Here is a 233,102-nt window from a genome sequence, read left to right as displayed (position 1 = left end):
GCCTTGTCAACTGCTGAAACTGAGTATGTTGCCTTAGCCAGTGCGGCACAAGAAGCAGTTTGGCTAAGACAGTTAATGTCTGAATTGGGGAATGCACCCATTATACCAACCACTATGTTTGAAGATAATCAATCTGCCATCACAATGACAAAAAATTCTCAGTCACATGGTAGAGCCAAGCACATAGACATCAAATACCATTTTATTCATGAACAAGTAAACAAGGGAACTGTAACTCTAAAACATTGTGCTACAGAAGAGATGACTGCTGATATTTTTACAAAGCACTTAGTCATGAACGGTTCTGCAAATTACGTGAAATGATGGGAGTTAAACATATACCAGAACATTATTCTTAAAAGTGAGGAGAAGTGTTAAAGAATGCACTTTTAAGTATATGTGTTTATAAATATATGCATGAAGTGTGACATTTTATAGGAACACATATTTAGTGTTTGTAGAAATCTTTATTTCATTGGTTGTAACTATATGCACTTGTGGTTGTTTTTGTAGGTTTTCATGCATTAGGTAATTTATATTGTAAGTCTTCTGGTGTAAAGTATTAATTTAACTGTTCTTTTTGTATTGTTCTATTGTTACTGTACCCAGTACATTAGTTGTGTATTCTATTGATTAAAACTGTTGTTGCTAGTGTTGTTGTCAGTGTATAAACTCTAACAAAGAGGCCCCCATGAAGGGCCCCTTGAATACCTGTTTAAAGATCGATATACTCTAATAGAGCAGTCAGACCTAAATACTGTAATAGAGCAGTCACAGTATTCTTCAGAGGAGCGCGTAGCAAGCTTATAAATAAGGAGATATGGTTGGTGAGGGGTAGCTATTGTCATTTTCAGCATGTAATGACCTTTTTTTTTTTTTTTTTTTTTTTGGTCTTCAACTTACAGCTTGGATGCTCTGGGGCCCCACTTTAACTCCTTTCCCTGGGCCTATTAATTTCTCTGGGCGGCCCTGAATATGACGAACAAGACTTACAACCTGTATATTACTCTTTTTTTTTTATAGCAATACAGCTAATCAGTCTTGTATTGCATGCTTGAATACTGTGACGAGCTAACACATGTTACCAACATGCGGTTTCATGGGCACATAGCTATGGTACCACACACATTGATGGAAAGCGAGTTTACAGCGCACATTAGCATTTTCATGTAACGTTAGCTATATTAACATTCAAACCGTTGAATACAAAACTCAAACTACTGTTGCATAGCTACCACCTCGAGTTTAGCTACCACCTCGACTGGCTCGAGTTTATACAGAGTTAGCTACTCGAGCTACCGGCAATTAACAAACGATGGTTAGTAATTAACTTGAATACAGAGTATCCGGGCTGATCCGGTCCGGAAACACCATAGACTACTGTAGCTACTGTTTTATCCGGTCAGGAAACAAGTCATGATTCCACGTTTTTGTGCCCACAAAAACGCGCCCCCGCTGAAATAGCCGTACTGAGGACTGATGTAGTCACGTTCTAAGCAGTTCGTTATAACTAATTCTTACTATTAGCATAGATTATATATTCCTTACATAATCTATGCTATTAGGCGGTCCGTCAACTTCTAGTAGTGACACGACATGATGATTTCACGACAGGTTGGGTCATTATTCATCTTGATCTCATTTGGCTTCTTTACAGGTGAGCAGGCACATATACGCACGTCAGTATAGCCAATACATGTGAGTTGAGCCCTCCAGTGACCTACCGCATCCACTATACAGAGGTGAAGCTTATTGACCGTTATCTACATGTGTTGTGTGGGCGATAGGGTAAGGGGGGGAGGGGTGGTGGAATTTCTGGTGCCCATGATGAAAGAATTAAGGGGGCGGTCGATGTCCCCTTATGCAATACAAATGTATACTGTACCAAGCTAGAGTTTGGTGCATGAGTATACCTAGCTATGTAGCTATACCCCATAGATAATTTCAACAGTATTTTTATGGGATAATAACTACTACTGGAATGCTAGTAATGTCAGTTTGGTAGTGTTAACCATTGTTTGGCAGGAGGAAATTGATGAATTTGCCTCTGAAAGGATTTTTGGCAAGAAGTTTGACTAATTTGTTAGTGGCTAATACAGATTAGTGATTTGGCGGCTCAAGTTATAGTTTGGCGAAATGCTATTCACTTGCTAACTGATCTCCTGCCAAACTTTCCTGCAGCAGTACTATGACAGTATGAATACTCCCAAAATTAGCAAAATAACTATCCTGATCAGTAATTGCTTCTCATCCATGTCTGCACCACTATTCATAAATCAGCAGACAAAAAAGCTGGTGTGCCACACCACACTATAATTTTTTTTTTTAATTTAACAAGTGGTGGAGGCTGGTGCAAGTCACCAATTTCAGGTAGCACAAGTGCTAACTTCTTTCTTCATTTAATTTTTAATTTTTTGTTATACAAGACTCAAATATGAGTGTAATGCATATCAAGTTAACGTACACCATAATATATATACTGAGGAGAGTATCCTACTCTCATATACCCCTGTAGAAGGGCGTATCGTGAAGTTATGACGTAGCACTTCTGAGTTCGCCCGTTTTTCTTTGTATAATTAATGATGTCATTAGTTGAAAACGGTATCGGTTGAACGCGTGCCTAACAACATCGTTAGCAACCAAATTTTCTCCAGCTCTAAGCGTTTCTCACCGAACTACAATCGTTCCTTCATGGATTAAGACCGCTTTGTAGGCGTTTCTTGCTAAGCCATTCACGAATACTGCTATCCTGAGTGTCGCGAGTTTGAAATGGTGCTAACAGTTCTTGCACTTTTATGACTTCCCATACATCACAAACCACAACATCTTGTTGTTACATCATAACTTCACGATACGCCCTTCTACAGGGGTATATGAGAGTAGGATACTCTCCTCAGTATATATATTATGAACACTTAATAAGCTAATAATTGAACATAAGTTTGGAGAATTAACTGTTTCCTGTGACAGAGAGTTCCATAGTCGAATAGCTGTGCATGGGTAAGAAGGAGTGATAGTAGATGTTTCTTTTAGCTGGAATAGCCATAAATCTCATTTGATGACCTCTTGTCCTGGTAAAGTTTCTATGAAGATGGTTGGAAAAGTCAGCTGAAACAATATTGTTGATGATTTTGTAGAACATGATAATGGTGGACTTTGTTCTTCTGTGTTCAAGGGATTCCCATTTTAAGCGGTTGAGCATGTTATTTATGCTAGAATATCGTTAAAAACAAATCTAGCAGCCTTAGGTTGTACCATTTCAATCTTGTCTATATTAGATTGTGTGAATGGTGACCAAACAACACCAAGATATCGCTCTAACATATGTAAAATAAGCTAAAGATTTGACACAAAGTGAACACTGGCTAAGGTTTCTTTGTAAAAAAGCTTGAATATAGAATTTGCTTTACAAATGATAATGTTAGACCATGAAAGATTTTGGTAACTCCTATGTATTTTGCTGAGGTAACTTCGTGAATGGGGTAATCCTGATCTTGTACGTAGTTGATAAAGGTTGCTTTTTGTTAGTTATGACTAGGTGTTTGCATTTGTTAAGGTTGAGAGACATAAGCCAGGTTGCAGCCCAGTTGACTAGTTTATTTAAGTCTCTTTGCAACATTGAAGCATCTTCACTTGAAAGATAGCTCTGTAAATTATTACATCATCAGCATACAAACGTATCTTGGAGGATATAGGGTCATTAATGTACATTATGAACAGGAGAGGACCCAGAACAGAGCCTTGGGGAACACCGGATAGCACACTACAAGACAAGCTGTGCACATTTCCAAATGACTTACTGTTTCCTATCAAGCAGAAAATCTTTAATCCTAATTAAATATTTGACCATTGATACCGTAGTGGGATAATTTGGATAGTAAACATTATGAGATACTGTATCAAATGCTTTTGAGAAATCTAGTAAGAGGAGATCTGTTTGAATATTAGCATTAAGATTAGATGTAAGATCATTTACAGCCTCTAAAAGTTGAGTTCACAGGAACGGTGTTTTCGAAATCCATGCTTTTCTATCTATTGCAAGTGTTTAGATGATTAGTTATCGATGAAGACAATAATTTATATTTTATATGTTCAAATATTTTGCAACAAATTCTTGTCAATGAAATGGGACAGTAGTTAGAGGGGTCCACACAAGAGCCCTTCTTAAAAAACGATTGGCACATATTTTTCGTTGATAACCCCATGTAATAGCTTCCCTGTACAAAACATATGCACTCACGTGTGCGTGTTGTACCTCCTCTGTAGGCTTACCATCACAGACCAAACCTTTTGTAGTTTAAAAGAAACTGCAGTGACATCTATATACAGAGTTACAAGGAAAAAACCTAAATTGTGGGAGTCAAAATGCTCTAGTAGAACAGTCACCCAGTAGCAAAAAAGGTATGGAAAAAATTGTCTACATTATACAGGGACCTCATATCTAACTCCCCAACCCTTTTACCACTGAACTGTTATTCATTTAATTTCTTACCATATAAATGAAAATTTTAGTTTAAATTTACTTGGTAGTAGTTCATAATTTCATAAATAACAGAACATAATATGTGTATCCTAATAGAAGTCCTCAAAAATGTGCACTCTTACAAAAGTAAGCGACAGATGGTCAAATAAAGTCTGCAATAAAATACTAAGTCTTCACTGTAACAGTATTATAAGAAGAAACTAGGCAAAACAAACCCCAAAACCAGTTTATATGGCTGTATTTTACAGGAACCAAGAAAACGCAATCGTACCTCTGTAACAGCTAAGCTGAAATAGCCCACAATTCTGTGAAACATTCCTTGGGGTGGGACAACTTCGATACGAAATTTGAACCAAATAGTCCTGCCGTCTTTGAGATAAAAGTTTGTCTTAATTTCTTTGTAGTTTTTCTTCATATTTTTCTTCATCTTCCATTAATTTTTCTTTTTACACCACTTACAAAAATTGCCACAATACACACAAACCTTATTGGATTCTTTTCAAATTCGGAGGATATAATTAGTGTATAATTAGTGTATTATCTTTCAACTTGTGCACAGATTGGTAAAAGTGGTTCAATGTTACTGCAATTTGTCAAAATTACACGTTTGTGATTTGAAAGTATTTAGAGTATTAGCTAAGGAACAAAAGCCAAAAGTGAAACAAGCATGATCAAGATACTCTAATAGAACAGCTTTACCACTTTGCCACTGCTGTCAGTTGCTAATTTCTGCCTTATAAATGGAAATTGTAATTTGCTACACCAGAACATAATTTCATAGATCTATCCATGGAAACTCTAGTTTGTTCTAGGACATTCTATGTGCATTGTATTAGACGTGCTCAGAAAAAATATGCGTTCTATTAGAGTACAAGACATTTAAAAAAAAAATACTCAAGCTATACCAAACATACATAAGTCGTACAATCAAGATACTTTAATAGAGCAGTCGGCCTCGCTGCATTTTGTTGTCGTGCTTACTGGCTAAACCACTTATGCAAACTAGTTGATATTTCTTGCATGTGTCAAGTAACACTATCAAGATACAAACCTCCAGTAATGTAAAGGAAATCTGTATTAATATCAATGAGTCAATGAGTTATAATATTAAAACCAACTACACATGCATGTACCAAGTGTGTTTTGAGATCCCTTTATAGAGCATCACATGCATACAATGTTTAGCAACTAATATGAAGTAAAATAATTCAAAACTTAATTGATTTCTGAAGTATAGTCTAGTTCTTGTAAGAAAAAAGATAGCATAGCTATACAAATACAAAAAGAAATGATATCTAATCCAAAAACAGCCAATTTAAGAAGGGTGCGGCTTTCTGATAATAAGCTAGTGTAAATATCATTGCAGCCATTTCTTAGCCACCACCTTTATATCACATCTTTTTCATATTAGCTTTTTGAAAAGCCCCTTTACAGCTTGGCTGTTTATTTATTTATTTTTTTTGATTAGACGAACAATACATATTTGTAGTCCTATAAGAGGATATCCAAAAGGATATCTTGGAAATGCCTAACACTCACAATGATGGAAACCATGATCCAAGTCCTTGTAAACAGTGAAACAAACCTGTCATAGCAGCCACCTGGCCACCACTCTAAAACAAACAATCTTAATTTCCCTTCCCCTGAGTGAGAAATTTATATGCCTTAAGCAGCTACTTTAATACAGCTACTTGTAACCTATTAAGACCCAAAGGTGACCATGCAGCTTGGACAGATTCTTCTGTATTACCTACACAGTGGTGGATCCAAGGGAGACGCAGGGGACATGCCCCCCCCAGGGGTGGAGGAAGTAGTCGATATGAAGGGGGACTGGGAGACTTATGGAAATGATCTACATTGTCTCTGGTTTGGTAAGGTGAGACCAAAAAAAAAAAAAGGGTCACAACCAGCTGACAATAGCTGCCCACTTCACCAGCTACGAATTATACTGATAAACTACATAAAATCCCTACATAGCTCGCTACACACTGCTCTAATACTATGATTACTTTATTAGATTGACTGCTCTATTAGAGTATCTTGATCTTGATCACAGTTTTCAGCCCCACTCCAAGAAGGATAATTTCGTGTGATATCTTTCTGAGGGGGGCTAAGCCCCCCCTCAGCAGATCAAGGGAGACTTCAGCCCCTAGCCCCCCCTTTCCGCCGCCTATGCCCCCCCCCCCCCAAAAAAAAAACATTATACAAGATCTAGAGGCTCTAATAGAGCAGTCAGTCATAAAATACTCTAATAGAACAGTCACCACATATAACACTATTGAGTATAGTTGTTGAGTATGAAAAATAGCATCTACAGCACTATCCCACCCATGGGCATTGCTAAGGATATTTTGTAAATGAAATGAAGATGGTCTTGTGTATGCCACTCCATGACAAAGCTACAGCTACAGCTACAGTAGCTGAACTACTCATTTCTGTCGCTTATCCCTATAATTATGACTCTTGATCAATGTAGTCCACTTAGAAAGTAATATGATTTACACTCTACATCAAAAGTTTTAGTCCTGAAGCATATAAAATAGCTTTAGCTTCTGGGGGGCTGTGCCTCCCAGACTTCCTGCTCCATATACTTAAATACCCTATCTGGTGTCACCCCCCTTGGATCCGCCCTTGCTACACTTGCCATATCAGAGTCATTAATAGATGGCACATGCAGTTGATAATTACTGTTATCTAAGTTTGCATACAACCGCTCCTTTTTAACTCAGTTGCTCGAAAGATTTTTTCTGAGCTGAAGATCAATAAAATCACCATGTTGAATTGTACACCTTTCTTCCTGCCCATAGTTCATTTATCATACAGTACCATGTACTGTATATTAGCGATAATGGAGTACTGGAGGTTTGAAATATTGACCAGAAACCAGCCTCACAATATGCCTTCATCGCACCTTAGTGGTATTCCAAAAGTGTCTTTACCAAAATGCTTCTGATAAGTTGCTACAGATTGAAGGACAAATATTTTCTGACTGATTGACTAACTGCCAGCCAACCTGCCTGATACCTTCAGACAAGCATAACTTGATAATGGTTACGGCTATATTTTCACTGTTAGATTTTGCTTCAGCCCGACAGGTTCCTTTTGGCATACTGCAGTACTTACTAACACTGTTGTGCTTCTTTCTTCTTACTGATGGTACAAGGTGTCAATTCATGGTAGAGCCTATATATTTGTGATGGAAATCATCCATATTTTTCTTAATGACTGGATTGATTGCAGAGGCATTTATTGTATTGTCCTTTTGTAACACCGTGTAATGGACTGGACATAGCTGAAATAGTAGCATAGAGTCTAATGGCTGCAAAATTGCTTTGCAATTGATGACTTAAAATGTCTCTGTAGTAATTAAATTGACCGTGCAGCTGATTTTAATCCAAGGTGGTTTGCTGGTTCCCTGTAAATCTTCTCTTCACAATACAGCCACATCTTATCATTATATCTTTTTCACCCTTTTCCCTATGAGTTTTAAAGTTTCTTGTTCTCCTTCCTTTCTTGCAAGGCCAAGTCAGGGGATAAATAAACCTTTTGAAAAGTAGGATCATTTTCTAAGTCTGGGAGCACAATTTAAACAAATTCATTTTGTCCTTTCATCATCTATATAGATCTTGGAATATTTCCTTAAATTTGCCAAGCCTTAATACTTTACAAATATTAACATCAGAAGCTGATGACTTGTCTTTTATTAATCCCTCATCTGTTTAGTATCAGCAAATTCCCTTTCCTGAACAGAAGACTAAAAGGAAGTTTACGAAGGTGATGAATCAAAAGGTTACATCTTCTCCTGTCTCGATCACTGATTTAATTAACATTTCATACAACTTGATCATTTACAACAGATGAATAGTACCCAAGTTTGGATGCAATGCCGCTGTCTTCGTTATCCCCATTGCAAACTTGAATCATAGCACCAAGAGGTGCTGGGACCATTGCCTTATCCTCTAGAGCCTTACAAAGGTTAGAAAGAAAACTTCGAATGTCATTTAATGTCTTATCAACTGTCTTGTTTACTCTTTGTCATTGGGTAGCCTTTTTCCAATGAAAAAGAGAAAGAAAGCAGTCTGGCCCAGGCCATGCGAGACTACATAATCACTTTTTCAGTAATTGCTCGTGTTCAGACATAAACATCAACCAGTCTTTCTTTTGATGTGGTATGCGCTGGTTCACCAGTCATAATTATAATACAAAAAGTAAAGAAGGAAAATTAGAAGTTTGATTGGGGCTCATGCAGCAGTAGGGAAACAAGCCGGGGAGGTCGTTTACACCTGTAGATATACTAGTGGACATTTAATCCCTAATTCAGTCATGGGTATAAACTGAAGTAGGAATTAAGTGTCCGCTAGTATATCTGCAGTGTAGGCAATCTCCCTTGCTTCACTACTTCTAATGCCTATGATCCCTAATCAAACTTTAAATTCCTAGTACTTTTTATGTTATTGCACAGCATGCTAATACAACTACATCTTTTTTTTTAGCTTTAGCAGCCAACTTCCAGTGTTCATTTCGAAGTTGTCCTACAAGGGATGTACAGCTGACTGAAGGTGATCCACCAGTGACTTTGCCATGTGATTCCAACACATCTATCAACTCCTCATCAACAACAACTGGCAATTATACATACTGTTATAATTCCACAATATTGGTGCCTCATTCTAATAGTTCCTATACCATTGAGAATAATATTGACTACACTCTAGATAATTCAAAAATTTGTTGTTTTGATAATGAAGCGCAAAGTTGTGCAGTGTGCTACAACTTCAGTGTGTACTGTAAGTACTCCACACCACCAATATGTTGTATTAGAGTAGTTGTTTGTTTACAGATAAACCAAGGAATGTAAACCGACATCTCCAAGGCACCACAGCAGTTTTCGGAGAACAGCATACTCTTAATTGTGAAGTGGACGTGATAGGCAATCCATCGCCAGTTTGTGAGTGGACAAGGAGCATATTTGATAGGTCAAGTTTTATGGCTGTGAACTTGTCCATCCCCCCTGATGTAGTCTTCACAAATAGTAATTGTACACTTACATTCAATAGGTACAACTCTACTAAATTTAATAGTATTGTAAATGTATTCTGTCCAGGTTACAAGAAATTCACAATGGAGGTTATAGTTGCTATGCCACTAATCCTCTGGGAACAACTCGTGTTACTTTCCCAACTATAAACCTTGTTGGTAAGTCTTTATGCACTTTTACAAATGCAATTATAGTTCAGCAGCTGTTGCTGTGGTATATGGCATAATTTTGATGTAGCTTGCAGCTTTCAATCAGCTAGAATTGATTACACTGGACCTTCAGTTGTGATAGCAGCAGTTGGTGACCCAGTGACTGTTACATGTAGTGTGGGGTCTACTAACAGTGAAACAACCATCAGGTTCTACTTCAACAATACTTCCTATGATCATTGCAGCAATGAGGGGGTGAATTTTGGCATTGTTGTCAACTCCACTTTCAACCAGGATGATTGTTCAGTACAGAGTAATCTGACAATTCAAAGATTTGATAAGCAGTTCGTAGGACAGTATAGCTGTTCAGCATTTACAGTTAGGCCTACCCAAGTAGGAGACAATGTGACATTTTCATTAGAAGTTGCAGAACTTGAAACAGGTAACATATAACAGATAGCATTGCTATAGGAAAATTTAGTGAGTGAGAGATATAAGATTTCTACAGTACTACTTATTTTGAGAGTCTAGGAACATTTCCCTACAGGAAAATTTTTAGTTTGCTTAGTTGAATTCTGAGGGCAACTTCCCCATGCATGGACTTTCATTTCAGACCAATTGGCTGATTTCTCGATATCAATCTCTTTACAACAAAGATCATAAAATTTTATAACAGCTCTTGGCATCCATTGTGATTAATAACATGATATGAGTTGTCTTTTGACAGCTATTTTGTCAACTGCTTCTACAGTTGAACTCCACTTGTTTTTGGTTACATAGAGCTCATAGGTTGTATATAGGTTAGAGTAATTAGTAATGTAAAATAAATTTTTAAATATGCAAATAGCTATTCTTCTTTTGTTCTCTATAGAGGAGAGCAGTGAAATTGACAGTGACAGTGACAATGTTGGCGTACTGGTTGGAGTTCCATTGGGTGTACTTTTTCTTTTGCTGTTGCTAATCACCATGATTATACTGTTAGTGTTGATGAGAAGTCGTTTAATGACAAGTATATTGAGGTTACCGCCACCACCATGTGAGTAATATATCTGTGATGTGTGTGTATAACCAGGAAACACTTTGATGAATTGATTACATTTACTAGAATTGTCACTCAGCTACAAGGAGTACATTTTATGAATGAATCACCGTACCTTAGTTTATTATAGAGTAGATTAGTATATTCTCATATTTTAAATGCAAGGGCTGAAGGAATCATGATAGTTCATATGTCTCAGTACATACAGTATTAAGTTGTCATTTGGTCACATATGTATTTTTAATATGGCGGCTGCACATACAACTGTGCATCAACTTTTTTGGCCACACTACTGGTGTCTTGATCAATACCTATAATAATTTTTTTATTCACACTAACATATACTCCCACTATATTATAGCACTGTATTATCTCAGTTGTGATGTTGGCAGATTCTCCAGACCTGTATCAATATGATGTGTTCATATCACATGCACAAGACAATGAAAATTATGTCAACACAGTTTTAAAGAAGGGCTTGGTGGAGAAGGGCTACCGTGTACAAACACCAGTTGATTTTGTTGCTGGCCATGTTTCTGACAAAAACATTATTAATGCATTCAAATACAGTCGATATGTGATGATCCTGTTCTCAGCAGCATATGATCATAACTGCTCAGAGTTGCAATATGCCTACAATAAGGTTGATGAGACACGCTACAATTGTTTGATCCCAGTGAAGTGTGGAGGTGTGATACCTGCAAAATTGGAGCGTATTACATATGCTGATTATGATAATGATGATGTTGTGTCTCGTGTGGAACAAACCATTGGTATAATTATATCCAGTAGATGTGTTGTATGTGATTATCTAATCTCATAGGTAAACCATTGTATGGAGTTTGAGCAAGACTGGATCAGCTGACACTATTAGTATTGTATGCAATCTCATGTAGCAATTAATTTTGTGGAATTCGTTCAACATACGTACAAAATAAAACTTGTTTTAAAAAATAAACTCTTATTTCTACAGTTAATCACTATCTTTAAGTGGTTCAAATCTCTTGTTAAACTTTTCTTCACCTTTCTTCCAGTTTTCATATTTTGTAGGTTTATGGCTGGTAGCTGGAGAGCTTGTTCCATTAGGAGACGTGTCTACAAAACAATATCATGAAATAATTTTTTTTTGTAGTCTTAGGGTCAAAGAGAACTATGGAGTGTAGGAATCAATATAGTACAGTACTGAATGCTTATTGTGTATTACATAAAATTGGGTATTATCAAACTACCGTATGGAGGGAAACTTTGGCGCCGTTAAAAATTGGCAAATGACCATGAATTCGTCAAATTTTCCCCATCCAAATATTTTGCAGGTGAAGAAAATAGCAAACCAAGCCTCGAACTAATCAATTTTCTACTCGACCAAGGGCATCATGCTAGAGCCAAGCCTCCCTCACTAGGTAGCTAGCTACTCAGCTACTGTAAACGTGGTATAATCCTCAAACCCAAGCTCAAACCTCATGCACCTCGAAACAGGCGTGACAAGTAGCGAGTCCTACCATAGTAATAAGTACAATATTCACTATTCCAGAGGGTGTAGATCTACTGTTAGTTGATAACTGACTCCAGGCACCAAACAGGCGTGGCACTCCCAGTTCTCACTTCAGACACAGCAATTAGTAATTTAATTAATTAAACAGGGCGTGCGCTTTGCTAACAATTCGCCAAATTTTATTTTGCCAACAGTAATATTTTGCTTGATACGCCAAATTTTTCCTCCTCCAAAGTTTCCCTCCGTACGGTACTGTTTAAAATGTTGCCAGACATATAGCTAGCAGGTTAAGTTCAAAATATACAATTTCACACAAGAGACAAGAGAAGAAGAATGAAACTACATTGGACTTAGCCAGAAAATATTAGAAAACATGGCAAACCTGACTGCTTGCTAAAAGTAGGTGACTGCTCTATTAGAATATCTTGATCTTTTTAAGTAGTTAACTCAGTTTCCTAATTTTTACAAAAGCAGCTATCTTGGTTTTTATATATGTGACCGGATCTGCGAAAACCCGACATAATGGCGCAAGCCTAAATTTTCAGTATAAGCCATTGATTTGCAATGGGTAAAATATTTGCGTAATCAAAAAAAAATCGTAAATGTTTTAAACACTTTGTTCTTTGTGAAGGAAGGGTCCTATGATAAAAACCTGGATATCATCGTATTCGCCTACTCAAGAGGAGTTCAAAAATCTTTGTTTCGTTGCAGTAGACTAAAGGATACGTACGTTATGGGCGTTTGTTTACATCACGTCGAAACGATCTTACGTGATCGATTTTTCTTCACTGATTTCGACTCTATATGCAGTGAAGAATGGTAATAGAAGAAAAAACTTACCCAGTAATGGACTCCCCTATTGATGGCAAACACAATGGTGCAAGTTGCAACTCTGTACTGCATTGTATTTGTAAGTTACAGCCATTTTTGTAAGCACATGTAATTTATTTTCCCAATACTTGCTGTACAAATCGATCTTTCTGTTGTTACTACTTTGTAGGGCTGTAACTCCAAAAGTTGTTGCCATATAGGACTGAAACTTGGCCAGAGACTACACTTGGCTAAGTAGATTATAAATGTGACTGGATTTACGAAAAGGTACCTTTTTCACACACAAAATTTGACCCATTTTTGAACTATAGAGCTTCATAGCTTTTTGATCATGGCACATAATTGCTTGAAATTTTCAATGAATGTAGCTACAGTATCTGGCTATATTTTGATAGTAAGAGCAAGTTAATCAGTATAAGGAGTCAAGTGTTACATCATTTTGTTTGCTGGTATGTCAAATGTGTGGAAAAGGTACCTTTTCGCAAAACCTGTCACAAATATTCAATAATAAAGAATTTGAAAAATGCGCCATTATGTCGGGTTTTCGCAGATCCGGTCACATATATGTATTATTTTGGCTGCCTCAATGGTATGCCACCAACCAATAACTGAAAAATCTTAATAAACAAATTTAGTTTGTTGTATATATGTATACAATTTAAAAGATAAAAGCAATTTTTGTTGTATGAATGTTTAATAACTTCATCATAAATCATCTTAATAAGGAAGTTATGACAGGAAGCACATATAGGGGTGCACGGCAGTAGCTTTACGCTGGCCAATAGTTACTGTATGAAATTATGACAGAAGAAAAATTGACAGTTTTGACGAATCAGTCAAAGTCATTTACTTTTATTTCGTCATACGTTATGTACCGCTCAAATGCAATGTCACCTCGTGAGAGTGCAAGCGATTAAGAAACACAAAAAGGGCGTGTCACCCATTTCACTTGCTAGCATCATCCTGTTTCATTTGTGCAAAATGGCTGTCACACCCTTTAATTAGCAACTTTTTAAATCGCACCCTCACGAGACGACGTTGCATTTGAACAGTACTGTAAGTGCCTTTAAAAGTGTCTGCTTAGATTTCTTAATTTCAGCAACAGTTTATTCATCAAAACTAGCTGGTGAAGTGAATTTTCTGTTATATGGTATTTCTATTCAATTAGCAGCAAGGCCGCTACAAATTTTTAACACTGCTAAACTCAATGAACACCTACATGTCAGTTATAGGACAGCATGAAAGGAATTTAGTTTTTTTTAATGGTTTCAGAATTTCCTTTGCAATTTCTGCCTGAAATATGGTATACCACTAACAGATAGCAAAAAGTGCTACACATGATATAAATCTAATTAATGCACACCTTGTTGAGTCGTAGCAGTAGTAGTACTCGACTGTTTTTTCATTGATTTCTTTTTGAAGTTACTTCCTACAGGTTAGAAAAACAAAATGACTTACATAGACAGCAGAGAACAATAATAATAAACACGTACAGTGTATTATACGAAGAAGATAGCTACAGCTAGTGTTTAAGTCGCCAATTATCAACACTTGCAAACAGACTATGGAGCATATAGGCTACTTAGCTAAACTGTAACTCTCTAAAACATTTTCTTGCAATAGAGCAGACAATTTCAAAAGACACTTATATAACAGTTATTTTTCATAACTAACGTTGTACTATGCAGTAGTCTTCACTTCCAGACACAGAGATCGACTTCAAGTAGCGCTTATCTATTTATAAGCGCACATGCGGAGGATAGGCTAGCATGCTACAGAGTACCATACACCATAATTATACTATTGTACACACGCTATAGAAATATAATGCCTATTCACAGAGATTCAGCAGGCATGCTCCAACTTAGCTTCACAAGCGAGGACCTTAGTAGATATAAGCTCCTGCGCCTTATACTAAAAGCTGAGAGCTCCTGTATCTGGCCTACAACAGTAAATTAGGGTGGATCTCTACAATTACATAACTGCATGAGCACTTGTACAGCAGTACATCATCTATAATACTTGTAGTGTGCTAACCAATCCTCCACACATGCACTTATAAATGGATAAGCGCTACGCGAAGACCATGTCTGGGCCTAGAAGTGAAGACTACTGTACAGAACAACATTAGGTATGAAAATTAACTGTTGTATATATGTAAGTGTATTTTTAAAATGTCCGTGTCCACCCATATCTGCCTTTTCCAACTACCCCCTCATGTTAATAATTGGTTTTGTGGTTTCACTCATAGCACAACTGAAATTTGTTGTGCTAAGAGATGAAACACCACTTTATTTCAAAGCAGTTCATATGTCAGTAATATAGAAATTTACAGTGTTCCAAACCTTGGAACTTAGGAACCAACTGATTTTACTTAAGCTTTACTATTCTAAGAAGCTTAAGCTTGTCCTGTTCAAAGTTAGTCAGAACCTGTCTTTTATAGCATGTTTACATGTTTGTCAATAAAAAGTTCTAGTCACAGGAAGCATGTTTGTCTGACCAGTAAGCTTTTCTGTGAGGCAGTTTCTTCACGTCAGTTTAAAAGTTTCACGTCATTATTGAAAAAGAAGTGATTTTTTGTTTAACAAGTTTCCTGCCTTCACAAGCTTTGTGTTCACAATCTAACATGGGTACACACACACACACACACACACACACACACACACACACACACACACACACACACACACACACACACACACACACACACACACACACACACACACACACACACACACACACACACACAAGATCACCCTTACTACTTAGTAGGAACAAGAGACACTGGAGTGAGATTCAAAAAATAACAAACTATAAGAGGTCAATGCCTAATGTAAACACACAGTGATGTAACTCATCACAACAACATGAACTGCATGTGTACAAAAGTTTGTCCACCACATACCATCAATCTCATCATATGCATGCTTCTTAAGTCGATCAGCTTTCAACTTTTCAATGTTGTAAGTAGTGCCTTCCTCCTCTTCCTTACCATCCTGAGGAAGATTGATATAGGTAGGACGAGGAGTTCCATCAGCATTCACAGTTGGTGCAAGCACTGGAGAAAATTAAGAAACCTTCTAATAATTTGTTGACAGTGCAAGTCTACATTCTCTGGACTAGTGTTTAATGAAGCCATTTAGACTAATATGGCTGGACTAGCTGGTTAACTAACTAGAAGCAACAAATATCGCATGATGAATAACAGTCATGGAAACATACAATACACACACAGGTATCACATTTCATTCAAATACTACAAGAACTTGTGAACTTACCAGAATTCTCACGCGGTGACTCCGATAAAGTTGTTAATTTTCCTTCTGGTGAGACTGACCCTAAAAAGATCAAGTCATAGTTACAAGGATGCTAGTCTTAGCAGCATACAACATGTGGCAGGATATATGATAGGATCAACAGTATCACAGAAAATGGTGTTGTGCATGATACACCAATATGGCTTTGAAGTCATGCAACTTTAATACCATCTGGTATTCATTCTAAATAATACACAGCATTAATTTAATAGATACCTGATCTTTTCTCTTGCTGTCTTTGAGCTCCAACACCTTTTAATAAAATACTTCTCTTAGACTTAGTTGACGGTTTGGCAACAACTATGGGATGTTCACCTGTGGTTGTGGGACTAGAGGTACCACTGGTAGTGCTTGGTGTGGAAACTTCACTATTGCTGGAAAATTTTCTATGTGGCTCTTGTGGTGAGCTCCATTGTGAATTAGCTGGCCATACAAGATCAGAGTTTCTTTTATTTCCACTGCTCGTTGGACTTAATTCTTTCTTAAGCCCCAGCTCAAAACTGCTGTTAGATTTCTTCACAGAAACTGTATCCTTGGCAGTGTTCATCCTTATGTACCCCAGTGGCATAGTTGCTGATGCTTCAATAGCTGATGCATTTAATGATGTACGGTTCATAGCAATATACATGTCATTTGATTCAACATCATTCACAAGATCATCCACAGCTGGTCCTACTACTTCTGATGACTTGTGGTTATGCTGAGGCTTTGGAGCAGGTATTGGAGGTTTTGGAACAGTTTTCGGAGGCTTTGATGCAACTGTTGGAGGATTTTTATCAGAAGTGGTGGCTTTGTTGAGTACCACGTAAGCTTCATTGTCATCACATTCAATCACTGGTATGTCTCCAAGACTTCCAGAGAGCCTGCGATATGTCTTGTGGTTATGCCATGAAGATGGTGGCAAGGTGCCTCGATTGAAAACAGGACTTTCAACTAAAACAAGCCCTTTATGATTAGGATTTGCTTGTGAGTGTTGCTTCTTTTCTTGGCCAACATCATTAAGAAATTCACAACTACGTGACCACTTTTTGGTGTCACGTAGTGGGGTCAGGTTTGCAGGTAGTGTACCCAAAGACTGCAACAGATCTTGTCGTAGCCTTTGTGCCACAACTTCACCTAGAATCTCTCCATTGGGGCCAATATTTTCATAGCCCAGCTTTGTGCCTGCCTGAGGAATTGCCAATGGCGGTGGCTGAGGGCTAACACTAATAGACCTCCTACTAGGAACAATATCGTACATCTCATGTCCCCCAATCGGTTGATTGGACTGGGGAACATCATACAGATCACTTGGACTAGTACCAGGTGAATGACTCAACTGCCTCACTGGAAAGACCTGTGCATGCTTTGATGGTATGTCATATGTGAGATCCAGTGGTGATGGGGAATGATAGGTCTGTGGTGCATTATTGACAACTTTTCTGGATGGCGGTACATCATACAGGTCAGGTGAAACACTTTTAGTAGAGTGTGGAACATTGTATAGATCACTTGAAGGTGATAGCTTTTTTTCATCTGCATAGACACCAGGTATGTCTTCAAATTTCTTTTCACTTGCACGAGGAACGTCATATGTGTCCCCCCTTGCTTGTAGCGATGAAGATACATTGTAAGTGTCTAGTGGTTTAGTTTTCACCTCGGAATAAGTTCCATCTGGATCTGAAAATTTTCCCATCTCACGATTTCTTCTAATCACATCATAATCAACATCTGAATAACCTGAGCTCCCGATTGGGGGAGAGAACAATTTGGGGATACTATTTGGACCATTAGGAGAACACACCATATCACCATACTCTATAGGATCTTGATCAAGATCGCTCTGAACCCCAACTGGATTAATTGTCAGGCCAGGATTTGATCTAGCAGGGGTCTTTGTTTTCTTCACAGCTGCATATTTTGGTGGTAAGGTGGGAGAAGGATGGGCATCGTTACCATCAACTACATTACTAGGTGCCTGTGGAGTATTACTAGAATCAGGGGTACCTTCAGTGGTTGGTGTGTTGTTGGAAGATGGTTTAGTTTTACGTGGTAGTGGTCTGGGTGACCCCCTGATAGCATTAACATAATAGGCCTCCATCTTTGCAGCAGGAGAAGTTGATAACAAACTAGTGTTGTTCTGTGGAGATATTGTATTAACAGGATCCTTACTAGGAAGAGGCGGAGCTGCAGTTCGACCTATTCCAGTGTTCTGGTAAGTCTCAGCCTTTGGTGGATTAGTTTGTGGATACAAGTTAGAACTGACTGAAGGCAAAGGTGTAGTTTCACTTTCAGAGCGACTCCTTGAGCTATCATCACTAGAGGGTTTTGATGTACGACTGACAATCATGCTGGAGGTTAACGTTGAATTGTTGTTAGCATGATTATGTGCAAACACTGCACCAGTGTGTCCAGAGATCTTCTTTTGAATTTCTGAAACTTTCTTTTGTGGTAGTTCAAAACTGTAATCACCCACACCAAATGGTCCCCGTCGTCCAGACGTAAATGAGAATACATTATCAACAGAATTGAACTGACGTATTGTATTGTACAACCATGTGGCGAGCTCTTCTCCTTGTGGTTGGTGGACAATGATGGCAGTACCAGTGATGTGGAGTCTACAAGGACCCATATAACCACATATCGGCTGTGTAGCTACAGCTGAATAGTCTGTAACAACAAAATATACAATAAGGTTAACATTACTAAGTAAGCAATGGGAACAAACCAGTCACAATTAAAAAACTGGTGATTAAAAATTCATCACCAAGGCTCCTTCCTACAGCACCAATACATAATATAAAATGATACAAAACATTTTTTTGTCTAGCAAACTAAATAAACATGAAACAGTTCCTGGTTCCCTGCCTGGTCATTTTTTTGCTGAATGATTTGTGCAATCACCATACAATGATAGTCTAAAGTGTATAATATTTATACTATTAAAATGTTTTGTTTTGTAAAATAATTCTTTGTAGACATTCGTATAGACGCACCAACTTTATACATCAACTATTTTTTATACATGTACTGCCATGTCAAACACCACATCAAAAGATGAAGAAAGAAAAAAAAAACAAGCTTGGTCACTGTTCAATTTGGGAAGTCAGTAGGACCAGAAATATATAACTAACTCCTCATTATTAAAAATAAAAGAAAAGCCATGTTCAAAACGAGGGTTGAACCAATTACTCAGCTTACTGAACCACCTTTTGCTAGATGCTTCTTTTTGTAAATGTAAACCCAACCTATACAACTTACTAGCAAAATCTCTAAATCTATCCTGACCAATATGAAGTTGTGTCTATATTCTAACTAAACAATTTAACTACATATGTAGGTGGAAATTGAGTGAATTCACTCACGTTGCTGGCAGTGACACAGCTAATTGTATGTAGAATTCTTTAATATGGCCACTCAAGATATTAGTACAAGCCTCAAAAGTAGGTAACATGAAATATCAGAATGCATTATTCCACTGAAGAGGCGAATGTTACTTATTAACATAAATACTGTTTGTCAGATAATATGTACTATGTACCACCATAGACTTGACCTAGTCAGCAATTAGATAATTTCCTATACACCAGGTGATGATGTGGGTCAACAAAGGATGAGATAACCTACACTATAGATCAGGTTAATGAGCGATGATGGCTTTATCCAGACACCAATACAATGACAATGAAATGACCACAGGCATACTATTAAACCATTTAAGTTACTTGTTAATTAAGAAACCCACTAAAAGGAGGAATGGAATTTATCAATTACCAAATAAGGTTAACTGCTTTTAGAACTAGCACAACAAAGGTTACCGTGACAATACCAGGGTGTGGCATCTGTTGTCATGATGTTGAGATCATGCTCTCTTATCATATACTGTTGCTAGATAGCCACTTGCTCTTTGAAAGTAATTATGCATCTGTCCAACAACCATTTGGTCTACCACAACCTAAACATTTATCATGAAAACCACCACATCTACCACTCTAAAAGACCCACACCCCTCTATTCGTAAAGTCTAGCAAAAATATACTTGTATAGAGAACTGAAATGCACCAGTAACACAGGTCAAACCATCTGTAAAGAGAGACAGACAGACAGACACACATGAAGTTACTAGCCACATAATACCCTTGATCAGCTCATGTAAAGATTCTGGATTTCTGCCATTGCTAGACTTTATATATTGACATCAGCAGGCACACTAGCATCCAAATTATGTCTTGTCCATAAGCCACCACATGTACAGCTTGTTTACAAATGTATATATACCTGTCTTCTAATCTAGCGTATAGCCAGAAAGTTGGCAAGTGAGCAGTGTTTCATAAAATCCACCAAATCATTTGTCCAATATTAGCTACTAACACCAAACCTTTCTCCCCAAAATCCTATTGTAGCAAATTTGCCAAAGCTTCCTCCCGTCAAACTTTCCAGTTATACGGCAACCTAACACAGCACATTTCCTAAGATTTTTAACAGTCTTTCAACAATCACTCCAATCATTTACACACATACTCAGGAGTGCACAAGTGTAGTAAGATGTCTATCACTTCTGTGATCACAGTATTACTGACCAAAAAAACAATACTATTGGAACAATACTGTATCACTAGAACAATACTATTGGAGACCATTTCACAAAAAAATTGTCACAAATATATAAAAGCGGTATACTGCATATGTGCACACAGTTTTGAACACTGGACCAAGCAATGGATCAAGCTACATGGTTTATAAATGCTGTGACTATTTGTATAGCAGTCACACAAATAAAAATAAAACTTGGACAAAAAAGGTACTGAGCAAAATAAATAAATAAATAAAAACTACAGCCAAGGACCCCCAAATACAGAACATGCTGTGCGATGAAGGTTAAGTTTTAGTGTAAGCTAGGTGCTAAGCCATTGCCTTGAATTCACCAAATACTTACCTTCAATACAACCAGACTGAATCAATATGCTTACTTAAGATGATTGCTGGATGAATAGTAAAAAACATTCGTCTAGCTGATGTAAGAATAGCCATTTGTGTCATAAAATATTTGGCTATCTATATGATATTCTGCCTAAGTTCAGCACTTCAGAAATCATATACATTTCTGTCAACAGAAATACACTAGTTATGGAAACACACATGTACACTTAATCTACAGCTATGGTTTCTGCATCATGAAGAGTTGTTTCCTAGCCATAAATAATATAAAGCACTCAAAACTGGCTCCAAAAACTACTAGCACAGTTATTACCAAAATTGCTATTAGCATTTTCATGGCACAATCCCACAACTAAAAATACCGATTTCAGAAAATTTATATATAAAGTTTTTATTACTACAATACAGCAGTAAATGGCACATATCACCAAGGTTCATCGCTCTAATAGCCACTGTACTATGATCTGCAACTGTCGGTCAAAGCAAAATGTCAATAACAAGGCTGACTTTTACACAACGGACAACAGTGGTCAAAGTAGCTGAATAAGCTGTACGCGAAAAAGATATACAGAACCAGCTACAGGTCAATGGTCAAGACAAATTTTCAGCAAAAGTCAATTGTCAAAATTGAAAATCCATCTTGAACTGCTTTGAATCATGGTCACAGATCATGGTATAACACCTACCAATTGTGTCGCACTGACACACAGCATGCATGTTCATTGATGATTAAACCTACGCCATAACCTACACTATAACCTACACCATACATTTCCTCACTAATTTAAGATATGACCCTCACATAGAAAGGTAAACAGTGAGACAATCACAGACAGCACATATCCTAGCTAGCATGACCGGTTATTGTGTGACCATAGATCCTTTATGGTGTGACTGTACAGCTGATACAAGATACCATAATATCACATCCTGTCCACCTTCAATGTTCTTTTTTTTCCCGGGCCACGTATAATTAATAAAAGAAACTTTTTGTAGGCGTTCTCGCCAGAATCATGCCACTCTAACCTCAAAAATAAGTGTTTTATAAAATATACGCTTTACACTACAACACTTTTTTTTGCCTACAACACTGCTCAGCTTCGGGCATGCATGCACTAGTACAGAAGAACAGCAAGCTAGTGAGGTGTTAACATTTAAACGCCAGCTTGATACACAAACATAACATATTGTGCTGTTGAACTGCAGTACAATAATACGTGTTATCATGGTAGGGTGGCGCATGCATATGCGAATGATGACCTTAAGTAGTACGAAACTACATACACAGTTGTACACATGCGATCTAACTTACGAGTCATTCTCTTCCCTCTAAAAATATCCTCCACCACCTCTCAATCGATCGTTAATTCAAAGAATCAACACGCGAAAGTGAAACAAACAACCAAACGCGAAATTAATATGCAGAAATTTGTTTATGTCTGGTGTTATATACTGTAGCGCATGTCTTGGATCACGTGAATCTTACACGTTTGCACTGATGCGTGTGTTACATAAAATCTTCCTACGGGATATTCATTTACAACATATAACAACAGAGTGTCAGGCCAACTTCATGGTAGTACCCTTTAAAGATTGGGTTAGTTTCCATGAAAACCAACGGACATAGCTGGTTCCGTACATGGGAGTAGCAGAGAACTTCCCATTAAGGTTAGACTCATGGCATCTGTTGTACCACCAGGCCCCATGGCTTACAACTGCACAATTTATCACACTCCACTGATCATTGTCTACATCTGGAGTGGAGAATTTCATCATATTGTGATGCTTGAGAATAGAGTCACCAGCGGTACCAGGATAGCTATCATTACTCACGTACAGTTCATAGCTGCTTTCCTCCGGCCCAACTGAAAATGCAGAATAGTCAGCAAATGCTTTAGAGCCATCATAATTTTCCAGCTCAACTCTGAGCCTGGTCTTGTTTGGTTCCATTTCGTTTGTAAGCCGATGAATCTTATCAAGTCCTAACCAAAATTCACCATGGATGTCACCGAATCCTTGTTGATAGTCCGTCCAGTTACGATAGAAGTCTACAGATCCATCAAATCTCCTCTGGAATACTACCCAACCAGTTCCATTAGCTGGGTCCATATCACAATAGACTAGAAACGGTGGTCCTTCATCAGGTTGAATCATGTACTGAGTAGAGAACACATTTCCACCTTCCAAAGCTTCTTGACAGCTCTTGTAAAATGCTGCAAAAATTGTTAAGCTATATATTAATAATAGTTAACATATATAGCTAGTGAAGTTGTACATGTAAGAAAAATTAGCACAGTCTTCACATGTATATATAAACTGCATCATATTTAACTAGTACTAGCGTATTACGCAGCACTTGACTAGAACACCACCCATACAGGTGTTGGTACAAATGGTGAACTTGGGACCAAGGATCTGGGACCTGGAGAACTATGGGACCCAACCATTTAGGAATTTTATATGTTCCACATCCACAGTGTTTATAGCTACACTTTAAATATGTCTACAAATCATGGTATTTAGTCTAACATGGCCAGACCACTTATAAGTCAATCTCTTTGTCATAGTGCCTCATAGGATAAGCACGTCAGTTGCCAGTATACAGACCCATTTCCAGAGGCACAGCTTACAGATAATATAGGCATCGTATGATCGCCTGAGGCATGTGTGAGGCACCATGAGGGAGAAAAAGTGGTCTGGCCATGTAGCTAAGATGTGACTTGCAGAGATATCTAGTATGAGTATAGAATGTTGTGAAATTACTGAGTTTGTTCCCAGTAACACTGTTTATATCAACTGTACATGCAAAACAAACAGTTAACCATAATGCAGCCACTACAACAGCATGTTGGCTTATATGTAGTGTCAATATTACATATGATGTGGCAAATTGTTGACTACGTACATATTGCTATCACAATAACCACACTTATTAAAAACATGCTGAACTTCTTTTCCATAAGTAAGTGATGGTATATACTTAAATTGCAGCAAGCCCAATTTTTTACAGGTAGCTAACATATGATTACTCCATGCACACAATAAAGACTTAATGTGTGAAGTGTGTGAATCACAAAGTTTGTGTTTCTTGAAAGAGGTGGTGTTAGTTGTGCTTTTGTTGAAAAGATGGCTTCATGTCATTGTTACTTGTTAACAAGGCCTTTGTGGCCCCAATAGTAATAATCACATATACAATCACCATCTAGTGAGGATGCATGGACCAAAAGTACAAGTGATTCAATTAATGGCCGATCTGACTTAAACGAACTGAAACATTGCCTATGTATACTATACTAAAAAATCACATGCACTTGGGCAAGCTCATGCACAGAATTCATTTCTGTGAATGCTATCCCACTAGGGAACTGTGAGAAGGCTAAAGCCTGTGAATACAGGGAGTCTGAAACATGTAACTGAAATGTTGAAGAATGCAGAAAAAAAATCCCAGACCCATTGGGGTAACATGCAGTCTCAGCATGCATCAAAGGAGCTACGGCAGCTATTTCAAATACGGCACTTGAAATGTCTTTACTGCAATACCTGCTACCAATTTTTACTTTTCTAATAATCAATTTGAATCAGCTTAATCAATTAGCAGTATCTTTTGTGTGGTTCATATTTCTGCACCCAAAAAATCAACTAGTAGTATGGAAATATCATATGCAGCTTGGGATATTGTTTACATATACGTAGATGCTCTTTCCCTGCAGTATTGATTGTAGGGGAGCTTACTATAAAATGTAGGAAGAAGAGATAAGGGTTCTGTACCCAACAAGCATCTAGCCAAGTCTGCTATGTTAACTCTCAAAAGAGTTTTCTCAATACTCATGGCCTCCACACAGCGAAACAGCTATAGGTGCAGTACATATGTGTGCATGCATGTGTGCATGTGTGAGAGAGACAAAGACAGATAGAAAGAGACAGAGATAGAGGTTGTGAGCCCTTATATTTCCTCATATATTTATTTATTTATTTTACTTCCAAACAAAATTAAACGCACCTGATGCACAAGATTTTATGGGGCAGGTATCACTTCCCATCAGTTTTTCCTCCAGAGCCATGATTTGTTTTTCAATTTCTCTATTAACTTGTCTTTTTTCTCTGGCTGTTAAACTGCTACAGTCATGAAGCACCATCAGCAGCAAACCAAATAGGACCGGAACCTTCATGTCTATATCAATAGTAAAATACATTATAAATCACACAATCAACTCATGACAATTATTTAAAGAGTGAAAATAGACTGGAGAAACTATAACCACAAATTTTCCTCATTTTTTCTTTTATTTTTGGTTACAGTAAAGATATCTTACACATGCAAGAATCGAATCTTTAATTTCCAATGAAGGTATAACTAGCTATGTATCACTTTATGGATTTTTATTGTACCCACACCAATTATGACATCAAATTATCCAATAGTCACATTGACAACACAGAAAACCTGGGACTGGACATAGCTAAGTGAGATGGGATAAGTGGACCTTGTACATTTATCTGCACTTCTCAAATTGATGACTCCCATACGTAAAGCAAACAAAGATCAGTACTGCATGGTATAAGGACGATAGATATAAATTAATTCAACATCAACACCTCAGTTTGATAACAAGTATTCTAGTGTGCAAAGAACTATGTCAGCCACTCCAGCACAACATGCACACTCACACATTACTTTTCTCTCATCATGCTTAATTGTAATCATACATCATAGTGATGATTGTGCATGACCAATCTCCTATGACATTACACCATAGGATATGACATATATGACATAGGTTACTGGTGGCCAAACTCGGCTATATTACCTCATAATCAGTGTACACTATGGGTAGATAATTTCAACAATACAGTTTGCTTTCACATAATTTTGTTTTGTGGTTTGGAAGCATATGCCAACAGTTCAAGTCAGTAGCCAGATTCAGAATGGCATTATAGCTACTTTCACTAGCTATATTGGAAAAGATGTGAGCTACTGACAAGGGATTTTCCCTTTGGAACCCTTGTGTGCTGTCCAGTACAAGCATGGGTTACATGACTAGGTAGAGAAATATCCTTTTGGTAGCTAAGTGTGCATGCATGCATATATTTATACAAAATATTAATTCTGGAAGTCAGCTATTTCAGAACTAATTCGGATTTTGCCGCGTTTCTCCTTTGAACCTTTATATGTTAACTATATAAACCTAGCTGCAGCAGATATGGTATAGCAATAATTGCACGCCTATTAAAGCAGCTGTGGTATAAACACAATGGTGATCAGTGTTGGGAGTAACGCAAATAAGTAACGCTTTACATAATATTATTATTTTTTTGGTAACTAAGTAATATAACTCAAGTTACTTTACTTACTAATGTAACGCGTTACTTACTAATGTAACGCGTTACTTACTAATGTAACGCGTTACTTACTAATGTAACGCGTTACCTAAGTAATATAGTTACTGTAACGAGTCTAACATTACATAATATTATTACTACAGTTACTAATCTCGTTAGTAATCCACTGTGTAACACCTAGCCACAACGAAATAATGAAGCCTACTGAATGAAGCTTATTCACCAGCTTCTTACTTATAACCAAAATTTGAACGTTGCTGCCCAACAATGTAATCATGTCACATGATAAGGTGGTAGTTGCACATGTGACAGCTTAAGGCTGTGGACACAAAGTGTAACATTATTATATTTACTTTATTTTTTGGGTAATATGTAACTGTAACTAAATAGTTCTGTTGCAAGCAATATGTAATATGTAACTAGTTACTTATAAAAAGTAACTGTCCCAACACTGATGGTGATGTGGTATCATTACAGGTGCACACATAGTCAGCTATCACATTCCAACACATCAAACAGATCACTTTACAGACTTCCTATTAGGATCATCAACAGTTTCATCAACGCCTTACAATATCTACAAGGTGTGAACTCAAGCATATACTAGGCCAATTTGTGTGGAAGTGAACTGCATAATAGACTAATCAAACACCCTCAATATATGAACTGGTGATAACTATATATCACACATTTTGTAAGCAAGCTATGCATTCCTACAGTTGTTTATTTAATTGTGAGATTGTATGGCATCTCAGGAGCTTTATGTGGTGTTTTCTGGGTAATAAAGCTCCCAGCAGAACACAAAAATATCATTGTCATCTCTCACATCCCCATCAGCAAGACTGCAATCACTATGTTTTTGAATTTATTAGTATCACGTGACTGATCTACAAAGTCATGCGTTGATGCGTTGATTAGCTACATGTTACCCTCACACAGTAACTTACTTTACCCTCGCTTTTCTGATTCGTTTCTTCACGGCGAAACACTGTAGATTCTTGCTGCCTACACGATTCGATTTCGTATGGCTTCACCAACCGCAAACGATTGACAACGACCCACACGAACAGATGGTGCGTCTGTCCTTGATTGTAGTGAAATCTACACAATAGGTCTGAAGTATGTACATGGTATGGCGGTAATGACAGCCATTTGCCCTAGGGGGATGGATGAAGTCATAGATATTATGCTATATAAATATCTATGGTGAAGTGCTTTGGCTCTTCCCAAACTTTGCTAGTCAGGTGCAATAGGAGGATGGGAAAAAGCAGAGAGAAGGATTAGGCTATTGTAAGAATCATGAGAGCTATAGGTGGTCAGAATTTCGTACTTCAGAAGCACTGAACAAGTATAGCTATAGCTTTTAAAAGACATTTTAAAGTGACTGTTCTATTAGAGTGGTTGTCCAATAAAAGTAGGGGGCCTTTATCTTTGTTGCAATCCTGCACTTGCAGAACTATAGCTTTTTATTGTGCTGAGTTATTACTATAGTGCAAAATAGCCAATACTTTTAGCTAAAACTAACTAGTTGTAATTTGTATTGTAATTGCAAATTTTCGATAGAAGAGCAAGCCTGTATATCCAGGGTTGATGTTAAGTTCCATACTGCCTATGGCCTATATAAATTAATTTTGAGGTATCACTGATGAAAGCTAAAATGGCTACATCTACTGGAGGCAGCTGTGTATCTCCACAAACACTCTACACAGCTATCGACATTATTAACTGACATGTGACATTTACCATGGTAACATTGTAGTAATTTCAATGTTGATTCTGTGTTGAAATTAATGCCCATTATTACAACCCAACTCTGCACCAAATCTGAAACATGTATTTACTGTAAATAAAGAGATTCAAGTTTGGGAAAAATCTATGCTTTATCTGATCATTTTCACTGGAAATAATTTAGTGGATAGCTAACTAGATACACCTGTTAACTAGATACCACACACATACATTGGCCTACTTATTCACGATGCATGGTAAAGCTGACAGTGAAAATGGAATACTTATATAAACGACACTGAAAAGATGGTAAAACACAGATAATTACCCTATTATAATTTGTAATCACCAATGATAATTATAGGTAATCATCAACTTAATAAATTCTGGATCCTTATGTCAAGCACATCTCAACTCCTTTTCCTTATAAATATTTCCGGAATGAAAATTTAAAAGCAGTTTTACACTGATATGCTGGCAATTCCTTTTAGTCATTAGCTTACATTTTTACCAGTAGCTATCTAGTTAATGGTATATCTTTTAGTAAGAGTTTAATTATGTACCAACAAGCTGTGTACTTCAAGTAATGCAAATACCACAAGAACTCGTGTGTATAGAAATCATGTAAAGGCATGGATAAATATTTTCTTATATTATATTCAACTTCAGTAGCTAATTCATTCAAATACGCAACTGCATAGTGGTATGGAAAGTGTCATAAAAGGAAATATGTGAGTTGAAGCATAAAAATAATTTATTTAAGTGAAGCTTTAATGACACTGCCATTAACATATACATTCACTTGTGCATGGTTTTATAGCTCATACAACAACTTATTGAACTTAATGTATTATACATCAGTCAACACAATCAAGTGAATGGTAAAATGAGCATATAGTAACAATCTAAGTTATGGGAAATTAAGTGAGTATACCTACTGTGTTGTAACACTGCAGTATTGTACCCTGTATGAGACCATCATGATAGTCAAACTGAATAATATACACAGCATAATTCATACACAAATACTGACTGTATTTATTCCGTCTATGTTTTGGTGTTGGAACCAATAGTCCAAAAATTCTACCTTGGCTCAAACAAAAATAGACCACAGCCCCCAATAGTGAATAACATTAGAGTCATTTATAGATTTGAGGTTCGTTTTGTCTCGTTATAGGGAGTTTTTAAAATAGTTGTTCCAATACTGAATAAAGACGGGGTTAGAATATGTAGTATTGGAACACTATTTTTGCTGTGATAGCTGTGACAGAGATACTATATGGCATGTACATATCTGATCCCAGTTTAAAATTGACTGCTATAATTCTCTAGAGTTGTTAATCGTCGCTGCAGTTGTACCTATCTAAAATGATCACAAATCTACACATATATTTCAGCAAAGTTTATGTGATCCCAAATGAGCACTGATGATCATGAAGTAAAATCCACACAAAACAGTCAAATTGTGAAAAAATGGTGCGGCCTGGGTGAAAAAAGTTGTGAAATCAAAGGAGGTAGCCAAGAAATGGCTGCAATGATGTTAATACTGATAAATTTTAAAAAGGCACATAGCCTTTATTAAAATTTATTAACGTTAACATCATTGCAGCCATTTCTTGGCTGCCACCTTTGATTTCACAACTTTTTTCACCCAGGCTTTTTAAGGCTGCACCATTTTTTCGCAGCTTGACTGTTTTTGTGTAGTATATATATTATAAAACTCTTTTCTCCTAGATCTAGTACTAAAGTTGACAGCAATCCAACTACTGCATGGATCATTGATGTAGGGATCAAAAACTTTTATAATTCAACAATTCTGAGGATCAGTGAATTCTTGAAAATCACATGCATGCCAATGATACTTATCCAGCAGTTTCTCTTCACTACTAGCATGCTCATCTTATGCACGCAGCAGCCAAGTACATGCTACTGGCATGGTCTAATCAATTTAGCTATTTAGTCAACATACAGTGTAGTTTCATTTGTAGAGTTCAGTAAAGAACATGTATGTGTGTGGATATATAGGTGTGTGTGCCGTATGTGTGTGTAGTGATATGTAGTTCAATGGCTGAATGCTCATTGCTCAGTAATGTTCAGTTGCTGATGTTGTAGTTTCCTTGAGCAAGGAACCTTACCCACATTGCACCAGTCTGCCCAGATGTATAATGGGGACTTGGGGTTAACTGGATAGCAGCTGCTCATGTCTCACATAACAGGTGGGGCATTGTGTGCCCATGTACACTTTACCCATCTGGTCAGCAGGCTAAGCACTGCTGATGAAGCAACAGTATTATATGAGCTCATTGCCTCCCTACTTTCCATTAAGTGGGGACACACATTATGGTGCTGTAATGGTACGGATGAGGTGCTGTTTATCTTGCTTAGGACAATCTCTAACATCAGTACCAATTGATTAATTCAGGCTAAGACCAGACTGTTATCATTTATGTAAATTACTTAATGCTTAGTTATATTTTTTTGTATAGATGTCTAAGTATTTCTCTATACTCCATTTGTTTCAATTTTTTGCTTTTTTAAAGCCATGCACTGCTCAGTGTAGTGATGGTCATGATTGTAACCACCATAGATACATTAATTTATTTACTTTAATTTCACATATATGGACGAATGTAACTTACTGTGCTCTACATGATACTGTATGCATGCTGTAGTACATAGATAAACTGTTTAACTTGCATGGGTATATAGTTAGACTAACATTTCAGAGTTTTTTCAAATTCGCCTATGTAGATATACTAACAGTCTTGCCAAATAAAGCGTGTGCCACAGCTGTAGAGTGTGGAAGTGCTGCATGTGAGTCACTGCATGCTGCATTGAGTGCATGCAATTAAGTATATAGGTTTATAGATTCCTAAAGTTGTAATAAAATACCTCTCAGCTGCATCCGACTGTTCTATTAGAATATAATAGACCTTGAAATTAAAACACTCTAATAGAACAATCTCCACGCAAGGCCAAGAAGAAGGATCTTTATATAGTTAGTGTACACTCAAGTTTAAATATGAGATATTTGAATGTCACAGTTCCACCTAAGTGGTCTAAACGAAGTGTATATACATCTACACTGATGTTATATCAAAACACAAATGACTGTACTATCAGAGGTATTCACTAATCATTCATTATTTTGAATATATACTTCAATTACTTATAAATTGTTTTTGTAGTTACTTACATGGTTAAGCCAGAGGAAGATCATGGAAGATGCTCCCATGTTCCTTCTAAATACGTTAATGGATTAATTTTAGCAAAACAAGATAATAATACAGCTTCTCTGTACGTAACTTGAAAGGAAGAGGAAAGGAATGTGTTACAAATTCCCTGTGCTGAATCACCATTGAGTCTTATGCCTTTTCATATGCTGATCCACAAAACATTACATATCTCTATAGCTATTCAAGAATAATTTCTTTGGTTAATGTTTAGACACAAACTTGATGTTGTGGTTTGTAATGCTTCCATGATACTAATTCTTAGCACATTACAGTTAACAAGGCTGCAGCATCATTAGGGCTACATTCTCAGATCCCTACTGCTTCCAGAGATATACAATCAAGTTCCATGTAGTTTTCTTTTTTTTAATTACCATAAAAAGGAATTGTGGGACAAAATGCGACCACTACTACATGTGCTGGATTTCTACAGTAAAAATTGCTACACTTTCAGTGTTGATGACTTAGCTAGTCTATGTACTCATAGATATATAACTTTGCCAGCTATGATAGAGTCCAGGATTTCAATGCATTCCCTGGTAGAACATTGTTGACTGCTCTATTAGAATATTTTAAGGCAGGTGACTGCTCTTTAGGTATTTTGATCCTAAAGTGAAAGGGTTCAAGGTTGCATTGTACTGTACTGCTCTTTAGGTATTTTGATCCTAAAGTTAAAGGGTTCAAAGTTGCATTGTACTGTACCTGTACAATGACATGATTACTTTTTTCTCTGTTGTTCCTGCTTTCTGTTTCCATCCTGTTCCCACCCATTTTCCTAGAATTCTACTTACCTTTTGACTCATGTTTCTGACTCCATGTATTCACAGGCTTTATAGCCTTCTCACAGGTCCCTAGTGGGATAGCATTTAATAAACTTCAGTTGACTTGTTTGTTTTTGAGATAGCCACTTCCCTATGGGTATACACCATCATGTTGACAAGTGTGCATTATGTGAAGCATATTTGCTCACCACAAAGCATACAAAGATCGCTGAAATCCAATAAACTCTGAAATTACTAGCTTATATACAAACTTGCAGCTGCAATTTCAGGTTACTAGATGGTTTTCAAATTCAATCGTGCCATTTTTTCTTTAAAAGTATGGGGAGCCCCAGAGAAAAAATGCGCAATTTTAAAGCACTAGGCACTGTGCATGCCTTGCCAATTCCAACCCAACAGACTATTTATTTCTGAGCATAATCCATTTTCCAAAATTGGAACTGGAATGCCTACTACAGTAAAATCAGTATAATAAGGACACCATTTAATGCAAATACTCAAGCATGATGTGGATAAAGTAGTGTCATTTGGTAAATCAACAGAAAGCAGGCACTACTTTGTGCAGTTGTTAAACATGACATTTTCAACTTGATTAGCTGTTTCATGGGAAAAAATCTCTAGAGTACAGGGTCGGTAGATCAACATAATTATGTATATATAAATAAACTACGTATTAACAGAAAAACCAGCACAAAAGGAGCACAAAAACAACAAAATACAAGTAAGAGATATGGTATTGGTAACTTATTTGCAGCCATAGTGTATTTCTGAGCTATATAATTTGTAGGTAAACTGACCTGGAAAATCAGGCGGACACTTTTGATCAGTCCCATGGTCATTATTCTTTATAAGTGAGCAAAAATTTTTCCTGTGTGTCCACACTGAAAGCTTTCTGTGAAGCTTTGCTCTCAGTGTAATACTTAAGGCTGTGGCAACTGTCAAACAAAAATTTTTGTTATGTAATTAAAGCTGACTTGGTGCTGTTGTGCTGTGTATCAGCTGGTAACTTGTTAGTGCTGACTATGGACAGTAACAAAGTACTAGAAAACACAGGTAACAGAACAGGATAACATAATAATAGAACCAATGCACTTAGCAACTGGTGCATCTGTAAGCACATGACTAGTTTCCCTCATATTTTCCTGAACCAAAAATCAGCACTGTCAAACAAGTTGCTAACATTTTACAACCAAACTACTTTACTTTCGTGGGAACTGCTGAGGGAACAACTCATGTTTCCATGGCAAAAAATGAATTCCATGTCAGTGAAATCATGCAAAATGTTATGTAATGTACATGTTGGTTTCATTGGCCTCACAAGGTGGTGACTTTAAATCCTTTTGGATTGAAATATTCTAATAGAGCAATCACATTTCAATTAATAAATATACAGGTACTACATGAATGATGCATGCACGCGGCTGCCAAATCATTAATTCATCAGTCAGTCAGTTATGTTGTGTATGTAAGAGAGTATCATAACACATGAAGTGGATGGTTGAAGATCAAATGTTGGGCAAGCAATACTTGTCAATATGCTGAAGATACATCCTATACTGCAGGGAGTTATCTTACTATATAGGCTGATAGCTATTTAAAGTATCTGCCTCTGAACTATGTAGTTAAACTGACCTGGAAAATTATAGTTCATTACATTTATAGTTCATTTTATTTATTTATTTTCCAAAAATGTGCAGCCTCAGTTTGAGGATTAACGCACATATGAAACATACATACAATATGTATTACAATATGAGATTACTGATTGGTAGAGGAAAGTAATAATAGCTTCAGTTGGTGCTTAAAAATTTGTAATGATTGTTGTTGGATTAGGTCAGATGGGAGTGAATTCCACAGTCTGATTGATCTAGGGTTACTGTACTGATTGGTCCTTGCATAGATATGATGAAATCTTTGGTCATGTCCTCTGGTATTAGAAGTGACAGGGATTAAATCAACAGGAGATATATCAATGAGATTATGAACGATTTTGTAGAGGAGGGTGATACTGGATACTTGTCTGCGGTGTTCTAAAGTGGAAATGTTAAGGTGAATGAGCATATTGGTTATGCTGCTGAAACATGAGAAGTCAGCCATAATGAATCTGGGCAGTGACAGATTGCCTCTGTACTTGTTCAAGCTTATCAATGTCTCTTCTGATGTGAGGGAACCAGACAGGGTTGGCGTATTCTAAAATTGGTCTTATCATGGCATTATTATAGTTTATTATTGCCATTGCTGATATCCACTGTATCGGCTATTGATATCAACTATCAGACTATGGCACAATTTAGTCATATCTGGTTAAGCTATATATCAGTAGTGTTTGAATTGACAAATGTAATAGTTAGTACATGATGTATTATTGTGATTTAAAAAAATATGCAAGTGTTTTGTGATGAGATTATTGCACACACTAAGAAACAAATGTTATAAATGTCTTTGTTACAAAATATTACAGGATATTATGACACTCAAAAGTCTGTTGCATTAACACAAGTACCATTGCCACCACTAAAGCTGGACTCACGAATTGCATCAGCAGTAAAGTACACTACAGGCAATCCAGCAAACATCACTATTAGAGTGGACACTGCTCCAAACATTAGGTAACCTAAAAACGACAAACGATAATCATTTTCGTTGGAGACATTCTTAAGTTTGGCACAGTTTATGGACTTCTCTGCTACAATCAGATTACAAATGCTACCAAACAGAGTTAAGTTTCCAGCAAAGGTGCTCACCCAGGCCAAAATGCTCCCTCCAAGAAGGTGATAATTCTCAAAGTTATCCCCACACAAAGTGTCTAATTGATCTACTATTAGAATCACAAGAGGAACATTGCTGAACACGTTAGAGCCTACTGATACGAGGATAGTGAATAATAATACACCCCCAACTTCAGTAATCTGTAGTTCATCTCTAAGAGCTTCCACTATCTCACATGGAAAACCAGTACGTTCAAATCCATTCAGCCACACAAATAAACCCATAAACAAGGCAATCAATGACCAGTCAATGTCACTAATAGCCAAGCTAGCATTATGGCCATTGAGTGCAGTACAACCATCATGGTCAATATTCCAGCAGCCACAGGAACCAATCCCAGATTAAACATCAAATTTTTGTTACCAGGACAATCAGGAATAGCTAGTAACACTACTACCAGCAAGGTGATGAATATCAGCCATGATATGAATAGAATCTTCTTTATTTTAGCCCACCTAGAGACATTTTCTGCAAGTTGAGTAGTAGAAGGATTGATATTCTGACCAACTGCAGTTGGTGAAGCTCTTCGTGTTTCACGTAACTCATGATATCTTTGATCATTATCTTGTTCATCAGTAGCTTGTGTTAAGTTGGGATAACTTGCAGATATTGGTGGAAGGTAGAGTCTTCGGTGAGCTTGTTGTAATGTAGTAAAGCTTTTGAGTTCAACTTCATCCACATGACCACTGTTTGTAACCCCCACAACTGGTGATGCTACAGTGTCATTACTATGGTTATGATAACAACGTTCACGGTACTTATGCCAGTACAAGTTCAGTACATAAAACGCATATAACATTACAATGTTCAGTGCTAAACCAACTGCAGCTGATGGTAACAAAGTGACCAAAGCATCCAACAAGCTCACTCCAGCACTGGATGCTATAAAGGCATTTTGTGGATTACCAAATATGGTAGCTGCACTACCAATGTTGCAAGATGTGGCAATAGCTAGCAGCAGTGGCAAGATTTCCTCCTTCCCTCTACCATGTTTAATATGTGCATTGACAAATATAGGAGTTAGTACAACTGCAGAGCATCACATATCAAAAATAGTCTATTGGATTCGGAATCTAAGAAATTTACAGATTTTATCGGAATTCCGCATTTCAGCTGACACAGTAAGCTCAAATCCCGCTAATCTGAGCACTGGGAAACACAGTTTTTGCAGTATACAATGAAGAACACAACCATTACAAATAAAATCACTCACGCGGATGCTTTCTTGAAGTGACGCTCTGTATATTTTGTATTTACACTAAAAAGACGGATACTAACCTGGTGACTCTTGGTTCCAGTGTTGCCATGCTGTGAATAAAGTTCATAGATTTATGAACTTTTTGTCTTGTTTGTGAACCTGAAATAATCTATGAACTTTTGGCTGGTTTGTGAACCTGAAATAATCTATGAACTTTTTTATGAACCTGGAGTAATCTGTGAACTTTTTATGAACTTTTGGCAATTTTAGGTGGTAACCTTTTTTTTTTTTTTTTTTTTTTGCTCTTCAGTGCCCTACTAACCCAGAGATCCACCTATTTATAATGTGTAGGCTAGTTTTCGGAAAGTGACTCTGGATTTATGAACTTTTTATGAACAAATTTATTTTTTCACACAAACATTTGGAGCAAATCATCTGGCAAATCATCTGGCAACACTGCTTGGTTCAATTCGTCCGGAAATATCAAAGAATAATTCATATATACGATATTCCAGACCGTATATTATAATTAAACTGATTAGATTAGTGCATAGATAATAGAGTAAAAATAATAGATTATATTAGTATATTATACTCTATTATCTATGATTAGTGTGAATTCCAATAGTCTTGGTAACCGCTGAATCCCACAATACATTATTACGCTTTGGGAGAAAAGATGAACCAGTTTCAGAAATCGTGAAATGACGGTTATATGCTCTACAGCTAGAGCCATGAAAACAAGGTGGAGTATTTCTTAGAGGTATGTGAGTTATTAAAAGACCGTATTTTGTGGGTACCATCACGTAATGTTGCTAGCGTTTCGAAAGTACACGAAAATCACTATCATTTTACACCATTTTATGAGTTTTACGCGATTTAGGGGGTGTGTACTTTCAATGGTAATGTATTGTTAATGTCCCAAAACTTTTTGATATGATTTGTAATGAACGCTGACAGAACACCAAATAACACACAAACTTGCCACAATATTGAATAGAACGATCGTTTCCTGTCTGCTTTCCCAAAGATTTTTGATGCCAGATAAGGTAACATACCTTCACGATCATAATAATAGCTCAACAACATCATGCCAATTAGAAGAAAGAGAGTCTGGAGGTTATCCAATGTACCCAAAATGTTATTGTAGACGTCATCTTGTGACACAATGCCAAACACTACCATACCCATGGCTCCCACCAGGGCAGCACCTGGCCTGCCCACTGGGTAATACTTGATGTCAAACATGACGAATGGCCACACCAATACAAATATGATGGTGCCTGCAACCTTGACGTAAGTGCCTTCATCAGGACAGCTATCCTCAGCCATCTATAATGTAAACTAGGCCTACATTTACACACGTAAGCATGGACGTACCTCGCCTTGGCCAAAGTAGCAACCAGGACCTCGCACAGGACTATTTATTTATTATCAGTCACAGGACTTAAATAAATAAATAGTCCTGTGACTGTGAGGAATGACCTCAATTGGCTCGGCAAGTGAAGATCCCCAACTGAACAGGAAGTCCCAGTAAGGGCCCCCCATAGATTATTAAATAAGTCACGAGGTCAGAAAGTAAACTCCCTTATTTTAATAAGTCACGGGCTTATCTTGTCGACGTTTTCCAGGAGCAAATTTGATAAGTCATGAGCTCATGTCTTCCTGGTCAGAAGCAATTCAGTGATTCAGTGGAAGTGAAACTTGTCACGATCGTGAGCCTGAAGTGAGTGCGAGGATGAGTGATTATATTATTGATAGATTCGAGGGCAAGCTTTTAATGTATGATACCATCATTAAAGTTCAAAGGAAAAAAGTGCGCATTTTCCACTAGAAGGGTGCTTTGTATACTCATATAATATATAAAATGGACATGCATCTGGATTCTTGACGCATGATGGTATGCTACATGTAGGCGTGCACTCTGTGAATTTGCGCAGTTTATAAATTGCGCTGCATACCATAATTTTCCGGTTCGTTGTCAAAGATAAACTCCGTGCATGCTCATCAACAATGTTTCATGTCATGTAAATATGTTCTAAACATCATAGCAGACGCTTATAATCAAAGAGTGAATGGTTCACTAGAGTAAGCCACCGATGTTTGACCACCATCGGTCCGGACATGATTTTTCTTTAAACCTGCAAAGAATATTTCTGCTCTTGCTATGCCTTTGGAGAGGTCTAGGCCATAAACTCTTGCGTGCAAAATTTCAGACTGCAGCTTTCTTTGTCTGGCTGCAGGAGCTGCAAAAGTGACCTGTTCGAATGTTCTCAATTCTCGGACAAAAATATGTATTATCGGTCAAGTGACACTGCTCGTAATGCTTGAAGCTGATCAAGTCTTTCTGTGCTTGACATGAAAGAGCATCTCTTATACTCTCCAAATATATGCAGATATTTGGCTTAGTCCTTATATGCTGTGAATTACAAAGCTCCAAAGTCACCTCTGTCATGCAATCTTAAATTCGGCCACATGTGAAGCTCGTGCAAATCAAATAGTTACCTATATTAAATTCAAAGCTATTTTTATGAACATTGAGAGCATCAGCTACCGTTCAATAGTAAATAGGTACATGCATAATGACTGCACCTTGATTTTTGCCCAAATAGCTACATTGCATTTAGGCTTCTCTGACAGTAGCAGCCTAGCTACTGCACCCAGCACACATATACACAATCCAAATCCACTTAAATGGAGTTTTGACTTACTCCTGTCTTAAAAACGTCAAAAATTTCTTTCCAAAATGTCCAGGACATTGGCCAGATAAAAAACACTCTAATAGAACAGTCACCTATTATACAATTGGAGTAGTCGGAAAATCGGAGGGCCACACCCAGGCATATTCACTTCAATAACCTTAACACCTGCGCAATTTATAAATTGTTACGCATTTATGAATTCACAAAATGCGCAACGCTATTTATAAACTGCGCAAATTCACAGATTGCGCCTAACATATGTCTATGTTATTACGCACCTACGGTGTATTAAAATTTTGCCCCACCTACTACTCCCATGCGAGGGGATTTGACTCAACTCCAAATGTGTCTGGATTTTGGAAAAACGATCCAAATCGCACATTAGAAGTTTCGAGATAAACGGTTCTAAAGAATTCAAGCCAGCATAACTCTCCAAGGATAGCCAGTACGCGTATGAAATTTACACAAAATATGCATCAATCTATTACCTTTCAGGCCACTTCCAGTACTTGTAGCTGCTTGTAGAGTTTCCCGCCAAATAAGATAGAAAATCTGAGCAGTTGGACGAGCAAAGTAGTATCATGAGTGCTCACAAAGGGGTGGGGGGGTGGCAGGGTGGGCAAGGGTTAGACCTCAAAATGGAGACAGACCACGATTGGAGTCCAGAGACGAGATTACAGGGCTGTATTGGCTCCTTAGTGGCTGATATGTAGCAAAATCCACAGAAAAACGTCTGGCCAACATTATCAGGCTGTCCACCAGCAAACCACTGGTTCTTGGCAAGCCAGGTCCTTCACAAGGCCTAAAACTGCCACTCAAGTTCTACATACCACCCAGAAAAGACGTCTGTTGAAACTAGCCTCGAGTAGTTTGAGTGGTACTGAGTGTCAAAACTACTAGTGCAATAGTGTGGCTATCCACTGGAGGTGTTAATTTGATTTTGCCTGATGTGGGATTTGGATCGGTTTTGTAAAATCAGGTCACAAATATAATTCCCCTACACTGGGGCGAAATTGTGGGTCTATAATCTTAAGCTTATTCATCAGTTACTATAATGGGCATCCACCAGGCTTCTTGGCACATGATGGTGTACCCAATGGGTGAAAGTTTCGCGGTAGAGAGCAAACAAACTTATAGCCAGCCTGCTGAACTGCGTTTTGGTCACTGATGTATTCTTACTTCCACAGGTGTTCAACAGGGTGATCCTCATGGCCCTCTGTTGTTCTCTTTAGTTTTGCTTCAGTTTCTTGATTCATCTTCTCCTAGTGAAAGGTGCCTCCTGAGTTTGTGGTATTTGGATGATCGTACATTTATTGGGTCTAGGTTTGCTCTTCTTTCCTTACTATCGTGCTTTGCTCATTCTGGGCCAAGTTTTGGCCTGCACATTAATTTATCTAAATGTGAACTTTACTGGCCTTCTGGAGATTGTTCTTTTCCTGGCTTTCCTCATACAATCAAACGCATTGATCCTGTGAGCAGTGGCTTGGAGCTGTTGGGGTCTCCTGTTTGGGGACCTCCTCAATTTTTTGATTCCTTTTTGTCTACTAAACTTGACAAAACTTCCTCTATTCAGGAAAAGCTTGCTGAACTTGGGGATCCTCTAGTAGAATTGTATTTACTTAGGAGCTGTTTCAGTGTTTGTAAAATCTCACATTTTACGTTGTGTGTCTTCTCCTTAGGTTGTTTTCCATCTTTGTTTGACTCTAACCTATGCAATTGCCTTAGTAGGATTATGTGCTGTAGCATTTCTGATAGTGCTTGGTTTCAAGCTACTTTACCTTTTTGTATGGGAGGTTTGGGGTTACATGGCTTACAGCGTTCTTCTCACCCATATTTTCTGGGTTCATTGAATTCAGCCCGAGTTTTGGTGTCCTGCTTAAAAGAAACTTTTGATGCTACTTTGTCCATGCCAGGAGAAGATAGTGCTCTCTTTTATTTTGAAAATATATCAATTTCTACATCCAGCGTATCCTCCCAATGTGAACTACAGGCTTCTCTTGATAATCAACTATTTTCACAGATTTTTAATACCTCAAACATTCGTGATCAAGCACGCCTACGTGCTGTCTCTCATTCTTCTGGGACTAGTAGTGGCTGGCTGAAGGCAATCCCACAGCCTTCTTTGGGTTTGGCTTTGTCTTCGCATGATTTTGTTATCGCTCTTCGCTTATGGTTGGGTGTTCCGCTTTTTCCCTTGACACCACTTTGTACATGATTGTCTGTGATTGATCAATTTGGTGACCACCTCCTAGGTTGCTCACATGGCCTGTTGCATATCCAATGCCATGATGCTTTGGTTACTGTAGTACATCATGCTCTACTCCAAGACCACCATCCTGGTGTTCTCCAGGAGCAAGGTATTGCCTCTTCTGACCAATCTCATCCTGGGGACATTTATCACCCTGATTTCTCATTGGGTCGTCCAGTGTACTTTCACCTCTCTGTCAGGTGCACAACTCAGCCTGCTTTTATATCCTCTGCTGCTTCTCAGGCTGGGGTGGCTGCTACTGCAGGTGAGAAAGCTAAGGACAATCGTTATTTAGAATTTGTTACCAATGATGGAGGTGACTTTATTCCCCTAGTATGTGAATCATTCGGTGTTTGGTCTCCTTTTGCTTTGTCCACTCTTTTTACAATTGCTGACTGTACTACAGTTAAAAATGGGTTGTCTCGGAAGTTGGCTCGGCAATTGTTACAACAGTTATCAGTGACTTTATGGAAATACAATGCCAAAATGGTCCTCAGACACTATACTCTTTGCTTGGAGGACACTATAGATTTGTTTAGGTTTTATAATGTAGCTAAGTAGGTATAGCTTGTAAGTAGTTTAGTTTCTTGTAATTAGTTTGGTAGTTTGTAATTAGCTAGTCTTTGCATTCTTTTATGTTATTATTTTTTTCTTATTTGTACTTGTCATCATTTTACTAACTTATTTGTGGTTAAACTTTTGCAGTGGATGAAAGTATGGTGGCATCCACTCAAAACGCTTAGCTGTGCGTGTAAACAACGCACATTAATTTGTTGGTAAGTGGGCATGGCTCACAATGATTATGATGCGAACATACACTGGCACCTGATGATCGATTAAAGTGGGTGTGGCTCTACATTGGGCGTACACACAGCAACGCATGTGGCTTCGTACATGCCTTCAGATTGCTGCAACACACCTTGATAAATGGATGTGGTTCCACGTATGATTAGTAACAGACAGTGATGCACAATCTAAATAAGTGGGCGTGGCTCACAAAAGAAGCTGGGCTGGTGCAGGATTTTCCACATATGTGACACGTCAATCAATCCAGACATCACAGCATTCACGGGGAAACTTTCGCGGTTTTTGACAAAACTGCGAAATCCGTGAAAGTTTAGCCCATCGAAGCTTTCCCCCTATACAGTACTAAGTCTAATATTGTGCTATCAAAGTTTTGCCCCACCTACCCCCTGGCCCATGCGATAGGATTTGACCCAACTCTAAATGTAATTCCCCTACACTGGGGTGAAATTGTAGGTTTCTCCATTTGATCCTTAGTTACAACCATTCCCCACACCCACTGCATAAACTTTTAATCTAATCCCCTCTTTTGCCTGCATGGGGATAGGTAGGACAAAACTTTGATAGGTGCATTAGCTTAATGACTATTGCATTCCAGCTGCACAACTCTGTATGCTAGAGTCACCAGACCTTTTTACCAAGGGTTAGTCTTGTGTGGGATAGGCCATTATTTCAGCGCAGGGGCTTATTGATTAGAGATTGTATGCTCTAATCAATAAGCCCCTAGCGGTCTGTGCTAACTGAGGGTCTGATTAATAACGGTGGTGCTTATCGATTAGATATTATAAGCGTCCCCCTTGGGTCTGCCCATACTATTTTTGTTCTAAAAAATCCAACTATTGTTATATGTTGTAATGGTTGTGAACTGACTTCTAAGAGGTACGAAGAAGCCATGAGGTGCTGAACTAATGCAGTTTTCTTCAACTTTGTAGTTGCAGAAGCTTTCTGACTGCTTAGAAGTTGGTTAACAACATTTATTACATGACAAACGTTGAGTTTTTAGAAAAATTGGTATAGGCAGATGACCAGACCCTTTCTGAGGGGGCCGTTTATAATCTTTAATCAATAAGTACCACCCCAAGGAAATAGGGACCGGGCTGGGCACAAGACTAGCTTTGTATGGCAATAAAGCGGAGGACTGGAAATGGAAAACAGAAATGGTCAAATCGTCGTATAAATTTATCCTAGAGCAAAACCCTCGCTTTGTGGCCACCTCTTAAAGACCACCTTTTTACAAAGGTCCTTTACTGGTCCTTTATCATTGACTCGTGCAATCTTGCTGCATTCCTAATTAATTTCCTGTAACTCCAATTGACTAGTAATTTGGCCACCTTTTTTTCTCCTCTGCAATGACTATTGAAAAAGGTTGCAAATTACTAGCCAATTAGAATTAAAGGCAATTCAGCAAGACTACATGAGTTACTGATAAAGGACCAATGTTATTGATATAGTTGGCGGTATTAACATTAATTTCTTGGCCTCACCAGATATTAGCCCCTTCAGTCACTAATTATTTTTAGTTTCTGAGTCATGAATATGTCTTTTGTACAGCCAAGCTGTTTTTGCATGGATCATCACTCTGGTTCTTCTAGGCATAACATGTGACGCACAATTAATAAGACCATCCTATGGGGATACACTAGTACTTTATAATGAGGTGGTCATTGTTAGTAGGTGGTCTTTATAAAGCGGTGATCACTAGGTGAATTTATCTAATTACCGTTCCATTCCACCATTCCATTCTACCCACACCATTCCGTTTCACTGAATCCGGACACCTCAAATAGTTTGCCTAAATATTGTTCTTAGCAGCTCCTCTGTGACAGCAGTAACAAATAGGCCAAGCAAGCTTGATTAATTGTTTCTCTTCCCTCCCTGTATCACTTTTCACTGTAACTGCCTCAAATTTCATTTATAGATTGCTGCTAATGACCACATTTTATGTGGGGAAGATTGACAACTGTTATGGCTGCACACAAAGAAAACAAATCTTACTTTTCATTGTCACAGATAGCCAGTTGTTGTAGTTGTTTTCTTCAATACTGAATTATAAAAGGGACATTTTCTTCAATAATGAATAATGGTTATTGAATAGTGACCTCCTGAATTTTGTAGATGAGAAACACCTGGCCTTACTGTTGCATAATCTATAAATGCAATAGGACTTGCATGACTAACTATTTTATTGTCTATAACCTTGTAATTGAGTATTGTTGTGTGTGAGAATATATGAACAGTCATTTATTTATAGACTTGGTTAATGAACCATTTGATGAAACAGACATGTGCTACTAAATTTTGATCACATTTGTCTATATCTACAGGCCACATCAATGACTTATTTACCGCTTTATGTGTTATCTTGAGATTACAAGATTTCTGGTTAGCATTGTATCTTGTTATTGGTGTGATCTTTTCCTTAGCAAGCTTTGGGGGGATGTTTTGCCACTTTGGTGTTATCAGTCATTGTCTGCTGTGTGTAATGATGAGGAGAGTGGGGGCTGATTTGTGTCATGCACTGTATTATCTTTGGGTGGTCCTTAAGTGAGTATTAATTGTGTATGGTCTCTGTTCTCTTGTTAACATACTGAGGAGGTCACTTGTTCATGCCAGCTCTGAGTTGTTCTATGTCATGGATATTTTGCTAATAATGTTAGTCTTGATATTACAATTATAGTGTTGGTTCTGTTCCGTGGGGTCCAAAGCTAGCCATAACTGAACCAGCAAACCACAAACTGTTAAACACCCATGCAGACACACAGGATCCCATTGATAAGGTTCCTGTAACTCAGTTCATACGTGTGTTTATCTCTAGTTTATATAAAGGTGTTGTGAAGTGTGTTATCACTAGCTAATATCAGCTACATTTCATAACTATACCTCTTCACTCCCTATCCTGCTAATGGCTGCTACGCTCCTCTCTACCTACTGCATGTGCTTGATGCATGTATATATCGTGTGAGAAATCATGGTCACATGAAGGTCTTTCATTTATGTTTAATGTACTTCACACTATAAGAATTTTAATAGCAAAGTGAAACATCATACCTTGAAGGAACTGGGATGTCTGCTCTAACAGGTGTTCCCAAACTAAGTGTAGATCACGTGAATACCACACTGCATTCACGGTTGGTCACTTTCGTTTTCAGTATCCTTGTATTTAGACTATTTGATAAATTAATTTCACCAAAGTCTTCATCATGTACTTTCTGGTGTAGTCAGCAACTTGCACACTACAGTGAGACTGCCCTCTTAGATCTGTCACCACCCTCAATTCAACAGATATCACATGCAAAGACTAAACAGAAATAGAATTAAAGGTGCTTTTGGGTTTGATACAGTGAATGGCTTGACAGTTGTGGTGGACTGGTGATGCAACAAGAGACAGTGCTGTTGCATGGTGGTTGTATGCCCTCTTGTGTGAAGGTATGTATTTCTGTATATATATATAGGCTGGTTGTTTCAACCTAGCCCCAAAGTGGGGGAGAGGGGGCAAAGCATGCTTTAAAAATGGTGTGGGCCATGGCCCCCTCCCCATTCTGACACCCTTGCAGCTTCAGCCAAGCATACGTAACTTGACTACAGGTAACATTATGGGCTTGATTTCTTCACTGCTTGGTGTTGGTGTTGCTTTGGCCCAAGATGTGCCTTTTCACCAACTACAGCTGTTGTAGTGCATGCATCAAGGACTTACCTTTGTCCTCTTTTGTCTCTCTTTTCTTTCTCTGTTATATTGCATGAGAATTGTCTGTAATTTCTATGGTCAGTGGATTGATTGCAGAAGTGCTTCTCATACAAGTCCTCAATGGAACATACCTGAAAATGAAGCCACTTCACTTTTCAGTGGGGTGCATGTTTTAGTCACTATTTCTGTAGTGTCTGCATTGATTGCAGAGACACAGTTCTTTGGTTGTATTACTGTGTAATGGGTGGGACATAGCTGAAAATAAAGGGGAATGGCACCAATAGTGTCCTGATTATCAAGGTGTCCTAATTTTCCAGATCAGTTTACATGCTAAGGGATACTTTGGGACCATTACCAAGTGTCCAGATTATCAGGTGTCTTCATTAATTTTAAGCTCTACAGAAAGTTTGGCATGACTACAGTTTGACGAATTTGGCAAATTGAAAGAAATTTTCCAAACCTTATATACCAATTAGCTATTGTATTATGCAATCTATTGACAGTGTGGTAAATTCACCAATTTTATCAGTTAATTTTTTTACCAAAAAAACTACTTGGCAAGTGATTTACCAAATTTTCTCTCCACCACAACTTTCAGTTGCTTGATTTATACTAAACCTTTTATGTGGCTTGTCCTGACCCTTTCAACTATTACAAGCATAAGGAAAAATTTAAACTTTTACATTTGAGTAGGAATTATAATGAAACAAGGGAAGGTAATCTACATCTACAGCTACGTATACTAGTCACTAGTGCCGCATATTTAAATTCCCACTTCAGTCATATACAGCCTGTCAATAGTGTAGCCATGACTGACTCCTATTCAAATGTAAAATCTCTAATTTATTTCCTTACACTTGTTTGTTTACTTATTTTGTAACATCGTTGTGAACCAATGCAAGATTGGTGTTAGCCTAAATATCAAATGAGCAGCTGTATGCAGGGGCACATGAAATGTGTGGTGTCCTTAATACACAAGTTTCACTATATGCCTTTTAAGTATGCTAAGAGATGAAGAACAGTCATTGTTCAATGTGCTTGTCAATAGAAGGCCACCACGCATGTGGATCGGAGTCCATTTTTTGACCACCTACCCCCACTCTGAATAGGCTGGCTCTCGTTTTGTGTATAAAAATACCATAGTAACCATAGTATAACTGATTTCAGTCAAATCAACTTGTTTTGTATATGCCTTCCACACAGTTTATACTAGCATGTTGTCTGGGTCATAGTTTTTTTTTGGCAGCAAATTTTGTATCCACATAATAGCACTTAAAATTATGTCAAAAACCTATTTCTGAAGCCATAAAATATTTCTTTAAAAGAAAAAATGGTTCCAAACTTTCAAGTGTTATAATCATACAGAGGTAGAGTGGACCTTATTCAAAATTTTTTAAACTGCTTATTTGATTTCAGATATTTTGTGAGAGATGGAAAGCAGTAACGGTTCTATGCACAACAATTCTAACTCCACTCAGTCTGATTGTTTTGATGTTGATCTGTACAAGAGGATCACAGGGACAATTCTGTTTGCGATAATCTGGCCTCTCATTGTGTTTGAAAGCCGAAAGTTTCCACTTGGAAGAGGAGGAAGTGCCCTGCTTGGAGCCACTTTGATGGTAGTGTTTACAGTGTTAAGCCAAGATGATGTATACAGTATACTTGGAGATAGAAATAATCTTGAGACACTCTTCTTATTGATTGGAATGATATTAATAAACTATTACTTTGATCGAGAGGGATTTCTGCCAGTGATTGCTAAGCGAATATTTGGTAGAGCCAAACCATTTTACAAAGTGTTGTGGCAAGTGTGTTTTCTGTCTGGCCTGTTATCATCATTGGTAACAAACGATGCAACATGTGTTGTCCTTACACCAGTCCTGGTAGAGCAACACATTAGACAAGGAAGGTCACCTAAAGAGATATTACCCTTACTACTTGCAATAGCTACTTCTGCTAACATTGGCAGTGCTGCCACCATATTTGGAAATCCTCAGAATGCTTTTATTGCTGCATCTTTAAACCTGGATCTCTATAAAGTACTTGCCACTCTACTACCAGCTGCTCTCATAGGATTAGCGCTTAACACTATAATGTTATATGTGTTCTGTAAGGTGTTCAGGGTTAATATGAAGCAATCATTCAGTGTATTAGATGAACCACATCAAGATGATGATATTCAAGTTGTTGGATCAACTGTAGACCAACGGACAGGACTTTATGAAAGCTTACAGTCTGGACCTAATTTGACCAGCACAACAGATCAAGAGCGTGATGAACTAATACATAGACAGTTAGAGACTCCCAGTCCTGTTCAAAGGCCTCACCAAAGAAACCCATCACTTTATGCTGAAGTGTTAACAGAGTCACTGATGAGGTACAGTCGCCACCACAGAAACACATCCACGCGACGTGTCTATCACTCTAATCCCATACATCGACGACGACGTTATGGCACATTGGAACCAGTCAGGTCATCAAAACATACTTTTATTGAGGAGACTCCAAGATTAGAAACAGCTCAAAATGACAGTGCAGTTCAAATGGAAGATGTAACCACTGCAGGGCTTGAAGCTGATAATCAGACTGAAAAAGAAGCTGCATGGAGACCTCGAGTGTTTCACATCTGGTTGGTTTTCTCTTTAATTTTGATTGTAGTGTTGTTATCCCTACCACGAATAAAGTCTGGAAAAAACCACCATGTTGAGTTTAACCTTGGACTGGTCCCCATCGGCGTAGCAGTTTTCACGATGGTAGTAGATGCACTGGTGAGGAGGAAAACTTCTTATTTTGCCATCACAAAGATTGACTGGAACCTTATTGTTATGTTTATGGGACTGTTTGTATGGTTGGGAGGCTTTAAAAAGACACAATTTCCTTGTGAGGCATTTACTAAGGCAAAAAGTGAACTGCAGCTGTGTGAAATACAAGGTGTGCTTCTGTTTACAGTATTTGTGACAGTTGGATCTAATGTGTTCAGTAATGTGCCATTAGTCATTTTGATAATCAAAGAACTACAACAATTATGTAATACCTGTAACAATGGTGTTTACTGTGATGTACTAGGTGGTGTGCTGCTGGCTTGGGTTAGTACTATATCAGGAAATTTTACCTTATTTGGTAGTATTGCCAACCTGATTGTTGCAGAGAAGTCTAAGCAGAAAGCTGAGGAGTTATATAAGTTGAAAATTGAAGAAATGAAGAAGAGAAACTATGGTGGTAATAATGATGATGAGATTGATAACATTGTAGAGAGAGAGTTTAATATTGATGATTACCATTTCAAGTTTTTCGATTACTTGAAGTTTGGTCTTATTTCAACAATTGTAGTCATGCTTGCTGGTCTACCAATAGCATACTTTATTGCTTATAATTTGCCTTAAATTAGCTATATCTTTTAAATTTTTTAGAACACTCTTAATATTTGTTTAGTTTGTTTTTACAATTATCATATACAATTTTTGTTCTAATTATTTTTAATGACTTGATCACATAGGCCAGTATCTGAACTAGCAATATAATCATTGATGACATCAGTATTACTATGACGATGATCAGTATTACATTGGCAATGTTGATAACATCAACTTGTGGAGTACAACTAGGATCAGTTGGTGATGCAAGGTAGACAGGGCAAGTCTTGTCAATACCCATATTATATACATTTGCTCTGTCTTCATCAACAGAAATAGTTTGACTGTTTGAAGATGATACCCACTTGTTGATGTAATCGATAATTGCTCCTGGGCTGAATGATTTAGTTCCAATAATCCTTCCCTGATATACCACCTTATCTGACTGATCACATCTCATATCTTCCTCCACCATGTTAACTATTGGGAAGTGACACTTGTCTGTATCACCCGTCGTGTCTTCTTCCCAACACGTAGTGTATATCCCGATTACAATTGCTAGTCGGATTGAGAATATTCTGTACTGCTTGTGTTCCAACTATGGAACAAAGCACCAATATATAATATTACTAAGAAACACAATGAATATAGTTTACTAGTTCTCCTAGACACCATGTAGAGGAAGTCCTAATTGACCATAGTGTTTCCACAGAGACAGGGTAGGTATTAGTTAATGACTATTCAGACACGTCTCACACACCCTACTTACCATGTTCAACCATGTTGAACACTCCATTGGTGTAAACAATCTCAGCTGCATATAGGTAATAGCATCTAAAGTGATCATGGTAAGACTATATGTGATGTTTCAACAATGCTGGTCTTACCATCCATTCCTGATCCATTGAAGTGTGATGAGTTCAAGATTTTGACATTAGAAAGTATTCTCTCACTGCTATTGGTGATGGCAGTGACTTGTATTGAGTATGTAGTATTCTTAGTGTACAGTGGCAGCTCAAGATGGGTAGGGTTGTGTAGTCTCACTACTTGATCTCTGAACTCTCTCACTCCATGTTTGGTGTTATATATAACAGTGACGTTGTAGTTGACCTGTAAGAAGCCACATGACTTTGATCATGAATAATAACTAGGAGGCCACACATGTCACGATTCAATACAAATGGTAATGAAAACCTCAGCAGACCAGCTACATATATTGCTTACCTGGTATATGCTCACACTCTCAAACACAGTTGGCTCAGTCCAGTATATCACAAATGATGTGTTTGAAAATGCAATGAGTTCTATATCAAACCCTATAAAGACATGTGTGCACGTATCATATCATCAGTACTGTATGTTAAAAAATGGAATCATTGACACACACAATACCAAATTCATCAACTTACCTGATACAGCAAGCCATTGTGATTGGCTATTAGTGGTAATACAACTAATGTAAATAAATGTCAGCCTCAGTATTGTTAACTGTGAATTCATGACTAGCCACTACACTACCTAGCTAGCTAATACAGTTGCCAACAGTTATTATGAGCATCATCTCTGACACATAAAAATACAAATAATATGATCTGTGTGATATCTTCTGTATTTAAATAAAATGTTTTGTATGGCTTCTATGGTGGTGTTTCCATAGATACTGATCAAGGTATATTTGTGATGATGCATCATTTATATTGGGTAGATCATTTCTGTGGTGGTTGTAGTAACAGAATAAATATGGGTCAGTGGGTCACCATGTGTCTATACTATTATGTTTCACTACATGCAGTTTTGAATTTTGACACATGTCAGGCAAGTGCCGACAGCTGGTTAGCTGGTTCATGTGGCTATATCATGTAACCCAAGCTACCAGTTATCATATGGCTATATACGTAATTAAAATGTGACTCTGTTGAATTGGTACATCCATTAGCTAAAACAGTCGGAGTTGGGTTAGTCAGATCACTGAGTTAAATTTAAGTGGTTTCCTTGCAAGGGACTCCACAACTGTATTGCTATCATTATACTCATTGATTAAGTTTAATTATAATGTACACTACGGCAGGGAACAGCAAGAACAAATATGAAGAGTGCATGGATAAAGTGTAAAACAAAAATAAAAAAATACATTTAATTCCTACTTCAGCCATAACAGCCTGGCAGTATAGTGTAGCCATAGGGACTAATGTCAACCAATATAGCTGCAGGTGCAGACAGAGTTGCTGTTACTAAAGTAACACATATACATAATAGTTATTACTTTTTGGGCTTCTAAGTAATAATATATAATGTGTTAATATTCATAGTGTGTTAATACCCACCTTCGGCGCTTATAAGCTCCTATTAATACTCATAGTGTGGTAATATTATGAAGACCATTATTAGCAACAAGAAAAGAAATATATAGTATTTGTAAAACGAAGCAATAAATATTACCTAACACACAGTACTATCATTACATAATGCTCAATAAGTTAAACAGGTTACAGTTAACCATAGCTGGGTGTAAGTCCATGCAGTCTTATCATTTATAAACATGATCATGACTGAACCGTAAAATTGAGAAGAAAGCAGCCCAGTTGGAGGTATGAAGCGTACACTTCCTGTAGCTGGCTATACATAGTTGCAGTTAGCTACAACAAAATTAAAGTAACTTAATTTATGTAATATATTAAGTTACTTTTCATTTGTATAGTCTGTAGTAATATTATTATTGTATCAGTTGACCAAGTAACTTGCCCAACACTGGGTGTGGATTGATGACCTCCCTTGCTCTATTTCTTTTCTATGATCCATGATCAAATGTAAAATTCCTAATTTCCTTTCAGTTTTTTTTGTTGTAATAAACTGATAAACCATTGTATACTGCATCAAAGGAAAAAAATGGCACACCCAAACTCAGACATGCATGATGACTGAAATGTGCTATTCTCAGGCTTTATCAGTTATGTTCCACCTGGCATACAATAAAGAATAATGCCTCTGCAATCAATCCAACCACTTTGGACATTTTGACTGAACATGCACCCTGCTATCAATTACTGAAAGGCTGGTGAAGTGGACATTTCACTTCAGTTTCAGCCACCCCATGGTTTCAACTATGTTCCATTCATTATACCTAGCGTTACAAGAGAAGTGCCTATGCTAAAGCATGGCTAAGACAATTAATACAATAAACTTCACCTATACACATTCATTTATGGACTTTGGTTATGCCTATAGCAAACACTGCTAAACTGTTATTAAGGAAAAGTGAGGCTGTATGGTCTTTGAAAACCCAAACCTTAATTATGATCCCTATTATAAAGTACTACCGTACTGCATGATATTGTAGCAAATATGGCAAAAGTGATTCATAGAGGTAAACTGACTTTTGTAGCTAGACAATTATCATAATCATTTGCACAATGGCTGGAATAGGTGGAAAATTTTTATAGCTGAAGTATGATCTACGGAATCTATGAAAATTTCAAGCGCAGATCGGATTGGCTCAGTGCAGGATCAAGGCTGCCCAGGTCCAGTCATGGATTCTGATTTAGTACATCTTCAACCAGGATCATGTATGTGTAGCTAGGTAGGCACTGATTCCAGTATCCGAGATTTTAATTAAAAATCTGATTCTATTTTTCAATAGAACTCTGGCACAAAATAAGAAAGCAAGTTTAACTTAGATTGCTTCATCATCCGAGCTCCCATGAGGATGAGAATTGATATGGGTTTGTCCATAGCTACGTATATGCTAAGATCTTAGTTTTGTCGTGTGCATCACATCTAAGTGAGAAGCACTGAACTACAGTTTCAAGACAGTCCAGGTTACTAGATGGCTTCCTAATTCATTTGTGCCATTTTTTTCCTTTAAAATGTATGGCTGATTGGGAGCCCCAGAGGAAAAATTGCAGCTTTAAAGTACTGTGCATGCCGAAGTATAGCAAAAAAAGAAAAAGTGCGTTCTGGAGAAAAAAGTGATATCGTATTGTACCCTGGAGAAAAAGTGCGTATCACGGAAGCCACTGTTGCCGCTCCAAATGTTCCTGTGAAAAAATAAATTTGTTCATAGCTAACTGCATGTCGAAAAGCCAGTTCATAAATCCAATGGTCACCCTCTGAAAACAGCATGTACGAAGCCCACACATTATAAATAGGTGGATCTCTGGGTTAGTAGGGCACTGAAAAGCAAAAAAGGATCACAATCTGAGGTTGCCAAAAGTTCATAGATTATTTCAGGTTCACAAACAAGACAAAAAGTTCATCATAGTAAATCTTAGTGTGACTATTCACAACATGGCAACACTGACGTGAGCACTGCATGTTGCCAGATATTCCCGCTCGTACACAAAAGAAAGAAGGAGACTGACAGTGTCACGGCTGAAACAAAAAACAAGCAAAACACTCAGCTGATACCGGTATAGTATGGTTGTTAAAGGGTTGGACCTGGAAAAAAATGGTATAGAAGAAATTTTGATATCAAAAGAAGCGTAATTTTTCAGACAACAACATATCCAAAATCCACTGAAATCTACCTTGGGGAATTTTTTTTATTCCTTATTAAAATTTCCTTTGGAAATAACACATACGACTAGCCATAAAGTAACAATATTTACACCACCACTAAAATCTTTTTATAGTAAATTGTTACAGTGACCTTTTCTTTTTATAACATTGTACTTTCATCTTCTAAGTCAAAGTTTTCTTCCTCCAATTCAAGAATGATGTCATCAGTATTTTTACAGTTTACCCCTCGGCAGTCCCCACAAGCGGTTACACATTTAAGACCATTTTTACGGCAAGAGCATGCATTTGTTCCGCATGGATTTCTAGAAGAAGGTTTACACTTGCATCTAACAAACTTCAATAATGTTTCTGGTGCAGCAGGCAGATCTGTCATGACTGGATTTAGTCTAGTTCCATCAAGCCGCCAACCCCATTCCTCTGGGTTATATTGACACTCTTCATGGGTGAGCATCTTCCAAAGCATCACCTGTAAAGGAACTCTCAAACTGTGAAAGTATGCTGCCCTTTCTGTTGGAGGTAGCTTCTGTGGGTCAACCACTTTACTTGCTGAGACCATCTCTAAGAACTTCACATGGCGCAATGAGTTTAGAGAATCACCATCCTTTCCACCAAACAGGATAACAAATAAACGAACACCTGCTTTGCCAACTTCATCAGGTGTTGCAGAAGAAGCACTCATCAAGAGTGCAATCTGTTGCACTTCTTTACATACTTGGATTTTCTTTACCAGGTTTGTTTTTCCTTGTCCAAAAGTTGCAGAGGTAGTATCACAGCCAGTCCAAGCATGAATGAACAATAGTTGAGATGTCACTATATTCCCAGCCTTAGAAATCAGATCGCGTATTCTCCACACTTGTAAAGTTTTTTTCTGTGATTTCTTGGTCTCAGACAGAAAATACACATCAGCCATAGCGTCCGTCCAGTGGTGCATTAAAAGGATGAGCACATCCGTGTCATCTGCTACCACATTGACCTCCTTTCCCTCCATAGCCATTTGAAGGGCACAAGCAGCTATCATTGTATCAGCATCTCCAGGAGAATTATGAACAGCCTGGGCATCAGATTTTAAGTAGCAACTTAGTAGTGAAATAAACTGGGCTTTGTTACCTTCATTTGAAAGAAATGTCTCCTGATTTACATTGGCTTCCATAGATTCAATTAGTTGTATATCTGCACATGCTTTCTTTACTCTCCTCTCATGTTCATGATCTTTTATTGATGGACCTTGTTTGTAGCCATCAAAAACAATGCAGCAGTTTCCATACTTGGCACGTACGTAACTCACATATTGTTTCACTATGTCTTGGTATGTTCCTTTCTTTATCCATTTAAGTTTATGGATAAGAGCACCACCATCAAGAACATACTTTGCTTGTATATTCAGTGCAGATGGTTCAACAGAATTCTTTAAGCCCCTTGATAGCTGTGACTTGTCAGTTTTTCGTAAATAATTATCCTTGAATAAGGAAGTTGGGATTGTTGTAAGCTCATAGTTAAAAAATTGAGCCATGTCTTCTTCTCTCTGTACAACAGCAATAAGTCTCGAGAACAGCAGCATTGGATTGATAGTAACTTTCTTTTTGTCAACTTGAATTCCAGGTTGCAGATGGTCAAGAGATCGAACTTGGTCACTTCTTTTAATTGATGCATCAATGATGCTCATGTTGTCCAGTTTCTTGTGTATTTTTGCACCAACCTGTTCTGTCTGATCACAGTTCACACCATCATCATCTGAAGCAGTCAAACCTGATGACAAAGAACACAGTTTGGGTTGATTCGGGTCAAATGGCTCATATTGATTAAACCAACTTTGAATCTTTCTCAGGTCTTCATAATCCCGCTTGCTTCGTGAAGTTCCAAATTCAATGTGCTGTTCTGATGTTCTGTGCTTTAAATTTGTGGCTGTAGTCATTGCATCGTGGATCCCAGCACATTTATGCATGCTGTAAATCCACTGAAGGTGGACAGATTCTGTTACTCCTCTTCCTCTTGTTAACCCCCCACGGCTTTTGATTGATCTCATCATAACTTGTTCAATTATGAGGTCTGTCCACAATCCAGCCCAGTATCTGTCACTTCTACGAACAGTGTGAAAGCCTTGTTCAATGAAGCAGCAATAAAGCCATGGATGATCAGTAGGCAGCTCCCGCATTAGTTGCAAATATAGCCTAGAACTCTTTGCATAGTTGATGTGACCAGTTGCAGCAAACAAGTTCAACATCTGTTCAGTTGCTATGAGATGCAGGTTCCAATTCCCTGTTCTTTCAGCCAGAACGAACAGCTTCAAAGTCTCCACATACTCAATATACTGCAACCACAATTTGGCTGTTCGTGATTTTTCAGCAAGAAATAATTTGTACTTAAGTAGGCACCCCTCCAACTTTAGTAGTTCCTTTGATTCAGCGATATCAGCAATTGCTATAGATTGGAGTTGGATTCCTTCATACAGATCATAGATGTTTTTTACATCATCAACACTAAGCTTGTCCTCTATAACATCCATTTTGTCTGATATGGGATCATCATCATATGCTTCACAATCGTTTGTGTCTTCACCTTCATTGTGTTCCACCAGCTCTTCTTGATATGGTAGCACGACTAACATTAACTTATTTACCAAAGCCGCCTCCACCAAGAAATGCCCACGCAATGCCCTAGACACAGATTTACCTGAAATCATGTGGGAAACAGCATTTGGTCCATAGACAGTTTCCAGTGCTTCCTCTAGTCCAGACCCTTTCATCATTGCACCGATGCTGCCCATAAAGCTCATCATAGTGTGAAAGCCACCAAGCCTGCATACCATATTCAGTGATTTTGCCTGTATCATTTCAACTGCCTTGAGCCACAATGGTTGATCAAATGTTACACATGGCGTTGGGATATTCAATCGTTCAGCTTGATCTTCAATGTAGATTAAGGTAGAATACATACAGTTATCATCAGATGGGCTCAAATCAATAATAGGCAAAAGAAGCACTTCAGATTTGCAAGAAGAAACATGGCAGTCAGAAAAGGCATTCTGCATAAAACCCGACCAATTTGCTCTCAGTCTGGTAGTGTTGCTGAATGTCCATCCAGAGTGCCAGAGAAGATTGGAGTATAGCTCTGATGGTAACGTGTATGGAACTTGTAATTCAATGATTGATTTATACAAAACTGATGCAAGACCCTGTTTGTGTGGGATTACATATTGTAAGATAGGTATTCCTTTATCCCTGACTAGCTCATTTACCTTGACACGTTGCTGTCTGCTGATTACCCGTGACTTGGTGATGAGTGGTACATTATCTTTGGGAGTTGAAACAGCAATAATTCCCATACCATACAAACTGCCATTACCATCTAGTGATGCCACGTTGCGGTCAACATTATCTGCAACCCACTGAGTAAAAGCACCGGGAAGGTACTCTGCAAGCAAGTTATCGAGGCTTTCACTCTGAATAACGGATTGTTTGTATCTATTTACCTCATCATAAGTGATGGAGAAACCTAACCGTGACAGTTCATTCACAAGCCACCTTGACCCAAACACATGATCCATCTCCACACCAATGCCGAATAATGTAGGCGTTATAACAGATCTAGGCCTAGCAGACTGTACAATAGAATGGCCAATACTATTCTGCTTCAGTTCAGACTGTATTACAATCTTCAGGAATGTCTGTAAATGGAGTGGTATCCATTCCCTACCTTTATTAACATCAGCAACATCTTCATTGGTGGGATATGATGTTGTGTCATAATTTATTTCCCTGATTTCAGCCCTGATAATTTTAGCTGCAGCACTCACTATGCGCTCTGCTTCCTCTTCTGTGTTTTCTTTCTTTTCAGAATACCATTTGTCATTGATAATATAACTTGCCATGTTTCTAAAGCATAAAACAGTACCACGCCCCTCGACATCTGCAAAGAATATGAAGTCTTCGTAATGTTCATGCAATTTCTGTTTAAGCCATTTAAGAGTATATACATCAGATCCATCAGAAAATTCCGACATCTTGGCATGCAATTCTGTTAACGTATAGAGCTCAGCATCGGCATCTGATTCAAGCCAATGGCACAACAATTGGAACCAATACAGCATTTCTCTATCTTTGGTCCTACCTAGAACACTTGATGTGGATAAAGTATTCCCCTTATTAAGCAAAAAACGTGAATAACAATTTGAATGGTAAATTGCCTCTGCTGCAACCAAGTCAAAACAACCATGCAAACGTTTTTGAACCTCAGATGCCCATTCATCACCCCTTTTGTCACAACACTCTAGTAGATTATCATGCATGGTAAGTGTTGTAACATTGTGTATTTTGCTCCTCTCTGGGTGGCGAGCATCAAATTTAATATTTTTCCCACATAGCATGCAGTTTTCTTTCCAATTGAATGACGACATGCTAGATCTTAACCTCTTTGCTTGTGGAAGCTGGTCCTCTTCAATATTCCTGGAACAAGTGGCCCTTCTTTGGTTGGTATAATCTCGACGACAGTGTTTATGTACTAAGACCTTTCCAATAGGTGTACTGCTGATACATTCAGTTAAGTGAGCATAAAGCATTGAATGTCCACGTTTTTTACTGAAGCTGATAAGACTCATCATACCCTTTTCTGTCACTGTGATAGCTTTATCTTTTTCAAAATTCTGCCTACATATAACACAACTGTCTACTGCAAATCTGCTATTTGCTCCAGAAGGTTCTTCTTCAACCATGATAACTTGTTCTGCAATCCAATATATATATATACTAGTTACAAAACTTCAAACTACTGAAACAACTACTTATCGAAATAAATGTGAAATAATAAAGCTAACACATTTAACATAGTGTATTTAACAAATAGGTGGCTAACAGTGAACAGCTTACCTTCAAATTAGAACCTTTTAGTCACACACATGGTATCTTCCAAATAATGCACAATTAATTTTAGAGGTGCTAATTGTCATTGTCCTACCTGATAACATTGTTGCACAAGTGCTAAAACAAATTGTACCTTCATATTAGAGAAACTAAGTCAATTGAAAGTACATAATAATGTTATGTGGCTAAAATGTTTGTCAATTATAAATGGTCATAAATTAAATTCCCCGAATGCCATTAAGGTGGATTTTGGATATGAAAAATTCTGCATCTTTTGATACCAAAATTGTTTCTATACCATTTTTTTCTACGTTTGACCCTTTTGTGATGTTCAACAGCTATACTAGTAGTCTCGCGTGGCCAGACCGCTTTTTCTCGCACGGCGCTTATCGATTGGAAATATAGCTCACGCGAGCTTACACGTCCACTAAATCCTGCTCTATGTGATGGAAGAGGGTTGGAGTATTTTTGGGTGGAGCATTTCTACGTGGGCCGCCATATCAGTGGCTGGATTAGTATTGTACTTCTTATATGCGTAAGTATATCAACAGTGATCAGCATCTATGATATCAGCATGTATGTAAAATGAGCTCCAAGTCAACAATCTCGCATTGCGATTGTGAGCTCTGGTGTGTCGTCCTTGTCTACTATATTAAAGGGAGTTAGGTTAGGTAATCCTAAGGCTGCAGCACATGTTGCTGTAGACCTTCAGTGCTGGTCACTGTAAAGTGTTAATAATAAATACTTTAGGTTTAAGGAAGAAAATCCATCCCTCCTGGAGGAAGACTGAGTGTGGCCCCGACTAGACATTGGGTGACCTGCAGTTCGAATCCTGGGGTTGGAGGGATTTTTTTCCTTACTTTGGCCCCTTTTCTGTTACACCTTTCCAGCTATAGGTCATTAAGTCTAAGTCCTTGAAGTTAGGTTAGGTAATCCTAAGGCTGCAGCACATGTTGCTGTAGACCTTCAGTGCTGGTCACTGTAAAGTGTTAATAATAATAAAAAAAAAATAAAATTCACTCAGTATCATTAAAACTGATTTTCAGTGGGGCCCTGCTCCTCAGTGTCTGCCTGTTGATCTATGCAAGGGGTTGTCACGTGGTATAAGCCAGGGTTCGAAACTCTAAACAATCCTGTGCAATCTTGGAAATTCAGCAAAGATTGTAAATGAAATTTCAATAACCATGGCCAAAAGTTTGTAGCATAATGGACGATAGCTCAGTGATTACCTCCCATATTATCAAGGGGGTGGCACTCCAATATACCCTGTACTCTGATCTTCGTCCTTGGTCAAAGTGGTCAAACTCAAAAAAATAAGCCTTGTCTTACGCTAAATCCATGCTTGACTCTTGACTAAATTTTGTAAAATTACAGTTATATTCTAATTCTAAAAGTATCAATTGTGGTATACACTTTACAAACGAACTTGACTTTTGACGTAGTACAAATTTCTTGCTTGACTTTTGACTTCCGTTTTCACCGAGGACGAAGATCAGAGTACAGGATATATTGGAGTGCCACTCCCTTGACTCTTGCTACAATGAGTTGATTTTAGTAGCTTCTTTAAGGTAGAATTGCTAGTTTCTCATCAGCGATTTCCAAAATTTGATGCTGGCAGTGGTAATTATGAAGGAAGCCACTCAAAATCACAGCAGCAGCAGGTTATCTGTCACTACAAGGATTATGTGCTTTACCACCTTTCAAGAAATAGTTCCTTAGCTGAAAATACTAGTTTTGGATATGCTAGTACATGTGATTAATTGTAACAATAATGAATTTAGAGGAGGCAGGGTGGAAGGTGATGCAGGCGGGTGATGAGAAAGCCCAACCTAGTCTCACATGGCCATACCCTATATTGTCTCGGGATGGCACTTTCCAATTAAAAGGTTATAAACCCCAGACTAGTCTTGACTTCCAGTATTGTGTCCCATCATATATGTCAATAATTAAATATGTCAGCTGTGCCCAACTTACAATTTCTTGACCTTCATGAGTAAATCTCTTTTGAAATGAACGAATGAATAGGTTGAAACCCAAGCAATGCCCAGACCATTGTGTTATACATGTTACAGATCAACATCTTAGCGTAAAGCATGGTGTTGACACTGTTTAGTGTACAGGGTATTACGGATGATGTACAAAATTTTACAGATGCTATACAGAAATTTAGAGCTTGGTATTGTTTCAAAAATTGTAAAGTTGTACAGATTGCAAAGTAGATTGTCGGCAAGTTTCAGGGCTTTTGGTATCTGCGACGATAGTTGAAGTCCTTGCCAAAAGAAATTAACCTTAACCTGCAACTGTGACAAATATTTTCATCCTTATATGTTGACTTAGTAATTTCCATCAATCCTTTACCATCTGAATTGTAGATTCACTACAGTACTTTGTAACCTCAACTGACTGAACATTATGTACCCTACTTACAAATCCTATAAATTATTAAGTTGTTATGTTTATCTGTATAGCCCTACTTAGTTTTGTTTGTGATCTCCTGTAGCTAAGAATTTAAAGGTTTTTTTTTTTTTGCAATGTCCCATTATTATTATTATTATTTTGTTTTTGAAGTATTTTTGTATATAGTACCAAAATTGATACCTGCTGTACACTCAAGTGTATAATAGAGGCTTGCATATGGGTATTAAATTCAAGTTATTAACACTGTAAGCCACATTTTTGTTCTAGAACCCCCATAGTAGACCATACTAATAATAATTATTGGTTTTTCTAATGCTTTCATGGAGTCACTTGCTATCCGTGTATGATGAATGAATGGGCTTTATTTACAGATTCACTTATCTGAATACTTTGGTTATTTAACTGGCTCATAGGTGTCCGGATAATGGAGGTCCCACTATACCAGACCAAGGATAGTGTTTCAACCATACGATAGCCATGTAACTTCCCCTTTGGTGTGGCAGGAAATACCCATGTCATATTTTAGTCATTGATGCGTGAGACATAGTGCAGAAAAGGTATGAAAAATTAAATTGGTGACAAACTCAGTAGTGTTGTGTTGTCATTAGTGTAGATGTACATGTGTATATTGGGAGACACAAGTTGGAGTGTGCACTGTCGTATTGTATGTATCTATCCTGGAAAATCCTGTTGCAATGTCACGATAATGTATGAATCATACAGTTTGTACTGTATCATCACACTCCCAATTTAATTTGTCTAATTGTTGCTACTATCCACCCACAGGTTCTGGTATGCTCCTTTCCAAATTCTAAAAAGAGCAGGAATTCAGGGGCCAACTCCAACCATGTTTTTTGGCAACATTCAAGAAATGTTTGGCAAGGTTAGCATTGTTCTGACTGTCAATATTAATCCTATTGTTACATTGATACCTGCTACCATTATAACTGAAGTTTGTATATACCATTTCTAACTCAGTCACGAGACTCCATGTTAGTTCCTCAAAGCTAATGAGCATGTCAGTTATAGACTGGATAGTATACATGTAGGTAGAGCCTGTTTACCATACGTAACTTACAGCAAAGAAAGCAAAATATCACGATCTTCCCTTGTAGGCTGTAGAAATAGGGGTCAGCCTCCTTCTCCCCGGATGACACATACTCTAAATGTACTTGAAACAACACATGGAAAATAGATCTCTAAAACATCAAAATTTCCAAGCCATGGATTTGTATGTAACACTATTAATAGCTACAGCTGTAGAAAACACTAATAGACCCTCTCACTAATCATATGTATGTTTTAATACATTGTAGGGTGTGGTGAAGTTTGGTGAAGAGATGGTTGCCAAGTACGGACCTGTTGTTGGGTGAGCTGTATTGCTGTCATGGCAAATAAACAATAATTTTTTCAGGTTTTATGTTGGTTGCCACCCTTATATATTAGTGACTGACCTGGATATTTTGAAACAAGTGTTGATTAAAGATTTTGACCACTTTACTGACAGAGTGGTACGTGTAGTGTGTCTGTGTGTGTTGGTGCGTGCGTGCGTGCGTGTATGTATCACATGTGCTTGCGTTGCTAGAGTGTATGTAGTGTACACATAGTGACATTAAATTTGTTCTTCCCTACAGCAGTTGTTAGGTCTACAGACTATCAGTTACATTGTTCACAAAGGTTTATTGACCACAAAGGGAGACCACTGGCGACGTTCACGAAAAATCCTTTCACCAACCTTTAGTACACTAAAATTAAAGATTGTAAGATTTCACTTCTAGGTGCTCATCATTAATTTTGTTGTGTCTTGTTCCAGATGGCACCCATCATGCAGGACTGCTCAGATCACATGATGCAAAGGTTCACAGAGTCATGTGATAGTGGTATTGCAGTAGATGTCTTTAGGTGAGCACATATTGTTGTATGGACAAAGTAATACTATAGGGACTATGTCCACTAAACACACAAGACCCTTTATACACATATATGCCAATTATAAATACATTTCTTCAATTCACTCATTATTGAACAGTACAGCAAGACCGATATTCCCTATTAAAGCAGTCGCAGCCACACATGTTTAACATAGTTATGCTATACAAAAAAAGTTAACAAACTGAAATGAAGTAGGGTTCCAGTGATAAAAAGTAGTGAACAAGATGGCATTAAACAGACGGTGGATGTAAGGATTTCCTTATAGCTATGTTGTAATAGCTACCATCATCTCTTGTTTCACTACTGGAACCCTAATTCATTTTTAACATTAATAATTTTTAATCTAAATTTATTGTTCACACAGTTGGTATGGTAACTACACTATGGATGTGTTGTTGTCAACATCACTGGGAGCATCTTCAGAAGACATGGGGGAGCATGGAGCATTAGTGGCTGCTGTTGCCAATGCCATGGCAGCCCAGCAAACAGGAAGTGCTCTTAATGCTCTGACTACACGTGTGCTTTTCTGTGAGTTAACAAGTTCTCTGGTGTTGCTATATTATTGCATCTTTCTTTTAGCAAACTTTCCATGGCTGTTACCATTCATCCGATATTTTAATCAAAAATCACCTTATGGACTTAGCTGGCAATACATGGAGGTTACAGCTAAGAAGCTTGTACAAGAACGACGCTCCCATGGCAATAAGGGCAAGGTACACCTAACAGTGTCAAGTGTCACTGTTGTGCAGGCTTCTGCCTTTAGTGGTGACCTAACAGCTGAAATGAAAGTCATTTTAGTATTTTAACCACTGCAATTTATACGAATAGCACAGGTCAGATAATGAGTACTGATCATTTCCCAATAGTGATGGCCTCTATTGGCCACTATCAACCAGTGTGGGCAGAAGCTTCTGCAGTGTGATGTATTTGTTGTGTTGAGTGCTACTGAGATTTTGTAAATGAAAAGCTAAGAATTTCTGTCCATCACCATTGAGTTTGGTGAATTGGATAAGCAGCCTCCTTCACTATGGCTAAAACAATACTGATTACAACAGTCAATTTACTACGTCACTAAGTGTTTTTAAGTGGAGTTTGATAACGATATAGTTTTTCTGAACTCTTTCTGCGTGCGTGTAACTCATTATCTGAGTAGGGATCCCCCAAAAAATGACGCACCACGCCTAAAATTCCACCTTTAAAATCATCCTAGAGACATCTTACAAGATGAAAAACACCTTTACAGAATAATATTAACATCAAATACAGCTTAAAAACAAGAAACACGTACAGGTGGCTGGATATAATTTTTTTTAATCATCAAAACTCGAAATTTTGTCTGTCAGCCTGCCCAATCACAGTCGCAGGGCTGGAGGCCAAACAAAGCTGCACACGGCCATCATTTTATGCCACAATACCAAACTCGATCACCAGTGGCATGTACCTTTTGGGATTCCGACAAGTGTGTGCCCTGTCTTTTCTTATCAGGTTGGTAATTGTCTTCTTTATGCAATGAAACCATATTGAGACATTAATTTTTATATCAACACTTTCCTTGTACAGCATATTTAGATGCCACAAAATTTATTTAAAGTACTTATGCTTGGTACTTACCTGTAACTTCACAATTGGATCGAGACCACACATAGTAATGGATTAATAAGGATCGAGCATGGATACCACTCCTCTTAACAATCTATTTATGTGATCACGATGACCACACACCCTTATTATTGGTCTAGTGGTATTTATAATGCTAGCAAAGTGAAAATATGAAATAGTGACATGCCCCTAGTAGGTGAAAGGCTCAAGATACTCTAATACAGCAGTCGCCCTAATAGAACAGTCATGCATTTATAGCTGTATGCTATCATATTGCTATGACGAAAAAAACTAAACTAGTATATTTAAAACTTATTAATTTAAGAATGATCCAAGTGATAAAATGTAGTGAAACAAGAGATGAATGATGGTATTACAGCATAGCTCGGTGGGAAAATCCCTACTTTGGCATTGAACAAAATATTTGCTATAAAGGGATTTTCTCACAAAGCTATGCTATAGTACCATCATTCATTTTTCACTACTTTTTATTGCTTGGATCCCTACTCCATTTTAGATTTTAAATATACTAGTTTCTATGGTCTCAAGGTGACAAGTACACTTGCTAATATTGTCTATATCAATATCCCCTACAGAGGAAGGACATATTAGAACTGATACTTGCTGCAAGAGAAGATGAAGAAGGGTTTGCTAAGACTCCTAACAAGAACACCACCAAGGGCTTGCATGATAGTGAGATTGTAGCCCACATCACTCATTTCTTCATAGCAGGTAGGGTACAACCGAAAAATAGATTGATATCATACAGTACGGTAGTTATGAACAAACAAGTGTGAGGATGTTTAATCTTATAATTTCAAAATCAATTGTAGTTCTGATGGTCCTACAGTACATTTGGCTAAATAAGTGGATGTTATATCTGAATACTTCAAATTATTACCTCTGGTGAACCTTGAGACATCATAAAAGCTAAAATGGCTACAGTGTCTTGAGGTTGCATAAAGTTGGAACTTGATCAATATTTATACACACCAAATGATGCTTTAGGTATCATGATAATTGAAACACCGCAAAATATCAATAGTGATTGAAGGATACTGTTGGTATCATACAGTACGATAGTACTGTATAGTAGGGACCACAAAGGAGTAGGCGTGGCCCACGAAACAATATCACCCAAAAAACAGCCTCAATTTCCCCTGACGATGATGAGGCAGTATTGGTTAGGTAAAACTAACCCCAAACAAGCTTTCAGATCGACCCGAAACGCTTCCAACAAGTTGCTACGGAATTTTAAAAATAATGTATTTTCTACTGACTGACTGAGTAAGTAAGTGACTGAGTGATGCCTTCAGACAAGCTTAACTCGATAACGGCTAAGGCTACGGGCTTGATTTTTTTCATTGTTCGACGTCACTTCGTCCCGACAGGTGCCTTTTGGCATACCGCAGTACGTACAATGCATTCTTCATGGACTTACCAGTGTCCTCCTTTGTGTCCCATTCATCTTTGCTGACAGCGAAAAGTGTCGATTTGGCGATAGCACATGATGGCTTCCCTTCGCGTAACGGAAATCGTCCGTATTTTTCATAATGGCTATTTTGATAGCAGAGGTGCTTGTCAAACAGTTTTTGATTCGTACTGTTACAGGGATTTTTCTAGTGGGGAATTTTGCCCCCCCCCCTGAAAATGATTTTGCCCCTCTGTCTCAACCAGCCTAATTTAAGTTAAACCTAATGATGGGGGGGGGGATTGAGCCTAATTTAAATTCTGCCCCCCCTTCCCCCCTCAATTTCTGAAAAACTCAGATTGCCCCCCTGAATTTATTTTCTAGAAAAATCCCTGCAGTGTTGTGTAATGGGTTGAACATAGCCGACAACGAAGCGTAATGGATACTTCACTTTTCAGACGATAATTGATATGACTAGGGCGCGGCACCATTTCTTTTGGAATGCGTCTCGGACTTGTTTGTTAACTTTTTTTTGTAAATAATTATTATGACTGGTGAACCCACGCATACTGCATCTGAAATGGCGCCGCGTGCCCCAATTATCATCTGAAAAGTGAAGTATCAATTACACTTCGTTGTCAGTTATGTTCAACCCGTTACGCATCATTTTCAAATCAAGAACTGTTCGAAAAGCACCTCTGCACAACATAGAAAAATTTGGAATTTTCAACTAGAGTAGGGACCATAGCACATTGATAAAAAAAGTATTGAAACAAGCTGGAGTAGTACATGATATTAAATCACAGTAAAACAATAAGAAGTGTTATATCCCTACTGTGCTCAAGATACCATATATATAATGGAAATGCACAGTAGGGATATAACACTTCTTATTGTTTTACTGTGATTTAACATCGTGCACTACTCCAGCTTGTTTCAGTACTTTTTATCGATGTGCTATGGTCCCTACTCTAGTTAAAAATTCCAAATTTTTCTGTGTACTTGTATACATTACAAGTGAGCTATTCCAAAGCATTTTATTCTTGTAAATACTGTGATTTATTAAATATTCTGGTTACCTCGTTTATTGCTATTATTTTAGTGTCCATTAGATGCATAATGCCAAGGGCAAAAGATATTTAAAAGCCTTATATATTTATTTATACCGTATTGAATCTCAGAATTCTCAATACCCGCTGCCCATTACTACAGTTGAGGGTTGCACCCTCCTATACTCTCAGCAGCCACTCCTGAGATCAGCAATTTCCTCTAGATGCCACTGGTTCCATGTATGAAGGGATTCTAGGAGGGAATAAACGAGTGCCAGTATTTTATTACTGTTATCCCGTTAGCTCTTATTAGTTGATAATGTGTTACATTGTGTAGGATATGAGACTACCAGCACTTGTCTGGCATACACATCATATCTGCTGGCACTTAATCAAGACAAACAGGATGAGTTGTATCGAGAAATTGAGCAGTTTTACAATGAGAATCCTGTAAGTATTATCAGCCATATTGCATGTTGTGTGTGGGTAGTATACCATTGTATACTTGACTATATAATGTGAGCCTGGTATGTTGAACCACATAATATGATGATCAGTATGTCAGGCATGAGAGTAAAGAGTTTTTCTGGTTGAAAATTGGCCAATATTCTTCAAATTTTCATTGGATTTGCATGACACATAGTACAGTGATTTGCATGTTTGATCTCCTTTGCATGTCAAATGAAAGTGTGCATTTTTTTTGTAGAGTTTGGGGGGAAGGCATCTTAGGAATGCCTGATGCTATTTATTTATTAGAAACACTTCCATGCATTGGAGCACAAATCATGAAACTACACACATGCATGAAAGTTAGTGATGAAACAAATGACAAACTTTACTATCTGGATACCAAATATTTGATAACTCCTTAACCACCAAGAGTTCATGATATATAATTGGGGAGAGTATCTAACTGCCAGTATAGCATGTACAGTATAGCATGTACAGTCTTACTGCTACAAGTTCACTGTTGATAATTTGTACACCTCTACCCTGCTTCTACTGATGATAGAGAACTGTTAATTGGCATTGATAAGGTCAAGCTTTTATTAATTCTAAGAGAAGCATGAGGTGTTACTTGCACAGCGATTGTTAGATGCTCTATGATTGGTCATTTTGTTCTTTTTCTCGGCACAGCGCTTATCGATTTCGTTATAAGCGCCTGCTCGAAAAAGGCAATCGATAAACGCCGTACCGAGAAAAAGTGGTCTGGCTACACGAGACTAGACCCCTGCCCCTCTACCTAGCACACTGCATAATTAAGCAAAATTCTTGTTGTACTCATGTATTAATATATGAACTGAATTTTACAACCTAAACTAGAATTGTCAGCGACACTGTGTATAGTTTATGAACTTTATCACCATTTCTGACCTGTAGACTGCTACAACTTATGAAGCTTGTCAAGGTGTGCAGTATTTAGATATGGTGTTGTGCGAGTCATTAAGGTTCTATCCACCTGTGTCTAGGTAAGTGTTTGTTTCTTGTTATAAGTTGTTGTGTGCTGATAAATACAGTGTGCATTATAGATCTAGATGGACTTGTAGCTAAAACCCTTGTTCAAAACAGTAAGGTCGTACTGTTTAGTAGGGTTCACACCTAAATGATGGGTGCTGCCCAAAGTGCTGCCATTAAAAACCACAATAGAAACATCATATGTGACGAAAATCTTTTACAGAATAGTCTTAGTGCATCTAACTTCAAATCCAGCATTTAAAAAAAACATGCGTGTATGGCTGGATATTGAATATTTTAAAAGCACCAAAAACTAAAGTTTTTGTCTGCCTGCCTGCCTGCCTGCCTGCCTGCCTGCCTGCCTGCCTGCCTGCCTGCCTGCCTGCCTGCCTGCCTGCCTGCCTGCCTGCCTGCCTGCCTGCCTGCCTGCCTGCCTGCCTGCCTGCCTGCCTGCCTGCCTGCCTGCCTGCCTGCCTGCCTGCCTGCCTGCCTGCCTGCCTGCCTGCCTGCCTGCCTGCCTGCCTGCCTGCCTGCCTGCCTGCCTGCCTGCCTGCCTGCCTGCCTGCCTGCCTGCCTGCCTGCCTGCCTGCCTGCCTGCCTGCCTGCCTGCCTGCCTGCCTGCCTGCCTGCCTGCCTGCCTGCCTGCCTGCCTGCCTGCCTGCCTGCCTGCCTGCCTGCCTGCCTGCCTGCCTGCCTGCCTGTGTGACCACGGTACTAGTCACAAGACTAGAGACCAATAAGCACCACTGCATGCCACAATAACAAACTCACTGGTAGCATGTACCTTTTCTGGTTCTGGCAAATGTCTGCCTTCTGCGCTTTGACTTTCCTTCAGTTACATGGTCATCTTCATGGAAGAAAGCATTAATTTTCCAATTTTCCTTCTCAAAGAGGAACATATTTGGGAGTCTCAAAACTATTTAAAGTGCTGGAGTAGATACATGTAGCTGCACTTATAAAACAATTATGTGCTCTGACCATGTCCCTAAATGATCAGAACTTTCCGCCACATCATCCTTAACGATCAGAGCATGCCATGACCACACCCCTTAATGATCTAGCTGTAATCAGCTGTCGTTTTTCTGTAGAGAACTAGGCATGGCAAACCATGCTATTGTGTAGCTTACTTGGGATAAGCAAGGCAATTGAGATACTTTAGTACAGCAGTCACAGCCACACCTGTATAACATGCATAGCTATGCTATAACAAAAAAAGTTTACTAATTAGTACAATTAAAATTTTAAAATGAAGTAGGGATCCATAGTAGTGAAACAAAAGATATGAAACTATTGCCATGTCGGAAAATTCCATTGAACAGATGGTGTTAACATGTCGATGTAGGGATTTTTTCCTACATAGCTATGTTGTAATAGCCATCATCATTCATATATCTTATTTCACTACTTTTATTGCTGGAACCCTACTTCGTGTGTACTTTTAATATATCCACATGCTTGTATGAATTAATGTAGAAATGGTACAAAGACAAGGTGCTCGTTGGGTAACATTCAACTATGATTGCAATAGTAGTGTTATATCTATGCTTGAAGACGTCCAGTGGCCCACTTTATCACTTCGATGCACAATTTCAAGACTAGCATTTTCTATAATTCTATTATAAATGATCTCTCAGTCTTGAAGATTCCTCCATACTTCTCCACCACCTCCTATCCTACACATCGTCACCATCCATTTCACTCCTTCAGTAAGAACTAATTCATACAGATACAGTTTTTTTCCCAGAATTATAAATGACTGGAATAACCTACCAGTACTGTAACTATTGCTTGAAAGTGATTTTGTAACTATTTTGGGCTGGTCCCCTGGACATGTCAGTAACCCTGTTGTCCAGTAATAATAAAATAATAATTGAAACCCCACTTAATGGCCACCTCTTTAATAAGTCTGCTTGACCATGCCAAGTAGGTCCCAATCCCAGCTAAGATGTACTATACAATATCATTAATTAATAAGAACTACCTCATTACTTTTAGAGCCCTGGAATTTTTGCCTAAGACTGTACTGTTATGAATAAGTAGCTATATGTAATAATCATCACTATAGATGTCACAGTTGATAGCAACAACACAATGAAGCAGAGGAAAACGTTAACTATTATTAACAGAATTCTGCTATGGTGGTACACAAGATAGTTCGTACGGTGATTATTTTCTAGGTTAAAAAGGTGTGGCACTTAAATTCACAATTTGCTAGAGCTAAATTGTATGGTAGAGTTTGTAGTTCAGGTAAATATTTAACTATCATATAGCTTGTACCATTAATTGAGAGTTACCACTGGTATGTCATGTGCCACGTGGATGGCATGTTGTGTATTTGTTATGTATTTGTTGTGTATTTGTTGTGATTTACTGTGCAGGTCTGCAAGAGTAGCTGGTGAAACAGTCATCATTAATGGTGTAACAATTCCTAAGGGAGCTGTAGTTGAAGTCCCCATTGAGCTCACTCACCGTAATCCAGAGCTGTGGCCAGACCCGGATAAATTTATTCCTGAGAGGTAATCAAGTGTGTCTAACATGTGTGTTAGGGCTGGAACGAAGGTCAAATTTTACCCTCCAAAGCTTCTTACAAGAAAGCCACCGAAACTTTATAGATTATGTCATGGTATGATCATAACTGATGGGTGTATACCCATATGGTCTCACACTTTGTTGCAGTTGTAGTACAGGTTCTAGTGCAACTGCTTAGTACCATAATTTTGTCAATGATATTTGCATGCTTTGAAAAAGCACATGGCTTTTTTTTTACTGATTAGATATGTCATTGGTAGTATCCATGGTTATGAAGCTTTGGAGGGGTAAAACTGCCTTTAAAGGTTACAAAGCCTCTGAAGGTTTTGAAGTTTCCGAGCCTTTATTCCAGTCCTAGTGTGTACGTACATGTGTGCATGTGTGTTTGTAGTGTGTGTTACCGTGTAGCGTATGTGTTAAGTTGGTTCACATGCCACTGTAGGAACATTTATCTTGCAATATCTAGGGGTGGTCCTAGTAGAAGTCTGTCCCACTATACCAATGGAACTTGTAGCAAGATCGAGATACTCTAATAGAGAGGCCATTATAGGATCTGTGTATATAAAATATCTACAGCTTCTGAAGTTGTAACCAGTGGCGTATCTACACCCAGGCATTAGCTCACCTTGCTCGGGCATCAGAAAATCTTCTGGCATGGCAGCCATGCATGAAAATACACTGTTCACAATTTATTAATTACGATTCTATCCACTAGGGCACCATTGACTGTAGCGAACGCTTGCAGCAAATTCTTGAATGGAAAATAAGCACTGCACATTTAATTAAGAGCCTGACTTCTAATAATAGCTCCGTAGATTACCAGTTAGTATATTTAAATCTGAAAAACGGAGATGTGCCTGCCCAAATGATTAGTATGAATTTGTAACCTCATCAAAGTGATGATAGTTTGGAGTTTGCTTGTACGCAAACCATGCTACAAACCTGACCACGCAAAGTGGAAAATACTCAAGACGACTAGCTGTTTGGTTATTTGATTTCAGCAGGTAGAGGTCTATAATGCTGAATAGTCAGTGCCCGGATTTATTGTGACACAACTACGATGAAGGAATGTCAAGGGAATACCGTGAGAGAACTGCTGACAATACTTTGTAGGACCACTCAGCAGAGTGTGGTAGAGTTGGCGGGTGGTTACAGGAAATGAATGCCCCTACACTGAGTAGATGAACGAGTGTCATGACAGTTTTGTGATCCGCACAAGTACGAGTCGTGCAGTGCAAGATATCTATCGGTTCAGTAGTATTGAGTTGGAAGTATCCTTTTGTGTGGCACGTGATGCTGCAGTCCCACAATCGATGTATGCATCGTAGCTAGAGACTAGTATGGAGCAATTGTAGACTGATGAGCCATTCTATATGCATACAGATAAGAGTTAATAACTGTAGCTAGCCATGCCATGCACTTGAAAGCAACAATTTGATGAATGCATGTATGAACCCACACAGGTTGTTCACTGGACTATGTGTACAGGTAAATGGGTTTGCCCGGGCATCATGCTTGGGCTAGATACACCCCTGGTTGTAACTGACTCCTGTTTCTTGTGATGAAACTGGTTTATTCATTGTGATTCACCACTATAATGATGCAATAAGTAGAGAGAGAGATCATATATGTAGCTATGGCCTATGGGTGATGAGTTAATGATGTTAACCACATGTGTACACTGATGCAGATACACATGTGGTACCTGCTGATGTTTATGAATGAAAAAATAATTTTTAATGATCTTTCTGTGCATCTTTGTTAACTACACATGTACACTAAAAGCAGTGTGACAGTTTTATGTGTTTTATCAATGATAGGATAAGTGCAAAATAAGAATTAGTTACATTGAAATAGGTTTGAATTTCCTTATGTAATTGTAAATTCATGAGAGACCCTGGGCTGCCTTTGGTACCAGACAGTAGCCCTGTGCCTTGCCAGCCATACAGGCAGTCTAGATGTGCCACCAGAGGAGGTTGGTCGTGTGTCTTCTACGTGCAACCGTGCATCCAAACATGGTATTTGAATTACTATGAAATCTTTTTGTCACATTTACAAGAAGTACAGGTGTATGCATAATGTAGCATTTGTGTTTTAGCTAGGAAAGCCACGCAAAGTGTGTTGGGTTACTGAAACAAGACTCTGGGAACCGAAAATTTACCATATCAATTCACGCATTAGAATATTTTTTATTGATACTGAGGTGTTGGGGTTGAACTTTTCTTTAATATCATTTAAGATCACAAAATGTTTGGTGGATACGTGACCAACCTCCAACGATACGCCACTGAAGCATACTTAGCTATTTTATAAGATATTGTAATTATAAGTTTGCAATTCAAACAAGAATGTGTTACCAACCATATATCATTAATGTGGTAGGTTCTTACCAGGAGAAAAAGAGAAGAGGCATCCTTGTGCCTTCATACCATTTGGAGGTGGTCCTCGCAATTGTATTGGTCTACGATTTGCGATGCTTGAGGCAAAGATGTTACTGGTCCCAATAATCAGACAGATGAAGTTTGTTGCATGTGCTGACACAGAGGTTTGTTACACATCATACTAGTGTGTTGGTGATAATACTTGTCATGTCACAGATACCATTGAAACGGAAGTTGGGCCTCACTGTTGCTCCTGCCAATGGTGTATACCTGTTGTTACAGTCTCGGTAGTGTCATCACAGCTATTAGTCATCACTTATTTTTATTAATCATGATGCATTTTTTTATATCTTGTATGTGAAGCTCGATCCATATGCCAGGGCAACCCACAGGGGGGGGCAACTGGGGTATTTTTCCCTGGGCCCCAGCCTGAAAGGGGCCTTGAATACCTGTTTAAAAGACTTAGATACTCTAATAGAGCAGTCACAGTATTCTTCAGAGTAGTATAATTAGCAAGCTTATAAATAAGGAGATATGGTTGGTGAGGGCAGCTATTGTCATTGTCAGCATGTAATGACTTTTTGGTCTTCAACTTACAGCTTGGGTGAAGTTGTGATTCAGAATGGAACCTCTTTGCCCCAGGGGGCTCCACTTTGATTTTTTTGGCCTGGGCCCCTTAATTTCTCTGGGCGGCCCTACCAGATACAGGTATGTGGTAAATTACCCCCATAAATTATACTGCATGTGCATAATGTGGAAAACTTCGATAACAAGTGAGACTTATTGAAGAGATTGCAAACTTTCTTGCTACCGCCCAGAGATCACTGACTAGATCGATTACACTTAACCAGTAGTTGGCAAAAGCCGCTCTCTCCCTACCGGAGTACACTAGACTAGATGCTGAAAGAAAGACGAAAGAATCATAAGGAAAGCGGTATCTAACCACGCTCTCCAGATGCATGTGAAACTACCGCAGCTACCGGTACTTCTACGTTCTACCGTATCACACGATCGTTGTTATTTTTTGCAAAAAAAAAAAAAATTTTAAGCGCCCAGGTATTTTAAAGGTCGCGTGAGTAAAGATGGAAGTAGGCAGTATTTCCACGTGGAGCACGGCTACATGGGCCGCCATATCAGTGGCTGGATTAGTATTGTACTTCTTATATGCGTGAGTAGACCATTATGTTCTAAAGAATTTCAAATATGTGAGTGCTCAACATCATATGTCTCCGACGCCCAACACACAGTCTTCAAAAATTCAAAGTGATATCTAAGAGCATAGTCCTACTGTTTGCCTCAGTGCCATATTTTAATTTGCTGAGCTTTAACACGCCCCTACTTGGTGGTAGTGAGCCATAGATCTAGAATAGAATTGTAATTACCACCTAAAGGGGTTGATTGAATTATGCACTTTTGTCACGGTACTGACATGTGTTGTGATATTACCGTATAGCCCAACTATTTCAAAGTTGAGCAATGTTGCTAAAAAAATTTGCACAGATTTGCAAACACTCCCAAAATGTATTAGAGGTCTAAGAAAATTTTCCCCCTCAGGCTATACGGTATCACCCCAACATAACTTTTAATTTAGCATGCACAGAATACGCACAACTTTCAACATTACTTGGAAATTTTGATCATAATTTAAGATTTGCAACATGATTTATGACTGGTTGACTGGTGAACTGCATCAAAGAAAATAATGGTGCCCCAACTATCAATTATTGAAAAGTTATGTGGCTTTTCCGTGCTTCGTTCAACTATGTTTCACCCATTATACAGCATTGCAAATGAAGAACAGCACAAGAGGCACTTCTATGATCAATCCAGTAGCGGAAAAAGAAATGGGACACAGAAGGTGTAGCCCATGATTCGTGCACTAGTAGCTGCTGCGTTTGGTGAAGAGGCATGACTCAGACCTAAGCTGCATTGAACAGTGAAGAAATGGAGCCCGTAGCCTTAACCATAGTCAAATAATGCTTGACTATGGTTAACGACTATGGTACTAGTACTGTATTATATTGATTAATTTTTGGGACATTGGACACAGCTGTGCATGTTCTTCCATGGTAACTACATGCATGTGACACTGGTAATGATATGAAGTAATTCTTAGATCATAGTATTGCTATATGATCACCTTGGTCACTAGTCATAACAGGAAGATATATTGACTTGGAGGAGAATCACATCACACTTGACCCATGAACAGTCACGACGTGTAGTGCAAGCCTAGGCGATTTCTTTTAATGTGTTTAGAGAATTTCTCTGAGTTAACCACACAGTGTGTGCTAGCAGAATTATGTAGAAGTTGCTGGCTTCTCTCGGGTAAGTAGCAACAACTCACAATGACATCACAGTAATGATCCATTCCTTTTGCCCACAGTGCTGCTGTAAATGAAACATTGTACTTTGCGATGTATTGCCACATGATAGTGTAGTATGTGTGGTTACCATGCAGTACACTATAATGATGTGCTATTGGATCATGTGCATGACATTCAAAATCACTAAGCTGTTTGTTTTATGACTAGAAAGTACTCTTGCTGATTAATATAATTATGGTGGCTGAAAAAACTGATGGTAGTTTGATTCCTTAAAAAGATCACCTTGTAACAATTACTGCATTGTGTACACAGTTGTTTTGGTAAATAGATTAGGTGATGGTGGCTATTACAGTGCTCAGCTTTGTGTCATGCTGTATTGGTCTCTCAAGTCTTGTAAAAATAAATAATTTTGCATGGGAAGACCAAAGTAAATACAAATATTCACCATTAGAAATGCATTGACTCCAAGGATTGAATTGTGTGTCTGTTGAAGTAGACCTTGATTCCTGAAATTTTAATTTACATTGATTAGATTATCACCACTATAATCTGACAATCCTGTTCTCAAAAAAAATGTGTTTAGGGCTGGTTAGTAAGGTTGTTGGATTATCAAGATGGTGAATTACATAGTGAGTGTTATTGGTACAGCAAACAGCATCAGATGATAGAAGTGTCCTGAATTATTATGGTGTTCGGTTTGTATAGGTTATCACTGTACTTGTATGTATATAAATGCTGTGGCAGTATATAAAGCTGTCCAATTACAATTTGTATTACTTTGCTAAAATAATTACTGTGAGTACGTTCACCTATAGGTTCTGGTATGCTCCTTTTCAAGTTTTGAGAAGAGCAGGAATTCGAGGGCCAAGGCCAACCGTGATTGTTGGTAACATGCCAGAAATTAAAACAAAGGTTAGCTTTACCAATAGTGTCACTGTAGTGCATCAGGGAGTTAGTTGTGTGTGATAGTTGTGTTATCGCTAGCCGACAACCCTATAACTATACTCCATAGCTATCTCTTTACTCTGTACTCTGCTGTACATCTCTACACCTACTCCATATGCTTGATGTATGTATTATATCATGTGTCGATCATGGTCATGTGAAGTTCTTCTTTATCTATATCATGGACACTACAAACCCTTAAACCCACAAAGAACTTTTGTAGAATGCATGTTTACACGATATGGGCACGCATGGCAACATCAGGTGGGGTAAATTAATTCTTATCAAAATTCTTGTCACATCTTTGATTTCGATTGTGGGTTTACTCATGTTAGTCATGTATGGCCTGATAGAAAAATTTATGGCAAAATGAATGGAACTGTTGCAAGTTGATACCATTGAGTTATGGATCATGGATCATTTTATATTGTACTTTGCATGGGAGGGCCAAAGCGATGCCACGTATCGTATTGTCCATACAGTACTGATCAACTGCATAACTGTACTGTATGAGTCATACAGTACAGTTATGCAGCTAATTGGGTAAATACAGTACAGTTATGCAAAGAATTTATTTAAGGAATGTTACGTAAACAACACTGTAAATTGCTAAAACCAGCCAAACTAATCCTATGAGTTCGTTCTACGGCTAGAAATAGATTGTATAAACACTTACTGATCGTCTGATCATGAAGCTTTTTAAACACGACTCCACTAAGATAGCATGATTGATACGTGCATGACATTGTAAATCGCAAAACCTAGCCAAACTAATCTTATTAGTTCGTTCTACGACTAGAAATAGATTAGTTAAACACTTACTGATATCCTGATCACCGAAAATTGCAGCGGTTTGAGTACTAGAGAAAATCACTCCGAGCCAGACAACCAGGAAGTACAATATAATACTTAAAGCACTGCCTTGCTTGTGTGTATGAAAAATACAGTACTCGGGGGTGTCTCAAGGCAAATACAGCACTCGGCTTCACCTCGTGCTGTTTTAGCCTCTCAACACACCCCCTCGTACTGTATTTTCCGTACACACGCGTGGCGGTGCTTTAACTCTAACGTAAAGGTATATAAAGGGTTTGTGTGTTTCCTTCTTGCCAAAAAGTTATTTACATGGCTAGTTTTGGCCTCACTGTTTAACGTTAGGTAAAAACCCTTGGTATCATTTAACTCCTTGTTACAACATAAGTAGAATGACGTAAATTGTGTAGCCATAGGATAGATGCTTCAAAAGTTACAGTGCTCTGTGCAAGGCGCACGCATTTGGGCCAGTTTCTGGCCTGTGTGGGTTTAAGAGTTAAAGATGGCTGCCACCTTTGATTTCACATCTTTTTTACCTAGAGAGATCAGCTACAATCAAGTCACCATGTAGAGAATTCAGCCACAAATAAGTCACCCTGTAAAGAATCAAGTCACACTGTAGAGAGTTGAAAAACTATATGTATGTATATACATACAAAAAAACTGATTAAAATCAAAACAACCAAGCTGTGAAAAAGGGTGCAGCCCCAAAAAAGCCAGCAGGGTTGACTTGTTCGTAGCTGAACTCCCTACATGGTGACTTGATTGTAGCTGATCTCTCTATGAAATGATTTGTAACAAAGCTGAACTCTACATGGTCAATTTTGTAGCTGAACTCTCTACAGGGTGACTTGTTTTGTACTTTTTATAGAGCAGGAGCATACTGAGGGGGGTTTCCAGGGGTTTCAGGAAACCCCTTTGGATTTTACACAGTGCTTGAAACATTAAGAAATTGACACTTCAGGTTTCCAAAATCTGGAATCTGTCATGGAACAGGACACATTTTAAACTTTTATCTTATAAATAATAGTTTCTAACATGATAGCAACGCTTATAGCATTGTTCTGAATTATGATTTTGGTGAAAAGATCGAGATACTCTAATAGAGCAGTCAGGCAATATAAACTACTCTAATATAACAGTCACTTAGCTGTAGTGGAAACCCTCTTTCAAAATTCCTGCGTACGCCCCTGTAGAGTGACTTGTTTGTAGCTAAACTCTCTTTATGGTAACTTGATTGTAGCTGATCTCTTTACAGGGTAACTTGTTTGTGGCTGAGCTCTCCACATTGTAGCTAATCTCTCTACAGGATGCTTGTTTGTAGCTAAACTCTCTACATGGTCACTTGAATTCTCTACAGGATAACTTTTTACTTACTGAATGTTCTAATAGGGTGGCTGTACTATTAGATTATCTCAATCTAGCATTTATTACACGTAGTTGGTTTTCGCAGTATAACTCAGCGAATTCTTCTAAACCACTGAAGGGTTATTCCACCTATACACCGATTTTCAGCTAAGTGGTTTGCCTAGTATGCATGGCAACTAAATGTTTTTTTTATTAGCAAAACTCGATTGCGTGATGGTTACACACTATTAATTATTGTGTTGTATCTTCATGGTCTTAATCTTGATTTCTTCTGTCAAACCACCTAAAGCCACTCCTACAATGGTTACTTTAACTACAGACCAATTTTCAACAGATTCCTTGTAGCAGTTTACCCTGTAGGCGTGACAGAAGTTTGATCTTATGTTACGAGAATAATTGGTCATAACTTTGTGAATCTTGATCGGATTTTCACCAAACTTGATACTGATATTTGCTGTAACTCCCTTTATGTGTGTCAAATTTCAGCTTCATTGGAGTATATACTCATTTGTGTTTTATGGCGGATTTTGCAAGGTGTGCAAAAAATGGAAAAAATACCTGAAACATTGGCTGCATGTATCTCGGAAATGGCTGGTGCAATTTCCTTCAAGTTTGGTATACCTGGCAGGCTATGTCTACAGCAAATTTGGTTCCAATAAGTTAAGGATCATGGAACTACATATGTATGTAAATCCTGTTTTCTTCTTCCTGTCAATATACCCACGGTTACACCTGCTTCTTGGGCTGCACGACATACTGTGTGTCTTGATTTGGCAGCAGTAATGTACAACAAGCATCTGGACACAATTGTTCATTGTTCTGATGTTAAACCGTATTACACAGGAGCTCAGCTGTACGAGAACACAGTAAATAGTTAGAGTTAATGTGTTGTGTGTTTAACTAATAGTATATGGTACTGTTGATACACTGTAGGGTGTATTAAAGTTTGGCGAAGAGCTAATTGCCAAATATGGACCAGTAGTTGGGTAAGTTATAGTGTTGTCATGTCAATATCATCAATAAAGCTATACAGGTTCTATGTTGGCTGCCAACCATATATATTAGTTTCTGATCTGGATATTTTAAAGCAAGTGCTGGTTAGAGATTTTGACCGCTTTACAGATAGAGCAGTACGTTTATGCATGCTCGTATGTATGTGTGTGTTATGAATTTATTTCTCCTACAGCAACTCCTTGGTCTACAGACAGTCAGTTACATTGCTCATAGAGGTTTACTGTCTGTAAAGGGAGACTTATGGCGGCGTTCACGAAGGATCCTTACTCCAACTTTTAGTACACTAAAATTAAAAATTGTAAGAAGGTTTCACTTCTAGTTGCATTAATATTGTTGTGTCTTGTTCCAGATGGCACCCATCATGCAGGACTCCTCAGATCACATGATGCGAAGGTTCACAGCATCATGTGATAGTGGTATTGCAGTAAACGTATTCAGGTGGGCTCTTATTAGAGTGTTGTGTTGCTGCAATGTTGTGTGAAGTGATTAACATTTGAAAGCTTGGTGAATTTAGTCAGTTTAATCAGACAGTATCTACTTCAAATAATTCACCAAATTTGTCAAACTTTGGTCCTGCCTAACTTTCATATTTTACGGTACATACAAGTTAGCACACACTTTGGTTACTGGAATAAGGAAAAGTGAGACATGCAAACAAAGTGTAAACAAGACTGTATGTGTAGCTGTCTATTATCTATTGTTATATCAGGGAAGGATGTCTGCACTAGATGTTGTTTTATCCCAGTTTTCTTTGTACAATTTCAACTCATTACATTTTTCACATGACGTTTTTGGAGTTGAGCTTCATACATGCCTGAATACACCTCTACCACCCACGTGACACTAAGATTAAACTATCTTTGCCAGCTTTAACTAAAGTTGAGTAAATATAAATGTGTTGTCAATTGCGGTAGTAATGGATCTTAAGGCAACGGGCTGTAGGTTGCCTATTATTAACCAGGCGTGCACCCACAGCTGGCCTTCGCTCAGGCTCAGGCCGGCTGTGTCTGGTTTACTGATCATAAAAGTGTGTGTGTGTGTGTGTGTGTGTGTGTACCTATCTACCTATCTATGTTTGTCCGTACGCACCCACATGAGCAAATTGTTAAATGGTGAAAGCAGCTTTTACGTAAGAAATAAAAGCTGTACTAAACTTCCGTACAGGTAAACTTTGCTCTGAGGTGGTTTCTTTTCGGCGGTGTAAAATATAGGTGTGGTGACTCTCCTCAGACTTTGTGAATTACCTTCCCTTCGGGTTTTACAGGCGTTTAACAATTGAGAAACAACAGTGCTAGCCTCGTAGACTACTAGGAATAGCCTATCCCTTCGAGTTGGGAAGGGGGCATATCCCCTACGTACGCAAATGCAACTGAAGAGCAGCTCTGAGGCTTTGTCGAGAGAATTTGTGGGAAAAAACACAATAGTCAAACTATAAACAGTTTAGAAAATACTTCTGTGCGTAATATGTTGTTAAAAGCAGTTTGTTTAGCAAGCGCTTTCTTAGCAGTGCATAGCTACGTAATTGAAGAATTACGAAAATTTCACGGATTACAAAATCCAAGAATTACAATAAAAATTATGTGTTATTGCACAACCAAAAACCTATTGGTTTATTCTAGATGAGTTAGCTACATGACGCCTGGTTTTTAGAAGTAGCACAACATCAACTTGTTTTTGCTCCAGGTAAATACCAGATCTAGCTATATAGTCAAGATTTATGTATAGATTTCATAGACTGCTCTATTAGAGTAACTCCTCACGATACATTGTTTGATTCTTGGATGACACTCATGATAATTATTCATTCATATTTCCATTGAACTATGCAAGAAAATTTAATTGGTTTCCATTAGGTGATTGTCCAGTACGTATAACAATGAATTGTGTTTTGTAGTTTATATGAAAATTGTGCGTTTATTGCCAGCTTTTTATCCAATCAATAAACTAGGTCTAAGTCCTTGTAGGTTAGGTAATTCTAAGGCTGCAACACATGTTGCTGTCAGACCTTCAGTGCTGGTCACTGTAAAGCGCTAATAATAAATACTTTAGGTTTAAGGAAGAAAATCCATCCCTCCTGGAGGAAGACTGAGTGTGGCCCCGACTAGACATTGGGTGACCTGCAGTTCGAATCCTGGGGTTGGAGGGATTTTTTTCCTTACTTTGGCCCCTTTTCTGTTACACCTTATTCAGTCAGTAAGTTAAGTCACTAGGTCTGAGTCCTTGTAGGTTAGGTAATTCTAAGGCTGCAGCACATGTTGCTGTCAGACCTTCAGTGCTGGTCACTGTAAAGCGCTAATAATAATAATAATAATAATAATTAGGACATAATTGTTTCACATGTTTGTATACCTCTCCCAATTTGAAGAATATACACTGTAAATGGTATAAATCATGTGTTGGTTCACATATTGTGAAAAAATAGAGTATTTTTAGAAAAATATGAAGAAAAAATTTGCATGACTGTTGGAAATGGCTAAGCTCAAAAATTGTCATGAGTACACACAACACAGCTACCAAGGTTAAAGTATAGTCCTATTAAAAATATCTCTTACTATTAGTGGACTATATGCCATCAGGCTTTGTTCTATAAAATGAAATCTCATGCATTATAATTGTATTGACCACACAGTTGGTATGGTGACTACACTATGGAGGTTCTGTTGTCAACATCACTGGGAGCATCTTCAGAAGACATGGGGGAACATGGAGCTCTAGTGGCAGCTGTTGCCAATGCCTTTGCTGGACAACAAACAGGAGGGCCCCTCAATGCAATGGCTGTCCGTGTACTGCACTGTAAGTATATTGCAATTAAGCTCTGTTAACAAACTCACATTTCTCTAAATAGCAAACTTCCCATGGCTGTTGCCAATCTTCCGATTCTTTAACCAACAATCATCTTATGGACTCAGTTGGCGGTACATGGAATCTACAGCTAAGAAACTTGTGTCAGAACGACGTTCTCGTGGCAACAAGGGCAGGGTAAATCCCTCCTGATGTGTTATGTTGTAATAGAGTACAGTATCTCGTTGTGAAGTGTTGTGCGGCCAGGATAGCCAGTGGTTTTACACAACAGCCAGCACACGGAACCCACAAGTCCTGTTTGCTATAGAAATTTCTGCAGGGTGGGACACCTCTGAAACTTTTGAAAGCATTTGACAGTCCAATTTTTGCACAGATCAGAATTACTTGAAAATGATGTTCTATTCTCAAAAAAAAATCACAAGTGTAATTTGTTGTCATGCCTACCACCTAGCCACTTGTGCAAACTAACTGAATTTACTTAAGACACGGACCTTGAAAGCCAAACATATGTACAAGCTTGCAGTCTAGATAGTTTAACAGAGCAGTCGTGTGCGTTCTTATACAGCATTCAGCATTATAATATATCAGCTTGGCATCTTGTTAAGCTGATTGGCCGTAACTCCATGAATGTGTGTTAATTGAATTTTGTATGGAAACTGGAAGTGAAATTCACTTTTAGACGTTCTTTACATGTGCCAAATCTCAGCACAATTGGATATTGTGTTTGCTTTAAAGTGTACAAAAGAAGAATGAAGAAATAAGATATTTTGGTCACTTGTATCTAAGACAATTTTGCTCAATTTGGCATGTGGACTGCCCTACCTGGCAAATAATTCCACTGTAAAAGAAATTGTTTCATTAGACATAAAAACATACAGAGCTACATATGTATGTGTGAAAATCACGTTATGTGTTCTTCCTGTTTATACCACATGCCGGTTTCCTTGGCAACATATTGTATGTCTTGATCCTGTCACATCGCTATTCACTCAACTCATGTGATCCCCTACAGAGAAAGGACATGTTAGAACTGATACTTTCTGCAAGAGAAGATGAAGAAGAGTTTGATAAGATTCCTCACCATTATAACAGGAACATCACCAAAGGCTTGTACGATCGCGACATTGTGGCCCACATCACTCATTTCTTCCTTGCAGGTACACTATAACAGTATACCTAGTCTGTTATATTAAGTGTGATAACTATAGTCTGTTCTGAGCCTGTTACACAGGCCGCTTGCAAAAAAGTTTGGTAAATATCCAAACCATTTTATATTTAAAAAATGTACTCAGATATAATCTACCCATAACATGTGAGTTATGAGGCTGTAAAGGTAGCCTTAGTTTTGGATGAAAATTGTAATATGTTTTAATGTAAAACATCCCAGCACAAAAACCATTGGAGATAGAATATTTGTTCACCTCTTTAGTTTAGTAATAACCTCAAAGCAGTTATCAATTGTACACTGAATTAGCGTGGCCATTCCTGTCACTATCTGTTATGTATTGTGTAGGATATGAAACTACCAGTAATTGTCTGGCCTTCACATCATACTTACTGGCACTGAATCAAGACAAGCAGGATCAGTTGTATCGAGAGATTGAGCAATTTTATAGTGAGAATCCTGTAAGTGTTATACTGCCTACCAGCAAGAATGTTACCACATTATGTAGAATGTAGTGTATAACTTGGTGTGTGGTGTGTACTCCATGTGGTAGGGCTGGACTGAGTGTATCCAAACAAGATTTTACCAAGACACAGCCAGCATTTCAACCTGTTTTGTGACTAATCCGACAAGTGAATGTGTTGCAATATAATACTCTCAATGGCACCTTAACGTATTATTTTGAAATACATCAAGCAATTAGCCAATAGAATTAGTATTACAGTTGTTTGTCAAGGTCCCTTGACAAAATTCTGTAACACTAATCTGATTGGCTAAAATAGTGTGGTGTGTTTCTATTGAAAGTACATGTCTGATTTGACAACTAGTGTTACCATAGTGATAGATACCCCATAGCATAGCAACATTACAGTTGCATAACAATGGTTGCTAGGTAACCATTGCCAAGGTAAACATCAGTTTGGGACCATAGCAATGCAGGGGGATAGGACATGATGTCATAATGCATACGATTTTTGCGTAATGTAATTAAATTCCAATGATAATTGCATGATGAAAACCTAATGTACTAGCTACTTGCATCATTGTAGACGCCGAAATCGATTGCATTTACTACTAGTGACTAAGAATACAGCGAACAATAACACAGGTACCTGAAAATAAGATCAGATTTTATTCTAAATAATGCTCTATTGCAAAGTTCATCGTAAAATCACTGGAGCTCAATGAAGCTCATCACATGAAACGATTTCTACAGTAGTGAATTACTATTTCTGACAATAAATCCAGCGCTAAACTTCACAGTTTACTAGAACTATACCCTATGCTAAAAATGTACAGTATGCAAACGTCACGCAATTATTGTGACGTCATATCCTACCTCCTCTGATAGCAATGATTGCTAAGTGTGATTGGTCTTTTGGTCTTATTTTTTCAATTTCTGTTGCTTAGTAACAGTTGTGTAAGATCCACGACAATAAGCACGATGAGTCTCTTAACTGTGTCCACAGAAAACACGAGGCAACCTTACAATTCACGTGATCAGGGGAGGAGGCGGTGTTTAGAATACAATAACTAAAATACATGGGTGAAACTACTACATACCTCCCCCCTTAAAACAAACACTATTACAATAAGCAATGTTGTGCAAATGCATGAAAATGTGTGTGGTGTCAGTGTCCGTAATAGTCAACAGGTCTTACAACTCTTCCACTCCTAGTAGTGATGGGTGGTCTAGGCTGAGGAGCGGCTGGTGACTCATCACGAATGGCAGGGGCTGGGTGGTCATCACAATAGTATTGAAATAATGGGGGGCTCCATTGTCCTACTGGTTCACAGCATTCGGTTCTTGAGTCAGGTCTCAGAAGTGGTCTCACTCTGTTCACATGAACCACCCTCTCTTTGTTGTCCATTTTTATCTTCACATTCAGAGGCCCCTTCCACTCTCTCACTATCCAGGGTCCAGTCCAACGTGGGTCTAGTTTGCCTCTGGTGGCGTTGTCCAGTAGCACTTCCTGTCCAGTTTGTAATTTAACAGGTTCCTTACTTCGGTAACTTTGAAACTGTTTGTTGGCCATCTCTATGGTATTAGCTTCCACCAACTCTCTGAGTTCCAATAGCTTCCCCTGAAGAAGAGAACTGTAGTCTGGTGGATCCAGATGTGATATCATGCCGGATGTTGGAATGTTCAGAGGTGGAGGATTTGATCCAAACAGGATTTCATATGGAGACAAGCCTGTGGTGGCATGCTTGGTTGTTCTGTACAGGTATAGGAGCAACTGAAGGTACCCTTCCCAGTCTTCTACCTTATGAACCAGACCACGGAGCAGGTTAAGTATCGATCTGTTCATTCGCTCCACTAGTCCATCGCACATGGGATGATAGGGTGTTGTGCGGGATTTGGCCACTCCAAATGCTTTGTAAAGCTCACTGAGGATCTGGCTCTCAAAGTTTTTGCCTTGGTCGGAATGCAGCCTCTGGGGAGGACCAACCAGTGTGAAAACCTGATCCTTCAAGGCACGCACAATCTTGCCTGCAGTCTGATCTGACAAGGGTATGGCAAATGGCCACTTGGAGAAGTAATCCTGCACAACTAGCATGTACTGGTTCCCTTGGCGGGACATTGGCACCTTAAGAATATTAACCGCTACTAGTTCCCATGGTCGGCTGCCACTACTGGGTGTAATGAAGCTGTTTGGGTACTGACCGCTTTGGTGCGTTGACATGTGACACAATGTTTGCAGTAGTTGTGTACATCCTTACCTATTCCAACCCAGTTAGCACCTTCAGACAGTCATGCCATTGTTCTCTCAGCGCCCTGGTGGCCAGCCTTGTCATGGGCGTTCTTCAATAGCTGTCTTCGTAATGAAGTTGGGACGACCAGGAGTAGTTTCTCAGATGGTATGGTGGGAGTCTTCACTTTACGGTATAATACAGACTGATGGAGAGTCAGCTGGGACCAGATCTGGTAATATTGCTTGAGAGGGAACTTTCTCCAGTTACCAGAGAGTGTTGGAGCTATTTTGGATGTCATCTGCTGAAGGACTGTCTTAAGTACTGGGTCTGATTGTTGAGCTGATGCGATCACTGTGGTATCCAGTTGATTACTAATGGCTACAATGGTGACAGGTTCGCGGGAGAGAGCATCGGCGTGTTGATTGTTGGGTCCCCGACGATAGACAATGGAGAAGTCAAATCCTCTCAATTGCAGAGCCCACCTCTCCAGCTTCTGGGAGCGTGCATGGCTGGGTCGCTTTGACTGCAACCACTCTAAGGGCTTGTGGTCAGTCTCAATGATAAAGGGTGCTCCAACCAGGTAGTGTCGTAGCTTGTGAGTAGCCCAGACAATGGCCAAACACTCCTTCTCGGTCGTTGAGTAGCTACGCTCTGGTTTGGCTAAAGTACGACTAGCATACTCAATCACTGTGCACCGGGTAGTAGACAGGACTGCACCGAGGCCGGTGTCTGATGCATCAGTGGAGAGCACGAACGTGTCATGACGCCTGGGGTAGTCAAGTATGGGTGGGCTAACTAATGCATGTTTAAGTGTATCAAAGGCTTGTTGGTGTGTGTCTTAAACTGGGCATGTTTACTTGTGAGTGCAGTAAGGGGACTAGCAATGTGTGCAAAATTTGCAACAAAGCAGTGGTAAAAATTAGCTAGACCAAGGAATGCTCGAAGTTCCTTAGTGGTCTTTGGTGCGGGCAAGTTGAGATGGTCTCAGATTTATCTGAGGAGGGAGCTACGCCCTTAGCTGAGTACTCAAACCCTAGGTGGGTGGTGGTGGTTTTCCCAAAGAAGCACTTGGACCCACGGAGCGTGAAGCCAGCTTTTGATAACTGGGCGAGGACTTTCTTAAGGTCGGCTACATGTGTGCTCATATCATCAGAAAAAACAATGCAGTCATCTACATAGTTGTCAACACAGTCCTTGCAGTCCTGCAGGATGTTGTCTAGTCCTCTCAGGCAGGTTTGTGTTGCACCAGTTAGACCATAGGGCATTCTGGTAAATCCCCACAGTCCGTAACCTGGTCCTGGTCCTGGGCAGAATGCGGTCTTCTCAATTGATTGTGGCTCCATGGGGAACTGCCAGTAGGCACTGCGGAGGTCAAGTTTTGAAAAGACCTTCTTGCCAGCCAGCTTCTGTTGGGGCCCTTCGGCGCGAGGAACAGGATAGGAGTCCTTCTTGGTGACACTGTTCAACTGCACATAGTCAACACAAATCCTGACTTCTCCTGAGGGCTTGGGGACATAGACTGCAGGAGCACACCAAGGACTGGTGCTGGGTCTGATGATACCTTCTTGAGCCATTTCCTGGAGTTGTTGGTGGACTCGTTCAGCATAATGAAATGGAATCAGGCGGGATGGGACTTTGACAGGTGGTGCAGTACCTGTGTCAATAGTGTGCTGTGTAGTGTTTGTGCATCCAAGTTCTTGTGAAAAAAGGGACTTATATTCATGTAGTACGTGTTTAAGCGCAGGGTGAATGTCAGTGGGCATGTCTAGTGTGAGTAAGCTGCCATCTGTGCATGGTGTAGGGATTGCCTGGGGGCATTCGTCATCCATGGTTATGGTGTGGAGCGGCTAAGGAGTTGTCTTTGTGGGCAGTAACTGCAAGACCCCCTCTGGGTTTTGGGCTCGCTTAAACGTACATTCCTTAAAGTCCAACACATAACCATGGTTCATCAGGAAGTCACACCCTAGAATTACCGGCGTGGATAAATGGTCAACAACTACAAATGTGTGTGTGGTGGAGAATTTTCCCAGGCTAATTGTCAGTGTGGCTGTTCCACAGGGTGTGATGTCTCTCCCATCAGAATTGACTAATCTAGTTGTGTGATGTGTGCATGGGCAGCATGCAGCCTTGAGACTACTGAGCAGGATGCCCCCGAGTCAAGCAATATTAGGATCTCACAATTGTTAAGCATGCCATGTGTGTGTGCCACCCTGTTGGTGTTGTGTGTGAGTGTGGGAACAGTATGTACATGTGTGTTTGTGCATGGTGTATGCGTGACTGTGTGAGCACTCACCGGCCTTAGGGGATGCCCCCTGCTCGTGGGATCTGGGCACCCCCTTGTCCGTTTCCCTGGCTCCAACACTCCCTGGCCACATGTCCTGTCTTCCCACAATTGAAGCATTCGACCGTTCTCCGTGAACGGCAGTTCCTTGCCATGTGACCAGTAGTGTTGTTTTAGTTCTAAGGAACTAGAACTAAATCTAGTTTTAGTACAGCAATTTAATTCTAGTTCTAGTACACTAGAACTAAACTAAAATTGTGGTCTATTTTAGTTCTAAAACTAAAACTAAACTAAAATTCTTTCAAGTTTTGGTTCAAAAACTAGAACTAAACCAAAACCTTTAAAACTTTTAGTTCAAGAACTAGAATTAACTAAAAGGTTTCTCAAGCAATCGTACATAAAAGGGTGTTGTACACTATAACTACTTAACACTTTTCTTTGAAGATGGTGATGCCTGCAATGCTACCATAAACATTGTCAGAGGAGGTTGGACATGCACACATGAGTGCATACATTTTGTATTGAAAGTTTAACCAAGTGTTCACGAAAGTTTTCACAAATACCATTCGAGAGTGCACTTCAAGTTTAGTCTATTCAGCCGGTCAACCCCATCCAAACCCACTACTCCAGGCACGTAAATTGATCTTGAAATCTACAGGATCACGGTGTGTAAGCATTCGCTGGGTGGAGTCCATGTGTAATACTATAGGAACGCCATATGTACGTGTATTTAAACACAATGATTGTCGAAGAAAGCAATGTGCATGCTAACAAAGCCTCTCAGAGTATTGAAAAAGAAGAGCGGATGCCGCTAGTTTGGCCTTACAGAGAATCAAAAAGAGAATTAGAAACTCACACACCCGCCTTGCAATAAGAATTTGCTGTTCATCTTAAGAAGCACAAGGTAACATGGTGTGGATATTGCTAAACATTTCTTCTATCACTTACTCCTTGTCATATATAAGAATTACACAATTAACAGAAATAAATTTCAGAAGTGCTTGTATCGTGTCCAACCTCCTCTGAAACATTGCTATTCAGCATTAATTCTGCCTATTTAGGTTATTTAAGCTCAGTTCTATTAGAGCTTTTGTACATTTGTGCACAATGGTAAGTGGAAATAGTGCTGAACATCAAAACACCAAATCTAAAGTTTCTGTAAGTCTAGGGGGTGCTACCAAGGTTAGTATATGTGAAGATATCTAACACTAAAACTAACACTAACTAAAATTAAACTAATACTAACTAAATTACAGAAATATGGGGTACCAGAACTAATACTAACTAAAACTTTGGTGAAATTGAGGTACTAGAACTAAAACTAACTAAAACTATGACAGAATTGGAGTACTAGAACTAAAACTAACTAAAACTATGACAGAATTGGAGTACTAGAACTAGAACTAAACCAAAATGAATTTGCTGTACTAAAACAACACTAGTGACCAGGTCGACCACAATTAAAACAGCGTATAGCTGGTTGAGGTACTGTTAGATGGCTGGTGAGGGCGGCCAGTTGCTCAGTCACTTGTAAAAAAGACTTCTCCACTATGTCCAGGCGATCACTTTCACTTCTGATGGAGCTCACAGGGTGGGGGACATTGTTTTGACTGTAGATCAGTTGGAGTTCTCGTGCCTTGGCAATAGTAGCTGAATAGTTGCTTCTAGGTTGGAGCTTCAGCTGAAAGGACACTTCATCCGGTAGGGCGTTAATAAGGTGGAAACGCAGTTCTGCTTCGCGGGTAACTGCTGGAAGCCCTGGTGAGGCTTGATCGAGGAGCTTTTCTAGGTCCCTGGCTAGTTCGTCGATGCTCTCTACCCCCTCACGGAGTCACCATTGAGAGAGTTGCTCCCGGGCGGCAAGGCGGTGCTCGTCTGAGTCAGGGTTCAACCTGTCCAGAATGGCCTTCTTCAGCTTATCGTAAGACTCCTTGTCGTCATCGCCGAGGGATTCATAGATAGCCCACGATCGGCCGCGGAGCGGTGTCGGGAGGCGCAATAGTTGTTTGGCGGCATTCCACTCGTTAGCAGCAGCGCACAGTTCAAAGCGCTTAAACCAGGATCTCGCGTCGTCGTGTTGCAAAGGTTCTGGCACACAAATACTACCGTTACATGCCATCTCGTCTGTCCCAAGTTTCGGCACCAATGTAAGATCCACGACAATAAGCACGATGAGTCTCTTAACTGTGTCCACAGAAAACATGAGGCAACCTTACAATTCACGTGATCAGGGGAGGAGGCGGTATTTAGAATACAATAACTAAAATGCATGGGTGAAACTACTACAGTTGTTATGGTTGTTGGATTAAGGACAGCATGCTGTGGTATTTGGGATTAATGGTTCTCGCATTGTAAACAGGAAGGAAATAGTGCTCGGCTTTACCTTGCACTATTTTACTCTTTCCTATCGCACTATTAATCCCAAATACCACTGCCATCCATCCTATTACATATACAGTGGAACCTCAGTTATCCAGATCCTACTTATCTGGATTCTCGGTTAACTGAACTACGGAAATGACTGCTCTATTAGAGTAGTGACTGTTCTATTAGGGTAGTTGATAATACTGAAAATTTAAAAATGTTCTTTGAGATTATTTATACACAGTTTCAGTGATTGGACTTTTCAGACTTATGGACCACTATCAAATATTCCAAGTGACTACCTGAGACATGTTCCTTAATGCTGCTAAAATATATATCTAAGTTGTAATAAACTTTCTATGCTAAAAGGAATCCTCTTTACTTATTAATGCCATCCAAATGCATGTTCTATTTCACTGTATGTAGTAGTTGAGCTGTTAATATTGAATTTACAAGATCACATCTGATCTGTAGACTGCTACAACGTATGAAGCTTGTCAAGGTGTGCAGTATTTAGATATGGTGTTGTGTGAGTCATTGAGATTCTATCCTCCTGTACCTAGGTAAGTTATAGTTGTTGTAGTTTTGTGTGGTGCATTGGTTGATAAAATATATTTGTGAGTGTTGTGGTTTATTATACAGGACAACTAGGGTAGCTCTTGAAACAGTCGTCTTTAACGATGTGACGATTCCTAAAGGAAGTATTGTTGAGGTTCCCATTGAGTACATTCACCGTAATCCGGAACTGTGGCCAGAACCTGATAAATTTATTCCTGAGAGGTATTATGTGCATGTGTGTGTGTGCGTGTGTGTGTGTGTGTGTGTGCGTGTGTGTGTGTGTGCATATGCAACCATATATGCTATACCATCAATACGGTAGGTTCTTACCAGGAGAGAAGCAAAAAAGGCATCCTTGTGCCTTTTTACCATTTGGTGCTGGCCCTCGAAATTGTATTGGTCTACGATTTGCGATGCTTGAGGCAAAGATGCTACTGCTCCCTATAATCAGACAGATGAAGTTTGTTGCATGTGCTGACACAGAGGTTTGTTACACATCATACTAGTGTGTTGGTGACAATACTTGTCATGTCACAGATACCATTGAAACGGAAGTTGGGCCTCACCATTGCTCCTGAAAATGGCATATACCTGTTGTTACAGTCTCGGTAGTGTCATCACAACTTTAGTCATGACTTTCTGCTTATTATTGTGTTGTTTATTTTTTAAGGCTACTGTTTATAGCATTTTGTGTATGTGACTTCTTAAAAGTATGGGAACAACTTACCTTCTACTGTTCAGTAATAATTCCTTTCCACCTCCTACACTTTTTTGTTGCTTTTCATGAACTACTAAATAATATTTTAAGCCAATTGCATATTGTGTAAATGCTAAAGTAAAATTATTAACACATGCAGAGACTATGTATGCTAAACTGCCTTTAAGGTATCCTGTTCAGTCTTTCTTGTATATGCTTATAAGGACCAAAGGTGGCTTTGGCACTTATGAGCTGGTATAAGTCATACCAAAATAAAATGCTCTGTAATTTCTCCCTTTACAGGTGAGCACATTAAATTATCAATCTGTCACTAACTTGATGTATTTTGCAGTAAAAATAATTATTAGGCGTAGACTATGTTATCCTATTTAGTTGTTTTCGTGGCTCTGACCAACCCACTTCTTTCCTAGATTGAAAAATAATAAATTTTCATGAGTACCAAAATCAAGTTAAACCAGCACAATAAACTCTTGCGCATTAAAAGCAAGTACTACAGTAGCAGTGCATGCAAAGGCCTGTAAATTGATGGATGTTGTGGTTGAAATATTATTAGCAGAAAAATGCAAAAAGAAATACACATATAATGTGTTCACCTAAACTAGTAAATGTCAGAGTACTGATGATCAACAGTAGATTTAATTGCAGTGGTATTTGGAGTACACAAACTGACTATCAAATAATTCCTTGACAAGATAGTCATCAGCATTGCCATCCAAAAATTTCATCCCATATTCATCAGTGGACCAACACTTCTGATAATTACCTGACAAACCATTGAGACGTTCAAATGGCTTCACTGGAAGTTTTCTACCACCAACTGACATGTGTACACCATCACATTGTGTAGGCTGCCTCAGGAACTGACCTAACATCAAGACAAATAATATAGTGTGAGAAAACGGTCAATTACGTACACACAACTATATTATTAAACTACTGAGATTACAGTTGTATTGTACTGTGCCAGTCTACAGGAGTAAGCATAAGAGAATTGTATCTCCTGGTATTCTGCCTGACAGTATTTTAATCAGCACAGTACTAACTACATAATAGTTTGAGGCCTACTACAAGGATCTTTGTGATTTAAAAAGCCGAGGTTTTTGTCTGGATGCTTGCTTACAGTTATCGTTATACAATAGTGGTGCTTGGAGATCTGCTTTTACCACGGTCACCATGGTGCAGGGCTCCTGGGATGCTTGGCAGTACCATGTATCTTCATCACTATCAATGAACCACCTAATTGAGTTCTAAAATTCAAAGGCTTATTAGCAGGAAATATGGGCATAGCCTCTTTTAAAGCTACGAAGATCTGAGTGAGTGGTCTCTAACTGACTTAGAAAATGGTGTGGGTGTATTTATACTAGTAGATGGATGGATTGATCGTGGGTTGAGTATAACATCATATCTTGCACAAAATGTAAACCCACAATCACTTTTCACATTTTATTTATAAAAGGAAGCTCACTGATCTGCTGTGAGATCTGCAATGCTACTCAACACAGGGAACCTCTCCAGAGGTCTCTTAGTGATTTTAAAGACCTCATTATCTCCCAAAGATCAAAGGATTTCATGCATACCATTTTCTAATGGTTTTAACAGCCATTTCCATTTAAAAATATGCATATACTCACCGTTATGATATATACAAACATAATATTATATAGTCCATACCAATCATTCCATGAGTCTTGCTGGATAGTCCAACTTTGACAGGTACATAGAAGCCAAGATAATGCTTCCTAGGACAGACGGAATATTTGGTACAGTTGAGTTGTGATCTCAGTACAGCAAACTGGACAGTGTCTCCCACAACATTAGTGATCTGTACTAGTGTCTGGTTCATGGTGATCACAAATGTCCCATCTTGTGTGGTAAAGCTGCCCTCGTTATTCCATGACACACTACCCTCACCTGTGGGGGACCACATAACATTCACTAAGAATTGTAGTACTTGAGGTTGGTTACCAACCACCAAAAACTACCAAGCAGAAACCAATCTCAACATATCCTTGGTAGTTTTGGTTGCGTATAATTAAGCGCTTAAATCCAAAAATATAATAGACTTGGCTTGGCTTAGTTACTCTCTATGGCCTGTCTGGTGATATAGATAACTTCACCAATGATGAATTTAAAATAGAATCTAGAAACAGCAATATAGCTAACAAGAGTTTTACACATAAAGCCACATTTAATCTCTACTTCATTATTGTTTCAAAATTTCTATGTAGTTCTCATTCATTCAGTTTAACGTTAAACAGACCTATAACAGCCACTCCATTATCTGCAGTGATCAGGAATTTGGTCACCACTCCAGTTTCACAACTCTGGTGACTGATTGAGATGGAACCAAAGTAGGTTTGGTCAGATCCTTTGAACACTGTACCAATCAACAGTCCATTAATAGAATACTCTACATCAGATAACAAATTATACACTTCTCCCTCCATTCCTTTTAAGGTATAGCACAGCCAGTCACCAGATAGTGTCTCCACTAGGAAGTGAGGATCACTGGTCACTCCTGACAATGAAAATAGTACAGTCTAACAGCAGTACAAGCGTCACTATCGTGTACAGAATATTAGCCACCTGACTAGGTAACTACACACCAAGTCTTGTGATCAAGTCTGAGAAAAATGGTTTTGGTAAGGTTTGTTTTTCACAACAAACATATCAACATGCTCAACTAACAGAGTCGGGTGGTCTGGTAAGCTCTGGAACTTGTGATATAGAGGCCTGGAGTTTAAAAGCCTTATTTTAGCTGGTTTTGAGCCCTTACTAGTCTGTAACTTCACCTCAAAATTCAATTGTTGGCTACATGCCCTGGAAGGTGAACTATAGCATTGTAAAATGTGCCCATACTGATGAGCTCAATCATTGTTATTTGGTCACCTACAGCCGTTTGAACAACCATCATTTCCAATGCTTAGGAAAAGGCATTAAGTCTAGTTTTCTCAGACCTGGTCATGCACATTATAATTAATAATATTATATAGCAAAGTCTGTTATAGGTTGTGAAGGCAGTCATTCAGAATTACATACCTCCAGGTGGTCTAGACGGAACCACTCGACCATTCTATATAGACAATACACAAATGGTAAGTAATTAACTTGGTGTCTGATTTGGGTATATAAAACATGCTACAAAAGTATGAGTGTCTAAACTAAAAGAGCTGATGTATTAGGAGCAACCAAATTAATTGTTTTACTGTATACGACAGAAGCTTGGCAGTACTACTTATAAATTTCAACGAATTTGGCAAATTTGTCAAACTTCATGGTGTATTATTGCATGGCTTATGGTAAATTCACCCAATACTTTAGTTGGCCAAACTACTTTACATGCTGATTTGCCACACTTACTTTGTGCCAAACTTTTGTCATTGTACAACTTTGAGCAGTGAAAATTGACAATTTTGGTCCCATCTTAAAATGATCTACCTTTGGCTTGATGACAACTTCTCTAAGAGTCATCGCTAGTCACTTGATCACTATTTTGTCAGGTGCACTTATAAAATTAGCTGCCAGTGCAAAAAAGTGGCCAAGTAATTAGCCAACAGCAGTTCAATGAAAAGGTTAGGGAGGAAACTGGATTTAGGGAAATACCATATATAGCAAATGTGTAAAAGATCATGAAGAAGCAAAAATCCCCCCCCCCCCTCAAATTTTTGGATGATATACAATCTATAAAAGTTTCCTCTCCACTACTGTACATATATAAATTTTTGAGATACGTAATTTTTATGGATCAACTAATTTCAGGATTTTCGCAGTTTTATTTTCAAGGATCACTCTTTCTTCACTGAGGTTACCTATTAAGCAGTATAGAGCTAACCCTGATAATCATTAATTTTTGAGGATGAAAATTTTGTGGAAACTGTGAAATCTGCAAAAAAAAATTACATATTTCAAAATTTTGTATGTATACGGCAGTATAAGAATCAAAGTAATAATTTCTTCACTTTTTATTTGGTTTTGTAGGTGTAGCTAATTACCAGCTACTTCTTTTTTGTGAACATGCTATTTTTGGCCAAGTTGTTTTCACATGAGTTAAAAAATATTTCTAAGAAGAAACTTAGTGGATAAAAGACAAAACACCGTTACAAGAATTGAACACTTTGGTGCGCTATCCAGCAGTCTATCAGCAAGGGTAAAGCCTAACCTATAGGAACCTTGAAGGTGAATACTGTACTGTTCACTTAATCATTACAACTAACCCCATCTGTATGTCCTCTATCATCCACTGACTCCAGATTACCTAGAGTACGGTTCTCACATGGCTTCACCACCACCAGGGATGTCAAACGTGTTACAAACTTGTACTGTAAGGATAACTGTAAAATTTTATTCTCTAATGCTTTCTTTTCTTCTCCAGATAGCTTCTTTACTTCTTCCAATGATTGTTTTATCTGTAAATAAGCCCAGGTGCGTTCCACCAAGCTAGTCCCATCAGCACTATCCAGATTTATAATACGATTAGATCTCATTTTGTGCTGCGTTGTTGAGCTGTTTATAGTATTAATTTAGAACAGAACTGAATATCAAGTTGGTGTGGTAATATGTTTCACAAATGTGCAGGCTTGTGCTAGATGAGTATAGCTACATCTTACCTAACTTGTGTGATGTAGGATAGTTATGCCAACTAATCCCTCACAAGTCTATTGATCTCAATATCCCAATATAAAATAATTGCATTGTATGTGAGTCCTCAGGTGGGTTTGAGCAAGTCAAAGGGCAAATGACATCATATTATTACTTTCATGATCTTATGCTGACAGTTTAGTTATACAATTATTATATCAGTATGTTGTGGGCTTATTTTTGCAGTTACAGCTATGCTCAGTCACTTCCTGGATGAAAACTCACATCCTGTGCCTAAGGGTATGATACTGAGGGGAGTGACATTCTCCACAACCGACTCCACATAGCTACACATGCATTCTATACAATGCACCTCCAAGTATGCTGTAGCTACTGCATGTGGACAAACGGTCTGTGTAATGTGGGACATGCTTCTGATATCACGTGCCTAGGACACCCCTATGTATACGTGATAATCGTTTTTATAGCAGCCATATAACTCAATGCCGAACACCGGATGTTACTATACTTTGTCCTTGGTGATTTTATTTTTCTCACCTATGGCTTCGAATACGTACCGGTTAACGCTACCTATAAAAGGTGTGGCAGCCAGGCCTTTGCAACAAACCAGTAAACCTGAATTAAAGATAGTTAGTAATGAATTTCAGCTCGCGACTGCTACAACAGTTTCTACTACTGTTGCTCACAGCAACGATCTTCACTTCAGCTATGGCATGCAAGAAGCTGATTTTAAACAATGGTCCAACAGGGAACGTTGAAGCCTCTAAGGATATCATGGAAACGGGACGTTATACGGTCAGAACCAGGCAAAGAACGAATTCACAACCTGTTCAAGCTCTGCTGCACAAATTAGATGGTGCAAGAGACATCAACTACCACTCAATGTGGTTTACTGCTGTCTTAGAGCCAAGAGACCTCAAAAAGGTACAGTAAACTGTTCAGTACAGATACTGCATGGATTATTAGCTAATACACTATAGCAAGAGTAAACAATAAAGTTTATTATTTACTCTTGACTGTAGTTTATTATTTACTCTCAACTATAGCTATGTCTTCTTCTCTTTTAGCTGTGCCGCAGCCAACTTGTTATATCAATTAAAGTAATGGAGGAAATGGACAATGGTTACAAATGCAACAAGCTAGTAAAAGGAAATCCAAAATTTGTTATTTCTTCCAGTTACATTGTGATAATCAAGAAACAATCCAGCTTATCAGGAATGGTGAGTGTAGCCACTATTATGACTGTGACTATAGCTATCTGCGCATGTATAATATGGTCCCTGGTGGCAATGAGATCAGGACTATGACTATTGTTTTACATTACAGATGCCAGTTATTGTTACTGCTTCAAATGACATGAACAATTCTGTGATGATCACCGGAATAAGAGAATTTCAAAATCGGAACCGTCGTGGAGCCACAATGAGAATGAACCATGATGGAGTCAGGATGGTACGTGTACTGTAGCAAGTACAAATAATACACGAGTGTTAAATGTGTAATTTGTCACATTATAGATGTGTGACCAAGCAGCGGTAGACTACATTGAAGAAGATCAAGAGGTTAACATGTCATCTATAACACCATTATGGCATCTGGACAGAATTGATCAAACTGACTTACCTCTGGATGGCCTGTTCTCCACTCCTAATAATGGCTCAGGAATTGATATTTATATATTCGACACTGGTTAGTGGTGAAATAAACTAAATACCATATTGATCATCTGGCTAAATGTTTGCTACAGGAATTAGATATGATCATGATGAATTTGAGGGGAGAGTCAAAAATGATTTTTATGACCCAGTTGATATTTTAACTGGGAGTAACCAACAAGGAAGTGACTGTCAAGGGCATGGAACTCATGTTGCTGCTTTAGCTGCTGGAAAGACATTCGGAGTTGCTAAAGGAGCCACACTGTATAGCACTCGGGTTCTCAGTTGTTCTGGGTCAGGATCTTACTCAAATGTTCTTCTTGGGATAAACCATGTGATCGGGGAGCAGATAGTTAATAAAGATCGGAGGATCATCATTAGTATGTCACTACGAGGTCCTATAAGTAGAGCTGTCCATGATGCTATCAGAGATGCAACAGAGGAGGGAATCTTAGTTGTTGTTGCTGCAGGAAATGATTTCAGTGATGCCTGCAGGTAACAATAGAAATTGTTAAGTCTTTGTTTTGTATTAAGTTACTACAAGAATGTGGGCGAGCACAACTAGCTATAAACTGTGTTTATGATGTCATATTCGTCACAGGTTTTCTCCTGGTGCATCACCTCTTGCTCTCACAGTTGGCGGAACACAGCGAAATGATGACATTTACCTTCGATTATTTGATGGCTCCAACTATGGCAGTTGTGTTGACATATTTGCACCAGCACAAGATATCCGTAGTGCCTCATTCTCTACTCAAAATGGTGCAACAACCTTTACCGGTACCTCTCAGGCCACACCCCTAGTGAGTGGAGCTGCTGCCATCTACTGGAGTATGAACAGGATGGCCACTGGACTAGAAGTAAAAGAAGCCATTCTTTCTTCTTGTACTCGAGACAAACTCAGCATTAACAATTTTGTGCCTTCTGAGTTTCATGATCAGTCACCAAATTGTCTACTACACATTGACCCCCTTCAAGTTCCAGCTGAACCATACCAAGTGTTCTCATCAGTGCCATCAGCAGAACTGCATACTTACATTGAAGATATGGAGGACAAATCTTATGAGCTGATCTACATTCACAGTCACAGTATCAATTCCTCACACTATTACAGCTTAATATTCAAGTATATGGCTAGTGTGGAATTCAAAACACTAATGCATGGCAAAGTGAAACAGATTAAGAGTATGGTAGCTGACCATGAGGCTAATGGTTATCAAGCCACACTCTTGTATGACATGAATGGCATTGACTACATTGCTGTAGTAGAGAGAACAAGTTTGACTCACTTTCAGACATACAGGACTTCTAGAAGAGACCACAATAAAGCGTACAAGTCAAAATCACTCAATAATACACTGCTGAGCACCACAATATCTCTGACCAACAAAGGATCACCTAGATACAGCTCGGTGTATGCTCAGGGTAACACACTAACTCAGCATCTGCCAAGTATAAACATAGACAAGCTAAGGAGTGCCATTAACAGACGATTTAAAGGAGGATACTACTTGAATCATTTTAGCACAGTTCCTACCAGTACTGTCCAGTATTCACTTGTATTCCATGAGATGACCAAAACACCTGATAATTACATTTTAGTGATGGACACCACACCAGACCAGGTGGAGGATGTTATACAAAGTCAACTCATGAATGGATTCACTCCATTAGTTGTGGCAGGAGTGAACACTGGGGACGGCTTGAAATATTTCATGTCTTTTGAACTGTAAATACTTAGCTACAACATCAATGATCATTTCTTTCTATAATAAATTTGTTTATCACTATATATAACCATATTTGTATTGAGGAATTATATTATTTCATTAATTTTTAAACCAATAGTTCTTGTACTGTTGTACGTGTATTTTCATTTTAATTATCAATTAAGTATTTAAACTTTGCATGTGCAACATGCCAACTGTATAGCTTGTTTTCATGAACTAGCATAACTACAATTATTAACTTGAGAGTTTTGAAATTTGAGTAAATGAGGGAAAACATATTTTCACAATAATTATGGTCATATAACTATGTCCTTCCAAAATTTTCAATCTTAACACTTGTAAATCACATTTCAATAATCATGACTGCTAGAGCAGCAACACAGCTATATAGGCAAATACCTTCGGTACAGCAAAAATACTTGTATTGCATGGCCCTTGCATGCATTATACAGTAAAATATTAGAGCCTGAAACACATGGTATATATGACTATATCCATTTGTACTAAATGCAGTTCTAGACATATAGTAAAGCAAGAGTTCCTGATCACTTAATCATTTAACGGAGAAATTTTATTGTAAATGAAACAAAATTTTGTGGACCTGCATGTGTAGCTAATTTGATGATTTAGGAATTAATCCCACCACTATTAGGCATAATTGTGATATTCCTAATTCTCTAGTCACCATAGCTCCATTGAGAAAGTCTAACACTGTGCATGCATAAATATAATCAGGGCTGTAGCCAGACTTTTGTCTGGGTAGGTTCTTTTTAGAAGAAAATTGGACCTTTTTATATGACATGATTCAGATTATGTTAGGGTGTGCACCCAGCATGCAAAGCATGCTGAAACTAGGGGGTCTGGGGGTATGCCCCCCCCAGGAAATTTTTTGAAAATAGATACTAAAAGGTTGAATTTAGTGGCATTTTAATCAATAAAAATAACAATTTTTTAGGTAAGCTGAAGACCAGCTGTATGGATGATATCTGGAAAATATTTCTACTGCTACTGTAATTATACCATCTGCACATGCATGTGTCTAAATATAATATATTGGAATGTCACAGTGAATAAGAGTGGGAAAGATTGAGCACTCTGCCATGATCAACAGGGGTAGTGGAGCAGAACAAAGAGTGTCTTAAACAATGAAATTTATACATTGTATGGAGTTGAAGCATGGATGCTATTCGTGGGCTCTGCATGGAGGGGCTTGTCCACCAAAATGTTATATTTTAATCAAAGCTCGGTTTAGACAATCTACATGTAAATTGAGTAGTTTTTAAAAGAAAATGTAATTGTGACTGTTCTATTAGAGTGATTGTTCTATTAGAGTATATCGACCTTGCATTGCAAGCACTGAATGAGTTACTCGGGGCACTTAATTTAGCTTCGGTATCTAGTAAACTGTAGCTAATGGACTTTTGCTCCTGAAAATTTGGACTTGTATACTAAAATCATAGGTAAGGAATATATAATCTATGCTAAAATTGTGGACCTTTTGCTAAAATCGTGGACCTTTTTACTGAAATTGTGGACCTTTTTTCCAAGAGGGCAGTTCTTCAGAACCCCCCTGGCTACGGGACTGATAATTGATGTCACTGAATTCCTTCAATCACTGAATTCTTTCAATGATTGAAGGAATTTTGTCCAGTGACAAAATTCTGTAACACTAATCTGATTGGCTAAAATAGTGTGGTGTGTTTCTATTGGAAGTACATGTCTGATTTGACAACTAGTGTTACCATACTGATAGATACCCATAGCATAGCAACAATATGGTTGCTAGGTAACCATTGTTATGGTAAACATCAGTTTGGGACCATAACAATGGTTGTTAAGTGTGATTAATCTTTTGCTGTGGTTATTTTTTCGATTCTGTTGCTTGGTAACAGTTGTTATGGTTGTTGGATTATGGACAGCATGCTGTGGTATTCGGGATTAATGGTTCTCGCATTGTAAACATAGTGCTCAGCTTTGCCTTGCACTATTTTACTTTCCTATTTACAATGCTCGCACTAATAATCCTGAATACCACAGCCATCCATCCTATTACATACAACACAGAAAAATTTGGAATTTTCAACTAGCCATAACACATCGATAAAAAGTACTGAAACAAGCTGGAGTAGTGCACGATATTAAATCACAGTAAAACAATAAGAAGTGTTATATCCCTACTGTGCATTTCCATTATGGTATCTTGAGCACAGTAGGGGTATAACACTTTTTATTGTTTTACTGTGAATTATTACCGTGCACTACTCCAACTTGTTTCAGTACTTTTTATCGATGTGCTATGGTCCCTACTCTAGTTGAAAATTCCAAATTTTTCTGTGTACTTGTTTGTTAACTTTTTTGTAAACAATAATTATGACTGGTAAGCCCACGCATACCGCATCTGAAATGGAGCCGCGCGCCCCAATTATCGTCTGAAAAATGAAGTATCCATTACGCTTCGTTGTCAGCTATGTTCAACCCGTTACGCAGCATTTCGAATCAAGAACTGTTCGAAAAGCATCTCTGCAATCCATGCATACTGAACGAAAGAAAGAAATGGTGCCGCGTGCCCCAGTTTAGTATATCTATGGTTATAGCAATAATTATCATCTGAAAAGTGAAGTATCCATTACGCTTCGTTGTCGGCTAAATTCAACCCGTTACACAGCAGTATGAATCAAGAACTGTTTGAAAAGCACCTCTGATATCAAAATAGCCACTATGACAAATATGGACGATTTCCGTTATGAAGGGAAGCCATCACGTGCTATCGCCAAATCGACACTTCGCTGTCAGCAAAGATGAATGGGACACAAAGAAGGACACTGGTAAGTCCATGAAGAATGCATTGTGCGTACTGTGGTATGCCAAAAGGCACCTGTCGAGCCGAAGCGACGTCAAACAGTGAAAAAATCAAGCCCGTAGCCTTAGCCGTTATCGAGTTACGCTTGTCTGAAGGCAGTTAGTCAGTTACTTACTTACTCAGTCAGTAGAAAATTCCGTTAAATAAATAATTTTTTAAATTCCGTAGCAACTTGTTGAAAGCGTTTTGGGTCGATCTGAAAGCTTGTTTGGGCTTTAAATTAGTTCGAGAATTAGTTTCACCTAACCAATAGCTACTGCCTGATCGTCGTTAGGGGAAATTGAGGCTGTATTTTGGGTGATATTATTTCGTGGGCCATGCCTACTCTTTGTGGTCCCTACTGTACACTACTATCATAGTGTATGATACAGTGGAACCTCAGTTATCCAGACCCCACTTATCTGGATTCTCGGTTAACTGAACTACGGAAATGACTGCTCTGTTAGAGTAGTGACTATTCTATTAGGGTAGTTGATAATTTAAAAATGTTCTTTAAGTTATTTATGCACAGTTTCAGAGATTGGACTTTTCAGACTTATGGACCACCCCTGCATGGTCCCAAGGGGTTTGGATAACTGGGGTTCCACTGCAGGCCTTAAATTAACATGCAGTCAACAGACAAAACTGCACAAATAGCACAATGTCTGCACATACATAGTTTTGGGTGGACACACATGTCCTTGCAAAACCAATAGTGGTACCATAAAAGCTGATGTGTACATGTTTGTTTGTAGTGCTAACAATAACTGTCACTTGGTTGCTAGGAGATACTACATTTTCCCAACCCAAGGATTTACCGATGCCACCTCCCCTTTGTGTACTGCTATCACCAGCAGCTGTTATGACCACAGCCTGGTGATATGTTGCAGCTATGTGGTTCGAAACTTTCAATGAAAACTCCCTATTCCAATTCCAGCAGTGTATATAAAGTGCTCCTCTAGCTCATGTCTGTACAATATGACTCTATGTCTGTACATTTGTGAATATGTAAGGACATTTGTCCTCAGCACCTTAAAAATTAAATTAAGGCCTGCACTGTACAAGTTGCTAACTTTTATATCACATATTCTAACAAGTGACTACCTGAGACATGTTCCTTAATGCTGCTAAAATATATCTATCTAAACTTTCTATGCTAAAGAGAATTCTCCTTACTTATTAATACCATCCAAATGAATGTTCAATTTCACTGTACGTAGTAGAGCTGTTAATATTGAATTTACAAGATCACATCTGATCTGTAGACTGCTGCAACTTATGAAGCTTGTCAAGGTGTGCAGTATTTAGATATGGTGTTGTGTGAGTCATTGAGATTCTATCCTCCTGTACCTAGGTAAGTTATAGTTGTTGTAGTTTTGTATTGTGCATTGGATGATAAAATATATTTGTGAGTGTTGTGGTTTATTATATAGGACAACTAGGATAGCTCTTGAAACAGTCGTCATTAACAATGTGATGATTCCTAAAGGAAGCCTCATTGAGGTTCCCATTGAGTACATTCACCGTAATCCAGAACTGTGGCCAGAACCTGATAAATTTATCCCTGAAAGGTATTGTGTGTGTGTGTGCAACCATATATGCTATACCATCAATACGGTAGGTTCTTACCAGGAGAGAAGCAAAAAAGGCATCCTTGTGCCTTTTTACTGTTTGGTGCTGGCCCTCAAAATTGTATTGGTCTACGATTTGCGATGCTTGAGGCAAAGATGCTACTGCTCCCTATAATCAGACAGATGAAGTTTGTTGCATGTGCTGACACAGAGGTTTGTTACACATCATACTAGTGGGTTGTAGACAATACTTGTCATGTCACAGATACCATTGAAACGGAAGTTGGGCCTCACCATTGTTCCTGAAAATGGCATATACCTGTTGTTACAGTCTTGGTAGTGTCATCACAACTTTAGTCATGACCAGGGCCACCCACAGGGGGGGGGGGGGGGGCAACTGGGGCATTTTGCCCCGGGCCCCACCCTGAAAGGGGCCCCAGGAGGCCCCATGAAGGGCCCCCTGAATACCTGTTTAAAAGATCGATATACTCTAATAGAGCAGTCAGATCTAAATACTCTAATAGAGCAGTCACAGTATTCTTCAGAGGAGCAGTGTAGCAAGCTTATAGATAAGGAGATATGGTTGGTGATGGGTAGTTATTGTCACTGCCAGCAGGTTGTGACCTTTTTTTTGGTCTTCACCTTACAACTTGGGTGAAGGCCCCACTTTAACTCTTTGCCCTGGGCCCCTTAATTTCTCTGGGCGGCCCTGTTTACAGCACAAGTGCTGAAGGTTTGTAGGACACTTATAGATAAGGAGATATGGTTGTTGAGTGGTAGTTATTGTCATTGTCAAGAGGTTGTGACCTTTTTTTTTTTGGTCTTCAACTTATAGCTTGGGTGAAGTTGTGATTCAGAATGGAAACCTCCTTGCCTCTGGGACCCCACTTTAACTCTTTGCCCTGGGCCCCTTAATTACTCTGGGCGGCCCTGGTCATGACTTTCTGCTTACTATTGTGTTGTTTATTTTTTAAGGCTACTGTTTATAGCATTTTGTGTATGTGACTTCTTTAAAAGTATGGGAACAACTTACCTTCTACTGTTCAGTAATAATTCCTTTCCACCTCCTACACTTTTTTGTTGCTTTTCATGAACTACTAAATAATATTTTAAGCCAATTGCATATTGTGTAAATGTTAAAGTAAAATTACTTCACACATGCAGAGACTATGTATGCTAAACTGCCTTGAAGTTATCCTGTTCAGTCTTTCTTGTATATGCTTATAAGGACCAAAGGTGGCTTTGGCACTTATAAGCTGGTATAAGTCATACCAAGCTGCTCTGTAATTTCTCCCTTTACAGGTGAGCACATTAAATTATCAATCTGTCACTAAGTCGATGGATTTTGCAGTAAAAGTAATCATTAGGTGTAGACTATGTCATCCTATTTAGTTGTTTTCATGGCTCTGACCAACCCACTTCTTTTCTAGATTGAAAAATAATAAATTTTCATGAGTACCAAAATCAAGTTAAACCACCACAATAAACTGTTGCGCATTAAAGGAAAGTACTACAGTAGCAGTGCATGCAAAGGTCTGTAAATTGATGGATGTTGTGGTTGAAATATTATTAGCAGAAAAATGCAAAAAGAAATACACATATAATGTGTTCACCTAAACTAGTAAATGTCAGAGTACTGATGATAAACAGTAGATTTAATTGCAGTGGTATTTGGAGTACACAAACTGACTATCAAATAATTCCTTGACAAGATAGTCATCAGCAGTGCCATCCAAAAATTTCATCCCATATTCATCAGTGGACCAACACTTCTGATAATTACCTGACAAGCCATTAAGACGTTCAAATGGCTTCACTGGAAGTTTTCTACCACCAACTGACATGTGTACACCATCACTTTGTGTAGGCTGCCTCAGAAACTGACCTAACATCAAGACAAACAATAGTGTGAGAAAAAATGGTCAATTACGTACACAAAACTATATCATTAAACTACTGAGATTACAGTTGTATTGTACTGTGCCAGTCTACAGGAGTAAGCATAAGAGAATTGTATCTCCTGGTATTCTGCCTGACAGTATTTTAATCAGCACAGTACTAACTACATAATAGTTTGAGGCCTACTACAAGGATCTTTGTGATTTAAAAAGCCGAGGTTTTTGTCTGGATGCTTGCTTACAGTTATCGTTATACAATAGTGGTGCTTGGAGATCTGCTTTTACCACGGTCACCATGGTGCAGGGCTCCTGGGATGCTTGGCAGTACCATGTATCTTCATCACTATCAATGAACCACCTAATTGAGTTCTAAAATTCAAAGGCTTATTAGCAGGAAATATGGGCATAGCCTCTTTTAAAGCTACGAAGATCTGAGTGAGTGGTCTCTAACTGACTTAGAAAATGGTGTGGGTGTATTTATACTAGTAGATGGATGGATTGATCGTGGGTTGAGTATAACATCATATCTTGCACAAAATGTAAACCCACAATCACTTTTCACATTTTATTTATAAAAGGAAGCTCACTGATCTGCTGTGAGATCTGCAACGCTACTCAACACATCAGGGAACCTCTCCAGAGGTCTCTTAGTGATTTTAAAGGCCTCATTATCTCCCAAAGATCAAAGGATTTCATGCATACCATTTTCTAATGGTTTAAACAGCCATTTCCATTTAAAAATATGCATATACTCATCGTTATGATATATACAAACATAATATTATATAGTCCATACCAATCATTCCATGAGTCTTGCTGGATAGTCCAACTGTGACAGGTACATAGAAGCCAAGATAATGCTTCCTAGGACAGACGGAATATTTGGTACAGTTGAGTTGTGATCTCAGTACAGCAAACTGGACAGTGTCTCCCACAACATTAGTGATCTGTACTAGTGTCTGGTTCATGGTGACCACAAATGTTCCATCTTGTGTGGTAAAGCTGCCCTCATTATTCCATGACACACTACCCTCACCTGTGGGGGACCACATAACATTCACTAAGAATTGTAGTACTTGAGGTTGGTTACCAACCACCAAAAACTACCAACCAGAAACCAATCTCAACATATCCTTGGTAGTTTTGGTTGCGTATAATTAAGCGCTTAAATCCAAAAATATAATAAACTTGGCTTGGCTTAGTTACTCTCTATGGCCTGTCTGGTGATATACATAACTTCACCAATGATGAATTTAAAATAGAATCTAGAAACAGCAATATAGCTAACAAGAGTTTTACACATAAAGCCACATTTAATCCCTACTTCATTATTGTTTCAAAATTTCTATGTAGTTCTCATTTGTTCAGTTTAACGTTAAACAGACCTATAACAGCCACTCCATTATCTGCAGTGATCAGGAATTTGGTCACCACTCCAGTTTCACAACTCTGGTGACTGATCGAGATGGAACCAAAGTAGGTTTGGTCAGATCCTTTGAACACTGTACCAATCAACAGTCCATTAATAGAATACTCTACATCAGTTAACAAATTATACACTTCTCCCTCCATTCCTTTTAAGGTATAGCACAGCCAGTCACCAGATAGTGTCTCCACTAGGAAGTGAGGATCACTGGTCACTCCTGACAATGAAAACAGTACAGTCTAACAGCAGTACAAGTGTCACTATCGTGTACAGAATATTAGCCACCTGACTAGGTAACTACACACCAAGTCTTGTGATCAAGTCTGAGAAAAATGGTTTTGGTAAGGTTTGTTTTTCACAACAAACATATCAACATGCTCAACTAACAGAGTCCGGTGGTCTGGTAAGCTCTAGAACTTGTGATATAGAGGCCTGGAGTTTAAAAGCCTTATTTTAGCTGGTTTTGAGCCCTTACTAGTCTGTAACTTCACCTCAAAATTCAATTGTTGGCTACATGCCCTGGAAGGTGAACTATAGCATTGTAAAATGTGCCCATACTGATGAGCTCAATCATTGTTATTTGGTCACCTACAACCGTTTAAACAACCATCATTTCAGGAAAAGGCATTAAGACTAGTTTTCTCAGACCTGGTCATGCACATTATAATTAATAATATTATATAGCAAAGTCTGTTATAGGTTGTGAAGGCAGTCATTCAGAATTACATACCTCCAGGTGGTCTAGACGGAACCACTCGACCATTCTATATAGAAAATACACAAATGGTAAGTAATTAACTTAGTGTCTGATTTGGGTATATAAAACATGCTACAAAAGTATGAGTGTCTAAACTAAAAGAGCTGATGTATTAGGAGCAACCAAATTAATTGTTTTACTGTTTACGACAGAAGCTTGGCAGTACTACTTATAAATTTTAACGAATTTGGCAAATTTGTCAAACTTCATGGTGTATTATTGCATGGCTTATGGTAAATTCACCCAATACTTTAGTTGGCCAAACTACTTTACATGCTGATTTGCCACACTTACTTTGTGCCAAACTTTTGTCATTATACAACTTTGAGCAGTGAAAATTGACAATTTTGGTCCCATCTTAAAATGATCTACCTTTGGCTTGATGACAACTTCTCTAAGAGTCATCGCTAGTCACTTGATCACTATTTTGTCAGGTGCACTTATAAAATTAGCTGCCAGTGCAAAAAAGTGGCCAAGTAATTAGCCAACAGCAGTTCAATGAAAAGGTTAGGGAGGAAACTGGATTTAGGGAAATACCATATATAGCAAATGTGTAAAAGATCATGAAGAAGCAAAAAACCCCCCTCAAATTTTTGGATGATATAAAATCTATAAAAGTTTCCTCTCCACTACTGTACACATACAAATTTTTGAGATACGTAATTTTTATGGATCAACTAATTTCAGGATTTTCGCAGTTTTATTTTCAAGGATCACTCTTTCTTCACTGAGGTTACCTATTAAGCAGTATAGAGCTAACCCTGATAATCATTAATTTTTGAGGATGAAAATTTTGTGGAAACTGTGAAATCTGCAAAAAAAATTACATATTTCAAAATTTTGTATGTATACGGCAGTATAAGAATCAAAGTAATAATTTCTTCACTTTTTATTTGGTTTTGTAGGTGTAGCTAATTACCAGCTACTTCTTTTTTGTGAACATGCTATTTTTGGTCAGGTTGTTTTCACATGAGTTAAAAAATATTTCTAAGAAGAAACTTAGTGGATAAAAGACAAAACACCGTTACAAGAATTGAACACTTTGGTGCGCTATCCAGCAGTCTATCAGCAAGGGTAAAGCCTAACCTATAGGAACCTTGAAGGTGAATACTGTACTGTTCACTTAATCATTACAACTAACCCCATCTGTATGTCCTCTATCATCCACTGACTCCAGATTACCTAGAGTACGGTTCTCACATGGCTTCACCACCACCAGGGATGTCAAACGTGTTACAAACTTGTACTGTAAGGATAACTGTAAAATTTTATTCTCTAATGCTTTCTTTTCTTCTCCAGATAGCTTCTTTACTTCTTCCAATGATTGTTTTATCTGTAAATAAGCCCAGGTGCGTTCCACCAAGCTAGTCCCATCAGCGCTATCCAGATTTATAATACGATTAGACCTCAGTTCCTTGTTACCACTAGTTGATGAGCCACGTAGTGTTACATGTGATCCTCGTCTCAGAGCACGGTTGATACGTCCTGCTACTAACAGTTGAGACCCGTCAAAGAAACATCCAGTAAAATCAGTTTGTGTCACATTCTTCACTAAACCTGGTTTTTGAAATTTTAACTGCATGGAGCAAAGCACTGGACAAGCTATTTCTTTGAAAAAGTCTATCAATTGCTTCTCAACATCATTGCCTTTGTAAATACGACGAGCAAATCCTTGATTGTCAACAGCTAGTTTCTGCAACAAGTCAAAATCCAATTCATTATTAGAACCAAACCCTAGAAAGTATGGGTAAAATGTCTTTTTTGTTACTTTAGAAAAATGTTGAACTCTATTTTTAAACCTTATAGCAATCTGGCTAGGATTTGTAGTATGCCCACTGGTAGGTGTACCATCGGTAAGTGCCACCATAAGGTGGACACAATCAGTGTCAGATTTATTCACAAACTTCTCCATCACATCCATACCATCTTGTAATGCACCATCAAAGTTAGTTAATCCTCTAGCTCTAATGTTATTTACTATTTCATTGAGTTTATCCCTTTTACGACCTACTTTGACAAGGCCATTTGTCTCTTTTTGTACTTCAGTAGAGAATAAAATAATTCCAATACGATCTTTATCTGATAGTTTCTCAATGATATGAAGAAGTGATTTCTTGGCCTGATTGATCTTATCTCCACTCATAGATCCCGATACATCCACTACAAATAATATACACAGCTTGAATGGCTCCTTGGGAGGAGTAGATAACCTCCTATTATTATTATTTGGTTCATCAACTGTTCCTACAGGACAAGTACTGTTATCTTCTTGAATTGCACGACAATCAGAGTTGGGTAGAGTGTAAGACACAAACATATATCCTTTTCTGTCAACCAGTGTGGTACCCGGCCTCTTACTATCAGTGTCAACTTTGTAAGTGATGACAAATTCTCTGATTTGTTTCAATGACAATTCTGTCTCCAGCTCAGCTTCATTACTATTTATCATATCAAATGCCACATCATCATAGTCACTACCAGGCTCTGGCTTAACACAAGATATCAGTTTATTGTCATTAATGTATACCTTAAGTCTCCTGGTTAGTGCTGGAATACTGGGGGTCACTTGAATGGGTATCCTGAATTGCCCGATGCTCCTCTCCACTAGGTACTCATAATGCATCTGGAATCTCATTCGACAGTTTCTCGACACAGCTACACTAACACTGAACTCGTTCTTACCCCTGAAATGACACTATTAGTCTAGTGTGACACATCTGTCATGCTACCCACCTTGCTTCCACAGTTGCTGCAGTTTGACCCCTTCTTACAGCATTGGTAAACTTTCTCTCAGCCTTTTTCTTTGGTTCAATATCAGCTACTAGTATTTCATCATTAACATCACTGAAAAGATAATATGTTTACATTTACAAGCAGGTATGAAAACCATGTAGCTATTGAGGTTTTTGATACAACTTCAAGGCTATATATACAGTTACAGTAACTTACATGTGAAAATAAGAGATAAAAGCTTGGTCAGGTAATGTAAGAGCAAAATCAGCCAATTGTACTCCATCATGAGGATTAAACACCACTGCATTAACTGACACATTCACATATTGGTTGTACACTTGCACCTCAATGTTGAGCTCATCCAGTATTACATCATTACCCTATGATGTGGTACATGAGTAGTCTTTATGGTACACGCTATGCAATAACACTAATGTACTTTACAGTGTTATTATTATAACACATACAGTTACCATTAGTTAAATGAGATCTTGTATTCTAGTTGATGCCTTGTTTCAAAGCAGTAAGCAACATTCAGTTTTGGTGACTTAGTTTATATACCTCATCTTGGCCAGCTATGTATAGTTCACAGGTTTTCAATGCAAGTCCCTAGTGGGATAGTTAACAAAACATTGTTGACCGTTCTGTTAGAGTGTTTAAATGCAGGTGACTGCATGCTCTTTTAGAGTGTTTTGATCATTGTAGTGGAAGGATCCCACAATCCTGCAAAAAAATTGTGCTGTAGTATTCAACCCGTATATATTAACATATTGACCTTTATCAGACATTTTTTGTTGGTTGTTCCCATTCCCATCTTTGTTTCTGCTTCCTAGAATTCTACTTATCCATGGCTTAGTAGTGTGATGCAAAGCATGCCAATCTATATAGGGGGTCTTGGGGCATGGTGAATCTGAGAGTGATCGTAGCAGTTTATCAGAATACTAAGGAATGTTGTATTAGGGTGACTGCTCTATTAGGTTATCTCAATCTTGAGACATATTAGTATCCAGTTGACCAATGTTAGGGGTCTGGGAACATGCCCCCCCCCCCCCCCCCCCCCCCCTCCCTACAGGAAAAGGAAAATTTTGACTCACTACTCTATTAATTAGGGTACATTAGGGTACGTTGATCTTAATGCATTTATAGTTGCTTCACTGGAATTGTAGGTAGCTAAGCATTTACCTATTTGGTATAATACAATCAGCACAATATTACAGCTAGAGATAATTTTAGAGGGGCTAAGCCCCTCCATGATCTCTTTGACAGAGGTTACACAGCCCTCCTATATGCCTCCCTTCTCCACCGTCCCTGATGTTAGCCCCCCATAGCCATTCTCCTTTAACAGATATGCGAGGATTGGGAAACTAAGAGCTCACCAGAGCACATTGCAAAGAGTCATTGGTATTACTATTCTTGCTATATCAATGAATGGAACTCCAATTCAGTTACTCTAACAACACAATCTGACTAAAATATAAACCACTGTATGTACAACACAAGTTGAATTGGTCATTGTGGTGATGCACCAACTATTGATCCTCATACCACACTCAGACACTTTGTTAGTTCATGCAACATCATCCAAATGAAGTAGAGTACATTCCAATTGTGGCATTTGTCTGCCACTCAAAAGCTAATCTCTTTTGTGTATGTGCATGGTTAATGGGACACATGCATCTTGATATGCCACCTTCATGAGGACTGTGTACACATGTATCTTGATAAGCCATCTGCATGAGTACTACACAGATGTGCAGAAATTCCAGTGCACAATTAAGGCCAACCTACATTACATGAACTATGACATCAGTCACTCTTTGTTGATGCACACACAATTGAAGAAATTATGTGTGCACATTATTAGTAGCTATGCGTAATCATGTCTTTGTTGGTATGTGATGATGTGCACATAATTATTGTCTTAGTATCACACACATTTTGTGCGGGTTCACCTAGTTGGTATTATTATTCTTGCTATATCAACCAGCAGGCATAGGCAGACACTGTTCGGAGGGGGGGGGGGGGGGGCAAGGAGTTTTAGGATAAACAGTGTTTCAAAGAAGAAGAATGGAACTTTTAGTACGCAAGTTATATTCATTTGCATAACTTTGGTTGTGTTATAGCTGTATGAGTGAAGGGAATAGACTCTAGTTGGTTACTTCTGCGGTTTGAGTATTTTTTTGATGGTTATTTAACAAAGTGAAAGCTTTGCAAAGCATGTATTAAAAAATTAGTTAGTCTATCTGAGATAAAAATTTTTATGGTAAAGTGTAATTGTTATAATTATCAATTGATAATTGTGACTATTATATTGAAGTAGTGACTGCTCTATTAGAGTACCTTGATATTTTCACAACTTATTTGCCCCAATGCATTTATAACTGCTGTCTTCTATTTGCCCATTGAACTCAATACAGTGTGAATAATTCCCAGCTTGTTTTCATGTCAAAATAGTTCTGTAAGTCCAAGGGGGGGGCAGATCCACCTATGCCAGTAGAACTTTGCTTTATTAAACAAAGAAATTACTGCAATGTATTGTGTTGTTAGTTAACCTTTATTTGTGTCCATTCATTAGATTTCAACAATAAGTAACATAATCAACTCACAGCAGTTTTCACATGTTCAGGATCAGGACAGTCACACTGACCAACTGGAGTGGGTAATGGAGGACATTGTGGTGGGATTGCATCACCTTGTTCTCTGTTGGTGATGTAGTAACGGACACACCTATACACAACACAAATGCTATTATGTCAATCTCTTCTATGAATAATTTGTATTGTGCATCAAAGATTTAAATGACCATGTTACACCATAGTGTAAAATAATGCTAGCTGATTTTGAGGCACTAATACCATACTACAAATCACTGTGAGGTATCACATAGCCGGAAAGTTTGGTGAATTTGGCAAGTGCAGTATTTCATCAAACCAAAATCTGTCAAATAGTTTGTCCAATACAAATCTGTATTTGCTCTACTAATTTCTAAACTTTTTTCTCACCAAAATCTTATTGCAGCAAAATTTCCAAAGTTTCTTCCCGCCAAATTTTCGGGCTATATGATAATTGTACCACTCACAGCTGACCCTTCATGTCACTTACTTTTATGATTCATTCACACTGAACCATAAGCTAGTAGGTATAGGTTGGGTGTAGTGTGTGCATGTGTGTGTAGCTTGCACATACTGTTTGTGCTCAGGGGCAAAGCCAGAACCAGGGCCACCCGGGCCCAGGCCCAAGCATCAATAATTCGAGATACTCTAATAGAGCCGTCAAATTGAGATAAATCAGTCTCAGTATTCAGAGAAGCAGTGTAGCAAGCTACATATGTAGTTATAAATAAGGAGGTTTAGTTGGTGGAGGGGAGATCAAGGGTGTAGCCAGGAAGGGAGGGGGGGTTCAGATGAACCCCTCCCCCTTTCAGAGACAGAATATTTTAAAACTAAAAATCACATCAAATTTTACAGCCCTGGAGCTCTCCGGTAGCTACTTGCACACTAGCGCTCCTCTGTATTACTCTCGAGGGTTGCATTGCATTAATACTGAACTATTGCAAATCATCGAGATCTATTGCATCACATGATCAGTAGTGCATGTGATGCATGGTGGAAATGGTGAAAGAGTTGGTTGAGGCAGACGTATTACAAGGCAGCAGCTGCGATAAACTTGAGTGGTCATGTTATACATGTGTCAGGTGATGAATAGTCGATGTATATTTATCTGATGAATGGTTTGTTTATTTGTCACATGTTGTGGGCACCTGATGTCTCAAATACATTGGAGTACAAGCCACTGCAGCAAGCCTAAAGTTACTGACCATCAACAGGAGGGCCGACAGAGAATAATGTATACCCGGAAGGAAGTATTGCTAACTAAGTGACTCAAGTGTGGAGGGTTCCCATGTGCTAGAAAATTTGAAGTTGGCTGTCTGGAAGTGAAGATTAGCTACAATAGGTTTATAGTTTCTATAAGCTGCATAAGCAGCAGTATGTAGGTTTTAGCTAGCTAGATGCACAAACAGCACCTTTTAATGTTACTGCCTAAGGGCACATTTTGTGTATGCATGATTTTCGTTCAGATGTGGTCTAGGGGGAAGCACCCAGGCCTTCCCCCAAAAACATTCCACTAGACTTTTTTTGGTCTTTAGCTTACAGCTAGGCCTTGGCATCACCAAAAGTCTGGCTATGCCCCTGTTTGTGCATGTGTATGTATGTATGTAGCCTTATTCCTTTCATGGTCCTCAGCATGGCACTCACATTATATGTTTAGCTGCTGTTATTTTTGTTTCCTTGAACAAGGAGCTATAAACTGCAAATTTCAGAGCAAATTTGCTCACATTTCTTTGGATCTGGCCCAATGAGGACTTCAGGGTTACTTGGGGGAAGCCAGTTGTCCAAGTCTCATGTGGGTGAATACTCACACCTTTACCTCAATACATCTTAGACATGATACAGGGTTATCCCAAGGAGGTGGTCCAGTACTCATGGGGCAGGTACGACAATGCAACTGATGTACTTCTGCATGTGAACTGATGTCAAGTATGTACTGTGGTATACGTGGCAAAACAAGGTTATTTAAAAAGGCTGGTTCCATTCTAAGGCATGGTATTAGAACTAGCTACAGCCAGCTATATTCTAGAATCTTTAATTTTAAGAATTATGGAGCAGGGCGAAGAGTAGGAGGGACAATTTTGGCTACCAAAGTTATCTCTGTAGCATATACAACAGGCATGAATACCATTCAAGGGATCCAGGCTGGTGCCATTCCCCCATGGATTTTAGAAGATATAGTAATTTGGGCTCGGCATTATTAACCTTAGTAGCTACATCTAAAATGTGACTTTCCACAAGCATTAAACACTAAACGTAATGCAGTTTCCACCATATATATGCACCTATAGATGTAATGGTAAATAATACTACTCAACCTTGTTTCACTGTTAAAGTAAAATAGTGCTTTTACTGCAATCAACAGTAAATAATAAAATTTACTCTTGCTGCAATGTACAAAAGTTTAAATATTTCAATCAAAAAAAGCTAAGACTTGATCTTCCCAAAATTTGATGGGGGTTCCATGGAACCATTGGAACCCCCCAGTGGTGCAGATGTCTGTGTTATTGATGCAGTGATTTAGACACAAGGACTTGAGATAAGCATATCTAATTCAAAACAGCCAAGCTGTAAAAAAAGTGTGCGGCCCTCAAAAAGGCTATGGTGAAAAAAGATGTGAAATCCAAGGTGCCCTCAAAAAGGCTATGGTGAAAAAAGATGTGAAATCCAAGGTGGCGGCCAAGAAATGGCTGTGATGGTAGGTTAATGGTAAAAAGTTTAATAATGACAATTCAGGTGAATTTTGTGCCAATTGACCAAGCGGCACCAAAATTCACCTGAATTGTCATTATTAAAATTTTTACTATTAACCTACCATCACAGCCAATTCTTGGCTGCCACTTTGGATTTCACATCTTTTTTCACCATAGCCTTTTTGAGGGCCGCACACTTTTTTTAAGCTTGGCTGTTTTGGATTAGATTTCACTTCTTTTTGTATTTGTATACCCCAAAGCCGGCCTATGGCCTGCTTTGGGACTTTTTTAACCTATCTTTTTTTCTTTACCACAGGAAGAAGAAAAGATGAAGCAGATGTACCTTAAATATTTCCGATTTTATCAGTAAATGATATATATAATACACATATTTATTACAGAACTGTCCATGGTGGTTTCTTTGTAACTGAACACTCTTCAAGGTAACTTCTTCTAGCTGATCTCTCTACAGGGTGATTTATTTGTAGCTGAATTCTGTACAGGTGATTTTTTTGCTGCTGAGCTCTTTACAGAATGGTTTCTTTGTAGCTGAACTCTCTACAAGGTAATTTCTTCTAACTGATCTCTCTACAGGGAGATTTGTTTGTAGCTGAACTCTCTACAGGTGAATTGTTTGCAGCTGAACTATCTAGATGATGGTTTCTTTGTAGCTGAACTCTCTACAAGGTAATTTCTTCTAGCTGAACTCTCTGCATGGTGGTTTCTTTATAGCTGAACTCTCTACAAGATAACTTCTTCTAACTGATCTTTCTACAGGGCAATTTGTTTGTGGCAGAATTTTCTACAGGGTGATTTCTTTGCAGCTGAACTCGGTTTCTTTGTACTGTAGCTGAACTCTCTACAAGGTAATTTCTTCTAGCTGATCTCTATACAGGGTGATTTGTTTGTAGCTGAATTCTATACAGGTGATTTGTTTGCAGCTGAGCTCTTTACAGAATGGTTTCTTTGTAGCTGAACTCTCTACAAGGTAACTTCTTCAAACTGAACTCTCTACAGGGAGATTTGTTTGCAGCTGAACTCTCTTCATGATGGTTTCTTTGTAGCTGAACTCTCTACAGGTGATTTGTTTGCAGCTGAACTCTCTATATGGTGGTTTCTTTGTAGCTGAACTCTCTACAAGGTGACTTCTTCTATCTGATCTCTCTACAGGGTGATTTGTTTGTAGCTGAACTCTCTTCATGATGGTTTCTTTGTAGCTGAACTCTCTACAAGGTAACTTCTTCTAGCTGAACTCGCTACATGGTGGTTTCTTTGTAGCTGAACTCTCTACAGGTGATTTGTTTGTAGCTGAACTCTCTACAAGGTAACTTCTTCTAGCTGATCTGTCTACAGGGTGATTTGTTTGTAGCTGAATTCTGTACAGGTGATTTGTTTGCAGCTGAGCTCTTTACAGAATGGTTTCTTTGTAGCTGAACTCTCTACAAGGTAACTTTTTCTAACTGAACTCTCTACAGGGCAATTTGTTTGCAGCTGAACTCTCTTCATGATAGTTTCTTTGTAGCTGAACTCTCTACAAGGTAATTTCTTCTAGCTGAACTCCCTACATGGTGGTTTCTTTGTAGCTGAACTCTCTACAAGGTGGCTTCTTCTAGCTGATCTTTCTACAGTGTGATTTGTTTGTAGCTGAATTCTGTACAGGTGATTTGTTTGCAGCTGAGCTCTTTACAGAATGGTTTCTTTGTAGCTGAACTCTCTACAAGGTAACTTCTTCTCTCTACAGGGAGATTTGTTTGCAGCTAAACTCTCTTCATGGTGGTTTCTTTGTAGCTGAATTCTCTACAAGGTAACTTCTTCTAGCTGAACTCCCTACATGGTGGTTTCTTTGTAGCTGAACTCTCTACAAGGTGACTTCTTCTAGCTGATCTTTCTACAAGGTGATTTGTTTGCAGCTGATTTTTTTTACAGGGTGATTTGTTTGCAGCTGAACTCTCCACATGATGGTTTCTTTGTAGCTGAACTCTCTACAAGGTAACTTCTTCTAGCTGATCTCTCTACAGGGTGATTTGTTTGTAGCTGAATTCTGTACAGGTGATTTGTTTGCAGCTGAGCTCTTTACAGAATGGTTTCTATGTAGCTGAACTCTTTACAAGGTAACTTTTTCTAGCTGATGTCTCTACAGGGTCACAAATTTGTAAATGAATTCTCTACATGGTGGTTTCTTTATAACTGAACTCTCTACAAGGTAACTTCTTCTAGCTGATCTTTCTATAGGGTGATTTGTTTGTAGTGGAATTCTGTACAGGTGATTATTTTTGCAGCTGAGCTCTTTACAGAATGGTTTCTTTGTAGCTGAACTCTTTACAAGGTAATTTCTTCTAGCTGATGTCTCTACAGGGTCACTAGTTTGTAAACGAATTCTCTACATGGTGGTTTCTTTGTAACTGAACTCTCTACAAGGAAACTTCTCCTAGCTGATCTCTCTACAGGGAGATTTGTTAGTAGCTGAACTCTCTACAGGTGATTTGTTTGCAGCTGAACTCTCTACATGATGGTTTCTTTGTAGCTGAACTCTCTACAAGGTAACTTCTTCTAGCTGATCTCTCTACAGGGTAATTTGTTTGTAGCTGAACTCTCTACATTGTGGTTTCTTTGTAGCTGAACTCTACAAGGTGATTTCTTCTAGCTGAATTATCTCTTTCTATAGTTGCATGAATTCCCTACAAGGTAACTTCTTCTAGCTGATCTCTCTACAGGGTGAATTGTTTGTGGCTGATCTCTCTACAGGGTGACTTGTTTGTAGCTGATCTCTATACAGGTTACTTGTTTCTAGCTGATCTCTTGAATTCTCTTCAGGGTGACTGCTCTATTAGGATGACTGCTCTATTAGAGTATCTCGATCTCGCACTTGCTACACCAAGTTGGATTTCGTGTTATAACTCCGTGACTTTAAGTATGATTCTTCTACACCATTGAAGAGCCTTTCTAAGATGATAACTCCATCTGTACAGCGATTTTCAAAGCATTACCCCAAGCGGTTTATCTGGTAGGCGTGGCAAGCAGTCGTTTTTTATTAGCTAATCTCGATTGCATAATTGTTACACACTGTTGTTTGTTTCGTTGTATCTTCCTGGTTTTTACCTCGATTTCTTTCAAACCACAAAAGATTTGAGGTTCCATAGTTAACCTATTCACCCACCGATTTTCAGCTTCTTCCCATACGCGGTTTACCCTGTAGGCGTGACAACATATTGGTGTTATTTTTCGTGAATAATCGCTCATAACTCTTTGCCTGTTTATCGTATTCCAGCCAAAGTTGGTACAGAGATGCGCCTTTATACCCCCCCCCCCCCCCCCCCCCCTTCTGTGTGCCAAATTTCAAGGCGATCGGATATGGCGTTCACGTTTTATAGCAGTTTTTGTAAGTGTGCGAAAAGAGGAAGAAAAATAATAATAATAAAAAAACTAAGAAACTAAGTCAATTTTTGAAGTTGCATATCTTGGGAAGGCTTGAAGCGATTTCGCTCAAATTTGGACTGTGGAGTGCTGAAGTTGGAGGGAGTGTCCACAGCAAAAATCGTCTTGTTTCATCAAGGCAGCACAGAGCTACGGAGGTGCGAAAATTGCATTTTCTTTCTTCCTGTCAATATACTCACGGGTGTTACGTGCCGGCTTCTTGGGCCGGTGTGTCTTGATAGCATAAGTAATCAGCATATAGGTCATGGTAAATAGCTGCTAAGTCATCTTGGCAACAAAGTAACATGACATCTTTTGATATTATGCACCAATAATAAAATAATAAACTTTAAACTCATTTGTCAATATCAGAATTAGGGTCAATGGGTATCAAAGTACACTAAACAGCCCAATTCCTACATTGGGTTCATTAATTTTGCAAACAGTCAAATGGATCTACTGTCTTCAATTTCCAGAGCATGATATGGGCACACATGTTATGTAGTCAGGTAGTAGACAGGTATGTACCCATTCTGTATGTGCACAAACAATTATTATCCAAGGAGGATATAGCCACAATACTGTGTATGCAGCTCAACGTGAACAATTAGCTACCAAAGTGATTAATAGCTAGTTACTGCACCCACACAGTAACCATGACCACCAGACAGTGTGTAATTAAGTATCATTATAGGCCAGCTGGACTGACACTTTATATCTTGTAGTTGCCATAACTTTAACAGGAGACTTCCCAACCCTGACAAGCACTATAGCCATTGAATTTTCAAACTCTCTTTCTGGAGTACAACTCCTGGAAGTTGGAAACTTTTAGGATCCATTTAGTCCAGATGTATGTATAGTACCATCGATGCAGATCTGATCAAAAAACCACTGCTACTGTCTACTGAACAAAGGCTAATTTCAAAAGGCAAAAAATAGTTATAGCAAAAGTTATCAGAGATTCAGAGAATTATGGGAGTGAACACGAATATGCCACAATAACATATGACTTCTGGGTGGTACATTCTCAAAATAGTCATTCCACCATTCCATTCCACCATTCCATTCCAGTGGAATATATTCTAGTGGTTTATAACCACCAGCTGGACTTACACATCATACAAACAACGTGGTCTACGGTACACTGTAAATTGATGGTATGACTCTTGCAATCACTTAGTATGATGATCATACTAATACTAAGTGACCGCAAGAGTCATACCATCAATTTACAGTGTACAAGTGTGTGTGTGTGTGTGTGTGTGTTTGTGTGTGTGTGTGTGTGTGTGTGTGTGTGTGTGTGTGTGTGTGTGTGTGTGTGTGTGTGTGTGTGCATGCTCCCTAGGAATACACTGTCAATACATTCTCTATGAACTGTATGAACTATAACCACTACTTCACTATCTTGCAGCCATGAAGGATCAACCATATAAGTGACAGACTGGTCATAAAAAAGCCATATACGGAGTGATGCTTATCAACTATACACTTGCAACTGCATGCATCCATTATACAAGGAGGAATGGTTTACACTCAACAGCAATACACAAGTACTCATGACAACATTGGTAGGTATAGTTCCATCACTCCACATATAGAATGATACAGGAGATTACATACCTTGAGAATGGCCATATTGTAATGATAGGAGTGACGGGTTCAATGCCTGATCCACCTGATCCACCTGATCCACCTGATCCACCTGAACCACCGGACCCATCATCTCCATAGTAATTAAAGAAGGTTGATCTCTTCTCTCTTTTCTCTTCATCCTGTAGTGTATTTTTTAACACAGAGAATAAAGTCTACATAGTGTGGATTGTTCAAATATAAATCAGGTAGAGTTAGTAGTGCATGTAATTTTAACATTGAATTATTACGTAGACTGACCACAGTCTGTATTAAAATGTGATCACTAGTTAAGCCATCTGTAGTTAATGCACCACACACCCACACACTGGTCACTAGCAATATCTCCTAGGCTGCTCATTACCTAATACCTAATGCTAACAAATGCACCTGACCATATCCCCAGCTATAACACCACATGAGATCAGATTACCTAGCTATAAGCCTTGGAAAATGATAATCAACTCACCAACTGCATAATATGTCTAATATATGTCAGGTAGCTAAGCTATACATGCAGTTCTATGAAGTCAATTATTATATATACATACATACATAATGTTAATGATCAGACCTGCACAGGTACTATCTTCTTATTATATGCAGCACTGAGGTAGTTCCTGAGCCATTGGGACACACCACAGTGTGCCACATCTGTAGCAAAGAACAAGACCAGCACAAGAATCAGACACAACTTCATCATGTACTGTCTGTACTATAATTATTTCGAGGATTATAAATAAAAGTATTACGTAATTATCGAAACTGAAGAAGTTCCCAATGATACGGAAGCACTGTGACTCGACTTGAACTAATGTTTCAAAGTTTACGAATAACTATAGCTCAGTACTAAATAATCAATAAAAAAATACACAGTATATTTAATATTTCAAATATATATGAGCTGGGTTAAGATCAACTGAGATATAAGCTGAACGGTGAGACCTCACCTCTTTTAGTTCGTTGCTTCTTGCTGTTTGTTAAAGTTTGTACTGGTGGAACCTGGCTATTCTTCAGTCGCTACCCGTATAATGACTTCGATTGTGGGAGCCCCCGGCACATGCATCCCGAACAGCTACTCAAGTCCTTCCCGCTTCCATGAACTCAGTGTAGCTACCCGACTCGGCGATTTATTTGAACAAAAATTAGCACTAGTCATGTAATTAACATAAGTTAGCAGCTAGCTATTAAAATGTTAAGTTTTTTCATTAAATTGATATGTATAGCTATTTCAGTCACAAACCATAATTGACATTTGTGACTTAAAGGGAACTAAGCCTGCATTGAAAATAGCTTATGCTATCTATTTACGAAATCATGAATCTTGAAGAATTTAAAGTTCAAAATCTGTCAGCAGCTGAGGGCTATACGCCCCAGACCCTACACCCATAAGTCAAATCTGGAAACCACCTTGGATACGTACGTCCCTGGCTACAGTAATTCTCTTTCACTAGTTGCCTTTATACTCAAAGAACGGCTACCTCCAAAACACACTTAAAGGATAGCCGGCACCTTAGCCACCCTATAAAACCTCTCTTCCCACTTATGACTCACAACTCAACCAGCTGCTTAAGTAAAAAAAAACAAAAGAACCTTAGCCTCACAAACCGTACTATCTGTGATAGACAACACCAAGGGGGAAACACACCACGTTCAACCTCACATACCCAGTTACCCACAATACACTTCAGTTAATAGATGACTGAGAAGCTGAACAGTAGTTATCTAAGAGGATGCATTTGGTCAAATGCTCAATAGTATCAATAAGTCCCATCAGCTTATCAGCATCTTCAACATTAGCAGTGTGATGAGAGAAGTTCTCACCATTCAAAGGCTACAAATTGGATTTGGTGCAACTTTATGAACTTCAATTAAAGGTGGGGCATTTAAAGGGCATCATAAATATTATACTGCTCCCTGTACATAGTTGCATGTTCTCCAAAGCCTGCATAGATAGAGTTAAGCTGTATCGCAGCAAATTTCCTTGTAAGCAGTATAAACAGAATCATTAAAATTGCTAAAAGGGTCTAATAATTACTGGTGCTTTAAAACAGATGAAATCACTTGCTGATGGTTTAGGTGCATCACAAGCCAGCAGAGTGATCCTGCTTTAGTCCAAGAGTTCATAACTTAATGACAACTAGACACAGAATGAAGCAAATATCCTTCCACACTAAAGGACAGGTCCTTGTAAATGATGTCCTCACCTGTTGTATAAAAACTTTACTTCATGGAGACAGTGAAATACCAAACAGGTTGAAACAGCTGCTCTGGATAAGTACCCATCAGCTTATCAATGATGTGTGTATGCACGGGTTGAAGGCTTAAAGTTCAGTGTGTAGAGTTATATTTTGTAAGTTCATTAAAATGATGCCGGTTGGGTCTATGGTACCAATCACTTTATTTGGTGGGTGTGAGACTATAATCTGCGGTAAGGCAACAGCAAGCACAAGTAAGCAATTATTAAAACTACAGATATAATATTATGCTATATACTACATTAATCATAAATAATACTAAGTTGCGCTTTTATTTGCATGTATTTGAGTACAGCTTTCTGCATCGTAACAGCCAATACCATTCACCATTAGTCCATTACCTGTAAGATTAACATCAACCAGCTGCAGAATAAACATGTACATTACACCATGTCCATTATGGAGTGCCATTTGTGTCAAAATTAGGCAATAAAAATCTTCAGATTTACTATTAAAACCACTTAAAAATCAATTGATTTATAAATGGAGGTCCATGCATTAATTTGAATGGTATTCAATCCTTCCACTAGCTATATCCCAGGCCCCCAGCATACAAGAGGTGTGACAAATAAAGGAAGAGTTATATAATCACTGTCCTGTTGCTTCAAATAGCTTTGTAGAAACCTTAAACAGAAAGATTTAGTAGTCCCATCCTTGTCTATGATCATGACCATCCTCCCACTACTTTCTCTTACACCACTGAAAAATATACATCCTTATAAGAGGATATCTCAAATTCTAAATATAGCACATAATTATGTAGATTATAATGTGTTCACATTATATACAGCAAAGTAATTATATACAATGTGCAGGTGTAAGGGTGTGTACATACAAAAGTTATCAGAGTGTGTAAATGTCAGAGTACTGATGATCAACAGTAGATTTAATTGCAGTGGTAGTTGGAGTACACAAACTGACTATCAAACAATTCCTTGACAAGATAGTCATCAGCAGTGCCATCCAAAAATTTCATCCCATATTCATCAGTGGACCAACACTTCTGATAATTATGTAACAAACCATTGAGACGTTCAAATGGCTTCACTGGAAGTTTTCTACCACCAACTGACATGTGTACACCATCACATTGTGTAGGCTGCCTCAGGAACTGACCTAACATTATATTAATATACAATGTTCAAGTAATATAACTGCATGCCACTGTGATGAAGTAATATTCATCATTTTTGTTTATAGTATGGCAAAAATAAATAAATAAATAAACAAGCTGCAAGTCCACTCATACACAGACACACACATATAGACAACACATAGTCCATACCAATCATTCCATGAGTCTTGCTGGATAGTCCAACTGTGACGGGTACATAGAAGCCAAGATAATGCTTCCTAGGACAGACGGAATATTTGGTACAGTTGAGTTGTGATCTCAGTACAGCAAACTGGACAGTGTCTCCCACAACATTAGTGATCTGTACTAGTGTCTGGTTCATGGTGACCACAAATGTTCCATCTTGTGTGGTAAAGCTGCCCTCGTTATTCCATGACACACTACCCTCACCTGTGCATGGGGGATCATATAACATTTACCTGGATATTACATTAGATAGCACTGAAACTGGGTCCCTACTGCTCACCCTGATAGTAATCCAGGTCAGACCCTAATTTAATCTCAATTATTTAAAACTGAGGTATATGACAAGAACAATATTTTGAGTGCTCCAAATGGGTAGCCATACAATAACTATTAGTCAGTGGGCGCCGTTCCACTTAATTTTACAGACAGCAAAACACATTTCCTATAAATGGGTGTAGCTTCATGCATATATATATATATATATATATATACTTACAAACTTCAACACACCTTACTAATAACTATACCTACAGACAGTATCACACCTGCTCAATAGGTGAATTTGGCTCACAAAAGAAGCTGGCCAACTGTAAAACTAGACTATGACTTGTACAATAACAATCAATTAGTGGGAGTGGCCTGCAGACAGCAACGGATTCATGTATACCTACCAACTGCAATACAACTAAATGGGAAAATATGCTATAGAGAGTATCATATAATCTCTATAAGTGGATGTGACTGATAGCTGGGCTACATCAGCGCTAGGCTAGGACATCCTAATACACTTCCATACACACATTCCGATCTGGGTCATTCTATAAAGTGTGTCAAACCTAAACAACCCAGACAAATTAAACATGACCCGGTTGACCCAACACCTATGTTAGAGCAGCAGACCTATAATAGCTACTCCATTATCTGCAGTGATCAGGAACTTGGTCACTACTCCAGTTTCACAACTCTGGTGACTGATCGAGATGGAACCAAAGTAGGTTTGGTCAGATCCTTTGAACACTGTTCCAATCAACAGTCCATTAATAGAATACTCTACATCAGATAACAAATTGTACACTTCTCCCTCCATTCCTTTTAAGGTGTAACACAGCCAATCACCAGATAGTGTCTCCACTAGGAAGTGAGGATCACTGGTCACTCCTGACAGTGAAAACAACAACTAATAACAGTACAAAATTTAGGTCCAATTTTCATGTTTCACTGGCTAAAAGCACCATTTATTCACTATAGACATAGTATGGAGTGTGAATTAAGTCAAAAATGCCACCTTAGAAAAAAAAAACAATGCATTTTTAATTTGAAAGATATAGTGCTGGTAGATGTGTTCATACACTGTAGGAAGAAGTTGCATTGTGCAAGGCATACAGTATTTTGAAGTGTTGAAACACAGTTGAAAGATTTGACACTAAAAGTTGTGGCACTCCAAAATAGCAGCCAATTTTGCATAATGATAAACTGATAAAATACAGTATGTATCCTTAGCAAATTCAAAATATATGACACACACACACACACACACACACACACACACACACACACACACACACACACACACACACACACACACACACACACACACACACACACACACATTGTACCAGCGGATGATGGTCTTGTTGAAGGTGGTCTTGTAGGTAACCTTGTTGTAGGTGGCCTCGTTATAGGTGGTCTGGTTAGTATCAGTGGAAAAATATGAGGGCTAATTAAAGGTTGTGGTCTAATTGATATCACTGGTTGATAATAGTTAAAATGAACCTGCATAAGGAGAAGAAATCACAACATGAAGACATGCATGCTACGTATGTAGCCACAGTGCAAGTTAACAGAAGTACTGATAACACACAATAGCCCTATTCAGATAGAAGTTGAACATGTAGCCAACACACACACACACACACACACACACACACACACACACACACACACACACACACACACACAACAGGCATAAGCAATCATAAATGCATCCTTTTGTGGCTATACAATTTGGCAGTATTGTGTGAACAATACAGTAACAGCTAATAGACTAAAGAACATGTAAATGTGAAGTAGCAGAAAAACACTTTTGATATATTACACAATTAACTGCTGACAAGCATAATAAATGAATTCATAGAATATTTTCATTAAACAAGCAGAGGAGTGCACAACAGGGTTAGTAGCTTAGACAACGCAAGAAATCAAAATTGTTGTTAACTGACAATTTTAACTGTTTTTTTTTTAGCTGTGTAAAACTGTCACTATTGTAAAGGACAAACAAATCGAGGGGATATTCACCAAATTCCCAACTTTATTTGCTAATAATATTGCATATCAAATTAAATTGGCTGCACAATAATTTGCCAAACTTTTGTATAACAAATCACTTAATTCACCACTTTGGCAAGAGTTAATAATAGGTAGAGTAAGTAGGTTGAATACTCCACACACATGATATACACAGAAAAATAAGAAGTGTTATATCCCTACTGTGCTCAAGGTACCAAAATGGAAATGCACAGTAGGGATATAACACTTCTTATTGTTTTACTTTGATTTAATATCGTGCACTACTCCAGATTGTTTCAGTACTTTTTATTGATGTGCTATGGTCCCTACTCTAGTTGAAAATTCCAAACTTTTCTGTGTATTTGTTTGTAAACTTTTTGTAAATAATTGTTATGACTGGTGAACCCATGCATACCGCATCTGAAATGGCGCTGCACGCTCCAGCTATATCAATTATCATCTGAAAAGTGAAGTATCCATTATGCTTCATTGTCAGCTATGTTCAACCTGTTACACAGCATTACGGATCAAGAACTGTTCGAAAAGCACCTCTGCAACCCATGCATACTGAAAGAAAGAAATGGTGCTGCGCACCCAGTTATATCAATTATCGTCTGAAAAGTGAAGTATCCATTATGCTTCATTGTTGGTTATGTTCAACCCGTTTCATAGCAGTACAAATCAAAAAGCACTCTGCAATTAAATAGCCACTATGAAAAATACGAACAATTTCCGTTACGAAGGGCATCACGTGCTACCGCCAAATTGACACTTTTTGCTGTCAGCAAAGATGAATGGGACACAAAGGAGGACCCTGGTAAGTTCATGAGGAATGCATTGTATGTACTGCAGTATGCCAAAAGGCACCTCTCGGGCTGAAGTAATGTCAAACAGTGAAAAAATCAAGCCCATAGCCTAAGCCGTTATCGAGTTACACTTGTCTGAAGGCATCACTCAGTTGCTTACTCAGTCAGTCAGTTACTATAGTCAGTAGAACACTTTTATTATTTTAAAATTCTATAGTGGCTTGTTGAAAGCATTTCGGGTCGATCTAAACGCTTGTTTGGGCTTAGTTTTACCTAACTAATACTGCCTCATCGTCGTCAGGGAAAATTGAGGCTGGTTTTTGGGTGATGTTATGTTGTGGGCCACGCCTACTCCTTTGTGGTCCCTACTAAACAGTACTATTGTACTGTATGATTACTTTTTGCCATTTTTAAATGCTGACCAGCCCTGAATGTGTTCACAGTATGTGCTAGTCTGGCATGTACATGCTGGGCTGGACATGGCTTGGCTCTTTGATTGATTCACATCGCAATTTATTTCGAACCATGTTGTTTGTACATGGGTTAGAAGAAAGTGTGAATGGAGGTATTATATTAATTTAGTTTCATGATTCCAGGATAAGTCAATCACTAACCCGATGACCAGAAGAAGTGATGGAAGGCAGAACAGTGGGTGAGTTATCTGTATGTCCTTTATCATCCACTGACTCCAGATTACCTAGAGTACGGTTCTCACATGGCTTCACCACCACCAGTGATGTCAAACGTGTTACAAACTTGTACTGTAAGGATAACTGTAAAATTTCCTTCTCTAAAGCTTCCTTTTCTTCTCCAGATAACTTCTTTACTATTTCTAGAGTTTGTGATATTTGTAAGTAAGCCCAAGTTCGTTCCACCAAACTAGTTCCATTGCTACCACTCTGGAGATTTATAATACGATTAGACCTCAGTACCTTGTTACCATCAGCTGATGAACCTCTTAGTGTTACACGTGATCCTCGTCTCAGAGCACGGTTGATACGTCCTGCTACTAACAGTTGAGACCCATCAAAGAAGCATCCAGTAAAATCAGTTTGTGTCACATTCTTCACTAAACCTGGTTTTTGAAATTTTAACTGCATGGAGCAAAGCACTGGACAAGCTATCTCTTTAAAAAACTCTATCAATTGCTTTTCAACATCACTGCCTTTGTAAATACGATGAAAGAATCCCTGATTTTCAGCAGCTAGTTTCTGTAACAAGTTAAAATTCAAATCATTGTTAGATCCAAACCCTAGCAAGTATGGGTAAAATGCCTTTTTGGTTATTTCAGAAAAATGTTTGACTTTGTTTTTGAACCTCTGAGCTATCTCATCAGGATTTGTAGTATGCCCACTGGTAGGTGCACCATCGGTAAGTGCCACCATAAGGTGGACACAATCAGTGTCAGATTTATTCACAAACTTCTCCATCACATCCATACCATCTTGTAATGCACCATCAAAGTTGGTTAATCCTCTAGCTCTAATGTTATTTACTATTTCATTGAGTTTATCCCTCTCATCACCCACCCTGACAAGACCCGTCGTCTTTTGTTGTACATCAGAAGAGAACAAGATTATCCCAATACAGTCATCATCTGTTAGTTTCTCAATGATATGAAGAAGTGATTTCTTGGCCTGATTGATCTTCTCTCCACTCATAGATCCTGATACATCCACTACAAATAATATACACAGCTTGAATGGCTTCTTGGGAGGAGTAGATAATTCCCTATTATTATTTGGTTCATCAACTGTTCCTACAGGACAAGTACTGTCATCTTCTTGAAGTGCACGACAATCAGAGTTGGGTAGAGTGTAAGACACAAACATATATCCTTTTCTATCAACCAATGTGGTACCTGGCCTCTTACTATCAGTGTCAACTTTGTAAGTGATGACAAATTCTCTAGTTTGGTTCAGTGACAATTCTGTCTCCAGCTCAGCTTCATTACTATTTATCATATCAAATGCCACATCATCATAGTCACTACCAGCCTCTGGCTTAACACAAGATATCGGCTTATTGTCATTAATGTATACCTTAAGTCTCCTGGTTAGTGCTGGAATACTGGGGGTCACTTGAACAGGTATCCTGAATTGTCCGATGTTCCTCTCCACTAGGTACTCATAATGCAACTGAAATCTCATCCGACAGTTTCTTGACACAGCTACACTAACACTGAACTCATTCTTACCCCTGAAATGACACTATTAGTCTAGTGTGACACATCTGTCATGCTACCCACCTTGCTTCCACAGTTGCTGCAGTCTGACCTCTTCTCACTGATTCATTAAACTTCTTCTGAGCATTTTCCTTGGGCTCAATTTCAGCTACCAATATTTCATCATTGACATTTCTGCAAATATAACGTATGTGCAATATGAAGACCTTTTAAATCAGGTATGTGCCCACAGCCAACTGCTGGTTATGGGCACATACTTCATATTTCTGAAACTGTTTTCTGCGTGTGTATGGATACTCATCTGTCTACACCATGAAAGCAAACTAAAAGCTGCTGTATGTATGTAAGTATGTATGTATGTATGTATGACGATATAGTGTTTGCATTAAATCTCTAGGTGGTTTCTCTGTGATAGTTTGAAATGAGGCTGTAGACATTTGTGATGGCTTTCTGAATGCCTTTCTAAATGGACTCGATGAGCATTATTGATATTGGAAATATAATGTAGCGTGCCTCGTGTACAAGGCTACTAAGGATATAGCAAAATCCCTTAAGGTGTGTTACTTCTGCATTGTACAAAAATGAGACACAACTTTAAGGCTTTGTCTACAATAAGAAAATTACTTATATACATGACAGATGTGTAGTATTTGTGGTTTAAAGAGTTACACTGCATAGGATCAAAATAAGAAGACCAAATTTTAGATCATGTGCAGCATGATAATAAAATACTCAAATTTCATTGGATACTTAGATATCTTGTTTTCATCTCAATAGATCCCTGTCTCCAATCAATGGGGCTTTAAAATCATGAAGATCCTTGCAGTAGGTTCTTTAACTATTACATAGTGAGGCGTGTTGTGTGTGTTGACTCTCTCAACTAGATATAGGAGGTCTCTTATCATTTTAGAGACCCTCGAGGTCTCTAACCATTCTAGAATATCTCTCCAGAGGTCTCTATTGGATTTTAAAGACCTCATTATCTACCAAAGATCAAAGGGTTTTTTATGCATACCATTTTCTAATAAAACCCTTAGGCCCTGTAGTGGCACCTGAGCAAAGAGAGGGTGTCACAACTCAAGGCCTACGGGTTACTATAAATTCCACAAAACTCTGTCTTTCAAAGTCTGACTATCATACAAAAATTAAAGGATTATGAAATGATAATGTCAAAACAAACTATTACATACTGTAAACTAAATGTACAGATTTATAGATGGTTGATCAATTAATTGAGATTCAAAGTACATAGTTTAGACTGGGCACTGAACGTTCTATTAGAGTATATTATCCTTTCTCATGGTTTTCAGCCCCTAGTATCAGTATAAAAGGTCAGTAAGGTGTCAAATCTATGAATAGGATATTCCACTAGGAGACTTAGTGGATGCGTTCCAGATTTCTAAAGCTAGGTTCTAATCCCAAGATTTTCATCACCGAAGTCACTTTTTTGGTAGTCTATAAAAATACAGGTTTGAAATATGAAAGAATCATTAGCCTATACAGGTTGGCTAAATTTTATTTTTACAAGTTGGTACAAAGACTAATATACTCTAATAGAGCAGTCACAGTATATCACCAGCTGCATGGGATAGAATCCCCCACCACCTGTGATTATTGCACTAATCAAAGTCCTCCAAACACTTGAAAGCTTTTTTGAAATGTTAACTGCAACTCAGTTATGAATGTATAGATTAAAATTTTTTTACAATTTAATTTTTAGGCGGCATAAAATGTTTACTCTTCACTAACTGTACATTTTATCAAAAGCACGGGATGTTACAAGTACACAATGTGGTAGTTTGAACTCACATTTGGAGCCTGTTTTAATATGTACTAATAAGGGTAAGAGTGTGTACCTACATAACATTAATGGTGGCTGTTGCAATAACACCACACACACTGGTAGTCCACACACACAGAGATATAGGACTGTCACAAACAACAAATTATACCTAAACCTATAGATGAATTTATCACCTGTTAGTATATAAGTGATCAGAACTTTTATGTGTAGTGTGACACAATTCAGTGGCACATCCAGATCTAACAACTTACATGTGAAAATAAGAGATGAAAGCTTGGTCAGGTAATGTAAGAGCAAAATCAGCCAATTGAACTCCATCATGAGGATTAAACACCACTGCATTAACTGACACATTCACATATTGGTTGTACACTTGCACCTCAATGTTGAGCTCATCCAGTATTACATCATTACCCTATGATGTAATATTAAGACACATAGTAGTGTGTGTTGTGTGGTCAAGAAAGGAAATGTGCCACACAGTCCACACTTAACAGGAAGACCAAAAATGCAATTAATCACACAGATCCATGGTCCACTGGTTGATAGCAAATGTCAATAGTGTACAGCCAAGCTATGAAAAAGTGGTGCAGCCTTAAAAATCCTGGGTGAAAAAAGCTGTGAAATCAAAGGCGGCGGCCAAGAAATGATGTTAATGCTAATAAATTTTAACAATGCACACAGCCATTATTAAAATTTTTTAGCATTAACATCATTGCAGCCATTTCTTGGCCACCACCTTTGATTTCACAACTTTTTTCACCCAGGCTTTTTAAGGCCGCACCACTTTTTCACAGCTTGGCTGTTTTTGTGTGGACTTCACTTTTTTTTGTACTTTATAAGGCCCCAAAATATGGCTGACTTTGAGGTTTGTTTTTACTCACATTTCTTCTTTTCTATGTAAATACAATGATGATTATTGAAGACAGGCTTATAAACGTATGATTAATGTATGACTTAATTCAATATTTGATAATATTATTGTAATACTCTAATAGAGTGCACATTTTTTGAGGACTTCTAATAGAACATACATAGACTGTTCTAGAACAATCTAGTACTTCTATTGGAAATTACAAACATTTGATTATAAACAGATTTCAACTAGAAATTTCATTTATAAAGAATTAAGTGAGATGATCAGCCAAGGCAGCAGTGGTTCAGTGGCTAAGAATGCATGTTAGGTATAGAGGTCCCTGGTTCGAACTCTGGTAAGTTTTTTTCAACATTTTTTTGCACACCTTTTTACCCCACAGTGACTGCTCTATTAGAGTATCTCGATCCCGCAATTTTACACTTGCTTGGGGTTGCTTTATAACTTTGCCGCTGTAACTTTATTGCTATTCAAACTATCAAAAGTCACTGCTATGATGTGATATCAGCCTATCTACACACCAATTTTCAAGTTATTTCTATACTTGGTTTATCCTGTAGCCGTGACAGAATTTTGATCTTTTTTTACGATTTTACATGAATAAATGCTCATAACTCCTTGAATATTCCTCAGATTCACAACAAATTTGGTACGTGAATCCACCGTTACATGCTCTCCATTTGTGCCAAAGATCGAGGCAATCAAGTTACACATTTGCATTTTATAGCAATTTTTGCAAAGTGTGTGAAAAGAAATTGAAGCCCCCGTAGCCATACAGCATAAGAAAAAAAACGAAGAAATTAACAACAAACTTTTCAATGCCCATATCTCACAAATGGCGGTTGCGAATTTAATCAAATTTGCTGTGTGGCTTACCCTACCTGGGGGACAGCTATAATGTACAAATGGTGTGCTTTGGAGAAGGGGCCATGGAGCTATGCATGCATGAAAGAGCTGTTTTCTTTCTTCCTGTCAATATACTCACGGTGTGGTCGCCAGCTTTCTTGGCCGCATGACACGCTACTGTGTGTCTTGATATATGTACCCCCACATGATGGCATGGAGGAAGGAGGACTGAGTCACTCCTTGAAATTTCTATGAGATTATCTACTCATCATTGAACGTCTTTAACAATGAAATTACTGATAGAGAATAATTGTATATGATAAATTTATTGTTAGCTATTATGTTGGTCATTACCATAATCTACCCATTCAAAAGGCCATTGAGTGACATACACTATACCAACTTACTGCATTCTTGACATGCTTAGGATCAGGACAGTCACACTGACCAACTGGAGTGGGTAATGGAGGACATTGTGATGGTATCACATCACCTTGTGTTCTGTTAGCTATGAAGAAAGGGACACACCTACAATGACACAAAATGACACAAATTCATAGTACAATACATCATATAGTAGTCTATCCAGTAGACTACATCACAGGGTACCCACCCATGACCAGTGTAGTCTTGAGATAACTATCTCATTACATGAAAGTCTTTTAGTATTTGATGTCACACACCACAAACACCAACACAAGATGACTTTCAGTGTAAAGTGAAACCTGTGTGTTAGGGACATCTTAGGACCAACCAGGTCAGTTTACACACTAAAGGATACTTTGGGACCATTACCAAGTGTCCAGATTACACATATAGGTATACTCATCATGTGTCCACATTAACAGGTCCTATACTCTATCATTGTGACCAACAGTTTACACTTCGTCCACACAAACACACTTACTTGGTTCAACTCACATCGGATTGAATCAGCATGTTTCAACATGAATCAACATGATATTACATGTTCATACATGGCTGTACACATGCCAAATTGCTTGATTTTACATAATAGTTTATACGAATGTAGCAACTTTAAATTCTGATATAGTTGCATGATAGCTCTCAAGCACAAAACTCAGTTGTGTCAGTTTACAAATGCACGCACATGATGCACACATGAAGGTACTTGTTAAGCCACATCTCTCCCACATGTACACTTCTCATATGTGTACAATGTTCTAATTATAAGATATGATCAGTGTATATACAAAACTTCCATTTACATCAACCAGTCACTGCACCCATATAATGTACACAGTCACTGTACCCATATAATGTACACAGTCACTGTACCCATATAATGTACACAGTCACTGCACCCATATAATGTACACAGTCACTGCACCCATATAATGTACACAGTCACTGTACCCATATAATGTACACAGTCACTGCACCCATATAATGTACACAGTCACTGCACCCATATAATGTACACAGTCACTGCACCCATATAATGTACACAGTCACTGCACCCATATAATGTACACAGTCACTGCACCCATATAATGTACACAGTCACCATAGCAATCAAACACCATCTGCTGTTTTTATAACAGTATGAATGTTGTCATGAATTCGAAGTTAGTTAGTGGTCAAGTAACTAGTGGTCATGAAGTGTGGTCATGAAGCAGTGGTCATGAAGCTGGTGGTCATGAAGCGGTGGTCATGAAGTGGTGGTCATGAAGCGGTGGTCATGAAGCTGGTGGTCATGAAGCAGTGGTCATGAAGTAGTGGTCGTGAAGAAATATGGCCCAGGAGAGAGGCAATAGTCACACACAGAGAAGAAATTATAGAGTGATTTGTATCGTATTGCAATGCCGGACTGGACTGTTACTGAACATTCATTGTAATGGCTACAAACATTTAGGCTACAACCATACATGAATCTTTCAAAACATCTACCTCTACACATACATAATTATAATACAATTCCAACTTCAAAAAGAGGTCAAAAAGTTTTTTAGCCCTTCAGAGGTAAAATTGTGATTCATTAGAATGATTAAGTCTGTAGCTAGCTAAATGAAGCAAGTTTGTTATCCTTATATTAGACCCTTTTTGTGGTGAATTTTGGAGGTGTCTAAGTTACTTAGACCCTTTTCATGTTTACTTAGACCCTTTTCATGTTTATTACGTGCACCCGGACTGGTAGCATTGGAAACCCGGTGTAGTAATGGCTTGTTTCTACTAATGAACGCTACATTTCTCTGTCACAAGCAGCTGTCAACAATGTTAAGGTACAACAACTACATAAAGGGTCTAAATAACTTAGACTTCAGACCACAGGGGTCTAAGTAATTTAGTAACCCTCAGGCCCTGTAGTAGCGCCTTCCCTTCGCTCAGGCGCCACGACACAGGGCCATCGGTTACTAAATTACTTAGACCCCTGTGGTCTGAAGTCTAACTATTACGTAGACTAGACATAACATACTGCCATCTGCTCAACAGGAAATATGTAGGTCCATATAATGGAAATAGGAATATAGACCTTTATACTTTATGGACAAGCTTGGCTATCAAGGGCATCAGAGTAGGTGCGACCTCTGGCCTCACCACTTTTTGGGCTAAAATAAAAAAAATAATAAACTTGATAAAGCCAAAACTAAAAGTAGTTAACATGCAATACTTGGCATAAATTTAATGGCAACAAAAGACAGAAACTACACTTTATCTAACCTGTTTTTCTTTCAAAACAGCTTCATGTCGACTTGCACCTCTAAAAATAGTTAGCATTATACTAGCTTTGACTTTTTTTTCTCTTTGTAGCTGCTTTGGAAACATTCCGTACTGTTTATTAATAGACTCAAATGATAAAAGGTTAACTATTATGGATGTGCTTTTTGGTCAGTCTCCAGTTTTATTATTAAGCACCTGTCAGGTAGCTAGCTAGCTTGCACACAGTACTACAGCCCAAAGAGTACTACTACAGCCTGCCCATCTCTAAATGTTCAAATTTAGAATTTTCCTGGAGGCATGCCTCCATATTGACCCTTACCACTTTCACTTTTACTCTGACGCCCCTGGCTATACATATAATTTATCTTGAACTTATTCATGTTATAACTTACTTTGAGAAAGGCCAGATTTCAGGCTCTATAGGACCAGAGCCACTAGCTGAACCATCATCATATTCATTGAAGTATGACAATCGCTTCTCTCTCTCCAGATCATCCTACACACGTGGCCAATATATACACAAGAACACACACTATGGTATGACTCTTAGTATGATGATCATATTTCGGAGTATGAAGATCATCATACTAAGTGACTGTTGGAGTAATATATACCATCAATTTACAGCACATTCATCTGTTTCTACAGCTACCAACTCTATATACCAGTGGAATTCACCAATTATAAGATGTTTGGCCTAATTTTTCAGGTCAATTTATGCACTTAAAGATACTAAGACTAAGTCAGTAGGTTTATGTAGGCTTGTTTATTTTGAGTGTCATAATTAGCAGGTTCCACTGTAGCTACACCTTACTGAGCCGTAGATAATACACCCACCACTTAGCTTATTAGCACCTAAGTAACTATAGCTGGTGGCTTGGCCAACTACCTATAGTTTAAGTAGCTAGCGTATGGCTAACTACAAAATATGTATTGTAATGAACGAACCTGGTCCGGTTTCACCTCTCTGTCGTATTCAGATTCTCGTGCAAACGGCTTCAGGAAATCCCACAGAGAGAAACTACGCGGTTTGCAGTGCGCCACTTCCACTGCTACGATCAGTAACACAAGAACTGTAGGGACTTTCATCTCGCTACTGTATACTTGGACTGCAGCAGAATGACGTAAGATTTCGAGCAATATATAGACGGTAATCGGGTGCGCAGTACGTATGTACACTCCCCCTGCGCAGGTCTATGTAATGCACACTATATCACTTGAATCCCACAATCGATACTGGAACGTTGGGGTTCTGTCAGAGGTAGGGAGAGGTGAGTGATCGCTGATGATACTTAAGTGTGATTTGATGTATTTTTATTCTAATATTACACATTTATTTATTTATTATTATCAATTTTTGTCAATGACAGGAGTCACACAAAAGGCACTTGTTCCTGTGAGTTTACGACGAGGTTTACGATGACTAAATCTAGAAGTAAAAGGATCTTTGACTCAGTGGCAGCGATATCAATCTCTTCCTCTAGGAGGATATTTATGGCGAAGGACTGTCAGGAATGGTGTGTGAAGACTTGAACGTTGTGTATTTGAATTAATTTGTCTTTTTAATTGAGTGTATATGTAATGCTGTTTTTGTTACCCTTGCCATGCCCACTTGTGGAGCTTATATTGCCCTATTTGTGGTAGCATGTGTCCGAGGATATAATTATACTGTTACTGTGTTTTCATCAATAAAACTGATGGTTTTTCTCTCTTTCTGTTGCCCATCCTGGACTCAAGCATATTTGTATGCGGGCGGGCGGTATATTTCCATTATTCATTATAAGATTGGCAGCTTTCAAACCATTATTTGCCTGCCGGCACAACCATAAAAAGTTGCATAAAACCATGCTTAAGCTTGTTCCTTCCTTTTTAAGTTGCAAAAAATAGCACAAACGTGAAGTTTGCGCCGACTTGATAACACTGCTGACACGTGAGCTGACATGGTTTCAAATGAGCCGTCAGTATGCAACAATAACCGGAAAATAATGGAAGAATACGGAATAATGGAATATTTAGAGCTGACAGTAATTAGATGCGGGCGGTGGACGGGAAATAGAGAATTTATTTGGAGTGGTCTAATCCTGTACAGGGTGCTTCCCCACAATAATCACACACAACATATCAAACAAACAGCTGTACATTTATTAAGTCTTTGCACTTTACTACAAACAATATATACATATACTTTGTGAATCATGCAGGCCATTGTAAACTACTTTTAAAGATATGCAGTCTTGGGATACTTCAGTGAATGAGCATCCCTCAGGAATGACCCTAGCACTGCAAATCTCAATACTTCTTTGCCATGCCTCAATCCACTTTCCTTGTTTGGTGGTCGTGTGTGACTGAGAATTCATTCATGTAGTTGTGTCTCATTATTCAATAATGATAGTTTCTCTCAGCAATTTCCAACCTCCCATGATGGCATAAAATTGTAGTCACCTACCCAGGGCTGCCCAGAGAAATTAAGGGGCCCAGGGCAAAGAGTTAAAGTGGGGCCCTTCACACAAGTTGTAAGGTGAAGACCAAAAAAAAAAAAAAAAAAAAGGTCACAACCTGCTGGCAATGACAATAACTACCCAGCACCAACCATATCTCCTTATCTATAAGCTTGCTACACTGCTCCTCTGAATAATACTGTGACTGCTCTATTAGAGTATATCGATCTTTTAAACAGGTATTCAGGGGGCCCTTCATGGGGCCTCCTGGGGCCCCTTCAGGCTGGGGCCAGGGGAAAAATGCCCCAGTTGCCCCCCGCCTGTGGGTGGCCCTGCACCTACCACATGATCTATACCAAGCAAGTATCCAATCAGTTAGGGTGGGGTTCTATGGTAATTAAGTTTTCGAAACAGTGATATTTATAACTGTGATCTCTCTACTCGGACCAAACTATTTATAAATACTTATAAAGTATTCCCATACATTTTCTATAAATCCCAATTGAAACAATGGCACCGTTCACTGTAAGACTTTGTTTCCAGGAAAAAGCAGCAGAGATAAGTGCATTCAAGGGATGCTGATTTCAGATTTGAGCATTAAAACATTCATAAATGTTTAGATTTATAAGAAGGTGAGTGTTTTAATGCTATTTTTGTATGTGAAAATTAGATAATGGTTTGGAAGTGATGCTTCTGAGCTGCTAAACACATAACTGTCATATTCTTAGTGCAATTAAGTTCCTCAAAGCATTGTAGCCTTCCGGGTATACAGTGGAGCCTCTCTTAACGAACTCCCCGAATTAAGGACACAATAGAAAAAACCTCCATAATAAGGACAAAAATTTTGGTCCCAATAGGTCTGATTTTTTACCTCTGAAAGAGAAAAACCTCTATATTACAGCAGCAAAAAGTGGCCAAAAATTCTGGGTCCCAAAATGTCCGTAGGTTTCATATCCTAAACTTATATAGCTCACAATGATCGTGTGTGTGTATTCCAGTTCTGTATACAGACATTCAGCTTTCTGCTGCGTGTGTTCTGATGGCTTTATACAGATTAACAGGCAATAAAAGTTGCATAACTTTGTTAATATTTTCAAGTTGTAACTGTTGCTGTATCACCTGTAAATCTAAATGACAGAATTAAGACTGCATCGGTAAAACACTTTGATTAGCATTTTTGAAATAGTTGTTACCTTTTCTATTGAAAAGAATATTCAATGAATGTGTAGTAAAAATTCCAGTATCATTTAAAATGAATTTATATGAGGAAAAGTGTGTGACCCCATTTGGTTGGTGGTGGCATGTTTTCTATTGAATCACCTTTAAAGTACTCAGTTCAAATTGCAAGCAAAATTTCACCTGGGTAAAAGTTATGACTAGTGACATTGTCATACCATTTTTCGATTCAGAGTAGTTTTAAGTTTAAATCATGAAATTTGAATTTTGGTTGGAAATCACTAATAGTGTGCTCTGGGCCCTTTTCTCAGAGTTGATATTTGTAGATTCAGAGGAACTAGAGGACTTCTGTGTGTGTGTGTGTGTTTTTTTTTTCTATTATGAAATACTAGGCAGATAGCAAAAACAGTGAAGTGGCTATTTGTATGGCTGTATGAATGTTTTTTTTTACTATTTGTATGACAATCATCCATCATAACTCTAGAATTAAACACACTATTTGAGCTAGGATTGCACCTTCCAATGCAACCCTAGCTTACCTTGAACTCACCAAAAATTTGACAGTGAAAGACATCATTATGCATTATGCTAAACTTCAGTGTTAGGGTTGGGTTCGGTTTCTTCTGGTGATGTGCAACATATCAATAGTATCACATATCTTGATAAATTTGTATATTGGGATTATGATAAAATTGTTTGTATATATATGTTCAAGAATACTTATTTTCTTTTATAAAGACTTCAAGTGGACTATGCTGTATCAAACATTATGGTAGTAGTGTTGTGCGATATATTATATTGCCTATTGTGATTATTGCACACTGTTTTATCATACATTGCATGCTATAAGAATTATTTTGTGCAATTCCAAAGTAGGAGTTTCCCACTGAGCTATGCTGTAATACCATCAGTCATCTCTTGTTTCGGTACTGTTTGTCACTTGGATCCCTACTTCATTTTAAAATATATTGGTTTATTGTACATGTGTGACTGTTCTATTTGGGTGACTGTTGTATTAGAGTATCTCGAGTTCCAGGGGCATGGTCATTTCATATTTTCATTGTGCTAGTACTATATAAAATTGGCTAGACCAATAATAAGGGGTGTGGTCATTGTGATTGAGTAGATAGATTGTTAAGAGGAGCATATCACAACTTATTAGAAGTATTGTGTCAGTGTTGTAATACACTTGATATACTATTAATAATGACAAAAAAAAACACGTACTGCCACAATTTAGGTACACTCACTTCAAAATGGCCATAGCTAAATCCGTAAACCTGGAACACCGGGTAGTCTCACGTAGACCAGACCGACTTTATTATTTATTATTTTGTGTGTGGGTGGGGAAAAGTGCATGGTCTGTACACTTCCGTAGCAGTGGCGTAACTAGACTAACACTGATACCAGGGCCCAGTGTTAGACCATCTGTTTTGGTAACCTGAAGAGCAAGAAGAAAAAGTCATTAGCTACCTGCTGGCAATGGATAGATATACCTCCTGTATACCTCCTTTTCCATAATAATTATAGTACAGTGTGCTGACACCCAGGCCCAGGCCCGGGTTTAGTTACGCTACTGTCCCGTAGAATTTCTGTCTAGGGTGGGTGCTGATTGGTGAAGCCATTCACTACTGATCTACATACTTTGCAGTATATTTGTCACAGTGCCTAAAGCGTAAGAAGAGAATGGCCCCACCCACACACACAATAGGAAAAGGTTAGTCTAATCTATGTGAGACCACTGGAACGGTGCGTGGGCATTTTAGCGATTAACTAAAGTTAAAATAATTATATATCAGTAACTATGTGTCAAGTATATTACAGTATGGATTACAGCACTGACACAATACTTATAATCATCTCCAATGAGTAGTAGGATATGCTCATCACGTGATCCATCAATCCGTAATCCGTTGATCCGCCAAATACAGCAACCCTATCTACCAAGCTTAAGCACTTTTAAATAATTTTTATGGCATCTCTTAAGGAAAATGGTGATAAAGAAAATTGATGTCTTGATATGGCATGAAGAAGACAACAACCAGCCTGATTGAAGATAAAAGGAAAGACAAGGCATAGAGGGCACACACTCATCAAACCCCCAAAAATGCCACTGGTGAGTTTGTTATTGTGGTGTAAAATGGTGGCCGCGTGCTGGCCTCCAGCCTTGCGACTGTGGTCAGACAGCCTCAGACAAATTTCGGTGATTTTTATATCCAGCTTCCTGTGCTGCTAATATTAAATAGGTTATTGTTACTTCACACTTATAAGTACAAATTAAGAGAGGTGGATAACTAGTAGCAATATAGCATAGTGGTAGAACTGTAGCCTCACATTGGGGTCTTGGATTCGAGCCTAGTGTTGAGCACTTTTTTTTCATTCAGGACCCTTTTTTGTCTAAGTTATAGTTTTAATTTTGTGACTGCTATACAAACAGCAACAGTCTTTTAATTATACAAGTACACAGAAAAATTTGGAATTTTCAACTAGCATAGCACATCGATAAAAAGTACTGAAACAAGCTGGAGTAGTATATGATATTAAATCACAGTAAAACAATAAAAAGTGTTATATCCCTACTGTACTCATGATACCATAATGGAAATGCACTGTATATAACACTTCTTATTGTTTTACTGTGATTTAATATCGTGCACTACTCCAACTTGTTTCAGTACTTTTTATCATTGTGCTATGGTCCCTACTCTAGTTGAAAATTCCAAATTTTCTGTGTACTTGTTTGTTAACTTTTTTTATTATGACTGGTGAACCATAGATATATTATCTATGGGTGAACCCACGTATACCGCATCTGAAATGGCACCGCATGCCCCAACTATCGTCTGAAAAGTGAAGTATCCATTACGCTTCGTTGTCAGCTTTGTTCAACCCGTTATGCAGTATTTCGAATCCTGTCCTCTGCAATCCACGAATACGGTGCCGCGCGCCCCGGTTATATCAATTATCGTCTGAAAAGTGAAGTATCCATTACACTTCATTGTTGGCTATATTCAACCCGTAGTACGAATCAAGAACTGGTTTTAAAGCACCTCTACTATCAAAGTAGCCACTATGACGATTTCCGTTACCGGCGAAGGGAAGCCATCATGTGCTATTGCCAAATCGACAACTCAGTTTCGCTGTCACCCAAGATGACCCAAGATGAATGGGACACAAAGGAGGACACTGGTAAGTCCATGAAGAATGCATTGTATGTACGTTATGCCAAAAGGCACCTGTCGAGGTGATCACAGGCGGCGGAAAGGGGGGGGCTAGGGGGCTAAAGCCCCCCTCAGAATGATATCACACCGAAATTATTCTTCTTGGAGCCGGTGGGGCTGAAAACCGTGATAAAGATCGAGATACTCTAATAGAGCAGTCGCTCTAATAAAGCAATGAGTATGTAGCGAGCTATGTACGGATTTTAATGTAGTTTATCAGCTATAAATGCGTAGCTGGTGAGGTGGAAAGCTATTGTGAGTTGGTTGTGACCCTTTTTTTTTTTTTGGTCTCACCTTACCAAACCAGAGATAAGTCTGGGTCAGCCCAGCCCCCCCTCATATCAACTACTTCCTCCACCCCTGGGGGCAAAGCGACATCAAACAGTGAAAAAATCAAACCCGTAGCCTTAGCCGTTATCGAGTTAGCTACGCTTGTCTGAAGGCATCAGTCAGTGTAATATATATACTCAGTCAGTCACTAGAAAATTTCGTTAAACAAATTATTTTTTAAATTCTGTAGCAACTAGTTGAAAGCGTTTCGGGTCAATCTGAAAGCTTGTTCAGTTGGGCTTAGTTTTACCTAACCAATACTGCCTCCAGCATCGTCGTCAGGGGAAATTGAGGATATTTTTTGGGTGATATTATTTCGTGGGCCACGCCTACTCCTTTGTGCGGGTCCCTACTATACTGTTACTATCGTACTGTATGATCATTTATTTTTGTATTTGTATATGCTGTCTTTTGTCTATCTACAGGTAAATAGGGTGGGCAAGGGTTCACTGTTAGCAGACCATGATTGGAGTCCAGACACAAGATTACAGGGCTGTGCTGGCTGATATGTAGCAGAATCCACAGAAAAATGTCTGGCCAACATTATCAGGCTGTCCACCAGTAAACCACTGATTCTTGTCCTTCACTAGGCTTAAAACCGCCATTCGAGCTCTACATACCACCCAGAAAAGATGTCTGTTGAACTTGAAACCAGCCTCAAGTAGTTTGAGTGGTACTGAGTGTCAAAACTACTAGTACAATAGTGTAGCTATCCACTGGAGGTGTTAGTTGATTTTTCCTGATGTGTGATTTGGATCAGTTTTGTAAAATGTGGTCACATATCATGAACCATAATTGACATTTGTGACTTTTCAAAGGCTGCAAATTGGATGTGGTGCAACTTTATGTACTTCAATTAAAGGTGGGCATTTAAATGGCATCGTAAATACTATATTGCTCCCTCTTTATGGCTGTACTAGCTGATCTCTGCATGTGCTCCAAAGTCCGCATAGATACAGTAAGCTGTATCACAACAAATTTCCTTATAAGCAGTATGAAAATATGTGCAGGATCATTACAATTGCTAAAAGGGTCTAATAATTACTAATGTTTTAAAATTAAGCAGATGAAATCACTTGCTGATGGTTTAGGCCAACAGAGTGATCCTGCTTTTGTCCAAGAGTTCATAACTTAATGACAACTAGACACAGAATGAAGCAAATATCCTTCCACACTAAAGGACAGGTCCTTGTAAATAAAGCCCTCACTTGTATAAAAACTTCATGGAGATAGTGAAATACCACAAACAGGTTGAAATAACTGCTCTGGATAAGTACCCATCAGCTTATCGATGATGAGTGTGTACGGGTTGAAGGCTTAAAGTTTAGTATGTAAGTTCATTAATATGATATGACCAGGGGCAGTGGAGCAGACCAAAGAGTGAGGGGGCCAGGCCAGCTGTGAGTTGAAGACCAAAAAAAAAAAAAAAAAAAAAAAACGGTCACAGCCTGCTAACAATAGCTGCTCTCCACCAATTATATCTCCTTATTTATAACTACACATACGTAGCTAAGTAATTTGTTACACTGCTTCTTTGAATACTGTGACTGCTCTATTAGAGTATTCAGATCCTGACTGTTCTATTAGAGTATCTCGATCTTTTCTTGCAGTGTCCCAAAAAAGTGGGGGGGGGCCATGACCACCCTGCATGGCCCCGCCATCTATGGATATGACAGTAGTGTGGGTCTATGGTTACCATATTAAGCAGGTGGGTGTGAGACTATAATAGTCTGTGGTGAGGCAACAACAAGCATAAGCGTGCAACTATTAAAACTACAGATATATATGCCACAACATTAATCATAAATAGAACTAAATTGTGCATCTATTTGAGTATAGCTTTCTGCATCGTAACAGTTGCATAAATTCACCATTACCTGTAAGATTGACATCAACCAGCTACAGAGCAAACATGTACATTTACATCATGTCCACTATGGGGTGCCATTTGTGTCAAAATTAGGCAATAAAAAAATCTTCAGATTTACTGTTAAAACCACTTAAAAATCAGTCGATTTATAAATGGAGGTTCATTAATTAGAATGGTACTAATAACTTCAATCCTTCCACTATATCCCAGGCCCCCGTCATACAAGAGGTATGACAAATAAAGGAAGAGCTATATAATCACTGTCCTGTTGCTTCAAATAGCTTTGTAGAAGAAAGATTTAATGGTGAAACAATAATTATTTAGCTACTGTTTAGTAGTCCCATCCTTGTCTATAATCATGACCATCCTCCCACTACTTTCTCCCACACCACTGAAAATCATACATCCTTTTACGAGTATATCTCAACTTCTAAATATAGCACATAATTATGTAGATTATAATGTGTCCACATTATACAACACAGCAAAGTAGTTATATATACAATGTACAGGTGTATGGGTGTGTACATACAAAAGTTATCAGAGTGTGTAAATGTCAGAGTACTGATGATCAACAGTAGATTTAATTGCAGTGGTAGTTGGAGTACACAAACTGACTATCAAATAATTCCTTGACAAGATAGTCATCAGCAGTGCCATCCAAAAATTTCATCCCATATTCATCAGTGGACCAACACTTCTGATAATCACCCGACAAGCCATTGAGACGTTCAAATGGCTTCACTGGAAGTTTTCTACCACCAACTGACATGTGTACACCATCACTTTGTGTAGGCTGCCTCAGAAACTGACCTAACATTATAACATTATACATTGTTTTATAACTATATTAACTGCATGCCACTGTGATGAAGTAATATTTCAATGATTCGCCATTTGCATTTATAGTATGCAAAAAAACAACAAAAAAAGCTGCAAGTCCACTCATATACAGACACGCACATATAGACAACACATAGTCCATACCAATCATTCCATGAGTCTTGCTGGATAGTCCAACTGTGACGGGTACATAGAAGCCAAGATAATGCTTCCTAGGACAGACGGAATATTTGGTACAGTTGAGTTGTGATCTCAGTACAGCAAACTGGACAGTGTCTCCCACAACATTAGTGATCTGTACTAGTGTCTGGTTCATGGTGATCACAAATGTCCCATCTTGTGTGGTAAAGCTGCCCTCGTTATTCCATGACACACTACCCTCACCTGTGGGGGACCACATTACATTCACTAAGAGTTGTAGTTCTTGGTTAGTTACAATGACAAACTTCAATTTTCAATGAGTTATGCTTGCCATTGATAGCTTAGTTACTCTCTATAGCCTAACAGTTGTGTCTGGTGATATGGAATTTACATAATGCTAGACAACAGCAATAAAAAGTATTACATCTTGTTTTACACATCAAGCCACATTTAATCTCTACATTATTATTTCAGTGCTGTATCCCCTACTAGTATTTAAAATTAAACAGACCTATAATAGCTACTCCATTATCTGCAGTGATCAGGAACTTAGTCACCACTCCAGTTTCACAACTCTGGTGACTGATCGAGATGGAACCAAAGTAGGTTTGGTCAGATCCTTTGAACACTGTTCCAATCAACAGTCCATTAATAGAATACTCTACATCAGATAACAAATTGTACACTTCTCCCTCCATTCCTTTTAAGGTATAACACAGCCAATCACCAGATAGTGTCTCCACTAGGAAGTGAGGATCACTGGTCACTCCTGACAATGAGAACAACAACTAATAACAGTACAAATTCTCAAAGTGCCAGGTCAGTGACTGAAACAAACTACCAATTGATGTTTCACTAAAAAGCCTCGTTTGTTTACTATAGACTGTGATTTGATTTTAAAATGCCACCTTAGAAAAAAAACATAGCATTTTTATGTGGAAGATAGTGCTGGAAGATGTGCCCATAGGAAGGAGTTGCATTATACTGAAGCCGAAGGCATGCAGCATTTTGAAGTATTGCATATGCTGACTACTAACAGTGTAGGTTCACTGCTATCCACACTGAAAGTTGTGGCACTCTAAGATAGTAGTCAATTTTGATAAATATACAGTATGTATCCCTAACAAACTCATGTATAATACACATGTATGTACACACAGTTGGTACCAGCGGCTGGTCTTTTTGAAGGTAGTCTTGTAGGTAAACTTATTGTAGGTGGCCTTGTTGTAGGTAGTGTGGTTAGTGATACTGGAAGGATAATTACAGAGTTTGTTCTAGTTGGTCCAGGCCTCCTTCCTGATGTTGGCACAACAAAATTAACCTGTGGAGAAGAAATCACATTGGATTACAAAAGCATGCTATGTATGTAGCCACAGTGAAAGTTCACAAAAGTACTAATAACACACAACAACCTTTTTGCATTCCATTCACATATAATCTGAGCATGTAGCTAGCACACACACACACACACACACACACACACACACACACACACACACACACACACACACACACACACACACACACACACACACACACACACACACACACACACACACACACACACACACACACACACACACACACACACACACACACTTCCTTTCTGTGGCTACATTTGGTGGTATTGTGTGAACAATACAGTAATAGCTAAAACATGTAATTGGTGGAATAGCAGAAGAACATTATACACCTGACTAATAAACTATAATCTGAATTCATAGAATATTTTTGTTAAACAAGTAAAGGAAATGCATAACTGGGTCAGTAGCTTAAACCAGTGGCGTAGCCAGGGGGGGGCAAGGGGAGGCATTTGCCCCCTGTCACTAAGTGATGTTTTTAAAACTTCCGTCACAAGCTTTCCAGTAATTGACACGCATCCCAAATTGCTGTTTATGCGCTACTACGCGAGTGCACACAACATTCAACTCGTTTGTGAATGGTGATATTAATACGATGACTTCTTGCACGCTACAAGCAATTAATAAAACGATGCGCTAAAATAAGGTACGCCAGAATCCCCAGGGGTTCCCCCGTGTAGACACTATGCTTTCACCGAACGAAAATATTAGACACAATTCTATATTTACCCTACACTACTCAAGTGATAGTGCATTTTTCGAATCTAAAGACAGATGACCTGCTCAAAATGACTTCGCAAGAGTCGCAACTCAGAAGTGACAAGTGATATGCAATGATGCTACAAACCTACGAGGTGATAAAGTGCTAAATCGGCCAACTTTATTTTCCCAAGTTAACCACACTGGATCTTCGTACAGTGTAGTGGCATGCCAGTTTAATTTTTTTCACTTTGTAGATGATCCGTCACAGGCTTACAAATTCTGCTAACAGGAAAGGTATAGAGTTGGGATTTCGTGCCAATACATGTCATTTGAATTTTGCCGGCTGAAGTGAGTGAGCTCGTCGTACTAGAGTCTATGCCAGTGTGCTAGGACTGCAGCACAGACTGTGGCTGACGTAAGTAACTGTGATACATTGTATTTGTACTAAAACATTCACAATATAGTTAAATTTAAATTTCAAAGAATGCATATTTTGAAATCCAGTGAATTTCATTAACACTGAGCTAAAATACGAACGATGACATGTCTACACCAATATGTTTGATTACGTGAAGGCAAGTTACTTTTAATTGTGGGAATTTGATTTCAAAGAACAGCAGGTCTTGGAAATTTATTTCCTCCTCAAAATATCCGACAATAAAAACTTCGAAAATTACCTGCTATATGGTATTACTTTCTGCTATTTTATAACCTAGAATGTGTTCACAGTCTGTGCTAGCCCGGCATGTCCAGCCTAGGCTGGGCTGGGCATGGCTTGGCTGTTTGATTGATTCACACTGCAATTTATTTTGAGTCATATTGTTTGTACCTGGGTTAGAAGAAAGTGTGAACAGGGGTATTAAATTAATTAGTCAGTTTTATGACTACAGGACAACCTTTCTTCCACTAACCTGGGGAAGAAAACTAGGGCGAGAAGAAGAAGTGATGAAACGGTGAACAGTGGGTGGGTTAGTTGTATGTCCTTTATCATCCACTGACTCCAGATTACCTAGTGTACGATTCTCACATGGCTTCACTACCACCAGTGATGTCAAACGTGTTACAAACTTGTACTCCAAGGATAGCTGTAAGATTTCCTTTTCTAAAGCTTCCTTTTCTTCTCCAGATAGCTTATTTACTACTTCTAGAGCTTGTGATATTTGTAAGTAAGCCCAGGTTCGTTCTACCAAACTAGTTCCACTACTACCACTCCTCAGATTTATAATACGATTAGACCTCAGCACCTTGTTACCATCAGTTGAAGAACCTCTTAGTGTTACACGTGATCCTTGTCTCAGAGCACGCTTGATACGTCCTGCTACTAACAGTTGAGACCCATCAAAGAAGCATCCAGTAAAATCAGTTTGTGTCACATTCTTCACTAAACCTGGTTTTTGAAATTTTAACTGCATGGAGCAAAGTACTGGACAAGCTATCTCTTTAAAGAACTCTATCAATTGCTTCTCAACATCACTGCCTTTGTAAATACGACGAGAGAATCCCTGATTTTCAGCAGCTAGTTTCTGTAACAAGTTAAAATTCAAATCATTGTTAGATCCAAACCCTAGCAAGTATGGGTAAAATGCCTTTTTGGTTATTTCAGAAAAATGTTTGACTTTGTTTTTGAACCTCTGAGCTATCTCATCAGGATTTGTAGTATGCCCACTGGTAGGTGCACCATCGGTAAGTGCCACCATAAGGTGGACACAATCAGTGTCAGATTTATTCACAAACTTCTCCATCACATCCATACCATCTTGTAATGCACCATCAAAGTTGGTTAATCCTCTAGCTCTAATGTTATTTACTATTTCATTGAGTTTATCCCTCTCATCACCCACCCTGACAAGACCCGTCGTCTTTTGTTGTACATCAGAAGAGAACAAGATTATCCCAATACAGTCATCATCTGTTAGTTTCTCAATGATATGAAGAAGTGATTTCTTGGCCTGATTGATCTTCTCTCCACTCATAGATCCTGATACATCCACTACAAATAATATACACAGCTTGAATGGCTTCTTGGGAGGAGAAGATAATTCCATATTATTACTATTTGGTTCATCAACTGTTCCTACAGGACAAGTACTGTCATCTTCTTGAAGTGCACGACAATCAGAGTTGGGTAGAGTGTAAGACACAAACATATATCCTTTTCTGTCAACCAGTGTGGTACCTGGCCTCTTACTATCAGTGTCAACTTTGTAAGTGATGACAAATTCTCTAGTTTGGTTCAGTGACAATTCTGTCTCCAGCTCAGCTTCATTACTATTTATCATATCAAATGCCACATCATCATAGTCACTACCAGCCTCTGGCTTAACACAAGATATCGGCTTGTTGTCATTAATGTATACCTTAAGTCTCCTGGTTAGTGCTGGAATACTGGGGGTCACTTGAACAGGTATCCTGAATTGTCCGATGTTCCTCTCCACTAGGTACTCATAATGCAACTGAAATCTCATCCGACAGTTTCTTGACACAGCTACACTAACACTGAACTCATTCTTACCCCTGAAAAGACACTATTAGTCTAGTGTGATACATCTACCATAGTACCCACCTTGCTTCCACAGTTGCTGCAGTTTGACCTCTTCTCACTGATTCATTAAACTTCTTCTGAGCATTTTCCTTGGGCTCAATTTCAGCTACTAATATTTCATCATTGACATTTCTCTGTTTTACAAAAATGTATGCATGTGTATGGATACTCATCTGTCTATACCATGAAAGCAAACTAGAAGCTGCTGTATGTATGTATGTATGTATGTATGTATGTATGTATGTATGTATGTATGTATGTATGTATGTATGTATGTATGTATGTATGTATGTATGTATGTATGTATGTATGTATGTATGCATGATGATATAATGTTTGCATTAAATCTCTAGGTGGTTTCTCTGTGATAGTTTGAAATGAGGCTGTAGAAATTTGATGGCTTTATGAATGCCTTTCTAAATGGACTCGATGAGCATTATTGATATTGGAAATATAATGTAGCGTGCCTCGTGTACAAGGCTACTAAGGATATACCAAAATCCCTTAAGGTGTGTCACTTCTGCACTGTACAAAAATGAGACACAACTTTAAGGCTTTGTCTACAAAAACAAAATTACTTACATACATGACAGATGTGTAGTATTTGTGGTTTAAAGAGTTACACTGCATAGGGACAAAATAAGAAGTACACCAAATTTTAGACCACAGCATGATAAAAATTTTAATACTCAAAATTAATTTCATTGGATACTTATATATCTTGTTTTTCATCTCAATAAATCCCTGTCTCTGCAACACTATAAAACACGGTAATTATGCAGCTGCAACTTTGACAATGCCTGGGCATTTAACTAGATCTGGGCATTTAACTAGATGATAAGTGCTAAAGGGAGGAAAATGGGGGCTTATTTTTACTAATTTAACAAGCAGCTGTGAAGCTACAACAAGAAGCTGAGGTCAGACTTTGAAACACAAAAGTTAGAAACCCTTAGGCTCTGTAGTGGCACCTGAGCAAAGAGAGGGTGTCACAACACAAGGCCTACGGGTTACTATAAATTCCACAAAACCCTGTCTTTCAAAGTCTGACTATCATACAAAAATTAAAGGATTATGAAATGATAATGTCAAAACAAACTATTAAATATTGTAAACTAAATGATATATGTACGGTTGATTAATTTCAAAGTACATACTGGGCACTGAACGTTCTATTAAGGTATATTATTCTTTTTCATGGTTTTCAGACCCACACAATGGAAATATAATTTTGGCTGGATTTCATTCTGAGGGAATGGGATAGGGATTTGTACCCTACCAATATTCCAGTATCAGTAAGATGTCAGTAAGATGTCAAATTTATGAATAGGATATTCCGCCAGGAGACTTAGTGGTTGTGTTCCAGACTTCTAAAGCTAGGTTCTAATCCCAAGATTTTCATCACTGAAGTCACTTTTTTGGTAATCTTTTAAAAAAATACAGATTTGAAATATGAAAGAATCACTAGAGGTTAACTAAAATTTCTTTTTATTAATTAATTAATTAACCCTTTGGCCCTTATGTTAATAAAGAAAAGTGTTCCGTTAAACGCGAAAGCCAATATATTGGCTTTTGTTACATGCATGCGTTCAAACGCACACATCTCTTAAACAAAATATCCTATGAATATACGGTTTGGACCACGCTACTCTGTGGTTAATGGGTAATACCTAAGCTTTATCCAAACATTGTAGCACGATCGAGCGCGAAGCAAGGCCAATAAGCGTTTGAAAGAATTTTTGGCCATTTTTAAGACGATAATTGCTACGATACTACCTGTCATAAAGGAGAGACGGAATAAAGAAGGTTAGTAAAAGTTAAGTGTAAGTTAGAGACCTAGCACGAAGATCCGAGGGCGTGGTCTCTAACTGACTTAGAAAATGTATGCATTATATATATATATGGGAATATAGGTGGAGTCATTGTGGGATTGGGTTATATGTCATACTGAAATCGTTGTGCAATGTTAAAATAATCATGGAAGACTGAACATGTTTTTGTTGAAGTGTTGAAAAAACCGAAGCTCGCACTGCTTCCTTATGCAAGTTAGACTAATTGGATCTGGCACAGCTGGGAAATGGCAGTGGATCTGGCACAGCTGGGAAATGGCAGTGATCGATAATGTCAAGCCGGGTTAGCGGTAGCCAGTGCCTATGGCATCACAGCAGTGTAAAGAACACGTGTGTCAAAGAAGCAGCTTGTGTGGATTTATACGATGGGAACGAGTTGTCATAAGTTGTGCTTTCAGTGGTGCCACAGTAGCATGAAGAACAGGCACGGTTTCTAATATGGACCACACCCACATTACATGTAGCGAAAAATAACGTTCTACAAGGAAGCTTACCTAGTTAGGTCTTGGTAAAGTCCATCCATAGTTTAATAAATGATGAAAACAGCCATAAAACACTCTAGAAACAGATGGGCGCTTAACAGAATTTTCCATGATATTTTTGGACTTCTCCGTTCATCGTGACAAACGTACGTGCTACGCTAGATTGTATCTACCATAATCGAATTCTTTTAGGTATGCCTATAAAATGAATAGAGTGGTTAACCACATGTTGGCCTGGGTGACTGGTCACCCACTGCAGGCTATCAGCCTGATTATGCTCGGAGGGAGCATTGCAAATCAATGATCGAAAGTGAGATTTGTGATGCTTGAGGTCTTTTCTTCTAGCAGGTTTCTAACCATTTTAAGAACCTGCTAGCAGGTCTCTTAGTGGATTTTAAAGACCTCATTATCCTCCAAAGATCAAAGCATATTATGCATACCATTTTCTAAATGATGTTGTAGATCTATCCTTCGTGAGTAGTTTAACACAAACCACGAAGGAATAGGTTGTTCCTACATGGAGTAACAGGAGCCCAAATTTATATGTCAAAACACGTATTTTTCGTAAAATAACTTTCGTTTTTAAGAACCAAAGCCAAAATATTGGCTTTAGGGGCCAAAGGGTTACTGGGCTCCTGTTACTCCATGTAGGAACAACCTATTCCTTCGTGTTAATTAACAAGTTGGTACAAAGACTAATATTCTCTAATAGAGCAGTCGTAGTATGTCACCAGCAGCATGGGATAGAATTCCCCACCACTTGTGATTATTGCACTAATCAAAGTCCTCCAAACACTTGAAAGAAAGCTTTTTGAAATGTTATTAACTACAACTCAGTTCTAATTACTTGTGACTGTTATGAATGTATAGATTAAAAATATTCTTTACAATTTAATTTTTAGGCAGCATAAAATGTTTACTCTTCACTAACTGTACATTTTATTAAAAGCACAGGATGTTACAAGTACACAATGTGGTAGCTTGAACTCATATTTGGAGCCTATTTTAATATGTACTAGTAAGGGTAAGAGTGTGTACCTACATAACATTAATGGTGGCTGTTGCACACACACACACACACACACACACACACACACACACACACACACACACACACACACACACACACACACACACACACACACACACACACACACACACACACACACACACACACACACACACACACACACACACACACACACACACACACACACACACACACACACACACACACACACACACACACACACACACACACACACACACACACACACACACACACACACACACACACACACACACACACACACACACACACACACACACACACACACACACACACACACACACACACACACACACACACACACACACACACACACACACACACACACACACACACACACACACACACACACACACACACACACACACACACACACACACACACACACACACACACACACACACACACACACACACACACACACACACACACACACACACACACACACACACACACACACACACACTGGTAGTCCATACACAGAGAGATATACAAACAACAAATTATACCTAAACCCTGTAGACGATAGACGAACCTATCACCTGTTAGTGATTATGAGTGATCAGAACTTACATGTGTAGTGTGACACAATTTAGTGGCACATACTGATCTAACACAACTTACATGTGAAAATACGAGATGAAAGCTTGGTCAGGTAATGTAAGAGCAAAATCAGCCAATTGAACTCCATCATGAGGATTAAACACCACTGCATTAACTGACACATTCACATATTGGTTGTACACTTGCACCTCAATGTTGAGCTCATCCAGTATTACATCATTACCCTATGATGTAAAATGACAACTAGTATTAAGACACATAGTAATGTGTGTTGCATGGTCAAGAAAGCCAATTACTAGTGCTGAGCGATAGTAGTAAAAAAATCACTATCATGATAGATAATGAAGTATTATTCACAATACGATGATTCAATGGACAAATAACATGCTAAGTATGATTAACACTTTCATAGATTACTATTTGTTTGTTTTCTTGAAAGCTCATGATTTTTTTTTAAAATTAGGTAATTAATTGCGTGGGCAGCCAATATTTTTTAAAACAATTTTTGTTACAGCCCTGCGTCAAAACTATTCATTAAAAACAACCAAGTAGTTATAAAAACAGCTAACCCAGCTTCTCAACCATTGTTCTTAATGGGATTCTAAACTCTTTGCAAAGCGATCTACTAATTGTGTGGGTGGCCGATAAACATACACAGCTTGTTACGGCCTTGCAACCAAACATTTTGCAGAAAAGCAAGCCTAGAAAGTCAGAAAACAGTTAAATAAATTTGGTAACAATGTTTTTAGTAATCTTACAGTATTATCGCAATAGTTAGCTGTACTTATCGTATCACGATAAAGATTCTGTGATCACGAGTATCGAACTATCGATATTATCACTTAGCACTAGTAATTACCCCATAAGAGTGTCATATATAAAGTTGTTATTTATCTTAATTTCATGAGGCTGCTCTATTACAGCACCTCAGTATTTTAAATGTGGGTACTATATATGACCGGATCTGCAAAAACAGGACATAATCGCATTTTTCGAATTCCTGTTTATTAAATATTTATACTCTACTTAGCCAAGTGTACCCACTGGCAAAGGTTCAGCTTCATTTGCCAATAACTTTAGGAATTACAGCCATACAAAGTAGCAACAACAGAAAAATCAATTTGTACAGCAAGTATAGGGATAAAAAAATTACAGGCGCTTACAAAAGCCGTTGTAACTTACCAACAGATTGAGGTACGGGACTAAAATTTTCACCATCATGTTCGCCATGAACAGGGGAATCAATTACTGGGTAAGTTTTTTCTTTACTCGCCCTTCTTCACTGCATAAAAAGGCGAAATTTGTGAAGAAAAATCGATCACGTATGATCGCTTCAACACGACGTAAACAAATGCTCATAACGTATGTGTACTTGGGTCTAATGCAACAAAACAAAGATTTTCCAACTCCTCTTGAGCAGGCAAATAAGATGATATCCATGTTTTTATTGTTAGTCTCTTCCTTCACTAAGAAAGGGAGGTAAAAAGATTTATGGAATTTTTTCAATGATATGCAAGTATTTCACCCAATGTATTCAATGCTTTATACTGTAAATTTAGGCTTGTGTGATTATGTCCCTTTTTCGCAGATCCGGTCATATATAAGCTCTTCTCAGTGGAGTTCACTGGTTGATAGCAAATGTCAATGGTATATATATACCCTTCTGCATGATTCCCGGAAAGAACACTGAGCCACTCCTAGAAATTTCTATGAGATATCTACAACAGCTAGATAACTACTCATGATAGAAGATTCATATAAAGTTGAACTTCTTTAACAATGAAATTACTGATAGAGAATAATTGCATATGATAAATTTATTGTTAGCTAGTAACAGCAATGCATTATGTTAGTCATTATCCTATATTTTCCCATTTAAAAGGCCATTGAGTGACATACACTATACCAACTCACTGCAGTCTTGACATGCTCAGGATCAGGACAGTCACACTGACCAGCTGGAGTGGGCAATGGAGGACATTCTGTTGGTATCTCACCACCTTGTGTTCTGTTAGCTATGAAGAAAGGGACACACCTACAAAATGACACAAAATGACACAAAATGACACAAATTCATAGTACAATACATCATCATATAGTAGTCTATCCAGTAGACTACATCACAGGGTACCCACCCATGACCAGTGTAGTCTTGAGATAACTATCTCATTACATGAAAGTCTTTTAGTATTTGATGTCACACACCACAAACACCAACACAAGATGACTTTCAGTGTAAAATGAAACCTGTGTGTTAGGGACATCTTGGGAACAACCAGGTCAATTTACTTGCTAAATGATACTTTGGAACCATTACCAAGTGTCCAGATTACATATATAGGTGTCCTCGTCATGGCATTTTAAGTGTCCACATTAACAGGTCCTACTCTATGTGACCAACAGTTTACACTTTGTTCACATGAGCACACTCAAATCAACATGAGCTTACAACATGTGCTTACACAGTTGTACACATGCCGATTTTACTCATAGTTTATATAGTAACAACTTTGTTGAATAAAATTCTGAAACAGGACCATAGTTGCATGATAGCTCTCAAGCACAAAACTCTCAGATGTGTCAGTTTACAAATGCACACACATGATGCACACATGAAGGTACTTGTTAAGCCACATGTCTTCCACATGTATCCTTCTCATATGTGTACAATGTTCTAATTATAAGAGTACAAAACTTCCCTTTACATCAACCAGTCACTGCACCCATATAATGTACACAGTCACCATCACCATCTGCTGTTTTTATAACAATTAGAATGTTGTCATGGTGGTTGTCATGGTGGCTGTCATGAAGTAACATGGCCCAGGAGAGGGGCAACAGTCACGCATGAGAAGAAATTATAGAGTGATTTGTACTGTATTATAATGGACTGCTACTGAACATTCATTGTAACGGCTACAAACATTTAGGCTATAGCCATCTTGTTCAACATCCAACATCCACCTACTACACATACACAATTTGTGACCAGATTTTACAAAACCGATCCAAATCTCACATCAGGCAAAATCAAACTAACACCACCAGTGGATAGCTACACTATCGTACTACTAGTTTTGACCCTCAGTACTACACAAACTACTTGAGGCTGGTTTTAACAGACATCTTTTCTGGATGGTGTGGAGTGCTCAAATGGCGGTCTCAGGCCTTGTGAAGGACCTGGCTTGGCAAGAATCAGTGGTTTACTGGTGGACAGCCTTACAATGTTGGCCAGACGTTTTCTCTGTCGATTTTGCTATATATCAGCTACTAAGGAGCCAGCATGGCCCTGTAATCTCGTGTCTGGACTCCAATCGTGGTCTGCCTCTATTTTGAGGTCTATCTCTTGCTCTCCCCGCCACCCCCCACCCCTTTGTGAGCACTCGTGATACTACTTCGCTCGTCCAACTGCTCAGATTTTCTATCTTATTTGGCAGGAAACTCTACAAGCAGCTACAAGTACTGGAAGTGGTCTGAAAGGTAATAGATTGATGCATCTTTTGTGTGAATTTCATACGCGTGCTTGCTATCCTTGGCAAGTTGTGCTGACTTGAATTCTTTTAAACCGTTTATCTCAAAACTTCTAATGTGCAATTTGGATCGCTTTTTCAAATCCAGTCACATTTATAATCGGTTCCAACTTCTAAAAAGAGGTCAAGAAGTTTTGGTTTGTTTTTAGCCCTTCAGAGGTAAAATTGTGATTCATTAGAATGATTGAATCTATAGCTAAATGACGAGCTTGGTATACTGTAGCTACCTTATTGTAGACTAGTCATAATGTAGCTGCCATCTGCTCAACAGGAAATATGTAGGTCCATATATGGAAATAAAAATATAGACCCTTAATTATGAACGTATCCATGGTACATCTTGTAATAACTTACTTTGAGAAAGGCCAAATTTCAGGCTCTACAGGACCAGAGCCACTAGCCGAACCATCATCATAGTAATAGTAATAATAGTTGAAGTATGACGATCGCTTCTCTCTCTCCAGATCATCCTACACACGAGGCCAATATATATACACACTGGTAAATTGATGTATAACTCCTGCGGTCAATTAGTATGATCATATTTCTGAGCATGAAAATCATCATACTAAGTGACAATAGGAGTCATACATTTATTTCTATACTGCATGCCATTCTATATACCAGTGGAATTTACTTGGGACCAATCAATAGTGTCCCAATTATTTAGATGTTTGGCCTAATTTTCCAGGTCAATTTATGCACTAAAAGATACTAAGTCAGTGGGTTTATGCAGGCTTGAGTGTCATTTAATAGCAGATTCCACTGTATTAGCTCGCACCTTAGCGGTATAGCTAGCTTTTGGCCAGCTACCTATAAGTAGCTAGCGTATGGCTAACTACAAAATATGTATTGTAATGAACGAACCTGATCCGGTTTCACCTCTCTGTCGTATTCAGATTCTCGTGCAGACGGCTTCAGGAAATCCCACAGAGAGAAACTACGCGGTTTGCAGTGCGCCACTTCCACTGCTACGACCAGTAACACAAGAACTGTCGGTACTTTCATCTCGCTGCTGTATACTCTCTCTACAACTGGACTGCAGCAGAATAGAGTTAGATTTCGATAAATTGGCTGTTAGCGGGTGCGCAGTAGGTATGTCCACTCCCCCTGCGCAGGTCTACGTAATGCACACCATAACTTATCACGTGAATCCCACAATCGATAAACGTTGAAGTTCTGTCTGTCAAGTTAGAGGTGAGTGTTTGTGATGATACTTAAGTCTTAGGTAGTACGTGATTTGATGTTTATTACACCTGTACATTTATGAAGTCTTGACACTTTATTACAAACTTTTACAAATGGGTTTTTTAAGTACATAGCGTAAGTGACCGATTATCGAACAAGGTTTATACTTTACTTCATAAATGTCTCCAGGAAAGTAGTATCAACCTGGAAATTTCAGCAGGAGGTAGCGCCTTTCTCGTAGAATACCTCACGTAAACTTGAGCAATAGTATCCGATTAGTGTCCGTGTTATGAGTGGATTTCTGCATTCCGTAAAATATGAATTATCGAACACCGATACCTATTATCAAGAGTTCATAATATATATACTAAGGAGAGTATCCTACTCTCATATACCCCTGTAGAAAGGCGTATCGTGAAGTTATGACGTAACGACAAGATGTTGTGGTTTGTGACGTACAGGAAGCCGTAAAATGCAAGAATCGTTAGCACACTTTCACACTTGCGACGCTCAAGATAGCCGTATTCGCGAATGGCCTAGTAAGAAACGCCTACGAAGCGGTCTTAACCCATGAAGGAACGATTGTAGTTGGGTGAGAAACGCTTAGAACTGGAGTTAATTTGGTTGCTAGCGACGTTGTTCAATCGATACCATGTTCAACTGATGACATCATTAATTATACAAAGAAAAATGGGCGAACTCAGAAGTGTTATGTCATAACTTCACGATACGCCTTTCTACAGGGGTATATGAGAGTAGGATACTCTTCTTAGTATATATATTATGAACTCTTGCTATTATCGAACGCCCATTAATTTCCGTTAATCAATTATCGAACGTTTTGCACCTTTTCTTCTCTGGTGACCTCAGTGCAACCTACACACTCTTGATTATTATATCAACGTATTATCTGAAGTACCATGATACTGTAACTGAAATATAGTTTTGATACAAGCATTCACTTGTGAGTTACAACGGCGAATCGTTTAGTGTTAAACACGTACAGTAAAAAATCAGCACATTACGAACAATAACACAGTCTTATCATCCTTGCATACAGCAACCCCTTCTGTACAGTCTTCGTGGATACTTTACTCAGAAAAACGATGAACAGTCGGCCAATTCTGCCGCCAAAGTCACCCTCAAGTTGCAGTTCTTTCACGGCAATTTCTGTGTTCTTTTTCTTCATTTCTTCGTCAGTGGTGATGAGTATCAAGACTGTTGTGATGTCCACACATAAACTCTAAAGGATGGAATACTCAGTAAGAATAGGCTACACTATTGGAATTCTCCATATAAACACCTTACGAGTATGCGGAATATAATTGTAAACTTCCAAATACGTTACGTGATTTTTATGTTCGATAATAGGTACCGTTCGATAATCGGTCACTTACGTTACTTCATGAATCCAGTCCTCGATCCAGTCATGCAGGCCATTTTAAACTACTAAGATGTGCAGTCTTAGGATGCTTCAGTGAATGAGTATCCATCAGGAATGACCCTAGCACTGCGCATCTTACTTAATATAGCGATTTCAACCTCACTATCAAAATATAGTCACTCACCACATGATCTATACTATAGTAGAGTACATAAAAGGGATAGGAAACGCAATAACGTGACATCACAAAATATGTACATTTCTATTGGAATTTCATGTATTACATCTCGTTACGCTTGCAGTGCTTGTATCAAAGAGAAACAAATTGTTTTAACGACAGAATTTTGTAACCAACGACTGTGAAACTTCGCTACAGTAAACTCAAGTAAGTAATCGAGGGAACTAGGATGGTACCAACCCTCAAGGAAGTTATATGCAAAATTAAAGGAGATTGAAAGTGAAAAAAAAAACAGCCCAAAAATTACTTTAAACCACTTAAATTTCTTCGTAAATATATTCTATCCTTTTAACTGTGATAAACCTATTCCTTACCATTTAACAGAGAGAACCAGAGGGAATATCAGAGCAAATCAGGAACTGTTGCTCAAAGAAATGACTAAGTATCTTCCATTTTTACCCAAAAGTTTAAACCACCTTGCAGTACAACGCAAGGGTAAAAGACTATGTTAGTGACACGCCTAGCTTACCACAAGATTCGAAAGTGGAACCGGCTATACAAGAAGCGGTATGGACGAGGCATGAAGGTACTATGAGTGAAAGTACGACAGTGTGTAACAATCACGGTTAATGCGATGCACTTTGTTACAAAATCTACGGTCTGAATTCTCTCGCCAAAATCTCTCACAAAGGCCTCAATACTTGCTGTAGTCTGTTGGATTACTATTTACGCTGCTTAGAACACTAATTCCCATGCTTGAGCACAAAACTGTCTTGTCCTTTCAAGTCACGCGTAACGGAAATCAAACCGGAAATCGTTTGCGTTCCTATCCCTTTTATGTACTCTATTATCTATGTCTATACCAAACCCAATCATGAGTTAGAGTGGGGTTCTATGATAATTAAGCTTGCAAAACAGCAAAATTAAGGATTTCTCTACTCAGACCAAACTATATAATTATTATGAAATATTCCCATACAATGGGAGTTCAAGAAAATAATCCCAATTGAAACAATGGCACTGCTCACTGTCATTGTAAGACTTTGTTTCCAGGAAAATAACAATGGAGATAAAGTGGTTCAGGTGCTTTCTTAGCAAAACAGGGATGCTGATTTTAGATTTGGGCATTGAAGCATCTGTAAATGTTTAGATTTATAAAAAGGTCAGTGTTTTAATGCTATTTTTGTATGTGAAAAATTAGATAATGCTTGGAAATGAATGTACACACGTTTCTGTGTTGCTAAACACATAACTGTCTTACTCTTAAGCCCCTCAAAGTATTGTAGCCTCTGTGTTTATGATTATATCCTAAGCTTATATTGTAAAAAGCAGTTCACAATGATTGTGTGCATTCCAGTTCTATATACAGACATTCAGCTTTCTGCTGCATAGCTTTAAACAGGTGAACAAGTAATACAAGTTGTATAATCAAACTTTGGTCATCGTGTAACCTTGGTTCTTGCAATCCCCACATCGGTATGGTGTAGTTGTTATATATAGCTGCCTATGTAGATACATGTATTTTATGGTTATAAATTGCAATGATATACTACTAGAGCATATAGATAGCAGTATTGAGTGCACTTGATAGTGTAGTAAAGATAATTTCATGTGTGCAGTTTTGCCATATCATCCTAAGTCCACTGGTAGGTTTACCAACACATGTTCCGTCATGAGCAAGGTATTTTCTGGTTGTAACTGCTGCTGTATCACCTGTAAATCTTTCCAAATGACAGAATTAAGGCTGCAATGGTAAAATACTTTAATTAGCATTTTGTTGTTGGTAAACATGTGGTAAACATTACATCATTTTCAGCAAACTTTGTATACCATTATGTGTCACGATAATATCTTGATATAAAATTTTCTATTTTTTAATCATGATATAGAAATTTATCACAATACACAATATTATTGATATATTACACATCACTAGATAAAATTGTTTGTATATCATGATATTATTATGACGCATAATAATAATGTACCATGAAACCACCTAACTTCAAAGCCAAATTCCAGGGTACATATCTTATAAACCCTGGCTGGCCATGGTACATTTAAGTTAAACCATGGCTGGCTATGGTACATTTAAAATAAACCATGGCTGGCCATGATACATTTAAATGTACCATGGCCTTGATATATCTGATGAGGTAACGTTGTTTGTTTTTATAAGTATCCTGGCAGTATTCGATTGTGGGAGTTTATTATTACTCACGTGATGAAAACCATGAACCCGATTTTGCATTCTACAGCACTCATACGAAGGCAATTCGACACCCTTACCACCCTATGAGTTGACAAACGGAAGTTTAAGGTGAGAACTAGTGTCATGGTTAATTTACAATCGCGTGTCCGCGTGTTTGATTACGTACCACGCCCACTTTTCGTATATCACGAGGTAACCACTCTACAGTGAAGCTTACCCCTCTGGATGTTTAGAAAACATTGTAAACAGTGGTTAAACAATGTAGCAACTTTGAAACACTTGTTAAATTGCAAAAATGAGTGTTTCCGTGATATTCATAGGATTTTCCCGTTTATGTTAACAAACGTAACTGCAACGTTACTTGCTGCTGACCCATAATCGAATTTTACAAGACTCTCTATATAATAAATCCAGCGGGTTGTCTCGTATTGGCTTGGGTGATTAGTCGCCCACCACAGTAGGCTATTAGCCTACATGGTACATATCAGTTGTATCACGTGCCCTCATGATTTTCCTGATATGTACACCCACGCTCTCGGGCCTAACGGCCCTCGAGCTTGGGTGTACATATCAGGCAAATCACTCGGGTACATGATACAACTATTACTTATGGTATAGCACTTTATACAAAAATTACTGGAAATAATGTTCAAGACGGTATTACAATACTTTTTTTTTATAAAGACTTCCAGTAGGTCGGCGGACTATGTTTTGAGTAGGGATCACCCCTAAAGTGACGTGCGCCGCCTAAAATGCTGCCTTTTAAAATCATATAGAGATATCAAAGTCACCAATAATATTAATTTATCTAACATCAAATACAGCATTAAATAGGAAACACTTACAGGAAGCCAGATATATAATTTTGAAAAAAAATCGCCAAAAATTAAATTTTTGTCTGCCAGCCTACCTAATAATTTTCTTATCAATGCTTTCCTTGAGCAGCATATTTAAATGCCACAAAATTATTTAAAGCACTTATGCTCAGTAGATACCTGTAACTTTACAGCCACACCCATTAAAAGGTCTTGGTTGATTAATAATAATTGATCAACAAGACCACGCCTTTTACAATCTATTTACTTGATCACAATGACCACACTCCCTTATTATGCTAGCACAGGAAATAATGACCACACCCCGAATCCAAAACACTCTAATACAGCAGTCACCCTAATAGAACAGTCACACATGTTTAGTTGTATACACTAAACAAACTAGTATATAGGAATCATAAGTAGTGAAACAAGAGAGGAATGATGGTGTTACAGCATAACTCAGTGGCAACTTTAGCATTGGACAAAACAATTGTTACAACATCGCTTACTTAAGAAAATCCATCCCTCCTGGAAGAACACTGAGCGTGGCGCCTGACCAGACATTGGGTGACCTGCAGATCGAATCCTAGGGTTGGAGGGATTATTTTCCTTTCTTTGGCCCATTTCTGTCTCACAATATTAGCCATGTTAAGAAATGTCAAGGTTGTCAAGGTTAGGTTTGGTAACTCAAAGGCTGCAGCACAAGTTACTGTAAGATCTTCAGTGCTGAAGCAGTTTTATTATGCTGTAATACCATCATTCATCTCTTGTTTTACTACTTTTTATCGCTTGGATCCCTAAATTAATAATTTTAGTTGCATCTAGTTTCATGTTGATTTATAATTTATCGTATCATGATAAAACAGTGTGCATGATTGGCAATATAATTTTTTTTTCTGTATCACATAGCACTAGCTCCTTCTTCACCTGGGTGTACAAACTAAGAGAGGTGGGTAGCTACACCCTGTAGTAACGACATACCATAGTAGTAGAACTGTAGCCTGACACGGGTCTCGGTTCAATTCTCTAAAGTGTTGGAACTTTTTTCATTCAGGACCATTATAGTTTTAATTTTGTGACTGCTATGTGAATAGCAATGACCTTTAATAATTTTGTCAGTGGGTTTGCCCTGGCCAGACCCTTTTCCACAAAGGGCATTATGGCTTTCAACAGAGGACATTATGGCTTTCAGTATAAATCTGGACCAAAGCTTGTAATGATTGCATAATTGCAATTATCAAGGTGGCCTCCCCCACAATTTGAAAAATGTTATGATGCAGTTACTATGGTTATGTCAATCAAATGCTAAAACTGATTGGTCTGTACTGTAAAGAGTCAGCTTGCAAGAATAAAGTTCACCCAGAGAGAAAAGTCTGTTTTTATTATTTTTTGTGTGCTTCAAAATAATTAAACAAGCTGTCTGATTGCTTGGAACTTTAGCACAATTAAACGTGTTCACCTATAGGACAAATCCCTAGGTGAAAGTTATTAGTGGATAGTCTACCCATAAAAGCTTAGGTAGTTGTGAATGAGTCAGAGTATCACTATGGAGTTATAATGCAAAGTCAACAATATCTAGCCAGAATATCACTGGGTACCTTGCAGTATTTGTGGGCTCCTAGTAACACAAACCTGTAATCGAAATACTCTAATAGAACAGTTAATCTTAATAATCACAGTATCACCATGTCACTAACAACATTGCAATTCTTGGCCATTACTTTTGATTTCAGTTGGTGTAATTTCAGTTTAAAGGAAGTGTGATTTGTCAAATGTCTGCCAGGTAAACCACTCACAATGACTAGTTTACTTTTACAGTGAAATTTACATTGTAGGTCAGTTTTGAAGCTTGTATTTGCAAAAGTAAATGGCCACAATGATGATATAAATTTATTATTTATGAAACACTTAATATTAGTCATTGACATACGTGGTTTCAGTTGTTTCTTTCCCGTCCCACTCTGTCACACCCTTTATTAAGGATGATTAAAAAGTGTACCATTTTATTCCTAAGCTATTTTAGCTAATATTTACTATAGTACTAGTCCAAAACAGTCAAGCTGTAAAAAAGGGAAGAAGAAAATGTGCTATATATAAAAGCAAGTATTGTGTCACTTAATTTGTCACAAATTAATTGACATTGCAGTCATTTCTTGGCCACCACCTTTGATATCACATCTTTTTCATGCTAGCCTATTTTTGGAAGGATCACACCCTTTTTGATAGCTTGGCTGTTTCGGATTAGATATTGTTTATTTATTTTTGTATAAGTAAAAGAACTAGATTTTAAGTGACATTTGTACTATTTTGAAATTTATTATTGGATCTCAAAACGTGCTTGTTACATGCATGTATGTGGTTGCTTTTCATCGGTAACGCATTACATAATAATTATTACTTTTGTGGTAACTATTAATATAGCGAAATACGCTATAAAAACAGGTAATATAACTCAAGTTACTTTACTTACAAATGTAACGTGTTACCTAAGTAATATAGTTACTGTAACAAGTCTAATGAAGCTACTAATCTCGTTAGTTATCCTCTGAGTAACGCCTAGCCACAACGAAGTAACGAAGCCTACTGAATGAAGCTTATTCACCAGCTTCTTACTTATAACCAAGATTTGCATATTGTCCAACAACACAATCATGTCACGTGATAAGGTGGTAGTTTCACATGTGACAGCTTAAGGCTGTGGACACAAAGTAATATAATATGTAATATTATTATAATTACTTTATTTTATGAGTAATATGTAACTGTAACTAAATAGTTTAGTTGCAAGTAATATGTAATATGTAACTAGTTACTTTTAAAAAGTAACTTGCCCAACACTGCTTTTCACATTACGTTACTGAATGCTTTTACTGATATGTGCAAACCAAGTGGTAGCATACTAACAAATTGTACTATCACCGACTGCTCTTCTATTAGAGTATCTTGATCGTGTGTGACTCTCACATATCTTTGGTACATAGCCTATTTTATTTGAGTATATATTTTTGTAGTACTCTAATAGAGCGCACATTTTCTGAGCATTTATAACAGAATGCACATGTATATATAGAATGTTCTAGAACAATCATTGATAGATCATAAAAGTTTACCATTCTGATATAGTAAACTTGAACTTTCATTTTGAGATGTGTAACTGACAGCAGAGTGGTAAAGGGGTGTATAGGTGTGGAGGTCCCTGGTTCAAACCATAAACAATTTTTTCAATATTTTTTTTGTGCACTTTTTCTTTTTACTTCTCAGTGACAGTTCTATTAGAGTATCACAATTGCATGTGTTTCACATGTTTGGTTTTGATTTATATCTCTTTAGCTAATACTCTCAGTACTTTCAAATCATGAAAGTTCCGCACTACAATAGTCAGCTTATCTGAATACCAATTTTCTGTCAGTAGTTTACCCTACAGGCATGACAAACTTGCGATTTTTGTAAATTGCTCATAACTTTGCAGCATTTCTACCAATCTGTACATAAATTGGAAGATAAATGCACTATGACATGTTCTTTATACTCTCTAAATTTGAAAAGAATCCTATAAGCATTGTGTGAGTTATAGCAATATTTGTAAGTGATGTGAAAAGAGCATTAACAGAAGGTAAAAAAGAAAAATGTATATAAGATGAACTTTGAAGGCACATATCTTAGGACCGATTAAGCTCAGATTTGGTATGGACCCCAAGGGATGTTTCACAGAAAAAGTGGGCTGTGGCTGTCAATCTTTCCTTGGCTGCACAACGCGCTATTGTGTGTTGTGATTTGTCATCATGACATGTATGTTGTGTTAGAACAGATGAGTTTTTTTGAAAATAAATTTATTATTCTTTAGTGTGTGTCTGTGCTGTGTGTCACTCAGTAATAGTACCATATTCAACTGATCTTTTCACACTGTTTTGCTAAGGTGGGTGATGTCATATATCACTTTAGTATAGGACAGTCACTCTGTCTAGCCAGATATACAATGCATAAACTAGCTGTAGTTACTTCAGTGAGTAAAATGTGATGTAGAAGTTGAAAGTGTGCACCTTGCACAATGTGGCAAATATCACTGCTAAAGGTAGCCAGCATGTGTGTGAGAAACGAAAGCCGTTATTGACTATTGTCCATACAGGCAAGTCAGCTTTGTTATGAGGTGGTTTCTTCAAAATGTGGGCTTGGCAAGCACACAAATGTTGTCAATATCTATCTTGTTATGATAGCATTATTGTAGTAACACTACATGTTGCGTGTGTTTTGTGGGGGAGAAGTCTAAAATTGCCACTCAATACTATTATGACAGCTCTGCACACATTGGTGGATTGCTTTCTGTATGTCACGTACATAAATTGTAATTCAAAAATGATAGACTGACAAATTGCTGACAATTCTCCCACAAGTATTTTGCATTGTGAGTACATTATCCTGAGAATCCCAACAATAGCATGTGTTAGGTGATGAATGACAGTAAGAGTACTACATGTACTCTATATACACATCACATTTCAAATAGTCCGTCACGTATGAATACTGGCCATACAGTGTAAATGGCACACTTGAATAAGCATTGTAATTATTATTCTAAGAAATTAGTTACCTTTAGGCTATTGTCACTAATAAAAACAGTAGGCAGAAAACTAAAGTTGTTCAACATTGTGTATCTGAGCCTATACCTCTTTCATCTGTTCCTTCTGTTTAATGCACACCATGTCTAGAGCTACTATGCATGAATGTAGTTCTTCTTTTGATACACACAACAGGAAATTTGACAGAAGAAAAAGTTGATGATCACACTTTATCTGCTTTGGCAAATTGAATATTGATGAAACTACAAGAAATGATGGGTCTAAACACGTACTTTTAAAGGCGCTTACGGACATTTGATGATTTAAAAGTTGACGAATTTATCTGATTCATCAAATTCATCAACTTTTTGTTTCTTCACAATTTCCTGTTGTACAGTATACCATATAGCCTAAATATTTTGAGGGGGGAAATTTTTGCTGATTTTGCAGTTTTGGGTGTTCTCAGCGAAAATTTTACCCTCAAAATATTTAGACCTCCATATAGTCTAATACATTTTGGAAGTGTTTGCAAATCCGCAAAAATTTTATTTTTAGCAACATTGCTCAACCTCGAAATATTTGCCCCTTGAAATATTTAGGCTATACGTTATGGAATTGTCACTGCACTTAAGAGCTGTTTGTACTATAAACGCTAGTAGCCACACTGACTATATAGGTACGTAATATAGTATTATCAAGAGTTAATAATACCTCTATTATTAACTCTTGATATTATGGATATCCTAAGCCATCAAATACTTGTATAGTAACAGTGTATATACATGTACTCTTAATATTAAGAGTACATGTAGTTTTGTTAACAGTACGTCATTGAGATGTTAAGAGTACATGTAGTGTTAAGAGCACATGTACTCTTAATGATAATTAGAGTACATGTGCTCTTAATTAGTAAGACTATATTATAGCATTTCAAGGGGGAATATTTTCGAGGTTGAGCAATGTAACTAAAAAATAAAACTTTTGTGGATTGCAAACAATCCCAATCCCAAATATATTAGCTAAATATTTCAAGGATAAAATTTTTACTGTTAACCCTCAAAACCTCGAAATCAGTAAAATTTTCTCTCAAAATATTTAGGCTACACAGTATATGAGAGTATACATCTACCTGATATACATTTACTCTTAATCATTTAGTGTGGTTGTATGTCTGCATTTTTCTGTAAAATATCAATTGAAAACCAGCTTGACAGTATTGGTTAGGCTTAAAAATTTTTAACTGAATTTTTTGCTGACTAACTCAACTGTCATTAATGCTAGAGGCTTGATTTCTTAGGTGTGAAAATGCCTTTTTTCCTACCGCAGCATGGTAGTCCTCTTTTGTGTCCTATTACTTTTCATGTGGGTATATTATCTTCTTTTGCTGGCTGTTTGAAATGGGTATATAGTTCACACCGTACCACTGCTGTTAATTGTAGCACTATGTAGTATTCCATGTGAGCACGTAATTAACAGAACTTTTTTTATGGGTACCCGTAATGTTGCTGTTGTCTCAAAAGTACTAGTGCTGTTCACTTTCACTGAATAACCAATTAATCGATCAGAGATTTCCAAAACTTCAATAACCGGTGATAAATATTAAATAACCAGTAATCGGCTCTCACTCAAATACACACTAATGTACGTTTATCTAGCTTTTAAGTGGTAAACTGTACCAATCACTGTAATTTGGTGACTGGGTCTTGGTATGATGCATTTTGTTATGTATCAATAGTCACCTACTTAAATCAATAAGAATTTAATGTCAATCATAAAAAGATATTTACTGCTAGTGGAATTTAATTATACCAATCAACTAATTATTGTCAATTATTGATGACCAATTAACCAGTGATTAAAATTTTGTAGGTGCACAGCTCTAAAAAGTACATGAAAATATTTGGAACAAAGCTACATATTAATATTAAAGCATAATGGTTACATCATTTTTCAGTCATATAACATATATAAGTGTGTACATGAAACCGAACGACTCTGGCTACTGACCACCGGATAAATAAAATATGGAAAATACTTAACAGTGGCATGATAAGCCACACTGAATACAGATAGGTTGTGAGTACCCTATTGTGAACAAGTAAGACGAAAGAGGAATCACTCACAAGAAAATATTTATGTGTTCTCAGAATCTCATACATAGTGTTGTGTGCTCAAGTCAGGAGCAAACACATGACACACATGCCTACAAAGAGTCCCTTGAGGAAAGTGATAAAAGTAACATGAATCCCCTCAATGTGTGGTGCTTGCTACATTAGAATCACAAGAATGTAATTAGCAGAAATTTTATTTCGTAGCACTTGTTATGCCTCTATTTTTCAGTAATATAACAAGAGAGTAACATGTATGATAAATGAACCAAAACCATTTCATGTACTACACAACTGTTTGCTAATTGTCAACTAACGAAGCTAGCTAGCTTGTACCGTAATTCAGCAGAAAAAAGTTTGATGAATCCCAACTTATTAGTTTTGATGTTTTAAATGTTGACAATTTAAATGTTGACAAATCATATATTGGTAAATGCTTCACTTAACACCTGACCACACAGACACAGACACACACACACACACACACACACACACACACACACACACACACACACACACACACACACACACACACACACACACACACACACACACACACACACACACACACACACACACACACAGAGCACAACAAATAGTGTTAAAGGTGTTTTTTTTCATGTAAAGGCTGGTGAATTCACCAATTCATCAATGTTTCTATGGTATCATGTGACATGGTACACTAACCAGGTGATATAATAAAAGGTCAAAGAGGGATACTTATAATCTTCAATTGATAACTGGTATATTCAATAGGCCTAGTAGTATATGTTTACCAGTTGCTATAATGCTTCACACTTTATTTGGTAATATTTATTTTGTTGTTTATTTACTGAGCTGACAAGCCACAAAACTTCCACATTAAAATATTTTTTAATATCAGACCATGTTAGCTATATGTGTTTGATATCACAGCCTGTTAGAATTTGTAATAGCAACAGAAGCACCCACTATATCCTGTTTGGAATACCACTACAACCACTACAAAGAAAAGCGCATGCTGTAATATATAACCTGTAAAGTAAATGTGTTGTCTTGCAGAACTAGACCTTACAAGAGCTGGTGTTCTTATACCTATAGCAAGCTTCAGGTTTTAACTTTCAACGTGTCGTGTTTTGGATTTGTTATTTACCCATCTCAGGCTGTAGTGATAAAAAGTTATTTATCCATCTCAGCTGTAGTGATATACTACTGGGAATGTTGTTAAAAGTTTATTCAAACTGTGTAGAATGTTTGTGTACAAACTAATAATTGAATTTTACAAGTCAATAAATTAGACTAGTCCTTTGTTATGACTTCTTAGAGAAGGGAGCCAAGCTGACCAACCAAGACGCTATTAAATGTTGTTGTTTATAAATTGATTTGGCGCATTAAGTTTGTTTGCTACCAGTATATGGTTGCCTGATAATTGTCAACTGTCCTTAAAGTTTTTTTCGCTGTCAATATATACATGCTGCAGACCTATGACCTTTTCTAATAGATTCCACAGTATTAATTGTTAGAAGAGGTCAAAGGTGTATATATTAGTAGTGTAGAGTGCTGTCAGAGCTGTTACCCAGGTTAAAATATTTTGTACTGCTTGAAGTAATTTGATCATATTTTGTAAATGATATCAATTACACATGATAGGTTTGGTATCTGATAAATAAATAATATCACTCTGGTACATGATAAAGGTTTGACCACTGCCTGCTATATTTGTCAAGTTGGAGTGAAATCTGCTAACATGTGCACATTGCACACCTTTCAAGGAAAAAATTTTAAGGAAAATCTTTGTGAGGTGATGTAATATTATAATTGCTGTTACTACATTGACAATTTTTTTAAAAGAAAAGGCTAGTTGATCACTTTTCATAACTCTATGATGTGCATTAAGTGTTGTGCTAGGTGTTTAGGCTTGTTTGAAGGCTAGGAAAGCAATGTGTTGTACTGAGCTGTTATGGCCCTGGGATACATTTGACGTAGATATACAATCCTTCCTTTAGAATATTTGGCATCAATCTTAGGTATCAATGTTAAATTGGTTCAATACTTCTTTGTGATCACAAGATGGATGATAATGTGTGACCAACCTCTGATGAAAATGAAATTTTCCCATCGGTGTCCCAAAACTGAACAGTGAAACCTTACTCAGTGGCTGCCTCTTTAATAAGACCATGACCATGCCCAACAAAGCAATCCTGCACGATTCAATGTCAAAAAGATGTTTTTCTTGTGAGCTTAGATTTCTTGCAAATATTTCTTGATCTCCTTAATGAACTGTACAACTTGTTATTAAGGCCACAAGTATTGTTAGGTTTCACTATAATATCCAAGTGAACACCTAGCTGGCCATGATAACTACTACTTCAACATAATATAAACATGTCCTCCCTGAGTTAGCGGCTAGTTGAAATCACTTAATCATTACAGTAAATTTCATATTACCATTAAAAGTCATAACCATCCTGAAACCTCGATGGAGTGTATGATTATAAGGATTAGCTGTTACTGCAGTCATACCTGGTCCACACCCTTGTGTTGTTATATCACAAAATATGTCTTTGTATTAAGCCATATCTATTCCAGATTTGTTGGATTTCTGTTGGTTTGTTGATCTTGATCAATTTCCTTTGTACCAATATAATTTTTAAAAGCATTTTTATTCCAAGAACTAGTGGTCCAGTGAAACATATAGAGTAGTAATTGCTAGTTTTGTGTTAGTCAGACATAACAGATACACAAGATGATAATCTGGTACACAATAAGTTGAGAGATAATAAAGAATAAAGCAGGCTCTTGTGATCTGAGTATTGATTGTCTAAGACTTCCTACAAACTTGAAATGATATAATAATGCACATGGTGTATTATACTGGTTACTGGTTTCATGTATATTTTGTGTAGGTATCCTTGCTGTTATGTCATTGCAGCTTACAATTGAGTTTAGTGGTGGAGCAGAACTGCTGTTTGACAAAGTAAAGAAACACGATGTCACCTTGCCTGTAGGGGATTCCCCATGGAACCTGGGTAAACTCATTAGCTGGATTTGCAGTAATCTACTAAAGGAACGGCCAGAGCTGTTCGTGCAAGGGGACAGTGTGCGGCCTGGCATCTTGGTGCTAGTTAACCAGACGGACTGGGCACTGTTAGGAGAAACTGACTATGTCTTACAAGATAATGACATTGTAGTGTTTATATCTACATTACATGGCGGTTGATAATGTGCTCCTATATAGTATAGGGATGAGCCTCTGTGTGTCCCATCTGTCTAGATTGTCTGACTTAATCAGACTAATCTGGTATTTTTAAATTTAACAGAAGAATTGAATTACACTGTATGCCTTGTAGTCATAGTCACATGTTATGTTAAAAGTGACAGTAGCATGTAGTGGATACCAGTGTAGTCACTGTAGTGATATAAATGATATCATGAGCTGTTTACATTACTACATGTGCATGTGGGTTAGTGGTAAATTCATACATAATATGACAATAATATCTCTGACATGTTATAAGATGAGTTTCATGTCATGGGTACACATATCTAATGACAGAACAGCAATGGGAGTGACAACTAGTTTTCTGTGGCAAATCAGTTACTTACATTCCAACTAATGTGTAACAGCTAGTTTAGTGCATGGTTGTTGTGCTTTTCTGGTATCACCAGACATGTTGAATAAGATGTTGATGATATTGTAGGTGGTTAACTTCAAAAATTTATTTTTATAAGGTTGTGAAATGGCAAATGTTTACAGCATTGCGTTTCATCCTCTGAGACTCCTATAACTACTTGGTTGGCAAGGAGTTTTTTCAGGCTACAGGTGTTGAAGTCCCACTGGCACTGCATTCAGTTACCTGAATTCATCTATAGTGACAATGCAGCATAACCCATGGCTACAGGTTATTGTAATAAACTGTCCCATCATATAAACCTGCAGTTGTGATAAACATGATAAATGTAATATCAGTGTTGATAGTATACGCTAATCAATCAGGACAATATGTTATAACACAGATAACTTGCAGTAACTAATTTTGTTATATAAAATATATCACAAGGATCAATATTGTATACAACTCTCTTTCATTAGAAGCCAACAATATACTCATTAGTATAACAAATATTATGAGCTAATGTAAGTTTATGATAATCACCAGTGATGGATATAATTATAGGACTTACTTGGCTGACATGCACATAATTATATTAGCAATCTTTACTGAAATATTAGTAACGTAGCCAGAGGCTCAACATAGTCACAATGTTAGGTGATGAAAGCAACAGTTGTAGTACAGGATATCAGTTCTCATGGGTAATTGGAAACAGTGGAAATGGAATACGGAAATAGTCAAATCGTCATATAAATGTACCCTAAAGTGAAACCCTTGTTTAGTGGCCACCTCTTAAAACCACCTTCTTATAAAGACCACATTGTAATTAGATCTCAAAGATGGCTAAGGACCACTTTGTGGTCACCTTTGATAACTAAGACCACGTGTACCCTCACTACATGGTAATATTTGGTAAGCTTCAAACATGTATTTCATGATTCAAATCAATGTCATCTCTTTATCCACAAGTCATATACCACCATCACTTAGTTTGTACCAGCATAGATAATACTATGGTACCGAACGTGTCGTACAAAAATATTCCACGCAAGTGAAATGTAGCTAATACACTACAACCTACTGTATCAACAAAGAGCCTATATAGTCTTTACCTGTTTTGATAAAGCGGTCTGATATAATTATATGATGTTTGGAACCTAGCTATATTATTGCAATGTGAAGAGGTGATCTTTTATAAAAGGTGACCATGAAGTGATCAGTATGTCATTGAGATCTAATTATAAAGTGGTCTCTGTACAGAGGTGGTCTTTAAGAAGTGACCAATAAACAAGGGTTTCACTCTAGGGTACATTTATACGATGATTTGACCGTTTCTAGTTTCCATTTCTGCTGTTTCCAATTGCCCATTCCTCATAGCTAAAGCAGATGATTTCAGTAACAGAGAAGAACACAACATGTTATTTGATTGTACATGGTACAACCAGTATAGGTGATGAATGTCGAACAGACAGGCAGGCAGCTCTCCAATAGGGATGATCCATCAGTTGGGCTCTTCTATTATTCACTCTTGATGTTAGTGATAGCCATCTTTTGAATAGTGAATAGATAATGATTAGGTTACATCACTGTTGATGAGAAGCCATAAAATATTTACTGTGTAGCTGTGTACTATAAGGATGTACATGTGGATACTACTATGATGATGTTATAACTACAACGTGTACACTAGACTGCAGCTATGGTGTGATATAGAATAAAACATATAGCCACTATAGCTGTGTTAGCTACTTTAATTCCAAATAGCTACCACTCCCTATGCTGCTCAGTATGCCGCATGCGCGTAATTTGACTGAATTACCGACGTCAATCCAGTCACATATATGGAATTATGGATATGTTTATGGATCATGTCATGGCACATGCTGGCTTTCATACAGTCATCACTCGATATGATGGCCATACAGCTACCTACACATGATGCAGCTGTGATCCAGCTCATTCTGGGTAGAGGACGTGATTTAAGATAAACAGCCATAATATGTAGTAGTCTGCTGGGTATGTAGCTATATTTCCTTTTCTGATGAGAGTTTCCTGGAATCTCAGTGGTGCATGTTTCAGTGACCTGACTATTTAGTTGAATTAGTTCTCATGCAGTAACCCACTGATATGCCTCATGATGATGATCCATAATCTTGCCTGCCACTTTATACCAGCTTATTATGGATCAATTCATGTCAGGTTATTTGGAGTACTTCTATGCACCCTTCATGCTTGATCAGACTCACTGCAACTCCATTCATGCCAGGTTGTTGCAAATCTTGAAGGGCCATACCAATCTAGGTCTGCTGGGAGTGCTGGGTTCAATGGCAAAGGGTAAAAAGCAACAGTCTGTGCAGCATGGTTGTGTAGTTTTATAGTTATAGTCACAAAGTTGCTTAGCTGCTAAACATATCATATTGGGACCGGCCTAAACCATCAAGTTGCAACTGCGTAATATATACAGTACAATTATACTGTTCATATAGGTATCAGTTGAACCTCTGAAGATAACAAGTGAATATAACTGGATACACCTTTTTCCTGCAGTTGGAAATGTGTTATTCCAAAGGAGATATCTACCACAAAAATTCTATTGAGACACTGGCGCCGGCTAGCCTGAGGTGTGCGGTTGGTGTGGCTTCAGTCAAGAAATTTATTTAATCGTGTCCGCTAATTAGAAGGCATCACTCCATTTGTAGACATCAATGTCATTGAAAATAAAGTTATAAAGGATTGATATCTGTTGGTAGCTCAGAATCGTAGTTAAGTTATAACTCGTGATCAGGTCGCTAACTAAAGCGGATCGCTATTAATATCATATGAAGCTTGTCACTGATCCATCGTAAAGAATAATAGGTAAGGATCATGGTGACTGCGTCATAGATAGGGACGTAAGTAAGTAGTCGCCCTTTACGTTCTCAAAGCTACACTTTGGCTGCATATGCTAGGTGTATCAATGTGAACGAACAATATTACAATTCGTTTACTGCCGGTAGGTGTGAGAGCTTTGTGTTAAGATGATGAGAACACTGCTGTATGTATTCGCCTCTTTACTGTGTATGGTGTGTGCGGTGGACTACTGGCCTGAAGGAAGCGGACCAGACGAGCAAATTGAACCAACTGGTATGTACCGTAGACACACGCACAAACACACTTTACTAAGGTAGGAATTAGTTTGGACATTAGTTAAAGACTTTCACTACCACTGCCATTGAACCAATTATGGACACAGTTTACTACCTGTACCCATGTGTAACATTTATTCTCAAGCACACACAAGGGATATGTACACACTATGATTATGGTCCATAAAACTTCTATATCTGGGACTATTAATACATTTTGTGTGAATGACAGCTCAGCTTTGTTGGTGTTCAAGGAAGGGATATTGCATAAAATTCTAAAGCTAGTTTATTTAGTTTCTGTTGAATTTATAAAGCCTGTTATGTGGTCACTGTAGGTTTCTGTGTGGAAATAATAGCGTACAGATTAAACCAGTTCTACATCTACTGGGTCCAACCTGACATCGATGACATTGAATACTATGAGGTGAGCAAATGTTTGTACCTGTATTGGATATTGTGGGCTTCCATCATGTTTGACATCATTTCTGATATAAAGTATCTTCAGCTATATCATTGAGGTGGTTGAGTTGTGTAATTACACATTTGGTTGCTCAGTCCTGCTTGGAAACAGTCTACCATTAGTGGAGCATATGTCAGCTTTAGTTTGCCCACTTAGCTTGTGGGTGATCTGCAGTAGTACATAACTTGAAATAAATCACTCTTTGGTGTCTAATTTGTTTACTTAGTATCTAATTTGTTTACTTAAGCTTAACTGACTGGGTAACCTACTGGTCTAAATTATTATTTAGGATCTCTCACTGTGTTGAACTCAGCAGTTTTCATAGCTAATACGAAGCCTTTTGTGGTTAACCAAACAGATTTGGTTTCTAAAAATAACAGTTAAATTTTTACAAGAAGCTTCATAAGTGGATTCGTACAGCGCCACTATTCCACCTAACCAATACAGGGTGTATGTGTTGAAAGGAGCCATAGCAATGATAATAACAGAATTACTGTTTAGACAGTTTATAGCCCTAGTAGTATAGAGGAATGTTAATCAAGTTGAAATCAGACAGACTTGGTTAAAGTTTTTTTACCAGATGTCTGATCAATCACTTCACTTTTTTTTTATCTTAGGTGTCTTACAATGTCTCAGTGAGATATCATACTGCAATGGGAGAGAGGATATTCCGCAGTGGCAACATGACCATGGTTCAAGGTGCTGAGCCTATTGCCAGAGGGATCCCATTGTACACTGAGAACTCTACTTACACTATACGTGTTGTCGCAGTAACAGCAAGAGGGGAGAGGGTGACATCAAATGATACAATAATACCAGAGGAGAGGTTCAGAAGGGATCACATGGGACGAGATGGTAGGTCATGTGATCTTATCAACGTTTTTAATCATGCCACACCCTCACAGATGCTATAACATTCTTCCAACTTGGTCTAGACTCGGTTGAACCTGATGCCATGAAATGTTCAGAATATGAGGTGTGTGTAGTATGTGCACATGTGGTCATAACTAGTAAAGCTACCCATAGAATACTCTGATATTGTTCATTGTCCTATTACAGGGTGTATATGAGAGCACATTATCACTTATTCGCTCACAAGTCTCATACACAATATGGAGAAGTTGTAATGAAGTCTCTAACAATAACTGTAATGTCACATTGGAAAGTGATAATTTTAGTTGCCACAGTAACAAAAGACTAGTGTATACAGCTCGTATAGTTGCCACGGACACAGTGAATGCAACAACTTTCCTGAGATACCTCAGGGTGGCTGACACCATCAATGTGTCACTTCATAATGGAACAAGCTTCACCAACGCAGCCACAAGCAAATCTTGTTCACTCTCCATACCATCACCAGGTGAAGCTAACTGTACCACATTATCATCGGTGGACCAGCCAACTAATGGTATTCAGAACGAAAATGACACTCCAAGTAACCATGACAATAGTGGCAGTGATAAAAATGATGATGATGAAGAAGAAGACAGTGTTGCTACAGTGATTGCTGTTGCTATTGGATGCTCAGTTGGCATAGTAGCAATGGCATGTTTTGTGATGTTCATGATGTTTGTGTGTAACCGGTGTGGTCATTACGATGGCAACAACAGCAGGTAATTGTTTGTGCATGAAAATAATAGAGTACTATTTGGTCCCCCCCAAGAAAGATAATTTTGTATGTTTTTTTAAAAACCTCATTGCCACAAAATAGCATGGTGTTTGTATACTGGAGAAGTAGCTATAGCTAGAAAGTTTCAATTGCAATGTGAATATGTTATTTAACATTATTATTTATTTGGCAGTTCTGATGTGGAGAAAGGAAATTATTTCGCTGGTTCTTCCTATACAATATCTAACCAAGACAATCATCACAGGAAAACTCCACCATCATCTTTATCTGTAAACAACTTTCCACATAATTGGAGTACTACTCTCCACTCTAGTGTATCAGATGAGCATCACCATGACAATGATTCTGCAAGCATCAAATCACATGATCATTATAGAACTAACCACAATCATTCATAATTGTATCTCACTGGTATTTTGAGATTTCACTTGTATTTTTTTTTATTTTTAAACCAACTGTCATGGGCAGTATAATACATGTATATCATGTTTTTTGAACCATTAATAATATTCATGGTGATACACAATAATATCTTTTGTACATGTTGAAAGTTAGAAATTACAGGCTTCTACATGTTAATCAGATAGACCATTACACACTTGATGAACTTCATAAGGCACTACAGTATAATCTTGATGAAGCAACCTGCTGAACTCTTAAGCACTAAACAGAAAACTTGATAACAAAAAGTTTACCAGCAGGTTCTTCATACATCTCTGAAAGAGCAACAAACCCAAAAATCTTAATGCACGTCAAAGTAATAGCATTCAACCAACCAGCTACTGTAGTGACTATAAAAAACTTAGGACAATCTTACTGCCCATGATCCCTCACCAGTAATTAAAGCAGGTTGTAATCATCGTGGAGATTGTTAACTTCTCAAATTGAAATATTTAGAGATGGCAAAGAACAAGTGTTGTATCAAAATTATTAGATTTCATTCAACTACAAAAATTATATATTATAACATAAATATGGTTACTATGTTGGAACACAAATTGGGGTCAGAGGGACATTTTTTGTGTCATCAAGGAAGAGTGCTGACATCATGTGATTATAGAAATCACTATGGTAATGACATGCTCTTATGCAATCAGGTGAGAAATTGACTTCTAACAATTTGGGCTGCATCACATGATTTTCATTCCACTCCAACATCAAGTCAATGGCATAGATTGCTCTTGACTATATAAGGAAATAATTGCAATGATGTAATAATGGCTCACAGGTGCAACTAACCTTTGAAAAGGGGAGAATTCCTTGTGGGGCTGGTACAGAGACAGCCGTGGTGAACAGTTCGCGGAAAGCACCAAACACCTTCTCCTAAAATGTGGGATATACTTATTGAGGTGGTCTTATTAAAGTACACTTAGCTATGACATAGCGGCTATAATGAGGTGCTTTTCAAAGAGTATAGAATTTCTCTGCTGTATGCTAGCCCCTCAGGCTGGGATTACAGTACTAAATAAAGTGAACTACACGTTGTCACTACTATAGATCACTGCTTATATCATCAGTGATGGAACAGTCTTAGCAGCTGGTGCCAAACATTCATGTACTTGTTTGGGTTTATGCTCATAGCTGTTGGTACACAATAAAATTTTTTGGAGTAACATTGTAATTATAATTAATTCAAGTTGATGAAGCTAAACTATTAAGATTGCAAACTGATACTTGATCACTATGACAACAGTACTTTGTACTGAGTACTTTGTACTGCATAAATTCAATCAAGTAGCTCACAATTTACAACTTTGATTCTGATTTAGGGATTGTTACCATAAGTACACGCCCACCTGTATGTTGGCCCATTTATGAGCAGGATATTGCTGTTCGAACAAGCCAATGAAATCATCATGATGGATTTGTTTCAGGTTGACATCTTCCTTGTAATTCATCACTGTAAAGTGTTTCTCGTAATCAGAAAAGTCATCCATTGAGAATGGCCTGAAAATAAATGCGTAAAACTGTAAATGTACTACAGGTACAATAACTATGAGCGTGCGTGCGTGCGTGCGTGTGTGTGTGTGTGTGTGTGTGTGTGTGTGTGTGTGTGTGTGTGTGTGTGTGTGTGTGTGTGTGTGTGTGTGTGTAGACGCAGCATAGCCAAGTGGTTAGAGCATCGGCCTGGTAATTGAAAGGTTCCAGGTTTGATGCCTGGTTATGCCAATTTAATGTTGTTGTTTCAACTTTATACCCAGTGTATATTGGGGACCTGGTGGCCTGGTGTCACTTGGGAAGCAGCCCACCCAGCTGTACCATCAGAGGGTACCTGGTGTTTACTGGGGAAGTAAATGCCCAGCTGTCCTTGTCTCATTTAGTGGTGTCAGAGTTGTTATGGAACTTTGGGTTCTACAACCTCTTTCTGTAAGACCTGGACAGTCCACCTGCGGGTTACTAGCCCTGCCCCAGGAGGATTTGCCTGCACAAGGCTCAAGCACCCTAAGTGGTGCACAGACATCCCTGTACTGGTTCACTGGCTGTAGATGTGTTTCATACAGGCTGCCGTAGGTTTTTGTGTGTGTGTGTGTGTGTGTGTGTGTGTGTGTGTGTGTGTAGTGTGTGTGTGTTTGTGTGTAGTGTGTGTGTAGTGTGTGTGTAGTGTGTGTGTGTTTGTGTGTAGTGTGCGTAGTGTGTGTGTGTGTGTGTGTGTGTGTGTGTGTGTGTAGTGTGTACATGTGTGTGTAGTGTGTGTGTGTTTGTGTGTAGTGTGTGTGTAGTGTGTGTATGTGTAGTGTGTGTGTGTTTGTGTGTAGTGTGCGTAGTGTGTGTGTGTGTGTGTGTGTGTGTGTGTGTGTGTGTGTGTGTGTGTGTGTGTGTGTGTGTGTAGAGTGTGTAGTGTGAAGTGTGTGGTGTGTTTGTGTGTAGTGTGTGTAGTGAGTGTAGTGTGCGTAGTGTGTGTGTGTGTGTGTGTGTGTGTGTAGTGTGTACATGTGTGTGTAGTGTGTGTGTGTTTGTGTGTAGTGTGTGTGTGTTTGTGTGTAGTGTGCGTAGTGTGTGTGTGTGTGTGTGTGTGTAGTGTGTAGTGTGTAGTGTGAAGTGTGTGGTGTGTTTGTGTGTAGTATGTGTGTAGTGTGTGTAGTGTGCGTAGTGTGCGTAGTGTGTGTGTGTGTGTGTGTGTGTGTGTGTGTGTGTGTGCGCACTTGATTCTGTTATTCTTGTACCTGGTAAAAGGCAAGTATCAAAGCCAGTCATAGACTGGTTTAGGGGTTTGCAATCCAAAGGCTCTTTATATTGGGGGAAAAGGTCTGGCCTTCACAAAAAAGCCATTGTAAGAATGTTGTGAAATCAAATGGTGGAAGCCAAGAAATGACTGCATTGATGTTAATGCCATTGTGCTAATCAATAATGACATGTATTTAAATTTTATTAACATCATTGCAGCCATTGCAGACATTGCAGCCATTCTTGGCCACCACCTAACATTTTAAAAACTGGTCTTTTTTTTGTAAATGCCACATCTTTTTCTATGGCTTTGCTGTGTGGTATAGTCACACAACACAACAGAACACACAACACAACAGAACACACAACACAACAGAACACACAACACAACACACAGAAGCACAATAGCTCACTTGTTAGCAAACCTCAACCAGAACACATCATACGCATACAGTGTCAATGGCTGCACCGATCGCAACATCAACATGTAACGGATATCGAATTTAACCAATCCAACCTCAGGACGGTTGAACAATACAGGATTGGATATGTATTTACAGGCTACCTGGAGAGTAACACAATACCACATGAGCATATGTACTACCTCTACACTACGTACACTACACACACACACACACGCGCGCATGCACGTACACACGCACGCACACACTATCGACGTAAAACCATCCACTGGATTGATGCTCCCCACTATTGGTAGTGAATCAAACCATGGCTACCTCTTCCTCCCTCGTGGACGTGTCACTTGACACTTGTGTCTGGTGATGTCCTGTCTCCTTCGAAAGTCACAATGGCAAGTTTCACAAGTGAACTGTGCAGAAAGCACAGTGTTCTACACCCTCTGTCTCTCCACACATTTCTATCTTGGACAAGGCAGTGCCAATCAGCCTCAGCCTCAGCAATATTGAACCTCGGCACAAGTGCGTGCACACGCACACACAACATGTACACGAATAAAAACACACACACACACACACACACACACACACACACACACACACACACACACACACACACACTACCTACCTACCTACCCACATTACACACACTTACTTTAGGGGATGCTAGTCCCAGTCGAATGATTGGTGCTAATTTGTCAAGAATAAATGTGTCTATACTTCTGGCTAGATTCCAAGGCTTGATGATCCATGTGTTATCCTCTCCCCTGTGTGCATACAACATGTGTGTATACAACATGTGTGTATACAACATGTCTTCGGTCATTGAGACACACTAATCGTTGAACTGAGTCTACCAACCCATCTCCAAGGTACAAGCCATTCAAGTTTCTTTGTAGTAAGCATATTACAGTACATAAATATTTGTATGGATCAGATACAGAACTAGCAAAGTTGTGAGCAAACATGCTACTGCCAAAACTGCTTACAAAAAGTAGCTGAAATTTCTTTCAGACCTCACCAAGGTACGAACATTTTTTTAATGGACTGAAATCTGATTAGTAAATATAATGTGAAAATTTTGTGTTAAGTATGCAATCTACATTTGATACAATACTCAATTATGCTGCTACAAATTTAATCATAACTAATTCTGTCATCTGCTTGTAGAAAGAAAAACAACGCTGGCTTTGGGACTTTCTGAAAGCAAAGCTGTTAAGAGTGCGGCCATAAATTTAAAAACAACAACAACAACAAACAGGCTAAGGTGGTAACCAAGAAATGGTTGTGGACTTCTGGTGATGTTAATGTCAATCAATTTTTGACATTAATATGACTGCAACCATTTCTTGGTCACCACCCTTTGATGCAAAGAGCCTAACTCATTGCTGAAGCAATGACGCCTACTTGTAAAGCCAAATATTACTGAGTGACAAATTTTCACTATCGTTGCCAACTAAATTTTAATATTAAAACAAGCAGGTCTGCTTGATGGTTTTAATTTGTACCTTGAATTCTTTGTGCCTCCTAAAATTTTCCCAAACCATAAATTTTTTTTTTGCTTGTACAGACACATGGCTAGGCATATTCAGAGACTGCGTTTCAGCATTTGTTTTTGTGTTGGACCCTCAAACAACCCTATTAAAACACACACCTTTCTTGTAACTCCATATAATGCTTCACCAGTCTTGGTAGCTCGTACACAAGATTATATGTCTCTGGAAGCCACACAGGGAACTCTGAGGATTCCTGGTTACCTGACATTGGTGGGAACATGCTCCTAGCCCTTCGAGCTGTGGTCATCATGAGATCTTTACACACTAACACTTCTTCACAGAGAAACTGATTGACAAACTGGTGTGGCTTCAAAGACCTGTGAAGTATGCACAAAATCACAAACACACACGCACACACACACACACACACACACACACACACACACACACACACACACACACACACAAAGGGCAGAGGAGACACCTTTATTTAAGGGAGGCTGGGGGTCTAGCTTGGTGATGCCATGGCCTAGCTGTAAATCGAAGACCAAAAAAAGAGGTAACTACCTGCTGACAATAGCTGCCCTCCACCAACTATATCTCTTTATTATAACTACATGTGTAGCTTTCTACACTGCTCCTCTGAAAAATACAGTGATTGCTCTATTAGAGTATCTCAACTTTGACTGCTCTATTATAATATCTCGAATTATTGATGCTATATTGAGCTAGGCTCTCAGTGACATAGTTTTAGGGGGGCTAAGCCCCTCCATAATCTTTTTACAGGGGCTACAGCTGCCTTCTCCGCCACCCCTGAACACACACACACACTCTACATAAGATGAGATAATAATCACATACTGTACTTACGCAAAGTCCTTAAGTGAAGAAGTAGTCCACAAAATGTCTGCTACCTCACGATCATCACAAATGACAAAACGTTGATCAGTTAAGAAGCTCTTGACAACTTCAAGATCAGTGAACACTTTGATTGGCTGGGATGTGTCCAATGAGAATGGAGTATCTGGTGTTGACGGATATGTCACTCCAGGAAACAGTTTCTAAACCCACAACACAATAACATGAGTGTGTGCTCTAGAGTGGGACCCCAAACCCAACCCTGAACAGCACAATGGACACCAGCTTACTAGGTAATACATAAATAACACTAAGACCAATGTAGAGGATTCATCCACTGTACTCTTATAATAAGATTAAGATGGTACAGCAGCATGTATGTCTTACTGTTTGAGCGTTGGCTTATGATTCAACACCGCCCTTGGACCTCATTCAGTGCCATTCTATTCTTTAGGGCTGGCAGCACTTGCCAACGACCTATTCTCAGGGTACAAAGATATCTGCATCCTCAGGCATGACCAAGCTTAATTAATTTGTCATCAAATGCTTTGAACATTCCGACTCAACTAGGTAACCTGATAGATTTGACCCGGTTTCAACCTTAATGTGTAATTGTTGATGGATTTACATGTGTTAGTGTTTGGATAGCTACCTGTTTACCTTACAGACAACTATTGCTATAATGAAGGGCCAACTGTTGCCAAGAAATGTATACAGCTCAATTTTTCATTTAATTAAACCAGCTCACATTCTGATCATGTTACATATGGATCATCCAGGTGAGCCCTGGTACATACTGTACTAGCCATTAACAAGTACACATGTAAATAAATATACACTACACACACCAGAGATGTATACAGATATTTTGAGAAAGCAGCAACCATTGCAGCTAAGTGACTGTTTTATTAGAGTATTGCCTGATTGCTTTGTCTATTGGATATGATTCAGAATATAATTGATGTTGCTTTCTTGTGAGAACAACAAGATAAAGGTTTACAATGTGTTTCATTCAGTGGAGGATCCCTCATACTTCTTAATGTTTTAAGTATTGCATAAAATCCAAAAGAGTTTCTTGATTCCTCTGGAAGCCACCCCCAGGTATGTCTCTGCACACACACATGCACACACATACAGACAACACACACATAGACAAAACACACACACACATACTGTTATTGGAGGACACACAAATTGTTCCACACTATTCCACACTGGATCATCTAACATGAGAGAGTACGGCTTCCATGGCAACAAACAACAAGCTCTAGCCAATGGTGACAACTTCACAGATGGTACATAATCCCTGGTAACCTCATCTAGTAACAAGTAAACGAAGAGGTAATGTACACAATATCACACACCTCCACGTTCCAGATCCCTCAAGCACCACATTAAACTAAATGACAGTTGCTTGGGTCCATAGTAGAACGGAGCCATGGCAAAGCTGGGTGTGTCACTGTGTCTGATAGTAGTCCCAAACTCATCCATCACATACCATAATGGAACCCTTTCCTCTGCACTGCCACCCTGAGGAGAGGGAGTAACACACACTCACACAAATATGCACACACACACACACCCACGCACACACAGAGGCAAGTCATCATGGTGTACGTGTACCGAAGAACAAAAATGAGAATACTTTTTGACCGTCAACTATTAAATTTTATCACTTAAATAGCATCTGTATTCAGCTTCAATGATGAAATGTTAACACCTTGATAATCAAGACAGTTGCCCATGGTCCCAAACACTTTTTGGACTCCTAAAATCAGGACATCTCATTAATAAGAATACCACGATAATCAAGATACTTTTCCATGGTCCTATTTGTATTAGTGTACACATTTACACCTCTATGGGACTCTTCAACAAGTTCTAAGGTCAGGAAACCCATACTATATCCCCGTTCTCCCAATAACAGGTCCTAACCGATGGACTGACAAAAGAGTGATTGTAGCTCCACATTTTCTCCAGCACTTTATCAATCAACACATCATCAGGAATATCAAATGCTACTGAGTCAGTACCGGGGCTAGGGGGCCCATCAGGAGCAGCTGCAATATCATCAATAGTAACATCACCATCCACTGGTATCATCTCTGGTACTGTACTAAGATCATGTGACCCAATTTCTGCATCATGTGAGGCGGTATGATCAATCTCGTACTGTGCAAACAAGTCCGTAGTGGCTTGTGAAGTTCGTCTGCTAGCTGCCGCCTCACTTAATATTCCCATCAATTTTCCCATACGAGTGGCAAGTCCTGGGACATGTGTTAGTTGCATCTTGGCATACTGGGGCTCGTACAACCAGGCATGGTCCACCAGGAATATGCTGTGATGAAATCGGACAGACTACATGATAAGAGTCGAATGAACTGAAAAATACTCACTTGTTACTATCATCCTTGTTGAGCCCTGCTATAAACGACACTACTACTTTCATCTTGGCCTCATCTTCTAATGGTGTCATTGTAAAGTACTGACCTGCATCATAGATCTATGGAGAACAGTTTAGTACAGTGATACATTCGTGTGTGTGTGTGTTGTGTATGTTATGTGTGCGCGCGCGGTGTGTGTGTTACGGGGGGATTAGAGTCATGGTGTCACCTCATCCTTCAATTTCACATACAAGCTCTCCCAGAACAAGCTCGGAATATCTTGCAGCTGTGAACTATGTGTTTCCTTGAACTGCTCGAACGAATGCCCATCAATTGCAGCCATACCCACAATCGATTGTGGGCAATGGCTTCTGGTGTCTTAAACAATTAGAACACAACATGCAGCAGGAAGATGCGTCTCAGGATTTGGAAGTAGATTTGGCTTGTGCGTTAAGAGAAGATGCTAGCAGGTTGTGGTCACGCCGTTGTCACGCTGAACTGGAAACTAGCTATATTTTACGAGCCGTAAGCGAGCCTGCAAGTCACGTGCAGGTTTTACCAGATGACAAGGTGGAGCTATTAGGTCCCACTGCTCGAGAAGATGACGTAATAGAAGATACGATAGCTAAGCAGTCTCCTACTACCAACCATGTAGCAACAGAAACGCTGGCGTCTAGTTTGGGAGGGTCCACAGAAGGCATAGAGGCAGCTACTTTGTTGAGAAATGAAGCAACCAAATTGTGGCAGTATAAAGAGACATCAAATATGGAGGCTGGTTACCACATTCACCTAGCAACTACGTGTAGCACAACGCAACATGATCACTCATTAAGAGAGAATAGTTCAGATGAATTATTAGAGAACCTCGTACATGGAGATGTTACAAGCAGCAGTGATGACTCGTTTCATTCCTTTGAAGAGTTTTCACCCATGGAGTTCACCGAACAGTTAGTGTTTGATGAAGTAGATAATAGATATTCATCAACTGCTGTACAAACAGACACTAGTGAGTTTACTGATGATGCGGTACAGACTGAACAACTTGATGCTGTTTGTTTACAAGATGCTGAAACCAACACTGTTGTCATGACTACCAGTGATACCTCCACTAATACTGTTACCATAGAAACAGATGATGCTGTAACTAACACTGTTGTCATGATGGAAGATGCTATGACTAACACCGTTGCTACAGCTACCACAGATTTTGCTGTCAATGCTATTGTCACAATGGAGAATGTTGCCACAAACACCATTATCAAGGACATAGCTGATGCTATAGTTCAAACGGACAAGCAGTTATTCAGTCGGTCACAGACGGAGTATGAGACAGTGATAAACAAGTATAAAATTTATGTTGAGGCCGTGAAGGCTGAAGTGACACAAGAGAAATCTCAACGTCTTGTTGCTGAGCAGATGGCAACCATCGTTCAATCAGAACTAGGAGAATTACGTCAACGCAATGTCAACCTCACTAGCCAGCAAATTAGACTAGAAAATGAACTGTCTGAATTAAAGGTAAGTGTTTGTATGTGGATATTACCTTGTTTCATTGCCTTTGATTATATAAATGTTCAGTGTTTTAGTACACAAATAATATTTGGTGCTTTTACATGATTTTTTCAAAAGTGAGGACATTCAGGACATGTACATGCATACATAATTCAGACATTTAGTTAAGTAGTATTCCTTAGTACATGGACAATCAGGACAACTTGATAATCTGATTGGTCTAAGGGTGTCTTTATTACACAGTAGTTTTGATGGCTGGTAGCATGTTTAGGGATAAAGATGAGACTATAAAATGTTTTGAATTGGCTTATTTACCTCAATACTATCACTGATTTGCTAATGCATGACTAATGTGTTCAGTTGCTCATGCTATCTAGAGTGGTCAGCTTTACATTTATTACTGTTATAAGGTGGAGCATGTCCAGTCTCAGAAGATGGTGAAGGATCGAGACCAGAAGATTACTGAACTGAATGACAGTCTGAGTGGAACTTCGTTATTGGTGTGTGTGTGTTCATGCGTGCATGCATTTTTGTGTGTGTGTGTGTGTGTGTGTGTGTGTGTGTGTGTGTGTGTGTGTGTGTGTGTGTGTGTGTGTGTGTACGTACATACGTAAGATATGTGAATGTTCTGCAATCATTTGTGTCTTAGGTCAAGAAACTTGAAGAGCAAAGTACTCAAGTGTTGATGGGCAGAGGGTATGCATGCTACACACGTGCATGTTAAATGTCATATTACAATTGCCCTCTAGGGGAATTGATTACATGCTTGAGGCCAAGTTGTCTTCTGGACGTGCCTTAGAGGCTGAGCAGAAAGTAGAAGGTAAGTGACCAGTTGGTGGATAAATGACAAAGTGAAGTTACTAGGAGAACTAGTAAGCTTCTTCATGTGATAGTTTACTTTTATGATGATAGTACAGTGAAACCTGTCTAATCAGGTCACTGCATAAACTGGCCATTATAAAAATCCCCACATGTGCCAACTGTGTACAAAGTGACCTGATTAATGCGACCACCTCCTTAATAAGGTCAGAAAATTTTGTCCCTATGATGACCAGAATAGACAGGTTTCACTGTAGCTTGTTCCCACCTTCAGATATTCCTACAACAAAAACACCTGCTCTACTAATAAATAATAAGCCCTTATAACTTCCTTTCTGATAAAATTCGACAGTGCTAGTGTAGATGGGTTTATAGCCTGTTTGATTTTTATCAACTGATGAACACCTGTTCTCTTTGAATAACATTTTGTCACTGGTTTACATATGCAATATGCAGGAGTTGAATTCCAACCTATTAGGCTCTTTTTACACATTATAGAAAACTAGGGAAAGGCGATAAGAAGCAACTAAGAACCCTTAAAATGACACTTATGTACTTAAGGGCTTGCCAACCATGTGGCCAAGGTCATACTCCGTATCTAAATGCCACTGCACCCATATTTATCTAGCTGATATTGGGACATCATAGCTCGTATGACCTTTCTTGTATCAAAGTCTAGCATTTTATTTAATTTTGCAACAAACAAGGGCTTAGAAAAGCAACAACTGGCTGCAGAAAATGTGTATTTATATACTGTAATATGAGTGGTTTCCACTGTTTTATCTTCCTTGGAGTGTTAAAAGTCTGCCAGTGTCTGAGCCCACTTTTTCTCAAATTTGTTCAAAGAGTTTAAATGTATTGTGTGGTTAAATCCTTAGTTGTTTTCTTGTTGGAAATCTAAAAAGCCATAATATTTGTTTCACGTCATTTAGTGTTGCAGGCAGAATTGTTGCAGTCTCGTTCTGAGGTGAAGTCATTATTGGACAAGATCTCTGAGTTGACACGTGAAAAGGCAGAGACAGTATCGCATGTTGTGCACATGCAGCTCATGCAGATTGCTGACGAGAAGGCCTTGCAAGCTGAGACCAAGTGTAGACAATTTGAAAGTGAGGTATGTTCTAATTAGAAACCAAGATAACCAGGCTGGTCCTCAAGGTGTTCCAGGGTATTACTACTGTCACTGTAGGTACTTAGCCTAAAGAGACAACTACAAGCTGGTCGAGCTGCTACTACTACAACATCACTAACCACAAACACTTATGAATACTCCTCCCTAACTACTCCACGTTATGACTACTCTTCAACCATCTATCCATCCAGCAGTAGCAGCCTTTACAGCTCCTCCAGCTCATATGGACTAGGGAGCACCTCTAGTTCATATGGACTGGGTAGCTATTCTATTGGTGACTTTAAATTGTCTGAATCAGCCACCAGTCATAGTACTAATGGTAGCTATGGTTACAAGCTGCCTACAACTACTGCCGCTGGAGGATCGAATTATGGGTATAAATATCAAAGAGATGTTAGCACTTCATTGTCATCCAGTGACACAAACAAGCCAGTAACCATGGATACCAGTGTAAAGGATGATGACACAAAACGTGTCACTCCAGCCAAAGAAGCTGCACTAGTGCTGCCGGCACTTGTTGACATTGCACCACCACCACAAACACTACACAAAACTGTGACATCTCAAGGTATGATGTCATTGTTACCATGGTTATTGTAGATATTTGCCTTTTAGAGTCTGGTGACTCTAGTGATTGGTCAAGCAGTGAAGAGGAGGAAGACCCTTATGCCGGTAGTCCCCTGAGGCCATCCCTGTTGGCTAACAAGACTGCCCAATGGGAATGGAGGTCACAAGAAGAGGGCCAATCACATCACACCACTTCTCAGCAACATGTGTTACCAAAGTACGGTCTTACACCCTTGAATGATACTGCAGTTCTGTACTATTTGAAGGCTTGTTTCTATGAATAATTCTAATCTTACCACACTCTTCGTGCTCTTTTACCTATAACATTCATCATCATATGGTAAGAGATTATTCTGGTGGACCTCATCTGCCATGAATTACGTTAATCAGAACTCCAGATAATGGGTAGTAAATCTAAGGTGTAAAAAGTAATCAGTCGTAAGTTAGGTAAAAGACTGTTAAACATTTACTGCAGTGCAGTTTAAGTAATATTATTCCAGCCTTAATGACCCTCCCATGCCTCTACTTATTCTGTAAAGGTACTATATGTGATCAGGAATTTTGGTACAGTAGCTCGATCTGCCAGTTTACAATATGTTTGTCTGTGTGAGATGGATAGCAAAGTTTGGGGTATGATATGTTTGTCCATGTGCATATCAAGTCTATTACTATCATATGGTACGATCAAATGTTGTAACAGCCATCAAGTACACATTAGAATGATCCATACACACTGTTGAATATACTGTACACTACACAGGGTACCAGTCAAGTCTGGGCCACCAGTTGCTCCTAAGCCACAGAGAAATAAGGGGATCAATCGGTCACAGTCTACACCTGCTGACTTTATCGTCCATGAAGAACCGAGTTCTTTCACCAATGTAAGTTAATGTACAACTGTGTGTAACTATCACTGTATTGAAGCTACGTAGATTGTATTTAGACTAAGGTTACTCCAAACATTTCCCATCACCTGCCTACATCTATTTAATGTCTGCTCTGATATTCCGTATTCTTCAGATTTCTTGACCATGTGCGATCTAGGGAATGGTCTTCTATATATTGCTATGATAAAAATCACATGCAAAAAACAGATGCCATTTCTTGAGGACAAAAAACCATATGTATTCTATATTGGATAAGTTTGAAAATGCTAATGTGAAGGAAGTGTACTGTGTCAAGATATCCTACTAGTAGGATGTTTTTTCTTCAATATAATGCTCAATGGTTTTACCCTCACTTTGTCTGTAAAACATCGCAAAATCACAAGATCATGTCCATGATTGCACACAAGCTCTGATTGCATCAGTGTGTGAATGAGTAGTCATGAATTGTCAGTCCTGCAGCTTAAGATATTGTAGTATACAGTTTAAGCATGCTCATTATTAGCCAAAGCAACTCATTGAAAGGAAGTATGGACCACCCACTCCCGTGAGATAGAAACAGAAAATTTGACTTACCTGTTTAAACACTACTTATTTCAATGTGCTGTGCACTACTGCATTTTATTTCTTCTTAGCCTGCAAGAGTACCAAACTTAAAGAATACAATGTCAAGTTTTGCTCGTCCGAAGGGTCCCAAAGGAAGGATGTTACCACAGCGCAACAAGGACAGACCCAATAGTATTGTAACAGTACCTGAAATATAACAATTGTGTTTTGTACAACTGTAATTGTGTTATGTGTAAATTAAGATATGTGGTCCCTAGGACCTGCCTTATATATTATTGAGGTGAATTTTGGCTGGTCACTTTATTATACAAGTGTAACACAAATTGTAGTTGGCTGATTTTCCCTAGCATGCACATCACAGAGATTCTAGCAGTAAAACACAATATACGTTATCTCACGTGTAAATATATCTGTTTTGAATCACACATTGAAGTTCAGTTTGATTGGTCAAAATTGTTGACTGTTTTGTGAATGTAACTTCTGTTTTAATATAAGATGTCATTGATTAATTAGGTCACTTGTCTGGGTCATGCTGTAGAAGCCTCACATGCCTTACCCCCTCCCCTAGTTTGGCAGCACCCACCCCTTCCTCTATAATGCAATGGGGTGGGCACTGCCAGACTACCCCACATGACTTTCTAAGCTAACCAGACACCATGTTTTCATCACATGTGGCTTATACTTTAGTGTACTGTATGACCAATGATTAAATCTAACAGTACTATTGCAATGACCTCATATTGATTTTGGTATGGTAGATAAAATATTATATATAATAACTTACAAAAGGTAGTAAATAGATAATAATTAATTGTAATTCACATATGATAACCTAACAGGTGATGTTATAGTCCAGATACCCACCTGTTATTACATACAATATTAGTAATGTAACAATCAATGTTGCTGTTGCTTACTTGTTGTCTGCCCCTGCTGCTACTCGTAATCTCAGAGCTGTGTCACTTAGCTCTCTGCCATTCCTGCTAGAACAATAATCTCTGTTAGCTGCTCTCTTGGGGTTGTCCAGCCCTGATAGTTCACCCCATGTTGCAGACAACTTCCTGTAACCAAATATGTGTATGTTCTATTAGGATGTTTGTTGTGCTTGGTGCAATGGTAGTATCTTCAATTATTAGTTGTTTCACAGGTCTGACTGACCCACTTTTTTATAGAATACAATTTTATCACCTAAAACTTGTGCTGTAGATCAAACAAGCAATACGATTTTTTAAGTGTTGACCATGGCCTGAGGTAGACCTTGTAGGTAGTACATCTTCAAAAGTATATTCCTGTTTTTATAGTTTGTTTCTATGACCATGACTTGTGCAGGATAGGCAGTAGACTTAGCTGCCATTTTGCTCACCTATTAATTGTAGTAACAGTCTCTTTAAAATTTTCCATTTCTGCCCTGGCTGACTCAGGTCTAAGTCTTGTTAGAGGTCGATCAGTACTCTCAGATACTGACCTGAAATAGAGGCTACTATTACTAGTGGGATATGGTGTTGTACTGACCTGTGTAGTGCACTAACTGGTCCCTTGGCTATACCCAGGGCTAGCTCCTCGTTATGTTGACGACGTGCTAACACATTTTGCTGTACCTTCAGTTGACCATTCTTTACTGTAGCTTTACTCTGTAAAAATCAATAGTGTAAAAATAATAGGAACTTGTTGTAAAAGTCTACCTGGTGAAGTCTACTCTCAGCTATGTCACTCCTCAAAGCATCTTTGATCTTTGTGGACATTTCCTGTTGTTTGGTTTGTTGTGCTGATAGAAAGCCCTTCAGTTGTTGCCTGAAATTCCTAGACTCTGTTACAAGTCGTAATGCCTTTGTCAACAGATCAGCTGCAGTGTGGCAGTGATACAACTGTGATATTGAGCAGTATTGCTTACTATCTACTGTGACTGCTAGTTTCTTTGGTTGAGGACAGGAGTTGGCATAGTGTCTCTGTCTACTATAGCCATCATGACGAGCAACAATTGGACCATGGTACACCTGAAGGTATGACAGAGGTACAGTGAAATTAAACCTCTCTTAACAGGCTCTCCAGTCTCCAAATTAAGATATTATTAGGACAAAAATTTTGGTCCCAAAATGTCTGTTCTAAATGAATGTATTTCCTCAACTCTTACCATGTATCTCTGGGCATCTAGTTGAAGATTTTGTGAGGATGATGACAGTTTTCCTTGTAGTAGCCTACGAGACTGATCCATTTCTTGTAGTAATTTCTTTAGTGCCTGCAGTTTGCCTTCTGTGTCCTGTTTGCACTTGGATAATGTGGACATTTCTGATTTGAGTAACTTCAAACAAGAATTCTGAAAATACATACACAACACATTACTATAAAAGCCCTGTCCAGCATATATGCACAATATACTCTAATAGAGCGTACACATGTTTGCTTATACCTCTTCACGACTTTTCTTCTCCTGCACACTTAGTGACTGCTGATTCACTGATATACTAGTCCTGATCTCCTGTACAGTAGTCTCCAGTGACTTCTTAGCTCTTGATACATGCTTAACCTAATACCGTATAAAAGGATCAGTTTAAATGTTGCATAATGCGTCTATTGTTTTTTTTTCTCTGTCGATGTTTCTTGTTGCATGGTAAAACTACTCTGAAAGTTGATAAAGAGTGCATCCATGTATTGTTTTTATAATAAATTTGAATGATCACATCAAGACAAATGTAGACAACTCACCTCTTCTTCCACCTTGAGTAGAGTTTCTCTGATCTTGGAGGATTCATATCTTAAACATTTCACCTCTTCGTGCATTTTATGTGATGTGGTTAGTCTAAGATCTGCAGCCACCTTTCCTGGGTCCAAAGCCTTATCATAGTGTTCCTCTGTGGTGGTTGCTTTTGTACCCTTTGTTGGTGTGTGAGCCAATTTCTGGCCAGATATTTGCAGACCTTCACTAGCTAACAATTTATCAGAGCTACTACTTGAAGTAGCAGAGGGAGAGCGGAGAATCCCTGATCGTGTTTTTACTGGAGCAGTTCTGGGTATTGTAGGCTGTTCATTGTGTCCTGCACCATGCCTCCCTGAAGAGGGGGCAGATTCAATCTTAAAAGAAACAGTTCTTTTTAATGCTTCCATTGCGTTTAGCAGAAGCACGTAGCTAGAGGGAGTCCGGAACTGCAAGGGAAAGTGGAATTAAAAATTTTAAATAGTAGCGAATACAGCCGCTTAGCGCTGTCAACAGACATTAGGAACATGACATTACAAACACACATAATTATAGTCATACTTGTCAATTGACGCTAATCAATAATCACTTTTGTAAGTTTTCCAAGGCAGCCATATTTGTTATGCTATGTCGCTATAGGCAACCTGCAGTCGTATACGTATCACGTGATGAGGATTACCGGTAGAGTATCACGAGATCGCCAAAAAGTTTCGTTGCGCTGACAAGATGGACAGGCCAAAAGAAGAGGCGGTCATCAAGCAGGGACAAGTCAAGTATAAAGAAGGCGGACTTTTTGTGAGTTTATATGTGGAAAAGCGTCTTGTCTATGCTATGCAGCTCTTGAGACGTGCCGACGGCGTCTCCTTTGAATGGGAGGAGCTAACAGCAATTACATGCATTCTTGCATGAAGCACGCAATGGTTCTTGTGTCTGTGTGCCGGCATTACAGCCAGGATTAGTAGGATTGTTCCTGCTGTAATGTATGTGCGTTTGTGATTGCATGTTTAATGGAGATGATATTCATTTTGGTTGCCCATACAGCCAGCAGGACTATGCACACTTGTTCAAAGCATCCACACACGGGCTAACATAGTTTACACGTGTGATTGTGTTTGGCATGAGTTGTTTTTGCTGATTCACTGACGGGTGGCCCAGCTTCCAACAACATACCAAACTGATTATTCATTATAGGCTGTCCACCACACACTGACTTCCCACATACACACACATACATATTAGCTCACCTGTTAATTGGTGTTGATCAATGAGCACCAAAACATTAGGATGTGTGGTGTTACCTTAACAGAATAAGCCTGGTGCAGTCAACCCATGCGAGAGTCTGATGACAGCCACAGTAAACACTTGTACAAATGGAGTATCAGAATGCGTGTGTAAACACATCAGCAATTTCCAGTTACAATACAATGGTAACACCCGAATGATGACAAACTCCTACATTTATGCTGGACGTAGACCAAACTCTTCAGAGAGGAGGCTGCTCTGCTTTGCCTGTCAGTTATATGGTGTAATTCAAGGGTGACTATAGACCCTTTGCAGGTGAGCTGCTGCCATAGCAACATCTGCCATCTTAGAGTACAACCTATTTTGCAACCCTGATAGCATTGCTTTCTATAAGAGTAAAAGAATACCCAGGAAGTAGAGCTGCTTCTGCATTCTACGGCAAAGGTTGACCAGTACGCTATCGGGGTTGCACAATAGGTTGCACTCCAAGATGGCGAATGTTGCTATGGCAGCAGCTCACCTGCAATGGGACTCTAGCGGAAATCACAGCGTTAAATGATCTCTGAGCAATTTGATTGGATGCACCAGTTTTCCATAGGTGTGTGATGCAGCCCTTGCAATCTGCATGCGGCTTACTAGCCAGTAGGATACAGCCTATTTAAACTGATAGGACTAGAGCATTGTACAATTATTTAATCACAATCACTGAATTAGCAGATGGTTTTTGCAATAGGACACTCAATACTTTTGCCCTCACTTTTCCCATATACCATCATAAAATCAGCAGCTTTTTTCCTGGACCACACCCTAGATTGCACATGGTCTGTAGTGTTGTGTTCGGTGTTTACTACGTATATATAGAGACCAGATTTTCATAGTGAGATTTAATGTGTTTATGCTCATTCACTAGTCACACTTCATCACTAAGCACTCATCACTATCCAAAACTTAGTACAATAATGTGAGTTGAAGCAAAGGGCACAGATAGGAAAAGTTGTATGTGACTTGAACCATGGACTAATTTGTAATCTATGAAAATATTAGCCTCCAGACTCAGAACTTTCTCCTAGTCCACTCAGGCTAGTTTCAGTATTGGATGCAAAAGGCAGTTGACACAAAAGTGATGTAATGGTGGCAAGCATTACAACATTCAATTTGCTATGTTTTCACTCTACATACCTTTTGAAGGACCAGTTTATGGCTACTTTCACATTGTGGCATTTGTACACAAGTAGTGCTCTTGCCCCATGTGTGTGCAATGCAGTGCACATGTCATATTATGTCATTTGAAATCTCATGCACTGCACACACTGTTATGCTCATCACAGTATGCCGTCGTTGTTGCATCTTCACTTTTAAGAGTTTGCCAAAAAGAATGGATTTGCCTGTTATAGAAAGATGCTAACTCAATTATTGACTCTGAATAACATAACGTTTATAAGTTTGTGATAATCGAATATACTGATTCCTCTGTTACCACCAGTTGTTCTGTTGTTTCCACTTTGTAGCACTGTAACTCCAAAAATCCTTAACTGGAAAAGTGAACTTTAGCTTTAGGCATTTCTTTGGCAAAAAAAAATCAAGCTAAGATAGTTATGTCTAGTCATGCCTTAATTTAGAACTGGACAGTACAACAGGCAAACATTGTGTTATTTGACTATAATGCTAACACTTATTCATAGTACTAAGTGTACATTACTCAACCATTATCTATTTATTGTATTAAAGGATCGATGGAAGCCTCGCACAGCAGTACTGAAGAATTTACCAACTGGTGAGCCTAATGATATGATGTGTATGTAGCAGTGTTATTGCTTGTACATAGGTCGACTGCAGTTTGTACTGCTTGACAACAAGGGAGTGGAGAAATATCATGTGCCCATCGAGGAATATTCTGGTGAGTGGTGGTATTTGAGCGATGGTATTTGAGCGATTTGTAGTGGGAACTTCATCAAGTAGAACACCTTCACCTTAAAACATTTATCCTTGATCCAACTTGTATAAATGCATGTTCATATTGATTTAGATCAGGACAGTGTTTATTTTTTACAACTACACTGGTGGCCCAGCATCATTGTCCTTCAGGGGTGGAGCCATGGGAGGGGGTTCAGATTTGAAGTGTCTTTGGGGGAAGGTCTGGGTGCTTCCCCTGAACCACATTTGAACGAAATGCATACAAAAAGTGTGCAGTAACAATAAAGGTGCTGTTTGTGCACCTAACTAGCTAAACCTACACACTGCTGTTTATGCAGCTTATAGAAACTATAAACCTATTGTAATACTACTTCATTTCCAGCCAACGAGCTGACAGCCAACTTCAATTTCTAAGCACATGGGAACCCTCCACATTTGAGTCCCTTAATTGGCAATACTTTCTTCCAAGTATACATTATTTGTGCTAACCTGACACATGTATATCAGACCACTCAAAGTTTATCACAGCCACAGTCATATGGCTCAACTAATTGAACCAACAGTCCTACTCCATTTCCACCATGCATCATGTGTGTAATTGATCACATGATGCAATACTTGATTCATCGGTGATTTAGCATTAATATGATGTGACCCTTAAAAATAGTACAGAGCTGTGCCAGTGTGCAAGTAGCTACTGCCCAGGGCTGTAAGATTTGGTGTGATTTTAATTTTAAAAAATCTGCCTCTGGAAAGGGGTTCATCTGAACCTCCCTGGCTATGTGCTTATCTTTCCTTCTAAAATATTCTGTTCAAGGTTCTGTGAGTAAGCTACCATGTAGTGAAGAATTTTGCTTTTGGCTATTTGAATTGCTCACTTAACTTACTTGATCCAATCTTTGGCATGATAACATACCACGGACTCTGCATGGTTATAAGGCACATGTGCTTTTAATTTTTGAAGAAGAATTTGACTATACTTGTTAAGTACATGTCCTTGTACTTTCTCATTTCAAACTTCCAACTCTTTCTGCCACTATTCGTTACCGTGTAGCAAGCTGTGATAATGTCTGAAAAATTTATGAAATTAATCAAATTATAGTAAGCAATGGAAGACGTACGACACATGCATAAATGCTTTGTGGCTACAAGCACAAACCAATTCTTTCAAGGTGACATTGGTGAATCGCATGTGCATGCCTTCATTCTTCCTACCATTACATTGTTTGTATTGTCCAGGCTGTATTCATTCATATCTGTAACAAAACTGGCCTGCATGAATTGGTAGAAAGTTTGTAGGGTAGCTGGATCCTTGAATAAAGGTTCTTGCTCAACAACACCAATACTGGGCATCAAACCTGGAACCTTTCGATTACCAGGCTGATGCTCTAGCCACTTGGATATGCTATCACACGCGCACACACACACACACACACACACACACACACACACATACACACACACACACACACACACACACACACACACACACACACACACACACACACTGCACACACTGCACACATATACTAATGCAATAATAAAAGTATCATAGTTGTTGACTGGGGGTGAATTGCTTTTCTTTTAGGGATTTATGTGAATCCTAAACCAGATGGAAATGAGAAGTACACATTCTCACTCATATCCGACCATACCACTGATATATTCTCATTTGAATCAGAAGAAGTGATGATGAGTTGGGGGGATGTCATCCAGGAAAAGTTTGGAAGAGGTATGTCCATCCGTCAATCCGTATAACCAGGAATGCATAATCACCTGCCAATACGCTCCTGGTATAAGTGTATATAGTGGTGTGCTATATAGTTAATAATACCACCATGTGTGTCCAGACATCACAAAATAAATGGTATAGTGCTATGAACCTTTTAATACTGGCATTGTTTAATTTTGTAAAAGTAGTGAGTTTAGATGCTCCCAAACATGTTAACAAGAAAGATGGCTGTTTTAAACCATTGTAGCAAATTGATCTTTGTTTGTGGGTGTTGTGCATGGACTTTAGTGTTGTATTAGTGTTTGTGTTATCCAGGTAAAGTAACTTACCTGGTTGTCCTTGCAATACCTGTAGATGACCAACTCAGTTGACAGTCTGTGTAGAGTGTGTGTATTTGTTTTTTGTGTGACATCACAGCCAAGTGCTAGAGGCCTGCTTCTATACTCACCAATGCCCAGTTTTTGTTGTTTTTGTTGTTGTTGTTGTTGTTGTGGTTTCCTTAATAAGTAAGAAACCTTACTCTAGTCTATAACAGAGGAAAGGAAATGCCTCTGTCACATAATGAATGAGGCAGAAAAAAGTGCTCTGGGCGCAAGACTAATAGTAATAGTCAAGTGGGTATAGCTCCATATAAGCTCATAATTTCAATAAGTGGGCATGACCTTATGTTGCCTACATAACAGGCAACTACATGCACTCCCAATAAGTAGGTGTGGCTTTTTCTTGAGCTACATTCCCATAAGTACAATACAACTTGCACTCCTGATCTGATCCTGGTCAGACCATAGTCTACTAAGATCTGGACAAAATGTTACCCAGATGCCCTGGATAACCCAACCTACTTACTATGCTGATATAGTCCACTAAATACTTCTTAACACTACGCTATTACCATATACCGGCCATTAGTATAGTAACTAGAAAGAATTTTTGCTACCTCTATATGTGATATAGTTTAAGACCCATCGTGAGATTAACTATAATACTTGTTGTGCTGTAAGGGGAAATATGGGTAGGGGCATACCTTTAGGTCATCAGCAAATTTCATGCCGTCACCTGGGTAACCGTACCATATGCATGTGTGTTTAGCATGTCATATCACTTGTGCACATTTACACACGTACGAAATGTATTGCACTATTTCTGTCTACTTCACAAGCTCAAAACAGCGTAACATACATACATGTGTGATGGTTGATCTACTTGAAGCCTGTAGTGTGCAACTATGCATTCCTATGGCTTAGTTGTAATTAGCATGCTGACGGTGCTATATTTAGAAAAGTGGAGTATGGCAGAAATGCTGATATAGCACATGGTAAACAACTTCCTACTCAAAATTGCTAAGCACAACTGCCCAGGTTGTAAGGATTTTTTTGTAATCCTCTTTGGGAAGAGACTTTAGGACCATATCAACAATAAGGCAATACTGAGGGATAACTATTTGTTATCTTATACATACTACAGCTAGGTTGTTGCACTGCAGCTGTACCATACCTCAGAGTAGAAGTCCTGTTAATCCACCACTGCTCTAAACTTGTGGCTTAGTGTTTTGTAAGCCGTCAGAAGAATCCAAGAACAAGTATTGTATGGTATGCAGTTATGTCATGTGAATAACCACTATAGTTACTGTGGCTATTGATATGATGTGAATGGAAGACGTCTATTATGAAACACTTGTAATAGCTTTGATGTTCCCACAGAGCCTTTAGATACATGGAATATATCTGTGTATAATATTCAATACACTGAATAGATTCATTTGTGAGAAAGGATGCCCACTTCAAAAGTGCTTTCATTTCTAATTAGTTTTGATAACTCCACTTCAAATATAATACAAAAGTCACATTGTCTGTTAGATGAATAGTTCATTATGAGCATATTATTTAGTAAATAATAAAAGTTTTTAATCTTCTAAGCACAATTTCATGAATAAAAAACATGGACGATCATCTCTTTACTTTATTAGCTATATTGATAACTAGCTCCACTACTAGTTACCTGTTATCAGGATTCTAGGGAGTAGCTATCAAATTTATTGACTATGAACTTCCCTCATTTACAAGAGGTAGAACTTGTGATTGTTCACTGCCTTTCCATGTGATTCAGTCAAATTACAATCATTGTAGGGAGTGAATTGTTTCAATAAATCTGCTAACTTTCAGCATAAGTGAACTTTCCTATATGTATTCAATGATGGAGTGGTTTCTATAGTTACATAGTTTGTACCTGTGCTACTACTTATTTGTGTACTAGAGTAAACTATGTGTTGGTAGGTATCACTTTCCCATAGTGTACTTGATGACAATACAAATGATTGATAGCAAATTATAATTGATAGCAAATTATACACTCATCTCTCCCCCATACATTACTATATCTACAATTTAACACCATCCAGTTTACCCACAGAAAATAGCCTGTACTTGTTATTGGGATCAGTCATGATGTGTGGTATTAAAGTATCTACTGTACTGAGTCGTAATAATTACCATATTATGCCTGTACTATGGACTATATGTATACGTGGTTTATACAGCTGTAACAAGCCATTGTGTGTAACATGTGACCAGTTGAATACTTTGAATATCCTGATATCCATCACTTTTATGTGCTATCCGTTAGCCTAAACTACAGAACACCAAAGAGAGTATAGTCCATACAATACATAACATTACTGTTCATACGTATACTCTTAGGTTACATTTACTTTAGGAGCTTTTTTGGAAATGAACACGCACACACACACACACACACACACACACACACACACACACACACACACACACACACACACGGGCATACTAGATACATACTACTATACACAGCACATACTACAATCACACGGACTATCTGTCCGAAGACCTTCATCCCTTTCCCAACCATCATGGGAAGTAGTAGCCTAGGGATGCTGGGTAACTTAATAATTGTAAGCAATTTGTGTAGGCCAAGTGAATGAACACCCCCAAGGAAGTTGGAAAGACCACAGGTCTTGGTCCACCATCTTCTGCAGTATATTTGTATGCATGGTGTAAGCCCCATTATTGGAGTGCAAATCCAACACAAGGCATGCATGCACGCACACAGGCATATGCATTTGTATACACACTATACACATACACCACTGATGTACAGGCATACCTTATTAAATACATAAAAGGATGGCATTTTCAATGAGTGCAGTTTCAATGAGTATATAGCTAGAAACATAAATACATAGTTTACATACTTGTATTTGTCTATATCATGTAGTGTTGGTGATCAACATTACTATACCTCACCGCCAACACCAACTGAAGCAAGGTCTTGCTCTATTGATTGTCCGAGACAACGCCATCACAATCACGACAACAGATCAACCACCAAAGCTTCAGTGTAGCTTTCTAATCCGTCACATTAAGAAGTATGGGGACTTTGATAATGGTTTCGTGTTTGAAACTGGCAACAAGTGCCCCAAGGGTGAAAAGACATTTCTTATAAGATGCAACAATAACAAGAAACTGTACAGTTTACTTGATGGATTGGCAAAGCGTTCAATTACAATCCATGATGTTATTTCACGTCACAAGTTTGAGGAGATTGCTACACCACAGGGTTCTATCCCTAGGCCTACTACCTCACCATCTTTCAACTTCAGTAAATTGTCATCACAACAAGCTCAGCAACATTCAGGTGTAGCAAGAAGTAAGCTTCGGAGTACCAGTGATTTGGGTGAAACTAAGAAGCCATCTAATACCAGGCTTCGTAAATCAATGGGCAATGTACTAAAGGAGTCAACCCTTCCTTATTACAATGTGGAGTCAGATGGGAATAGCTATTCGAACTTGGGTCCTGATGGTAAGAGTATTGTACCTGAAGTTGAATATGAGATTATTCCGGACGATGATGTTTTTGAAAACAAAAGAGAAATAAAACGTCATCAGTAAGTTATGTATGCTTCACTGCGGTATTGTTACTAATCCAATTTCTTGGTTGTTGGTTATCAAATCTAATAAATGTAAAGTACATTTATGTGACAAGTGTCAAGTTTTATTGGGTTTCTTGTCACCATTGTGTCTCTGTGTAATCATGATGTAATGAGTGTTGTTGTTGTTTTTGCAGGCGTGGCTCAATTCCTGCACCAGCTCATAACTACCGCAACATTGATGCATCTAAAGCAGCAACTATGGGGAGCAGTCGACATCGTAGTGACACTGCTGACAAGGAGTACATGAATCTTGATGTGGCACCATCCACTAGCAAAAAAGATGATGAAGAATATGTCATGATGAAAACTGGTTCAGTCCACGAGGCATCAGATAACTATGTTAACCTTGATCCCACAGCTCAAACTGTTGACAAGCCTGCTATTCCTGCTAAGGATGGTGAAAATAGCTCAGACAACTATATCAACTTGGACCCCACTTCTCAAACTGTCAAAGGCAGAACCCATTCCAGTGTTAATCACAAGCCTGCTCTTCCTAATAAGGATGGTAAAAATAGCTCAGACAACTACGTTAATTTTGATCTTGTTTCTCAATCAGAGAAGAAATCAGAATCTCAAGCAGAGAAGAAATCAAAGTCTCATGTGTCAGACAACTATATTAATTTCGACCCTACTACTCAAGACAGCAGTACACAAGACCAGTATGCTACAGATACCCAGTATGCTAATGTTGACTACTCAAACAAAACTGGTGTAAGAAGGTACCATTCCTCACCAGTTTCACGTAAAGGTGTTCCAACAACACCAAGTAATGGGCAGCTATCCTATAGCCACATTGTTTTCCATCACTTCCCAAGTGATGAGTCACCAAATAGCAAACCAGCTGAGGAGACAGCTACATCTGTGAGTGAACCCAAAAATGATGATTCAACAGATTATGCTGCACATCCTGTTTCTAATTCTGAGAAAGCCACAACACCACAACAGCAGTCTGATCCATCACAAACAAGTGAGTATGAAAATTTGACACCCCTCAACCAAACACCTGGTACTGATCCACAAGAATCAGAATATGAACAGATGACTCCAATAGGTCAACATGCTGCTCTGGATAAACCACAAGAATCAGAATATGAACAGATGACTCCTATAGATCAACATACTTCTCAGGATATACCACAAGAATCAGAATATGAACAAATGACTCCTATAGGTCGACGTGCTGCTCAGGATGAACAAACTGTACCTAAACAGGTAGTGCAGCCTCAGCAGTCAGCTGCAGCAGGATATGAAGATTTTGTGCCTGTTAAGGCAAATGGTAATACCTGTTCTGTACAGACAAACCAGGATAACTGTCTTAATGGTACATATTCGCTATTGCAATTTCACACTGAAAACTCTAATCCAGCTAAGTCAATACAAGATGACTCTTCCCCATACTCCCTACTTTCCCATTCACCAAAGGTGGCTGGATCACCAAGTTCAAGTTCAAATTATTCAAGGCTGGAATTGCCAGGATCTCCCAAGACTGTATCTTCTGTAAATCAAGGTAAACCACCTATGTTTCCACCACGAAGCCCAGAAAAACCTCTGGTGCCACCTCGAGAGCTGAAAAAGAGAATGCAACATCCTGAGCCATCGTCACTCTTCTCTGTTTATCCAGAGCTGCCACCAAGGAATCCTAGTTTTCAAGGAGTAATACATTCACCCACACAACCACCTGCACCACCAGCAGGCCCTAAACCAACCTTATACCCACAGTCAGTCATTAACCCACCATCTCCTAAACAATCATCTTCATCACTCAATTATTGTGAGGTTGTGGTACTGCCTGCTGAAATAGGACAACCCAAGTTTCGACCACGTTCTGCGGCTATCAATCAAACCATGCCTGCTCAGAAGTCAACTGACAATTATGCAGTGATTGACGCAGCTGCTAGCTTAGGATTGCAAAAGGCTCTTCAACAGCAAGAACATGATAGGCTAGCTTGATTTGTATACATAATGTGAATTGTGTGCTTTTTTCATACTTTTATAGTACATAAAGATGTTTAAAACATACATAGATAATAGACACCCATGAAACATACAATCATAACAATTACATACACATTAGATACAGGCGACTATATACCAATGCACAGTACAGGCCATGGCAAGGGAACTAAATAGCACACACATAATTGATAGCTAAAAGTTTAAAAAGCGATATGTCAAGAACTGTATTTAGCAGCTGGGTTCATCAGTTTGGCTGGTACTTTTTTGGTATTCATCACTTGCAAGGTGTCCATCAAAGCAGCGGCGACTGGGGTGTGTAAATACTTAGCCTGTTTTGGTAGCGAAACCACACATATGAATAACGATCACGTGAATGAAAGGCTTCGTTCAGGAACTCGGTATTGTTTTTGGTGCGGTGTGTTATTCGCGGTGACTTTTGGTCCTCAAGAGTGAAACAACAGCGTGAGTAAACCGTTACTGTAACTGAATGTCTAGCTATCATAATAAAGTCTATGTATCGTGTTAGCCTTCTCGAACTGTCTACTCCACATGTTGAGTACCGTCGCTATTAGGGTGCTAGCTCGCGTGCCAAATATCACTGGCATGGGATATAGCGAAGTGCGTATACGTGAAAGAGCGTGTAAGTAGTGCGATGTGACGAACTACAGTTAATACTGTACACAAGCACGCGTGCTGGCACGAATTGTTAGCGTTCAAGTGCGAGGTGATGATTAAGCGATATAATTATTATGGTCAATTTTTGTGGTACTACACATGCTGAGTAAAGTGTTCCTCTAGCCTTATTCGCCACTGCTGAGGCCGATATGCTATTGGATGGCTAAGAATTCGTGTATTGTTGTTACAGGCTTCTCAGACACTAGTTCGCCTACACAATATCCCATAGTACTAATAACCAACAACGTGTATAATGATTTTCGCTTTGAAGTCTTTATTGTGGTTAACTATGCTAGGGTGTGTAATGTCTGTCAAGTTAACAAGATAGTGTAGTTGACTAATGTGTTGATACTTTGTCAGCCAGTAGGATTGTAATGTTGAAGACCATTGCAAGGTCTTCTAATGGGGTGAACTTTACCTAGCACAATAGAAACTTTCTCTGGCACATTTGGAATAATGGAAACTACCTTTTTAGCACATTCAGAGTAATTTGTTTACAATGCCACAGTAATAATAGTGATTTGTTCTACTGTCAACACCTTTTGTAATAGTTTGTCACCATTGTGCTATTATTTCATAATCTCACAGCTCCAGATGAGTAGTTTTGTTTGTAAGAAATTGTGTGGTTGTCCCCTGATCCCTTACAAAAGACCAACCATGGTACCTGTGTTTTATTTTCATTGCCTGTTATGATTGTTATTACTAAGAAATTGTGTGGTTGTCCCCTGATCCCTTACAAAAGACCAACCATGGTACCTGAGTTTTATTTTCATTGCCTGTTATGATTGTTATGTAAATAGACCCACCTGGTTGCTTTATTCATAAAAAGTGGTCTTGTTGTTTTTACATCTAATTACCATTGGCCATAATGATTATTCTACAGGTATCCATGGGTCTGTTAGCACTGTGGTTGGGTGTGTTGCTATGGAGCTACTGTCATGTGGCCAGTGGCATTGACTGTAGCCACTTCACTTTTGACGATTCACTAGAAGATGATTCAGATTATGTTGATGGAAGTGGAGGATATAATATAGGGGGTGAGCAGTGGATGTTAATAAATCATAGCTGTTGATGTACTGTGTAGTCATTTCTTGTCTGAATCCATTGGGTGGTAGGTAAACACAAGGGGCTCTGTGTATAGAGCCATTGTACTGCAATTATGAAGTTGGAATTCTTACATTGATCAATGTCAGCTGCTCTGTATGTGTGCTTCCCTGTAAGGTAGTCTAATTTGATTTATGTCCCAACAGACAGGATTGGCATTTGGTTGATATGGCTATATGTGGACATTATTGAGTTGTACTGTGGGTCTTGGTTGTGGTAATATTTCATTGTGGTGTGAGGTGCTTTCATAGTGCAGTAGAATGCCTCTATTAGGGACCAGGGGCTCGCAGTACTTAATGGGCTCCTGGGGACCATGTATGTCAAAATTTTGAAAGTCTAAGTGTGTACTAATGTAATATAGACAGTGTTCTGATTCTGAATATATCCTTATCAGTGATTTGTCTTGACTGTGTGAATGCTATGCAAATACAAATCGACAAGTGTCCTGATTACCAAGTTGTCCGAATTTTAGGTGTCCATTTTGATGTATCAAATGGCATAAGCTACACTCTTATGTGGCATAATAGGTAGAACTAAAGGCTGTTCTGTTGTACATTGTACAGATGATTTAAGATTAATGGCTTATGCCAAAGATGAGTGGAATCTGAAGGTGACGTGGAACACATCAAGATACACTGCTCCAACTAAAGGATGGACATATAAGGTGAGCTAGTATTACTGATAGTCAGCTGAGCTTATATGTAGTATTTCATTTGTAAGTTACACAGCAGGTGGTAACATTTCATTGTAGACAGATAGTTAATATAATACGACATCTATATCTGTAATGTCACAGTAACTCTATCACATGCTCACACCCATGGTGATCACTCAATCACTGGTTCACTTATTTTACAGGTGCAGTTTGTGGTTAACACCACATACAACACAACATTTGGCTGGCAAATGTTCTCAGAGACAAAAGAGGTCCCAACCAACAAGAGTCAAGTGGTGTTTCCTCTATACAATCCTGGAGCTGTTTATAACATCACCTTGCTTGTTGCCGGGGACAACCAGTGTTTACAACAGAGAGTGGTTGTGACTAACCTACCAGGACATGAAGGTAAGTACATTTTTGGCATGATAAAGTAGTTGTGACAGTGAGCCTCCCTACTTGACAGCTGCTGCAGCTGAACTACCTGCACTTGTCAGGCTGTAGCTAATGCTTTGTATATCACACCATATCTGTTTATTAATGTGTTGTTTGGTTGAGAGAGTCATGTTACCTTCACACATTTCAAAATGTTTGGGACTACTCAGTTAGGACAGTCATTGTGAGTATGTGTGCTCATCACTGCACATTTCTTTGTTGGTGGTGACTGCATTTCCCACCACTATATGGGGTCTACAATACTGGTCAGGCTTGAGCCAGGACCTTCCCCTGACCTATCATTGCCAGCCAGTAGCATATGATGGTTAGTTTGCTGGTTTAATCAGAATTGTGCTACTGGTCGATGGTAGACTGTCAAACACCTCTGCAGTAGTGTTGGCTTAACATGCTCAGCATCTGATGCTACATGTAGCCTATACCTCATCTGTCCTAACAAGCCTGCAAACACTTTATATCACACACACTATACTGAGCACAACGCACAACATTGAAGCTAGTCATAGTTTTTTTTCCAGTGCATGTTGAGTTAGTGTTGTAATTGAAATGAGAATATAATGTGTTGTTTTCCTTCTTCAGATGCTGTGGCTCACTTCCAAATCAAGTTGAACTTTTATACATTCAAAAGTTGTAATAAAAAACTGCAGAAAGTGAGTGTTTATTATTTTTAGTGTTTTTGTGTGTACTAGCGTATCATCTTTGTCGCAATAAATGCATTTCAGTATTGGCACAACTTTCACACACACTGCAATGTATTGAATTTCATGATACACTGCTTACTTTGTTACACATAAAATGCCAAGAATGTAGCTATCAAAAAATTTTAGTGCTCAAAGGTAAAAGGTGTTGGATCCATTAATACAAACCATAGTATATATGGCTAGTTAACAAGGAGTAGGACAAGCCCACGTGAACTGATCCACATTACTAAAAGTACTATACCATGCACAAAGATTTCACATTTCCCTAATGGTTATTGAGAGATTCAATAGGTAGATAGTTCTACTGCATTCATACTTAATGAGATGATGTGAATTAAACCTAATCCATTATAAAGAAGAAAGGAGTCAGGGTTCGAAAATAACACATGGCGGTCACCAATTTGCCACAGTCTTCACAACTGATTGTCCATTGTAGGTACATCCTTATAGAGAGGTACATTATTTTACATGACTATAGTAGCACTAAGGGTCTTGCATCATTCCACTACCAATTCACCTGTGGTTGTCCGACCAGCTTGCTATCTTGCATATAATATGTGATAACATTCCATTGTGCACTTTTTAAATATTGATTTGCCCTATGGTGTGTGTACAGACAAAAGCATGTTTGCGTATAGTGTGTATGTGTACACTGTGTATGTATACAGTGTTTATGTTTGTATGTGTGTTACTACTGCTGTTTGACATCTACAGACTGGTGCGGAGAAAAAAATTAGTAGAAACTTTAGTGATCAAATACTGGCTGTACTTGGTACTGAAAGATTCAGAGAACTGTTTAAATGTGATCTGAAGTTATCAAACTACCGACTTGTGGAAACTGACTTCTTGTGCTTAGGACCTAAAACAGGGATATTCACTGGCAGAATTGTTTCCACTGGGGAGGTGAACACTACACAGTTACTGAATGCATTACAGAATTGGGTAAAAACTAAACCAACTTTGAAGATACGCAGTGACAGTGTGGTAGTGGATCGTTATTGTCCAGTGTATTATGTGCCAGCGTCAAATGATTACTGCCGCAGTGAGCCAGTGGAGCAGCCTTCTAGCCCTGGTGGCTCCAGTACCAATTCTAGTGAATCTGTTGAATCAACAAGTAATAAAAACACTATTATTATAGTTGGAGCAGTGGTTGGCTCATGTGTATCAACACTTGTAGTATTAGTGGCAATAATATGTGGAGTATTGCTGTATAGGAGAAAGAGAGAAGGTGGTGGTAGATTTAGCAGGTAAGACAAGACAATTTGTTTGTAGTGTTTATTGTTACTATTTGTGTCCTGTTCTTATAGGTTTCAAAATTTCACATTTAGAAGTCGGGCTAGCATTGAGCGAAGATTACGAATCAGTAACATACTAGCTTGTGACCCCAGTGTAGAAGAGACCAATACCTCTCAGCCCAGACCAGCTAATAGCAGTACATCAGCATCAACCACTTCACAACGTTCTTCACAATACAGTGACTGTTCAGCAACACATCATACCAAAACTACATGAGATACAGTACTCATTTCATCATCAGCTTAATTCATTTTACAATTCGCCTACACTATAATGTTAATGATTGCAATAATATAACTCTGTATACGGTATTTATTCTGTTCACTTGTAGTTTTGTTACTGTTGTATGTTTTTTTGTTGCTCTGTACCGATTACCCGTGTAAAATATTAAATGTGGCAGGTACTCGTGTAAAATGCGCGTGATGTCGCGTGAGTATTGCATTATGTAGAACGGAGAGCCGCGTAGCCGGCCTTGTATTTCCGTCCGCGATACAAGTTCCGCATTATGTGTAAGGTGGAGCTCAAACCTTTCTTCAGCTTAGGTTTGCCGCTGATGGTCGCAATAATTTCTTATGAGTGGCTGTGATCAATCCGTAAGCTGGTGGTGGCTAAAAAAACTGCCACGGAATAATTCATGGCGCGGACGGAAAAGACTAGCTAAGCTAGCGTTCGTGATAGATGCTAGCGGAAATCCAGACGCTTTCTCCCAAGTATAACTAACAAGTTATACGTGTAGTCAGGGACCCTCACAAAGCGACAAAATGAAGGGTGAAGGTAAGCCAAGGAAAGATGTTCCATAGATTATGCTTTGTGCATCGTCAAAATCGTGCTGAACTGGCCATTAAGACTGCAGAAGCTTTATTTTAGACCGCAGAAGCTGTTTCAATTGTATGTACAGATGTAGGAATAATAATGCACCTATCAATGTCAAGCCCCACCTACCCCAGGTCGGGCAGAGGTGGAGATTGTTGGGGACTTGCAAATGCGAGATTGCAAATTCCCCGCCCCTGGGCCTGGAGACAACTTTTAGTTACGAATCCCCCACTAATTATCCCGGGAATCACAACAGTATGGAAAAGTACGGATATTCGTGTTGCAAATGCCCTTACCCTGGGGACGAGCTTGGTTGACAAATCCCCACCTGCTGCCCGACCTGGGGTAGGTGGGGCGTGACATTGATAGGTGCATAACGCATACATGATTGCCAATACTGATGTGGCACATAAGTTTGCATATAAAGTCAAAAGATGCAGACACCATGCAGTATGTAAAGGCATAGTTCCTCACGATCAGCAGTAACCTCGGCAATAACTATTGTTATACACACAACTGCCACTGTGGCCTCTTTACCACTACAAAGAGACGTACAGTTGTAAGGTAATTAGTTTCAAGTTTGTTCTGTTGTTCTTTCAATACACATGCCAATCATCTCTCACAAATTGTGCATACACTCAGTACACACAGTAATCAAAAGTGCCAAATATACATTGACAGTCTTTATCACAACAAAAATTTGTGAACACACAGTAGTTATGAGTCAGTTCAGTATGCTACTAGTGTATAGTAGCAAGGTTAAGCATGCGGCCTTTTTGAACTGCTTTGCTTGCTGTAAGCATTATGCAGTCTGCTCCACTTGGGCAAACTTCTACCCGAGAGTGCAGAAAATGGTCTCCTTTCTACACTCCCATTAGCTCCACCACTATTTGATGTCATTTCTACGCCACGAGGATCTAATTCAGCAGGTTGTTCTGAAACTTTCCTGGTGGGATATGCAAAATTTCCAATCCTCTGCATAGGAGCTCTCTTTGGTTGAGGAAACCCACCAGTAGTAACATTCAGTCCAGCATTAAATGTATTAGGAGACAAGACTGATCTTTGTGATAAGGCACTCACAGACCGTGGTTCCACTCCCTCAAGCTGTGAACGGCCAGAGTATTTCACTTGCAAATGATTGAAATAATTTTGCATTCTCTCCTGTGTTGTAGTTTTACGAAATGATTCTGGCTTTCTTTGATGTACGTTAACTTTGGATTGAGGAGCTTGGATCTGAGATACAGTGATGATAGATGGACGTTTTGATAGCTAGAGTGGAAGAGGAATACAGCTAGCTAAGCTTGTGAATACATATGCTCTACATTTCATACCATGCAGTTTACAGAATTATAAATGAGGGTTACAGCACTTACAGTGTTAGGAGTAACACGTTACACAATATTATTACTTTTGTGATAACTAAGTAATACGCTATAAAAACAGGTAATATAACTCAAGTTACTTTATTTACAATTATAACACGTTACCTAAGTAATATAGTTACTGTAACGAATGTAATATTATTACTATAAGTAACGAAGTTACTAATCTCATTAGTAATTCACTGAGTAACACCTAGTAATGAAGCCCACTGAATGAAGCTTATTCACCAGCTTCTTACTTATAACCAAGATTTGCACATTGCCCAACAACGAAATCATGTCATGTGATAAGGTGGTAGTTCAGCTGTAGTTTCACACAGGTTGTGGACACAAAGTAATATAATATGTAATATTATTATAGTTACTTTATTTTATGGGTAATATGTAACTGTAACTAAATAGTTCAGTTGTAAGTAATATGTAACTAGTTACTTTAAAAAGTAACTTGCCCAGCACTGAGCACTTACCATTGGTGCACGCTGGTGATGACTAGGATTACCATTAGATGACTGTAAACCTACAGGACCTTGATCAACCTGCTGATCTGGTGAACACTCACTGCTGGTCTCATACAGTGGCTGGAAGTAGTGAAACCATACCACTGTATTTTGTTTGTAATAATATAGCTACTTACCGCAGTAACTAAAAAGTTGTGTCCATTTTGTGCCAGTTGATAATGTTGTGGGTAGTTGTTTAGTTGATTTGCTGTAGGTTTTGATCTTGATGGTAGTAAGGGCTGTGATCTAAGCTTTGGTGTTGAGTTTTGACTGAGTAGATGATTGCTAGTTGGGTGAATATCACTCTAAATAACAACTTGTTCATAATTACAAGTTTCATATAAAGTGCCATATAGCCTAAGAAAATTTCAAGAGTTGTCAATTAGTTCAACAAATTCTCAAGTTGATGTTGTGCTACTTCATATCACGTAGCTTTTGTATTGTCAGTTTAGTTAGTGCATTAAATCTGCTACCATAGTAATAAGTTTAAATTCTCAACAGCACAACTAAAAAAAAACAGTTACAGTTTTGAAAGTCACAACCCTCAAAATTATCTAACTATAAGGTAAGCGACTAACCGCAGGGGCTTTAATGGCTTGCAATTGGTCTTGTTCCATACTAGTGAAATTACAAATAGATGGCCGATGTTCCATTGTGTCCCTTTTTGTAGTTTGGTTAAATGACCGTATTCTCCAAGATGAAGAGCACAAATGAACACCATACTGTAGGACGATAACATTACTATTAGAACACATTGTTGTTGTAATGTACCAATTTTCGAAGTTGAGCGGCAATGTTTCCTCTCAAAGTATTCACAGCTGAAGAAAAGTTTATTATTAGTGTTTAATCCCAAACAACACTATGTCAGTATACCTGAGAACAGTTCATTTTGTGCCAGGAATACATGGCTTATAGCAAGGTCATGAGGTTCATCAGATTTAGGAGTAACTAAGCACTCCTATGGGGGGAGTACATGATGATGTCATCATGAGATGCTGACACTATACTACTAATGACACACCTTCACTTTATTATTTGAATTTTTAACAGAACGCACTGAACCATCTGAGTAGAGTCAAAGCACATGATTGATGTTAATAGGTGTTAGTTATGTTTACCATCTTTGACTTTCAACAATCTCAGTGTTGCACTAATCTCATTGAGAGTGGCATTAATCTGCATGGCAAACACTAACATCATCACTAATTTCAGCCTGTACACTGAACTAGTAACTTAACACTACACATACAGCAAAAATAGCAATTAACCAAAAGAATTTATAGTTGTTGACTTTTAAGGCAAAAAGGACACATGAAAAATGTGGTGGTTCCAACTGTTTGACTGCTCCATTGTACATGCACAATAAGTGAATACCTTATTGGTAACATCATGTAGTTCGTGAGATTTCTTGTCATCACAGTCTTTCATCTGCAACTGGTGGCTAAATACAAACGACCACTATAGCAAGTATCATACATGATATGCAAAACTGCTAGCTATATGGTCATGTTCCATTAATTTTAGGAGCTGTGTAAGTGACTATGAAGGCTGATAGATACTCTGACTATGTGTTTGCATACGCGGTATATGGTAATGTGTTTAGACCACAGCAAGATAGAATACTCAGATTTCATTGGTTATTTACAGAGAGCTAAATCCTGTAGATCCCGGCCTTGTTTTCATCTCTCAATATAGATAATATAATATAGTCATAATTGTACAACCTCAATTGGGGGAAGGGGGAGGTAGGGAAATAAAATCATCATCAATTAAAGTACATTCTAATCTTGTCCTTAAATCTGCAAAAAAGCTTTTGATAGTGTGCCACATAAACGTTTATTGTATAAGATTGAACACTATGGAATTACAGGCAACCTTCTTAGATGGATTGATGGATTTCTATCCAATAGGAGACAGCGCATTGTTTTAAATGGGGAAAAATCATGTTGGCAAGATGTGAAGAGTGGTGTTCCACAAGGATCAATTCTAGGACCTCTTCTCTTCCTTATTTATGTTAATGATATGCCGAAATCCATCTCAAGTCATGTGTTTTTATTTGCAGATGATACCAAGCTTATACGAACCATTTCTACATTGGCAGACCATGTACAACTCCAAACTGATTTAGATAATCTAGCCAAATGGTGTGATGTGTGGCAACTGAAGTTCAATGTTACTAAATGTAAAGTGATTCACTTTGGTCGAGCCACACACAGCTTTGGAGGCTACTATCTTAATGGTGTCTCATTGGACTCAGTTAATTGTCATAAGGACTTGGGTATTATATTTGATGCGAATTTAAAGTTCCACCAACACGCTTCTAAAGTAGCAATGAAAGCGAACAGGGTATTGGCTTGTATGAAAAGAAGCTTTATCGATTTGAATGAATTTGTACTATCACAGTTGTACAAATCAATGGTTCGACCAATATTAGAATACGGAAATGTAATTTGGGGACCCCATTATGTATTAGATCAACGTAAACTTGAGGGTGTGCAACGGCATGCTACAAAACTAGTACCATCTTTAAGAGACAAGTCTTACATAGATCGACTGACATCAATGAATTTACCATCTCTTTTGTACAGGAACAGACGTGGTGACTTAATATTTCTTTTCAAGATGTTGAACGATTACTTCAATCTGGATCACTCCAACTTTTTTACTTTCTCCCACAATACACAAACTAGAGGTCATGCATATAAATTACTTAAGCCCCCTGCCCACCTTTCATGTCGGGTCAACTATTTTGGTACTAGAGTAATTAATGATTGGAACAATCTTACGAGTGATATTGTAGGAAATTCTTTATTAAATAATTTTAAATCAGCTGTAGATAATTACTTTTATGACTATAGATTTATGTTAATGCAATAATTATATTCATAGTTAATTTTTGTTTATTGCATCTAATTTATGTATGTGTATGTATGTAATTGAATGGGTGTAGGCTTCTAAGCCTCAACCCAAATCACATCATAATCATAATCATTAAAATCATCTAATGAGCTGTAATATGATGCGAAAGGTAAATCGTTCCAGAGCTTAATTGTGGAAGGGTAGAAGCTAAATTTGTAAGAATCCCTGTCTTACAATATTTTCCATGCATGTTGTGTACAAACAAATAAACAAACAACAACAACAACCTTACCAAAATTGTATTGACTGAATATTTCCTTGAATTTCCACAATTGTTTTAAGCAACCAATCTTGAATTGCCACAGCACACTGTATCAATTCATTGTACAATACAGCAGTGATTGTACATACAATTTACCATTTTAATTTCCTTATTTAGCAGTGTCTTTTTTGACTTGAGCTATAATAAAAACAAAGTCATTATACTTAAGCAATTGTGCAATGTAATGATCGTTACACTTTAAGCTATTAAGTGACATATAATAGTATTAGCAATCACCTTTCGCTTGATGAATTTCTCAATCTCAATGGACACATTTCCAGCATCTGATAGTTAACATTTGGTACTCATATTCATAATTTGCACCTGACCTTTCTCAGTGTTGTCAATCATTTGCTTTAGAAACTCATTCACACTTTCATTCTTCAAGTGCTATATAAATTGTTGATAACATTCACTTGACAATACAGTGTTAGTGTACTACTTTTGCTTGTGAATTCCATGCTATCGTACACTGGTTCAACAAAGTGAACAGTTTCTCTGAACCTGTGATATCAACAGTGTTTAGTTTACATACAACACGCAGCACAACAAATTGACTGTTCTATTAGAATACATTACTAGTTTTGTAGATGATTGTTTTATTAAAGCATCCTGGTATTGTTTTGTAAATTTGTGCACTTTAACTATTGATAGTACTTTGCAATTAATGTGTGACACTGTATTTAATCACTTCCTGTGTGCACTTTGCTGTATATACTAGTCAATTTATGATAAGTAAATAATTTGTAACTATTCTGATATATAGAGCTTATCTAAAATTTTAAGGTATTTACACACGAAAATTGTGTTTCTAACTTCGTGTTGGTGATATGGTACACCAGCTTTATTGGCTACACAGTGCAATATCTTGTGTCTTAATTATTAGAACAAAATGGCTGATTTGTTGTCACATCCAGCTACAGAATAAAGTACTGATGGGAAAATTTGTCTCCAAATAGTAGCCACAAAGTTTTAAAAGAAATCAAGTAATAGCTATGGAGTTAACTAAGCTCAACAAATGTGTATTTGAGATCAAGTTGGGTTTTGAAAGTTGTGAAATAAAATGTGGCGGCCAAGAATAACCATCATGATGCTGATAAATTTTAGCTCTATATATTTTTAGCACATCTCATAGCCACATGATGTAACCTGGCTGCACCAAGTTACATCATGCTATGAGATGTGAATATGATAGTGAAGTTAAAAATTCACATGTAATTACAACTGCTGGCCAATATAAAAGACTGTTACAGTGTAAACTGTGGAGGAACAACCTACTCTCTAGCGGACAAGAATTAATTTGACAGCTTGAAACCCACAATATTATAAAATTGGGTGGCTATAACAATAATCAAACCTGGGATAACTCCCCAACTTGTACACTTACCATCAATTCCTAATAGGAAGACAGCAGAATTAGATGCTTCACACAGACAGCTGTAAACTCCATGACACTAGTCCACAAACACAACACACTATCATTCAGTACACATAGACACATACAAACGTACCAGTTCATATATATCCAAATTAAGTTGCACAATCAATTCACTTTTCTTTTTCAGTGCCACTTTAATCTGGCTGTTACTTTGGACTATTAACTCTTCCAATAATGTGAGATGTTTGTCAATCACTTTTGATTTGCACTCCGCATACTAAACATAAGTGACCACAATACATGTACAGTAGATCCTGTCTATGCCACTTTTGGACCAAAATTTTTTGGTCTTAATATAGTCAGGTGGCTGCTTGTGTGTAAAGTTCTCAATTGAGAAATCAGTTTAAAGTTGGCCTTTAGAGGTGGCCTTTATATACATGTGACCATATTACAACAGGTTCTATACTATCATTAGACTCTGTCCACTCCAAATTTATGGACTGTTTGTTTTTATTTATTATTAACTTTTTTCTTTTCTCTTTGTATTTGTAATTTTACATATGTTGTAGTATAAGCAATAACACTTAAGGACTTGGTAAATATTTTCATACACAATTTTCTATATAACATTAGGAGTGAGTATTGCATGGTTGTGTGTGAAGCATTCAACAGGCAAATATATGTTAATCATATGCAGCCATCTAAGTGTGCATGTTCCAAGGAAAATTTGCTTTTAATTTTAGAATAAGTGTAAACTTTAATTTTGAAAGTAATTAGCAATAGAACTAAACAATGTACAAATCATTATGAACTCATGGGTACTGCAGCTGTCCCTGCTGTGACACTCAAGCCATGTGATGATGGAGAAGACAAGCCTACCACCATTGTGTTCTTACAAAATCTGTTATGCTCTTACCTCCTTCCCCATCCACTAGTTCTACACAACAGCAAAACATGAATTTTTAAACCAGCTCTAATGGCACTCTTTTTATAGCAATAAATGAAAGAGTTTGAAAGTACAGCACTGCCCCTATGCCAAACTTCCCCACTGTATTATACCTTTTTGGAGATCTTCCTCTCCTCAGTATTATTTTCAGCCTACATTAATACACAACAAGGAATAATGAAATACATTCACTATACATTAGTGTACCGCTGCAGGAGTTAGACTTTTAGCAGCAACATCATCACCACCAGCTTCATGCTCACGCGTTTCATCACTAGTGCCTGGCTGAGGAATAACCAGTTGAATTTTGCTATTGTTTGATTCGTTAGGCTCAACGGCCAATGATGTGACACTTGCTAGTGATTCTGGTGGCATCTATAAATACCATGAAATATCTATGTACGAAACAACAGCTTTCATACCTGGTAAACACTGGATGCAATACTTGTCCTTCGGGATCTGCTTTTATACTCTGATGCACGCATTTCTGCTTTTAACTGTGCTATGATCTAATCAAAAAGACCACATACAAAAGCACAGCATGGATCTAAAAATTCACACTTAAATTCTTTGTAGTAGTATATCACAAGCAGACACAATTTTTTTGGTCATGTGATTCTTTTCCAGAAGATGACAAAATGAATAATTCAGTTGTGGTAGAGCTAGCTGCTTCAGTTAGAGCCTGAGTGATCTGTAGAACTGAAGGGACCTGATAGCTGCAAATGCTTTAAGTTTTGAGGATGCTTAAAATTCAACTCAAAATCAACTATGTAGCTGAAGCTAATTTACTATTTACTCTACAGGATCTCAGCTATTCCAAAAAAACTTGTACTGATCAAATACATAGTTGGTATTTTTAGTTTTAGGCTTTTGTAATAGTTTAATTTCAAAGTTGGCATGGCAGGATGCAAGGTGAGATAGAGTTCAAGAAGAAAAGGTTGAATTGCATTGGTCTTCAAATTAACACAGCTTTAATGAAATTTTTGAATGTTTGGTTCTATTAGAGTATTTCTGCCCTAACATACAATTTTGGCCACTTCTCAAAGAAGAGCATAGCCGTTTTTTTTTTCTTTTTTTCTTTTCCAGTTTTGTCCATTCTATACTAGCTACCTATAGCTAGCATGTAGTATAAGGATGTACAAGTGGCTTGTTATTTATGTCAACAGTTAAACATTTTAAGGAATACTAGAAGATACTATCTAGTACATATATATACCTGATTAGCTTCTGTCAAACTAGTTAACGTCTGCTGATATAACTCATTTTCATTTTTGCTTTTACTGCTTAGTATGCTATAGCCTGTTTTCATTTGTTGCAGCTCCTATATCCATTGCCATATAAATGAGCTAAATCTTACATGTAATAGTACTTACGTTACCCTGGTCATTCACAACCTTTTGCAACCTAAATATAGCAAATCAATGTTTATTATCATTCTCTAAGTCATGTAGATGACACTTACTTTGATGACTTCATTGCCTCATCTGTGTACATTTTCATCAAATGGTTGTATTGATGATCGTTTGGACCACTTGCTGCTAACCATGCAAGAAAATCACACAATTAATGTGAGACACAGAATGTGAGCTATACAGCTACATGCCAGTTAAAGTACACAAGTGGATTTGCTCAGAAAAAGTAATCTCGTGTTTTTAGCTTGCAATTGTTCATGCAATATGATGAGAAAGGCTCTACTATGTACTACAATCAACACACTAGGACTGAAATGGATAGCAATTGTACTATCTGGATATCCTGAACAAAATCTTTCCAGATACCCTACAGATGGCGACATCATCACTTGCCATATAAGTGTTGTATATTTTATAATGAACATGCTTGTTTTACTAGTACTTTAGAATAGAAACAAATATAATATTCATATGAAAACTATAGTTTGTAGTGATGATAAGGTTATTGTGCAAACCGCTATGTATCAAGGAAAATTTACCATAAAATTGCTTTAAAATTATTAGAAGCTATCCTGATGGCATCAAATTATCATCCGGATATCTGAATAATACTATGATGGATTATCTGTTCCAGCCCTAATGCACTACATCACTTTGTGATGCTAGCTGCACTTTGTGATGCTAGCTGCAGACATGCACCTAAAAGACTGGAATCATGCAGTCCTGAGAGCTGTGTTGTACATAAGGCAGTAACTTTTATCAAATAAAAATGTACATTATTATGTGCTTGTTAAAAGGCATGCACATTATCTGACAAACTTCTCTTGTCGAACCAGTCTGTATACAATGTATTATAACATTAAGGTTTTATAGGTAGTTCACTGAGATCCATATATTATTATATTCTTCACACAGGCAGAGCTATATTGTAACACAGAGACATAGAAATTGATCCATTTCCTTTCAACCCATGATTAAATGTTAGCGTTACACCAAGAGTAGTGGTACAGTCAGCCCTGTATGCCATACATTAGGTATGGCCAGCCTGTATGCCATACTATTCTGGGGAAGTACATGATTCATACAAACAAGAAATCTTGTCTAAATTGTTTTGAAGATTTATGTCTACATCTAAAAAAAATTGTGGTCTCAATTAGTGAGGTACATAAAGAAAAACATGAGTACTATTACCATGACTACACTTTGAATTATAGTGACAACAAGAACTGGTATACACAGTTAAGAAAGCAGTCTTAAATTGGTTGGACAACTAAAGATTTTAGAAGACTGTTGTGAGATGTCACTTTGAGCATAGTGTTTATTCTATTGCGTCCAGTTGCAAAGCCACACAACATAATAATTTGTTTAGTTATATAGTCTCTCAACCTCCTTACTATACCTGCTTTATCCTGCTGAACAGGCTGTACAGCTTTTGATTCCCTGTGTGTGTGTGTAGGCAAACAATAATGACACTATAGCATGTACCAATGGAACCTTGCAAGCTTCAGGATTGTTTGGTTGATTTCATCAAGTTTCCTCAAGTGATTACTGGTCAGATCTATGGTTGAACTATATGCAAGTATCAATTATGAACATACATTGTTTAATAACAATCATGATTCTTACACAAATTCCTCCATGCTTGGTTCTTCCATCTCCACCACACAATCCTGCAATTTAAAAGGTATTTTAAATATTCAGATGCATACAAGTATCTCACATCAGTTAAAAAGCCATTGAACTGCTTCTTGAGTGACTACGAAACATACAGATAATAATAATAGTTAATAATATACATCATATAATTGTTGTAATTGTTCACTATTGAAACAATTAAAGGTGAAACTATAGGTTTTTTAAACTAATGAAAACTTTTTAATTGGATATACAGGTGGACATATATACAAATCATTGAAGTCCAATCTGTATTTTAGCGACAAATATTTACTCCTAGTGTAGTAAGCTTTTTTTTAAATGACTTAACTAAACAGTGAAACCGGTTGCCTTTTTCTGACCATATCGAGCAGGTCGCTACATGCATATTTGCATGTTTTAGTTGATTTACTTCAAATTTGTATGGTAGTACAAGCATAATAATAGTCCTATTTTTGTACAGATCAAATTAAGAACAAGGGAATTACTATGATGCGCAATTTTGAAAATTTGTTGACATGCCTACAGGGTAATCCACTTGATGGAATAGCTTGAAAATCAGTCTGTACATATGAAGTAACTATAAACCTTTGTGGTTAGAAAGTACTGAGATTATTAGCTAAGGAGCAAAAACTAAACATGTGAAACAAGTGTGATCACAATACTCTAATAGAACAGTCACCGAGAAGTAATAAAACATGCATAAAAACCTTGTCCAGGGTTCAAGCCAGGAACCTCCACACCTATACGACTAAATCCTTTACCACTCTGCCACTGCTGTCAGTCGCTCACTTCACTTAATTTCTACCTTACAGATGTAAGTTCTGGTTTACTACACCAGAATATAATTACATAGATCAATCCATGACAATTCTAGATTGTTCTAGAACATTCTATGTGTGTTGTATTAGAAGTGTTCAGAAAAATGTGTGCTCTATTAGAGTACTGCAAAAAATTTTTTTTCAATAATAGGCTATTATATCAAATATATTATGATAGGAGTCTTGCAATCAAGATCTCTAATAGAACAGTCTGCCTTAATTGCTGTGATTTGTATTTTCTTTCGCATGTCAGGTACAAACCTAATGGAAATTTGTTAAATATCAATGAGTTATAACATGAAAACCAACTATAGTTGTATGTAGCAAGATCTCTTTACATATACATGCAACGTTAGCAACTAACATTAAGTAAAATAAACAATTTCAAAAGAGTACAAATCTCTTTTAAAATCTAGTTCTTCTGTCTTGTAGGGATAGACAAAAGCCAGCATAGCTATAGCTACAAATACAAAAAGAAATGATATCTAACCAAAACCTGCCAAGCTGTGAAAGAACTTTCAAAAATAAGTTAGTATGAAAAAGATGTGATATCAAAGGTGGTGGTCAAGCGGCTGCATTGATATTATGCTGTTACTGCACCCTTTTTCACAGCTTGGCAGTTTTAGATTAGATTATGGCAACTGTCTTCAAGTGGTATAATTATGCAGATTCAATGACCAATGCTAGCAAATCTTTCTAGGTACAATAGGCAAGATTACAAAATGCAAGATAATTATTGCAAAATTCATCAAAATTTTCCATTAAAGATTATAATATCATATTTTACTCACATCTCTCAGTGATGTCAGAACCTATAACAAAAGACAACAATGCTACGACATTGTACACACTCATGATTTCTTACCCTAGTGCTGGATCCTTCACTGCCACTATCAAACGAACACCCTCTCTATTTAAAAATACATATACACACAGGTATATACTGACTAAAGTCTCAAATACCAAACTATATCTTCGCTGTCCAGTGAAGTATTCATCATCGTAGTCCTCATGTTGTATACAACATTAGAATAAATGTTAAATGTACACATACATCATGTTCTCTTACTACATTAGGAGTGCAGTCTTCTTCATAGCCCCGTAGTATCTGAGAAATGATATAATTATTAGTTTCCCATCCACCAGTACTCAAAATAGCTATATTTGGGTGGGTTGATTTAAATTCTATTTTAATGCACTATAATTATATAGATAGCTGAATTACAAGCTCACAATGCAACTTTTATAGTCTGCTCTAGCTATAGTTACTATATCTGTGACCTTCTCAACAAAAACTTGTGTAGTTCGCACAAGCATGCATTTTGAGAAAAACTAAATTTAAAAAAATGTAAACTGTACACAGGGCTAAAACTATACCTTGGTCGATTTCCCGATCCATGCATGGTGAACATTTTGTACTCTTTAAAATTGAAAAATCATACCAAACCTTGAAGCTTTATAATTACACTGACATGGACTGTGATAACAACAAGCAACTGCATTCCCCTGTGTTTTTTACAAGCATGCAGTCTAGCCCCATTGCATACCTTGCTTATTCTATCCTCTGTCTCACATAATCCAGACATAATTGCAACATGTTTAGATAAGTCACTCTCTGTGTCCACAGCAGTTTGTGAAGGCATCCTTACTATCAGTGGAGAAATCCGTGACTTTTTACCTCTCACCATTAAATTTCCAAAACCGTTGGAAGCGGCTCCAGGCTATAAATGTACGAACATGTGCAAATGACAGAATATTATACAGCAAATAATAAACAGAAACTGAAGGCCCATGACACCAACTCCTGCAGAATCTGATGAAACAGGAAAAGCCATAAGACTGACCAGTCCTGTCTTTGTTCAGTGAAAGCGGTCTCATGATCAGGCTTGGTTGTTAAATTATAGTACACCAAACAATGTTGGGATACACTAAAGGCAGAGCCTCCAAAGGTGTTTACCACATGTAAGGGATTTATGACCTTATCTACTGTCTTAATATTGCTATTATAGATCAGGTCTCAACAGCATGGCATGCAAATAGCTCAGTAGCTATTAACTATATGAGGGGACAATGCATGGGCCCTGCCCAAGCTCGCCTTAATATTACCTTTAGGCGGTACATATCGTTGCAAGTAATTTCCAGTCACGCTTTTTCAGCAACGTCCAGGACCAGTGTGAACTGCAAAATGTGACATATTTTGCTGGTGTTAGTGAAGACTATGGATTTTCTCGCCACGAGTTGAAGGTATGCATGTCATTAGCGAAAATGCTTTCTAAGTGTCCTTGACTTCGTCAGTGATAATGAAGTGGGTCGTTTAACCAACACTTTCATCCTTGCTTTCATCTCATTATTCATCATGCAAAGCCTGAATCACGTGAAATCGATGTAATGTTTATTTAGCGCCTGCAAGATTTTCTACACTTGTGACTAACATCCGGTTAAGCTTCCTTTTTGACACGAACACGTGAAAGTTGGACAATGGCTACGGACAAGCTCCCTTACAAAGTTGGTGAGTTGCATTGAAGCTACATGGTAGTTTAAATAATGTATGTGATTAAACTAAACACGTTACTCTTGGGAAACTAGACCTAGTCGTATGTTTGTTGCTCGTATAATCGAGAGACCGTCAGACCGCGCTCGGTACGCGGAGAACAGGTATTAAATGTTGTTACAAAAGAATGTGGATACCATTGTTTCACTTTGTGTTGTGACCCTTTGTTCTTGACCTTTCTTCTACTTGACCTTTGTTGAAGAGTGGCACCACCTTATAATAATTAATAATTACACGTGCAGATAACGTGTGCCAAATTTATGGTTCCTCCAAGTATTTCAAAGTGTATCCACTGTTAGTCTGCATCTATTTCAATGTGCTAGCTGACATCAAATTGGCTGATTTTGGCCGCAAGGAGTTGACACTTGCCGAGCATGAGATGCCTGGTCTGATGGCAATGCGTACTAAGTATGGACCATCAAAACCACTGAAAGGAGCTAGGATAACTGGCAGCCTTCACATGACCATACAAACTGGTGTGTTGATTGAGACTTTAGTTGAGTTAGGAGCCCAGGTACTTGATATACATTAATCATATACAGTGTCATTATCTAGTGTATTACATTTCACAGGTCCAGTGGAGCTCCAGCAACATTTTCTCCACACAGGATCATGCTGCTGCTGGTGTAGCAAAGGCTGGCGTACCGGTGTATGCTTGGAAAGGTGAAACTGACGAGGAATACATCTGGTGTATTGAACAGACGTTGGTGTTCCCTGATGGCCAGCCTTTAAATATGATACTGGATGATGGAGGAGATTTGACCAAATTGGTACACTCCAAGTATCCACAATACTTACCAGGTACTAAATGTAGCATGATTTGATGCTTATAGTCCCACCTTTTGATTAAATATTTTGCTTCCATATCCAATGGGATAGAGGGTAATTTCATTTAGCTTTGTTGTATTCTTCCCTGACGATTCTTCCCTGACCTTGTTAATGTAACTATTTCACAGTCACCATAGATACTTGATAACTGATGATTTAATATGCAGTTGTTATGATGTCTCTCTAGGCATCAAGGGAATATCAGAGGAGACAACTACTGGTGTTCATAACTTGCTCAAAATGTTCAAGGCTGGAACACTGAAAGTGCCAGCTATCAATGTCAATGACTCTGTGACTAAGGTGAGCCCTCCTTGTACTTCTGATTAGTGCTCACCACATATTGTGTGCAGACACACACTATCAGATTGTGTGTGCTGTTATTAGTTATATTTTGTACATTTCAGAGCAAGTTTGACAACTTGTATGGCTGCAGAGAGTCTCTTGTTGATGGTATCAAGCGAGCAACTGATGTGATGTTAGCAGGAAAGGTGACAAACTAGGAACTTGGACACACATAACAAAGTGCTTTAATCAGTACAAACATGCATGCTGCCACTTACGAGGTCTTGGTAATATTAAAAATGTCTCTGCTTTGACTAAATTATTCATTTGTGTGCTTGACCTTGTGATATTTTAAAAGGATAACCTACCTTGTAATATTGTACAGTGGGACCACATCATACCACCTTGATGATAAGGACACTTGTTCATAACCCCATTTTCATTGCATTTAGACCCCTGAATGAAGATGCCTCACTTATTTATAAGGACAGGATAGTTGCCCATGGTCCTTGATGTAAGAATGTATGCATGTTTAGACTCCTGAAATCAGGACACTTTAGCATTTTCCCCCAATAAAGATGTATAACAATGGAGAATTGTGATGAATTGCTTGTGGTACTGTATGTTGTGATTAGGTGTGTGTGGTGGGTGGTTATGGAGATGTTGGCAAGGGATCATGTCAGTCATTGAAAGCATTTGGTGCCCGTGTGATTGTGACAGAGATTGATCCAATTAATGCCCTTCAAGCTGCAATGGAAGGTATGAGCTGTAGTGACTGTTTAGTAGTTAGCTACTCACAATATACTGTAGAATATTTAGTTATGTGTCCTTTGTGTTAATTCTTATGTTGCTTGTCAAGTACATAAGAACCAGAAATTTTATTTCATTGCCGAGTACATTAATGCAAGGCAAGGAATCACATTCTATTCAATCCCTTACATAAATACATGTGCCTGCAACTGAATTGGATGCCCTATTAGTACTTGATGCATACGTAATCTATGATGTCAGCACTATTGTTTAGCTCATTCTTATTTTAAAAACCCATTGACTTCTAGACTATAATGATAGCATACCCAGGTGGTTTGTAATGGCTATTCAGGCAAAAGTCACTCCATCAGATAGTGAACTTGGACAAGCAGCTGAAGAGCAAAAAGCGCTATATAGCAACTTGCAATTGTGTTATTGTGTTCAGGTATCAGCGATGCAGTAGTTCGATTGTTTGTAGGTATACAAGAGTTCTAGTTTTGCTCTAGAGATAATAAGACAACTTAGTTAACACACCTGTTACTGAAAAGTAGTGTATAACTAACTTTTAAAATGAAGTAGTATATGGAAGTAATGTTTACTTTTTAAAAGTAACCGCCTGAACTATCTCACCTTGCTTGTAATCATTGTTTGGCATTTGTCAGATTGATGACTATGGGCATGTGTTTACTTTCTCGTATTATGTAGCTACCATATATGGGTGTTGTGTTATGTCTGATTACATCATTCACAATGTAAACAATCAGGCTTCGTAGCCCCATTGTTTTTGGCACTGCTATTTGATGAATGTTTTATACTGAGGCACGATAGTTGTTACATGGCTGCTGCATTAGTATGGCTAACGTAGCTACTGCTGTACAATTGCTAACTTTGTACCAAGAGGAGGCTCTCTACTCTATTTGTTTAAATAACTCTGGCATGTTTATTAATACACCATGTTTGCGTGAGGTTTACGTGCAAGTATGTAACATAGTTGTTATAATCACTCAGGATATGAAGTGACCACTATGGATGAGGCTGCCCCTAAGGGAGATCTATTTGTCACAACCACCGGATGCTGTGACATAGTCACCAGTGACCACATCAAAGTGATGAAGGAGAACGCCATCTTGTGCAACATTGGTCACTTTGACTGTGAGATTGATGTGAAGTGGTTGAATGATAACTGCCCCAAGGAGGAGATCAAGCCACAAGTTAGTTAGTACATTACACTAGTTACTATCATTTAATAATGTTGTTGTGTAGGTTCATCGTTACAAGCTGCCTAGTGGTAATAATGTTATCGTGTTAGCTGAGGGTCGATTGGTCAACTTGGGCTGTGCTACCGGTCATCCTAGTTTTGTAATGAGTAACTCGTTCACTAACCAGGTCTGGTATATGTTTAACTGATAATGTGTACAATTGAGCCTTCACAGACACTGGCCCAAATTGAACTGTGGACCAAGTCAGATCAATATCCACTAGGGGTCCATGTTCTGCCTAAGAAGGTAGCTAAGTGAAATGCTATGTGTAGCAGCTATATTTATCATATTGCTAGCTTGATGAGGAGGTGGCTGCTCTACACTTGGAAAAGTTGGGAGTGAAGCTGACTAAGTTGACAGACAAACAAGCTGAATATATCGGAGTACCTTGTTGTGGTCCCTTCAAGCCAGACCACTACCGTTATTAGACCATTTAATATACTACTATAGTGTGAATTGTTTAATTGACATTTTGAATTAGGGTATGTGATTGAAAGGAAATTGGTATTCATTTTCCATTTTCCGCATATATTTATAATATACAGATTGAGTGGATTAGAAGAACAAGGGAGTCGTGCTGTTAAGTATAGGTTGAGTGTGGAGGATAATCCTGTTTGGTTTCTCAGGCTCTTCATCTAGACTGGAAATTGGTCTGCATGAATCTATTCATGACCTGGTCTGTTTTCTGCATTCAAAGGTTTTTAGAGCACTGTTTGTCTCAAAATTAATCAAATAGTATTTCAACACCAACTGCTGATTTACAAATACTATGGATTTATTAAATATTTTACTGATTTAAAATATTGCATTGGATATACAGCTAAATGGTCATAGCTGAATGTTGTATTAGGTTACTTGATTGCTCTCTTGATCTGTGGATAGCATTTTTTTGTCCCTGTAGAGGATATCAGTGAGTCAAGGGATATGTGCTTCAGCTTGTCTCTAAATGGCTCAGTTGGGAGCTATGGGCAGACCAGTACATTTGTCCTTATCTACTTATGTAGTCATCTGTCCAGTGTAATGTGAATTGTACTATGAAACTACAAAATGAAGTTCTTTAGGAGTTCATCATTTACTTTTGTAAGTACCTAACTACTATGTAGTTAATCTAAATTCTTGGAAACAGTAATGTTTCACTTCAAAAATTACCTGTTACATCATATGACATGTCTATAGACTAGAACAATGTACAGGCCATGTTGGAGTTCTATTTTGGGTATTTTTCGTCATTAGATTGTCTACATTTCCACTGTGGGTATATGTCAGTTTAGATATAGTACATATAGCATTGCTGCTGTATACACCAAAGAATTTGATTACCTGCTAAACAGGATTTTGTAGCTAGGTCTGTGGCAAGAGTACTTAGTAAACAACCTTGTAGTGTATGAGAAACCACGTTGTTTAAGCATAGATGAATTACTATAGTGCTAACAAATATTCAAGTAACACATTAATGAATTGAATAATGTCTTGCCAACCAAATATCCGAATAATTATCTGTTTCAGTGCTAGTTTGGGTATATAGTCCAATATAAATACTTGACATTTATTATGACAGTCATTTATATGGTGACATTTAAGTTACATTTTCATTGCCTCAACATGTCAGTTTTGTTCTCCATATAACTAGTTATGTATTTATGTTACCATAAGCAAAAAGTGAGTTCCCATTTGATGGCAGTCATCATCTACTTACTGATGATTATACAAGGCATGTAATGTATTCATAGTTAGGCCAAAAGCCTGACTACCAACTCTACAACTTTTTGTGTATATCTACCGCATGCACTATATAGCACAGTCCTGCTGGTAGAAAGGATAAAATGGACAACTGCCGTGTGCAACATCAAAATTTGTCATGTACTTTGTCTAAACTGAAATGAGACACTGTGGCTACTGTGAACAAAAATATTCCCGAAATTTTATTTTCTGAATATTATCATGTATCAGATAATTTCCCAAGTGCACTTGAAGAAGTGAGGAGTGAATCTGTTGGGCACAGAAATACCAAACATGCTAACTACATTAAAGTAGCTTGTGATCGATATACCTTGAACACTAGCTAACATTTACTAAAACTTTAAGCAAAGAGGTAAGCAGTGTAGTGCACTTCTTGTAATGCATACGGGTAGAATTTAAGTCTGTTTCGTAGTTTCTGTTCTTGTTCAGCAATTGTTGTGGTTGTTGGTAACAACGACGGTGTTTTTTGTTACATACTGTGCTACATACACAGTTTGTATATTCCCACAAAGAGGCTCAATAGTTCTGAAATTTCATCCCTTAACATTTTTTCTATAGGACTTGTGGATGTATCAAATATGGATGAAGATGAAATTACATATAGCTACATGCAGATTTGTACATTCATGCGTGTTTATACTCACTTGGTTGTTTTCATTGCATAGCTACACACTTATCTAACTTGCATGCGCAGCAGAATATGACCAGTTGTATTAGTAGCTAGTAAGTTGTTGTAGAGTGTAAAATCTTATTTGTGATGGGGAAAATGTACAATCTATTGAATGATAAATTCTAGCTTTCTGGATTCTCCATAAGACTGACAGATGTTGCTGTGATCTGAAGTGAAGAAATTCTTTATTAATTATGTTAATTAGTGAAATCTCAGCATATGTACATACAACTAGTGGTATGGGTTAGGTATGCAGACAGTTGTCTTGTTCCTTTATTCTGATGGTAGTGACAGTGAGTGATGTAGCATGATTCCAAGCCAGACTATGCACATATTTCTGTATCCATACAAAGTGTGCTACCAGTTTGGGTTCAGGTGCATCAAAAGTTGTGAAAAGTTCATTGAGACTCAGTCAGGTTATACATAAGGTATTGTACATGTGTGTCTAGCACACATGTATATGTACAACATGTACACGG

At 38.2% G+C, this 233,102-nt stretch overlaps 23 protein-coding genes, 3 long non-coding RNA genes and 1 pseudogene across 29 annotated transcripts; 13 read left to right on the top strand and 14 right to left on the bottom strand.

Moving 5' to 3' along the window:
- The first annotated feature begins 1,445 nt into the window (after positions 1-1,445).
- LOC136260056 (uncharacterized) lies at positions 1,446-11,635 on the top strand. Of its 2 annotated transcripts, XM_066053661.1 has the most exons (9): positions 1,447-1,499; positions 1,566-1,657; positions 8,977-9,270; positions 9,324-9,540; positions 9,588-9,679; positions 9,759-10,112; positions 10,542-10,706; positions 11,102-11,482; positions 11,533-11,635. In XM_066053661.1, the coding sequence occupies exons 2-9, from the start codon at positions 1,597-1,599 to the stop codon at positions 11,553-11,555; spliced, it is 1,587 nt and encodes a 528-aa protein (XP_065909733.1). In that variant the 5' UTR covers positions 1,447-1,499; positions 1,566-1,596; the 3' UTR covers positions 11,556-11,635. The 2 variants fall into 2 exon arrangements, with proteins under 2 accessions (XP_065909732.1, XP_065909733.1); XM_066053660.1 differs by having other exon boundaries at positions 1,446-1,657.
- Positions 11,598-22,709, bottom strand: LOC136260055 (mucin-17-like). Its single transcript, XM_066053659.1, has 6 exons — positions 22,579-22,709; positions 16,566-18,998; positions 16,311-16,370; positions 15,938-16,090; positions 14,396-14,461; positions 11,598-11,804 (listed from the first exon to the last, which is right to left on the bottom strand). The coding sequence occupies exons 1-6, from the start codon at positions 22,583-22,585 to the stop codon at positions 11,683-11,685; spliced, it is 2,841 nt and encodes a 946-aa protein (XP_065909731.1). The 5' UTR covers positions 22,586-22,709; the 3' UTR covers positions 11,598-11,682.
- On the bottom strand, positions 22,695-27,683 carry LOC136260057 (ficolin-2-like). Its single transcript, XM_066053662.1, has 3 exons — positions 27,554-27,683; positions 25,267-25,437; positions 22,695-23,479 (listed from the first exon to the last, which is right to left on the bottom strand). Exons 2-3 carry the CDS (start codon positions 25,433-25,435, stop codon positions 22,827-22,829), a joined length of 822 nt encoding a protein of 273 aa, XP_065909734.1. The 5' UTR covers positions 25,436-25,437; positions 27,554-27,683; the 3' UTR covers positions 22,695-22,826.
- Positions 27,684-34,618: 6,935 nt separating this feature from the next.
- Positions 34,619-37,713, bottom strand: LOC136260141 (uncharacterized; annotated as a pseudogene).
- On the top strand, positions 36,949-50,693 carry LOC136260137 (uncharacterized). Its single transcript, XM_066053761.1, has 2 exons — positions 36,949-37,076; positions 47,169-50,693. The coding sequence occupies exon 2, from the start codon at positions 47,183-47,185 to the stop codon at positions 49,133-49,135; it is 1,953 nt and encodes a 650-aa protein (XP_065909833.1). The 5' UTR covers positions 36,949-37,076; positions 47,169-47,182; the 3' UTR covers positions 49,136-50,693.
- Positions 49,148-50,704, bottom strand: LOC136260140 (uncharacterized). Its single transcript, XM_066053767.1, has 5 exons — positions 50,515-50,704; positions 50,330-50,421; positions 49,993-50,215; positions 49,875-49,939; positions 49,148-49,703 (listed from the first exon to the last, which is right to left on the bottom strand). Exons 1-5 carry the CDS (start codon positions 50,603-50,605, stop codon positions 49,170-49,172), a joined length of 1,005 nt encoding a protein of 334 aa, XP_065909839.1. The 5' UTR covers positions 50,606-50,704; the 3' UTR covers positions 49,148-49,169.
- Positions 50,705-53,633: 2,929 nt separating this feature from the next.
- LOC136261667 (uncharacterized) lies at positions 53,634-58,544 on the bottom strand. Its single transcript, XM_066055708.1, has 2 exons — positions 58,483-58,544; positions 53,634-58,339 (listed from the first exon to the last, which is right to left on the bottom strand). Exon 2 carries the CDS (start codon positions 58,326-58,328, stop codon positions 53,760-53,762), a length of 4,569 nt encoding a protein of 1,522 aa, XP_065911780.1. The 5' UTR covers positions 58,329-58,339; positions 58,483-58,544; the 3' UTR covers positions 53,634-53,759.
- A 312-nt stretch (positions 58,545-58,856) lies between these two features.
- LOC136260139 (cytochrome P450 3A24-like) lies at positions 58,857-73,618 on the top strand. 3 transcript variants are annotated; one of them, XM_066053764.1, is made up of 15 exons: positions 58,880-59,011; positions 61,308-61,451; positions 61,681-61,777; positions 62,211-62,263; positions 62,309-62,405; positions 62,529-62,654; positions 62,708-62,796; positions 63,191-63,354; positions 63,406-63,539; positions 65,022-65,157; positions 67,223-67,335; positions 68,266-68,354; positions 70,719-70,856; positions 73,252-73,414; positions 73,467-73,618. In XM_066053764.1, the coding sequence occupies exons 3-15, from the start codon at positions 61,742-61,744 to the stop codon at positions 73,539-73,541; spliced, it is 1,413 nt and encodes a 470-aa protein (XP_065909836.1). In that variant the 5' UTR covers positions 58,880-59,011; positions 61,308-61,451; positions 61,681-61,741; the 3' UTR covers positions 73,542-73,618. The 3 variants fall into 3 exon arrangements, with proteins under 3 accessions (XP_065909835.1, XP_065909836.1, XP_065909838.1); XM_066053763.1 differs by lacking the exon at positions 61,308-61,451 and having other exon boundaries at positions 58,857-59,011; XM_066053766.1 differs by lacking the exon at positions 58,880-59,011 and having other exon boundaries at positions 61,300-61,451.
- Positions 73,619-74,265: 647 nt separating this feature from the next.
- LOC136260138 (cytochrome P450 3A24-like) lies at positions 74,266-92,311 on the top strand. Its single transcript, XM_066053762.1, has 14 exons — positions 74,266-74,418; positions 76,393-76,489; positions 79,634-79,686; positions 79,734-79,830; positions 79,887-80,012; positions 80,064-80,152; positions 82,344-82,507; positions 82,560-82,693; positions 83,529-83,673; positions 84,030-84,142; positions 91,495-91,583; positions 91,663-91,800; positions 91,901-92,063; positions 92,116-92,311. The coding sequence occupies exons 1-14, from the start codon at positions 74,333-74,335 to the stop codon at positions 92,188-92,190; spliced, it is 1,569 nt and encodes a 522-aa protein (XP_065909834.1). The 5' UTR covers positions 74,266-74,332; the 3' UTR covers positions 92,191-92,311.
- Positions 92,312-92,828: 517 nt separating this feature from the next.
- On the bottom strand, positions 92,829-96,780 carry LOC136261063 (inter-alpha-trypsin inhibitor heavy chain H3-like). Its single transcript, XM_066055030.1, has 5 exons — positions 96,511-96,780; positions 95,336-95,369; positions 94,557-94,814; positions 93,968-94,207; positions 92,829-93,161 (listed from the first exon to the last, which is right to left on the bottom strand). The coding sequence occupies exons 1-5, from the start codon at positions 96,778-96,780 to the stop codon at positions 92,932-92,934; spliced, it is 1,032 nt and encodes a 343-aa protein (XP_065911102.1). The 3' UTR covers positions 92,829-92,931.
- Positions 96,781-97,490: 710 nt separating this feature from the next.
- On the top strand, positions 97,491-100,452 carry LOC136261537 (uncharacterized). Its single transcript, XM_066055551.1, has 6 exons — positions 97,491-97,819; positions 97,963-98,115; positions 98,222-98,347; positions 98,413-98,584; positions 98,643-99,045; positions 99,152-100,452. Exons 1-6 carry the CDS (start codon positions 97,532-97,534, stop codon positions 100,281-100,283), a joined length of 2,274 nt encoding a protein of 757 aa, XP_065911623.1. The 5' UTR covers positions 97,491-97,531; the 3' UTR covers positions 100,284-100,452.
- A 2,552-nt stretch (positions 100,453-103,004) lies between these two features.
- On the top strand, positions 103,005-105,072 carry LOC136262028 (cytochrome P450 3A19-like). Its single transcript, XM_066056160.1, has 5 exons — positions 103,005-103,105; positions 104,385-104,473; positions 104,553-104,690; positions 104,741-104,903; positions 104,956-105,072. The coding sequence occupies exons 1-5, from the start codon at positions 103,079-103,081 to the stop codon at positions 105,028-105,030; spliced, it is 492 nt and encodes a 163-aa protein (XP_065912232.1). The 5' UTR covers positions 103,005-103,078; the 3' UTR covers positions 105,031-105,072.
- Positions 105,073-105,116: 44 nt separating this feature from the next.
- Positions 105,117-114,305, top strand: LOC136260136 (uncharacterized). The gene is made up of 3 exons (XR_010703437.1): positions 105,117-108,307; positions 108,714-108,800; positions 114,080-114,305. It is a non-coding gene; the product is annotated as an uncharacterized lncRNA (long non-coding RNA).
- Positions 106,243-122,583, bottom strand: LOC136260135 (inter-alpha-trypsin inhibitor heavy chain H3-like). The gene is made up of 10 exons (XM_066053760.1): positions 122,424-122,583; positions 121,841-121,992; positions 114,111-114,231; positions 111,721-111,884; positions 111,505-111,615; positions 109,913-111,455; positions 108,745-108,778; positions 107,974-108,231; positions 107,385-107,624; positions 106,243-106,575 (listed from the first exon to the last, which is right to left on the bottom strand). The coding sequence occupies exons 1-10, from the start codon at positions 122,550-122,552 to the stop codon at positions 106,346-106,348; spliced, it is 2,982 nt and encodes a 993-aa protein (XP_065909832.1). The 5' UTR covers positions 122,553-122,583; the 3' UTR covers positions 106,243-106,345.
- Positions 122,584-124,843: 2,260 nt separating this feature from the next.
- Positions 124,844-138,043, bottom strand: LOC136259850 (inter-alpha-trypsin inhibitor heavy chain H3-like). Its single transcript, XM_066053403.1, has 10 exons — positions 137,860-138,043; positions 137,304-137,407; positions 134,637-134,757; positions 132,761-132,924; positions 130,769-130,879; positions 129,135-130,719; positions 127,045-127,201; positions 126,329-126,586; positions 125,393-125,632; positions 124,844-125,223 (listed from the first exon to the last, which is right to left on the bottom strand). Exons 1-10 carry the CDS (start codon positions 137,998-138,000, stop codon positions 124,994-124,996), a joined length of 3,111 nt encoding a protein of 1,036 aa, XP_065909475.1. The 5' UTR covers positions 138,001-138,043; the 3' UTR covers positions 124,844-124,993.
- LOC136259851 (uncharacterized) lies at positions 137,660-138,622 on the top strand. Its single transcript, XR_010703378.1, has 2 exons — positions 137,660-138,182; positions 138,282-138,622. It is a non-coding gene; the product is annotated as an uncharacterized lncRNA (long non-coding RNA).
- A 7,747-nt stretch (positions 138,623-146,369) lies between these two features.
- On the bottom strand, positions 146,370-160,121 carry LOC136260130 (inter-alpha-trypsin inhibitor heavy chain H3-like). The gene is made up of 10 exons (XM_066053755.1): positions 159,895-160,121; positions 159,382-159,497; positions 157,412-157,532; positions 155,558-155,721; positions 151,557-151,667; positions 149,905-151,507; positions 148,098-148,251; positions 147,442-147,699; positions 146,934-147,173; positions 146,370-146,759 (listed from the first exon to the last, which is right to left on the bottom strand). Exons 1-10 carry the CDS (start codon positions 160,033-160,035, stop codon positions 146,530-146,532), a joined length of 3,138 nt encoding a protein of 1,045 aa, XP_065909827.1. The 5' UTR covers positions 160,036-160,121; the 3' UTR covers positions 146,370-146,529.
- A 1,009-nt stretch (positions 160,122-161,130) lies between these two features.
- On the bottom strand, positions 161,131-165,027 carry LOC136260134 (uncharacterized). The gene is made up of 3 exons (XR_010703436.1): positions 164,900-165,027; positions 163,229-163,521; positions 161,131-161,458 (listed from the first exon to the last, which is right to left on the bottom strand). It is a non-coding gene; the product is annotated as an uncharacterized lncRNA (long non-coding RNA).
- A 12,712-nt stretch (positions 165,028-177,739) lies between these two features.
- On the top strand, positions 177,740-180,808 carry LOC136260133 (uncharacterized). Its single transcript, XM_066053759.1, has 7 exons — positions 177,740-177,920; positions 178,061-178,187; positions 178,525-178,613; positions 179,267-179,504; positions 179,555-179,625; positions 179,709-180,262; positions 180,452-180,808. The coding sequence occupies exons 2-7, from the start codon at positions 178,082-178,084 to the stop codon at positions 180,675-180,677; spliced, it is 1,284 nt and encodes a 427-aa protein (XP_065909831.1). The 5' UTR covers positions 177,740-177,920; positions 178,061-178,081; the 3' UTR covers positions 180,678-180,808.
- Positions 179,299-188,987, bottom strand: LOC136260132 (tubulin--tyrosine ligase-like protein 12). Its single transcript, XM_066053757.1, has 12 exons — positions 188,828-188,987; positions 188,611-188,717; positions 188,150-188,552; positions 187,579-187,744; positions 187,388-187,533; positions 186,227-186,417; positions 185,515-185,733; positions 184,516-184,627; positions 183,858-184,009; positions 182,076-182,226; positions 181,519-181,602; positions 179,299-181,464 (listed from the first exon to the last, which is right to left on the bottom strand). Exons 1-12 carry the CDS (start codon positions 188,939-188,941, stop codon positions 181,261-181,263), a joined length of 2,049 nt encoding a protein of 682 aa, XP_065909829.1. The 5' UTR covers positions 188,942-188,987; the 3' UTR covers positions 179,299-181,260.
- Positions 188,948-194,346, top strand: LOC136260131 (uncharacterized). The gene is made up of 9 exons (XM_066053756.1): positions 188,948-190,116; positions 190,521-190,610; positions 190,760-190,806; positions 190,860-190,930; positions 191,862-192,040; positions 192,116-192,626; positions 192,674-192,842; positions 193,386-193,506; positions 194,145-194,346. Exons 1-9 carry the CDS (start codon positions 188,998-189,000, stop codon positions 194,271-194,273), a joined length of 2,436 nt encoding a protein of 811 aa, XP_065909828.1. The 5' UTR covers positions 188,948-188,997; the 3' UTR covers positions 194,274-194,346.
- A 470-nt stretch (positions 194,347-194,816) lies between these two features.
- Positions 194,817-197,424, bottom strand: LOC136259964 (tektin-like protein 1). The gene is made up of 10 exons (XM_066053545.1): positions 197,330-197,424; positions 196,780-197,217; positions 196,484-196,600; positions 196,208-196,390; positions 195,968-196,070; positions 195,759-195,919; positions 195,589-195,707; positions 195,440-195,541; positions 194,994-195,137; positions 194,817-194,940 (listed from the first exon to the last, which is right to left on the bottom strand). The coding sequence occupies exons 2-10, from the start codon at positions 197,176-197,178 to the stop codon at positions 194,922-194,924; spliced, it is 1,347 nt and encodes a 448-aa protein (XP_065909617.1). The 5' UTR covers positions 197,179-197,217; positions 197,330-197,424; the 3' UTR covers positions 194,817-194,921.
- Positions 197,425-197,426: 2 nt separating this feature from the next.
- On the top strand, positions 197,427-207,624 carry LOC136259962 (serine-rich adhesin for platelets-like). Its single transcript, XM_066053542.1, has 6 exons — positions 197,427-197,563; positions 199,739-199,784; positions 199,836-199,907; positions 201,513-201,656; positions 204,906-205,575; positions 205,755-207,624. Exons 1-6 carry the CDS (start codon positions 197,495-197,497, stop codon positions 207,568-207,570), a joined length of 2,817 nt encoding a protein of 938 aa, XP_065909614.1. The 5' UTR covers positions 197,427-197,494; the 3' UTR covers positions 207,571-207,624.
- A 292-nt stretch (positions 207,625-207,916) lies between these two features.
- LOC136259963 (uncharacterized) lies at positions 207,917-212,863 on the top strand. Its single transcript, XM_066053544.1, has 7 exons — positions 207,917-208,038; positions 209,135-209,288; positions 209,919-210,019; positions 210,214-210,418; positions 211,043-211,113; positions 211,879-212,411; positions 212,472-212,863. The coding sequence occupies exons 2-7, from the start codon at positions 209,141-209,143 to the stop codon at positions 212,674-212,676; spliced, it is 1,263 nt and encodes a 420-aa protein (XP_065909616.1). The 5' UTR covers positions 207,917-208,038; positions 209,135-209,140; the 3' UTR covers positions 212,677-212,863.
- A 1,006-nt stretch (positions 212,864-213,869) lies between these two features.
- LOC136261062 (uncharacterized) lies at positions 213,870-220,639 on the bottom strand. The gene is made up of 17 exons (XM_066055029.1): positions 220,628-220,639; positions 219,845-219,988; positions 219,721-219,787; positions 218,776-218,837; positions 218,663-218,723; positions 218,571-218,617; positions 218,430-218,471; positions 218,304-218,380; positions 216,527-216,593; positions 216,271-216,328; positions 216,174-216,217; positions 216,026-216,110; positions 215,924-215,970; positions 215,731-215,874; positions 215,290-215,457; positions 215,123-215,233; positions 213,870-214,542 (listed from the first exon to the last, which is right to left on the bottom strand). Exons 1-17 carry the CDS (start codon positions 220,637-220,639, stop codon positions 214,033-214,035), a joined length of 1,746 nt encoding a protein of 581 aa, XP_065911101.1. The 3' UTR covers positions 213,870-214,032.
- A 1,213-nt stretch (positions 220,640-221,852) lies between these two features.
- On the bottom strand, positions 221,853-226,186 carry LOC136261061 (uncharacterized). Its single transcript, XM_066055028.1, has 12 exons — positions 226,091-226,186; positions 225,613-225,651; positions 225,507-225,551; positions 225,409-225,453; positions 225,335-225,355; positions 223,790-223,825; positions 223,696-223,739; positions 223,564-223,638; positions 223,469-223,509; positions 222,120-222,195; positions 222,031-222,061; positions 221,853-221,978 (listed from the first exon to the last, which is right to left on the bottom strand). The coding sequence occupies exons 1-12, from the start codon at positions 226,184-226,186 to the stop codon at positions 221,853-221,855; spliced, it is 675 nt and encodes a 224-aa protein (XP_065911100.1).
- Positions 226,187-226,917: 731 nt separating this feature from the next.
- LOC136260691 (adenosylhomocysteinase-like) lies at positions 226,918-230,768 on the top strand. Its single transcript, XM_066054518.1, has 10 exons — positions 226,918-227,052; positions 227,418-227,608; positions 227,667-227,895; positions 228,110-228,222; positions 228,327-228,410; positions 228,840-228,963; positions 229,963-230,165; positions 230,218-230,340; positions 230,388-230,459; positions 230,510-230,768. Exons 1-10 carry the CDS (start codon positions 227,022-227,024, stop codon positions 230,639-230,641), a joined length of 1,302 nt encoding a protein of 433 aa, XP_065910590.1. The 5' UTR covers positions 226,918-227,021; the 3' UTR covers positions 230,642-230,768.
- The last annotated feature ends 2,334 nt before the right edge of the window (positions 230,769-233,102 follow it).

The sequence above is a fragment of the Dysidea avara genome, chromosome 7 (genome assembly GCF_963678975.1).
Source record: "Dysidea avara chromosome 7, odDysAvar1.4, whole genome shotgun sequence".
In the NCBI taxonomy this organism is placed as follows: Eukaryota; Metazoa; Porifera; class Demospongiae; order Dictyoceratida; family Dysideidae; genus Dysidea; species Dysidea avara.
The sequence above is the reverse complement of the archived record's forward strand: the minus strand, read 5'-3'. Positions and strand labels throughout refer to the sequence as shown.

What these genes read in the sequence shown, in the direction of transcription:
- LOC136260056 (XM_066053660.1), top strand. Translation starts at nt 1,597, where the DNA reads ATGATGATTTCACGACAGGTTGGGTCATTATTCATCTTGATCTCATTT. An exon ending in TGTACACTTACATTCAATAG is followed by an intron (nt 9,541 to 9,587) that starts GTACAACTCTAC and finishes TATTCTGTCCAG; the next exon opens with GTTACAAGAAATTCACAATG. An exon ending in CCCAACTATAAACCTTGTTG is followed by an intron (nt 9,680 to 9,758) that starts GTAAGTCTTTAT and finishes ATTTTGATGTAG; the next exon opens with CTTGCAGCTTTCAATCAGCT.
- LOC136260055 (XM_066053659.1), bottom strand. An exon ending in GTCACCGCGTGAGAATTCTG is followed by an intron (nt 16,091 to 16,310) that starts GTAAGTTCACAA and finishes AATTTTCTCCAG; the next exon opens with TGCTTGCACCAACTGTGAAT. An exon ending in TACTGCTACGACTCAACAAG is followed by an intron (nt 11,805 to 14,395) that starts GTGTGCATTAAT and finishes ATTGTTTTGTAG; the next exon opens with ACACGTCTCCTAATGGAACA.
- LOC136260057 (XM_066053662.1), bottom strand. Translation starts at nt 25,435, where the DNA reads ATGAAGGTTCCGGTCCTATTTGGTTTGCTGCTGATGGTGCTTCATGAC. An exon ending in CATAAAATCTTGTGCATCAG is followed by an intron (nt 23,480 to 25,266) that starts GTGCGTTTAATT and finishes CAATTTTTGCAG; the next exon opens with CATTTTACAAGAGCTGTCAA.
- LOC136260137 (XM_066053761.1), top strand. Translation starts at nt 47,183, where the DNA reads ATGGAAAGCAGTAACGGTTCTATGCACAACAATTCTAACTCCACTCAG.
- LOC136260140 (XM_066053767.1), bottom strand. Translation starts at nt 50,605, where the DNA reads ATGAATTCACAGTTAACAATACTGAGGCTGACATTTATTTACATTAGT. An exon ending in ACAATGGCTTGCTGTATCAG is followed by an intron (nt 50,422 to 50,514) that starts GTAAGTTGATGA and finishes ATGTCTTTATAG; the next exon opens with GGTTTGATATAGAACTCATT. An exon ending in GTTCAACATGGTTGAACATG is followed by an intron (nt 49,704 to 49,874) that starts GTAAGTAGGGTG and finishes TTTGTTCCATAG; the next exon opens with TTGGAACACAAGCAGTACAG.
- LOC136261667 (XM_066055708.1), bottom strand. Translation starts at nt 58,328, where the DNA reads ATGGTTGAAGAAGAACCTTCTGGAGCAAATAGCAGATTTGCAGTAGAC.
- LOC136260139 (XM_066053763.1), top strand. Translation starts at nt 58,923, where the DNA reads ATGGAAGAGGGTTGGAGTATTTTTGGGTGGAGCATTTCTACGTGGGCC. An exon ending in CCCATGGCAATAAGGGCAAG is followed by an intron (nt 63,540 to 65,021) that starts GTACACCTAACA and finishes TATCCCCTACAG; the next exon opens with AGGAAGGACATATTAGAACT. An exon ending in GATAAATTTATTCCTGAGAG is followed by an intron (nt 70,857 to 73,251) that starts GTAATCAAGTGT and finishes TTAATGTGGTAG; the next exon opens with GTTCTTACCAGGAGAAAAAG.
- LOC136260138 (XM_066053762.1), top strand. Translation starts at nt 74,333, where the DNA reads ATGGAAGTAGGCAGTATTTCCACGTGGAGCACGGCTACATGGGCCGCC. An exon ending in AATTTTATAGTGAGAATCCT is followed by an intron (nt 84,143 to 91,494) that starts GTAAGTGTTATA and finishes TCTGATCTGTAG; the next exon opens with ACTGCTACAACGTATGAAGC. An exon ending in TTGCATGTGCTGACACAGAG is followed by an intron (nt 92,064 to 92,115) that starts GTTTGTTACACA and finishes GTCATGTCACAG; the next exon opens with ATACCATTGAAACGGAAGTT.
- LOC136261063 (XM_066055030.1), bottom strand. Translation starts at nt 96,780, where the DNA reads ATGAGATCTAATCGTATTATAAATCTGGATAGTGCTGATGGGACTAGC. An exon ending in ATAGAGGACATACAGATGGG is followed by an intron (nt 95,370 to 96,510) that starts GTTAGTTGTAAT and finishes TTGTCTATATAG; the next exon opens with AATGGTCGAGTGGTTCCGTC. An exon ending in TAATGGAGTGGCTGTTATAG is followed by an intron (nt 94,208 to 94,556) that starts GTCTGTTTAACG and finishes GGTCCCCCACAG; the next exon opens with GTGAGGGTAGTGTGTCATGG.
- LOC136261537 (XM_066055551.1), top strand. Translation starts at nt 97,532, where the DNA reads ATGAATTTCAGCTCGCGACTGCTACAACAGTTTCTACTACTGTTGCTC. An exon ending in AGCCAAGAGACCTCAAAAAG is followed by an intron (nt 97,820 to 97,962) that starts GTACAGTAAACT and finishes CTTCTCTTTTAG; the next exon opens with CTGTGCCGCAGCCAACTTGT. An exon ending in GATTTCAGTGATGCCTGCAG is followed by an intron (nt 99,046 to 99,151) that starts GTAACAATAGAA and finishes TATTCGTCACAG; the next exon opens with GTTTTCTCCTGGTGCATCAC.
- LOC136262028 (XM_066056160.1), top strand. Translation starts at nt 103,079, where the DNA reads ATGAATGGGACACAAAGAAGGACACTG. An exon ending in GGACACAAAGAAGGACACTG is followed by an intron (nt 103,106 to 104,384) that starts GTAAGTCCATGA and finishes TCTGATCTGTAG; the next exon opens with ACTGCTGCAACTTATGAAGC. An exon ending in GATAAATTTATCCCTGAAAG is followed by an intron (nt 104,691 to 104,740) that starts GTATTGTGTGTG and finishes TCAATACGGTAG; the next exon opens with GTTCTTACCAGGAGAGAAGC.
- LOC136260135 (XM_066053760.1), bottom strand. Translation starts at nt 122,552, where the DNA reads ATGATGAAGTTGTGTCTGATTCTTGTGCTGGTCTTGTTCTTTGCTACA. An exon ending in ACAATATGGCCATTCTCAAG is followed by an intron (nt 114,232 to 121,840) that starts GTATGTAATCTC and finishes TGTTGTGTATAG; the next exon opens with GTGTGTCCGTTACTACATCA. An exon ending in CTGAACATGTGAAAACTGCT is followed by an intron (nt 111,885 to 114,110) that starts GTGAGTTGATTA and finishes ACCACATCATAG; the next exon opens with GGTAATGATGTAATACTGGA.
- LOC136259850 (XM_066053403.1), bottom strand. Translation starts at nt 138,000, where the DNA reads ATGAAAGTCCCTACAGTTCTTGTGTTACTGATCGTAGCAGTGGAAGTG. An exon ending in TTCATCTCTTATTTTCACAT is followed by an intron (nt 130,880 to 132,760) that starts GTAAGTTGTTAG and finishes TTATATTTGCAG; the next exon opens with AAATGTCAATGATGAAATAT. An exon ending in GCAGCAACTGTGGAAGCAAG is followed by an intron (nt 130,720 to 130,768) that starts GTGGGTAGCATG and finishes GTGTCATTTCAG; the next exon opens with GGGTAAGAATGAGTTCAGTG.
- LOC136260130 (XM_066053755.1), bottom strand. Translation starts at nt 160,035, where the DNA reads ATGAAAGTACCGACAGTTCTTGTGTTACTGGTCGTAGCAGTGGAAGTG. An exon ending in CTGAGCATGTCAAGACTGCA is followed by an intron (nt 155,722 to 157,411) that starts GTGAGTTGGTAT and finishes TTTACATCATAG; the next exon opens with GGTAATGATGTAATACTGGA. An exon ending in GCAGCAACTGTGGAAGCAAG is followed by an intron (nt 151,508 to 151,556) that starts GTGGGTACTATG and finishes GTGTCTTTTCAG; the next exon opens with GGGTAAGAATGAGTTCAGTG.
- LOC136260133 (XM_066053759.1), top strand. Translation starts at nt 178,082, where the DNA reads ATGATGAGAACACTGCTGTATGTATTCGCCTCTTTACTGTGTATGGTG. An exon ending in GGATCACATGGGACGAGATG is followed by an intron (nt 179,505 to 179,554) that starts GTAGGTCATGTG and finishes ACACCCTCACAG; the next exon opens with ATGCTATAACATTCTTCCAA. An exon ending in TACGATGGCAACAACAGCAG is followed by an intron (nt 180,263 to 180,451) that starts GTAATTGTTTGT and finishes TTTATTTGGCAG; the next exon opens with TTCTGATGTGGAGAAAGGAA.
- LOC136260132 (XM_066053757.1), bottom strand. Translation starts at nt 188,941, where the DNA reads ATGGCTGCAATTGATGGGCATTCGTTCGAGCAGTTCAAGGAAACACAT. An exon ending in GAGGGATCTGGAACGTGGAG is followed by an intron (nt 187,534 to 187,578) that starts GTGTGTGATATT and finishes ACTTGTTACTAG; the next exon opens with ATGAGGTTACCAGGGATTAT. An exon ending in TCTTCACTTAAGGACTTTGC is followed by an intron (nt 185,734 to 186,226) that starts GTAAGTACAGTA and finishes CATACTTCACAG; the next exon opens with GTCTTTGAAGCCACACCAGT.
- LOC136260131 (XM_066053756.1), top strand. Translation starts at nt 188,998, where the DNA reads ATGCAGCAGGAAGATGCGTCTCAGGATTTGGAAGTAGATTTGGCTTGT. An exon ending in TGAGTGGAACTTCGTTATTG is followed by an intron (nt 190,611 to 190,759) that starts GTGTGTGTGTGT and finishes TTTGTGTCTTAG; the next exon opens with GTCAAGAAACTTGAAGAGCA. An exon ending in CAAGTGTTGATGGGCAGAGG is followed by an intron (nt 190,807 to 190,859) that starts GTATGCATGCTA and finishes ATTGCCCTCTAG; the next exon opens with GGGAATTGATTACATGCTTG.
- LOC136259964 (XM_066053545.1), bottom strand. Translation starts at nt 197,178, where the DNA reads ATGGAAGCATTAAAAAGAACTGTTTCTTTTAAGATTGAATCTGCCCCC. An exon ending in TACTCAAGGTGGAAGAAGAG is followed by an intron (nt 196,601 to 196,779) that starts GTGAGTTGTCTA and finishes ATACGGTATTAG; the next exon opens with GTTAAGCATGTATCAAGAGC. An exon ending in ACTGTTACTACAATTAATAG is followed by an intron (nt 195,138 to 195,439) that starts GTGAGCAAAATG and finishes ATTTGGTTACAG; the next exon opens with GAAGTTGTCTGCAACATGGG.
- LOC136259962 (XM_066053542.1), top strand. Translation starts at nt 197,495, where the DNA reads ATGGACAGGCCAAAAGAAGAGGCGGTCATCAAGCAGGGACAAGTCAAG. An exon ending in GCCCATCGAGGAATATTCTG is followed by an intron (nt 199,908 to 201,512) that starts GTGAGTGGTGGT and finishes CTTTTCTTTTAG; the next exon opens with GGATTTATGTGAATCCTAAA. An exon ending in CCAGGAAAAGTTTGGAAGAG is followed by an intron (nt 201,657 to 204,905) that starts GTATGTCCATCC and finishes TATATCATGTAG; the next exon opens with TGTTGGTGATCAACATTACT.
- LOC136259963 (XM_066053544.1), top strand. Translation starts at nt 209,141, where the DNA reads ATGGGTCTGTTAGCACTGTGGTTGGGTGTGTTGCTATGGAGCTACTGT. An exon ending in CTAAAGGATGGACATATAAG is followed by an intron (nt 210,020 to 210,213) that starts GTGAGCTAGTAT and finishes CTTATTTTACAG; the next exon opens with GTGCAGTTTGTGGTTAACAC. An exon ending in GTAATAAAAAACTGCAGAAA is followed by an intron (nt 211,114 to 211,878) that starts GTGAGTGTTTAT and finishes TGACATCTACAG; the next exon opens with ACTGGTGCGGAGAAAAAAAT.
- LOC136261062 (XM_066055029.1), bottom strand. An exon ending in CTTCCTATTAGGAATTGATG is followed by an intron (nt 218,838 to 219,720) that starts GTAAGTGTACAA and finishes TTGATATCACAG; the next exon opens with GTTCAGAGAAACTGTTCACT. An exon ending in CCGCTCAACTTCGAAAATTG is followed by an intron (nt 215,875 to 215,923) that starts GTACATTACAAC and finishes ATCGTCCTACAG; the next exon opens with TATGGTGTTCATTTGTGCTC.
- LOC136261061 (XM_066055028.1), bottom strand. Translation starts at nt 226,186, where the DNA reads ATGCCTTCACAAACTGCTGTGGACACAGAGAGTGACTTATCTAAACAT. An exon ending in GACAGCGAAGATATAGTTTG is followed by an intron (nt 225,454 to 225,506) that starts GTATTTGAGACT and finishes ATTTTTAAATAG; the next exon opens with AGAGGGTGTTCGTTTGATAG. An exon ending in GTGAAGGATCCAGCACTAGG is followed by an intron (nt 225,356 to 225,408) that starts GTAAGAAATCAT and finishes CTTTTGTTATAG; the next exon opens with GTTCTGACATCACTGAGAGA.
- LOC136260691 (XM_066054518.1), top strand. Translation starts at nt 227,022, where the DNA reads ATGGCTACGGACAAGCTCCCTTACAAAGTTG. An exon ending in TAGTTGAGTTAGGAGCCCAG is followed by an intron (nt 227,609 to 227,666) that starts GTACTTGATATA and finishes TACATTTCACAG; the next exon opens with GTCCAGTGGAGCTCCAGCAA. An exon ending in GTATCCACAATACTTACCAG is followed by an intron (nt 227,896 to 228,109) that starts GTACTAAATGTA and finishes ATGTCTCTCTAG; the next exon opens with GCATCAAGGGAATATCAGAG.